Source organism: Pelobates fuscus, chromosome 11, assembly GCF_036172605.1.
Source record: "Pelobates fuscus isolate aPelFus1 chromosome 11, aPelFus1.pri, whole genome shotgun sequence".
Classification (NCBI taxonomy): domain Eukaryota; kingdom Metazoa; phylum Chordata; class Amphibia; order Anura; family Pelobatidae; genus Pelobates; species Pelobates fuscus.
Window position 1 is genome coordinate 72,530,472 of NC_086327.1, and position 288,358 is coordinate 72,818,829.

General features: G+C 43.6%; 1 protein-coding gene across 1 annotated transcript; it reads left to right on the forward strand.

Moving 5' to 3' along the window:
* The first annotated feature begins 56,058 nt into the window (after window positions 1–56,058).
* LOC134577500 (scavenger receptor cysteine-rich type 1 protein M130-like) lies at window positions 56,059–217,809 on the forward strand. The gene is made up of 5 exons (XM_063436264.1): window positions 56,059–56,116; window positions 56,213–56,323; window positions 86,327–86,632; window positions 194,342–194,427; window positions 217,732–217,809. The coding sequence occupies exons 2-5, from the start codon at window positions 56,269–56,271 to the stop codon at window positions 217,807–217,809; spliced, it is 525 nt and encodes a 174-aa protein (XP_063292334.1). The 5' UTR covers window positions 56,059–56,116; window positions 56,213–56,268.
* The last annotated feature ends 70,549 nt before the right edge of the window (window positions 217,810–288,358 follow it).

The window sequence follows — 288,358 nt, forward strand, 5'->3', positions numbered from 1 at the left end:
ACACACTCTGCAGTCACTATACACACAACCACTATATCCACTTTACAAACACACACTCTGTAGTCACTATACTCACACACTACATCCACTACACAAACACAATCTGCATTCACTACACACGCTCTACAGTCACTATACACACTGCATCTAATACACACAAACACTACTTCCACTAAACAAACACGCACTCTGCAGTCACTATACACACACTATATCCTTACACAAACACACACTCTGCAGTCACTATACACACACTACATTTTTACACAAACAGACACTCTGAAATCCCTATACACACACACTACATCCACTACACAAACAAACACTCTGCATTCACCACACACACACTACATCCACTACACAAACACACACTCTGCATTCACTATACACACTCTGGATTCACTATACACACTGCATCTAATACACACAAACACTACATCCACTATACAAACGTTCAATCTGCATCCACTGTACACACTGCATCCATGACACACACGCACTCTGCATCCACTTTACACAGTCTGCATCCACTATACACACACACCACATTACGCACACATACACTTTATCCTTGTGGGTGAACTCAGGATGAGCCCTGTGGGTGGACACGGGGGAAAGCTCTGTGGGTAGACTTGCGCGGCCCTGTGAATGATCTCGGGGGCGGGCTCTAGGGGCCCCAACATTTCTCATGGCAGCCCTGCATGGGGTAGAACATGTAATGAGTACATGGGGGTAGCGGCTATACTGGGTGCAGGGGCTATAGTGGGTGCATGGGGTAGGGGCTGTAGTGGGTGCATGGGGGTAGGGGCTGTACTGGGTGCAGGGCAGTAGTGTGGGCATGAGGGTATGGCTGTAGTGGGTGCCTGGGGGTAGGGGCTGTAGTGGGTGCAGGGTGTAAGGGCTGTAGTGGGAGCATTGGTGTAGGGGTTCTAGAGGGTGCCTGGTGGTACTAGTGTGGTGGAATCTCGGTAAAAATAAATTTAGTAGGCCGAGATTACCACGTGGCATGTGTACGTGCATATGCTGACGTATCGATCAGTTGGTTGCACGAGGCAAGATACGATCAGTAGTGTACGGAGCATGTGCAAGAATACAGGATATAGTATTCCCCCTCCTCCATTGTGCTGGACAAGCCATGCGGTCAAACAGGAAGTTAATTCTTATTTGTGTTGATTGGTTAAGAGAATGTGCGGGTGGAGCTTAATATGGGAGGAGTTATATGCCTATATAAGGAGCCTGCACTATTGTCCGGGGCTCAGAACTTGCTGTATTTTGGTGACGCTAGTCCCTCTGAGTCCCGATCGGTGATCCAATAAAGAATCTCTTCCTTCCTGAAGAAACCTGTGTCCATCTCTCTGTGCTTGGCTTCCGTCAGTTTCTCCGGTATCATTTGGTGCATTGGCCGGGAAGCTCATCGTTCTACGGTAGCTGAGAGGCAGAGGCGTGAGACGGTCTATCTTTGCCCACGTTCTCTACGGCTGCACCCCTGAACTTCTGCGTGGACCTCCCTTCGTCTCGGCGCCACTGGGCCGTTGTCCAGGAGATCATAGGCCTCTGCGTGAGAAGTGCTGGGGTGTCCCCGTCGATGAGTGTGAACTCAGGTTCAGGAACGAGGAGGTAAGACAACTGCTGTTTTAGACGGCAGGACCCGCTAGGGGTATACCGATTGTGCGGTAGGCCCAAAGGGGTTTTGAATCTGTATCTGCCCCCTCTGTCGGAGGGAAGGAGCGAAGGCGCACCGCTCGATCGAACGCTCTTTAGTCAGACCGTTTGATTTGGTTAGTCAGGCGGGGTCCTGGTGTAAATAGCCCTAGCCGGACACCGGTGTCTTGTCTAGACTAGCGTTCTAGGGTGTATATTACGTTCGCTAGGTCGGAGGGACCGGGAGACTAAGCGGCGCCTGTGTAAATTCGGTTCGCTAGTTCTCATCCTATCTGGGCTAAGTGGGAAGGCGTGTAAATTTGGAACCCACTAGACTTTTGATAGTACGACTAAGAGGCGCCTGTGTAAATTCGGTTCTCTAGCTCGTTGTATAGTGCGACTAAGAGGCGCCTGTGTAAATTCGGTTCTCTAGCTCGCTATATATGTGGTGATTGGGCAGTGTGGCTAACCAAAACGGGTGTATATAGTTTTAGGTAGTCCATTCAAGGTATTGGCCAATAGTTTAGTTGGGAATTGTAAATGTGTTAACGATTGTTTTAGTAAAGTGTATATCTTGTTAGATAGCGCGAGCTCAGCCGTCTAGCGAGAGTGTTGATAGTGTGTTGCTGTATTATAGTGCACGGTACCATAACCCTGTATATTTACTGACACTGTATATAAGTACTAATCATTGTCGTCAATTGCATGTTTTAACACCATAACCACTAATAATTGTATTGTGACCTTAACTTGTGTTTTGACCTATGCTAACCGTACTGTAACCGCTATTTGTAAAAGACGATGTTACTGGGGTGTGTTATAGACGGGTAATTCGTATATAGAGAATTATAGCGTGGGTGACTGTACAGTTACGCCAAAGGGCATAATATTGATTATATAGTGACTGGTGTAACAGCTGTGTGTGTACGGGAATTCCCTGAGTGTTTATTGTTATTGTGTACGTTTCACTTGGTAACCGTACCACGTGGTGCTGTTGCCAGAGGAAACGGGTGTGACTGTTGAATAGTACGCGTGTATAGTAATCGTTGTCGACGACGTTCCATTGTTAAATATGGGTGCGTCGCAGTCAACGATTCCGGATCCCTTAGGATGTATGGTTAAGAATTTTAAAAAGGGATTCAAAGTTTGTGATTTTGGGGTTAAGATGTCTCCTGTACGTTTGGTCACTTTGTGCACTAGGGAGTGGCCTACTTTGGTTGCGGCATGGCCGCCACGTGGCAGTTTGGATCCAACTCTGGTACAGCGCTTACACGTGGCTGTATCAGGTAGGCCTGAACTTTACGGCCAGTTTCCTTATATTGACTGTTGGAGACAGGCCGTAAATGACTCGCCAAAATGGCTCCGGACATGCCACGAGGAGCAGTGTCGCCTCATGGTAGCTAGGACTTGTTCGTCCACTAGGACTGGTGTTAGGCCCATTTTGGACACGCCCCCTGAGTCCGAGATCCCTTTGCCGCCCCCTTACTTTCCGTTAAGAGGAAGTGACGCAAATACAGGAAGTCCTGCAACCCTTCCCTCACTACCCCCATCCACTTCCGCTTCCTCCTCCAGTACAGGATCCACCCCCCCTCGTACTAAATCTCCCCTTCCGGAACCAGAACCCACCCCCATTAGAAACGAATATCCTGATTTGGCGCCACTTCAGACTTCCGGTCAAGCTTCATCTAGCTCGGCTCGAAGTGTTTTATTTACGACCTTTTCCCAAAACCAACCTCCCACATCCCCATACCCTATCTCTCCCCGACCGGAACCCATGACTGACGCCTCTCTACGTAGCCCCATCCAAACCCGACAGTTGACTGGTGCCCAACAATTAAAGCACTATCAGATGCCTCTTCGCCTAAATCCCGGGTCAGCTTATATCGATGCCGCAGGTCAAATGGCACACGCTGACCCAGTCTTCGTATATGTCCCATTTACCACTACCGACCTTTTAAACTGGAAGACCCATAATTCCTCGTATACTGAGAAACCACAAGCCATGACTGATCTGTTCACCTCAATAGTACAGACGCATAATCCGACATGGGCTGATTGCCAGCAGTTACTAATGACTTTATTTAACAATGAGGAAAGGACAAGAATAAATCAAGCAGCCATTAAAGCATTAGAAGATAGAGCCCGTGCTTTGAACCAAGCTAATCCAGCAGCATGGGCCGCAACACATTATCCCAACACTGATCCCGATTGGAACGTAAATGGTGCTGATATGGTTCAACTCAGAGCCTATAGAGACGCTATAATTGCTGGCATGAAAGCAGGAGGAAAGAAAGCCATTAACATGTCGAAGACAGTTGAGGTGATTCAGAAAAGCGATGAAGCGCCCAGTGTCTTTTATGACCGATTATTGGAGGCATACCGCTTGTATACCCCCTTTAATCCGGAAGACGCAGACAATTCCCGAATGGTTAACTCCGCCTTTGTCAGCCAAGCATACGGAGATATTAAGCGCAAGCTACAAAAGTTAGAAGGGTTTGCAGGTATGTCCATCACCCAACTAATGGAGGTAGCTAATAAGGTTTATATGAACAGGGATACAGAAAGTAAGAAAGAGGAAGAGCGCAAGATGCGTAAAAAGGCTGATATGCTAGCGGTAGCGATCGCAGGCGTAGATAAACGGGGCCCAGATAGAGGCAGTAATAGATGGAATAGGGAGCCTTTGAGTAGGGATCAGTGCGCGTATTGCAAGGAAGAAGGGCATTGGAGGAACGAATGTCCGCAAAGAGAGCAGTACGAGAGAGACCTACCCAGGGCAGGCTACGGAAACTTTAGAGGCAGAGCGAGAGGTAGAGGAGGCCCCGGAGGGAGTAATGGTTATAGAGGGAGTAATGGGAACAGAGGAAGTGTTAGGGAGGACAGGTATATTCCAGCAGCGCAAAGGTCCCGCGATAGAGAAGGTAGGGACTTCGTAGGATTGGCTGACACGGTCATGGAGGACTATTGATACCGACCGGGCTCCATCCCCCTTGGTCGAGCGGAGCCTATGGTCGATGTATCAATAGGGGGAAAAAGGAGTGCGTTCATGATCGACACTGGTGCTGAACATTCAGTGGGGACTAATCTGGTTGCTCCTCCATCTGGAAGGACTATTACTGTGATAGGAGCAACTGGAAGAAGTGCTGAAAAACCGGTTCTTAAAAGTCGACTCTGTACATTGGGAGGCCACGTAGTAAAACATCAATTCCTTTATATGCCTGAATGTCCAGTCCAATTGCTGGGACGTGATATGCTATCAAAATTACAAGCGCAGATTACGTTCCTACCAAATGGAACAACATCTTTAAAGTTTAATGGACCTTCAGGTATTATGACTTTATCTGTACCAAAGGAAGAAGAGTGGCGACTTTATACAGTGTTGACTAGCCAAAACCCTAGGAGTGATGAGACATTATTCAATATACCAGGAGTTTGGGCAGAGAACAACCCACCAGGACTGGCCCGCAATATTCCACCTATAAAAATTGAACTGAAACATGGGGTTTATCCAGTGAGCCTAAGACAATACCATATCCCGCAGAAGGCTAAGAAGAACATTCAATCCTATCTGGATAAGTTCATACGGTATGGTATCCTAAAATTCTGTACTTCCCCCTGGAACACCCCATTGCTGCCTGTTCAAAAGCCCGGTACAGATGAGTATCGACCTGTGCAGGACTTAAGAGCAGTCAATGATGCGGTTGTTAGCATACATCCAGTTGTACCCAATCCATATAACCTGCTTGCTTTAATTCCGGGCGGGGCTACTTACTTTACAGTCTTAGACCTCAAAGATGCCTTCTTTTGCCTCCGAATTGCCGCAGAAAGTCAATGTATTTTCGCTTTCCAATGGGAGAACGCTGTAACGGGCTCAAAACGCCAAATGACTTGGACAAGACTACCTCAAGGGTTTAAAAATTCACCTACCCTATTTGGTTCAGCCCTAAGTCAAGATCTATTGGATTTCGAGTCCATCCCAGGAGAGTGTGTATTGTTACAATATGTAGATGACTTGTTGATAGCAGCAGTTACAAAAGAAATCTGTCAGCAAGCAACGCACGATCTACTACACATTATCTGGAAGGCAGGATACAAAGTGTCTAGAAAGAAGGCTCAGTTGTGTTTGCCAACTGTCAAGTATCTGGGATTCCATATCTCTGAAGGTCAAAGAATTATGGGGCCTGAGAGAAAAGAAGCTGTCTGTCAAATACCAATACCCAAGAATAGAAGACAAGTGCGAGAATTCTTGGGGGCAGCAGGCTTCTGTAGGATATGGATCCCCAGCTATGCGATACTAGCAAAACCTCTGTACGCAGCCATCAAAGGTACAGAGCACGACCCCTTCTTATGGACCCAAGAACAGCAAACGGCATTTGAAGATGTGAAGAAGGCTTTGATGAGTGCCCCAGCATTAGGTCTACCTGATCACACACGACCATTCTACTTATATGTACACGAGCAAAGAAGAATGGCTGTGGGAGTATTGACACAGTACTTGGGATCATGGCAAAGACCTGTTGCCTACATGTCTAAGCAACTGGATGCAGTGGCCAGCGGACTTCCACCTTGTCTAAGAGCCGTAGCTGCAGCCGCCCTGCTAGTAGCTGAAGCCGATAAACTCACTCTGGGTCAAGAACTTTATGTACGAGTCCCACATGCAGTACAGACGTTGTTGGATTACAAAGGAAATCATTGGTTTAGTAACAGCCGTATGACCAAGTATCAAGCAATGTTGTGTGAAAACCCAAGAGTGCATTTAGAGACTGTAAACACCTTAAATCCAGCTACCCTTTTGCCACAACCTACTGAAAGTCAACATGATTGTTTGGAAGTAATGGATGAAGTATTCTCAAGTAGACCAGATCTTCGTGATTTTCCCATCCAGAACCCCGATGTTCAATATTATACCGACGGCAGTAGTTATGTGAAAGAAGGGATCCGCTATGCAGGATATGCAGTAACAACAATAGACAAGGTGATAGAGGCTCGGCCACTGGCGAAAGGAACATCAGCACAAAAGGCAGAACTGATAGCACTGACACGAGCGTTACAATTGGCTGAAGGTTTGAGAGTAAACATCTATACGGACTCTAAGTATGCGTTTTTAACCACTCATGCCCACGGAGCTTTGTATAAAGAAAGAGGACTACTGAATTCAGAAGGCAAAGAACTCAAATACGCAGCCGAAATCCTACAGCTATTGGAAGCAGTGTGGGAGCCGAAGGAAGTCGGTATTGTTCATTGTCGAGCGCATCTGAGAGGAGATGGTGATGTAACCAAGGGAAATCGGATGGCAGATAGTGCAGCTAAGCGTGCTGCTGAATCAGGAAGACAGGAGTATGTGGGGCATATAGCTGCTCTTATACCAACCCCACTGTCCCAATGGACTCCAGTTTATACAGCTCAAGAAGAGGAGTGGTTAAAGACTGAACCGGGAAAGTATTTGGAGAACAAGTGGTATCAGCTGGAAGATGGAAGAATAGTTATACCAGCATCACTAGCAGTAGAAATTGTCCAGAACTATCATAACGGGACACATTCTGGGAGAGACAGTACTGAAGAATCTCTCAGAAAACATTTCTACATACCAAGATTGTCCAACTTGACTCAGGCCATTGTACGAAGATGTGTAACGTGTGCTAAGAATAATGCAAGACAAGGACCAGTAAAGCCACCAGGAGTCCAGTTTATGGGGGGACTCCCCATGTCCGATCTACAAATAGACTTTACAGTGATGCCTAAATCGGGTGGACATCGTTACCTGTTGGTAATTGTGTGCACCTATTCAGGCTGGGTAGAAGCATGTCCTACTCGTACAGAGAAAGCAGGAGAAGTTGTGAGATTCCTGCTACGAGAAATAATACCCCGATATGGACTACCCTGTTCTATAGGATCGGACAATGGTCCAGCTTTTGTTCATCAGTGCCTACAACAACTGACTCATATGCTTGGTATAAAGTGGAGGCTTCATACTGCATATAGACCCCAGAGTTCTGGTAAGGTAGAGAGAATGAATAGAACTATAAAGAACCAGTTGGCTAAAATGTGTCAGGAAACCCAACTTAAGTGGAACGTTCTCTTACCTATAGCTCTATTGCGAATCCGCAGTACCCCTACCAGAAGGATGGGCCTCTCTCCTTTTGAAATCATGTATGGGCGACCACCTCCCGTACTTGGTAACTTAAGGGGGGACTTGAGTCAGTTGGGAGAAGGAATTACCCGGCAGCAGGTTGTAGAGTTGGGTAAGACTATGGAGGAGGTACAGAAATGGGTACAAGATAGATTACCTGTGAATATTTATCCCCCTGTTCATAGTTATCATCCAGGAGACCAAGTGTGGATTAAAGAGTGGAATAATGTACCGTTAGGGCCCAAGTGGAGAGGTCCTTATGTTGTTCTTTTGTCTACCCCTACAGCGATAAAAGTAGCAGAAGTGACTCCGTGGATACATCACTCCAGGGTTAAGCCAGCAGCAGTCGATTCTTGGCAAGTTACAGCAGATCCAGAGAATCCCTGCAAGATCCGGTTGAAACGCACTACTCAGTCGGAGTAACGAGGAATTATTGTGGATTACAAATTTTATTGTTACAGGTGTGAGTGAGAAGGCCATAATAAAGCCTGTCCGCTTACCAACACATAGTGTATAAGCCAGGAAAGTCTCGAAGGGACACCTGTGAAGACGAGCAGAACTCCATTCCCTGCAGCCCTCACATCCTGGAAGCTGAGGTTCCATCGCACGGACGAAGACTGAGGATGACGGCGAAAGATGTGCTTTTGATTGTGTTTATTTACATGTGTTTTTATATTCAGGAAGGTAGAGGTACCGACACTCCTAGCTGTGAGGTATGCATTAAGACTACGAGAACAGGTAACCATATTTCCCAAACCCTAATTTGGCATTCACAATACGAGTGTAAAGGAGATGTATCGAGATGTAGATACTTAAATATAGACTATAGTGTGTGCCATTTAGGAGTAGGAGAACCTAGGTGCTTCAGTCCGGAGTATCAGCCTCGTACAATTTGGTTGACTCTCAGGAATGGAGATCCTCAGGGGACCCTAATTAATAAGACGGTGTTAGAATCCGTACATTCTTCGGGTGTTCTGCTATTTGATGCGTGTAAAGCGATATCGAGTGGTAGAAAGCCGTGGAATGTATGTGGGGATCTTAGATGGGAGAGGACGTATGGGTCTAATGATAAATATATTTGTCCCAGTAGTAAAAATAAATATGTAAGTCCTAGATGCCCAAATAAAGACTATAACTTTTGCCCATATTGGTCTTGTGTGGGGTGGGCGACTTGGGGACAGACAGTAGATAAAGACATGATAGTGACTAAGTTGCCGACTAGCCCATATTGTAAGTCTATGGAATGTAATCCCATCCATATATTTATAAATAACCCCGACAAGTTCTTAGACAAATATGGCAATTTATTTGGGTTTCAGATATACGGGACGGGTTTAGATCCTGGGACATTATTGTTTATAGGGATAGAGACTGATACGGTATCCTCCCAGACTCATCAAGTATACCATTCCTTTTATGAAGAGATGAGTATAGATAACAAGATCCCCCATAACGCTAAGAACCTGTTCATTGACCTAGCTGAAAGTATTGCCGGTAGTCTTAATGTTACCAACTGCTATGTGTGTGGAGGTACTAACATGGGAGACCAATGGCCTTGGGAAGCAAAGGAGGTAATGTCCGGTTCTGAGGCAGTTGACCAACTAATATCTACACAAGCCGATTATCATATGAGTGTTAGAGGTAAATCTGAGTGGAGATTAAAGACCTCCATCATAGGTTATGTTTGCATAGCAAGGAAAGGAATAATGTATAACACTTCTGTAGGAGAATTAACTTGTCTAGGGCAAAAAGCTTATGATGATGATACAAAGAATACAACTTGGTGGTCGGCTTCAAATGTCTCAGAACCATCAAACCCGTTTGCTAGATACGCCAATTTAAAGGACGTGTGGTTTGATCTATCCATCACATCAACCTGGAGAGCCCCAGCAAATTTGTACTGGATCTGTGGTAAGAAAGCCTATTCGGAGTTGCCACAGGACTGGGAAGGGGCATGTGTGTTGGGTATGCTCAAACCATCTTTCTTCTTGTTACCGATTGAAACAGGTGAGACTTTAGGTGTTAAAGTGTATGATGTGAATCATAGGAAGAAAAGGGGACCCATAGAGATAGGTACCTGGGAAGATAATGAATGGCCTCCCCAGCGTATCATAGATTATTATGGGCCAGCCACGTGGGCAGAAGATGGTACCTTTGGTTATAGAACCCCTATTTATATGCTCAACCGCATTATAAGATTACAGGCGGTGGTTGAGATTATCACTAATGAAACATCACAAGCGCTCAATCTTCTAGCGAAACATAATACCAGGATGAGGACAGCAGTATACCAGAATAGATTAGCCTTGGATTACCTTTTGGCAGTAGAGGGAGGTGTATGTGGGAAGTTTAACCTAAGCAATTGCTGTCTTCAAATAGACGACGAAGGGCAAGCAATAGCTGAGCTTACTAGCCATATGGTTAAACTAGCGCATGTGCCTACTCAGGTATGGAAAGGGTACAATCCAAGTAGTTGGTTTGGTAGCTGGTATGAGTGGTTTGGAGGGCTTAAGGCAGTGGTAGGTGGAGTCCTACTGATTTTATTGTTGTGTCTACTCCTACCGTGTCTTATACCCTTAGTAGTTAGGTCTGTGCAAAGCCTGATAGGAAGTATAGCAGAGAGGAAGGCTGCTGCACAGATAATGGCGATATATAAATATAAGGCTCTAGATCAGGGAGAACCAATGCAAGAAGATGAATGTTGAAGATTCACATCATAAGATAAGTCTGGTCTGGTTCAAGGTAACTTGCGGTGTAAGCAAACTAAGGTTAAGTGATGCCTCAAGTAATTGTAAAATATCAAGAGGCATCAAAGGGGGGAATGTGGTGGAATCTCGGTAAAAATAAATTTAGTAGGCCGAGATTACCACGTGGCATGTGTACGTGCATATGCTGACGTATCGATCAGTTGGTTGCACGAGGCAAGATACGATCAGTAGTGTACGGAGCATGTGCAAGAATACAGGATATAGTATTCCCCCTCCTCCATTGTGCTGGACAAGCCATGCGGTCAAACAGGAAGTTAATTCTTATTTGTGTTGATTGGTTAAGAGAATGTGCGGGTGGAGCTTAATATGGGAGGAGTTATATGCCTATATAAGGAGCCTGCACTATTGTCCGGGGCTCAGAACTTGCTGTATTTTGGTGACGCTAGTCCCTCTGAGTCCCGATCGGTGATCCAATAAAGAATCTCTTCCTTCCTGAAGAAACCTGTGTCCATCTCTCTGTGCTTGGCTTCCGTCAGTTTCTCCGGTATCACTAGGAGCTGTAGTAAGAGATGGGATATAGGGGGGTATAGGGGCTCTTGTTGGTAAGGGGGATGGAAGGATAGGATATGTGAAGATAGTTGGAGACATAAGATTTAAAAAAAAAGGGGGGGGGAGATTAAAAGAAAAATGTTTCTCCCTCTCCTGAGTCTTACCTTTGGCCAGGTTGGGGGAATCTTTATACTTGCAGGTAGGGGTGTGGGGGTGTGGGGGGAGGTGGGGGAGGGGAGAGAGAAGTTCCACATGGCGTGATGTCACTTCCTGTAGAACCAGCCACACTAGCTGCCTATATCAGTGTTACAGGCATCCTGCATGCTCAGTGTGGCTGTGTTCATCTCCTGGCAGAGGCTCTGCTCCTGGAGCCTCTGCCGATTTCTGTAAGCCACACAGAAAGGCAGCCTATTAGGTCTTTGGGAAGGCTGTCCTTTAGTGTGGGGAAAAGATTTTTAATAACTTCTGCGAGCCCCTTACTGAGCTTGTTCAACTACCCATACTATACTGCAGCACAGCTAGGCCGCCAGAGCCTCGGGCCCTCGGTCCATGACAGATTGCTCAGTCCAGCCGTGCATGCTGTAAAGAAACCTAAACTGGCTGCCTAAGTTTTAGTTTGAAACTGCTGCTGTTATCAAAAGGTATAAATTATTCAATATCATGTAACTGAAATGTATCTAATTTTTCAAGAGCAATTGCAGACTGCTGAAAGAAATCGCTATTTAGGCTTACGAATTTAAAATACACCCATATATCTCCAAATGAAGGTAGAGAGAAACCCACGTGAAATGTAAAAATATATATCCTATAAGTGGGGATTATATCACTGTACGCCCTTCATACTAGAACTGATGTTTGGCTCTAGAAAATATCAGTAGGACTACATAAGATCTACGTAATATAATTACCATATAATGTTGTGACATACTACGCTATTGGGCTTTTTTTCCCGATTTCAAGCATTTCCTTATCTGGCACCTCAATAGAGAAGAACTTTCCTACCAGAGTTGGTGATTCTCCTTGCAAGGTTGCACATTATGTACATGTAAATGTACTTCATTATTGCCATATATTTTAATTGCTCTAACTTTTTGATACTGATATAGATTGTAAAGAGTTCTATAATGGTGCTTTTGAGTGCATGAATAGGTATGCATGCTTAAGTGATCTATAAGTTATCTACTCCCACCTCTGATGCTCGGCTTCAAGATTTCTCAAGGGCTGCACCGTTCCTGTTGAACTTGCTTCCCTCCTCCGTTAGATGCTCACCCAGTCTCCACTCCTTCAAAAAATCGTTAAAAACCCACTTCTTCAGAAAAGCATATCAATTGAACTGTTAATAGCTCCTGACTGATTCCTCTTCTGCAACTGTCACTAGTCTAATACTATCCTTACCTTTTTGTGTCATTTTACCCCACTCCCTCTAGCATGTAAGCTCATTGAGTAGGGCCCTCAACCCCTTTGTTCCTGTGTGTCCAACTTGTCTGGTTACAACTACATGTCTGTTTGTCCACCCATTGTAAAGCGCTGCAGAAGTTGATGGCGCTATATAAATAACATAATTATAATAATAATAATAATTTGCACAATATTTATTAAATTAGAATTTCAGAATATGACCTTTCATCTAAACATGTGCCGAATTGATGTCACTAATTCAGATGTAAGAACATATGCATTGTCAGAAATATGGCCAGACCCAGGTAAGTATCTAGTCACTAAAAAATATTTTGACTTCTACCCGTGGTTATGGTAATGATTATGATGTCTACACTGCTTCTTTAAGGTAGTCTAGTTGCCTTACAAGGGAAAGTAAACACTAAACCCATTGCAATGAGGAAAAATCTATAGTAAGGGGTGAACCAACTCTTTATTATAAACTAGAACTCTAGGCTCTGAAATACTGCAGCAGAGTCAAGACAGTAAAGAAATACAAAAATATTAAAGGGACACTATAGTCACCCAGACCACTTCAGTTCAATGAAGTGGTCTGGGTGCAATGTCCCTCACGTTTTAACCCTTCAGATGTAAACATAGCAGTTTCAGGGAGCCCAGCGCTGGAATAAGGTAAGCTGCTGAAGGGGTTTTAACCTCTTCAGCGCCAAGGGGAGGGGGACCCTGAGGGTGGAGGCACCCTCAGGGCACTATAGTGTCAGGAAAACGCTTTGTTTTCCTGACACTATAGTGATCCTTTAATGGTAATAGTTAAAGAGACACTGGGTGGATTCTGTGGGAGTAGGAATACCAAGGTAATCTTGCAATATCCAACTCCCACCTTAGTGACTGCTGAGAGAGCTTACAGCTTGAAACTTGGTAGAATGCAAAACTTGATGTAATCGTAGATGGCTCTAAGCCCCAGGGGTTTCTCAGAGCTTAGACAATTATCATTGAAAGAACAGGTAAACTCAGAGCACAGAAAAAGGTGATCAGGACAACATAAACCGTGAGCAAGTAAACAGACACCTAGTAAGCTGAAGGTTGGGTTGAACCCCTTAAGGACACATGACATGTGTCTCATGTCATGATTCCCTTTTATTCCAGAGGTTTGGTCCTTAAGGGGTTAAATACATCTGAGTAACTGGGGCTGAGGCTCTTAATTGGAAGCTTAAGCAGAAACACCTGAGTCCTCCAGGGAAGAAAACCAAATAACTCCAAGCCATCTGGTGCTACACACTCTGCACCAATTCAAACTATTTGTGGCTTTGTATATACAACAGTGGGTTTATACAGTAGGATTCCCAGTTTCAGTTATCCTCAGAGCTTCAGTTGTCATAGGTTTTTCATGATTTCTTAAAAACCTCCCTTGCCTGACGTACCGATCCCTGTCAATGAGTTTGGACTATGTTTGCCTAGATCTCCTCCAATGGAAAATAAAAGATGTACCTGCTAATAATTGGGTCCATAAAATCTGTGACACCAATTCCTATGGGACACAAAATCCTCCATTGCACAGGTCCCTTAAGGACCAAGGCTCTTTTGAGATGTGTTTGTGAGCAAGGCCTTTTTGCCCCTTTTGACATGCGTTCATTATGCCACAATTTCACCTTTCTGTTTAAGTGCATGTATTATACATGTAAGACAATCCTTAACAATCTGCTTTTTCTTTTTTTTACATTCTTTTTCATTTATGAGTTGAGCATGGATAAAAATTCAAGATACTGCTCAGAGTGCTGCAGTTATTGAAAATGGAAAAAACAAACACAGCAAGAAAACAAGTGTTTTAACCCCTTAAGGACTGAGCCAAAATGTACAAGTTGTGATCAAAACAAAATGTAAACAAACCACAGAATTTAACTCTGTCTGTTCAACTATAATTTCCCTCTTTCATATAAAGTGCACCCACACTTATTATATATCATTTTGTTCAGAAGAAACAAACTATGTGTTTCATATCAAATATTCATATATGGAACTCAATTTTATATGAAAAAAAATGATTTTTTTTTTTGAAATATTTTATTTTACAAGTTCTGCATGGAAATTTGTTAATGTCAGAATACTGTTCAGTTTTACTGCAATCAAACACACATATTTGTATTCAGAAATGTCTCACGAGTAAAGCAGTAACCCCCATGTACAGGTTTTATGGGGTTTTGGAAAGTTACAGGGTCAAATATACGGCTTGTCCATGAATTTCTTTTCTACATAGAAATCTGACAGATTGGTTTGCTGGGCCTAGGTTGCCTTTGAGACCGTATGGCAGCGCAGAAATGAAAAGTATCCCCATCATGGCATACCATTTGAAAAAGTAGACATCCCAGGATATTCAAAATGGGATATGTCCAGTCTTTTGTTGTAGCCACTTGGGCACAAACCCTAACCAAAGGTAGTGTTCAGATTTTTTTTGCATTTTTCATTTTAATATTGTACTATCACTGATGATATAATTGTCATTATATATTGTACTGCTCTGAAACACTCATATTTATTTTCTGTGATGTCTCATGAGCACAACGGTACCCCTCATGTATAGGTTTTATGGGGTTTTGGAAAGTTACAGGGTCAAATAATGGCTTGTCCATTTATCTCTTTACACATTGAAATTTGACAGATTGGTTTGCTGTGCCTACGCTGCCTTTGAGAACGTACGGCAGCCCAGAAATTAATTTTACCCCCATCATGGCATACCATTTGAAAAAGAAGACATGCCACGGTATTCATAAAGGGGTATGTCCAGTCTTTTGTTGTAGCCACTTGGTCACAAACCCAAGCCAAATTTAGTGTCCAGATTTTGATTTTGTGTTTTTCACATAAAAACTGTACTTTTAAGGGGGTCAGAGCCAGCACCTTAACGAGCAGAACGTGAATTTGTGTAGCTCCGAGAAATCACCATGATATACAAGGTTATTTCCAGCCACCAACCGACCTGCCAAGTTCCACTGGGGCTCCCTGGATACTTACCCACATGGGGAAGAAGAGCAAAAAATACCGGGCAGATCCGGGCTCTGGCTCCAGAGATATCAGAGCTTTTATGCAACAAGCCGCGCGGACAGTACTTCCCAAGATGGCACCGGCTGGGGCCTACTCCACACCATCGTCGGACGACGACAGCCTGCCGCAACCCAGGTATGCTCTGTGCCTCGAACATCCCTGGAGGTGGGTAATTCAGCTCCCTCAACCAACGCTGACATACAGGCGCTGAGGCAAGATATTAAAGCCATGTTTCAGACTGATATGGCTATCGTCAGGGAGGAAATAAGTACACTGACCAGTCGAGTTGAGGCGGTGGAGGGAGACATGGGAAACACCAAACCGGCACAGTATGCCACAGATGCTGCCATAGGGTCGTTACAGAAGAAATGTGCAGGCCTGATAGCACAACCGGCCAATGTTTAAGACTGAGGTTAGGCACGCAATGTGCGCATAAGCGGGGTCCCTGACTCCATTTCCGACACTGAATTACCCCACTATTGCTGGAGGCTAATTGCTACCTTACTGCCGCCTAAACAGGCCAAACAACTGGTGGTAGATACCTGTTTTCACCTCCCGAAGGCTGCCAAAGCACCCAAGACGCCCCTACCAATGTAATGCTTAAACTCAGATCGTTGGGCCCTCATGGGAGCGGCACAAGGCTCTGCCACAATGCATTTCAAAGGAGCACACTTGGTCTTTTACAGAGACATATCCAGAAATACCCTTTCCTGGCGGAGGTCATTCGGACCAGTTACATTACTATTACGGGAGCACGCCATCCCAAATAAGTGGGGACCACATCGACTGATAGCTGACAAGAATGTCAAGAAGCTTACTCTGCCACAAGCATCGGACACAGCAGCCTTGCTCCAGTGCCTGAGTCTACCAGCAGAGCCAGTCCAGAAGAACGCTTGACCATCCTGGGCGGTGGAGAAGATCACTTCTGTTGTGCCCAGACAAGCAGTTCTGGAGACCACGATCTTTCCTATTTGATACCCGGGCAGCTGATATCACTGTCCTAAATATTTATGTTTACATGTTTAAGATTTAACTGTTCTACACCAAGTTTACCTCATTCCCTCGCTCCATAAGCCTGTTAACGATCTAATAGTTAGCTAACAACCCCCCCCAAGAGTCGGCCAAACTGTATGCCACATGAAGTTAACCTATTGGAAACCATATGCACATTATAGCCATATGCGCCACACGCAATCACCACTTAACGGTACTTAGTTGCAGGCACAGAATGTGTTTCTCCTAGTTACCCTTAGCAACAGTGACAACTGTTATTACTTTGATAAGCAGGGTCCTAAAGTTAACATATATTTAAAAAAAAAAAGGTAAACTCTATACATGTTAACTTGTGATTATTGCATTATATTACCCTTGCATTGTTATTATCAATTTCAACTTGTGTACTGAGATCATGACTCTGACCACAAAAAAAAAGAATTAAAAAAAGAAAGAAACTGTACTTTTACTCATGATATCATTGTCAGTATATATTTTACTGCTCTTAAACACTCATAGTTCTGTTCAGTGATGTCTCATGAGCACAACGAAACCCCCCATGTATAGGTTTTATGGGGTTTTGGAAAGTTACAGGGTCAAATATATGGCTTGTCTATTTATGTTTTTACACATTGAAATTTGGCAGATTGGTGTGCTGTGCCCAGGCTGCCTTTGAGACCGTATGGCAGCCCAGAAACAAATGTACCCCCATCATGGCATACAATTTGAAAATGTAGACATCCCAGGGTATTCATAATGAAGTATGTCCAGTAATTTGTAGTAGCCACTTGGTCACAAACCACAGCCATAGTTAGTGTTCAGATATAGTTTTTGTGTTTTTCACATAAAAATTGTATTTTCACTGGTGATTTCATTTTCATTATACATTTTACTGCTCTGAAACACTCATAGTTTTGTTCAGTGATGTCTCATGAGTACAACAGTAACCCCTATGTATAGGTTTTATGGGGTTTTGGAAAGTTACAGGGTCAAATATACAGCTTGTCCATTGTTACGGTTGCCTCCAGGCTGGCTGGAAGTTGGACCGTAGAAAGGATGCTCCTAGCGCTCACCAAAGGACCATCAGCACCGCAGCCACCATAAGCACTGCAGACTCCACGAACTACCGCTGCTGGGCTGGTATCCCGCCGTCTGCTCTGCGCCCTGGACCTACGACCAGGCTCCAGGTTCCAATAGGCGAACCTCTTCCTTCTGTAGAGCGAAGCGGGATCAGGAACAAGAGCTCTTACAAGAGCTCAGTAGCTAAGGGAGTATGAAGAGCATAGCAATCCCTGTAGTGATTATAGCTGTCCCCTACAAACATGAGTCAAGGCTGCAAGTTAGAGGGTCAGAAGAGGTCTGAGGTGCTGGCACACCCAGCCTGGTTTTTATTACAAGTGTACACATACAGGCCACACCCAGGGGGAGGCATAAAATAACCAATAGTATCATGGGTGCAACCCACACATCCCCTCCCCTTAGTGTGACACATAATCCCATTATACATACAGTTAAAATATACTTTTTACACAACTTTCATAACTCTAAAACCATACATCACATTCACATAAAAATACATATCCACAATCAATCCATTCAGGGGAACAACATATTAAAAAATGTCATGAATCCCACCAGGGGTTCAAAAGTTATTAAAAGTATCTTTTGTCCCTTACTGGCAGCATGGCAAACCGGTTTAGACAGGTTTTGCATTGGCCTCTATCCTGGAGACAAAGAGGAAAGTAATCCAATTATCCAGGGCTAGAAGCAGACTCCATTAACCACATGGTTACAGAAAGACATGAAACACTTTAAAATACAGAGTCACCTTTTACACATAACACACAGACATTTCACATATCCCCAGATAGCTGGGATCTGAGCGCACAAAACTACCGAATAGCGCGCAGATCCTATTCACACAGTTCAATTGCCATGGAGCTAAAGTCTTTCCTATAGTCTTTCATTATATGAACAGGCTCCATGGCATAGCTATCTGGGGTATCACCGCTCACACAGGGCCATAGTCATAAGGAAGGAGGCTGGCAAATAGGCTTCTCCACAATCGAGGGAAGCTGGGCAATTTTCCATTTAAAGGGCCAGTTACAAATAGCAGTTTGTAACATCCATTTATGTTTTTACACATTGAAATTTGGCAAAGTGATTTTCTGGGCCTATCTTGCCTTTGAGAAAGTATGGCAGCCTGGGTAATAACATTTCCACTGTTATGGCATACCATTTTTTAAAGTAGGCAACCCAAAGTATTTCAAATGGTGTGTTTTGAGTTGTTTGGTCTAACCACTTTATCAGAAATGCAGGGCACACATAGCGGCTATAGTTTTATTTGTGCTTTTTCACACACATGAACTTGCTTTTTACAGGACATTTCATATTTCTGATATGAGTTTGTGCAATTGAGACTCAGTATTTTGATTACACGTTGTTTAACTAATATAACAGTAACCCCATGTACCATTATTTCAGATTTTTTTTCTCGGTAAGTCACAGCAAGGCCGTGTCCTATAGGTTATGTAGGCGGCCGCCTAGGGTGCTTCTTAAGGGGGGGCGCCGGCAGTGGCTTTACTGCTTGTCTGGCCATCCCCTATCAAGCTTAATTGATTATATAGAGCAGGCCGCATCGGCGCTACCGGGCGATAGGTAGCACTTACTTGTAAGGTCCGGCATTACTTAGTTACTTGTCGGTCCAGCATTCACCACAGCCTGCAAAGTCAGGACCCCTCTCCCAGCCAAGCACTGCGGCAGCGCAAGGGCATGTCATTCACTCGCTCCCACCCTTCCCTGTACGTGGGGACTAGTGGGCGGGAGAATAACACGACATGGGGCTGGGAAAAAAGTGTTGGCCGGCGAGCGCAGTAAAAAAAGACAGGAATGAAGAGCAAAGTGCAATGCAGGTAAGAGAGAACTTGCAGTGTGTGTTTCAGTCTGTGTCAATCATTATGGTTCTGTGGGTGTAGGTATGGGTCTGTGGGTGGCTGTATGGGTCTGTGTGTGTATGTATAGGTCTGTGTGTCTGTATATATGTATGGGTCTGTGTGTGTGTATGTATGGGTCTGTGTGTGTGTGTGTGTATGTATGGGTCTGTGTTTGTGTCTTTGAATCAGTGTGTGTGTGTGTGTATGTATTGGTCTGTGTGTGCATGGGTCAGCGTGTGTCTGCATGCGTCAGTGTGTGCCCTTATGGGTCAGTGTGTGTCTTTATGGATCTGTTTGTCTGTATGGGTATCTGTGGTGTGTATGGGTCAATGTGTGTGTCTTGATGAGTCAGTGTGTGTGTCTTTATTAGTCAGTGTGTATCTGCATGGGTCAGTGTGTGTGTGTGTGTGTATGTGTGTGTGTCTGTATGGGTCAGCATGTGTGTGTATTGGTCAGTTTAGGTAAGTCTGCATGAGTGGGTGGAATTAATGGGGCGGCAAAAATGTTTTTGCCTAGGGCGGCAAAAATCCTTGCACTGGCCCTGAGTCACAGGGCCAAATATATTAGATGTTTTTTTCAGCTTGTCAATTTGACAAAGTGGTTTTCTGGGACTATCTCGCCTTTGAGAGAGTATGGCAGCCTGGGTAAGAACATTTCCACCGGTATGGCATACTATTTTCAAAAGTAGGCAACCCAGGGTATTCCAAATGGCATAATTTAAGATGTTTCGTCTAGCCATTTTAACAGAAATGCAGGGCCCATGTAGCGATTTATACTTTTGTTTATGTCTTTTTTTTAAATTTGCATTTTATTTGCTTTTGCATATAAATCTTACAACGTGACCAATATATGGGTAAAGTATATTAAAGTATAGGCATCATGTAATGCTGTGTATGGGTACTTATGTCAAACATTTCAAACATCTGTTATGCATTAAGGATATGTGAGATTATGTTAGCTTAGGTTATAACGTCCCAAGTTATAGTAGAGTGTCTCTAGTCTTTATTTGTGTCTGCGGTCTCTTGGCTCTGGTGGGAGGCCTGAGTTGCCATCTGTGTGGGTTATATCCTCGCTGGATCAGTTCAGTTGGTGATCCTCGAGCTCCGTGGCTTTTGCAGTGGAAGAGTCTTTATTTCCGCGGGTTTCCACCGGTGTGCAGTGCATCCCTGGGCCATTGGGGTCGGATTGTCATTCCCCTTGGGGTCGTCTCGCTTCTTAAGTGTAGGCTCAGGTGGCGCTTGCTTTTGTCTGTATGCTAGTGCATTTAGGCTTCGGAGGAAAGGTTCTGGGTCCTCAGAGGAGGTGAGGGTGACTTGTTCTGCTCCCGACGATGCTAGGAGTGAGCCGTCAGCTCCCCATCTGTATTTCACGGAGTTGTCTCTCAGTCTCTTTGCTATGGGTGCTAGTTTCCTCTTTTCTGCTAGCACTGCGAAAGGGAGATCGCTATATATTGCCAGTGTGTTGTTTTCATATTGTATTGTTTGCAGTTCCCTGGATCTGGCCATTATCGCGGCTCGCACCGCTATGTCTCTTGTGAGAGCAATAGTATCTCTCGGGGCGTCGCTGGGTGCTGCAGCAGACTTTTTCACCCGGAATGCTGATTTTATGGTAGGAGAGGCTGCACATCTGCTGATTCCCAAGGTTGCGATCAGGTTCCTGGCGAACTCCAGTAGTTGCTCTCCCTCTACAGACTCTGGGATACCCCTGATGCGGATGTTTCTTTGTCTGTGCCTTGTTTCAAGTAGGGTCACTGCCCGCTGCATCTGGCGGATTTGTGCAGTGAGATCCGCTATTAGGCTGCTGTTGCCTTGTATGTGGCTGTCCCTAGCGGTTTCTCTCTCCTCCACCTCTCTCACCTTTTGGTGTATGATCCCCATTTCATTTTGGGCCTCTGCCAGATCCGCCTTCCAGACCTTCCTCAGATCTGTTAGCAGTCTCTTGATGTCCCCTTTAGTGGATGGGGATGAGTCTTCTTCCGACTCCGAGGTGTGTGGGGTCTCCCCGTGCACGGAGGAGGGAATCGATTCCTCTCCCTCCTGAGAGTCTTCAGAGACTTCTGGGTCTGTGTGGGCCTCGGGCGCCATCTTGGGCTGCGGCCGCGGTGCGGGCCTGCTAAAGGAGAGCCTGATATCTGGCGTACGAGGGGGCTCGGGACCTTGTCTTTGCCTGTTTTTTCGCCCCATTTCGCTCTCTGGGGGTTCGTGGTTCTTGTGTCGTGAGTTTGGCTCTGTTTTTTGCGGCTATTCTCTCTTTTTTGTGGATTCCTGTTGGAGCTCCACAGAAAGACGTCTGGTTCAGTGCTCTGCCGGCCACGCCCCTGTTTATGTCTTTTTACACACATGAATTGCATATTCACAGGAAATGTCATAATCCTGATATTCATTAGAGCAATAAAACCTCAGTATTTTGATTTAACATTGTCTTCTGAATAGAACAGTAACCCCATGTACCATTTTTCCAGGTTTTATTCTAGTATACGAATAGTACCCCCACATACACTTTGATCTGAAGGCAGAGAGACGCAGAGAGATATTTGATCGTACACAGCGAGTTACTGTGTGAAAAGTTTGAGAAGTTTAAAAAAAAAAAAAGTGATTTTATTAACAATTTCATCGCTGATCACAGCATTAACCCTGTGATAGAGTTTTTTTGGGAAATCACATTTTAAGTACTGCAAATGTAGAATTTTGAGTTGTTTGGTGTAGGCACTTTAGAATGACTTCTGGATTCCTCTGACTTTGGCTTTTCCCTGTTTACGCTAGCCAGAGTAGTCAGTAAACCAAGCCAATAGGTCGGTACAGGCAGCTAACAAAGCGTAGTCAGGACAGGACAAGGTCAGAAATCCAGGAAAATCAAGCAAACAAACTGCCAAAGTCCCATACAGAGTGATTTAATTCAAGTTCAGCTCTGTATAGTAGACTTTGAAACAGCCTGTGTTATGCAGAAGGCAGGTAGAGATGGGCAGGTTGGCAGGGCCGGCGCTACCATTAAGGCGGACTAGGCAGCCGCCTAGGGCGCCCCTTGGGAAGGGGCGCCGCCTGGAGCGCCGGCCCCCCTAATGCTGCAGCCGCCTGAGCGCTCTGCAGAGCGCCTCAGGCGGCTGCAGCTTCGCCCGGGCTGGTGCGTCCATGAGGGCGCACCGCCCGGGCGCAGCATGAGGAGAGGGGCTGACAGGAGGGAAGCGCTCAGCGCTCCCTCCTGTCACTCCCTCACTGTAGCGTGGCCGAGCTCTGTACTGTCCGCCGGTACAGGGAGCATTTGTCTCCTGTACCCGGACGGACTAACAGGAAGTGAACACTGAGTGTTCACTTCCTTTTAGTCCGGCCGGGTACAGGAAACAAAAGCTCCCTGTACCGGCGGGCAGTACAGAGCTCGGCCACGCTACAACATAGGTAGGGGGAATAAAGGGAGGGGGGGGAGAGAAATAAATGGAGCGGGAGGGGGGGGAGAAATAAATGGAGAGGGAGGGAGGGATGGGGAGAAATAAATGGAGGGGGGGGAATAAATGGAGAGGGAGGGAGGGGGGCAGGAGAAATAAATGGAGAGGGGGGGGGGCAGGAGAAATAAATGGAGAGGGAGGGAGGGGGGGGCAGGAGAAATAAATGGAGAGGGAGGGAGGGGGGGAAATAAATGGAGAGGGAGGGGGGCAGGAGAAATAAATGGAGAGGGAGGGGGGGCAGGAGAAATAAATGGAGAGGGAGGGAGGGGGGGCAGGAGAAATAAATGGAGAGGGAGGGAGGGGGGGGAATAAATGGAGAGGGAGGGAGGGGGGAGAAATAAATGGAGGGGGGGAAATAAATGGAGATGGAGGGAGGGGGGGCAGGAGAAATAAATGGAGGGGGGGAATATAAATGGAGAGGGAGGGGGGCAGGAGAAATAAATGGAGAGGGAGGGGGGGAATAAATGGAGAGGGATGGAGGGGGAGAAATAAATGGAGGGGGGGAAATAAATGGAGAGGGAGGGAGGGGGGCAGGAGAAATAAATGGAGAGGGAGGGAGGGGGGGGGAAATAAATGGAGAGGGAGGGGGAGGAGAAATAAATGGAGAGAGGGGGGGAGGAGAAATAAATGGAGAGGGAGGGGGGGAGAAATAAATGGAGAGGGGGGGAGAAATAAATGGAGGGGGGGAAATAAATGGAGGGGGGCAGGAGAAATAAATGGAGAGGGAGGGAGGGGGGGAAATAAATGGAGAGGGAGGGGGGAGGAGAAATGAATGGAGAGGGGGAGGAGAAATAAATGGAGAGGGGGGGAAATAAATGGAGAGGGAGGGAGGGGGGAGAAATAAATGGAGGGGGGGAATAAATGGAGAGGGAGGGGGGCAGGAGAAATAAATGGAGAGGGGGAGGGGGGAAATAAATGGAGAGGGAGGGGGGGAGGAGAAATAAATGGAGAGAGAGGGGGGAGGAGAAATAAATGGAGAGGGAGGGGGGGAGAAATAAATGGAGAGGGAGGGGGGGAGAAATAAATGGACAGGGAGGGGGGAGAAATAAATGGACAGGGAGGGGGGGAGAAATAAATGGACAGGGAGGGGGGGAATAAATGGACAGGGAGGGGGGGAATAAATGGACAGGGAGAATAAATGGACAGGGAGGGGGGGAATAAATGGGCGGGGGGAATAAATGGACAGGGAGGGGGGGAATAAATGGACAGGGGGGGGAATAAGTGGACAGGGAGGGGGGGGATAAATGGACAGGGAGGGTGGGGGAATAAATGGACAGGCAGGGTGGGGGGAATAAATTGAAAGGGGGGGAAATAAATTGACAAGGTGGGGGGAAGTAATTGACAGGGAGTGGAATTGACGGGGTTAGGAGGGGGAATGAGAGTGGGGAGGGGAGAAGAGAGTGACAAGGGAGGGGGGAGAAGAGAGGGACACGCAGGGGGGAAGAGAGTGACAAGGGAGGGGGGAGAAGAGAGGGACAAGAGGGGGGGAGAAGAGAGGGATAAGGGGGGAGAAGAGAGGGACAAGGGGGGAGAAGAGAGGGACAAGGGTGGTAGAGAAGAGAGTGACGAGGGGGGGAGAGAAGAGAGTGACAATGCACACAATGCACCCCTTGCACACAGAAAAACACACAATGCATTACACACACAGACACACACACACAAGCAATTCAACCCTTACATACAATGCATCCCTTACACACACAGAAACACACAATGCATTCCTTACACACACTCAATGCACCCCTTACACACACTCAATGCACCCCTTACAGACGCACACACTGCATCCCGTACATACACAGAAACACACATTGCAGCCCTTACACATACAAACACAGATTCACACAATGCATTCCTTACACACATATCAGGACATCCCCTAATCCTGGTGCCCAGACCATGAGCTGTGTAAAGGGCCTTTAAAAAAATGGAGCTGCTTTCCGTTCTCCCAGAACACAAACAGCCTCCAGAGAGCCTGTTCTACACCAGACGAGTGGAGCCAGACTGCAGCTAGAGCCCATCACCATCCTCATCTGATTGTAAGTAGGCAATCTAGTATATTATTCGTGGCACTAATCTCTAATTTACCTCACATTAAAGGGACCCTTTAGTCCCCAGAACCACTGCAGCTTAATGTAGTGGTTCTGGTGTCTCTAGCCTGTCCCTGCAGGCCTTTTAATGTAAACACGGCGGCACTGCAGCACTTGCGTTAGTTAACATGGGGCATTGTGATGTCATATGGGGGGGGGGAGGGGCGGCAAACTTTACTTTTGCCTAGGGCGGCAAAAATCCTTGCACCGGCCCTGCAGGTTGGGCAATAATAACTGGAGTCCTTTCAGACTCCTTTCTTGTAGCTAACACGACACTTTCTTTGAGGAGCTTTTTTACAGGGGGTGGGGGGAATTCGGGAAGGAAAGTTTTTGACACAAAGTCTTTGGAGATCTCCAAATTGGGATTTAGGGGCTGGGTAAATAGCATATGGGATAAAAGACATAGCATGAATTCAATGAAAGGGCAGGGCTTACCTATGACCTATTTTTTATATAGGAGATAGGCATTGAAAATTGCAATCTGGCTCACGTAGGTTGCAATTTTCTTGTACCAGGTTCTAGTTTTATGGTTCACCAGATAGGGCTGTATGGATTGGTCAGCCAAGTCTACTCCCCTCATAAACTCGCTGTAGTCTACAATGCACTTTGGCTTTTCCAGATGCTCAGTGCTACCTCTTACAGACACTGGCACTGTACTTTCATCGTGCATTGTAGACAGCATGTATACATCCTTCCTATTTGTGAAGTGAAGGGCAAGAAACTCATCCTGGTGGACAGCTGAAGAGGAACCTATACTACTTCTGCCTCTTGTCAGAGTTTGGGGGAAACCCCTGCGATTTTTCCGCACCTTGACACAGGCTAGGGTTTCAAAACAATATAATTTAAAAAATAATTCTATACTGGTATAGTATTTGTCAACCCATAGCCTGTATCCCTTATTTAACATGGGAAGGATTAGATCCCATACGATCTTGCCACTTTTACCCACTGAATCAGGGCATGCTGGTGTGTGAAGATGGCTATCCTTCCCCTGATAAATGCAAAATGCCCATGTGTAACCAGTGCAGGATTCGCATAATTTATAAAGCTTAATGCCATATCGGGACCGCTTAGACAGTATATATTGTTTAACCCCTTAAGGACACATGACATGTGTGACATGTCATAATTCCCTTTTATTCCAGAAGTTTGGTCCTTAAGGGGTTAAAGAGCATTCGACCTTTAAATTCATAAGGGACTCATCAATTGAAATATTTTGATTGGGGACATAATTTTCAGAAACTTTGTCTGACAGGAGTTGGATAAAGGGCCGAATTTTATAGAGCCTGTACAACAATGGGTCATTTATCGGGGGGACAGTCTGTTGTCATTAAAATCAATTAAAATCTACATAAATTGAACTTTTAACAACTTTTTCAGTTTTGGAAACTGTAACTGTCTCTGATCTCTCTTCCTCTCTCCTTCAGATCAAAGTGAGGTGCAGGAGAGGGGCAGAGAGAATGCATCAGCCAATGTTACAAATAATTGGCTGTCACTGCGATCACATGCTGCAGGTCATTGGTCACAGGTGGACTGCCTGGGCTGTCAGGCGGGTCCCTCAACCGCAATCTGCAACAGGTGAATGGCTGCATCCACGTGGGCGGCAAGGATGGCTAGGACATTCTATGCCACCCGCCGGCGTTTAGAGCCAGACCCTAAAGGACGGCATAGAACGCCCGCTGTCCTTAAGGGGTTAAGGCAGGGGCATATTAGCCGCGAGGCGAACAAGGCATTTGCCTTGGGTGGCATTTTCCAGGGGGCGGCAAAAAACGCCGCCCCCAAATGCCCAGGACAAATGCCTTGTTAGCCTCGCGGCTAACAGACATGCCGGCGGGCTGCAGGGCAGGCGGGCGGCACTGGCTGTTGGGTGGGCGGCTGGCGAGGGAGCACTTCCTCTGAGCTGTCTGCTCAGCTCCCTCGCGCGCCGCAGAGTGAGACTGGGAGCCGGAATTTGACGTCATATTCCTGCTCCGCCTCCCAGCCTCACTCTGCGGCGTGCGAGGGAGCTGAGCAGACAGCTCAGAGGAAGTGCTAACTCGCCAGCCGCCCGTCTGACAGCCAGTGCCGCCCACCCAGCAGCCACTGGACCACCAGGGAGAAAGAGACACCCCCCAGCATTCCCAAAGGTAAGGAGACTTGGGGGGGGGGGGGTAAAATACATTTTTAAAAATGTGTTAATGTGGGTGTGTGTGTGTCTGTTAGTGTGTGTCTGCGTCTGTTAGTTTGTGTGTCTGTTAGTGTGTGTCTGTTAGTGTGTGTGTGTGTCTGTTAGTGTGTGTCTGTTAGTGAGTGTCTGTTAGTGAGTGTGTTTGTCTGTTACTGAGTGTGTTTTTCTGTTAGCTAGTGTATGCGTATCTGTCAGTGAATGTGTGTATTTAGAATGCGGGGCGGGGGGAAGGGTTGGGTGGTTGTGGCACGAGGGGGGGGGGGGGGCCTGAGTTTTGTCCTGCCTAGGGCAGCACAAAACCAGGATACACCACTGGGTTAAGGTATAGGGAGACAGAAGAAACCTGGGTAGAATGTTGGTAAGAGAAGACAGTGTGACAAATACTACCAAGGGCAGGGAACAGTGGGTTCCGGGGGTTAATGTTTGTATCTTACATAGTTACATAGCTGAAAAGAGACTTGCGTCCATCAAGTTCAGCCTTCCTCACATTTGTTTTTTTTGCTATTGATCCAAAAGAAGGCAAAAAACCCAGTTTGAAGCACTTTCAATTTTGCAATAAACTAGGAAAAAAAATCCTTCTTGACCCCAGAATGGCAGTCAGATTTATCCTTGGATCAAGAAGTTATTACCCTACATTGAAAAATGATATCCTTGAATATTCTGTTTTTGCAAGTATGCATCTAGTTGCTGTTTGAACATCTATATGGACTCTGATAAAACCACTTCTTTAGGCAGAGAATTCCACATCCTTATTGTTCTTACAGTAAAAAAAAAACTTTTCTTTGCCTTAGACATGACCTCATGTCCTATGTAAAGTCCGGTTTGTGAATAGGTTTCCACACAATGTAATGTGGGTTGGTCAGGGCAATGAACATATAGGGGTATGTTTGGGTGGGGGCCATGACAACTTCATGGGGAATTCCCTTTCTATGCTTCCCTGTCCCCTCTTATGTCTAAGTTACCCTGTGCTTATAAGAGGCACAGAGTGACAGGGAAATCCAGGCTGGCCTGAACCGACCAGACTAAGCAATCGGGAGGACTCCATGATGCCTGGAGAGCTCCATGCGCCTGCCTGGGACAAACCTGGAAACATTATGGAGCTGATCAGAACTGTGACATGACCCGCTAAAACTTTATGGGAAGGTACCACGGACCCCATGTGACGTATTACACCGCTATTTTAACATACTGCGCACTGAGATATCCAGGGATACCACATGTGTGTTTGGGGGGTATCACAGTTTTCAGTTTGTTTTGGGAGGTTTTTCATATGTTCGGGGATAATTGTATTAAACTCCTGTGTGCCTGAGTGTTAATTGATTCATCGGTGCTTGATCTAATTTACTCACAGACACAGAGACACCTAAGTGGGGTTACCATTGTTCTATTAATGACCACTTTGGGGTCTGGAGGTGTGTGTAATAATGTGTGCAGGTAACCAAATAAAGTGTCCTTTGTTTTCACCCATCATTAAGTCTTGTCTGATGTTTGGGTGAGCTGCTATGAGCTGTTATAATCACTGACGGTGTCCTGCTGGAAAAGGAGCAATATTAGCAGAGATACTTAGGCTGATTACTGAGCTCCATTACATACAGTAAGAGTTGCCTAAAAGCTTTAGGAACAGGATCTGGTAGAGACAAACTTGCAAAGAATCAACCCTATGATTTCATGATGCTGATGAGACAGTGAGCTACATTAGGGAGTGAGTGGCCCTGTATGTTGTCCAAGGGTACCAAATCATATTATGTTAATTGATGTCTCATTTCAATCTAGAATATGTCCTCCATATCGTGTATAAATTTAAAAGACCACTATAGGCACCCAGACCACTTCAACTTAATGAAGTGGTCTGGGTGCCAGGTCCATCTAGGTTTGACCCTGCCTGCTGTAAACATAGCAGTTTCAGAGAAACTGTTATGTTTACATATGGGTTAATCCAGCCTCTAGTGGCTGTCTCATTGACAGCCGTTAGAGGCGCTTCCGCGCTTCTCACTGTGATTTTCACAGTGAGAAGACGCCAGCGTCCATGGGAAAGCATTGAGAATGCTTTCCTATGGACTGACTGAATACGTGCGCGGCTCTTGCCGCACATGCACATTCAGCCGATGACGTCGGAAGGAGGAGGAGAATACCCAGCACTGAGGGAGTACGGCGCTGGAGAAAGTAAAGTGTTTAACCCCTTCCTCCAACTTAAGCCCGGCGGGAGGGGGGCCATGAGGGTTGGGGCACCCTCAGGACACTATAGTGCCAGGAAATCTAGTTTGTTTTCCTGGCACTATAGTGGTCCTCTTTTGATATGAACATTTCAAAGTGCAGGGGGCCCCCATTTTCTTGCTACAGAAATTTGAACAGCTGTATACATTTTAGAACAAAGCTTTAGTGTTTTTGACCAGAGATGAAGAGTATATCAAGAGTGCCAAAACTGGGTCTGGGTCTACAGACATTTCTAAGATGTCACTAATAAACAAAAATCAATGATCAGATTAGAGTCCAGCCATATGTGAAAGTATGTTCCAGGTACAAGACATTCACAAGAATACCTCAAAGAGCGAGCAGGATATATATGGTGAAGCATAGTGGGTCCAAGTACCAACATGAGATACACTTGTAACAATTCTCTTGGATGGTGATGCATAGCAAATCTTGTGACATATCAACCAAGATTCCCATAATCTTTGAAAGCATGTTTTACTATAGGTTTTATCATGATTAATTATAAAGTGAATTGCTGATATTGCTTCAGCAGCAATGCAGTTGACCTTCTTGTCAGTTTCAGAAATCCCTGATGTGCCAGTAGACCATCCAAGAAGTACAAAACAGATTTGAAATTATCTTCCTATGATGCTGGCATATTCAGTTTATTAATAAGAAATTCCCTTGTTAGTGGACACTGTTGATAACAGCAGCAATAGATATCAGAGAGTACAACTTCAAATAAAGACTAATGAAGACAGGCTATAAAAAGAGAGAGTAAAACTCCAAAATATATTACCCCCATTATAATTTCATTCCAAAGGGTAATTAGAAAAACTTTATAAGAGTCCTTGAAAAGAAAATAAACACTCCACACAAACTAAGTGAAAAAGTTAACTCAAACTTTAACTGTGAACTGTGAAAGGGAGTTCAAAAAGACAGCTAAAAAGCACATTTAATTGCATGCTTGTTCTGTGTTTGCTGGTGACATCTCTCTGGTGTCCCCATACAGACAGTGAGGGGAAAAAGTATTTGATCCCCTGCTGATTTTGAACATTTGCCCACTGACAAAGAAATGATCAGTCTATAATTTTAATGGTAGGTGTATTTTAACAGAGAGAGAGAGACAGCATAACCAAAACAAAAAAATAAATAATTCCAGAAAAACGCATATCAAAAAAGTTATAAATTGATTTGCATGTCAATGAGTGAAATAAGTAGTTGACCACTTCAACTTAGTACTTGGTGGCAAAACCCTTGTTGGCACAGAGGTTAGATGTTTCTTGTAGTTGGCCACCAGGTTTGCACACATCTCAGGAGGAATTTTGTCCCACTCCTCTTTGCAGATCCTCTCCAAGTCATTTAGGTTTTGAGGTTGACATTTTGGCAACTTGAACCTTCAGCTCCCTCCACAGATTTTCTATGGGATTAAGGTATGTATACTAGCTAGGCCACTCCAGGACCTTAATGCTTATTCTTGAGCCACTCCTTTGTTAGCTTGGCTGTGTGTTTTGGGTCATTGTCCTGCTGGAATACCAATCCACGACTCATTTTCAATGCCCTGGCTGAGGTAAGGAGGTTTTCACCCAAGATTTGATGGTGCATGGTCCCGTCCATCGTCCCTTTGGTGCGGTGCAGTTGTCTTGTCCCCTTAGCAGAAAAACACCCCCAAAGCATAATGTTTCCACCTCCATGTTTTAATGTGGGGATGGTATTTTTGGGGTCATAGGCAGCATTCCTCCTCCTCCAAACACAGCAAGCTGAGTTGATGCCAAAGAGCTTAATTTTGGTCTCGTCTGACCACAACACACAGCAGGGGGACTTTGCTGCAGGCACTGGCATACATATAGGGGTCGCAGCTGCAACTGGGCCCGTCACTCCAGGGGGCCCGGCCACCCTGCAGACCCCTGCGACCGGGTACCAGCCGCCATGTTTTGTGGGCCGGCCCCCATAGTTCTGGGCTGATTCCTCACCATTCTCATGATCACCGAAGGTTAGATCTTGCATGGAGCACCAGACCGAGGGAGACTGACAGTTTAAAAGTCCTAATCAGTCAGATCACAGTGGTAATAGGTTAAAAAATCAATTAGATTTAAAGTTAAATTTTTTTTTTTTTTTTTTGTAAATCTGTTTATTGAGAAATCTGCGAAGGTAACAAAATCAAGCTTATAGGACTCGCAGGTCCAGCATTGCAGATTAAACAACATAGGAGAACAGTTAAACATTATTATTGAGTGTTTACCAGTTGATCAATAGCAGTATATGCAGTATCATATAATACAGTGACTGGACCCGGCCTTACATAATCTTAACTTCAACATATTAAAAAGAAACAAGCGGGAGTAACCCCGCACAATAAACTCTTTATACACTGAATCCTGGGGTGTTATGCAATATGCATGAACGGGTGATGTCCGGGATCGACCTGCCCTTGTGTACAATACTCATTATAGGAATCTATCTTACAGTGTGCTCGACTTTATTATCCATTTTGAGAGTAATGTATCCGGAAATTAGCGAGCTAGCAGTGTCAATGCCAGAACAAAACCCTGGATATAATAAGAGTAACTTCATGTTCCGATGTGAAGACCCCAGACCCTGAGTTAACCTGGGAGTCGGGTCCTATGACTAACAGTAGCTTCGTATGTGACACATCGACAAACCCCGCCATCCCAGCATTGGGTCAGGCCTACAGGCCATCACGTGTCGTTGGGTCTGAAAAAAGGGGGGGGGAAGCGTATGGGAGTTCACTCTCTCAAGTATCATAAGAGATGTGTATTGTGTTGTGTGTTGTGGGTGCTATTGTTATATAAGGAGAGATTGTATTGTGAGTGTGTCACATCTGGGACCTACTTCTCGGTGGGTATTATCTCGCCATAAGGCAGTTAACTACCAAATCTGATAGTCAGATGTTTCAGAACCCTCCGTGGGTGTTTGCTGACTTTTGGTATTTACTTGTGTATGTCTCAGGTCACCTCGTCGCGTTTCAGGAAAGAAGTGTGTAGTCATTATCTCACAGTAAGTGTCTAAGAGACTCCTCCGGTCCGAGTCCGGAGCCCCGGTCACCGACAAGAGGGGTAGAGGAGGGGGGTTAAAGGGATAGAATGAATGGGATAGACAGGGTATTGCTCTTTCTGCCTAGCTCGGAACGGCTCGTGCCCCCAGCGGGCCCCCCGATGTGCCCCCAGCACCACGGCATCGAGAAATATACATAAACCACGGCGTCCAAACCGCCGTATGCTTTGTTTCCCTGCCAGTCAGGACAGAGTAGGCTGCTTCGGCACCCTGAATCTCCTCTACTCTACGAATCCATTCGGATTTGGAAGGCGCATCAGATTTTTTCCAATGGGCTGGAATGTTGGCTTTGGCGGCGTTGAGCAAGTGCCGCAATATCGACTTCTTATACGAGGATATAGAGGACGTTGTGACGTGTGGTAAAGCGAGTTCTGCGGTCCATTCTGGGATATCCCCCAGGATCAGTACGACTGTTTCCCTGATCATCTCCCAGTATGGGGTTATAGCCTTGCAGTCCCACCAGATGTGTAGCACCGTTCCGCGCGTCTCTTGACACCTCCAGCATACAGAGGGTATGGAGGGGAATATGCGGTGCAATAAGGTTGGCGTCCTATACCAATGGGAGATGAGTTTATAATTCCCCTCTTGGTAATAAGAACTCATGGAGCTCTTATGTTGCCATAATAATGCTGTTTCCCACTGTTGCACCGTGAGAGATTTTCCAAGCTGTTCTTCCCATTGTCTTTTGAATGTCTGTGGCGCTTCTGCATGACTGGTCAGGAGGTGCTGATATAGGACTGAGATAGCGTGTTCCACCACTGTGCCCCGGTCGCAGAGGCCCTCAAACCACGTGAGGGTTCTGTGTAGTTTTTCTTTATGTGGTAATGTTTCATAAAAGTGCTGTAGTTGGAAGTAACGGAAGCAGGTGAGAGGCGTCCGTGGTCTGTCGCCCAGCATCGAGGGCAAAGTCCGCAGCCTCCCGCCCTCCAGAACCCTGTGTATTGGTATATACGTCCCTATGTCCTGTAAGGGCCAGGCTACGGGGGGAAGTCCCCCACCTATGGCCTCATTATGCGTGAGCGGGAGCATCGGGCTAGGGGATGGGGATATGTGATCCAGCTGTCTCACAGATCTCCAACCCACCAGGGTTTGGAAGGTCAGTCCCTCGACAGGGTGGTGGACCGGTGATCGTCCCGAGGAGCCCCATATTTGTTCCTCCAATGTCGGACCGATAAGACCTCTATCAAGTACCACCCAATGCTTGGCGGAGGATGTTACATGCCAGTCTAGGTCGCGTTGCATGATCGTGGCCTGATAGTATTTCCTGAAGTCGGGCAATGCCAATCCACCCTGGATTCTAGGTCGGCAGATGATTTCGTGTCGGATCCGAGATCGACCGCCTCTCCAGACGAACTTGAGCACCGCCGTCTTCAGGGTAGAGAAGAAGACCAGTGGTAGAGCAAGAGGTATGGTCTGCATAAGGTACAGAATCCGCGGAAGAATGTTCATCTTGATTACCGCGACTCTGCCGTGCCATGTGATGTGCGGGTGTGCCCACCTGGTGAGGTCCGAAAGTACGGTCTTTAATAAGGGTGTGAAGTTGTGTTGGTAAATGCTACCCGGGTCCTCAGACACCCAGACCCCCAGGTACTTCATTTTGTCACGACACCAATGAAATGCGAACTCTGTCTCCAAGGAGTGGAATTCCTCTGCGGGGAGCGTGATGTTCAAGACCTCGCACTTCGAAACATTGAGCTTAAATCCAGAGATCTGCCCGAATCTATCGAATTCCTTGAGGAGGCACGGCAACGTGATCCTAGGATTGCGGACAAAGAAGAGGAGATCATCCGCGTACGCTGCCACTTTGTGTTGTACCCCCTTCCAATCATACCCTTGGATGTCTGGGTTACTGCGAATCGCCTGTAATAGGGGTTCCAGGGAGAGAGCGAACAGTAAGGGCGAAAGCGGGCAACCCTGTCGGGTTCCGTTGTTGATCGCGAAGTCCCCAGTCGTGGCCCCCGTTAACCCACACAGACGCCCGTGGCCTGCTGTATATCGCGGATATCCAAGCAAGGAGTCTCTGCCCGCAGCCTTGCAATTGGAGGGTCTCCAGCATATACGTCCAGTTGACACGATCGAATGCCTTTTCGGCATCGGTCGATAACAGGAGCAACTGTGTCCCCAATTGTCTTGCGTGGTGCTGAATGGAAAAAAGTCTCAATGTGCTATCTCGGGCCTCGCTACCCGGAATAAAGCCCGTCTGGTCTGGGTGTATAAGGTCCGGAAGCAAATGTTTAAGACGGGTGGCTATAACCTTCGTGAACAGCTTGGCATCTACGTTTAGTAAGGAGATCGGCCTATAGCTACCACACTGTAAGGGGTCTTTCCCCGGTTTCAGTAAGACCGTGATGGTGGCAGCCAAGGATTCCGTCCCCAGGATTCCTCCCTCTCCAACAGCGTTGACTGCCTTAGAAAGCCAGGGTAACAATATATTCGTAAAACACTTGTAGTAACCCATGGGGAAACCGTCCGGTCCGGGGGCCTTGCCCGTTTTGGAAGCCTTAAGGGCCGCAGCTAGTTCTTCTATGGTTATCGGGGCATCCAAAAGTGTAGCTGATTCCTGGTCGATCACCTTGGTGATCGTTCCGGTCAGATAGTCTCGTGTCGCGTTGCGTACACTCGGGTCTGTAGGGGCTCCATTAGGACCATAGAGGTTATACAAGTGTTCGGAATATAGTCGAAACTCCTCCGCAATTGTCTGCGGGAATGGGGAGACTTCTCCCAAAGTCAGCTGGATCTTATGGATTTGTCGTTGGGGCTGGGGGCCTTTCAGCAGTCTCGCCAGATATTTGCCCCCCTTATTGGCGTGCGTGTAGTAGAAGCCCTTTGTGCGTTGAACCGAGCTAAGGTGCCTTTTAAGGATAAGGTCCTTCAGTTTCCTCCTCTGCTCCATTAATTCGCCATACGTAGCGTTAAGTTGTGAGCGTTTATGTTGGCGTTCTAGAGTAGAGATAGCAGTATAAACTTCGACCATATCCTGCATGAGGGCCTTACGCTTCTGGGACGCGATGCGTATGAGTGTGCCCCGGATTACACTCTTATGAGCCTCCCAGATGGTGATCGGGGAAGACTCCGGGGTGTCGTTTTCTCTGAAGTATTGGTCCAGTTCTTGTTGGATTTGCATTCTAACGCCCGGGTCCAGTAATAAAGACGGATTGAGCCTCCAGGTCCATTTCTTCGGTCTGTAAAGAGGTGAATTCAGCTCCATCCCGACTGAACCATGGTCTGACCAGGTGGTTGTTCCTATGTCGGCCCCGCGGAGATGGGAGAGGCCTTCCTCGCGATGAAGATATAATCTATATGTGAGTAACGATTATGGAGTGCGGAGTAATAGGTAAAATCTTTTGTCGAGGGATGAAGGGCCCTCCAGCAATCCACTAGTCGTAAAGAGTCGAGTGACTGCCGGATTGACCTAATGTTGCGTTGTGGTATGCAGCTATGACCCGTGGAGGAGTCCAGGGTCGGGTCGAGTGGGGCGTTGAAGTCCCCTCCCACCACCAATATCCCATCCGTGAAGTCCTCCAGTTGGAGTAAGACATTGCGAATGAATGATGCTTGCCTTTTGTTGGGGACATATATAGTTGCTATAGTATAAATCTTATCCGCTATGGTGCCTTTGAGGAAGAGATATCTCCCCTGGGAATCCTGAACACGTTCCAATTCTTTAAAATCCAGTTCCGTCGCAATTAATATGGCTACACCGGATTTGTGAGCTGTAGGGTGGTTGCAGAAGTAGTTAACAGGGTAGTGTCTACTCCGTAGTCCAGGTGCCGATCCTTCCTTGAAGTGCGTTTCTTGCAGCAGGGCAACTGAGATGTGTTTCTTCCTCATTTCCCGCAGCAGGTGCGTTCGCCTTTCCGGGATATTAAGTCCCCTGCAGTTCTGGGTGAGGAACCGCAGAGGTGCACTCTGGAATGCCATACTCACCTATACGTCCCGGCAGGGTTCACAAATGAAGGAGGGCCGGGTAGTATCCCCAAGATGCCAGAGGGCCAAGGGCAATCGCGCACCCGACGCGTGGGCCGGCCGGCGGGCGGCAAGAAAAGAGCAGGGAGGTGAGAGGGGGGAGGGCGTATGGAAGGGAGGGCGAGGGTAAAAGGGGGGAGAGTAGGTGATAGCAGTAGTTGGTAGCCGGTGAACCGAAGTTGGTACAGGAGGGTCAGGCTAACAGTGTCTTGTGTATGTATAGGGAGTCGTGTAACTGTACGTAGGCCACTTCCCCGATACCAGTGAGCTTCCCGAGGTAGGATCCCCTCAACAGGGTGAGGAGGAGACTCGCGCGGTAACCGGGTGCGGCAGAAGTTAGCTCCGGGACCAGCCCAGGAGTCCAAGTTCCCTCCGTCCGGTCACCAATCAACTAGCGCGAGTATAGATTGCAGAGAACGTGGGTCAAGTCCCAGCCAAGTGAGATGTCAGAGAGTCGATGGGTCAAGTACGAGGACATCCACTCCACCAAACCCCCCAGTTATAGCTTCGAGCAAACAATATCAACATGGAAACAGTGCGCGTCACAAATGGAGCGAGCAATTAATAACGTCAAACATTATGGTCACATATACATTGCCCCCCATGATATAATATAAGGAGCCCCTTAGTACCCACATACCCGCCTCTAGCCCCCTGGGAACATTGCGCCCGAAGTGTCCCCGGACGACAGCAATGTCAAGTGTATCGCCGGGGGGGGGGGGGAAATACTCAGGGTCACAATTACACCAAATGACTAGGGTTAAGTATAAACGCTGCACGCGCTGTTATGAACCAGTAGGCCTATGATGTAGCAGTAAACCATGCAAGCGCCCCACCAACCGGAGAGGGGGAGGAGGGGGGGAACCACACCAAATAACCAGGGTTGAGTATAAACGCTGTACGCGCTGTTACGTGCCAGTGGGCCCAGGATGTTGCAGTGATCCATGCAATCGTTCCAACAGCCGGGGAGGGGGGGGAGGGGGGGGGGGCTGGGGATGTGGTGAGAGGGAGCTGCGGGCCTCCATAACCTTCCGTGCTAACACGATTGAAAATATACGTGGGTACGGGCCCAGGGTGAGGTGCATACATAAAATCACCAATACATCACATTGTATGATAAAGCTTGATATGCAATTCCCATTTCCCCCCATCCCCCCCCAAAGCCAATCAAAAAGAGACCATCAGTCCCCTTTTTGTCCCCGTCAAGAAGGAGTCCCCTACAACAGTTGAACATTCGACCCCAGGCAGTCTTCGCCCAGGTTAAACCCACGAGAGATGCCCTCCACGAGGTAACAGGTGCGGATACATTGCATTGCCCCCCTACCCCCCCACCCCAAGGCAAGGTGAACCCGTTCTAGCTTGTAAAGAATTGGCGGTTGGAGACATATACAGGTCGGTGCCAATACCTCCATGGGACCCTCGCTTGTGTCAGAGGCAGGAACTGTATCCCCATTCAAACTGTATGTCCCATTTCCCCCCTCCCAAAGCCCATATCCCTTTGTATAGAGCCCAAAGTACAGAGTACCTGAAACGGAGTTATAAGTCAAACCTGCTTCCTGTAGACTCTGGGAGGCGGAATCGGCCACCTGGCAGCAGCTTAAAGGGTCACATCGTGGTCGGGGAAGAAGGGTGTTTGAGATGTAGAGGGCGCAAGTAAGGAAAGCCGTCCCGGGGCGGTACCAAGTGGTGCATGGGTCCAGGCTGGCCTCCGGTGTCACTCCTCTGGAGATAACGGATCTCCGCGGCTTCCCATATGCTGAACAGGGGGCGCTCTCCCACCCCGATTTCTAGGTCCCCTTTGCGGCCTTGGTGGCGGATTTAGAGGCCCCAGGATCCAGTCAGAGACCGGCGGTGAGGGTAGGCCCAATTCTCCCATGAAGTGCGGTACCTCTTCAGGCCACTTCAGTGAGAGCCAACGGTTTTGATGTCTGACTTGCAGGGAGAAGGGGAATCCCCATTTATAAGGTATGTTGCGGTCTCTTAGTATTGTAGTGACCGGTCGTAAGGCCCTCCTGGCTTTGAGCGTCATTGGGGAAAAGTCATTATAGAGAGAGACCTGGGTCCCCCGGAAGGGCCAGGTCTGCCGTTCCCTGGCCTTCAGCATTATGGCATTCTTTATTGGGAACGAGTGTAGGCAGCAAATAAGATCACGCGGGCCCTCCTCGGCTGAGCGGGGTCGCAGGGCTCTATGTGCCCTCTCAAACTCAATTTCTGCCGGTGGAGACGGTTGCAGGAGAGAGCTAAAGAGATCCGTAAGTGTAGCCACTGCATCCTCTGGTCCCTCAGCTTCCGGTACCCCACGGACACGTATGTTGCATCTTCTCCCCCTATTGTCAACATCCTCCATCTGTCGGCGTAGGGAGAGCAACATCTCGCCCTGACGCGCCACCGCGGTGTCAGTGGCCGTCACCCTGGCTGTAAGGGCCTCATTCGCTTCCTCCAGTACTGTAATGCGGCCTGCCTGCGCGGTGAGGTCGTTGCGCATCTCCGCTATCTCGGAGCGCAGGGTATCGTGTATTGCGGCAATAATGGCCTGGAGGTCAGCTTTTGTTACTGCTGACTCCTTTAGGTCCCGCAGGGAAGCTTCAATGCGGCTCAGGGCTGGCACCTCCATGTCCGGCGCTGGTGTAGTGGGCGCCGCCATTTTGGGGCTAGGGGGGCCTCCGCTCGATCCTGGTTGCGGCTGTAAGAAGCCGTCCAGCGGTCCCTGTTGCGGGTTCTTAGGGGTCTGGGGATGCTCCGGGCGTTTTGTGCGCCCCATGAGGTTAGGTAATATGCGCTTATGTGGCTATTCGGAGTCCGGTGGAGCGGAGCACTTTCCTCACGTGGCCATCTTGGCTAGAGCCGGAACCACGCCCCCCCATGGAAAAATAAGTTAGGTAAGTGTTAATGTGTTCGAAGTCTCAGAGTCACAGTTTTTGACAAATGATTAAAAAAAAAAAGCAGTAAAATCAATCCCATGGAAGGGCTAACAGCAAACATCACGAACAGAGGTGAACAAAATGGCTGCTCCTGGATACTGTCTTGCAGCGTTGGCCGGCAGCACAGGGCGCACCGCGGTAGTGGAACTTGAATTTCATGTTCAAAGTTAAATTGAACTATTAACTTTTACAGTTTTGGAAACTGTAACTGTCTCTGATCTCTCTGCCTCTCTCCTGCAGATCAAAGTGAGGTGCAGGAAAGGGGCAGAGGGAATGTGTCAGCTAATGTTACAATTATTGGCTGACACATTAACAAGATCCTCCCGTAGAGTTCTGGGCTGATTCCTCACCATTCTCATGATCACTGAAACTCCACAAGGAGACATTTTGCATGGAGCACCAGACCAAGGGGGACTGACAGTTATTTTTTTTTTTAAAAAGTAATTTTTTTTTTGCAGTGCGGGTAGTTACAGACAAGTTTGTGATGCCACGACAGCATTGACAAACAGTATCATACTTTTTGGTACATAAGCATGGCATGTAAATACGTTGCACTATTTTTTAAGGAAAATCATGTAAAGTAAAACAAGATGAAGTAGATTAAGATAAAGTAGTTTAGGCATAAGTTTACTCTGAATTATTCAAACTGTGGATAGATGTCTTGACATGGTGATATAATTTAAAAATGATAAAACCACCTAGGCTCACCTGTCTTAGCTATAAATATAGGTTAAATTAGTAGAAATATTTATATATTAATGTAGTAGCATAATAGCAGTGTTAAACAAAATAAAATGACTTTGTCACTTGTGTGCCGCTGGGTTTGCATTAGCCCTAGGTCAGAGTCCCTGTCAGGGGACTTAGCTTACTTGGCAGGCAGCTCCCAAATTTAAAAAGTCAGCCGATGCCTTGGCTGGGCACTCATCTTCCACGTGTGTATTGTCCACGGTAGTGAGCAAGGCTGTGTTTCAGAGGTGAGGCACTCCCCATGCCCCAGGCTTGTTTCAGAGCCTGCACCATGCTGCCACAAACTTGTAGTCTCCCTGAGTCCAAATTTTTCCCCTCCGGGAATTTGCAGGGAGCTTTGCCGTGTTGGAGTAGGTGTCTGCGTTCCTCTCTTCTGTGTCTTCGGTGTGTTGGGGGTATTCCCCAGGTGGCCCTGGGCCCAGGAAGGCGTAAGGTAGAATTACTTGTCATTTTTGATCTTTAGGCATTTTCAATACGGGATTATTAATCAATATCTCCTCCTCCTCCGCCCTCCCCTGTGATTCTGTGTCTGGTTCCTGGTTCTCTGACTCGGGAATTCTTCCTGGTGGCAACTGGCCCATTCTACTTAATGATGTTCATTTAAAGTAAGTACTTGGCCCACAGGTTGACATCACCGCAAGAAGAGGGAGGAATTTGAGAGACATTTTATTCCCAAGCCACTTTATGCCGAAAATGACAAACATCTAGTACCTGGTTGGGAAACCCGCCCTGTGGCACATATGGTTGCGGCAGATGCGTTGTGTGCAAGTACATCCTACGAGACTCTAAGAACATAATAGACAGTGAGTGACAACTAATTTTTAAAATTGTACGATTCTTTGATTGTAACACAACTGGTCTGGTATACCTATTATTATTATTATTATGTTATTTATATAGCACCATCAAATTCCGCAGCGCTTTACAATGGGTGGACAAACAGACATGTAGTTGTAACCAGACAAATTGGACACACAGGAACAGGGGGGTTGAGGGCCCTGCTCAATGAGCTTACATGCTTGAGGTAGTGGGGTAAAATGACACAAAAGGTAATTTCCCGCATGGATTACTGTAACCCTCTCCTGATTGGTCTCCCCAAAAGCCGCATTGCCCCGCTACAGACTGTAATGAATGCCGCCGCCAGACTGATTTTCCTCTCTTGTCGGTCCTCTCACACCTCACCCCTCTGCCAGTCCTTACATTGGCTCCCTGTATCCTATAGGAATCAATTCAAAGTGCTAACCCATACATTTAAAGCACTGAACAATTCTAGCCCCTCTTATATCTCTTCACAGATCCATAGGTATGCCCCTCCTCGTTCCCTCCGCTCTGCGGTAAAAACATAAATTAAAGTGTATTCCTTGAGACTTATCTTTCACCAGGGAGGGGGGAATTCTGATCCCTGGTATTCCAGTTGGAGAATCAGCTTGTCTACACCTCCAGTGGGTCCAAAAAGCTCCATTCGGCTGGCGCTGTGGGATGTAGAGCATTGCCGTGGTACCATATAGACCATCCTCCCCCTCATCATCCAGGCAGCTGTGGATCCTCCTCTCTATCGGCCTATGGTCTTTGCGGCCTGCCAAGCTTTCCCCGATGGCCAGTCCGGGACTGGTCTTAATGTAATTGCAGATAACAATCATGCCTTTTTACCAACTCATTGAAAATGTAAGATGTAGTTTCTGATTTTCACAAGTTCTTCAATTGAAAGTTGTATGGGAAGAGTTCTAAAAATTACAACAATTTGGGCAAGACAATCATCTTCAGAATTTGAACACAGCCAGTCAAGGGAATATTATATAGGGAGCCAGTGGGGTTTTTAATTATTTTATCAATGGTAGAAAATTGGCAGAGTATAGGTCTTTCTGCATTGGTGTCACCTGAATTCCCAGATATTTAGTATGTTTAGGATGTTTTTGAAGTGAAAATAAAAGGTCAGACCTACTCATATTTAATTTGAATTATAGGTATTACATAACCAAGGATGGAATAGGGATGGAGAGGAAATTGGGAAGGATACCCACTGTGGTTGAGATATTTTATCAGAAAAGTATGTCCTGACTAAAATAATTATGCATATTTTCGCTATGGAGTCCAGACTTTTTCAAATGATGCATTGTACATCGATACAGTCAAGTGGCCCATGAAATGATTGTCTTGGATTTTGGCTCTAACCTCCCTGATTGATGGAACTGAAATGCAGCCAGGGTCTTAAAGCTTTTCTTGGTAAACCCTCCAAGGGGCAGAATAGAAGAAACAGACAAGCATCCAAAGTGAATGATCTTTAGAAGGTAGCTGACAATAAGTCCATCTCCTTCCTTTAAAAAATGGACAACCACCGGGCATGTCCACTACATGTGCAGAAAAGTTCCATGTGGGCCACAAACAAGTATTAGAGGATGTTTTACCATATGAAAGAGCTGGACAGGAGTGGTATCCCATCTAAATAATATTTTGAACATCTGTTGCTGGAAGATAACACACATGGAAATCCAAGCAGTTGCCTCCTATATGTCCTCCCAAAAGTTATCCTCCAGCACCTCTCCCAGATCTTGCACCCACTAGGCTATATATCTTAATGTTCCCCATATTGCAAAGTTAGAACAAATATAACGGTGTATTAGGGAAATATGACTATTCTAATAAAACCACTGAATACAGATAACTTCATACAATATTAACTGGGAGCCTGCAGGGTTTTTAACTTTGTCTTGTGCAAAGTCAGGTAAATTGCACATACCTAAAGTAATCATACCTTAAGCAAGGAAACCACCAAAGAGTATTTCCACAGGTGTAGATATTGTTGTATATCAGTCTACTCCAAATGATCAATCCTCTAGGGTGCATGCCTGGAGGGAAAACCTTATTTCCCAGGGACCGCTGGGACTTCTCCAGCCACATATAAAACTGAACCTATTATATTGGATTCTAGATCCGCCCACCTCCTATTCCCTAATGGGGCATGCTACATTACTATTTGCACCAACTGAGATACATAATGATACATCAAGAGATGAGGTTACCCCAACTCTCCAATTTAGGCCTATAAAGCATCCATCTCACTAGTATGTTATCCCATATAACAGAAACTATGGACTGGGAGAGCCTGAACACCCTCTCCACAATTAATCATGGGAGGACTTTCATTTTTATACAATGGAATCTGCATGTGATCCCATATATAGGGACTGTGATCCCAGATATAGGGAATAAACCATATAGTGAAATACTTAAAGGGACACTCAGGGCACCCAGACCACTTTGGCTCATTGGAGTGGTCTGGGTGCCAACTCCCACTACCCTTAACCCTGCAAGTGTAATTATTGCAGTTTTTTTTAAACTGCAATAATTACCTTGCAGGGTTAAGTCCTCCCCTAGTGGCTGTCTAATAGACAGCCACTAGAGGACACTTCCTGCTTCATAGCACAGGTTTTCTGTGCTAGAGCGTCGCTGGACGTCCTCACGCTGTGTGAGGACCTCCAGCGTCGCTCTATTCCCCATAGGGAAGCATTGAAATTCATTTTCAATGCTTTCCTATGGGCTGCGCTAATGCGCATGCGCGGCATTGCCGCGCATGCGCATTAGGTCTCCTCGGCCGGCGGGCGAGATCAGTCTCGCCCACCGGCCGACGTATGCAGAAGGAGGAGCGGCGGGGGAGGAGGAAGCAGCGACGTGGGACCTGTCGCTGCCCCTGGTAAGTCACTGAAGGGGTTTTCACCCCTTCAGCAACTGGGGATTGGGGGGTGGGAGGGAGAGGGACCCTCCAGTGCCAGGAAAACGGATAGTTTTCCTGGCACTGGAGTTTCCCTTTAATAAAATCAATAGACTATTTTGAGGCTAAACTCAAATTACAAATATAATACAGAGTTTAGCCACAAGATGCCGCTAAAGGATAACTTAAAATTTTATTTCACACTAAAATGCAATAGAAATGTTCTTCATAAAAAAAAACCAAAGTATAATAAAATAAAAATATTTTGAAGCAGGTACCCTGCATCAAAATTTTTAGTTATCTCCTCAGGAGAAAATGTAATAACTAAAATAAGAACTTTAAAAAACAAAATAAACAAGCATTTATTTTATTTATTTCACCAGTTGTATCAAAATACTATACCAAACTCTGTTTCCTGTAATCTTGTTTTTCATATTGACACACTCTGACTCGAATCTGAAGACATCCATAAGGCGCTGCTTCAGTGACGGATCCAGGGAGTGGGGCTAAGCAGCAATTGCCCCCTTCCTCCTCCGAGAAAGTAGTTAAGCACCGAGCGCTATCCAAGCACCAGACCTGCTGTGTGCCTTTACGGACCAGAGCGGAGATCAGAGGTTTCTCTCACTGGCCCGCTTGCACTGAAATCCAGGAGCCGGCAGGGGAGAGAGAGGATACCCAGGAGCTCTAGGATACCATGGCAACGCTCTGGATCTTTTGAGAATGCACTCTAACCCCAGGAGTTGCAGGCTAAAGTTCACTCCCCACTAGGACTGTGATTGGATTCCAGCATGGTTAAAATTTTAGTAGCCTGAAATCTCCACATGGCATAGGCTAATTAGTATCTGGTTACAAACAGTTGGATGAGTCATCAGTATACTGAGCATGTGCAGGAATGCAGGGACTGAAATTGCACTTATTTCAAGTCTATATTCTGCTCATGATTGGTTAAGGGTATATGTGGGTGTAGCTATTGATGGGAGGAGCTATATTGCTATATAAGGAATGTACACCATGTGTTGGTCTCTCAGATATTTTTGGAACAGGAGTTCATCTGAGACCCGATCGGTATGTAAATAAAGGCCTCTTATTTCCTGAAATCCTGCATCCATTTCTCTGTGTTTGGTTTTTGCTAGTTTACTCGGTAACATATTTGGTGCATTGCCGGGAAACTCTCATCGCACGGAAGCTGGCGCAGAGATTTGAGACGGTAAAGCTTTTTACCAACATTCTCCACGGCAGCACCCCTGGACCTCTGCGTGGACCTCCTTTTGTCTCGGCACCACTGGCCTTTTGTCCAGGAGATCATCGGCTTCTGCGCAGTGAGTACCGGGGTGCCCCGTCATTTGAATGCAAACCCAGGGCAGGAAATAACAGGTAAGATTGATACCGTTAGAGCGGTAGACCCACAAGGGGTTTTATATTTGGAACCGGTTATTGGAATTGGCCCCTCCCCTCTGGGAGGAAGAAGTGAAGGCGCAACACTTATCTGGACATTAGACGCTTTGTAGTCAACCCGTCTAATATAGGTGGTATTGTTAGACTGAGTTTTGGTGTAAATAGCTCATGTCTGGCACCGGTGTCCTGTCTTGACTAGCATGCTAGGTGTAAATTTTGATTGCTAGGCGGGGAGATCGGTGAAACTAAGCAGACTCTGTTGTACATTATCGTTTGCTAGATTTCACCCTATCTTGACTAAGTGTGCTCTGTTGTAAATCCAGCCACCAGATTATATGTAGTGTATTAGACTAAAGGGTACTGGTGTAAATTCTGCCCTCTAGTTCGCTATATGTGGTGTCTGGGCAGCGAAGACTTATCGAATCTCTGGTGTACAAATAGATCGAAAGCTCTCAAGGTGCTGGCCAGTTAGAGTAGTTGGGATTATTGTAAATGTTGTTAAATATACTGTAGTTGGTGAATTGGTTAAATTGTATGTCCTGCTAGAAAGCTAGAGCTCTGCAGTCTAGTGGGAGTGTAAATTGTGTGTATAATTGTAAAATAGCGCACGGTACCATAACCACTGACCATAACCACTGACATTGTGTAAAAATGACTAACAATTGCTGTTTTATGTTATATGTATAATACCTTAACTGTTACTAACTAATCTGTGACTTTAAAACTGTACTATAACCACTTACTAATTGTACCATAACCACTGACTGTAAAGATGAGATTACTAGAATGTGATATAGTCGGTTAGTTAAAAGTTGATTTATAGTACAGATAATTGTAGAGTTGATTTATAGTTATAGAGGTGTAAGTAGCTAGTGTTTGGTAGATCTTTGTGAGTGGGACGCTGTGATATCACTGTATGTACGAGCATTCTCTGCGTGTTATTGTGTGTGTACGTTTGGCTTAGCAACTTTGCCACGGGGTACTGTTGCCAGGGAAACGAGTGTGACTGGAGTTTTGTGTATCTTTGTATTAGACTCAGTAAAGTGCGTCTGACTCAAAGATTGTTGATCCCTTATCATGCATGCTGAATAACTTTACTAAGGGATATAAGGCTTGTGATTTTGGGGTAAAATTGTCCCCAAAACGTTTGACTACCTTATGTAGTAGAGAGTGGCCTATCCTGGTGACCGCATGGCCACCATGTGGTAGCCTTGATCTCATTTTGGTACAACGTGTGCACGCGGCTGTATCTAGTAGGCCTGAATTTTACAATCAGTTTCCGTATATTGATTGTTGGAAACAGATTGTAGAAGAATTGCCTAAATGGGTTAAGGTATGCCATGAGGAGCAATGTCGCCTCATGGTGGCCAGGACTCGCCTCTCCATCAGGGACGCAACTCCGCCCATTTTAGATTCTCCCTCTGAGACTGAACTTCCCTCCCCACCCCCTTACACTTCCTATAAGGTTAGAGGTGGTGCTACTGGTGATGCCCCTCCCCCTTTCCCATTGTCCCTGCCCACTCATGCATCTATTTCAGAGTCTAGCCCACTGACTCTGAGCCCTCCCCTTCCGGTACCGGCCCCCACTAGTTCCATATATCCGGAACTGACGTCACTTCTGGTTCCTGGTCAGGCTCCTCCCAGTCCGGCCCGTAATATCCTGTTGACTGAACTTCCACCCAGTAAAATTAATCCGCCTCACTCCTCTTGCCTTACTACCCCTAGACCGGAACTCATTATGAAACCATCGTATCGTAGTCCCATAGTAACCCGACAAATGACTGGTGCCCTCCAACCCCGACATTACCAAATGCCCCTCCGACTTACACCAGGCCCAACACACGTGGATGAGAATGGCCAAATACAATGGGCAGATCCAGTGTTTGTATATGTCCCCTTCACTACGACTGATTTATTTAACTGGAAGACTCATAACTCCTCATATACTGACAAACCTCAAGTCATGACAGATTTGGTTACTTCAATTATCCAGACATAATCCCACCTGGGCCGATTGCCAGCAATTATTATTAACTTTATTTAATTGTGAGGAAAGGACCCGGATTAATCAAGCAGCTATTAAAGCGCTTGAGGAAACGGCCCGTACTCAAAATCAGGCCAATCCAGTTGCGTGGGCTGCAGCCCATTATCCAAATGTCGATCCAAATTGGAATGTGAATGGTGCTGACATGCCCCAACTAAGAGCTTATAGGGAAGCCATAATTGCTGGCATGAAGGCAGGAGGGAAGAAGGCAATTAATATGTCAAAGACGGCTGATGGGTTGATGAGTCACCTAGTACCTTTTATGAGAGATTATTGGAGTCATATAGATTGTATACTCCTCTTAATCCAGAGGCTCCTGAGAATGCCAGGATGATTAATTCAGCATTTGTCAGCCAGGCCCAAGGTGATATTAAAAGGAAATTACAGAAAATAGAGGGATTTGTAGGGATGTCCATATCACAGTTAATGGAAATCGCAAATAAAGTATATATGAATAGGGAGACGGAGGTAAAGCGGGAGGAAGAACGTAAGATGAGGAAAAAGGCAGATATGCTAGCGGTTAGCTATCTCAAGTGTAGAAAGACAGGGAAGGGAAGTGAATAGAGGAGACAAGAATAGGCTGAGTAAGGGACCTTTAAGTAGGAATCAATGTGCATATTGTAGAAAGGAGGGACATTGGAAGAGTGAGTGTCCACAGAGAGAGCAGTGTGAAGGTGATAGACAAGGAGAGAGAAGGGTACGAGGAGGTTATAGTGGTAGTTATAGAGGAAGAGGAAGTTTTAGAGGGAATGGTGGGAATAGTAGAGGAAGTGTTCAAGGAGACAGATACTATCCACCCACACAGAGACCTAGAGAAAGAGAGGATAGAGATTTTGTGGGTCTGGCTGACACTATCATGGAAGACTATTGATACCGACCGGGCTCCATCCCCCTTGGTCAAGCGGAGCCTATGGTCGATGTAGCAATAGGGGGAAAGAGAAGTTCTTTCATGATCGACACAGGTGCTGAACATTCCGTGGTGACTAAGAGGGTGGCTCCACCTTCGGGGAAGACTATAACTGTGATAGGAGCTACTGGGAGAAGCGCAGCTAGACGGGTTCTTAAGAGTCGCACTTGTATTCTGGGAGGCCATGTGGTGAAGCATCAGTTCCTATATATGCCAGAGTGTCCGATTCAACTTCTAGGACGAGACTTATTATCGAAGCTTCAAGACCAGATAACCTTTTTACCTAATGGATCAACGTCTCTGAAGTTTAAGGGATTACCAGGCATAATGGCGATATCGGTGCCAAGGGAAGAAGAATGGCACTTCTATTCTATAGTGACAAGTGTTAACCCTAAGAGTGAGGAATCCTTATTTGACATTCCAGGAGTATGGGCAGAGAATAATCCACCAGGACTTGCTTGTAATATCCCACCTATACATATTGAACTAAAGCTTGGGGCCTATCCTGTGAGCCTACGTCAATATCACATACCCCAAAAGCCTAAGGAAAACATACAATCCTACTTAGATAAGTTCGCAAGGTATGGCATCCTAAAATTCTGTACTTCCTCCTGAAACACTCCATTATTACCTGTTCAAAAACCAGGATCGGACGAATATCGTCCTGTACAGGATTTGAGAGCAGTTAATGATGCGGTAGTTAGTATACACCCAGTTGTACCCAACCCTTACAATCTGCTTGCTTTGATACCAGGTGGAGCAACCTACTTCACAGTGCTAGATCTTAAGGATGCTTTCTTTCGTCTTCAAATTGCTGCTGAGAGTCAACATATCTTTGCTTTCCAATGGGAAGATGCTGTTACAGGTTCAAAGCATCAGATGACCTGGACCAGACTACCTCAAGGGTTCAAGAATTCACCTACCCTATTTGGATCTGCATTAAGCCAGGATTTGCAAGATTTCAAGTCTATCCCAGGAGAATGTGTATTACTTCAATATGTGGATGATCTTTTGATAGCGGCTGTTACTAAAGAGATATGCCAACAAGCCACTTATGATTTGCTTCACATTTTATGGAGAGCAGGATACAAGGTATCGAGGAAGAAAGCGCAATTGTGCCAGCCAAGTGTTAAATATTTAGGATTCCATATATCCGAAGGCTAAAGAATGATGGGACCTGAAAGAAAAGAAGCAGTGTGTCGGATATCTATACCTAAGAATAGAAGACAAGTGCGAGAATTCTTAGGAGCGGCAGGATTCTGCAGGATATGGATTCCTAATTATGCAATATTGGCAAAACCTCTATACGAAACTGTGAAAGGAACAGAACATGACCCCTTTTTGTGGACCTCTGAACAACAGAAGGCATTCGAAGATGTTAAGAAAGCACTAATGAGTGCACCAGCCCTAGGTCTACCAGATCATACACGTCCTTTCTATCTGTACGTACATGAGCAAAGAAGAATGACTGTGGGAGTATTAACTCAATACTTGGGATCATGGCAAAGACCTGTAGCTTACATGTCCAAGCAGTTGGATGCAGTGGCCAGTGGTCTTCCACCTTGTCTGCGAGCAGTGGCTGCTGCTGCCCTACTGGTAGCAGAGGCTGACAAGCTCACCTTGGGCCAGGAACTTTATGTGAGAGTACCTCATGCAGTACAGACCCTCTTGGATTATAAGGGAAATCATTGGTTTAGCAACAGTCGAATGACCAAATATCAGGCCATGTTATGTGAAAATCCAAGAGTACACCTCGAAACTGTCAACAATTTGAATCCAGCTACCCTTTTGCCTCAGACTACTGAAAGCCAACATGATTGTTTGGAGATAATGGATGAAGTGTTTTCAAGCAGGCCTGATCTTCATGATTTTCCCATCCAGAATCCAGATATACAGTATTATACCAACGGTAGTAGCTATGTGAAGGAAGGTGTACGATATGCAGGATATGCGGTAACGACTACAGAAACGGTGATAGAAGCACGGCCACTGTCGAAAGGGACTGATTGCCTTAACCAGAACTGATTGCATTAACCAGGGCTTTGCAATTAGCTGAAGGGTTGAGAGTGAATATCTACACTGATTCAAAGTATGCTTTTCTAACCACCCATGCCCATGGAGCACTGTATAAGGAAAGGGGATTGCTGAATTCGGAAGGAAAAGAGATCAAGTATGCGTCTGAAATACTCCAACTGTTAGAGGCGGTATGGGAACCGAAGGAAGTCGGTATTATACACTGTAAGGCACATCTTAGAGGTGATAGTGATGTCATCAAAGGAAATCGCATGGCCGACAACGCAGCAAAACATGTCGCTGAATCAGGGCAAGAGGAATATGTGGGATATGTTGCAGCCCTTGTACCGGCACCTCTGTCTCAATGGACTCCAATATATACAACCCAAGAGATGGAGTGGTTGAAGACTGAAGCTGGGAAATCTGGAGAATAATTGGTATCAGTTAGAAGATGGAAGAATAGTTGTTCCGACATCTCTGGCTATAGAGATTGTTCAAAACTTCCATAATGGCACACATACTGGAAGAGATAGTATGGAAGAATCTCTTAGGAAACATTTCTATATACCAAGGTTATCTAGTTTGATTCAAGCCATAGTTCGGAGATGTGTTTTGTGTGCCCAAAATAATGCAAGACAAGGCCCTGTCAAACCCCCTGGAGTTATATCGGAGGATATATCGGAGGATTCCCAATGTCAGATCTGCAAATAGATTACACTGTGATGCCTAAATCTGGGGGATATCATTATTTGTTGGTAGCTGTGTGTACCTACTCAGGCTGGGTAGAAGCTTGCCCAACTCGTACAGAAAAGGCAGGAGAAGTTGTACGTTTTCTGTTGCGAGAAGTTATACCCAGATATGGACTTTCGTGTTCTATCGGATCAGATAATGGTCCAGCCTTTATTCATCAGTGCTTGCAACAACTAACTCATGTGCTTGGTATCAAGTGGAAACTTCATACAGCCTATAGATCTCAGAGTTCTGGAAAGGTGGAAAGGATGAACAGAACAATAAAAAAACAATTGGCTAAATTGTGTCAGGAAACTCAGCTCAAGTGGAATGTCCTCTTGCCAATAGCTCTGTTGCGGATACGTAGTATGCCTACTAGAAGAATGGGTCTGTCTCCCTTTGAAATTATGTATGGGCGTCCACCTCCCATACTAAGTAATCTAAGGGGGGACTTAAATCAATTAGGTGAAGGAATTACTCGGCAGCAGGTTGTAGAGTTGGGTAAAACTATGGAGGAGGTGCAGAAATGGGTGCAAGATAGGTGACCTGTGAACATATATCCACCTGTTCATTCCTATCAACCAGGAGATCAAGTGTGGATAAAAGAATGGAATATTGTTCCATTAGGTCCAAAGTGGAGGGGTCCTTATGTTGTTCTTTTATCTACCCCAACAGCTGTAAAGGTGGCAGAGGTGACTCCGTGGATTCATCATTCTAGGGTTAAACCAGCATCAAACTCTTGGCAAGCTATCCCAGATCCTGAGAATCCTTGCAAGATCCGGTTGAAGCGTGCAACTCAGTCGGAGTGACGAGGAGATATTGGGACATCTAGAGTAATTATAGAGATCAGCAAGTAGGTGTTTTGACGGCCATAATAAAGCCTGACCACCTACCTACGTGTCATAGCCAGGGTATCTCAAAGGGATCTCTGTGAAGAAAAGTGAGGATCAGAAGAACGACAATCCTTGCAGCCCTCACAATCGGGAAGCTGAGGTGCTGTCGCACGGTCGAAGAATAAAATGAGGACTTCTGAAATAATATGTTATATTATGTGCTTAGGTATTTTTGTGAATTTTCAGGAAGGTAAGAGTACAGACATACCGAATTGCGATAGTTGCATTAAGACTACGAAAACAGGTAATCAAATATCCCAAACTCTTATTTGGCACTCACAGTATGAATGTAAGGCATCTGTATCTAAATGTAGATATTTAGATATTGATTACAGTATGTGCAAGCCAATATCAGGAGAGTCTAAATGTTTCGATCCCCAATTCCAACCCCGTACAATTTGGTTGGTAATTAGGAATAGTAATTCCCAGGGAACTTGGATAAATAGGACTGTGATAAATACCATACACTCTACGGGCATTCTGCTATTTGATGCATGTAAGGCGATTTCTGGTAGTAAAAAGCCTTGGAATGTATGTGGTAATCTTAAATGGAAACGGACTTATGGGTTTAATGATAAATACTTATGTCCCAGTAAAAGATCTACTGATCCTGATTGCCCGAATAGAGATTACATTTTTTGTCCCTATTGGTCTTGTGTAGGGTGGGCGACCTGGGGAAAAACAGTGGATCAAGATATGATTATCCAAAGGTTGCCTACCACACCATATTGTAAATCTGTGGAATGTAATCCGGTCCATATGACCATCTCTAATCCCCAACACTTTATTGACAAATTTGGAAATCTATTTGGGTTCCAAATATATGGGAGTAGATCCAGGAACGATAATATATGTAGGACTTGAAACTGAGACAGTAGCAACTCAAACTCATCAGGTTTTTCATTCCTTTTATGAGGAGATGAGTGTTGAGGATAAAATTCCCCATAATGTTAAGAAATTATTTATTGATTTGGCTGAGAGTATTGCAGGTAGTCTTAATGTAACTAATTGCTTTGTATGTGGAGGTACTAACATGGGAGACCAATGGCCATGGGAGGCAAAGGAAGTATGGTACCCTGGCTCTGAGACATATGAACAACAGATACCTTTTCAGTCTGATCATCAATTAAGTAGTAGAAGTAAATTGGAATGGAGGTTAAAAATATACTGGATCTGTGGTAAGAAAGCATATTCAGAGTTACCACAAGATTGGGAAGGGGCATGTGTATTAGGTATGCTCAAACCATCCTTCTTCTTGTTGCCAATTGAGACAGGAGAGACCTTGGGAGTTAAGGTTTATGATGTAAATCATAAAATGAAGCAAGCATCCTTGAATATAAGTAGTTGGGAAGATGATGAGTGGCCTCCCCAACGTATCATAAATTACTATGGACCTGCTACTTGGGCAGAAGATGGCACCTATGGATATAGAACCCCAATATATATGCTCAACCGTATTATAAGATTACAGACAGTGGCTGAACTTACCAGTCACATGGTTAAACTGACGCATGTACCGACTCAGGTCTGGAATGGGTATAATCCTAGTAGTTGGTTTGTAAGTTGGTATGAGCAGCTTGGAGGGATTAAGGCGTTAGTAGGAGGAGTAGTGTTTATCATATTCTTATGTCTCTTTCTGCCCTGCCTAATTCCATTAGTGGTCAGATCTTTACGTAGTATCATAGAAAGTACTATAGAAAGAAAGACAGCTGCTCATGTAATTGCTGTCTATAGATATGAATCCCTAGCCCAAAGAGAACCTATTCAGGATGAGGAATGCTGAAGAAGTTTGTGATGATGCTAAGATGCTTACAAGGTCTGCTCTGGTTCAATGGCTACTTGAGAGGTATTGGTAAACTGTGATTGGTGATGCATCTGGAATAATTTGTATCAGGGGCATCAAAGGGGGGAATGTGGTGGAATTTCAGTGAATGTAAATTTAGTAGGACGAGATTTCCACGTGGCATATGTGTATGTTGTGTCAGTTAGTTAGCTACACGTAGCTAGGATACTGTCATCAATGTACTGAGCATGTGCAGGAATGCAGGAACTGAAATTACACTTATTTCTCCTTTGTCTTGGATGAGCCATGTGGTCTGACCAGATGAACAAGTCTATACTCTGCTCATTGATTGGTTAAGGGTATGTGTGGGTGTAGCTATTAATGGGATGAGCTATATTGCTATATAAGGAATGTACTCCATGTGCTCTGGGCTCATACCTTTTAAACACAAGTTCAGTGTGAGACCCGATCGGTATGTTAATCATATAGTGAAGAACTGTCCTAAAAAAACCAGCAACCTGACAAGAAAACCACATCTTTCTCTAAGCTCTTCTGTACCAAAACCCGGTACCTGATTCTGCCCCTTCTCCTACAATGAGGAGATCAGAGGATTGAATTATCTGCTATGGTGAACTCTGGTGCTAGCAGGTGTTTACTTGATATTGTTTTGTCTATACCCAAGCATAATCAGGTTAAACCTCTGCATATTCAAATGACTTATGGCAGCCTTTCAAAGTCTGGTACTGTGGTAAAAGAGACTATCCCACTAAATGTTTCATTTGGAAAAGGACATACTGCTTTGAATTTGCTCCTTCTCCTTTGTCTCCTGTGATCCTGGGATTACCCTGGCTTTGCCTACATAACCCTGTAATCAAATGGGAATCTGCTAGTGTGTACTTTTCAACTGACCATTGCCGAAGGAAAGTAGAGACTCCTTAAGTACCCCTAATACCATTCCTGAAATCAATGTGCAACAGATTCAGGAAGTCATCCTACAAAAAGTTTTGAAACATGTAAAGATTTGTTTAATAAAGAAACAATAGTGGAACTTCCTAGATGTATCCGTGATTGCCCAAATGATTTCTTCCCTGATGCATCTGTTCCCTACAGACCAGAAAAAATGCTCGGGTATACCCACTGCCCCTGCAAGTTACACCCTTCCAAATTCACCTTTGTGCACACCTTGAGACTGAACATTGAGGGAAGATTGTAACAGTGCGCAGGAAGGAGCTGGTGTGCTCCGCTCACTCACTGGGTGCCACGTGATTTATAGCGGGAGTGAGGGACGCACTGGACCCCCCTCCTGGCTTCCAGACAGATCTGTGGCACACCAGGAATGTAGGGCACGCAGCACTCTCAATGCCCGCCGGCCCCTGCAGCTGCTCCACATGGGTTGCAGGGGAAGGGAGGCTTGCCTTTTGTGTCCTTCGGTTCACCTTCCCTCCAGCAGACACGTGAGGTGGCATGTATGCCATTTCACCCACATTTCCTCAGGCTCTCAGAACCTTGAGGCACCCATACTGGTTTTCCTTGGAGCAGAGTGGGGAACAGTAGGTTTCGGTTTGCAAATGGACATAGCGTCCCGCCCACATAGGGCACTACTCAACCAGAGGGGCCTTTCAGTCTTATAGGCCAAGGGACACCTTATTGTGGGTGGGTCTCCTCTCCCTCTCTCCTTTTTAAGCAAAGAAAAGTATCGACTGGTGAAGGTTACGACCACTAATTTCCTCTCAAGCATAAAATCAATACTTCCTAGACTCATCAATTCAGCAAAGTCCTTGATCCCCTATTTTGGAGGAAACAAACACATCCACCTTTGTTGTGGTGTGTCTTGGGTTGAGAAGACCAGACAAAAGGACACAATGTACTGTATTGTATGTGCAGAAAGAACTGTGGGAGACGGTGGTTCTATTGGCTGGATCGACCTAATTGCAAACAGATTGATGTTCAGTGTGTAGTTATCTCAACATAAGGTGTGAAAAACTAATTGAACAGGCACAATTAGATTTCATATTTGATTTTTATATAATGTGGATAAACAATTGGAATTATAAAGATATGCTGTGTACTTGGTAAAAACGTCAACCTTTATTTATTATTATATGAATATATACCATACAGAAAAAAGATACACATAGGATGTTGTGTAATAATGACAAAAATAATACTAAATTTGATTATTTCTTTTTAAATTTACAATAGCAAATATCTGCTTTGGTAAAGGTATTATGCTGTTTTGTGTAAAGTCATTACGTACATCACTGAACAAAATCAATAGATAGACTAAATAAGATATAAATATTTGCATTTTATTAAATTGTAATCTGCCAGTAAATGGTTTGTTTGGTTGAGTTAAATTATAAACAAAACATAATAATGAACAGACATGTAAATCAGGAGCTTATGCAAATTTAGGAAGGGCATGATTAAAAGAGGTAAAATGTGTGTCTGTCAGTAAACGTTCTACTCTTTGTCTGAACTATCGTGCTTGGTAAGTGGTAGATGGTATATATTTTTTTATACTTTGTTTTCAGAAATCAATGACTTCATTTTAATATTCTTGAATAAGTGTTTCAAATGATTTACTTACTGCAAGCTGTATACCGTAACAACAAAAATGATACCAAAAGAAAATAATGTGTGATATCAAGATACATTTGCACGTACGAGACTTTGTTTTCATTTTGTAAAATGTGAGAGGAATATTTTATTAACAAACCATGTACTTTATTTATAACTACTCTCGTCTGGTATTTCAGGTACATCGACGGCTGTCACAATTTCTTGAAGAACTTTATCCATATAAGAAGCCATTATGACCTCCCTTGTGATATTTTACCTTTTCTTGACTCCATTATTTCTTAATGTTGGTAAAGTGCAACAATGAATCTTACAATACAATGCATGATTTTTTATGGTAAAGCTGTTCTAGGAGACATGTTGGAAAGAAAGGTTATTCTCTTAGCCCCATAGCAAAGTATAGTAAAAACCAAAGAAAAGAAAATGTTACTTGCGCTTTCTCCTTAATCCCTATGTATATTTAGACAAATGGAGGTCATTTAGTTGCTCCAATGGCCATTGGAGGGAATGCCCGCCTGCCAACGTCAAGGCAGACCCCCCTAAGCGGGTCCTAACACTGACCCTTCAGCCTGCTTCCTTGAGCTTCTGGCAAAGATATCTCTAATGAGACAGAAAGGGGTATTTTTTATATACACCCCTATACTTATTAACCCTTAATAGGGAACACATGGGATGGGCAGCAGCATTGTAACCAGGCTGTGTGATACAAAGTAAATACAAATACAAAAAGAGAAAAGTATAGAAACATTTCTGGTTTTTATTTATGCATTGTATGCATTGAGATCTCATTTTTGTCTTGAGAATAAATGTCCTAAGATTAATATTTGCTATGCATTTATTGATTATTAATTATTATGTATTAATTGAGAAAAGTTTTACCCGTGTGAAACCCTTTAACCCTGCATACTACCCTACCTGATGTCTTTTTTCTAGTGTATAATCACATAAAAAGATTAATGCATTGAACACTTATATAAGTTATGAAAAGATAAAAAACTATGTCACCGAACATTTCATATTTAATGTCATGATTAGTCCACACAGGAAAGCCCATTACTGGCTCATGACACTAGTACAAGTTAACAGGTAGCCCAGGTTGCCCCATTCGAATGGTGCATCCTTATATGCCTAACGTTTGCAGAATGTCACTTCTGATTCAGAGTGTCCATGTCACCTAGGCCACCTCTTTCTTGTATTTTCTGGAGTCCCAGGGGTAATGTGAACCAATCAGAATATAAGTTTACATATAAACATATTACATCAAACTAAACAGAAATGATAACAATGAAATCAAATATATCGCAATAAAGTGCAACAATAAAGTGTGATACATATTGTTGCACTTTATTGCAATATATTTGATTTCATTGTTATGATCCTTATTAAAGTATCATAAGTACCCTAAAACACAACACATCCCCTAATAGCCCTAATGTGGGTGAACAACATATCCAAAAATCACCCAGATCAGAGCAGAGGTTCAGGAATTCCCTGGAAGTCTTTTTTTTTTTCAATTCTTTATTTAGGCCGTGACATAGTTCATAGCATATTTGTCTCATGTATGTAAGGCTTACGCAGAAGCCACAATTGGCATAGTAATATTTTGCTTGACTCATACAGCAAGTACATTCTAGCCTATGTCACAGTTTTGTAGTTCATAAAAACATAAAGAAAGAGAAAAGTAAACATAAGAAGTGCCTGATACATTTCGGATGTCACAAGTTTCAAGAGGTAGTCATGCTCCTCGGTGGAGCGGGTGTCCATATAGTAGCTATATGGTACATGCCTTGCTCCACATTTTCCATGTCTATAGTGATCAAGTCATGCTGTGCATTTTATACTAAAAGGGAGGCAGTGTAGGGAGGATGTTGTGTAGCTCACGTGGCGTTGTACAGTGTGCATACACTAGTATTTTATGTCGTCTCTATGTCTCTGCTGTATTCCTTGTGCATTTAGAAGTTGAGCATTTAATTACACTGTTTTTGGGGATCACCTCTGTGTGTCCTCTGCTCCCTATGTGAGTCGTTTATTGCATGCATGATCGGTCAACATTTTGAAGAGGAGAGAAGAAAAGGGTTGAAATGAGAGGTAATAGTAGGTCTAGTGGGGGAAAGGGGAGGTTTGGGGGGTCAGGGAGGGATCGCAGCTGTCCCGTGGAGGTTTGTCGCTGTTAGCTAGAGTGCTTGACTGTTTGTTTTCCATCAGATTTAGCTCAAGCCTTAGTGTGGTGTTTGTGAGTGTCAGCGGTTCATGTAGTCTTCCCATGGCTCCCAGATTTTTATGAATAGCGGGTAGGTATCTCTGAGTTGCGCCGTGAGCTTGTCCATAAGGTGGGCTTAATTTATGTTCTGTGTCACTCTATCCATGTGGGGCATATCTGTGTGCAGCCATGTCTGTGCCATGGCCCTCCTGGCCGCCAGGTTAATTTTGTTGAGTAATTTTTGTTCTTTGTGTGTGAGGTCGTCCAGTGGTCTTGCTATGAGAAATGTCCCTGGCTCAGGTGTAATAGGTTTGTGTAGTACAGCTGCCAAGAGGTTGGCAATGTTTTCCCAGAAGCTTTTTGCTTTAGGGCACGTCCACCACATGTGGAGATAGGTTCCCTTGTCCCCGCACCCCCTCCAGCAAGTGTCCTTTGTTGGTTTTCCCATTCTATATTGTTTAACTGGTGTGGTGTACCACCTCATGAGTGTTTTATAGCATTGCTCCTGGTGTAGAACACAGATGGAGGTCTTTGCCGCCGCCTCCCATATGTCCTGCCAATCCCCGCTTTCTAATGGGTTTTGTAGTTCTGATTCCCACTGTGCCACGTATGCGGGTGTCTGTGCTTCGGTTGATGGTGCACTGAGTTGTGTATATGAGAGCGTTATGAGGCCGGCCCGTGGTGCTTCCCTGGCGCACAGTGTTTCAAAAAAAGTCGGTCTGGCCATAGCTGCTATGCGAATGTGTGGTTTTCTGGCGAAATCCCTGAGTTGGATATACCTAAAATAGTCTTTCGTGTTTAATGGGGCTAACGTTTTTAGGTCGTCAAAGGATCGGAGTGTGCCCGCGTGGTAAAGCTGATGGTACCTCTGTATGCCCGTGTTCTTAATGTTTCAGAAGTCTTTAGCCGTGAGACAGGGTGGGAAAGCTTTGTTTCTGAGGTATGGGGTAAGGGGAGACGTCGGGTGGGATAGAGCATATTTATGTGTTGTGGCGTCCCATATCCTGATGGAGTTCAGGATGGCCGGGCAGGTTGTGCTTAGGTCAGGTCTATCGGTTCGTGGTACCCATATCCAGTATTGTGGGAGATCTGTATTCATGAGCATGGTTTCTAGGTCTACCCATCTGTGTGTATCTGGCGGTGAGTGCCATTCTATGATTTGTGCTAGTTGGGCTGAGAGATAATAGAGGTAGAGGTTGGGCAGGCCCAGTCCGCCCTTGCTTTTGGGAGTGTATAGTGTCTGTCTTGCTATCCTGTGTCTCTTGCGCGCCCAAATGAAATTGTCTATTGCCGTTTGTAGCGGTTTTAAGTCCTCCTTAGTCACCTTTATCGGTAGTGCTTGAAAGATAAATAGCAGTCGGGGGAGGAGGTTCATTTTGATGCTATGTAATCTTCCAATCCATGAGATGGGTTTTTCATGCCATTTATCTAGGTCCCTTAAGAGGGTGTTAATGATTCTTTGATGGTTCTCCCTATATAGCTCGTTGGGGTTGGCGGTTAATTTGACCCCTAGATACTTAATGGGTCGGGGGCATATGTTTAGGTTCGTCGCTTGTTTGAGTCGTTCGATGTCCGTCTCTGTCAACCCTATCGGCATGCCAACTGACTTGTCCAGATTAATCTTATATCCCGAGACTTGGCTGAATTTGTGCAGGAGTGTGAGAAGGGGTGTGATCGAACGTGCTGGGTGAGTGATGGTGAAGAGTATGTCGTCTGCGTACGCGGATACCTTGAACTCTTCCGTGGCTATTTTGATGCCCGTTATCTGTTGGTGGGTTCTTATGAGATGTAGCAAGGGTTCTAGGGCCAGTATGAATAGGAGCGGTGAAAGGGGGCATCCCTGACGTGTGCCATTTGTGAGCTTAAAAAGTCTCGGTGTTGCGTTTGGTATCACCGTCTGTGCCCTTGGGTTGGTGTACAGGGTTTTCACAGCTGTTATAAAGAATTCAGGCATCCGCAGTTTGCGTAGGAGCGCAAACATGTAATGCCATTGGACTCTATCGAACGCCTTCTCCGCATCCAGGGAAAGGATCAGAGAAGGCGTCCGATTTTACCCTGCCCACCAGATGAGGTCAGTAGCTCTTCTCGTGTTTTCGTATAGTTGCCTAGTGGGTACAAAGCCCACTTGATCCGCGTGTATACATTTGGTTAGGATGGGATTTAGTCTGTTTGCAAGTATTTTAGCATAGACCTTGATGTCGAAGTTGATGAGTGAAATTGGGCGGTAGTTGGCTACCTGTGTGTTATCTCTGCCTGGTTTGGGGATTAGTATAATATTCGCCGTCGCTAAGTCTTATTTAGGGGCGTCTCCTTCCGTCCACCGTGTGTACATGTTGGCTACGTGGGGTACTAAGTCTTCTTTAAAGGCTTTGTAGTACGCCCCGTCAAAACCGTCGGTACGCCTTGTTTCCCTTCAGGCCCGTAATTGCTCTTTCTATTTCCTCCTCGTATATGGGGTCTCGTAGCGGTGCAGTTATGTCTGCCGATAGGCGTGGGAGCTGGGCTTGTTCTAGGAATGTATCTACAAGGGTAGTGTAGTCTTCGTTATGCGCGGTCAGCGTGGGGGAATGGTTGTATACCGCCGTGAAGAAGTCCGTAAATTCGTCGTTAATGTCTTTGGGGGTTGTGAGGACTTTACCCTGTTTGTCTTTCAGGGCAGTTATCAGGGAGGTGGCGGGCTTGGGCCTGAGGGCTCGTGCTAGGAGTGTGTCCATTTTATTGGACTTTTCATAGAAAAGTCGTTTAGTTTTGATAAGTTCCTTACTAACCTCGTCAAGCATCAGTTCCCTAATTAAGTGTCTAGTATCCTTCAATTCTTTGGTTGTGGCGTGAGTTATTGTTTGTTAATGTCGTTGTTCTATTTTACGCAATTGAGTTTGGAGGTCTGCCAGTCGCTTACTTCGTTCTTGCTTTAGTCGGGTGGCTAGCTTTATGAGGAGTCCGCGAATTACTGTTTTGTGGGCTGCCCAGAGAGTCGTCGGGGAGATGTCTGGTGTGGTATTGGTCTGGAAATAGTGTGTAATTTCCTTGTATTTCGTCTTTGACCTGTGGGTTTCTCAGTAGTGCGGCATTCAGCCTCCATCTCCACGGTGCGTGAATGCCTGGAGTTTTGAGAGTGAGAGCTATGTCTGCGTGGTCTGACCACGATATGGGGTTGATCGCTGATGTTTTAATCCAGTGCATACCGGTTTGGTTTGGAGGAAGAAGTCTATTCGAGAGTAGGAGGCATGTGCCGCCGAGTAGAATGTATAGTCCTGTTCCCCTGGGTTTTGGAGTCTCCAGGGGTCCAGTAGCCCAGTGTTTTGTATAAAGTTATTTAAAAGCTTGTCCTGTCCCCCCCTGTTCTGTGACCTAGGTAGGCGGGGTCCCCCACCACTGTCCGATGCCGGGCAAGGTGTAGCGTTCCAGTCCCCTCCCAGGATGAGTATTCCCCTCGGGAGCTTCCTAATTAGCGTTTCTAGGTCTGTCCAGAACTGCGGGGAAGGGGTGTTCGGGGCATATACATTGATAAGGTGGTAAACGTTAGTGTGCAGTATGCCTGAAAGCACCATGTACCGGCCCTCCGCATCTGTTTGTACCTCAGTTACTTGTATGGGACATCGTTTGTGTATGAGTGTTTCTACACCGTTTTTTTTCTAATGTGCCCTTGATGCGTAGGCCTTTGTATAAATGTGGTTCGTTAGTTGTTTCTTAGAGGCGCGTGGTATGTGCTTTTCTTGGATAAATGTAATGTCAGCTTTTTGCCTGTTGACTTCCCGTAAGAGGAGTCTGCGCTTGTTAGGGGCGTTCAGCGCGTTGACATTCAGGGAGGTCAGTTTGAGTTCCATGCTTTGTGAGTGTAAGGTGCGTTAGGAAGCTTACCCGTCTCTTAATGGAGCGGCTGTAGTTCGGTGGTGTGTCCGCTAAGGTGCTGCTAGCTGTCTGTCCCCAACGAGTAACGATCCCTCCACTGGCTGGTGGGGGAGGGTATAAAGGGTATAGGGGTAGGTAGGGTGGAAGGTGTCTGAGAAAAACAGAGAAGGTAGCAGGCTGCGGTCAGGCTACTACCTGGAAAAAGGAAAAAGAACAATATACAAGGTAGTACACTACCTGGAAAAAGGAAAAAGAACAATATACAAGGTAGTACACTTCAGGTACTTAGTACAGCGATTTGATCACTTGTGTAGCAATGCTAAATAACAATTCTGGGTCTTACCTGTCGCCAGGAGCCAGTGGGGTGTGCTCCCACCGCGCCGAGGTGTTCTCCTCTTGCGGGGTGGGGGTTCAGCCGCCTAGCACCCTGGCGAGACCCATATGTATATTTTTACAACCAGTGCGGTTCCGTCCTATCCGTCGGCCTCCGGTTGGGGGTAGGGGCATCAGGGCGTCACAGTGTCCTTGTCATGTAGCGTGCCTCGTCGTCCGGGGGTAGGGTATTAGCTTGTGCACGGGGGGGGGGGCTTGGTGATGGGCCATCAATTTACAGTGCAAGTCAGCTCCGGTCCCCTCTCCTATCCGCTTCGCCCTCCGGTCCCTCACCATGCTGCCCAAAGAATCAATGGCACCCCAACCTCCAGTATGTCCCCGAGCATCCCCTTTTGTTTTGTTTTTTATTTTTATTTTTTTTAATTTTTAATTTTTAATTTGTTGTTGTCCCAGAGGGTGCTGTTATGTCTGAATGGTTATTATACTCCTTAACTGTCCTATCCGCTGTGGGGTGGAGGCCTGGGTGATAATAAGAGCGCTCGGGCTGTGCCCTGGGCTGTCACTACTTTGTATGAGAACCCACACCGCTCGCTAGCGCTGATGTCTGGTATGGCATCATGTCTGGGTGATAGGCGTAACTAGGGACCTTAGAGGTTTGTCTCCCGCCGGGCCTGTGCCTGCCTTAGTCTGTAAGCCCCGAGGTACGGGCGCGCCTTCCTCCCTTACCCCCAATTTCGAGCGACATGTGGCGGGAACCGAATCCTTTCTGTGATAAGCCCCCAGTGACCACTCTGCTTGTTCATGGTGCTAGCTATAAATGTGCCCAATGTTAATAGGTGCCAGGTTGGTACGTCAATACCCCTGTTAGCGGTATGTCCCCTAAACCCCCTCCCCCTTCACGGCCCTTTCCTATATCAGGCTAAATTGGTCACCGTTCCCATACACAATAAAAGGTAGATATGATGGCATTCTAGCGTTAACAATTATAACATGTAACCTTTGAACATTGGGAAAACCTTATATAACGTTTTGTTAGCTTGCGTGCATCGAGTCCCTTTGGGTGTCCGTCTCCTGCAGCCGCAGGATCAAGTGGAGCAAGTGCTCAGCTCTTCCCAGGATGCGGGCAGCGGAGCGATGTCGTCTGCACCGCGTGTGGGCAGTTGCAGGTCATCAGGAGCTTCTATGTTGAGGTCTCGTAGAAATGCCCTTGTGTCCGCTGTTGGCAGTAGGACTGTCGGTCTGGGGCCGTTGAACGCGACGATCTTAAATGGGTATCCCCAAGCGAAGCGGACACCCTTTTCTCGTAGCAAGTCGGTGATCGGCTTCCATTCCCGCCGGCGTTGTAACGTGGTTGGGGCGACATCTTGGTAAAGCTGGAGCGGTGTGCCTTCCCACCTGTATGGCTGTTGTCTGCTCTGTTTGAGGATCGCCTCTTTCGTTTTTAAGTAATGCCACTTCATTATGACGTCCCTGGGTGGGCTGTTGCTAGGGCCCTTGGCCCTCAGGGCGCGATGCACTCTGTCAACGAGCCAAAGATGATCAGGGATGTCGGCTAGGCCCTGGTGGAGGCATGTCACTAAGGTGGCTTCCAAATCTGAGTCGTCCACTGTTTCAGGCAGGCCTCGGATCCACAAATTATTGCGCCTTGCCCTGTTTGAGAGGTCTTCAAGTTCGAGTTCCAGATCCGCGATCCGGTGTTTCATGGCATTGGTAAGTTGCTCCATTGTGGGCAGTGGTTACTTGGGCCATGCGCTTTTCAATTGCAGTGGTGCGGGCCCCAATGGCGGCGATCTCAGCCTTCACTTCCGCCGCTGAGCGGGCTATTTCTGCCGCCAAAAACCCCTTTGTTTCTGCCAGCGATTTTAGTATAGCGGTGTTGGAAGCATCTCGGGAGTTGTCGAGTACTGCTACGGGGCCATCCGCCTCCGTTGGAGATGAGCTCGCCTGCGAGCCTCGTGCCGCGGGCCTGTGAGTAGTCAGCATGTCCGCGACAGAAAGTGCCTCCTTCTGGCCCTTTTTAGGCGTTTTGCGGTTGGGCATCCGTGTCTGTTAAACAGGTCTGGTTCGGGCCGTGTGTGAGGCCGCTTTTCAGGTCACTAGCCGTGGTTGTAGCAGATTACAGTGCTTAGTCATGAGTCTCGGGTGCAGAGCTCTGAGTTTAGGCGGCCATCTCGGTCGGCAGTCAAGACCATGCCCCCCTGGAAGTCTCTTTTTGATCGACAGCACGCATGGCTTCACGCCGAAATAGTTCCAGAGAATTAGGCTGTGCAGCCTGTCTATTTCAAACAGTCGAAGTAACGTTCAAATAGTCGAATGGAGCCATTCGTGCACAGAGCCAGTGAGTGTATCTGGTTCGGTAGATTATTTCTACTGAACAGCGCTCCGTTCATGCAATTTTAGTCAAACCTAACTGGAGGTGGAAGTCCCAGTGGTGTTCGTGCTGTCGAGTGTCCGGTTTTAGTTCCATGCGCTCGACGACAAAACACCGCTGGATACGTTTGACTAAACAAGATGGCCGCCGCCACGTGTTCAACTATACGAATCATTCTGCAATTAATCTGTTAACCACATCTTCTGGGAGATTAACGAGCAGCACACTTCACTTGCGGGTGGTCGGAAATTCGAAGTGCTAACTCCAAATGCAGAAGAGGACACAAACAGTGTCCCTGAACACAATACATCCCAGGGGCCATAGTCACAGGGTAAGAGGCAGGCAAGAAGACCCCTCCAAAACCAAGTAGTGAAGTTGCTTTCGTCACATGTTCGATTGCCGAGACTGTGGTGTTAGGTATCAAATTATCTGCCGTTTTTACTCCCATAGGGGAAAGTAGATTGCCCAGCTGGAGGTACTGTGTGTCGTGAAACGCTTGGAAGGCGGGAGCTGCCATGCCCGGTTGGAACAGAGGATTGCTAGTTAAGGGGTACGGGGGGGAGGGATGGGGAAACACATGAGGAAGGGCCCGTATGTGTTGCCAGAGCTTTAATGTCAGTGAATTCGTAGGATGAGATGCGTGTGGGAGTTTAAATAAATTTTTCCCCTTATCATGCCATGATATCGTGTGCAAGGGCACTCGGAAGCAACTCACTTTAATTTGTACTCATTGAGCCTTATTGTGCGGATTAGCCCATTCCAATATCTTCGTAAACACATTTGCCTTTGAGGTTGTATGGCAGTCTGGGGTGTTTGTGGGCCCAAATAGATGTGCTTAACATGCTCTTTATTGTTTTGAAAAACTTTTTGTGTATAGTGCTAGGTAGGATCTGGAGGAGAAATAATATCTAGGTAGGGTGTTCATTTTGACTATATTTGTGCGGCTGAGCCAACTAAATAGGGATTAATTGAGCAAAAAAGGGAAATTTAGTTCGTATAGTTTGGACAAATCGTGCGGTAGATTGACCCCTAAATACTTGACTGCTGTGTCAGCCCAGGGGAAATAGAATTCTTCCCTTATAGCCAGCCTTGTGTGCGGGTGTACAGTCAGTAGCAGTATCTGTCTTTTCACAAAGCTCACTTGAAAGTTGGAGATACCCTTATACAGGTCTTGCTCCTTCACTATAGCGGTCATCGATGATGCCAGCTCTGAGATAGAAAATAGGACATCATCGGCAAACGCGGCTATTTTAAAGTCCTGATCCCCCACCCTCACTCCCTTAATTTAGGGGTTCTCTCTAACGCCCTGCAGTAGGGGTTCTCTTGTGTGAATGAATAAGAGTGGCGAGAGGGGGCACCCCTGTCTTGTGCCATTCCTAATGTTGACCGACTGATACTTGACCATTTATTCTTATTTTGGCACTGGGGTTGGAGTACAAAGCTGCCATCCAATGCATCCATGTTGGACCGAAGCCCAAGGCTCGAAGAGTGTTTAGTAGGAGTGACCAATCTACCCTGTTAAAGGCCTTTTCTGCGTCTATGGAGAGGAGTAGGCTTTGATATTGTTGCAGTTTGGCTATGTGGATAAGGTTTAGCAGTTTCGTGGTGTTATTCTTGGCCTCTCTACCTGGTACAAAACCCGATTGAACAGGGTGGATTAGACTTTAGAGTAGTGGGCGAAGACAGCCAAAATGTTTGTAAAAATTTTCAGGTCAGCATTAATTAACGAAATTGGTCTATAGTATTGCAACATAGTGGATCTTTTCCTGGCTCAGGAATGAGTGTAATGTGTGCCTCCAACGCTGTGTGAGGGAATGTGGGGTTTAGCAAAAGAGAGTTAAAAGCTGCCATAAACAGTTTGGCTTGGATTCTAGAAAAGAGCTTGTAATATTTGGCAGTGATGCCATCTGGGTCTGGGCTTTTCCTCAATGGCAAGTTTTGAACCGCCGCCTTGAATTCCGCTGTTGAGATAGGTGAGCCGAGAGCATGTTGTATATTGTTTGTGAGTTTTTGGGTGATTCAAAGGCGAGAAAATGCTCAATTTCCTCTATGCTTGGGGGTTTGTTTCTAAGGTTGTATAATTTGGAATAAAAGGTGTGAAAAGCTGATAGTATGTCCGGTAGGCCATGAGAATTTTCACCCGTACGTGTCTGAATTTTGGAGATAAATGTGGTTTGTCTGGTGTCTTGCAAAATCGTAGCTAATAAGTGGCCACATTTCCCGCTATTGGAGTAACAATTGTGTTTCGTTTTTAAGAGTGTTCTTTTAACCTGAGCATGGAATAGCTGTTGTAGCTTTGATCTGTGATATGTTAGACTCTTTTTTTTTTTAAATTCTTTATTTTTATACTCGACATTGAAGGCAAGGTTAACATAGACATAGGGCTTGCGCAGAAGCCAGACTCAATATAAATCAAAATAGGAAATACAAGTAATAACATCGGTCCGAGTAATACATCTGCTCTCAGCTTTGTAAGGAATCTACCCCAAATCAATGATCTCGGGCTATCAATTGCCCTACGTGTTCCTCTAGCAGTGTAAATGCTTCCTGACCAGTGTTGCTTATGTAGGGGTTATCTCAATGTGTGCGATCATTATATAGTTGAAACTTAGGCGTGGTCCGGCATAATGGCAGATCCCTTCACTACCCGGTCCCGGGTGATATGTTAGACTCTTATTTCTATTTCTAGCACTATTTCTGCCCCTTTAAATTATATTGGAACAGTTCTACAACTTTGAAGTGGCACTTCGGATACAGCTGAACTGCCGAAGTAGTCGAAGTGGCCGCCATTCGACATTCAAACACGTGGCGGCGGACATTTTAATTCAGTCGAACAAGTTCATGGAACGAGTTCATGGAATTCAAATCGGACACATGACGGCACAAACACCACTGAAACTTTACCTTCTCTGGACTTCAACTCTTCGACTGGAGTAGAATGCCGTTCGACAATTCGAACAGCACTTTAACTTTGACAATATGCACAAATGGTTACCGTTCGTCTTTTTGAATTGAACTTTGCATGGGAAATAGACCGGCCGCACAGCCAAATTCTCTGGAACTGTTTTGGGTATGAAATCATGCGTGTGGTCAGTCGGTTAAAAGAGACTTCCATAAAACTTTTGAACTCCTGCTCTGATCTGGGTGATTTTTGGATATGTTGTTCACCCAGATCAGGGCTATCCAGGGATATCTATGTGTTATGTTTTGGGGTGTTTTCTAGACATTGGGGAAAATGTGTGTTTTTCTGCCTGTGGAAGAAACAGGCAATTATATCCCAGGCAGAGGGGAGGGCTTGTGTGCTGTAAGTGGGAGTGTCGGACATTGTTGTATTGTTTTGATTGTTTTGTGTCCTTTGTGTGCCTGTGTTCCATCAGGTCCAGGGGTGTACCTCTGGCTTGAGGAATTGTATAAATTGTGAGTGCTGGCTTGCATTTAACAGACTTGTTCTACCCTCTATGAAGTCTTTGCTCATGTTTGGGGGATTGGAGAACTACACTCTGGGGATTGCTATAATCACTATACTCCCAAGAGTATAATCACTAGCTCTTGTAAGAGCTGTTCCTGCTCTCTGGATTACAAGAGAGGTCTACCTACTGGAAGCTGGATCCTGGTCTTGGGTCCAGACTGGGTGGATGACAGCGAGACCCCAACCAAGCTGCGGCGGTTCGTGGGGTCTGCAGTGTTTATGGTGTCTAGTACAGTGCTTGGAGCCCTTGGAAAGTACTAGGAGCATCCGTCAAGCGGAGGTACCCAGTCGGGGTGCCAGGCGATCTGTTACAATTCAAATTACCTCTGACCACTGGTTTATGGGCCTCTTAGACACTGGTATCTGGAATGCCGGTATTCGAGTTTTCATTGAAATAACATCGTAGTGTATTAAATTCCTGCAAGACCAAGCTAGGATCATTTAGGGAAAAGTCATTCAGTTTCCACTGAAAGGATTTGAGGGGGAGGGATGGGATTCGAACGTCAAGAGACAGGGGCGTGTGGTCCGACCACGTAATAGGTCTGTATCGACAGTTCTCTATCAAGTGGATGAACCTAAAGATCATGTCTATTCTTGAGTAGGTTTAATTGAAAGGGGAATAGTATGAGTAGTCAACAATCACATAATTGAGCGTGGTCGAGCAAGTGGTTAAATCTACTGCGTGCTGAAGTTTGGTACATTTTTCCCTATGCAGTGGTGTTCATGCGTGTATCTAAGGATAGATTCATATCACCACCTAACACTAGTAAACCTTACGTGAAATTCTCTATAATCCTAAGGTATTTTTGGAAAGATCTACCCTGGTGTTTATTGGGAAGGTAAAGTTTGCCAATGTCACCATATTATGGCCTAGTTGACCCTTGACTAGTATTATTCAAGTTGTCAGAGTAGTGTTCATTATATGGGAATGGGACCTGGGATGCAATGAGAATAGCCACTCCCTTCTTATTTGCTTCTGTAAAGTTATTAAAATATCCTGTTGGGTGCCCTCTGTCCCCCTTGTTGTATATTCTGTCTACCGAGCCTTTGGCTATTAATATCAGGAACAAGCCACTGATTAAAGGTGTTCAAATGAATACGCTGGATGTCAAAATATCACTTTATGCGGATGATGCGCTACTTACTCTTTCATCTCCAGAGTTTTCTTTAAAATCTTTAATGGTTGAAATTGATAGATAATCCAGTATTTCGAATTTCAAATTAAATATAAATAAATCCACAGTAATGTTCTTGAACATGAATAATGATCAGGTAAATAGCCTATCACACACTTATAAATTTATATGGACAGACTCAGAAATAAACTATTTAGGACTATTTATAACTGCTAAAGTGGCTGGAATAATGGAGAGGAATATTTGGACTCTTATGAGAAACACGAATCTCAAACTTAAAAAATGGAGAAATCTAGAAACATCATGGCAAGGTAAAATAAATATTATTAATTCATATATTCTGCCTAAATGGCTATACTTGTTCTCCATGATTCCACTTAAAGTCCCTAGACCTTGGTTAGCAATGATCCAATCAAGCTTTAATAATTTTATTTGGAATAATAAAAAACCTAGAATTACTCAAAAGATTCTAACTAAAAAATTGACTAATGGAGGTCTATATTTTCCTAGTATTGTTTATAGTTATCAGGCGAATATCATTAGGCATATATATCTTCTCCAGGATCCCAAACAGGTCTCCGAACCATGGTATATTATCGACTCTAAAGTGGCTCATACAGACAAATTACAACATTCTATGTGGACAGTCACAAGGAACACTCTAATGAATTCGTCCTTAACTAGTTCGTTGATATTATTTCAAACTTTGGAAGAATGGCTAGAAATTAGGAAAAATTAGGCTTAAATAATTTTATACCTAAGTCATGCACACTTGATATATTGGAAATATTGATAAAAGATTTTTCGCTAAAGTACTGGGTCAATGCTGATAAACTAAAGATTGCAGATATTATGCAGGGAGACATTATTTTGTCTTTCCAGAGCATTACTGATATTCTTCATATTCCACGGGGAGAAATTTTCACTTATCTTCGTATAAAAAAATGAATCCATAAAAACTTTATTAAATCAGCTTCTATATTTGCTAAAAAATTTGAATTCATATTTGGTAACCAACCTATTAAAAAGATCACGTCTGTTGCAGCATCTATGTTGGAAGCTCTTAAGGAGTCTCCCTACAAATTGATTAAGACGTGGGAACAAGAACTGGAACTGCAGATTTCTTTAGATGACTGGAACTCCTCTTTAAGTCAGGTAAATAAACATATTCATTGCTTGAACTTGTCCGAGTGCCACTTTAAAGTTCTTTATAGATGGTACTATACTCCAGCTAGACTAGCCAGAATGTATGATTCTTCTGATCTAACATGTTGGAGATGTGGTAGTCATCCAGGTACTTATACACATATTTGGTGGACATGCCCTGCTGTTAAACATCTATGGTCATGGGCTTTTAATATTTTTACATCTATGACTACAAACAGAACTTTGGAGAATGCTGCCTCTGCTCTTTTGCATCTTAATTTGACATTCAAATCACAAAAAGATATTTGTTTTGCCACTCATTGTTTAGTCGCTGTTAAAATTATTATTGCGAGACATTGGAAATCATCAAAGCCGTTTAATAAACGGCTACTGATTGATCAAGTCATGTTTCAAATATCGATGGAATATGAGCTGATCAATAATTCGATCTTTATCTCGAAGAAAAAACAATGGTATTGGGACTGGTTAAAAAAATGTAAGGGGACAGACCCCCTACTCGAGCATACAGGCGAGCGGGTTGCCGTGGACGAGCATTGCGGCCTGCGGGCAACAGAGCTGGGGGAAGGCGGACGATTTCCCCGCTCTAAAGGTGCCTTGCGGATAAGCTCCACTTCTACCACCCCCCCCGGACCGGTGGGGGATATCCCAGTCCCCACTGGTTGACCCTCGGCAACCATTACCACACTCACCTCTTGCTAAATCCTGGCGGCTTCCCGTACACATTAAAGATGGCCGCAGACTCTGAGACAGACGCACAGAATCAGCATACTCCTCATGGCAGCCACACGGACACTGTCCTGCAACGGCTAGACAAAATATTTGAAAACTTTTGGCTAAAGCTGCAACAACGTACGAGGTCTGGTTTCCAGGAACAGAAGCAGGAAACAAAAAAAACCCAGCAGACGCAGCGCTGTGGGCCTCCCCCGAGCGATCCTAAAACACGAGCGCTTACCCATGCTGCTAAATGCCCGCCTGGGCTAAGAGCCCATCGAAGTGCTGCCTCTCTGACTATGACACACAAGCCAAGGAGAGTCCACCGCCCGCGACGCACACTGCCTAAACCAATCTGCCCAGGGAAGGGAAGAGAAATGGACACCAAAGTCTGTGGCCTAATGCTGCAGGTCCAGCAAAGCCGGAGGAGAGCCCTGCCACACAGAGCCTCACCGAATACTCATGGGGTCTATACAACAACCTCACTCTCATACAGCAAAAGGGCACCACTGCGTCCCCTTCAAGGCAAGACACAGAGGAAGGCAGCATGCAGCCCTCCCTCTGACCATCTACATGAAACCTGGCTATCATCGGGGACATTTGGGAGAACAAGAGGTGACCTTAAAGTAGGAGGGGAGATGGACTGCCTGAGACCTGCTAGTGGTATTGGATGATCCCATGCTGACCGAAATCTTCACACCATCCTGTTTAATAGTGCAGATCTTTTGTTGTTTCATGTTATGTGCCCGTACTATAAAGTGTTCCCAGTGAATCTGTTTCCTTATCTTACCCTCGTTTGTGTTCATACCCAGTGGAACTTTTACAAAAACTAGATTGAGTTACTCATAGGCTCAGCATGTTTACTTTTACTTTTCTCAACCTCTAGTTTAATCACTTGGCAACTTACATGTCTATGTTTCTTCACAGCTCATATATTGCCTTACTGAGAATAAGCCTGTTTTCTTTAAAAAAAAAATAAAAAAAAAATGTGCAGCATATCTAGACCTTATCTGTCTAAACATTGTGGTTCTACCTCTTGTCATAAGTCAATATGTCATTACAAAAGCTTGTATTTAACACTGCACACCTAAAGTAAAGTGTAGGGATTATTTGGTCAATCCTCTCCTTAGATAGATTCTCTTATTTGAACCAATTTTGGATATATCTGTTGACATATAAAAAGGGAAAAATTAAAGAAAGAGAAAATAGAAGTGAAGAAATATAGATTAGCGATAAAGGAAATAATTGATCTTGTGCTCTAAATTCGGTGATGGTTTTTGTTTGTCTTTTTGTTTTATGTGATATTTTATGCTGGTCTCTAAGTGATCATTGTGCTAATATTTATGATGCTGTATAATGCAACAAAATGTGCAATAAGTCATGTAATCATTTATTTGTTTGTTGTATTATATATGAATTCAATTCTTAGGTCCAGTACATTTGTTGTATATTGAAAAAAATGCTTTAATAAAAATCTATTTAAAAAAACAAAAACATTTTGGTTCTCCATGTATCTGTATGGAATTGTTTATTTGTGTGTTTACCCTTGTATTTTTACAATGTACGATGCATTTTACTTTTTAGCCACGCGGGGGCACTTCGGCGCCGGACCACACCGATACTCTATTTAGAATGTTTGGTTCGAATGTTCACACCTCACTAACGAGGTGTGAAAACCGCAGACCACAAGGGAACAAGCGTTGCGTGCTTCCCCTGGGTGGCCGCCGGTTCGTGTAGCGGAACGCCACCAGGGGGCAGCATTTGTATCCCAAACCGGCGTGCGCACCCTTTCTTCAGTCCCCGTGTCGGGGACCGTCCTACCCGCTCTCAAGCGAGCTGTAGTCATTAGTCCCTTTCCCCTACCTGGGAGCTCGCACAAGGCTCATGGCCATGGATATCCACTGGAAAGAGGGATGCACGCCAGGGAATCTCTGGAGCTGTGAGTCAGTCTTGCGGACGCAGAGTCCCGCTGGCCGCATGGCTGTCCGTGTCGACCAATAGAAGAAGGAGCATCTATTCAAACTGGATTCGCTCCATTTTCCTGGTTGGTCAGCATGAGTTAGTGCTGATTGGTCGCTGCGGGGCGCAGATGACCGATCGGAGGAGGAGTGCTTGTTCAAATGGGGTTTCGAGCCCTTTCTTCTGATTGGGCGGTGAAACCCCTCTCGTCCCTAGGCGCTGATTGGAGCAAATTGGTTTCGCACCTTTCAGCGGATCGGTGCAATCAGGTTTCGCGCCCTTTCCCCTGATTGGGCGGCAAGACCCCTCTCCTCCCCGAGTACCAATTGGTGCAGCAGAGTTTCGCGCCCTTTCTTCAGATTGGGCAGCGAAACTCCTTCCTCTCCTGAACGCTGATTGGCGTGATTTAGTTCATGCCCTTTCAGCTGATTGGTTGTTGCTTGGTTAAGGCGCGAAGTTTGAATTCGCCAGACTAAACCAAGCAACGCCATGGAACTAATTTCAGACTTTTAATGCTGATATCGCGGGCTCTGTATATCCCAGATGGGACCCGGGGCTATCTAGCAATGTAGATTTCAACCCTGTAACCCCTTACCTTCCAGGGGCGCCGAGCCCCAAAGTGTAACCCCCTTGAATATAATATGGTTTAATGTGTATCCCTGTGTACTGTTTGGTATCTCCCAGGGCGGAAGATGGCTATCTGTAACCCAGCCCCCTCCTGCCTGGGACTAAGGCAAGTGTATTGTGTGGAATGGAGACCCCCTGTGGGGTCTGTTCATAAAAAAGGCCTGTGTTCAATAAAGATTGAGAGAGTCTGCAGAGTCAGTGCTTAAACCTCCAAAATTGTGCATCGTCCTGTTATTGGAGGGAAGGAAGATTTAACCCATGTGTCTGCTGTTCTGGCTTGCAGGGCATGCAACGGGGAAAAGTCCTGGTAAGGACTAAGAGCATCCAGTGTCGTCTTTGCCCTGGAGCGCATAGAGTTAAGTCCCCTAACCATGAAAAAGTTCCTGAGCGGCTGAAGGAAGGGAACTAACGGGAGGTAACCGGCCGCGTTACCGCAAGAGGTCCTGTTACAAAGAGTAATATAGCGTATGTTGTGGGGGTGATGTTAAGATGTCAAGGAGTTCGATAGTAAAGGAGCTGCAACTTTCCACCATCCGTGAAAATGTATGGAAAACCCTGAACTGTGTAACTAGCCCATAAAAAGAGAGAATTTTAATTTGTATTATTTTATAGATCCCGGTGAGCCTCACAAGATAAGAAACCGCTATAGCGCTTTCCAAATCCCATATGAGCGTACAGGTGTTGTAATTCGCTCTCAAGGTTTGGACCAAATTCCCCTCTCGGCTATGTAATCAAGGCAGTGTATACTAGGAGCGGGATAGGCTGAGAGCCTTGTAATTAAAATTCCGCTGGGCTCCGAATATAGCCATAAAACAGTTGAGAGCCCGAGATCCCCCTGCTTTCTGCACCCCTACATTTGTGGAGAAAACCCGTACCCCTCCTGCCGCATAGAATAAACCATACCTGTCTAAAGTTGGTGCGTACAGCAGAAATACAATGTACAGTAATGTGAGCAGTAGAGCAGGGGATGAAAGGGGGAGTGGGGGGTTAAGCAGAGGAAGGGGTATCTTAGGACCAAGAGGAGAACTTGAAAGTGGGTACAGTTTGCAGGTGTAGAATAGAATGGCATAAGACAGGGAAAAAAACATAATTGGCTCCATGTACCTTACTATCTCCTGCAGCAGCCACAAAATGCATCTGTGGTGTGTTTCTGTCTTCCTCTAGTTAGCCTGTACTGTCTGTTGTTCTCCAATCTGTAGGGGAAAGAGATCCCAGTCTGTGTGGGTATTGCAGTGTCCCACAGTAAGCAGTCCCCTGCCCACCAGCGGCTAGCTGTGATGGAAAGAGACAAGTCGGGCTGGAATGTCCGGTACTGTACATGTAAATTGTCCGGTATAGAGGGATGGTGTGGTGGGAACATGGCTAATTCCATGTAGGAGATTCCCATTGTATTAGAAAGGCTGTCAGCGTGTAATGTGACAGTTTTTTAAGAAGGTATTCCAATCTTCTGTATGACCCAGTCTAGGAGGGACGGTCCGCAGGTGGGTGAGCAGAAGCTGCCGTCGGGTTAGAAGGGGTCCTCCCTGTCTCCCTGTTGGTCCCACAGTGGTCATTTCTACTCCATTTCGAGGGAGTTTGCCACCTCTGGCGCTTTGGCATTTGGGTGGTCTGGGCCGACTGAATTCCTCCATACCAATCAGGTATGCTGATGTAAGGTAAGTCCATTGCCCTGGTGAACACTGGAACATCTTGATAGGAGGACAGGGTATGGAAAGATCCGTTGTAAGTCACTATAAGGGCAAAAGAAAATCCCCACCGATATATAACGTTGCGTGAGGAGAGTTGGTCGGTAATGGGTCTTAATACTCTCCTGGCATGGAGCGTTGCCCAAGAGAGTCAGGATAAATTTGTAGGGGAGCATTGTGAAATAACTTTGGTGTAATGCTCTCATAATATCCTCTTTAACAGAGAAATAATGTAGCCTACAGATGATATCTCTCTTTGTATTAGGGGTCCCCCTGGGTTTCAGTACTCTGTGTGCATGGTCAAACAGTACCTGAGCCATCCGGGGGCCTATGGAGGAGGAGATTGAAGAGCTCCCTTAACTGCGAGTGGAGGTCCTCCTGATCTGCTTCCGGGAGGCCTTTGATCCGCAAGTTGTTCCGGCGGTTGTCCATGTCATCCATTGTGTGTTGTATCCCGGAGAGGAGGAAAGTATGGGAAGACATATCAGCTTGTAACTGCTGAATCTGAGTGAAGAGCCTATCACGGTCGTCCTCCTGGGAAGTGACTCTGTCCCCCACATGGCGGATGTCTGTGCCAACGGCCTCCTGTTTCGTCTGGAATGAAACTTCCAGCTTCCCCAGCATATTTTTGATGTCACTTTTGGAGTGTAGGTTACGTAAAGCATCCCTGATCTCCAGGTCTGTGGTATATACCGAGCCTGCAGATCCCTCTGGGCTGGAGGGTGCAGAGCCATCTTGAGATGATTTGAGCGCCATGCGGAGGCCTGTTGCGCTTTGTTAATGGTCCGCATTATCACTAAAGAATTTCATCAGGGCTGGGGGATGCTTCCCAGATGCTTGCTGTGAGGCAAGAGATTTCTTGGGGTGTCCCATTTTGGTTTTTTATTCCGATGTAGTTGGATTTAGTGGAAAGCTGTCTCGGAGATTACAGCATGTCCATCAGGCAATAGCTTCTTGACCCAGGGATAGATCTGACTGCCATTCCGGGACCAAGAAGGAATATTTTCCTAGTTTGTTGCAAAATTGAAGCTGCTTCAAACTGGGTTTTTTGCCTTCTTTTGCATCAACAAAAACAGATGTGAGGAAGGCAGAACTTGATGGACACATGTCTCTTTTCAGCCTATGTAACTATGTAACATAACACAGCCATTTGTTTATTTAAATTTTTTTTTTTACCAATTTTTCTTAAATTATATTGTATTACTGTCATATTTTTTTAATTGTACTTTGCTATTTAATATTTTATTTTGTAAAGTTGATGTGTACTACTGTAAAACAAAAAAGTTGTGCTCAGCTACTATGTTAAAATTTACCCCCTTCACCTACCTCTATCAAGTTTTTATCAAAATACATGACTTAATAAATTCATTACATTTTTCACAAAAAAATTTTTTTTTTAAATTTGTGGTATTAACTTTAATTTAAAAATGTTTACATGCGTACCCCTACACAGACATGAACCACATGTATAACGGTAAAGGGGAACACATAAGCCCGATGAGATTAATACCACGTACACTCTGGATAAAGGGCCATACGAAAAACCTGATGACTCAGAATGGTGGAGAGTTTCACACATGCTAAGACCCAATACACTATACAATATAACACACGCCACCAACACCATATAAATCATAGCAGAGATTAAACCACCACCAAATACTAAGCCGGAGTCACAAAAAGCCTACGACAAACACAAGAGTCTGTACTAAGTGAAATGCACTTCACCAGTTAATGGGGACCTGCGAGTCCGTCAACATGGTGGGCCTGCGAGCCCGATCTAAGTGAATGACATCGAGTGGAACGCACCTGGTTAAATCAGCTGGGACATGACCTACCTTCACCCAGCATTCTACTGACAACTATAGAGGGGGTATAATCAACACGTCATACACTGGTTTAGAGCCACGCAGCTCATGCTTATTATTGCTTACCTGTATACGTACGTATCACCAACTGGATCTGCGTATCCATAAATCTACAAGAAAGTTAAGAGACCTGCGAGTCTCACATTGACGGAAACTATTGTCATAACGATATACTTTAATAAAAAATATATTTACTAAAAAAAAAAATGTTTACATGCACATTGTATTTTTGCTGCTTTTTTGTGTGCATTGTAATATAAATTCCTAAACTGTACTTATTCATTCTGCAGCAATTTACAATATTATAAAAGGGGGAAATTTAACACAATGAGACAATTACAAAATTATACAGGAATAGCTAGATAAGGACTTTACAGTCTAAAGGAGTGGAGTACAAGGACAAAAAACAAACCGGGCGGACAAGTAACAGATGGAGGTGGCAGTGGAGGAGAAAGCCAGAGACAGATTTGTGCCATAGAAGTTATCAGGGAGGCCATAAGCAATTCTAAATAGATAGGTTTTAAGGAGCTACTTAAATGACTGAACTTTAGGGGAGAGTTTAGGGAAGGAGGACATGATCAACAGTGCCAAGGGCAGCAAAGAGGTCAAGGAGAGTTAGTATGGAGCAGTGACCATTGGACTTAACTGTGATTAGGTTAATTATAACTTTAATCAGATCAGTCTCAGTAGAGTGGAGGGGGTAGAAGCCAGATTGATAAGGGTCGAAGAGGGAGTTGAAATTGAGGAAACAAGCCAAACGAGTAAAGTCAAGTCTTTCTAGAAGCTTAAAGGAAATAGGTTGCAAGGATATGGCATGATAGTTTGAAGGGGAAGATGGGTCAAAAGATGACTTTTTTAGGATGGGTACGACAGTAGCATGGACAACGCCTGAAGAAAATAGAGCAGCCGGAGATGTGTGTTAAGCATGGTACAAGACAAGGGGAGAGAGATCTGATAAGGTAAGAAGGTATGAGATCAAGTGGGCAAGTGGAGAGGAGAAGTGCAGCCACCTCCTGTTCAGTAGCCAAGTAAAATGCCTAAAGGGTAGGGAAAGTATAATAAATAATAATATCTTAGATCAAGACCAACTTTAGACTGGGATGTAAAATGTTTAGACTGTTTTAACTATAATTGAGATTTTCTTAGTTTGGCATGGTCGGGGTTACTGGGTACTGGCAGACATGATTATGTTTAGTTTAATTTTATTATGGTTTAACAGAAAAGGGAATGTCGGTTTACATATTCTACTGTTCATGATTGCTTCTCTCCATTGCATAAGAACCTACTCATTGATATCCAATGTATGTCTTGCATTTCTATTTGTCTGACACTCTCCATAAAAAAAAATGCATTTGAACAAACAACCCATTATTATTTATTTTATTATTATTATTATTATTATTTTTTGTTACATTCTATTAATTTGTTTACATTTTCTTCATACTAAATAACCATGTATATATATTTATATTTCATTGAAAAATGTTGTCTTTAAAAAAACAATATATATTTTCTTTGGGTAATGTGTACATTTTCTGTAATAATATGACTTGAAGCTAGGCAACATGCTCACAATTTGCTTATTTTTTGCTCTCCTCAATCGGTTCGTACGCTAGCTTCACCTGGATAGACCACACGAAAGCCTATGGCAGACAGGGCTTTCGTGCACATGGTCACACGATAGTTAGGATTTACAGTGCAATCAAGCTACAGTACTGACCCCCTAGCAGTCTCTCAGAATAGGCAATTCTGGTACATATTAAAGGGACACTCTAGTCACCAGAACAACTACAGCTTATTGAATTTGTTCTGGTGGGCAGAATCATTACCTTCAGGCTTTTTGCTGTAAACACTGTCTTTTCAGAGAAAATGCAGTGTTTACATTACAGCCTAGTGATGGCTGTTAGAGATCCTTCCTGGGTCATGGCTGCCTAAAATGCATCAAAACATTCAGTATCTCCTCCCTCTGCATGCAGACACTGAACTTTCCTCATAGAGATTCATTGATTCAATTCATCTCTATGAGGAGATGCTGATTGGCCAGGGCTGCGTTGGAATCATGCTGGCTCTGCCCCTGATTTGCCTCCTTGTCAGTCTCAGACAATCCTATGGGGAAGCATTGTGATTGGATCAGGCTACCACTTCTCCTGATGTCAGCAAGCAGTGGGCAGGTCTAAAGGAAACAGAGCCAGAGCTAGCAGCTCCAAACTTAAAAACAATTAAGATTTTGCTATTTTTACGGAGGCAAGAGGGGGCAGGGGGGCTAGATGGTGGTTTTAACCCTATAGGGTCAGGAATAAATTTTTGTGTTCCTGACCCAATATTGATCCTTTAAGCAGGGTTTCTGCATTGTTAGATTGACTGTATATGATTACATTGTGTCAGGGTGGCAGTCCGGTGCCCGGAACCCAGACACAGTGTCCAGGCGGCGGCGCGTGGACCGGGACCCATTATGCCCGATGTTAAGTGGGAGTCTTCAGCGTGGAGGTGGATTAGCAGGGTCTGGTGCAGGGTAACCGCACGCCCCCTGGTGTTGAGCACCAGCATTTGTGCAGCCACATACCAAGACCCTGAATCAGCTTCAGCGGATACCAGGAACTAGGAGCTTGGAAGTTAAGCAGACCAGGAGCTGAATAGGGAGGCTCTGCAGCAAGATTGTATCCAGTACTAGAAACAAGGATAGACTAGAGATAGGCACCAAACATGAAAACAAGACAGAACTAATAGAACCCAGAACCAGAGAAAGATAGTAAGCTAAACCCAGAACATATACACAAGACATGAGGAAAACATGAACATAACATGGGCATGACTGGACAGGACTATACATGGACTGGGGATACAAACTAAAACAAGACAAGATAACATAGGCAAAACAAGAGGAGAAATAACTAAGTACTACATATGAAAATCATGGGGATTTAGTCACACTATATGATCATACATTGCATAAGCCTGTCAACAACGCCAATGTACCCCATATCTGGCAGGTCCTACACTGTCTAATGTATACTAGAACATCCTAAGTAGACAAATATAGCACTTACCTGCAAGAAAGGGCAGAAGCTTTGAGCAGCTGCCTGCAGGACTCTGAAACAGAAAGGAATGATGGAAAACAAATGGGTGTGGCAACATAAAACAAACATTTAAAGGAAACCTGGAGACTGGGAAATCCAGGGACGAACTATAGGAATGAACCCAGAAATCCCAGCATAAAGAAAACCAGACATAGACTAGAAAACCAAAAAAACAAGGAAAACTAAGCAAGAATAGCAAAAAGAGTACTGAATACCAGAAGCCAAGTGCAGACATCAGAACAGAGCAGAGCAGATCATGACACATTGCATTTTAGAGATTGTGATCTCCTCTTGTCTTAACATGTTCAATACGGTTTCTGCATTTTTGGTTATAATACGCATCTTTTGCCATATGGTGTCATTGTATCTAAGTACTTATATACATAATTTCCGGTTGATTAAATGGTCTAGTTATTAAAGGGTTTGCAACTAACTTGTTAGGTGCACATTTGACTTGGGAGAATCACCATATCAGTATTCATTACTGTCGAGCAGGTGCAAAGTACCATACTGCAATTAACTGCAAACTCTGCACAGCGACTGTTTTAACCCTTTATGACTTTGAGTATCCCTGCATTTCACAGCTAAATCAAATTGACATATTTATTGTTAATAAATTAATGTTTATGTTATTTCTCTTTATCTTCAAGCTTTCTCATTAGGTGGGAACATCTGTTAATAATACGGACCGTGCTGACCAGGATAATTATTTACCGCTGGCAAAACCTCCTATAATTGTACCCTACAACCTAAAGTTGCCAAGTCTCAAGGATCCACCGAACAATAACTGACAGGGCGATTTACATAAATACTTTTTCTCATGACAAAGCACCAATCTGCTAATGGGATCCGTCTAGCATTTATCTTTCCCATATATATATATATATTGGTTTCTGGAAACACCGTAATCTAATTTCTACACTATTTTACTAACATCTTATTGCATATTCTATGCTCTCTACACAATTAGTCCAGTCATTTTCATAGATCACAGGTTTTTTATCTGCATCTATAGGAACTCTGGGACTAGCCACCAGTTTGCAGGGCAATTTTGCTCTTCCACTTGGACGGGATTATATTAGGAATAGGGTCCACGGGTGTCCCCACGATTATGTATCATACCTCCGACTGGCTGTTTTGTTTTCATTATTTAGCTTCCAGGTTTTCAAATACGCCTCTGAAACACTCTTCTGGTGTAAGCCTATCCTATAAACAAATGTCGGGTTCATAAATCACTTACACCCTCATTTTTATACTACCTCACCCCGGGTTTATGCTTGAATGTCACGTGACATTGTTCTCTTATGATGTATAAATTCCCGACGCTAGGAATTGCCCTTCTCGTATTGGTCCCCCTCATTCATTTGGGGCCTCAATTTCACCATCCATTACATTACTCATCATTCGCCTTATATGTTCACTTAGATAAACATTATTTCTATAGGAAGATTTTACTCAATTACGCTTCTAATGCTCACCTTAGCACTTATGTTAATACTATGCCATTTCTAATATAGTGTCATGCCCCAGCTACCGGTAATTCCTTGTCTCTTCCGGGTTGACGGAGTTTAGCCACACCCCCTCTCTACATAATGCGACCGTGCCAGATACACAACGCTGGATTAATGAACAGCGTTACCGCGAAATCAAACCGGCTGAAAGTTTCTCTGCAAACCTACCTGTGTACCGAACCGGACTGGAACTCGAACTAACCTCCTTCTCCTATCCTCGACCACGGCTAGTATCTGGACTTCTCTCATCCTGTCTCAGAAAGAACCTCCCCGGAGGAGAACTCCGGAACCTGAATTTCACCCTCTGGAAGCTAAGTCAATTGTTTCATCTGTGATAAGAACTTCCTTCTCTCAAGCCTGCTTAGCATTCCTTCCATAGTCTGCTCTCAAGTTGTTCCAATCATTTCTGCTACAGCCTGCTCTCAAGCCCGTTAAGCATTCAGGCACCAGCTGCTCCCTGACCTGCTATCTCTAAACCTAAAACAAATCTCTGCTGTTACAACTTCATTATAGCTTTCTTCATTACCCTAAAACTCGCAAACACCAAATGTGCTAGATTGCATGTATATAGGAAGCTGCTTACTCCAATTAAACCAACAGTGAAGTATTTAAAGATACAGTACCTGTATTTTCCTATATAGAAACATAGAAACATAGAATGTGATGGCAGATAAGAACCATTCAACCCATCTAGTCTGCCCAGTTTTCTAAATACTTTCATTAGTCCCTGGCCTTATCTTATAGTTAGGATAGCCTTATGCCTATCCCACGCATGCTCAAACTCTGAATAGACAATTCCTATATTATTCTCTAATCTTCTAATCATCAATTTAAATCCTAAGAAATCTGCAGTTGCGCTCCATATCAATCTATGTAAACGTGACATATAGGAATACTGTGTCTTGTATATGTTTCTATTTTCAGGGTAGTCCGGGTCTTGGACACTTAACTAGTGATGATGAGACGCTATCACTAGTTTGGTATAGTACATTATCTAATTTTTGACTTGGTGTTTATCCTCATTAATTACTAAGGTTAGGCTCCTTATCCTAAATCACCTGCTGGTGGTTTCCAACACTGCTTATTTTAATGCTACTTTGTTTACTATACACTCTTGCCTTAAACAGGCGTACTATTTTATATTGAATCTGTTTTCTACCCTCAAGGAGGTCCATGGTCAATGGCCATATATTGTCTCAGACAACTTTTTATAATGCGGTATTATATGTTACAGAAGCGGGGCCGTCAGGCTCCAGCACAAACACGGGGCTGCCAAGCTTAGTGACCGCACACATACTCCTCGTATATTTCATCATACCACTAGATTCATTATTTAGGACTACTGCTTTCACTTGTATCCGTTTGGCTTATAGGATAATGGTATCAAGGGCATCACACATACTAAGTTTAATTACAGGTTACAGGGTGCTCAGGCTTTAGGGAAATCTACACTAGTTAGGTAGTTCTGTCATAAATTAATTCAATTGGGTCCACAAACTGGCCTTTTAATTCACACAGGTACGTTACATCAGGTATCTACCTCAGGTACGTCATTCTACACGTACTTATCCGCTTCTGCCCTAGTTTGCTTTGTTACTGGCTGACAGGGCACCAGGAGTCCAATAGTTAATATTTTCACAGGCCTCTATGCCTTCGGTTAGTGGTCCCGCGAGGCAACACCCATCCTCCTACTCAGAGGTACTACACCCATCGGCCCAACTCATAACTAGTCGTCTCGCATGGTGGCATAGAGAGGGCCTCACCAGTCACTCCCTTGCTATCTTATGCTTTAAAAGTCACCAAGAGGCCGACACTCCGCCACAACTTTCAGTGGCCATGAAATCCCCTCGCGCCAACGCATAGATAGAGCCTCTCAAAGCCACTTGGCATCTAGCAGGGCCTCATCCATCACCAACCAAGTTTAATCGTTTCGACTCTTTGCATTAGGTAGTAAGCCAGTACGTCATGATTGTATGCACTAATCACTAGCTTATTCAAACATGAATCGACAACAAGAAGCTGGAAAGACCTGGGCGTGCCCGACACTCCTGCTAGGTCCGATACACCTTCATGCAAGGGGTCATAGCTAGCCCTACTTCTATTAGATCTTGGACTATACCTTGCATCATAGCAGAATAGTTACATGGCACATACGGTATCAACAGCTAGATAACCAAGTTACCCAATCCCATATATACATATGTATCGCAAAACAGGATTATAGAAATGAAGCATCTGCTTAGAATTAAAAATTTTGTCTAGAATTTGGGAAATAACCTGTCCAGTTATTTATTCTATAATACAGGTTAAAGACTTTGCACGTTAATCTGTGATGCCGACACAATTATAAGTTTAAAGCAGTAAAGTGGCAGGTACTATGAGGTAAAGGTAAGTTCCTTTATAGTAACAAGTATTAAGTCATGGGGTGTTAAACTTATTTTTCCAAGGGGCTTTTATATTTACGCTGACCCTCGCTAGGTCCTCAATTCCTCAATATGCATTTAAGCATGTGTTATATAAGTCCATATTAAGTACGTGTTCCAGTATCTTCAAGATATCCAACGGGATATATTGACTTTCTGTCCTACTATCTGTTTTTAGCAGTGTTACATCTATAAGTGAATTCGCAAAGAACAAGTTGCAATACACGATTATCAGTTTTATTGTTATATTATCATAATTCTTATGCTAACATGTCATTATGCCACTTCTCCTCATACTTATTGAAGCCACTATGACTGGCCAGCCGTGGTTTAGTTAACTGTTTCTACAACTATGTTTTGATCATTCATGGAAATTCACTACTGATATATTCAGCTGATGGTTGGCTTATTTTCTATGTAAACTCTGTTCATCAAATATTTTGCTTGATACTGATCCTAGGTTATCCCATATTGCTACTCTTCCGTTGCTCCACCTATTATACTCACAGTTATTTCTCCCATATCTATATTCCTGGAAGAATGTCACGTCTCTGTCGTATGTATTCTTAGTGAAAGTGAATACCGCTATAGGTGATAACTTATTGTCGAGTCCTAATAGCCGGGCGACCAGATGAGGACGTTGAAATGTGGATTATGCTCGGGTGTTTGTCAGTTGGGTGAGGTACGAGACCGAGTGTCTCTTTGTCAGTCATCCGTAATCACAGTGACCCTTGCTATGTTCATCATCAATCATTGCTATGTTATATGACCCTGGTTTAGTCGAATTGTTTTTATTAATTTTGTTCTATGGCATTCCCCCAGTCAGCTACGGTATTAACCCCTCAATTTTGCAAGGCATATATTGGCTTAGTCTCTTATATATTTACTACATTACCTTAGTCATTGTATGGCTCACATGTATGGCAGATTCCAGATTATCAATTTGTACACAGTATTCCTTCTCCATGTTATAAGATGGGACCCTTAGTGGTCTCCCAGTGTTTGCTGTCCCCTAAGTCTCTCCACTCATTACTAATTTCAGGTCACAGGCAAGTATTAAGGCCGTTTGACCTGTAATTGTGGGAAGGGAATGTATTTTCCCTACTTAAAGGGAACCGTTACCTTACTCCACACCGTCCATGGTCTAGCGATTTGCATGACCCTCCCTCCACTCCCACTACTCAACATATCCTCCTTTTTCTCCCTTTACCCTTGGGTGGGATCTCTTTAATTTACAGGCCCTACCTCATTGTCGATTCCGGCACACCACAACCGACTTGCCCTTATATTCTAACTACTCTTATACTTATCTCTTACTCCATATACGGTCTTCTTGCCCCTAACACAACTGTAAGAATAAACCTGAAGAAAATGTAAGTCCGATGTGTATTGATGTTTGTAACTGACACACAGAAGAATTATAGCATAGATGTAGATCTATACAATATGATGAGCCCAACAAGAAGAAAGAAGAAGATATATACAAGACTTATTTAAATCACATTCAATCACAGAGAGTGCAATTTTATTACAATCACCTTTTAAACCTGTTAGACATACTGGGAAAAAGGGGTATTCATTGATTTTTCAGGTGAAAATCAGGATATCAGTGTCAGTGTCATAGCAGAAGCTGCATGCCTAAATATGTGTGTGAATTTGTCATTTTATGCATATTTGTATCTGTATTTGCGTACATATTCTAGAATTTGTCACAAAATCAAGCACTGACACTGACATCTGACACTGTCCAAAGGTGAAGGTGATGAGATACTTTGAGAATTAATTTAATCTCACTACATATCTTGTGAATTAAAATCATGTTTCCACATGCAATAGTAGTGTAGCTTTATTTTTCAGCAAAAAATCTGTACAATAAATCAGTTTTTTTTTTTTTTTTTTAACAGAAATGACAGTCCGTCTTGTAGGACCAGATCCTTGCGAAGGCCGTATGGAAATTTATTATGGAAATACTTGGGGCACAATTTGCTCTGGAAATTGGGATATTGCTGATGTAGAAGTAGTATGCAGAGAGTTGAATTGTGGAGTACCAGTGGAGGCATCTACAAATGGGAAATATGGACCAGGTCCCCCTTACAGTGGCCTGACATATTTTCAGTGCAGTGGTAAAGAAAGTGAGCTAATGAGTTGCCCATACACCATTTTGCCACACAGCCATTCATTTACGTCTGACTCAGGGGCCAAATGTTCAGGTAAGAATTTCTAAATTGTGTGTATGTTTTACAAATGCATGTATGCATGTATACATGTATACATGTATACATGTATGTTTGCTAATGAAAATCCAAAATGTTACAACAAAATATGGATACAGATTTTAGTATTAAGTTTTCAACTTTTTTTTATATCACATTCTATGGTTAACATATTAATGTTTCTGCTGCTGGTCCACAATAAGGTTAAATAAACAATACTGATATATTTCCAACTGTGCCACAATAAAGGAGAATTATTGACTCGAAAATGACAGTCAACAAGTTGTAACCCCATATGATAACTCTTATATCACTGATTATAAAAAGCATTAATTCAATGTTCAACCAATATAGCACCAAATGTGTTACTTTACATGGATCTCAAGCTAGTCCCTAATGACTTAAAGGTACTGTATAGGTAAAAAAAAAATAATGCATATCCTTGTTTACCTTCCAACAGTAAATCTACTGTCACTAAACACTTTTTCCCTAAATAGTGTAAAACTGAGCTTTATAAGTATATTTTATAATCTTTACTTCGATTATGCTCCTCCTCTGATTGCATGTAATTTCCCGCTTTGCTTTTTTTCCTGCTTCCTGTATTTCAGTTGGACTGTCCACCAATGGTCATACTGACACGCCTTTGTGGACATGCCAGATCTTAGTGATGCAATTTGCAATTTGCATCACTCAACAAATGCCTACCCAATAAGTACTCAACCTAAGTTACACTACAAATACAGCCTACAGATACTAGAACTCACATACCATACCACATCACACACACACAAGGCATTTCCTCAGCACATTAGATATCATATAGTGTCTTATGTTATATATATATATATATATATATATATATATATATACAGATAATAAAGAAGAGAGCACTCAGTGGATTTCCAAAAAAAGTGAATGTATTAAATGTTGCCATTAAGGATCAACGTTTCGACCTAAGGGTCTTTATCAAGATCTTTGGTTCGGCACTTCCAAAATTCGGGACTTAGGCAATTCGGGACTTCGGCTCTTCGATTTGATTCGGCACTTCGGCAATTCAACACTTCTGGACTTCAGTAATTCCCTAACCCCTACCACTAACCCTAAACCTACCCCTAACCACCACAACCACTTACACATATAGGGCTATGGTTAGGGTTAAGGTAGGGCTAGGGGTTAGGAGTAGGGTTAGATTCCTATCTTTATTCCCGTAATTTCCCCTTCCTTTCTTGTTTTGCCACTTTATGCACTTTGGCACTTCCGAAATTCGGCACTTTGGCAATTTGGTACTTTACATTCGGAATGAAACGAATTGCACATGTCTAATATTTATATGTTTATATATTATAACTGAGTATATATAAAGAGGCAGACAAACTCATAAATACCTATAGAGCTTTGTGTTATCTCTATCTATCTATCTATCCTTCCATCTATACAAGTGTGTATATGTGTGTGTATATATATATATATATATATATATATATATATATATATATATATATGGTATATGTATGTGTAGAAGTGTGAAGTAACTGAACCTGCCTAAATCTAGCTGTTTCTTTTTTTGCTTCCACCTTCCTTAAATAAGCGTGGGGACAAAGAGCATCTTCCTCTGGCTTACTCAAGGCAAATTAGATCACAGGATGGATCAATTTACTCAGGCATTCCAGGCATTGTTAGCTAGAACAGCTCACCTCTCTCCTGATACCCCTTGCACCTATGCCAACCCAGAGAGTGTCTGTTGTATTGGAGGCTTCCAATCACAACAACATTTTCACGAACCTGATCCCACCTCCTAGATATGGAGGCAATCCAAACACTTGCAGAGAGTTCATTAACCAAATCAAATTTAATTGAAATGCCAGGTCTTTCCCTACTGACCGATCTAAGGTTGGATTTTTAAAGCACCAACTAAGTTTTGCATCAGCTTTTGATAAGGTGTTTGATCTACCAGGTAGAGAGAGAAGTGCAGCTAGATCCCTGATGAGAATCAAACAGTAATCAATAGCTGTACATTATACTAATTTCTTCACTTTTGCATCTGAGGTGGATTGGACAAATAGTTGTTTGGTATCTGTATTCATGGAGGGGTATAATGATAATATTCTAGATGAGGTGGAATCTAGAGATCTTCAGAACGATTGGAGGGCCTTATTGATTAACGAATAGATAGATAAATGTAGGGAAAGATACCTACAGAGGAGTAGAGTCAGATGTCCTTCTGTAGCTGTACATCTTAGGGTCACAGTTCCTAAAACTTTATCTACAGACTCCAAACCCATGCAGTTAGGGGCAACCAAACTATCCGAGGCAGAAAACAATAAAGGAAAAAAGAAGGGGCTCTGTGTCATGATTTCCACTATCATTAATAAACGATCAGGCCCCACCTATGTTTCTGATGTAATCAATTCCTGTGTTAAAAGGAAGCTGCAGCTGATCTCCTGTGCTCAATCAATTTGCCACTTTGATACTTGCTACTTTGTTGCATACTGCTGACAAACCTCATTAATAGCACTCGGAGCGTGCTCCTTAGGAGGGGGATAACATCATGATTTCCACTATCATAAATTATCGATCAGGCCCCACCTATGTTTCTTATTCCTCTGTTAAAAGGAAACGGCAGCTGATCTCAGGTGCTCAATCAATTTGCCACTTTGATACTTGTTACTTTGTTGCTAACTGCTGAGAGAGCTCCTTCTTATTAGTAACTGTGTACCGAACCTCTCTGGCTTGATCCTGACTACGCTGACTTCTCCACTCACAGACTTCACCATCAAATTCCTCCATATACTGCAGGGAACCATAATTCCCAGATTTTACTATTAACATGACATAAAGTCATGATTTTATTAAAGACACGGAGGCAAGTATTATGCATATCTCTTTCTTTATTACTCTCAGCAGCAAAGATAGAGAAATATAAATATATCAAAATGAAAGAAAAAAACTGTATAGGCACACAGGCAACCAATCACAAAACAGAGGAAGTGACTATAAAAAGGCCTGTATCTCCCACAATCCCCCTCTTTCTTGCGAACCGAAGACCAGGAAACATGAACCGACATCATACACACCGATAAGAACAGGAAACAGCAACAAACTGAACTTCAAGCTACAAAAGAGAGAGAAATATGGTAAAATCCAAACTCCAAACTGAAACTCACCAAATAAATTCATCAGGAGCAGTCTAGGAACTCAAACCTAGAAAATAGAAAATTACCATTAGTACCAAACCATGGAAAAATTGAAACTGCTTCAGTAAATATACACAATAAACACATCCAATAAACAGACTGGAATGCAACATACCTGAAAGTCCAACAGAATCTCATCCCAAAACCCAACACCGGGAGGGTGGGTGGGAATAATATTCGCCTCTGTGTCTTTAATAAAATCATGACTTTACGTCATGTTAATAGTAAAATCTGTGAATTTTATTAAAGACACCACGGAGGCTCCAATTATCCAAGTTCAAAGCTGAGCCACCATATGAGATGCAATGTGATCAACGGCCTGAAATAGAGAATCACGAAATTCGACATTTGCCACCGGACAACAGCCGGTAAGGTTTCCTCCAAACGACAACCGTCCTCTGAGGTCCTGGAAGTCATACCTCCATGTACCAAGTGGGATGCAACAAACGACATGTCGATACCAGCCAACATAGTAGTCATTAAACCCATTGCGCCAATGTAGGAGTAGACACCGGTAGGTGGGGAGCGCCAGAAGGAAAGAACAAAGTGCACGGTCCGGAGAACGTAGTGGCTGCATAACCTCCAGGTAAGTCTTCAGACACCCCACCGGCCATAGCGTCAAAAACGTCCTGAACGTAGGGTAAGATTTCTAGCTCCAGGTGGCATAGCAAGGTGAATGTCAGACCTTCCGGCATCCGTAATCCGGGGACTTCCGGGTAGACGGAGCGCGGCCACTCCCCCTCCTCTGACGCGGTCGCTCCCAGGATACATAGGGAGACCGCGTCAACACCACAGTGCTGGATCAATTTGAAAGCCTCCCGCGAAAACTTCAACGCTAAGTGCATCTGTGTTTACCTCTACTGTGTATCGGACCCGGACTGTTTATCGTTTACCTGCCTTCTCCTCTCCTCGACCACGGACTTGTCTTTGGATACTCTTTTGTCTGCAGCTACCTTAATCCTCTCTGAGAACATCTATCACCGAACTGGACTACCACCCCTACAAAGCTAAGTAGAACTCATCGGCCTAAACAGGATTATAATTACCTTGCATCTCTGCTTATATCCTCTTGCTTCTCCCTAACTAAATATTCTGCTGCCAATTACCAATTCTACATTGGAATCTCATCTCTGTTCGGACTAATAATTGCCTTAACCTAATCTTTCTGCAAATCCTGCTGCTGCTTATTTTTCTGACAAGGAATTAAAGAGACGGCTCAAGTTGAATTTTACTTTATTTCAATTGTAACCATTTAATAAAAATTTTTCAGTTATCTGCAGTTGTGATCCATATTGTCAATAAGTGACCATTACAGTGAATCCTCTACATAGATGATCTACGAAGGATATTGACCAACTAGGAAAGAAAAATCTTTAAATCCAATGTCGAGGGTTAGATACGGAAACCAGTGTTAGTCCCATGCATCAACCGGACCACACTTGTCATGGTGACCGAAGGCCGATCGATTACCCGGCGTCCATGTGTTACAGAGGAGACAGGGAGTTAATCGTGGAACGTCCGAGATAATCCAAGCGCACCGAAAGGAGTCACGTCATCCGGTGTAGAAGGCCTTAGTCCACTAAGTGTGTTCCCACTCGGTCTAGAAGGGTTCTGAACGCTTGGAATCAAACCTGGGCAAACTATCGCCATTCTCCGTAATCGAGGAAACCATGGGTGCGACCTTCGCAGAGCAGCAATCAACACCAACGCAACCTAGTGCTGGGCCAATTGCAAAAACCTGCAAGCAACCGAGTCGAACGGAGGGAAGGCCTACATCCAAGTATCCGGTCAATCCTGAATGAACGAGCCAATCGCTACAGTCGATAGGTACCGCCTTCCAGCCCTAAAACTTTGGCAACCAGGTGTTAAGGCAAGATGCCAACAGATCCACTTCGAACAGCTTCCACAACCGTTGCAAAACGTGAAAAACACTGAAGCGTATATGTGCCAGTCTCCAGAAACTCTTGAATAATCGTGAATTCCAAGCAGCCCTAGAAATGTCCAGGCCTGGAACGTGTTCTGCTGTCACCGAGACCCTGTGAAGACAAAGTCTCCAGAAGCCTTATGCCACGAATAGCCACGTGCGCAATTTCGTGCCCTGTAGCTGGTCGATGGAACTCATCGCTGACATACAGTCCACTCAGAGCATAACGCAGTCATTAGCGCGACCGGGGCAACACTGCAAAAAGCAAAAGGTTCCCGCCAAGAGATACAAACAGTTGATGTGCAACATCTTCTCGAACTTGGACCACTCGTCTCTGGAAGAAAAAAGATTCACAGCTCACAGAGGGTCCCGCTGATCCAGGTCTACCTATGAGCCAAGCCATCGGATCAGTTAGTCTCTGGACCTGTCGTCCAACTTCCGCCTTGCCTCATAAGAGTGATCCGGACAGAGATAGGAATCCTTCTGACTTGAAGGGATCGAAAGTAAGGTGGTCCTGGAGATGTAGTCTGGATGGAAGCCATAGGCAGGTCTGGTACCCTCACAAAATGCCTGATCACCAGGTCCTCTGTTCTAAAAGTCCACATGACTACCTTCATCATGGTTTTCATCTTGGAGCCAGAGAGGAACACTAACAGCCTGATAGAATTCCATCGTGAAACGCAAGAAAACTCCACCCTCTGTGAGGGATACAGAGAACCGACTTCCCAACTGCTCATAATAAATTCAAACTCTGAAGCACCGTAAACGGTTAGTTGACATGCAACCGTAACTGGTACCTGGACAAGGACATGACCAGGACGTTGTCTAGGTAGATATTCAGACAGGTATCCCTTGTACCTCATGGTGGGATACCCAGAAGCTGATGAGAGACCGAACAGTAGCCCTAGAAAAACCTTGAACGTTTCCTTTGCCAGGCAAAAACAGAGAAAAAAAACCCTGTATTCCGTGCTTATAGTAACCGCTACAGGATATTCCCCAATTCCAGATTGGCCATCTAATCTGATGCCTAGAGATGATCCCGGAGGCACTGGATGCCCATCAATGGAAGTGTTGGTACCAAAGGAAAAACAGAGAGGTCGGGGAAGTAGCGAACCCCTCCCCGCCGTTTAGGTACCATGACTAGGCTGCATCTGCACCTATACTCAAGATGCCTAATTCCTCTCTTCCCAACATCTTGAAAGTAGATGCTTCAGATAACGCCATAGGAGCTGTTCTTTCCCAACAAATAGGTCCTCAAGATCCTTTACATCCCGTTTCTTTTTTTTCTCGTACCCTATCTCCAGCTGAAAAAAAATATGCAATTGGAGAGAAATAATTTATGAGGAATAATAGCTTCTTTTGAGAACTGGCTTCATTTACTTGAGGGAACTGAAAAACCTATACTGGTCTACACTGACCATAAAAACCTTGAATTTTTACAGACTACTAAAACATAATCAGCACGGCAACTCAGATGACAACAAATGGGCAAATTGAGAGAGTGAACCAATGTATGGAACAGAATCTTAGATGCTTCTGTACTTAACTTCAAGATGATTGGTTATCATGGTTACCTTTGGCTGAATTTGCTTATAATAACTTTCTACATTCAAGCACCAGGATGACACTCTTTTACTCCAATTATGGGTTTCATCCAACCTCTTTTCCTACCGATCACATTTGTGGTTCCAATACTTCAATGAATTTTCAAATAGAAGAAATTACAAATTTGTTCAAAACCCTAAAAAGCAATCTTGAATCATCCTCCTCAAGTCGAAAGAAATTTGCTTAATATAAAGTTGGAGATAAAGTCTGGCTCTCCACAAAAAACATCAAAACAATCAAACCTTCTAAAAAATGTAGTTCCTTATTCATTAGATCTTTTCTTATAGAGAAAATTATCAATGAAGTTGCAGTCAAATTAACTTTGCATTCCACGGTGAAACTCCATCCTGTTTTCCACGTGTCTCTTCTAAAACCCTATGTTCCAGATCCATTTCCAAGAGATAAACAACAGAAAGTATATTAAGAAAGTTAATATAAACAAAGCTCCAGGGCCTGACGGTATTCATCCATGAGTACTTAATGAAGTGTAGAAATAAGTGAACCTGTTTTTTTTGTTTTTTATTGACATTTTGTAAGGTACATAGACAAGTTATACAATTTCCAGCGTATATCGACTCACAGAGCCAGGATAAAAAAACAACAGCAGCACGTGTTATATGCATTCGGAACAGTTATACATATTCTCATTCTAACAATTTCCAAGCTTGTGTTTGTCTTATATCATTCCTATGCCTAGCGTCCTTGAGCTCCGTCTCTTCCCATTTGCTCTGTTGTCTTTTGTACCAGTTTTCTATGTTTATCAAATCCTTTAACTATAACTGGGGTACGTTGGGTGGGCGAGGAGAGGGTAGTGGAAGGGGGGTAAACTTGGTTACCCGGTTGCCTTTAACTCATGTTTCTTATATTTACTGATAATGGCGTAGCCTCTTTCATCTATGGGTAATGCCTTAGATTGGTATGGTTTAAGAAATCTATTTTCTTGTCTATATTCCTTTCTTCTGGGGAGTTCTGTAGTTGTCCCACATTTCCCACGCCTCTACCCAAATTTTTTGTGGAGCTCGATAGGCTCTGGCTTTGCATTCATAAATTTGAATCGTATCTAGTTGTTCTATACATGTTTCCATCGCTGGTGTTTCTTTTTGGAGCCATGCCTTGGCTATGGCTGTGATAACCGTTAGAGCTATATGGAAGATAAGGTACTTGTGAGCTTTTGGCAGCTTCGGGATATGCTGTAATAGGAATATTTCTGGTTAGAGTGGGATATCTATGTGACCTACATTTTGTATAAGTGTTTTAGTAGATTCCCATAATTTTATGATGTCAGGACATCTCCACCACATGTGCCAGACGTCTCCCATGGCATGCCCGCACCTCCAGCATGCGCCTGATTGTTTTGGATCTACGAGCTTCATTTTAGTAGGGACTATGTGCCATCTATACATCATTTTTCTAGACATCTCTATCTGGGTTGTGCATAGAGAGAATTCTTTATTTGCAACAAAGTTTCGTTGCCACTCTACGTCCGGTAGTTGTCTGCCTATGTCTTTTTCCCACTTCCTTATTAAGTTCATTTGGCGTAGCTCTATGGGAGGTTGGTAGCTATGGTAAATTTTGGGCATAATGCCCGAGGTTGTCTTCGTGGTTTTGCACAGTTGTTCTAGTGCCCGCATATTGTCAGTTGTGTTTGGTGTGTGTACTGTCTCTTTATGTTTCTTGATCCATGAACTTATCTGTCTATATGTGAATTCTGCTGTGATTGGGAGGTTGTATTTCTGTTGTAGTACCTGAAAGGGGATGGGTTCACTACCCTCCACCACTTGGTGGATATATAGTAGCCCCTTGTCAGTCCATCCTCTGATGTTTATATGTGGTATTAGTAGTTCGAAGGAGCGGAGCAACATGAATGAGAGTGTCTTATCTTTTGGGTTGATAGTTCGCACGTATTTGTCCCATTCTTTCAGTGTTAGGGATGTTGTGGGGCATATATGTGGGAATTTTCTCCTATGTTGTTTGTTTATCCCTGCTACTGTTGTGATTTCATATCCCTCAGTGTATGAAGCTTCTATTTGCACCCAATGTGGGGGAGATGTATGGGGGCAGAAGGCTGCCACGAGGGGGCTGATGAGTGCCGCCCTGTAATAGCGCTCTATATTTGGGAGTCCCATTCCTCCCTTTTTCTGGGGTAGGTATAATATAGTCACCGCCACTCTGGGTCGTTTGTGTGCCCAGATTAAATTATTAAGCACTTTCTGAACTTCTCTTAAATAAGTTGTTGGCAAAGGTATGGGGAGGGTTCTAAACAGATATTGCAGTTTGGGGAGGATCATCATTTTCATGGCTGCTACTCTACCTGTCCATGAAATATATTTATTTTCCAGTTTACTAGCCGATGTTTAATTGTGTGGAGGAGGGTGGAGTAGTTGGTCTTAAATAGTGTTTGCGTGTGTTTCGTAAATTTAATACCCAGAAATGTCAGGTGGTCTTGTCTCCATTCGAAGCCAACAGATTGTTGTAGAGTTTTGTCCAATTCAGCTGACGTGTGCAGACACATGGCTTGGGTCTTTGTGACATTAAATTTGTAATATGAGCAAGCGCCATATTTTCTTAATAAGTTGTTGAAAGCTGGGATTGATACTTGTGGGCTGGCTAATGATAGCATTACGTCATCTGCGAATGCTGTAATTTTATGTTCCTCGTCCCCTTTTGTGATGCCTGCTATTAGTTTGTCCTCTCTGATTGTCTGTAGCATCGGTTCTAAAGCTAAGATATATAGAATCGGGGACAACGGGCCGCGTTCGATTCGTTATATCCAGCATTCGTTACCCTAGCAGAGGGCCTGGAGTATAGTGCAGAGATTAAGTTTAGAAATTTATTCGGGAATTGGAATTTGGTCAACACTTCTTCTTTGGAATTCTTCTTAGAGGAAGCCCCAGTGCAGTCTGTCAAACGCTTTTTCAGCGTCTAATGACAGGTACACACATGGACCCCTCTTTTGTTGTTTGCAGTATAGTAAGTTATACAGTTTTCTTGTCCCATCTGCCCCCTGTCTTCCACTGACAAAGACCACTTGGTCATTTTTGATGATCGTGGGTATCATATTTGCCAACCGGGCGGTGAATAACTTAGCTTTGTGGCTTTTGTAATTTTTGTGGCTGTATTGAGCAGTGATATGGGGCATAAGTTCTGCGGCTTATTTGGTGGTTTTCCTGGTTTAGGTAGGGTTACTATGTTCGCCATCAACATATCTTGTGGCATAACTCCTGTGGATAATACTTGGTTGAGCGTTTCTACTAGATGTGGTCCTAGGGTGTTGCTAAATGTTTTGTAGTATGTGTTGGTTAAGCCATCTGGCCCCGGTGACTTGCCGTGTGGTAGTATTTTTATGACTTGTTGGATTTCAGATATGGATATTGGCTCATTTAGCTTGCGTTGTTGGTCTAGGGACAGTTTGGGTAAAGTTATCCGTGACAGGAACTGTTGTATTTCTATAGGGGTTGGTTGGTGTGTTTGGTTGTTGTCTTTTAAATTGTATAGGGAGGTATAAAAACCTGCCATCTCCGCAAGAATTCCCTGCGGGTGATAGATTTTTCCCTCTGTGCGAGTGTGCATATAGGATATTTTGGATTGGGTTTGCCTCTGTCTTAATAGGGATGCCAAGGCTTTCCCAGCCTTGTTTCCCTGTGTGTAGTGGCGTAGTTTTAATTTTTGGAGGGCGCGAGCCGTATCTTCTACAAGTATTTCATTAATTAGCTTAGTAACTTTATCAATTTCAATCATGTTTTCTGGTGTGGGGTTCGTATATTGTGCAGTCTGAAGTTCCTGTAGTGTTTTTAATAACTCACGGTATCTTGTGTCTCTAGTTTTTTTAAGATAGGATGCTGTACTGATGAAAATTCCTCTAACCAATGCTTTGTGCACTTGCCACGTGGTCATGGGTGTAAGTTCAGGCAGTGAGTTGTTTTTAAAATATTCACTAAGTTCTTTATTAAATTGTGCACGAAACTCTTCATTGTGTATTAAAGTATCGTTTAGCCTCCATGGGGCCTTGTCACTTGCCTCTGTCAATGGTAGTCTGTAGTGTTATGGAGGTCGGGGCATGATCGGACCATACTATATCCCCTATTTCGCTGGTTTTGATTTTTTGCAGGATGTCATTGGTAACCAGAATCATGTCGATTCTGGAATAGGATTTGTGTACCTGTGAGAAATATGTGTATCCTTTTTCAGTGGGGTGTTGCGTTCTCCACACATCGTATAGGTTGTGTTCTAGCATTAGTTTAGAAAATGATTTGCATTATTTTTTTAGGGATTTGGCTCTGGGTGTATCAGGACCTAGTGATGTGTCTGCGAGTGGGTGCATTACATGATTGATGTCTCCGCATAGTATTATTGAAGCTCTTTGTGGGGGTGATATTTTATTGAGGACTTTAAGTATGAAGTTTCTTTGGTTTGAATTGGGACAGTATATTCCGGCTAGTGTATATGTAACCGTGTTGATAGTACAGTAGATTATGATAAATTTTCCATGTGGATCTTTCTTAACCTGTATCAGTTCAAAAGTGAGAGAGTTGTGGAAAAGGAAGGACACTCCTCTGGATTTAGAAGAGTATGTTGCATGATATTGGGTTGGGTAATCTTTATGTCTGAATTCCAGGACTTTGTTATGCTTAAAGTGTGTTTCCTGTATGCACATTATGTCAATGTGTTCCTGTTTCATGGATTCCAGGATTATCCTCCTTTTATGCGTGGTGTTAAGGCCCCTTACATTATGTGTTTGTATTTTCATACTAAGTGATGCGTTATGAGAAAAAGCGTGTACTGAGTTTTTTAGCGATCCTGGGTTTCTGTTTCGGGCTTTTGAACCAAGGCTCTCTCTACGTCCGCTGTCTCTGCGTGCTTCTGTTTGTGGGTGTAAATTGGTTTTTTGAAGGGCTATCAGCCTGCCACTGTTCCAGTGGTGGCATATTGTGTTTGACCGTGGTGCTTCCTGACTTGTTTGTATAGTAGTTATGGTTAATTGTATGAGGAAAGTCGGTTGCTGATTTCGGGTATTCCTGCCGGGCCAACCTGGGTCCATAGGGAAGGGTATAACTAAGGGGAGAATGAAAATAAGGTATTTACATAGCCTCCCTGAAGGAGGCTGGGTACTGAGGTGTAGTACCATGGGGTTAGGAACTGGTTGGTTCCAATTAGTGGCTATGGGTCTATCTGTGCAGTTGTCAGGGCGTTTAGGTATCGCCTCTATTATGCTGGTTTCCATATTGCTCTGCTGAGGCCAGTTGTTTGCACTTGTTAGTGCAGGGGATCTGATTTGATCTCCATGGGTGTCCTATATCACCTTCATGCGTTAGACCATTACATGTCAGTTTACATTTTTGGGTTACATAGTATATTCATACTAATACAGTAGCTTTCATACATCCTATATGCTAGCTTCATTCTACCCGTGTCATTCCCGCTTCACATGTTATCTTCCCAGTCCTGCCTTTGGCATGGGTATCTCCTCTCCTTAAGTCCTAGCATCCTCGTCTCCCCATTTAGTGATCCATATCGCCTCGTATCTGCCCCGGGCTCTACAAATCATTCAGCAAGGTCTGGGCTCCCTCGGGGGTGTCTCTCCCGCTGTATCTCTGGGGTTGTCATCCCTGCCAGTTTTTTTTTTTTTTGGGGTAATGTTGTTTCGAGGATGTTGCTACCCATGTGTGTGTCCCTTGCCCAGATTGCCCGGGAGGGGTTACAGTGTCTCTGATGGCTAGCTGCCTGCGGTGACATTGGTAATTAGGTGTCTCATACCCTGAGCTGTGTCTATATCCCCTTGCCTCCTTGCACCTCTCCAGCTTGCAGGCCATTCTGCCCCTTAATGTTATCTATGAGGGTAACGCAAACCATTTTAGTATTCCCCACCGTGGGGAGGGTTTGTGTCAGTCTTTTGCTTCATTCCCTCTTTTGACATGCGTCTAAGTATGGTATAATTGTATTGGAGTTTCCCTGTCTGTCTACATTCCCTGTGGCGCTTATTTGTACACATTTTGGCTGTGCGTCCTATTTGAGGAATATACATTCTCAACCATGTTGGAAAGCAAACCGTAAAAGAGAAGAGGAAAAGAGAAAACATTAAACTCAACATAACTGAGTAGTAACTACTATAGTCTATAGTGCTAAGAAGTTTTGAGCAAAGTGCTGTCTGGCTAGTGTTTTGTGGGTGTTGCAGAATACTTGCAAAGTCAGTGTTCTTCTCGTCTCGGAGAAACTGTCTTCCACTCCAGCGGCAAGCGGTCTGTCGGCAGTGCTTTGGGCTCCGGTGTTTGATCTGTAAAGCCCCATGTGCGGAGCTTGCGGAAGCCTTCTTCTGGTGAGGAAATTATTTGTATGGCTCCATCTTTAGTAACCAACATTTTGGTGGGGTATCCCCATCGGAAACGCAGTCCGTGCACCCTCAGTATGTCAGCGACCTGGGAGAAATCCTTTCTTCTACGTAGTGTGGATGCCAAGACATCTGCGAAGATTTTGACTTCAGGGTAATCGACTGGCGGTGTTCCTTTGTTGCGACTTGCCCGTAGGATCAGCTCTTTAACGTGGTAGTAATGAGCTCTTAATAAGACATCTCTAGGAGCTGTGTCTGTGTCATGGAGTAACACTTCCGGGTTCGGCACTCAGCTGTGAGGAGCCGGACCCCGCCCCCCTCTGACTCAGCTCTGACGGTATTTAGGGAGACTGGGCCAGAGGGATGGTGCTTGGTGATTGATTGTGTGAACTGCCTCCGCGAGACTGCGGGCTCCACAGGCTCAGCTACTAGGATCTACTTCCACCGGACTTGCCTCTCCACAAGCTCAGACAAGCCGTTCCAGCCTTTCAGCAAATACAAGGATTGCTGCATGCCATAAAGGATTACTGGAGAACGGATACTTTGCTATTTTACAAGTGGACCATATCTCTGAACTATTGGAGGACTACCCATATTAACCTTAAGTATATCTTTCAGCTATTTGTCTACAAAATCATTTATTAATGAACTAATGCTTGCTTACTCAAACCTTCATTGCTACAAGTTACTAATCTCATGAAGGACAACTCCCATCATGCTTATTCACTATGAACTGTTCTTGCTTTGCAAATATTCTTAACTACCGTATTTATTCGAGTATAACGCGCAAAATTTTATACCGATTTTTAATTTAAAATTAGGGGTGCGCGTTATACTCGAATAAATATTCGAGTGGGTGCTCCGATTATACCTCCCAGGACCGCCGGGCTCATTACAAGCCCGGCGGTCCTGGGGGAGCGGGCAGCAAGCGTTTACTCACCTCCGTGCAGCTCCTCCAGCTTCCCAGTGTAAATCTCGCGAGACCCGCGGCCGTCAGAGCTGGCCACGGGTCTCGCGAGATTTACACTGGGAAGCTGGAGGAGCTGCACGGAGGTGAGTAAACGCTTGCTGCCCGCCCCCCCAGGACCGCCGGGCTTGTAATGAGCCCGGCGGTCGGTATTATCGGAGCATATTTATTAGAGTATAACAAGCACCCCTAATTTCTTATTAAGGGATAAGATTCAAGAATTCCTTGAGAAGAACATGGTTATCAGCAAAAATCAGCATGGTTTTATGAAGCACAGGACATGTCAAACTAACTTGATTGCATTCTACGAAGTAGTAAGTCTAAAATTTTATACCGATTTTTAATTGAAAATTAGGGGTGCTCGTTATACACGTGTGCGCGTTATACTCGAATAAATACGCTACTTGATTATTGTTCCTATTGAAGATTATTCTCATGACCTTAAAGAATGTTACTTAATGGATCTCTGAAGAAATACTTAATAATGAACTTTGTGTTGTTGATTACTTGCTCTTCTTCTTATTGGATTATTGCCTAAATGCAATTCATTTAAGTTTAACACTTATTAAAACTTCGGTTGAATCAAGTTACCAGAGATTCTCTCTTTTCTTAAAGCTACAGTATTGATACTTAAGGATTCTCCATTTCTTCACTATTGTAATTAGGGAGTTTACAAGCTGCAGTTGAGTTCCAATCCAAATCACGCCTAGTAGCGTAACAGTCTGGAAGAAATTTTGGTCTTGGCAGGCGGTGTATTCTGTTTATCAGCATCATGTCGGACGGTATATCTGGTGCATAGGCTTTGAATAGGCCTCTGGCGTAAGCTTGTAGATTTTCTGGCGGTATGTTTTCAGGGACTCCTCTTAAGAGCAAGTTGTTTCTGCGCACCCTGTCTTCAAGGTCTGTAAGCTTGACCTCCGTTGCTTCAAGTTTGCATTCCAGCTTCTCTACGTGTGAAGTCAGGTCATTGTGGGCTGTGGCGAAGGTCTCCATTTTGGACTCCACATGTGAAGTGCGTTTCCCCAGTTGCTGGACATCTTTCCTCAGGGAGTCTACTGAGTGTTGCCAGTTAGCGATCAGCTCATCTAGCACTGTTTGCAGAAAGCTCTTCGTTATTCTATCCGGGTCCGGATCAGGCTTCATATGCCCATGCACATCGAGGCCTTCTCGGCTGGCGTCGCCATCTTGTGTTGCGGCCCGATGTAAGTCTTGCTCTATTTGGCTTTTATTTCCGAAGAAATTTCGTTTTTTAGTTTTTCTTAGGTTTCTGTTGTGCCATGTTGTTGTTCTGTGTTCTATGCTTGCCCCAGTTTGTTAAATGCTTGCGGATTGTCACCCTATTTGCCGGAGCTCGGAATTATGCGTCCATTGCTCTCTGCAGTTAGCCACTGCCCCTGAACCTCTGTTTTTAATCTTTCAAGATTCTTTTCTATCAGGAAGTGTTCCGGAGGATTGGAGGGAGGCGGATGTTGTTACTATATTCAAAAAGGGTTCAAAATCCTTGCCTGGAAATTATAGACCTGTGATGTGAGCTTAACTTCTGGGGCTGGAAAAGTATTTGAAAGGTTATTAAGGGATAAGATTCAAGAATTCCTTGAGAAGAACATGGTTATCAGCAAAAATCAGCATGGTTTTATGAAGCACAGGTCATGTCAAACTAACTTGATTGCATTCTACGAAGAAGTAAGTAGAAGTATAGATCAGGGTGTTGCAGTAGATGTGATCTATTTGGATTTTGTTAAGGCATTTGATAAAGTTCCACACAATAGATTAGTGTTCAAACTCAAAGAAATCTGTCTAGATGAAAATGCTTGTTCTTGGGTAGAACATTGGCTTAAAAATGAGTACAAAGAGTTGTCATTAATGGTAAATAATCACCTTTACAGAGCTACAAAGAACATACCACCTCCCCGCCACTGCGACATTTACCTACTTGCTGATTCAATCGAAGATAGGGAAAAATAAGGAGATAAACATGAAATGTGAAAAGGGGCATTAGTTGACGGAGCTGGAGACACTGTGCACACAACACAAAACACCGCAACATGTAATATCAGCCTTATATCAGAGCGAATACCAACGGACCAATATTCGTGTGCTGCCCTTTGTGTGAGCATGGGAAAAAGACCTTGAGAAACAACTGACTGATGATTAATGGGCACAAATTTTTAAAGCCAACAAGAAACTCACACTCTGCATGTCCCACACTGAGATAGTGAGGAAACTACTATACCGTTGGTATATGGTACCCTCAAAATTGTCAAAGATAGACATCACAAAAAATGATGCATGTTGGAGATGCAATAGGTCCCCAGGCACCATGCTCCACATCTGGTGGTCCTGCCCAAAACTACACACATATTGGAACAAAATACAAAATCTCATTAGACAATGCATAAAAATTGACATGCCACAGCTTCCCAGAAGCATATATACTACAACTCATCCCGACCAACATACCCAAATCCAAACAATATCTAATCTACCACATCACCACCATAAGCAAGAACTGGCTAAAGCCAGAAGCCCCCCAGGTAGGGATGTGTATTAAACTCACGCATTCCACAAGGAGTTACGAAAAGATGGCCAGATCCAGGATCGCACCCCAGAAATTCTGGGATGAGGTGTGGAAAATGTGGGAAGCACACACCACAGCCACTGACAGAACACAAAGCACAACAAATGCCACCTAGGGAACCAAGAAAGCAGCAACAGGTAAAAATAAATGTATGATAAGACAGCACCACAAAAAACCTGAAACGAGAGAGGCTACACCTATGCCAGGAGCAGTAGCCTGGCTGATACCCATAGACATGGAAGCCAAGACTCACCCTCCCTCCTCATTCTTCCCCACCTCTCCCAGTTGCTATTGTACTTAGGATAGTAAAACGGAAAATGAGGACGCAAATGTAATGCATATATACACAAGATAAAATGCAAAGTGAGCATCACGAAAATGGTCTTGTCTTGTAATTTAGTTACATGGGCTAGATAATGCTGTCAAACGAGACATATGAATGCATGACTTTGCACAACTCATTGTAACATTGTGTACATGTAAAATTGCAACAACAAAAAGACATTTCTCTAACTTACAAAATAGATTATGTTGTAAAAGTCAAAACTTTTTTAACCTGTTTGTGATGTGTTTCTTTATCCTTCGAGTATATTAGGATATCGTCAAGATACACTATCACACACTCTTGCTGGAAGTCATGTAATACGTCATTAATGAGGTCTTGGAAGACAGCCGGGGCATTACATAATCCAAAAGGCATAACTGTGTATTCGTAATGCCCATATCTGGTGTTAAAGGCTGCCTTCCATTCATCATTTTTATGGATTCTAACAAGATTGTAAGCACTTTGCAAGTCTAGCTTGGTAAAAATCTTAGCCCCTCTCAGCCTGTCAAATAACTCGGTTATCAGGGATATTGGATAGGCATTATGTATGGTAATCATATTCAATCCTCTAATCTATGCAAGGTGTGAGGTCCCCTTTCTTTTTTGACACAAAGAAAAATCCTGCACCAGCTGGTGAAGAAGATTTCCTAATAAAATACTTTTTTCTGGTTTTCTTCAATATATTCTTCTAAGACCTGATTCTCTTTTGCAGAAAGAGGGTATACAGTACCTCTGGGGGGCATAGTTCCAGGAATCAAGTTAATGGCACAATCATATGATCTATGAGGTGGTAATAATTCAGCTTTGCCTTTGTCAAAAACTTCTTTCCCTGTTAAATACTGTTCAGGTATTTTGACAGTCAAAAGGGATATATTAGGTGCATTAGTAAGACAAATGGGAAGTACTTTGGTGATACAATTCTCCAGACAATTCTTACCCCAGGAGACAATCTCTCCCAATTCCCAGTTGATAGATGGGTTGTGTTTCCTTAGCCAGGGATATCCTAATACTACTGGGAAGGTAGAAGAAGTAATGTGTTGGAATACACAGACCTCCTTATGCAACACACCCACTATTAGGATAACTGGAATGAATTCTTGAGTGATCATGGGTACCTAGAGGGGTCGACCGTCTATGGCTTCAACAGCTAATGGCGTATTTCTTAACTTAGAAGGTAGAGAGTTAGCTTTAGCAAAATCCTGGTCAATAAAGTTCTCAGCTGCGCCAGAATCTATTCATGCCAAGGTATTAACCCTCGATTTATCCCAAGTTAAGACAATGTGAGCTAGAAGTCGGTGCTCCTTATGAGCATTAGTAGAGGACACAAAATAATCACCCTGTCCCCCTCGTGGACTCAGGTGTGAGAGTTTTCTTACCTATTAGGGCAATTAAGGCAAATATAGAATACAAGAATACCAATACGGACTAACACTACACACACAAAGAATAGTCAATAATCAGTATCAACGATAATGCGATAGCCGAAGTCAAAGGAACACAAAAGGAGGAATAGTCAAACGCAAGCCAAAGTCAAAATACAAGAATACCAATACGGAATATGCGCTCTAGGGTCAAACAAGAACCACAACAGGGCAATGAGTCTCTCCCTGGTTTCTCTTTAAATAACGTGTTCACTTCCACAATAAAGACACAGGCCTTCCCTTTCTCTCTGCTTCACTTATGCTAGTCACCCCTACTTGCATAGGTTCTGGTAAAGCAACTGTAATAGAGTTAGAATTATTAAATACAGGTGCCATATGAATAGAATTTCTTCTAGGTCTATCTCTAGTATTCTGTTTGTATCTCAGGCGTTCGTCTATGAGTGATATATATGTTATAATTTCCTCAAGGTTCTCTGGAATATCTCTAGTAGTTATTTAGTCTAATATAACACCGGAGAAACCGTTAAGAAACACATCCACAAATGCCTGATTATTCTAAGTGATTTCTGATGCTAGAGACTAAAATTCTAGAGCATAATTAACCAAGGTTCTGGTTCCTTGCTTAAGCGTGAGCAGAGACCTGGTTGCATTGGCCTTCCTACCTGGAAGGTCAAAAGTACGTCTAAATGCTTCGATTAAAGCAACATAATTATACACCAGAGGGTTGTTATTCTTCTTAAGGGATTAGCCCATGTCAAAGCTCTACCAACCAAAAGCGTGGTAATAAATCCGTCCTTGGCTCTATCTGTAGGATAGGATCATTGCTGGAGCTCCAAGTGAATGCTTATTTGGTTTAAAAATCCCTGGCAAGCTTCCGGTGCTCCACCATAGTGTAGGGGTGGTTTGACATGGGACGAGGCCCCTACGGTAGCTACCTCCACCCATATTGAGGAGACATGGAGGGAGCACTGCTTTCATCTGGTACAGGATTAGACCTGTTAATTAAGGTTCGTAAAGCACTAGCTATCTGGTCGATATGATGATCCATTTCTTGGAAACGGTTGTCGTATGGGCCTTACTGAGGATTTACACCTGCCGGATCCATAAGGCCCTGTTGTAATGTCAGGAACATTTGGGGATTCTACATGCAGAATGCAAATACTAGTAATGTATACCGGACCTTAGGAAGTCCGGACCAACACTACACACACGCAAAGAATAGTCAAATAGCGAGCCAAGGTCAGGGGTACCAGAAATCAGGATCAACGTTAATGCAATAGCCCAAGTCAAAGGAACACAGAAGGAGGAATAGTCAAACGCGAGCCAAAGTCAGAATACAAGAATACCAATACGGAATATGCGCTCTAGGGTCAAACAATAACCACAACAGGGCAATGAGTCTCTCCCTGGTTTCTCTTTAAATACTGTGTTCACTTAGGTAGGTAACCACGCCCCCAAAATGTTCATGACATTGACGCTCATTAGCCGAGCCATAAAAGGAGGCGGGTTTATCGCGGCTGGCGTGAGAATCACTAGGGACAAGCTGAAAGTAAGTAGGAGTGTCCCCAGTACCCTACAATGAGATGCCAGCCTGTGACATGCCCCTGACTGATACGCAAGGTAACCTGACACAATCGTGCTGAGTGCCATTGTTTATTTGAAAACATTTAGAATTTATTCCTTGTCGTATAGTTTTTTCCATGAGAATTCTAAAGCCCTAGCTGATCTGATATTATCTGTTATCTATTATATGTTATCTGTGCATCTAAAGACAGAGTAATCATAAGCGTTTGTTCTTTTAGTTAGATAGTTTCATTGAGTCTTTATTTGGTTTCGGGATGGGCAGTATAGTTGCTGATATCATTTCAGGAGGAAGTTTTTTTATTTTTTTAAATCTAATATATCTTTATTATTGAATGACATGTAGCATAGATAGCATTACTGTAAATGCATGAACATTTTTACATTATATACTATATAACAGAGTACAGACATTTAAAATCACATACTAATCCTGTCTTCCCTACCCCTCCCTTCTATTCCACCTTGTTCACCCCTTTCCTATCAATCATGAGTCTATCAATTTTTTCATTCATTTTTTTCTTTTCTTTTTCTTTTCCTTTTTCCCTTACTCTCTCTTTTTTCCATTATAATATAATATACCCTGGTGTATTATTCTGCAAATGCCCCTTATAGGCTCTCTTAATCTCTATGCCATGATGTCCATCTATCATTATGTTCCGCATTCCTCCCTTTATTCAGATATATTATCTGTTTCGAGGTACACATTGTCATGATCTGCTCTGCTCTGTTCTGATGTCTGGACTTGGCTTCTGGTATCCAGTACTCTTTTTGCTATTCTTGCTTAGTTTTCTTGGTTTTTGGTTTTTGTCTGGTTTTCTTTATGCTGGGATTTTATCTCATTGGTAATTTGAGAGCACTATTCCTAACTTTGTTTCCCACTTCTTAAAATAGTATGGGTTATCAGAGGTTACATTTTCATTTAACATTTTGTATACTTTAGATAGGGGTTAGATAGGGGTTCCTATGAATTGCATCATTTTACAAAAAAGTATAAGATTTTGGAATAGGAGCTTTTTGTTTTAACGATGTTAAAAAGTGTAATATTTGAGATTCTATATAGTATCGCTGGAAACTATAGTCCTGCTGTTTGTTCGGTCTATTATATTCATTTAAGAAATGGACAATATTGGGATATATTATCTCTTGTGGGAAGATTCTTTCTATATTACCTCTCTCTAAACCTGGTAGAAATTCTATTATTAAAGAGTTTATTGAGATTATGTTTTTTTGTTTATTTATTTCCAATATTCTGTGGGAACACCTGATGGTATGGTGATATCTGTCTTTAAGAACCAGTTGGATATTATGTAACCAAGTAGCTAATGTAATGGGTATATTAAATGCATTTTGTTCTAAATTAATCCAGAATTTATTCCCGTTGTTCTGATTTATAATACGAGTAAGATGTACCAATTTATAGTATTTCTCTATATCTGAAAATCCTATACTGCCTTAGTGTTTAGGATCTGTTAAATATGCATAACCTAATCTAGATCTTTTTATTAATATATTGTACAATATTTATTTTATATTGTACAATAGATTAATAAAAAACTTGTTATGGAAAGGAAAACAATATAGATTAGGTTATGCATATTTAAGTTAAGGGACTTCTACAGGTACTGTTTGTAGAATATATAATATTCTTGGTGTAAGATTCATCCCAATTATGTTGGCTCTACCAAGCCATGAAATATTCAACTTTGTCCATTTTTGTATATCTATTTTAATCGTCTTTAGAATTTTAAAATGGTTATATTCATACAGACTTTGTAGATTATCTGATAGGTAAATTCTTAAATATTTAATTTGATTTTTTTACCCATCTAAATGTGAATGTTTTTTGTAATAAGTTTGTAATTTCAGAAATGGAAATGTTAAGTATTTCAGATTTAGTTCGGTTAACCTTAAAACCAGTTAAATCTCCATATATTTTTATATCTTTTATTATTTTAGCAAGGATATCTGACGGTTGGTAATAAAAAAATAAAAGATCGGCAAAAGCCAACATTTTATAATGTTTTCCTTCAGATTCCAAACCCGTAATATCTTTATTGTTTCTTATAGAGTAAAGTAAAGGTTCCAAAGCTAATGCAAATAAAATGGGGGATAAGGGGCAGCCTTGTCGTGTTCCGTTCGACAGGGTAATTGGACTGGAAAGGTGACCGTTAATGCTGCCCTTTGTGGTAGGTGTGTGATATAGGGAACTTATCAATTTCAGCATTTGTGATCCAAATCCTATATGCTCTAGAACTCCAAATAGAAAGGTCCAATTCACACAAGTTTTTGACAATGAAATACGTGATGACGTGACGATGTAGGATGCGGCATGTAGTTGGGGGTGCGCGAGCAGAGGCATAGACAGGAGAAGAACTGTGTTTAACTCGAGATCCGTCCGAGAACCGAGATGGTGGCCGCCACGAAGACATCTGTCTAAGGCTGGAAGTACTCATAACACGGGGTTGAGACAGATGCTGGGTTTGGTGAGATTGGGGCTGCTGGTGGAGAAGTAAGCGGAGGTAAAGGGATTGAATACCAAGCAACAGAGGAGTAAAGCATATATTTGGTTGGAGAGCGAAGGAAAGGAGAGATTATCAGCAACATCAAACAAAGCTAAGTAAATCCCATAAAGGGATAGGAGTATTTAGGGGCACATTAAGGGAAACGGCTGGAAAATTGGGACTCTCTAATTACAACTTGGTGGCTTTTTGTTTGGAGGCAATATAATAGTAAAATTGGGAAAGGGAGACAGTATTTCTCCAGGGTCTTGAAGATTGCCTATGAATATATTTGGTTAACACACTTCCAACACAATCAGCAAGAAGTAAACTGGGAAACAACTGGAGAAGAGAAAAGAAGGTTGGAGGGTAGATATGTAAAAAAGGGTTACATTAATTGCTCTAAGGTATTATATATATATATATATATATATATATATATATATATATATTCTTTTAAAGGTTTTTGTTTGGACTTGAACCTAACACTATAGTACTTGAGCAATCCCTGATTTGAAAGCAAAGAAAACACTATGTTTTAAGAGATCAGAACCACACCTATCAAATATCAAATATAAATTAAAAGAAAGGAAAAGAGAAAAAAAAGGAAGGAAGGGGCGAAGTAAATAAAGGAAAAGGGAAATAAAAGTGAGAGAAAAAATAAAGGAATCTTCTGGATATACTTTTAAATCTTACAATATATCAGTAAACTTAAACACTACGAAGTACTATCAGTAAATAAGACCGTGGAAGTGAAAATACATGCAAAATGAAAATTAGAGGCGAAAATGTGCCCCAAAAAATAGAAAATTCAAGAAGGTGAGAAGCCTAAGTCAAGTAACATCAGTACTTTCTTCTCACCAAAAACAAATATACCTCCCCATAAGGAACATAGAAGATCATTATCCCCAGATCACCATGAAAACTTGAATTCCTCTGACACATCAGGGCATTTAGAAAAATCAATAAATAATAAAAGTAAAATGGTCTCCCAGAAAAGCTTGGAAGGAGCTTTGGATAATCTGTATGAAAAAATCTGAAATGATTTTAAAGAGCATATTACAGACTTAAAGTTAGAAGTGATAGAGTTGAAGTAAAAGGTATCAATATAAGATGATACTATGAAAGACTTCCGAGATGAAGTAAAACTCCTCCAATCTCAAAATTCTTTGCTGATACCCGCCACCCTGCCTGCTTGCATATTGGGCCGCCACACAACAGCTCTGGGGCAGGGGGATATCCTGGTCCCCACTGAGAGTCCACAAAGCGATCCACGCGGAAACCAGCAGGGCGCAATCAGAGGCCCCAGACCTAAAATGGCCGCCAAACTGCCTCCACGCGGCTATCTGAGCGGCACTTTACCTCCTCAAGAGGTCTCCAACAAACGAGCAACCTGCATTGGGGTACATCTGCCCAACCCTAAATCAAGATGACATGATACCACGCAGGGTAGGGCTACCCAGTCCCCAGTTACCCACCTACTGCAACACGTCCAGAACAGGAGAGGCAGGTGCGGCCGCTGACCGTGAGGTGAGACAGGAGAGCACGACAAGACCAGCACCGGGCACAGATGATCGGCCCACCGACACACCACACCCTGCGTTGTCACATAAGCCCAGAAGACACTCTAACCCAGGAGTGCAGGCATACCTCTCAGCCCACGGTCCCCAGCAGCCTGACTGTCACGATTCGGGGAACCCAACACGCTAACACACACACAGACACACACACAGAAAGTGTGCAGTACCGGTCCTTAGAGTGGCCGGGCTAAGCACACACAGAATAGTCAGGAGACAAGCCGAGTAAGGGGAACCAGAAAACAGAATAACGAGAAACAAGCCGAGGTCAAAGGGTAGGAGAAAGTCACAAAGTCAGAATAACAAGCCAGAGAGTACGTAACCAGAAATCACACGTTCAGAATCAATACTATAAAGCAAAGACCACAACAGGGCAGGGATGAACAGGAAAGGTAAGTATTTAAACCAGAAGGTTAATTCTGATTGGATAATTTCCAATCTGAATTAACAATCACACGTGGGAGATATCTAAACCTCCCACTGTGATTGAGGCACTGTGCCTTTAACGCCGGGTCAGGTGACTGACCCCGGCGTGTTACAAATTGGGCCGTCTCCCAGCGTGCAGCGTCATGCATGCTGCCGCTGGGGGACTTGGAGGAAGACGCGGGCGGCATCCGTGGCTGGGAGGATGCCGCCCGCCGAACACATGACAGGAAGGGGACCGCGGACGGCTGGAGGGTGAGTGCCGCGAGCGGACTGCAGCCTCCCCTTGCAGCCGCCCGCGGTATCCTGACATTACCCCCCCCTCGAAGACCGCCCGGAGGGCCGGAAGCAGAAGGCTTCAAAGGAAACCGGGCATGAAAGGAGCGGACCAAAGAGGGAGCGTGCAAATCAGAGCTCGAAACCCAAGACCGCTCCTCAGGGCCGTACCCCATCCAATCCACCAGATATTGCAGCCGACCCCTAGAAACACGAGAGTCGAGAAGGGCAGCCACCTCGTACACGTCACTGGGGACCGCGCGAGGGGAAACGGGCCGCCTGAGGGGACGAGAGAACCGGTTACACAGCAAGGGTTTCAAAAGCGAGACGTGAAACGTGTTCGGAATACGCATGGAAGGAGGCAGGTCAAGGGAGTAGGAAACGGGGTTAACCCTACGTAACACTTTGTAGGGACCAAGAAATCTGGGAGCAAACTTCATCGAGGGAACCTTGAGACGAAGGTTCCTGGAGGACAACCATACCCTATCACCCGGAACATAAGAAGGGGCCGCAACCCTACGGCGATCAGCAAACCTCTTCTGAGCAGCTGCTGAACGAGACAGCGCAACATGGACCTGATCCAAGGCGGGCATTCCCTTGTCGGAGAACGCACCGGGAAGGACAGAAGGTCGAAATCCATATGCAACCTCAAAAGGACTTAAGCCAGTAGACGAGTGAGACACCGTATTCCTGGCAAACTCAGCCCACGGAAGGAGGTGAGACCAGTCGTCCTGGTGCGCATTAGTGAAGCAGCGCAAATACAATTCCACAGACTGCTTAGCACGTTCGGCTGCACCATTAGATTGCGGGTGATAGGAGGAAGTGAACGACAAGGAGACCCCCATCTCAGCACAAAAGCCCCTCCAAAACCGAGAGACAAATTGAGGACCCCTGTCAGACACGATATCCTGAGGAACTCCATGCAAGCGGAACACTTCTTTGGCAAACACTTGAGCCAACTGAACCGCAGAAGGAAGCTTTCTAAGCGGAATAAAGTGCGCCATTTTAGAGAACCTATCTGTCACAGTCAATATCACTGTCTGACCATTAGAAAGAGGAAGGTCTACAATGAAATCCATGGATAAGGTGGTCCATGGTTTCTTTGGTATAGACAGAGGCAAGAGTAGACCCTGGGGTCTCACATTAGGGGACTTACACTGCGTACAGACCCGACAAGCCTGTACAAAATCTACTACGTCCTGCTTAAGTGAAGGCCACCAGAACTGTTGAAGGAGGCCCTTAAAGGTTTTGGTTACCCCCGGATGACCAGCAGTTTTGGCGGTGTGAAATAAAGTTAACTGCTTTTTTTCTGTCCTTTGTTTTAACATATAGTTTACCAGCCGGCGTCTCAGGGGGTGCTTGGGTTTGGTATGTCTTAATACTATCAAGAAAAGGAGACGAAAGAACCAAACGGGTAGCAGCTATTATCTGAGACGCAGGAACAATAGGTACAGGAGTCGGGTTAACAAATTCTAAAGGTTCATGCTGTCGGGAGATAGCGTCAGCTTTGGCATTACGGCAACCAGGCCTATAGGTAATAACGTATTGGAAACGTGAAAGAAATAGAGACCATCTAGCCTGCCGGGCAGATAACCTTCTAGCGTCCGCTATATAGGAGAGGTTTTTATGATCAGTAATAACACAGAACACAGAATAGTCAGGAGACAAGCCGAGTAAGGGGAACCAGAAAACAGAATAACGAGAAACAAGCCGAGGTCAAAGGGTAGGAGAAAGTCACAAAGCAAAGACCACAACAGGGCAGGGAGGAACAGGAAAGGTAAGTATTTAAACCAGAAGGTTAATTCTGATTGGATAATTTCCAATCTGAATTAACAATCACACGTGGGAGATATCTAAACCTCCCACTGTGATTGAGGCACTGTGCCTTTAACGCCGGGTCAGGTGACTGACCCCGGCGTGTTACAAATTGGGCCGTCTCCCAGCGTGCAGCGTCATGCATGCTGCCGCTGGGGGACTTGGAGGCATCCGTGGCTGGGAGGATGCCGCCCGCCGAACACATGGCAGGAAGGGGACCGCGGACGGCTGGAGGGTGAGTGCCGCGAGCGGACTGCAGCCTCCCCTTGCAGCCGCCCGCGGGATCCTGACACTGACGGAGCAGGACAAGGGGAACGGAGAGACCCATGTGCGGAGACTTAGTGGACACAAACAGTTTGCATATTTGTGACTACCACGTTTATCATGTATTTTTACTGCTCTGAGATATACTCAGCGAACACACATAGCTTGCCATATGTTTTGCTCTACCTGCTTTTATGCTACATACTAATTCTCTGGCAAATATTATGCAAAGATGATACAGGCATATGTTATAGGCAAAAGGTATATGCTAATGATATAGGCAAATGTAATAAGCAATTGTTATAAGCAAATGTTCAGAGCAGATGTTATATGCAAACGTAGGATCTCTATATTCTTAAGCGACTACAGCAACGAATTAGCTAGCATGTACCTAGTCATGTGGACCTAACTACCTACCATAGCCACTCTAGCAACGTCAAGCATAAATTGTTATACACTTGTTTCATTTAATTTAACTCAGACAATACCATTGGTTAGTTAAGCTAGATAAAAAAAAAAAAATGGGCGATTCTTCATGCCTCTGTTCAACATGTATTATTAATCCTGCAATACGCTGTTGTGGCGTCTGTTGAAACTTTGTAACCACCCGCACGACAAAAAAAAAAATAAAAAAAACAAACAAACAGACATCTAGTCAGTTGGTAGATATATCCAAAGCGACTCATGAGATATTCTGAGATAGTTATTTAAGTCTAAAAAGGATATGTTTGATATTGTCACATCCTGTTCTGTTCTGCGGAGATGTCTGGTCTTGGCTTCTGGTATCCAGTACTCTTTTTACAATTCTTGTTTAGTTTTTCTGGTTTTCTATTCTATGTCTGATTTTCTTTATGCTGGGTTTTCTGGGTTCATTCCTTTATTCCATTCCTGGAATTCCCAGTCTCCTGGATTCCGTTAAATGTTTATTTTTTGTTGCCACACCCGTTCCTTTGCCATTTAATCCTTTTTTGTTTCAGTCTGGTCCTGCAGGTTCCATTACCTCTGCTCCTTTCTTTGCATGTAAGTACTGTGTGTGTTTTATTGTTTATTTAGTAATGCATATCTAGGCAGTTAGGACCCACCGTAATTGAAGTACTTTGGCGCAGTGGTGGGCTGCATACATCTTGGCCATTTATGTATGTCTAAATCTCCAATGTTTTACATATTGTGGCAGGATGGCTAGGCTCTTCACAATAAACTTCAAATGCAACAGTCAGGATAAAATAGTACTGCAGTTTATTGTCACTTTCCACAATTTATACAAGGTTGTGCTCTCTCACAAAATAAAACAAAAAGAAAATAAATCCTACTCCAACTTGGAGACTTACTAAACTTAGGTACAGGTTTCACACAGTACCTTTTTCTCAGAGTCTCAGTCTTAACTACCTCCTCTCTCCCAGCTGTTAGACTCCCTGATGTCTTCAGAGGCTAACCTTTTAAACCCTAGTGCTGATTAATTACATTCACCTGGTTGATAACATACAAGGGGTGACTCCCCCCCAATTAACCCCATCATGCTGAGAATAGAGAGCGCTCCAATCTATTACTAACATAGAAAGCCTCTCTGACCTTGCCACATATCCTCCCCCCCCAGCTTAACACTGGTGTGTGAAGCGGCCTTAGCCGAAAAGTCATGCACTCTAGATAATGCATCCGCATTAGCATGCAGTAGACCAGCCCTGTGCTTTACAAAGAATTTAAATGGTTGCAGAGAGAGGAACCAACGGGTGACCTTAGCATTCTTGTCTTTATTGTTCTGCATCCACCGTAGTGGAGCATGGTCCGTGATAAGGGTAAAAGATCTGCCCAACAGATAATATTTCAATGTTTCTGTTGCCCATTTAATGGCTAGACACTCTTTTTCTACTGTCGCATAGTTTTGCTCTCTTGGCAGTAACTTGCGACTTAGAAATAGCACTGGGTGTTCTTCATCACTGTAACGGCTACCCAGGTAGAGAGACGGTATCTGCCGTTGGAGACGTCCTTTTCCCTGCAAGCTGCTGTGGAGAAGTAGAGCTGGTATAATCCCATCCATGATATCCAGAGAGAGTCAGGTTCAGCTGTAAACAGGAGCAGAGTAATATTCCCAAACAATCCCCTTCCAAGAACGAGACGAGGCTACGTTTTGAAGGGTCAAGAAGAACTGAGGTCTGGGACACCCAGCCTGCTTTTTATTACAAAAAGTACACACAGGACACACCCAGGAGGAGGCATAAAATAACCAATAACAGAATAGTACAGCCCACAGGTTCCCTCCCCTCTGCTTGGGAGATAATTGAGTTTCCTACTGTATCTACTCAATTATCTCCAAGCTAAAACTTATACATTTTTATGCATTTTTATAACTTTCCCATTTTACATAGCACAGGAATAAAACTTATATTTTTATGGACAACATAAATTGTGGAACAACATATTCAAAATTCGTGAGAATCCGTCCAGTGGTTCCAGAGATATTAAAAAGTCTCTTTGGACCGACCGCACGCCTGTATGTATACCCAAAAACAGTTCCACAGGTTCAGGCTATGTGGTCGGTCTATTTCTGTCCTGAAAAACGGTAAAGTCCCATCCGAAGGCGGTGTTCGAATAGTCGAACACACTTCGACTTTGTCGAAGTGTCGAAGTACAACGCGGTTAAAACTTCCGTGGTGATTGCCAGTCGAGCGGCGATCCACTTTCCATGAAAAGATGACAAAGTCCCATTCGAACGGGTGTTCGAACGTTCGAACGGGACTTAGTCTCCAGCCGTGGTGTCGAAGGACAGGGGAAGGTACCGGTCACCGCTGACCGCGTTCGACTGCACTAAAATGGCCGCCGCCATGTGTTCGGCTGTAATGGCGGCCACTTCGACGGCTTCGGCACTTCGACTGCGTTCGAAGTGCCCGTTAAAAGTATGCTTTAATCACACATCAAGGTGGTCTGGTGTTCGGTAGAAATATACTGATAAAACAAATGATTTATAATGCAATTCACTGTATTATTCCACAGAGCTCAGGAGATGATAATGTTCTGTTACAATCACCAATCATCTGAGATAGTACCGCCCCCAGGCCTACATCGGAAGCATCGGTTTGCAAAAAGAAATGCTTCTTAAAATCTGGGGCTACCAAAACGGGGTGCATGCATAGAGCTGTACGCAAATCTGTAAAAGACGTTTCTGCATTATCATTTCATTTTACTGTATCTGGCGCCTTTGCTTTAATCAAATCAGTGAGAGGGGCAGCTCGGGTTGCAAAGTGGGGAATGAAGCGTCTATAATAGCCAACTAATCCTAAGAAAGCTTTAACCTGTTTCTTTCTTAGAGGGCGTGGCCAATTTTCAATTGCCTTAACTTTAGTCATTTGCGACTTTACCAGTCCTCTCCCTACAGTATAGCCAAGATATTTGGCTTCCATAAAACCAATGGAACATTTGGAGGGATTAGCAGTAAGACCAGCTTTCCTTATGCTGTTTAATACTGCTTCTACCTTTTCCAAATGGGAGATCCAGTCTTGGCTATAGATGACTACATCATCTAAGTATGCTGAAGCATACCTGGAGTGAGGTCTTAGCAGTTTGTTCATTAACCTCTGAAAGGTTGCTGGGGCTCCATGAAGCCCGAATGGTAAGACCGTATACTGGTATAGACCCTCAGGGGTCACAAACGCAGTCTTCTCTTTAGCTGATTTTGTCACAGGATCTGCCAATATCCTTTTGTTAGGTCTAGAACACTTAGAAACCTGGCCTGTGCCAGTTTCTCAATAAGCTCGTCCACTCGGGGCATAGGATAGGCATCAAATTTAGAGTGTTCATTAAGTTTTCTAAAATCATTACAAAAATGTACTGACCCATCTGGTTTAGGTACTAAAACTATGGGGCTAGACCACTGGCTATGTGACTCCTCAATAACTCCTAGTTCAAGCATTTTTGCTACTTCCGTTTGTATCGCCCCCCCCTTGTTGCCTCAGGAATTCTATAGGGCTTTAATTTTACTGTAATTCCTGGTTCTGTGATAATGTCATGGCAGATTTCGCTAGTTCTGCCAGGAATGCTAGAAAATACATCTTTATTTCTGGATATCATTTCTTTGGCTTCCATCTGCTGTTCAGGGGTGAGATCAGCGCATATACTAAAGTCAACAATTGGGGATTCGTCTACAGCAATCATACAGCTTTCCCTATCCTTCCAGGGCTTTAATAAGTTTATATGGTAAACTTATTCAACTTTCCTACGATTAGGCTGTCTAATTTTATAGTTTAATGGCCCTACTTGTTCAATAACCTCGTACGGGCCTTGCCAATGAGACAGGAGTTTGCTCTCAGCTGTGGAAACAAGTACCATCACTCGGTCCCCAGGTTGGAAGGACCTTACTACTGCCTGACAGTTGTAGATAACCTGTTGGCTCCTTTGAGCTTCTTCCAGGTATTGCCTGACTTTTGGAGAAATTTGTGTAATGCGCTCTTTGAGTTGATCTACATAGTGAATCACATTCTTTCCAGGTACTGTTTGTTCTTCCCATTCTTCCTTTGCTATATCTAATAGACCCCTTGGGTGTCTACCATAAAGGAGCTCAAAAGGGGAAAACCCTACAGAAGATTGGGGAATCTCCCGATCTTCTTGGGGAATCTCCCGAATGGTAAGAGAGTGTCCCAATTTTTCCCATCTCGACCTACAACCTTGCGCAACATGTGTTTTAGGGTTCTATTGAATCTTTCTACTAAGCCATTGGTTTCAGGATGGTACACTGATGTCCTCAAGGCTTTTATATGCAATAATTGGCATAGCTTTTTCATTAGTCGGGACATAAAAGGGGTACCTTGGTCAGTTAAAATCTCTTTTGGTAACCCTACCCGAGAAAATACCTGGAGCAATTCCTTTGCTATGGTTTTCGAAGCAGTATTGTGAAGCGGAATAGCTTCTGGATAGTGTGTGGCATAATCCAATACAACCAGAATGTACTGATCACCCTTAGCTGACTTTTCCAATGGTCCCACCAAATCCATAGCAATTCGCTCAAAAGGGGTTTCAATTATAGGCAATGGGATTAGGGGTGCTCTTAAGTGAGGTTTTGGGGCTGCTAGTTGGCAGTCTGGGCATTAGGCACAGCACCTCTTGACCTCTTCATATACCCCAGGCCATAAAAATCTCCTTAGAATCCTTTCCTGAGTTTTTTTTCAACCCCCAGGTGCCCCCCAAATAAGTGAGAATGAGCCAGATCTAACACCTTCCTTCTGAAAGATCTGGGTCCCAAAAGCTGTTCAATCTCTAGCCCCTCATCTTTGATAACTCTATAAAGCAAGTCATTTCTAAGAATGAAACGGGGATACATCTCTCTGGATTTCCCATCAACCATAGTACCATTAATTTCTATAACTTGGTTACGGGCATTTTGCAATGTTAAGTCATTAACTTGTTCCCTTCCAAATTGACTTGAACCAATGCCCAAGTCCTCAATATTAACCTGTTGTAGGGTTTGGACATGGGGTTCAATCAATATTTCAGTTGAAGGTGTGGAATTAGTACTTGGACTAGGTAAGACCAGTGATGTATCTTGGTTTTGTGCTGCCCTAGGCGAGACTAAACTCAGGCACCCCCCCTAATATAAATTTGACCCACCCCTTCCTGTCAAGGCCAAACCCCTCTGTTTAAGAGCCACCCCTTCCTGTGTAAACCCCACCCTTCCTGTGTAAACCCCACCCTTCCTGTGTAAACCCCACCCCTTCCTCTTTAGGCTCCACCCTCTCCTGTTAGAGCTTCACATCTTCCTTTCTGTATTTAAAAGTGAATAACGAAGGCCAATATTTTGTGTTTTCTGTACCATTTCAAATGTTGCATCTATTTTAAGAGAATCTTTACATATAATAGCAGTAACAGCACCAAGGCTTCAACAGCTGTTACTGGACATGCATACACAATTTGTGTCATTCATACAAGACAATGCCACTGTACATATCAACACATCCAGTCCATTACACTACTTTAGCCATAGCACAGACTTTCACACACCATTTACTTACATCAATCCATCCTGAAACTGACACGATGAGGTTTTTAATAACTTAGATAACTTTAATTAAATATATAAATATATTAAACTGAAATGCAACTTGAATACAACAAATAAAACTGTAAACAGTTCTGACTCAAATAAGTGCAAACTGTTGAATATTAGATCTAAATCATACTTGTAAACTAAACTAAAGTGGCTTTCGCCGAACTCTCTGTGTGGCAAAGCTGTTGATGAGCTCTTCATAGTCCAAAGATTTTGTGAGTTCAGACTCTATTGCCAACACTGCCAGTGAGTTCAATCTTTCCTCTCCCAGTCTGGATCGTAAGTAGTTCTTAACTCGCTTCAAAGTTGAGAAAGAACGCTCAGCTGAGCAATTAGTTGCTGCAGTACACAAAAACATTCTGAGAGCAAGGTCCACATTTAAATAAATACTTTGCAATCCTCTCTCCCTTATCATTCGGGACATCGCCAGAACAGAGGTATCTTCTGCAGAAGAACTTATTAGGTATGAACGAAAGTGGAGGCACTCATCAAAAAAACACTCCTGTTCCAAGTCTTTGCTGTAAGAAGAACAAAGGTTGTTTGCATACTGTAATATTGCTGATGGCTCAGTTTTTGGTAAATCAGTAATAAATTTAAACTTTCCAAAGAAAGAGTCATATGCTGTTTTTCTTCTTATAAGTTCAGCAACCAAGTTGTCACAAATAACATAAAAGGTGTTAATGCGAAAATGTTCTTGGGCTTCCTCTGCCTGTGTCTTGCTGGAAGTTGCTGAACCTTTCCTTGCTTGTGCACCTTTCCTCTTAGTCTCATAATCCTTCACAACTGATTTTTCCATTGCAGCAGCTTCGAAAGTCGGAAATATATCTCTGGTTTCTCAAACAAACTGGATCAGTGACTCATACAGCTCCCCTACAATTCCAACATCAATGTCAATGCTTTGGAGTTTTTTGCTAACTGCACCAAATCTATCCAGGATAGTACCCCACAAACCACTCATAAGTGCAGTCTCCAGACGTCGTATTTTATTCAGAAGACCTTCAGCTTCCTTGCATGTTCCTGGTGCCTCTGCGGTATTTTCCTTAATTCTTGTTAAGGCTTCGATTACTTGAGTCCAATTTCGATTCAAACTTCTACAGGCATCTTCCCTGGCTGACCACCGTGTGTCAGATAATCTCTTGACCGCTAGAGTGTTATCTGACACATAGATGTTCTTGTAAAATCTCCCATCTGTGAGTGGAAGCAGTAAAAAAAATGTAAAGGTATTGTAGGAGACCAAAGAATGAACAGGCTTCCGGACAACTTTCAGCAGCATGCTTCCCTACTAGATTTAAAGAATGTGCAGAGCATGGAATATACACAGCAAGTGGGTTTCTTTCCAGAATTCTGGCTTGCAATCCTCTATAATGGCCAGACATATTGCTTGCATTGTCATATGATTGACCACGACAGTTGGCAATATCAAGATCATATGACTTCAGAGTGGTGAGGACCACTTCAGCCAGTTGTTCTGATTTATGACCAGGATTTGGAATAAAACGTATAAAGCGCTCAACCGGTAAGCCATCTTCCTTGACATACCTTAAGATGAAGGCCAGCTGATCCGTGTGGGAGCTATCAGGTGTTGAATCAACACTGATAGAGTAATATTTAGCAGCCTTTGCCTCCTTAACTATCTGCTTTGTAACAGAATCTGCCATAAGCTGAATAAACTGCTCACAGGTAGCGAATGAGATGTAAGATGTGACTCCTTTTCCTGCATTGCCGTAACAGGCAATGTGTTCTGCTATAAATGGGTCAAATTCTGACAGAAATTCGAACATCATCATGTAGTTTCCGTTGTGTGTGGAACCAAAACGGTCATCTTTCCCTCTGAAAGCAAGTCCTCGAGTGCCAAGTGCCTTAACTGCAGCAACAACTCTTTTTAAAACATTTCTCCAATACTGAATTTCATCAAAACGCTGCTTGGTAAGACTTTCATCAATTCTCCCCAGTGTACATGCTCTTGATTTTAAAGATAGCACCCAGGATTTGTGTTCAGCTGAACGCTCGTGCTCATTTAATCGAGCCGTGCCATTTTTCCAGTCATTGAAGCCACTTTCTGCCAACTGGGATTTGCCACCAAATAAACGACATGGAGCACAAAACACTACTCCTTTGCTTTTGGAGTAAACCAAATAGCTCCTTTTTTGTTTCTCTCCATTAAAGTTTTCTTTTTCAAAAAGGTGTTTGGTTAGCAATCTAGAATGGTCAGCATAAAGCCTTCTCGACTGTGTAAAATCCAGATTCTCATTTTGAATTATTCCATGTTTAGCCACATGGTCTCTGGTGCAATCATTTAAAACCCATTCAGCAGGGTCAGAGCTCACTCCTATTTGTACAACAGGATCATCAAATTCTACTGAACTCAAAGGACCTGATTCAGAAGTCTTAGTTTCTCTGGCAATACTAGAACTACTGGTAGCTAGTGAAGTATCATAACTGCATGTAGCAACTACATCAGTTTCACAGATGTCAGCAGTTAAATCTTCAACTACCTCCTCACCCTGCTCAGTATTAGAAGAAGCCACAGGTTTTGAGAAAAATAATTCAATTTTTCCTGTCTGTTCAAGCTCCCTGGCTTGTTTTTCACGCCTAATTTTTGCATTTTTTCGGTAACCTGCTCCACTTAGCCTTTTTCGCCCGTCACTCATGGCTGCTAAGGATAGTACCAATGCTGTGAAAATCAACCGACATAGCATCAGTAAAAATCAACCGACATAGAATTAGTAAAAAAAAATCGACCGACATAACGTCAATGAAAATCAACCAGCATAGCGTCAATGAAAATCAACCAGCATAGCATCAGTAAAAATCAACCGGCAAAGCATCAGTAAAAATCGACCGACATAACGTCAATGAAAATCAACCGGCATAACGTCAATGAAAATCAACCGGCATAGCATCAGTAAAAATCAACCGCCATAGCGTCAATGAAAATCAACCGCCATAGCGTCAATGAAAATCAACCGCCATAGCGTCAATGAAAATCAACCGCCATAGCGTCAATGAAAATCAACCGCCATAGCGTCAATGAAAATTAACCGCCATAGCGTCAATAAAAATCAACCGCCATAGCGTCAATAAAAATCAACCGCCATAGCGTCAATAAAAATCAACCGCCATAGCGTCAATAAAAATCAACAGGCATAGCGTCAGTGAAAATCAACAGGCATAGCATCAATAAAAAACAGGCATAGCATCAATATAAATCAACAGGCATAGCATCAATAAAAATCAACCGCCATAGCGTCAATGAAAATCAACCGCAATAGCGTCAATGAAAATCAACCGCAATAGCGTCAATGAAAATCAACCGCAATAGCGTCAGTGAAAATAAACCTAATAGCGTCAGTGAAAATCAACAGACGTAGCACGTGCTGCCCGGCTATAATGGAAGGAGGCTCTGAAGGAGCATGCTGCTTCTTGTGGGAGGTCGGCTTGCTGTCTGCTCTCCGTGGCAACAGTCAGACATTAATCAGGAAGCAGGGACAGAGCAGAGAGAGAGCGGCAAGTGCGAGGGGCAGGGCCGTCTTTAATATTGATTGGACCCTGGGCAAGAATTTACTTGGGCCGCCTGGATCCCGGCTTCCCACACAAAAATGTGCAGTGTCTGAGTATATATCAGCCAACCACTACTTTCCCATAGGAAAGCATTGGGAGGCTATTGCGCATGCGTGGCAAAACACTGCACGGCACCAATCAGCATCTCCTCATAGAGATGCATTAAATCAATGCATTTCTATGAGGAGTGTTCAGCGTGAATGCCAGTGCTACAAGTTGTGCAACACTGGACTAGGAAGCACCTCTAGTTGCCGTCTGATGAGTGGCCACTAGAGTTATTCCTGGGCAGTAATGTAAATACTGCCTTTTTTCTGAAGAGCAAGTGTTTACATTAAAAAGCCTGCAGAGACATGATATAGACACCAGAACTACTACGTTTAGCTGTTGTGGTTCTGGTGACTATAGTGTCCCTTGAATATAGAGAAGAAAAAGAATCATCACAAATAAATAAAATGTCTGTATCATCTAAAAGTTATTTAACAAAAAAAAAAAAAAACACTATGCACATTCCTAGTTTGATTTTTAGCGTCTGCAAAAAATTTTTATTTTGGAGATTACTTGCATATGCATAACAAATATATAAAAAGTAATCTGTAGGGGGGCGGAGCCAGCACCGGAGCTGCATGGATGCAATTTCAGACAGCTCCGGCTGAAATAATACAATCTCGCCCGAATCTCAGCCTATACACCCCATCCGTACACCTACCAAACAGCAGCAGGCACAGGAGGTACCTTGGCACCGATTGATGCCCTTTTTTCTCCCCAAAAACGCGCCCAGGCGGAGACGCAAGCACGGGGCCTACACCACGCGAGCGACCCCGGACTGGGGGACCCTCCTAGGCGGCACATACGACCGATGGGACACAGCGTACCTGCCTGAATCACCACCGGAACCCGAACCGGAGGCCCAGATGTCAGCCATGGGCCGGCGATCGCAGAAACAACATCCCCCGGCCGCTCACCAGGACATAGGAGCCCTGCTACAGAAACAAGCGCCGCCAAAGATGGCGCCCACGGAGAGCACCCATGTCGACACACTGGCCGACACTCCCGAGCAACGGGACCCACAGGAGAGGGGCAAAACACTCCCCACACTTCCAAAGCCCCCTGAAGCTGCAGAGGACACTAGCCCCACAACCAAACATGACCTGAAAATTCTACTCCAGGATTTCCACAAGGTATTAGCAGCTGAACTTGCCATCCTGAGAGCTGATATGCAAAACACAACGGACAGAGTGAGGGCTACTGAAGAGGACATAGTAGACATCCAAGCTGACCTCTCCCAGGTACATTCAGAGGTGCAACAGCTCACCAAGTCTCACCAAGCATTAGCCCTGCAGCTTACCTCACTGGAGGACAAATACAGACGTAACAACGTAAAAATCCGTGGCATACCAGCCACTATATCACCCGACGAATTGCCTCATTATGTGAGACGGTTGTTGGCAAACATCCTACCCCAAGCTGTTGCAAAGAAATTGTATAGAATCTCAGCCCCGTCCAGGGCCTCACAAAACACAGACCGAGACGTCATACTGCGCTGCACTACATCCCAGGACAGGGGACGCATCATGGCAGCACTAAGGGGCAAAACACCAATGCCATTTGAAGAAGCACAACTGACCTTTTACCAAGATCTGACACGATCAACCCTGCAATGGCGCAAAACAATGGCGCCGCTCACCACGCAACTAAGGGCAGCTGGCGTAAAGTACCGCTGGGGAACACCAGGAACCCTCATGGAGCCCCACCAAGGACAAACCCACACCCTCACCTCTCTCTCCGAGGCACCATCATTGCTCACAGCACTGGGACTACCGCCACCAGCATCCGCTCCAACGAAGTCCACCTCCACAAAGTTCGGGGATCCTGCCACGACCAGACCATTCAATCCAAGAGCGGCAACCGAAAGTCTACCCGCGACCTGACGGTCGGAAGGGCCACACTAACATTGACTGAAAGACACCCGAAACCTACCGTGGCAGCTAATGCCCCAGTTATCAGAACATATGATGTCAATGTTTGTTTATTTGTTTACTTGTTACTCCACTAGTACCTTATAACTCACACCGGGAGCCCACCACATAGGCTCCTCTACCTCTAACAGCAACACCAACAGGCGAGACATCCCCCCTCCCGCTATCCCCCTTAGGTTAGGGGTATTAAAAACAAACCAAGTGCGTACACAAGTGGAAACACACAGATCCATCAGGGTATTCACCCCCTAGACTAACAGGGCCTACTAGGCCCCCTAAACACTTGGCCACTACTCCCCTCAGTGACAAACCTACAGTAAACTGACTCCCTAGACGATAACCACCTAGTGTAACTGGCATGTACGAACCATATCCACTAGAGAGGGTTGCCCTTCCAACACAATACCTTCCTATCAACACTGAGCCTTATCTCTCGAACATACACCTACCCTCTTGTAACACTCCACAACGCACCACTCTTAGTAAACACCTTGCAGGTCTAGACGAAACTTTTTTCTAATGTACGTTGTTTAACCTTGTGTAATATAAAATGTAATGCCATCCTCTCATGTCAAAGAGGACAAGCGAAAGTACACCACTACTACTTGCAGTAATGACAAAAATAAAGCCAATGTTGTATTTCTCTGGCACAAAAATAAAGAAAAAGTAATCTGTAAATACAAAGTATTTATGTCAGAAGTTGTGCTTTTTTAATTTTTAGAATAATGATACAGGCAGCCATTTTATTTAATGTATTTGTGCTAATTTCTGTGCTGTTGGAGAAGGGGGGGGAGGGGGAGTGAAGGGCAGTATTACACAATCTTTACATGTATAAAAAAGATATATAAAGATTGTGTAATAGTGCCCTTCACTCCCACCCACCCCCCCTTCTACAACAGCACAGACATTAGCACAAATACATTAAATAAAATGGTTATATACAGTATTTTACAGATTATTTTTTTTTTTAAACAATGTGCAGCTAGAGATCAGTATTAACCCCTACCTAATCCTTCCCCTCTAACCACCCAGCCCCCTTACCCCATAAAACAACTGAGTAATTTATTTTTAGTGAATGACTGTAATTTAAGTACTTACAGTTCTGTAGACAGGTAGACAGCAGGCTCCGATCAGTGCATTGGGGCCTGGGCTCAGTGTGCAGCTCGAGGACATAAGGCTCACCCTAGCGTTGCCGGCCCGTGACTCCACCTCCGTGTGACGTCACGACGGCAACGCGCTTCTGTAAAAGGCAGGGGAGGTCGAGAGGAAGTCAGGAGGAGGAGGAGGAGGAGGAGGAGGAGGAGGAACTCCTTCACTATGCGGCGCCGGTGTATAGAGATGTGACAGAACACCGGCGGTGCCGCATAGTGAAGCAACGGACAGAAAAAAAAATGAAATATATAGTTGTGATATTATGGTGTAACTATCACTAAGCAAACAAGGCATTTTGCCGCCCCATTGGCAAGTGCCGCCCTAGGCAAATGCCTTGTTTGCCTCGTGATAGATACACCCCTGGGTAAGACCACACCTTCATTACTCTTAGCTTCATTAATCAAAGCCATTTGTAAATTCATAGTTCCCCTATGCTTATCTTCCCTTCGTTCACGCCTTGACTTACGCCTTATACATTGATCATAAAACAAGTCAGGGTGTGTAAATAGAAAAATACATAGAGGGCTCTCACTTATGGATTCACACTGGGTCTGAATAAGGCTTTCAAAGCCTGGGAAATTGCGCCCAAGAATAAGAGCATGTGGCAATTTAGGCACAACTGCTGCCAATACTGGGTATGTTTGGCCAAGATAGCCTATTTTTATAGAGGTAGTAGGGTATGATTCAGTGCAGCCATGCACACAAAGTACCTAAACCTTCTTTTCTGGGATCAATTGAGAAGGCTGAATCAAACTGCTTGTCACTAGGGTAATGTCACTAGCTGAATCCACAAGAGCCATGGTTGCCTTCCCATTTAACAAAACAATTTTATCATATATGCATGTTTCAGTATGTTTACCCACCAAACAGATCAGTCCACAAAAGTCCTCATTTACAGAATTATACCCACATTCCATAGGTTCTTGCAAATGTGGACACAGCCTTTATGTGTCCTAGCTCCCCACACTCAAAGCAGGTAACTGGGGTTCTCCTGGTCTGTATCAAAGGCTTTTGAATTGTGCCATAGTTCAAGGTCTTTGAGCCTGGAATCAGTCCTTGGTTATGTTGTACTGCAGGTGGTGCTGTAGATTTCAACTCTCTCACTGCTGTATATCTTTCAACCAGTGCCACCATTGAATCATAAGTGGTAGGGCTACCCTGTCCTGCCCACTGTCGCAGATCATGGGGTAATCCTTGCAAGAACCGATCCAAAACTAATGTCTCAATTATTTGTGCAGGTGTTGAACTTTCTGGTTTAACCATCTCCTTGCCAGATGAATCAAGTCAAACATTTGTGACCTGGGTGCCTTCTGTTCCTCTAGGTCAAAGTAAGCTTTTTGAGCATCACCAAGCAGAAAAGGTGCAACTATGCCAGCCCATTGAGCATGAGGCCATTGCCCTCTGGTAGCAGTTCGCTCAAAAGCAATGAGATATGCTTCCACATCATCTTGCGGCGTCATCTTTTGCAGATACTGATTTGCACGTATTGGCTTTGAACCGCTGCTTTTTCTCCTCTCTGGTAGTTTTTTTTCTTTGGTGTCCCCCTGCGCCTTCTTGTCGGTCCGTGGCAACTGCTGGGCTGTGTGCTTACAGGCATATTTCAGCTGTGGTGTCTCCGGTCCGGGCTGTAGTGATACACTGCTGTTGGCTGGGTGTGTGAGGAGTAGTTGTAAGCTTCTGCCCCTCGTGTCTGACGCGTCCGGGCTAGCGGTGTAGTAGTGGAGCAATGGCTGCAGGCCCTTAGGTCGTTGCTGATGGTGTGCTCGTTTTAGACCTTGGTAACACTTTTGGGTCGAGGTGGGTCTGTGTGAGCCTCTGGTAGGTGGCGGTGCCGCCATTGCTTGGGCTCTGCTCGTCCGCTTTGGGTTGTTGCCCCTTTGTCGCACCTTCCGCGTGGCGCAGGCTGGTCGTTCCTGCAGTGGTGTTGTTGGGATCCGGTGCCTCGGCTGCATGTGAGGGGTTGTTCGTTGCTCTACTTTTGTGGCTAGTTTCGGTGCTGGAGGTAAGTTCCTACTCTCCAGCCGCTCCCAGAATTTTTGGCATACTGCTTCGAACTTAGCTTGGAAGGCCACTGCCCATTCCTCTGCTGACTGTTGCGGCGGGTTCATGGCCCTGCTGTCGGCCATCTTAACTTGGCCTCTTGGGGCCGTTGGTCGGAGGTGCTGTGACGAGTGTCCCAGAGGTGGGTGTTGCTCGTTAACTGGCGGACCGGGATGACCCCCACCGGTCCAGAGGGGGGGGGAACGAGGGCCCTTTTGCACAGTGGCATTTAGTTGTGGCGGGGGGAGAGCGGCCGTCTCTCCCGCATCCGCCTGTCGAGTAGGCCTCACGTGCTTGTCCGAGCGGTGCCGGTCGTTTAGTCGCTGAAGGGGTACCATAATGCTCCTCTCAGTGTCCCCTTTCCTTTCCTGGCCTTTGTGGCCCGATTGGTCGCTGTTTGGTTCGTGAAAAGTGGTGTTTTATTTGTTTTGTTGCAGGAGCTCTTGAGCTAGTCAACCACTCGGCTCTGCGGTCAGGCCCCGCCCCCCCCCTCTCTGGTAGTTTTTGAGAGTTGCTGCACAATCTCCTTCAGGACAGTCCTGTCCTCTTGCTGTGCCTGCAACACAGCCCCCATTTGAGCAGTTATCAGCCGGTTAGCTTCCTGTTGCACTGTGGTAGCATGCAGCAAGGCCTTTAACACATCCTCCATGTTAATACAGGGTTCAAACAGCTAATCCCACTTCTAACACCATTTGTGGCAGGATGGCCAGGCTCTTCACAATAAACTTAAAATGCAACAGTCAGGATAAAATAGTATTGCAGTTTATTGTCACTTTCCACAATTTATACAAGGTTGTGCTCTCTCACAAAATAAAACAAAAAGAAAATAAATCCTACTCCAACTTGGAGACTTACTAAACTTAGGTACAGGTTTCACACAGTACCTTTTTCTCAGAGTCTCAGGCTTAACTACCTCCTCTCTCCCAGCTGTTAGACTCCCTGATGTCTTCAGAGGCTAACCTTTTAAACCCTAGTGCTGATTAATTACATTCACCTGGTTGATAACATACAAGGGGTGACTCCCCCCCAATTAACCCCATCATGCTGGGAATAGAGAGCGCTCCAATCTATTACTAACATAGAAAGCCTCTCTGACCTTGCCACAATATATAGTACTTAGTTATGTCTCCTCTTGTTTTGCCTTGTATCGTTTGTCTTGTTTTATTTTGTCTTGTATTCCCAGTTCATGTACAGTACAGTCCTGTCCTGTCCATGTTTCCCTCATGTATTGTGTACCTGTTCTGGGTTCTTCTAGTCTTGTCTTTTCTTGTTTGGTGCCTGTTCTAGTCTAGCCTTATTTCTGTACTAGATACATATCTGCTGCAGAGCCACCCTATCCATATCCTGGGAGGCCTGCATATTTTCATCTGCTCCTGGATCCACAGAAGCTACATCAGTGCCCTGGTATGCTGCTCAACTCCAGGGGGCGTGTGGGTATCCTGCACTATGCCCTGATAGTCCTTTCCACGCTGAGACTCTCATCATCATCAGGCACTCAGGGGTCCCAGTGTTCGGACCGCCACCCGTGACAGATATATATAAAGCTTCAGGACACTATCACGATGAAAGGGAAAATTGTAAGTGGGAAATGTTAGAAATACTTTATTCATTAATATTGGTACTTATTAGGGACACTTGGTTTCAGCTATAAACACTATAAAGAATTAAGACTTTTTTCTGATTAAAATAAAAGATAGAAAACAAGAAGAAGAGTCAGCGCTAAGCTGCCACAGAGGAATTTATAGAACTCAATAAACGGCTGCACACCTTAACAGAAAGTGGAGTTCCCCTTTAATCCCCTCGTAGTAAATAGAATAAAAAAGTAACACAAAACAGAAAAAAGGGAGCGCCTAGATGATATAAAGATATAAATATAAGTCCAGAAAACTTATCGTAAGTCCAGAATGATACAATCCACGTAAATATGGAAGGCACTTGAAAATGGAGTAGGTCTTCACGGATATGTACTTGTAGTTCAGTAGAACATATGAAGGAAAAAGACAAAAGCAGGACTCCAATGGTACAGTATGTAGCCAAGATAAAATAATAAAATAGTAGTAATTAGTATTACTCACACTGTACAGAGCTAAAAATCCAGCTCTGATACTGAATGCGTGAAGTGGAATAATCCCCACTCAAGGATGTGTGACGTGGCGCTGATTAGCAGGTATGTCGGGTGAATCAGTAGTCCAACGTTGGTACGATCCAGCCGAAAAGTAAAAAGAAATAAAATATAGTGCTCTCTGTTTTATGAATGAAACAATATTAAGAGTTAAAAATGTACTCACGATATATAGAGCAGGCTATACTGCTCGATGTAAGCGTATGGGTGGGATAATCCTCACCTATGGATTATTTATGCTTCTTTCTTAAGTGCTGAATATCAGTGTAGCCAGGTAAAAATTAAAAATTGTAAAATAATAAAAAGGAATATGGCAGTCAGAATGTTTGGTGCCAAAATAATTCCTTTATTACAGTGTATATGTATAAATAAATAATATCTAAACGCGTTTCGCCTAAAAAGGCTTCTTCAAGTAGATAATAAGACAGACGTGCCCTGACATACATGAGTTTATATAGGGTACAATAATACTGATAGCATTTGAATTTCCCGCCATAATGACGTCATTATGATCTCATTAGCATAATGCATACAATAAGTTATTTTCAAGGTTAATAATAAGAAGCAGTATAAAATAATAAGTGAATACGGCCATTTTCGCCGCAAAACAAAGCTTTTAAACATGTTTAAAACGGAATAAAAGAAAGTCACGTGACGCGCGACTAGAACACTTCCGCGTCACGTGACATTAGGAGAAACGTATGCGTTCCATATCAGTGGGACGCATGTGTACTCCTCCTGAATGACACCGAGAAAAAGGGCTGGATAAAAAAATCGTCATCTCCTAAAAGGGAGTGACGAAATTAGAAATCATCAGATTGTCTGCCTGCTAAAATCAGGCAGACACTGAGATAGTAAGAACAGTGTGGAGAACGAGTTCAAAGCCCAGAAGGGGCATATACAAAATAATAAAGATACATAGGCTATGGTATATAAATACAGGGATATTTACAATAAAAATCAAACACATATAGTGAAATACATAATTAAGACTTGTGAATAAAAAGCAATATGTATTGTATATAATAAAATAACAAATGATATTAAGTTTGTAAAGAACATGAAAGCACTATAATAAAAGGTATTAAAAATCTTAAAGAATAAGCTAAAAATATATTAAAAATATATATATTGAAAAAATAATATACTAAATATATAACGAAAAATCATTATATTAAAAAGTACTGATATATATAAAAAAAATTATATATATAAAATGCAAGTATTATTAATAAAAGGTACATATATAATTATACTAAAAGGTTTTTTTAATACTATATTTATTATAAAAAATTAAAGAGATCGAAGTCTATATTGAGACCTCTCGGGCTAAGGGTTTTTAAATTGTAAGCCCATTCCATTTCTTTAAACAAAACTCTATTCTCATTCAAAATAAAATAGAAAAAGTGGAAATGGACACCAAGAACATCAAGGTTAAGAAATATATCCGAGATAAACAGGAGTAATCCAATAATCAGATACGTTCTTTCAACAAAAAAAACATCCCAGATAATACCACTTATCAACCTTTTAACCCTTATCAAAACAACCATGCATTTAAATCACATTCCAACTATCCTTCTAGAAGAGAATCACAATATCCACCTATTCCCCCTGTGAGAAAACAATCTTTTACTTCATCACATAATCACTATTCCAACCGATCACATACTATTCGGAATAATCTATCAACTATCAAGCCTCACTTAGGCACTCATACCCACCTCAACAATATCGGAACTCACTTTCATTTAAACACAATCTTCCCAATCACACTACCAATGCGCCTTATTCTCCTGGGATGTACCAAAATGAGAGAGGAGCAATACCCAAAACCCAAAGACCAAGATATGCACAAAGACACTTTGAAGGTACAAAATCTCATGTGAACTATGTTCACAACAACAGATACCAATTGTTATCTGTAGATTCCGAACCAGATAACGAGGACTATTTTTTAGAGCTGTGTACACAAACCAATGCACATATACCAACACCACATCCTATAAAAAAACAGAAAACAAAGTCTGTTTTCATTTTAAGTAAACAAGAATTTGATTTTTTAAATGTGTCTCACCCTATAATTCCTGTTATTTATTTTTTACCCAAAATTCATAAAAATGTTACAAACCCTCCAGGTAGGCCCATTGTGTCAGGGATTAATTCCATTTTATCCAACCTATCTGAATATTTAGACATTCTCTTACAGCCCTCAGTGAAATGTATGAAGTCATATCTAAAAGGCTCTATGACCTTACTTCGGTTTTTAAACAAATTTTATTTGGAAGAAAACTTACCTTTTAGTTACGTGTGATGTACAATCTTTGTACACAATTATCCCTCACGATAAAGGGTGTTCAGCAGTCGAGAATATTTTAAGAGTCGAAAATAATATTCCAGATCACCAAATAGATTTTATTATTCAAGGTATTAGAATTATTTTAAATAGGGGAGGGGCGATGACGTGACGACGCACGCCGGTCACGTCCCGCGGAAGGTGAGGGGAAAAGCCGCGAAAAAGATAAGGAAGCCGCGAGGTACCTGAGGCCGAGGGTCTATGGCGGCAGTTGGCGGTAGCTGGCGACGGATGAGTGGACACGCGGCTGACAGTGTCCAGATAGCACAGGAGAGTCTCCGGTGGCATAGAGCTCCAGGACAGTGAAGACTGAAGTTAGTGTCAATGCAGCAAAGGGGAACGAACTTGCAGATACACGTGGTGGACGGACAGACGAGCAATTCAGAACATCCAGTACGGCAGCAAGCCTAAAAAATGGCATAAATAACAGGCGGAAGACAGCCTAACTGCAAGTATATAAAAAGCATATAAACAAGCTGAATAATGTCTGCATAATCAACAGAAAACTGCTATTTTATCCCTTTCACTGGCATATTGAACGTAGACTTGATAAATACTGGATATATACAGATATATAGACTTACTGAAAACTCCACCAATAGGAGTGTGCAAAGGTTCCAAACTAATTTCAGTTGATATATACTGATATATAGACCTAAGGAAAATTCCATTAACAGGAGCGTGGAAAAGGCTCCAAATTAATCCCGGTTGAGAGATTCGTCCCCATTGGAGATATGTGTCTAACCTATTATTATTATTGAAAACTCCGTTAACAGGAGCGTGCAAAGGCTCCAAACGAATTTTGGCTGAGAGAGTTCTCTTCTGGATAAGCGTGCTTAACCTAATCGTTATCCATAAAATAGCTAAGACGGATTAAAAAAAAAAAAAAAAAAAATGGAATAATGTAAAATATATGGAATAGTGTGGAATATCGTTAAGTCCCATTGTACACGTTCAAAATAGACATTCAAGAGGGAAAATTACTATTTTGTAAATGGCCTGGAGCTATCTGGAGATCTGTGGGTTAATTGGATAAAATGATATTTTTTCTTTCTAAATGCTCTAATGTTCACTTGTTGAATGTTAAGATGTTAAGAACGAATGTTAAGATAACTGGAGCTTAAGAATAAAACGCCAGAAAACAATTGAAAGCCGTGGAACGCCGTGAGACCCTAGTCCTTGAACTCAAGATATTGGACACAATCAAGCGAAAGAAAGACGGAACAATCAAATAAAAAACTTTTTTTTTTTTTTTTTTTTTTATACATACTTTTTGATACATACTATCCTGCTCTTATTAATTCCATACAAGAAAGTGCAATAATGGCAAACAAAAAAGTGAACTTAAGCTGGGAAACAAAAGAGAAAAAAAACTCGACCAAAGAAATGAAAAAAGACTCTCAAACTATTTCTCACCCCAAGATAAGGAGAAGGCAGAAAGAAGAAATAGTATAAATGGAGCAGCCCAACCCATAATGCAATCTATAATACAAACAAACCCCGAGCATGAAATGTCGGACTCTTTAAGTAAAGACGCTGGCCTGATTGGAAAAGATCTCTTGAATGAATGCTTACAAGCGCAACTAGAAAATATAAAGAAAGAGATACACCTAATGATGGGGGATTTTAAAACAGAGATAGCCAAAATAATGGGCAGAATAAATCTAATGGAAGACAAAATGGATCATATAAAATTACAACAAGGTTTAAATGAAGAAAGAATTATACAGATGGAAAAAAAAATGGCGTTAATGGAAGCCAAGATTTCGGATAACGAAGATAGAGCAAGGAGAAACAACATCAGAATAAGAGGAATCCAAGAAGAAGTGACTTCAGGAGGACTTGACGAATTCCTAAAAAAGAGTTTTGTAAATTTTTGGGGGTCCAGCAGAACAATAGCCAAATTTTGCACGGAAAGAATACATAGAATCCCAAACCCAAGCAATATTCCAGCCCAGCATCCAAGAGACGTCATTGCAGCCTTAAACTCATATAGAATTAAACAAGAAATTATGAGGGCAATGAGATCCAAGTCCCTACAGGACTCTAAATATGAATCCATCAAAATATTTAACGACCTATCTAGAAGTACCAGAATGGCTAGAAAAAATTTCACATCTTGCACTGTTAAATTGAGAGAAATGGGAATTAAGTATATTTGGTTGTTCCCAGTTGGATTAAGATTCACGTATGGAGAAAAAGTGGAAATGTTTAGAGAAGTTCAGAGTTTGCAAAAATTGATTCAGGAAACCTTTAAATAATAGATGTATGGGTCTACATTAGACTTCCCCCTCCCCCTCCCCATGAATAGGGGTCGGGAAGAGGTAACTCTAAGTAGCCCTATAAAGGTTTTTTTTTTTGTTTTGTTTTTTGTGTGTCTTTCCCCCTCTATCGTTTTCCCTTGAAGAGAGATTATGGTTGGTAACATTGATAAGCAGTCTAGACAAAGACGCGTTTTGAAACAAAGAATAAGAAAATTAGGAAAGTAGGGTAGCTAATATAATTTTCTCTATAGAAATTAACACGAGGTGAATTGAACTGAGATAAACACAATTAGAGAAACAGAAAATCATATGGTTAAATAATTCACATAAATATAAAAGAATATATAGAAAGAAAGGAAATAGAGAGGAAGAGGACGAGTAAGACAAAGGGGGTTAGAAGTGAAGGAATATAAGTTACTTTTGAATATCACACAAATAAATGATAGTAGTTCCAGGTAAAAAGAAGTAAAATTCAAGGGAGGGGAGCACTTGAGCACTGAAAAAATAGATATTATTAGTATAAATAGTAAGGGAGAAGGATAGGGAAATTAAATAAATAATAAACAGAGAGAGTTTATCACACTTTAAGTAAATAATATTGGACATGAGCACTAAAGATAAATAATACAGGGGAAAAGACAGAGGAGAGAGAAGGAATCTAGGTAAAGAATGTAAAGCAATTTTTTTTTATTTTTTATTTTTTTTTTCTCTCATTCATATTATTACCCCCGCTTGAACTCAGGGTAACTCGCAGATTTCTTACACGTTTGATAGAATTGTTAGTATATCCCATCACCTAACCATATAGGGTGGTTAATCTGTAAATTTCTTCCCTCCTGACATACAGGGGGAAGGAACGCAGGGATATTTATGGCTCCTATGGGAAAGGAACCATTTATTTTAATGTTAAATGTAGGGGTGCAATGTCTTGTATGTTATGTTATTTTTTGGTTGTCCAGACTGAGGGGAAAGGGGTCAGATAGAATTAAGTTATGCTTAGAATAGCATCTCTGAATGTAAGGGGGTTAAATACACCGCAGAAAAGAATTATCCTCACCGATTTTATTAGGAAGGAGTCCATACATATATGTGGAATACAAGAGTCACACTGGCTAAAAAATGACAAAGATAGGTTTAGCTCAAAAGAGTTCCCACATATTTTTAGATCCTCTATGCCCAAGAACAAGAAAAGAGGAGTAGCAATTATAATTTCTGCGAAGATAGACTTTAAGTTAATTCACCAAGTTTCAGATGACGAAGGAAGGACTCTCATAATAATTGGAGAGATAAACAATCAGAGATACACAATTGTAAATCTATATGCCCCCAATAAAGCTCCCATAAGGTTTTTAAATAAACTGGTGAATAAAGTCGAAAAAATTAAACAAGGGAAAATAATATATATGGGAGACTTCAACTGTATACTAGACCCTGATATGGACAGAAATAAATTAAAAAAAAAATGAGAACAAGAGACAGTTAGAACAATCCTCCCAAAAATTTAACGAGGTAATTAAAAAGGCAGGCCTTATGGATATTTGCCGCATATGGCATCCTATGGAAAGGGATTATACTTGTTTTTCCTTCCCGCATCAGGTATATTCAAGAATAGATTACATATTGACAGAAATAAATATTGTTAGAAGGGTCAAGAAAATTCTGATCACTAATATCCCATGGTCAGATCATAATGCTCTAATTTTAGAAATCAAAGAAGAATTTGTTAAAACTAGATCTAACTGGAGATTGAATGAATACTTGTTAAAAAAAAAAAAAATGTGGACACAATACAAAAGGCTATAGAAGATTATTTCAGAGAAAATAATAATTCTGAGATCTCCTTATCTACGCTCTGGTGTGCGTTTAAATGTACAATCAGGGGAAGCTTTATGAAAATGGGCACAGAGGAAAAAAAAAGAAACTTACAAAACTTGGCACAACTTTATATAGATCATGATAGATTGGAAAAACAGAATAAAAAAAAAATATCGTTTGAAATAAGTAAAGAATTAAAAAAAATAAAAGAGAGTATTAATAATATATTGATAAACAAATCCAACCTTGCGTTAGAACGTTTAAGAAGAAACTGGTACTATAAAGGGAATAAAGCGGATAAACTACTAACAAATAGATTAAAAAAGGAAAAAATTAAAAAAATTATTTCTAAATTAAAAATAAACGGAGAAGAAGTAGTCCTGTCGCAAGAGAAGATCGGTAACGCATTTCAAAAATATTACGCAGAACTATATAATCTACCCGGGGGAAACAGTACTGACGATATTTCCAAATTCTTTACAGAACTCAAACTCCCGTGTATAACAGAGGCTCAATTGGAAGTATTAAATGAACCTATCTTACAAAATGAAGTAGAATCTGCAATTAAAAAATTAAAATCAAAAAAAGCACCAGGACCTGACGGGTTTAGTAACTGCTTTTATTGAACCTTCAGGGGTAATATAATAGAACCTCTTACCAAACTATTTAATGACTTTATGTCATACGGAAATATCCCCAGCGAACTGTTAAAAGCCCACATAGTTCCAATTCCAAAGCCTGGGAAAAATTTGGAATTAGTAATAAATTATAGACCTATTTCATTACTTAACAGCGATATTAAAATCTACTCTTCTGTTCTAGCAGACAGGTTATCTAATGTAATAACAAGTATTATTCATCAAGACCAGGTGGGGTTTATATCCAGTAGAGCCCCAACTTCTAATATTAGGAGATTGATAGATGTGGCAGATCTGGCAACCAGACACAAGATCCCCCTCCTTGCCCTGTCATTAGATGCCGAAAAGGCCTTTGACAGGGTAAGGTGGGAGTTTCTGGAGAAAGCCCTATCTGGCTTTGGAATTCAAGGTAATATCACCAGGGCTATCATGGCTTTATATACAACTCCAACGGCTAGGGTAGTGGGAAGCGGATTTTCTTCCGAATGGTTCCAGTTAACAAATGGAACAAGACAGGGTTGTCCCCTGTCCCCACTATTATACCTGATTAGTCTTGAACCATTAGCACACAAAATCAGAGCTGATGACTCTATAAAAGGAATAGAACTAGAGAAGGAATCATTAAAGCTTACAATGTATGCAGACAATGTGGTACTTACTCTGAGAAACCCCGTGAAATCCATGGAAAAGGTCATGGATTCTATAGAGGAATATTCAATCTACTCAGGATATAAATTAAACTTAAGCAAGTCTACAGCACTTTCATTCAATCTCACGTTAAATATTAAGCAAAAGTTATTTGACAAATTCGGATTTAATTGTGAAAAAAAAAACATGGAAGTTTTGGGCATAGAAATTACTAATGAACCGAATAATATGATGGAACAAATTTTTTTAAGGCTAATGAAAGATACAGCAAAAACCCTGAATAATTGGAAGGGAATTGAAGTATCATGGTGGGGGAGAATAAATATTATAAAATTCTATATATCCAAAGTGGGTGTATCTCTTCCGCATGCTACCCCTTTACTGTTCAGAAAGCTGGCTATCTTTAGCACAATCAATTATTAATAAATTTATTTGGGGTCAAAAACGTCCTAGATTAAGTAGAAACCATTCAAAGTTAAAGATAAAATCGGGTGGACTGGGAATCCCACAATTAAATCATACTTGGAGAGTTTGTAACATAGCACAAGCAATAATAACCCAATCCGATTTAGCAAAATAACAAATCTGGTTTAAAATGGAACAGAGTCTACTTAACGATGAAATAAAGGAGGATATATATTCTCTTTTCTGGAAGACAGACCATAGGAAAAACCTTAGACAGGGTAATTATGATAAGGGCTTGATCCTAAACAATTTAATCCCCATATGGTATAAATTAAGAAAAGATCTAGACTTACAAGACAAACTGCTTACTAGCATTGATTTTAGACAGCTGCAAAAAAATATAATGGATCTAAACATCCAGAGCTGGATCAATGCAGGGGTTAACAAAATCAACAATATAATAGATAATGGTAAGATAAAAGATTTTAATACTTTAACAGACGAATATAAGTTACAAGCTAAAGAGATATTTACCTATATGAGAATAAAGGGGTATCTTAAAGAGCACTTATTAAAAAATTATTCAGCGAAACATTTAATACTGGAACAACTATTAAAAGACCATACTATTATTAAAAAGTTAGTCTCAAAGTGTTTTAATTTAATCGAAACTGACCCGGAAGAAATTATTGGTCTAGTGATATCAAAATGGGAGAAGGAAATAGACAAAAACATAAGTTACGATGACTGGATGAAAGCATTGAATTTGACCATAAAAAATGTACACTGTCTGAACCTAGTGGAACTCCAATATAAAATCATGAATAGATGGTATTTAACGCCCGATAAACTTGCTAAAATGTACCCGGATGCATCGGATAAATGCTGGCGCTGCGGGGAACATAAGGCAGGAATGCTGCATATATGGTGGGAATGTGGTGAGATAAAAAGATTTTGGGATATGGTAACTATGAATATTGAATCATGGACAGGAATTAAGGTCGACAAGAAACCACAGTTATTTTTGTTACAACTATATATGTCTCAGAATTTGGATCAATATGTTGTCTTGATAATCCATACACTGTTAGCAGCTAAAATATAAATTGCTAGGAAATGGAAAGCCAGAGAAATCCCAATATGGGAGGAAGTAAAATCACAATTAATCTATCAGTTGAAAATGGAGATAGGGATAGTTAAAGAACCAAGTACTTTGAAAAACTGGCTAGGTATCATACAGGAAAATTAGTCTATAGATAAACCCTGCTTACATTTGATATAAAGATAGCTAGATGCTCTAATAGGAATGTAAAATTACTAAATTAAAATCTAATCTGACTCAAGAGAGCCCTCAGTCTGGACTTTTTATTTATCTTTGTTAATGTATAGTTAATGTTTTGTATGTTAGATATGTATACACTTGAAAATTTTATCATGTAATTGCAATATGAGAAAATGGTAATGCATATTATGTTGTATATGTTTTATATAATAAGAAAAAGAATAAAATATTAAATAAGTAAAAAAATAGAATTATTTTAAATAACAATTTTTTTTGGTTGTTAGACTCGTTTTATTTGCAGAAACAAGGTACTACTATGGGGACCAGGTTTGCCCCCAGTTATGCCAACCTCTTTATGGCAGATTGGGAATCCACTGCCACCTGGGGGGGCATGACTGGCAGGCAAACCTGGTCACATATTTTAGATATATAGATCTGTTTTTTTTATCTGGGAAGGTTCCTAGGATTCCCTCAACCATTTCCTGCAGCATCTTAATCTAAATGATAGAGGTATTATTTTATCTTGGGAGTACAGTAAATCTTTCATTCATTTTTTAGATTTAGAAATTTTCATCAAGAACGACTAAATCAATACGAAAACCTTTTAAAAAAAAAGTCTGTACCAATAATGTTATTGATGTCTCTAGCTGTCATCATAAGCCTTGGCTCCATGGCATACCTAAAAGCCAGTTTCTTCGTCTTCGGAGAAACTGCTCTCTCAACCAAGACTTTGAAGAACAATCTCAGCTGTTGTTCAACAAATTCTCCCCCAAAAATTATCCTAAGGGCGATTTAGATCTCACATTAAAAAACATTAGTGAAAAAAATAGATCAGAATTATTAGAATATAAAATAAAAAAAAAGACACCAAAAGCGCTCCACTATTGCCAATTATTTTCGACTTCAACAACAAAAGTATGTTATGAAGAAGATTATAAAGAAACATTGGCATATATTGAAACAGGATGAGACTCTAGCTGGAATTATCCCTGATAAACCACATGTTATATTCAGAGGGGCACCAAGCAATTATACTAAACAAAAATATAACAACCCTTCTCCCAATCTTCCCACTTTTTTATCTAAACCTAGCGCTTTTTTAAAATGTAATAGGTGCATAGTATGCAAATGCACGAGTGACACTATTAAATCTAAAACATTTTATTCACTGTAACACAAGAAACATGATTTATTTATTGGAATGTCCATGTGGGCTACAATATGTAGGTATGACCACTAGGGAGTTAAAAACTAGACTGGCCGAACATTGTCGTAATATTTTAAAAGGCTTTGAGAATCACTCAGTGTCCAAGCATTTCTTAAAGCATGGAAAGAATCCAAAATATCTTAAATGCATTGGTATAGATATCTGTAATGTTCCATGGAGAGGTGGAAACATTAAAAAAAGTTTTGGGCAAAAAAGAAATGGAATGGGCTTACAATTTAAAAACCCTTAGCCCGAGAGGTCTCAATATAGACTTCAATTTCTTTAATTTTTTATAATAAATATAGTATTAAAAAACCTTTTAGTATAATTATATATGTACCTTTTATTAATAATACTTGCATTTTATATATATAATTTTTTTTATATATATCAGTACTTTTTAATGTAATGATTTTTCATTGTATATTTAGTATATTATTTTTTTCATTTTTTCAATATATATTTTTAGCTTATTCTTTAAGATTTTTAATACCTTTTATTATAGTGCTTTCATGTTCTTTACAAACTTAATATCATTTGTTATTTTATTATATACATTACATATTGCTTTTTTATTCACAAGTCTTAATTATGTATTTCACTATATGTGTTTGATTTTTATTGTAAATATCCCTGTATTTCTATACCACAGCCTATGTATCTTTATTTTTTTTTGTATATGCCCTTTTTGGGCTTTGAAATCCTGTTCTCCACACTGTTCTTACTATCTCAGTGTCTGCCTGATTTTAGCAGGCAGACAATCTGATGATTTCTAATTTTGTCACTCCCTTTTAGGAGATGATGATTTTTTTATCCAGCCTTTTTTCTGTCCGTCATTCAGGAGCAGTACACATGCGTCCCACTGATATGGAACGCATGTGTTTCACCTAATGTCACGTGACACGGAAGTGTTCTAGTCGCGCGTCACGTGACTTTCTTTTATTCCGTTGTAAACATGTTTAAAAGCTTAGTTTTTCGGCGAAAATTGCCGTATTCACTTATTATTTTATACTGCTTATTATTATGCTTGAAAATGGCTTTTATTGTATGCATTATGCTAATGAGATCATAATGACCTCATTATGGTGGGCAAATTCAATGCTATCAGTATTGTACCCTATATAAACTCATGTATGTCAGGTTATGTCTTTCTTATTAATATCTACTTGAAGAAGCCTTTTTAGGCGAAACGCGTTTAGATATTGTTTTTTTATACATATACACTGTAATAAAGGAATTATTTTGGCACCAAAAATTCTGACTGTCGTATTCCTTTTTATTATTTTACAATTTTTCATTTTTACCTGGCTACACTAATATTCAGCACTTAAGAAAGAAGCATAAAGAATCCATATGTGGGAATTATACCACCCATACGCTTACATCGAGCAGTATAGCCTGCTCTATATATCGTGAGTACATTTTTATCTCTTAATATTGTTTTATTCATAAAACAGAGAGCACTATATTTTATTCCTTTTTACTTTTCAGCTGAATCGTACCAACGTTTGACTACTGATTCACCCGACATACCTGCTAATCAGCGCCACGTCATACATCCTTGAGTGGGGATTATTCCACTTCACGCATTCAATATCAGAGCTGGATTTTAGCTCTGTAAAGTGTGAGTAATACTAATTACTACTATTTTATTATTTTATCTTGACTACATACTGTACCATTGGAGTCCTGTTTTTGTCTTCTTTCTTCATATGTTCTACTGAACTACAAGTACATATCCGTGAAGACCTACTCCATTTTCAAGTGCCTTCCATATTTACGTGGATTGTATCATTCTGGACTTACGATAAGTTTTCTGGACTTATATTTATATCTTTATATGATCTAGGCGCTCCCTTTTTTCTGTTTTGTGTTACTTTTGTATTCTAAAATATAAGATACTTTCCTAATCATATTAAGAGGAAATCACGTTAAAATTAAATTTATACTATAAAATGTACATTAGAATATATCACATTTATTTTAATATAATGGTGGAAAGGAGAAGGGAATACACTTTTGACTCAATAAGGATATTGAATAAGGTACAATACAATCAATATAAGGAAAATAATTCACAGTATTTTTTTTATTTTTTTTTTAATTCTTTATTTTTATTCGTGCATGGAGTAACAGTAAAGCGTACAGCGCCACAACAGCTGCTGCAAGCGGTTTGTCATCATTTCAACATGTGGCTTGTTATATAGCACAATTTTTTATGTTTTAGAACATGAAAATAACAAGATGTAGGCAGTTGCACAGAAATACAAAGCGTGGTAAACATGCGATTTGAATTGTGAAACACTCTGAATTATTATGTCTAAGGCAGTAAGACATGATAGTGTTACAGGCTTGCTTCGGTAGACATATGTACCCCTACAAAATATGTGGACGTACGCTGTCTCACCTATGAGGCAGAAAAATATACAGGTAGCTTGACTTTTTAAGCGAGTTACAAACGTGGGTTAATGGTGCTAATTTAACCTGCTGGGTGTGCATTGCTTGAGGTGCAGGAACAGGTATGTTAGAAAGGATGTATGCACAATTTTGACATCAACACTATCAATATTAACAAGCTGAACAGAGCTTATTGTTTGCGTTAGGATATGCTTGACATCGATTTTTAGAGTATATCATGCCAGGCCATACGTGTATAAAACATTGCTAGTTGGGCTTAGGTTTAGATAGGGATAGCTAGTAACATAGTACGGTTACAGTATACATATGTAGGCCATGACATGAAAAGCTTAAAGCAGGGTAGCGCATAGCCTGGCAGAAGTTCTCAGTAGAATCAAAATATAAATACAGTCTATAACTTGCCTATAATATATAGCATGCCTAAACATCGCTATTCTCCCTAGGTGCCTGCCCTGTAAAACATTACTATGTCCAGCTTGTTAGTCAAAATAGCCGTCCTACGCATTCTAGGCCTGGGTATTAACTAAACATTTAAGTAAAGGCCGAGCAGGGAGGCCAGCGGTGCCGGAGCATTAAAACATTGTATGAGGGTAACAGTTAAACACCGAACTTGTTGTTGGCCTGTCAGCATTAACCCCCTAGGAGGCCCCTTTGGAGTGATAATGAAAGGCATTAGTAATCGAGGGCCAAATATAGGTACATCGGCTATCAGGGCTGCTGGGAGCATCATATGTAAGGAAAAGAAAATAATAATGTGAACGGAAAAAATAATAAGCGATCATAAGGAACACTCTTTGGTTGTCAGTCCCAGAGAGTCCCACTTGCCGGTTCAGTTCATCCGATGCCCTCGAGGGGCAGAGCACAGTCCAGCCCAAGGGAGAGATGACCCACAGTTCCACTATGGTAGAATGTCTTAGGCCGTTCAGCCGGCTCCCATGGAGGGAAAGACCCGCCGTTTTTCCCGCTCAGAAGTGTATGCAGCCGCTCTGATACTTTCTTTGTGGATGTGTCCGCAGGGATCCAGGTCGTGCTGTGCCGGGTGCTGGGAAGGAGGCTTGGTGATGCCTTAGTAGACGTTGCTTTCATGGAGGGCTCGCTTGTGTGTGGTCGCCTGCGGGTACCTGTGTCGCCTCGGGAGGCTGTACTGGGGCCGCGTGGGGGATTTCCCCTCAGGCAGCGCCGAACCGCCGGGCGGATCCACTTCGCCGTCGCTTTCACCGCGTGTTGGAAGGGCTGTCTCTTGGCCCTACACTTCTCCCAAAGGTACGTGCGAAGCTTTTCAAAGAACACTGTTATGTGTTCGGGTGGTTTGTGCATCTTGTGCCTCGTTCTGCGCTGCTTCTGCGCCGCCATTTTAGCTTGGCCCTGGTGGTCCCTCGTGGACAGGGCTTGTGTCACTTGGGTTGTTTGCTTCATGGGGCTATTCGACCCCTGCGAGGACCGGGATATCCCCCGCCGGTCCAGAGGGGGGGGGGGCAGCAGGGCTGCAGTGTGCCCATTCCTGGGAGCCCGTCCAGTGGCAGGAGGACGGCCATCTCCCCCGGGTCCCAGACTTCGCTCAGGTTTAGGCCGCATAGCCGGATCGGGTTTGTCTGCAGCGCACCGGTGCCGGTTCGGTACCATTCGGTTGCTCTCGTCGTGCTGTGTACGTTTCTGGTCACCGTTTGCCGTTGGTACTTTTGGGTCACTCGATCGTGGCTTTCTTGTGCCTGTCTTAGCTGGAGCTCCTAAAGCGTGCGACCGGCCATATTTGCTGCCAGGCCCCGCCCCAATAATTCACAGTATTATGACAGATTAAGTTACGATTTGGAGAAATGTCTTATGGAATGTCTCTTATGAAATGGGTTAAAAATTAAGTTAAATGGATATTTGGTATCTTCTGATATAAACAACTTAAGTCAAAGAATATTAAGATCCTTTTCACTTTTAGATTGTCTTGTAAATTCAAACCACTATTAAGAATACTAATAGCCTGAGCAATGAAGAGACAACCAATATCATTACAGGAGGCTAAGTAATATATATCTAACCTTTAATATAATTTACATCAATGAGCAGACTATAGGAATGTCTTTCTTCTTAATCCTATATCTTCCTCGTGGGGAAGGCCCAAGATAATTATTAGGCCTTAAGGGTATTATGGAGAATAGACTATAATAGATAAAATGTTATGAATTGGATATGATTATAATAATGGGAATAAGATTAGATATCGGAAAATATATTTTCTTGCTACCTATATTAATTTAAGAATATTATGAAATATATGAGGTTAAAGATTACGACATCATCGAAATATATAATATTGACTTACAAATATCTTACGTTTCAGCCAGATTCGGAGGATTCTATATGGACTAAGGAAAAATAGAATAGGCTTTCTACAAATAAGTTTGAGACAGTTATATTTTTAAGCATTTTTAATTAAAACTTGGAGGATATAATCACTAGACAAATAAGGGAATTATATGTTTTCTTCACTGTATCTTAGCACCTGCTCGCACCAGCAACTGTATCCTAGCTTAGTGATTTCAAATTTTCTATATTGCTAGGGACTAGCCTAGTTTAGTCTAGGTATGGAGTTAAAGGAGATGAAAGGTTATTGGATGAATATTTGGAATGTATGTTGGGCAATGTGGTATGGGGGGGGGGGGGGTGGATTGGTCTGGTCACCGTTGTTATCAAGATAGATATATAGCATATTTGGTCTTTAATGACGATTAAGGTGCTTTCAGTTAACTCCCAGGGATTAAATTCCCCTCAGAAAAGGGGATTTATATCTTATCCCTCTCTTATAAGGGATAAGATAGACGAATGCTTCACTCAAGAGACACATTGGAAAGAAGGTGATGCTCAAATGTGGAGATTCACTAAATACCCACTGATATTTACCTCTAGTTTTCAAAATAATAAAAAGAGAGGGGTAGCGATTTTGATATCAGCACATGTGAAATTGATCTCATTTTGGAATAAAAAGATTTTGAAGACAGATATCTTATACTAGTATGTAAAATTAATGACATTTTGTATACACTAGTAAATGTCTATGCACCAAATATATACTCTCAAAGATTGTTTAGGAAGATGTTTACCAGGATATCTAAAATACAGAAAGGTAAATTATTAATAGCAGGAGATATGAATGTGGTGCCAGATGAAATAATGGATAGAACAAGTAAAAACGTTTCAAATAGGTATTCACGAAATGAGAAGGGGAAATGTAGAGCCTTTCGGGAACTTATGTATGAGTATGATCTGTTTGATATTTGGAGCGTTCACCACCCTAAAGATAGAGAGACTTTTCTTTCTTCTCCATGGTCCATAACGTTTATTTGAGAATTGATCTTTTTATTACAGACTCTCCCAATTTAAGTCAGTTTGAAAAATCTGTCAGAACATGCTCCAATAACCCTGGCGATTAGGGAGGAATACAAAGTAGGTAATAGATCTTTGTGGAGATTAAATGGAAATATGCTTAAATCAGAAGAGAATTATAGATTTCTGCTAGGCCAGATTAGGGAATTTATTAAATCGAATGATAAATTAAAATACCTGGTGTGCATTCAAATGCTATATAAGAGGAGTTTTAATTAAAATGGAGATTCAATGTAAGAGAAACTTGGGTAAACCTTTAAAAGACTTGTATATATCTCTGTCTCAGCTTGAAAACGAAAATAAACAGAATATAACAACATATAGAACATCTCAAATAAGAGAACTCCAAAAGGAGATAAAAAAATAGATTAGAACTCAACATATCAAATGCAATTATGAAACTTAATCAGCACTGGTACCAGGGAGATAATAAGGTGGGTAAACCATTTTCAAATAAGCTAAAATTTAAGAAAACTTCAATCAGGAAAATAATAGAGGGTAACAAGGTCTATATATCCCCAGAGTCAATAAGCAATGCTTTTGGAGAATTTTACAAATCATAGTATAATTTTCCAGTCTCTACTTTATCAACAACAGCAGTGACAGAATTTAAAAAAACCCTTAAATTACCAAACTTAGATAGAACAATTCTGTGGTGAAAGTAACCTCGCCACTTGTACTTGGAGGGGCCTGCTTGCCAGCCTCCTGCCCACAGACTATGGGCCTTGCAGGGAAATCTGTAAAAGACTACCGAACGTGACTGACTGTTAGCACTGATTTCCCTGGAACTGTTTTGGGCATAGGACTATGTCCAAGGTCGGTCAATACTATGACTTCCAGGAAATTCCTGAACCCCTGAACCGATCTGGGGGATTTTTGGATATGTTGTTTACCCAGATCGGGGCTATCAGGGAATGTAACTGTTATGGGATGTTATGTGTTTTAAAGGCACTTTTTGTGGTTTCATAAAATTGTATGTTTTTCTGTGCTTGGAGATAATTGGGTTAGATTAGTACAGTTCCTGATTCAATTATATCCCAAGCACAGAGGAGGGATCCTATTGTTTGTGTGTGGGAGTGTCACATGTTGTAACTATACTGTTATTGGTCTGTAACATTGTCACCCTGTGCCCCATCAGGTCCAGATGGGTGTTTACCCTCAACATAGAGTCCCATCTCATGTGTGGGGGAAACGACTATCTATCCTGGGGATTACTTTGAATTTGATACCGGAAGTAAACAGCAATATAGATCCAGTGGTATTAGTAGCTCTTGATGCAGAAAAGGCCTTTGACTGGGTTAGTAGGCCTTACCTGTCGGAGGTCTTAAAAGCTTTTGGGTTTCATGGAGCTATATTTGAATGAATAATGACCTTGTATATGTTTCCTTTGGCAAAAGTCTGTGGAGGGAGATTAGATTCTGAAATATTTATGATAAACAATGGGACAAGACAAGGATGCCCATTGGCCCTATCCTATATATTCTTACCATCGAACCCCTAGCCACAAGTATCAGACAATTAAAAGAGATAAAGGGAATTAAAATAAACAATCATCAATATAAAATCTTGTGTATGCTGATTATATATTTCTTACCCTCGCCCATCCAGAGGTCTCAATTCCGGCTACAATTAAATGTATAAAGGATTTTAGTATCATATCAAATTATAGAATCAATCTAACTACATCTTATGCTATGTATTGTAATGTAACGGATTTAGAGTTAAACACCTTAAAAGAGAAATATAACTTTAATTGGTCTGATGAATCTTTGGATTACACTGGGATCTAACTGGAATAAAATTATTCAGAATTACTCCTCTCTTCTTCAAGAAATGAAAAACTCATTAATAAAATGGAAACCATTAAACAGTTGCAAGAAAAAGTATGTGAACCCTTTGGAATGATATGGATTTCTGCACAAATTGGTCATAAAATGTGATCTAATCATCATCTAAGTCACAACAATAGACAATCACAGTCTGCTTAAACTAATAACACAAAGAATGAAATGTTGCCATGTTTTTATTGAACACACCATGTAAACATTCACAGTGCAGGTGGAAAAAGTATGTGAACCCTTGGATTTAATAACTGGTTGAACCTCCTTTGGCAGCAATAACTTCAACCAAACGTTTCCTGTAGTTGCAGATCAGTGTCACGGGTGGCGGTATGGAAACCGGGACCCCTGCATGCCTGATTATAAGTGGGAGTCTTCAGTGTGGAAATGGACTATCAGGGCCTGGTGCAGGGTAACCACACACCCTCTGGTGTTGAGCACCAGCGTTTGCGCGGCCACATACCAGAACCCTGATGCAGCTACAGCGGATCCCAGGAACTAGGTAATATGGAAATTAAGCAGACCTCCCAGGAGCTTAATAGGGAGGCTCTGCAGCAAGATTGTATCCAGTACTAGAAACAAGGCAAGACTAGAGATAGACACCAAACATGAAAACAAGACAGAACTAATAGAACCCAGAACCAGAGAAGGATAGTAAGCTAAACCCAGAACATATACACAAGACATGAGGAAAACATGAACATAACATGGGCATGACTGGACAGGACTGTACATGGACTGGGTATACAAACTAAAACAAGACAGGATAACATAGGCAAAACAAGAGGAGAAATAACTAATTACTACATATGTAAATCATGGGGATTTAGTCACACTATATGATCATACATTGCATAAGCCTGCCAACAACGCCAATGTACCCCATATCTGGCAGGTCCTACACTGCCTAATGTATGCTAAAATAACCACAGATTCAAAACACATATATAGCACTTACCTGCAAGAAAGGGCAGAAGCTTTGAGCAGCTGCCTGCAGGAACTCTGACACATAATGAATGACTGAAAACAAACGGGTGTGTCACCATAAAACAAACATTTAAATGAATCCAAGAGACTGGGAAATCCAGGGGTGGATTATAGGAATGAACCCAGAAACCCAGCATAAAGAAAACCAGACACAGAATAGAAAACCAAAAACCAAGAAATACTAAACGAGAAATATAAAAAGAGTACTGGACACCAGAAGCCAAAGCCAGACATCTCCGCAGAACATGGCATGATGTGACATAACTCCCCTCTTAAGGAGCGACCTCTAGGTGCAACAAGCAGCTCTCAGGCAGAGACCAGGAAAGAAGCGAGGATCCAGCAACTAAGTCCTCAAGACTTACCGGAGGCAAGGATTCCCCGACACAGCAGGAAAGTAGTATACGGCTCACAATGCCATTCCGAACTACTTTACTTCCTTTGGAAAGGTCTCCTGCAAAGGAACCACCAGCCAGGACCGAGATCCACTCCAGAATAGGAGCACTGCAACGAAACAGGAACCAAGCATCACAAGAGAACACCTGAAGCGACCACCGTACAGCTTAGCAGATCGACCTCCTCCACAACAAAAATAAGGAAGCCATCTCCAGCAGACTGGTCCAGATACAGAAACTCTTGCATGCCGAATAACAGGAACATGAGCAGGACATGACAATACTCGCCTCCTAAGGAGCGAACTCCGGACGCTCAAAACAGCTCCCAGGCAGAGACCAGGAAAAAACCAGACACAGAATAGAAAACCAAAAACCAAGAAATACTAAACGAGAAATATAAAAAGAGTACTGGATACCAGAAGCCAAAGCCAGACATCTCCGCAGAACATGGCATGATGTGACAATCAGACGTGCACAACGGTCAGGAGTAATTCTTGACCATTCCTCTTTACAGAACTGTTTCAGTTCAGCAATATTCTTGAGATGTATGGTGTGAATCGCTTTCTTGAGGTCATGCCACAGCATCTCAATCGGGTTGAGGTCAGGACTCTGACTGGGCCACTTCAGAAGGCGTATTTTATTCTGTTTAAGCCATTCTGTTGTTGATTTACTTTTATGCTTTGGGTCATTGTCCTGTTGCAACACCCATCTTCTGTTGAGCTTCAGCTGGTAGACAGATGGCCTTAAGTTCTCCTACAAAATGTCTTGATAAACTTGGGAATTAATTTTTCCTTCGATGATAGCAATCCGTCCATGCCCTGATGCAGCAAAGCAGCCCCAAACCATGATGCCCCCACCACCATACTTGTTGGGATGAGGTTTTGATGTTGGTGTGCTGTGCCTCTTTTTCGCCACACATAGTGTTCTTCCAAACAACTCAACTTTGGTTTCATCTGTCCACAGAATATTTTGCCAGTACTGCTGTGGAACATCCAGTTGCTCTTGTGCAAACTGTAAACGTGCAGCAATGTTTTGTTTGGACAGCAGTGGCTTCCTCTGTGTTATCCTCGCATGAAATCCATTCTTGTTTAGTGTTTTACGTATTGTAGATTCGCTAAAAGGGATGTTAGCATTTGCCAGTGACTTTTGTAAGTCTTTAGCTGACACTCTAGGAGTCTTCTTCACCTCATTGAGCAGTCTGCGCTGTGCTCTTGCAGTCATCTTTACAGGACAGCCACTCCTAGGGAGAGTAGCAGCAGTGCTGAACTTTCTCCATTTATAGACAATTTGTCTTACCGTGGACTGATGAACAGCAAGGCTTTTGTAGATGCTTTTATAACCCTTTCCAGCTTTATGCAAGTCATCAATTCTTAATCGTAAGTCTTCTGAGAGCTCTTTTGTGCGAGGCATCATTCACATCAGGCAATGCTTCTTGTTAAAAGCAAACCCAGAACTGGTGTGTGTTTTTTATAGGGTAGGGCAGCTGTAACCAGGGCCGGACTGGCCCACCGGGATACCGGGAAATTTCCCGGTGGGCCGCCGGCACCTGGGGCCGGGCAGACAGCTGGGTCTGCTGGCCGGCGGCCGCTGGCTGGGGGAGGTCTGCTGGCCGGCGGCCGCTGGCTGGGGAGGTCTGCTGGCGGCCGCAGGGGGAGCAGGCTCTTCTGTCTCTGCTCCCCCGCCCTCGCGCGCAGCTTAATGAGACCGGGGCCGGAATATGACGTCATATTCCGGCGCCGGTCTCTTGCGCGCGAGGGCGGGGGAGCAGAGACAGAAGAGCCTGCTCCCCCTGCGGCCGCCAGCAGACCTCCCCAGCCAGCGGCCGCCGGCCATCAGACCTCCCCAGCCAGCGGCCGCCGGCCAGCAGAAGACCTCCCCCTGCGTCCACTAGCCCACCCAGCCGGTCACCAACAGGTAAAATATGTAATTCTGTCAGTGTCAGTGTGAGTGTGTGTGTGTGTGTCTGTGTCATTGTGTGTGTGTGTCATTGTGTGTGTGTCTGTGTCATTGTGTGTGTGTCTGTGTCATGGTGTGTGTGTGAGTGTGTGTCTGTGTCATGGTGTGTGTGTCTGTGTCATGGTGTGTGTGTCTGTGTCATGGTGTGTGTGTGTGTCATTATGTGTGTGTCTGTGTCATTATGTGTGTGTCTGTGTCATTGTGTGTGTGTGTCTGTGTCATTGTGTGTGTGTGTGTGTGTGTCTGTGTCATGGTGTGTGTGTGTCTGTGTCATGGTGTGTGTGCCTGTGTCATGGTGTGTGTGTGTCTGTGTCATGGTGTGTGTGTGTGTCTGTGTCATTATCGTGTGTGTGTGTCTGTATCGTGTGTGTGTGTCTGTGTCATTGTGTGTGTCTGTGTCATTGTGTGTCTGTGTCATTGTGTGTCTGTGTCATTGTGTGTCTGTGTCATGGTGTATCTGTGTGTCTGTGTGTATTTAAAAAGTGTTTTTACTCACCTTTTTTTTTCTCCCCACGCCGTGCTGGTCTCCCCTCGACTGGCCCTGCCTCTATGGCTGAGATCATCAAGCATGTTGATCTGAGCCAATCCAATGCTCTGCCATAGGATTGGCTGCAAAGGTGCTGCACACTGTGCAATCACGCTGTGCAGCACTGACACAGGAAGCACCTCTAGTGACTGTCTGAGTGACTGTCACTAGAGGTGTCACTAGGAAGCAATGTAAACACTGCATGTGAGTATGCGTAATGTATTATTAAATTAAAAGGACCAATATTATATATTAGAAAAAGAAATATATATATATATATATATTACTCAACCATCTGGGGTGGCAAGACATTGCCTTACATATTACATACGGCAATATATGGGGCAATGACTTATGGGGCTGGCATAGATTTTTTTTTTTCCAGGGCTGCTTTGTATCCCCAGTCCGGCCCTGGCTGTAACCAACACCTCCAATCTCATCTCATTGATTGGACTCCAGTTGGCTGACATCTCACTCCAATTAGCTCTTGGAGATGTCATTAGTCTAGGGGTTCACATACTTTTTCCACCTGCACTGTGAATGTTTACATGGTGTGTTCAATAAAAACATGGCAACATTTCATCCTTTGTGTGTTATTAGTTTAAGCAGACTGTGATTGTCTATTGTTGTGACTTAGATGATGATCAGATCACATTTTATGACCAATTTGTGCAGAAATCCATATCATTCCAAAGGATTCACATACTTTTACTTGCAACTGTATATATCATGACTGGGTCGAATTAGCGTAATGAAATATTACATCATACCTAAACTTGAATATCTAATGCGCACAATTCCATTGAGGATACCCATAAAGACCCTAAGCGAGTTTCATGAAATTTTCATGAAATTCGTAAGGGGTCATAAAAAACCAAGAAACTTAAAGGACGGTGGAGTTTCATTTCCAGATGTATTCATGAAACACGATGCAATTATGATATCTCACCTTTTAGCCTCAAATGATAAAAATCCTGATCAAACAGTCTGGATAGAAATTGAAAAACACGCTTTGAAATACTTAGAGCCTTCCTGGTTAATCTGGCTAGATAATAACGATTTTAGAATGCTGAATGTCCAAAATAATATTCTTATAGACCTATTCAGGTCTATCAAATATTTACAAATACGTTATAAAATCGAAAACAATATTTCTGTCTTGGTCCCTCTAGATGTATTTATAGGGCATCTTACAGATATAAATGTAAGCAAATGGAAAGAGGCGGGATTGAAACAGTTGGGAGATATATGTATAGGTAATAATTTAAAATCTTTTCAACAAATACAGGAAATTAATATCTCCTTAAAATCTAAATTAAAAAACAAATTTGAGAAATAAAATAATATCTTCAGATTTATTTGAAGAAATATTCTCGATAGATAGGAATAATAATTTTAAAAATAAATAAAAAAATAAATAAGATACTTTATGATCATAAACCTAAAGGGAAACTAAATGATATCATGAAATGGGAACAAGAAATTGAAGTTGAATTCACAGAGTGGGCAAAAGCATTTAAAGGACCACTATAGGAACCCAGACCACTTCAGCTCAATGAAGTGGTCTGAGTGCCAGGTCCATCTAGGGTTAACCTTGCAGCTGTAAACATAGCAGTTTCAGAGAAACTGCTATGTTTACATTAGGGTTAATCTAGCCTTTAGTGGCTGTCTCATTGACAGCCGCTAGAGGTGATTCCGAGGTTCTCACTGTGAAAATCACAGTGAGACAATGCTTCCGCCCATGGGATAGCATTGAGAAATGCTATCCTATGGACTGATTGAATGCGCGCGGCTCTTGCCGCACATGCGCATTCGGCAGATGATTTCGGAAGAGGGCAGAGTCCGCAGCGCCATGGGAGCCCTGCGCTGGAAAAAGGTATGTGTTTAGTCCCTTAACCCCTCTTGAGCCTGGCGGGAGTGGGACCCTGAGGGTGGGGGGGGGGGGGACCCAAAAACCCTATAGTGCCAGGAAAATGAGTTTGTTTTCCTGGCACTATAGTGGTCCTTTAAGTTAACCAAAAAAAAAATTGTAATATTACCATCTATGAAAATTATATTAAGATCTTACATAGATGGTATATGGTCCTGGCAAGAGTATATAAATTTCAGAAGAATATACAAAATATCTGTTGGTGATGTAACTTAAACCTGGGTACACATACACATATATAGTGGTGATACCGGAGAAACTGACGGAAGCGAAGCACAGAGAGATGGACACAGGTTTCTTCAGGAAGGAAGAGATTCTTTATTGGATCACCGATCGGGACTCACGTCACCAAAATACCACAAGTTCTGAGCCCCGGACAATAGTGCAGGCTCCTTATATAGGCACATAACTCCTCCCATATTAAGCTCCACCCGCACATTCTCTTGACCAATCAATACAAATAAGAATTAACTTCCTGCTTGACCGCATGGCTTGTCCAGCACAATGGAGGAGGGGAATACTACATCCTGTATTCTTGCACATGCTCCGTACACTACTGATCACTACTGATCGTATCTTGCCTCGTGCAACCAACTGATCGATACGTCAGCATATGCACGTACACATGCCACGTGGTAATCTCGGCCTACTAAATTTATTTTTACCGAGATTCCACCACATTCCCCCCTTTGATGCCTCTTGATATTTCACAATTACTTGAGGCATCACTTAACCTTAGTTTGCATACACCGCAAGTTTCCTTGAACCAGACCAGACTTATCTTATGATGTGAATCTTCAACACTCATCTTCCTGCATTGGTTCTCCCTGATCTAGAGCCTCATATTTATAAATTGCCATTATCTGTGCAGCAGCCTTCCTCTCTGCTATATTTTCTATCAGGCTTTGCACAGACCTAACTACTAAGGGTATAAGACACGGCAGGAGTAGACACAACATTAAAATCAGTAGGACTCCACCTACCACTGCCTTAAGCCCTCCAAACCACTCATACCAGCTACCAAACCAACTACTTGGATTATACCCTTTCCATACCTGAGTAGGCACATGCGCTAGTTTAACCATATGGCTAGTAAGCTCAGCTATTGCTTGCCCTTCGTCATCTATTTGAAGACAGCAATTGCTCAGGTTAAACTTCCCACATACACCTCCCTCTACTGCCAAAAGGTAATCCAAGGCTAATCTATTTTGGTAGACTGCTGTCCTCATCCTGGTATTATGCTTCGCTAGAAGATTGAGCGCTTGTGATGTCTCGTTAGTAATAATCTCAACCACCGCCTGTAATCTTATAATACGGTTGAGCATATAAATAGGGGTTCTATAACCAAAGGTACCATCTTCTGCCCACGTGGCTGGCCCATAATAATCTATAATACGCTGGGGAGGCCATTCATTATCTTCCCAGGCGCCTATCTCTATGGGTCCCCTTTTCTTCCTATGATTCACATCATACACTTTAACACCTAAAGTCTCACCTGTTTCAATAGGTAACAAGAAGAAGGATGGTTTGAGCATACCTAACACACATGCTCCTTCCCAGTCCTGTGGCAACTCCGAATAGGCTTTCTTACCACAGATCCAGTACAAATTTGCTGGGGCTCTCCAGGTAGATGTGATGGATAAATCAAACCACACATCCTTTAAATTGGCGTATCTAGCAAACGGGTTAGATGGTTCTGAGACATTTGAAGCCGACCACCAAGTTGTATTCTTCGTATCATCATCATAAGCTTTTTGCCCTAGACAAGTTAATTCTCCCACAGAAGTATTATACATTATTCCTTTCCTTGCTATGCAAACATAACCTATGATGGAGGTCTTTAATCTCCACTCAGATTTACCTCTAACACTCATATGATAATCGGCTTGTGTAGATATTAGTTGGTGAACTGCCTCAGAACCGGACATTACCTCCTTTGCTTCCCAAGGCCATTGGTCTCCCATGTTAGTACCTCCACACACATAGCAGTTGGTAACATTAAGACTACCGGCAATACTTTCAGCTAAATCAATGAACAGGTTTTTAGCATTATGGGGGATCTTATTATCTATACTCATCTCTTCATAAAAGGAATGGTATACTTGATGAGTTTGGGAGGATACCGTATCAGTCTCTATCCCTATAAACAATACTGTCCCAGGATCTAAACCCGTCCCATATATTTGAAACCCAAATAAATTGCCATACTTGTCTAAGAACCTATCGGGGTTATTTATAAGTATATGGACTGGATTGCATTCCATAGACTTACAATATGGGCTGGTAGGCAACTTAGTCACTATCATGTCTTTGTCTACTGTCTGTCCCCAAGTTGCCCACCCCACACAAGACCAATATGGGCAAAAGTTATAGTCTCTATTTGGGCATCTAGGACTCACATATTTATTTTTACTACTGGGACAAATATATTTATCATTAGACCCATACGTCCTCTCCCATCTAAGATCCCCACATACATTCCACGGCTTTCTACCACTTGATATCGCCTTACACGCATCAAATAGCAGAACACCCGAAGAATGTACGGATTCTAACACCGTCTTATTAATTAGGGTCCCCTGAGGATCTCCATTCCTGAGAGTCAACCAAATTGTACGAGGTTGATACTCCGGACTGAAGCACCTAGGTTCTCCTACTCCTAAATGGCACACACTATAGTCTATATTTAGGTATCTACATCTTGATACATCTCCTTTACACTCGTATTGTGAATGCCAAATTAGGGTTTGGGAAATATGGTTACCTGTTCTTGTAGTCTTAATGCATACCTCACAGCTAGGAGTGTCGGTACCTCTACCTTCCTGAATATAAAAATACACATAAATAAACATTATCAAGAACACATCTTTCGCCGTCATCCTCAGTCTTCGTCCGTGCGAAGGCACCTCAGCTTCCAGGATGTAAGGGCTGCAGGGAATGGAGTTCTGCTCGTCTTCACAGGAGTCCCTTCGAGACTTTCCCTGGCTTATACACTATACGTCGGTGGGCGGACAGGCTTTATTATGGCCCTCTCACTCACGCACAAAATCCCTGAAACAATAAAATTTTGTAATCCACACTAGTTCCTCGTTACTCCGACTGAGTCGTGCGTTTTAACCGGATCTTGCAGGGATTCTCTGGATCTGCTGTAACTTGCCAAGAATCGACTGCTGCTGGTTTAACCCTGGAGTGATGTATCCACGGAGTCACTTCGGCTACTTTTATCGCTGTAGGGGTAGACAAAAGAACAACATAAGGACCTCTCCACTTGGGCCCTAACGGTACATTATTCCACTCTTTAATCCACACTTGATCTCCTGGATGGTAACTATGAACAGGGGGATAAATATTCACAGGTAATCTATCTTGTACCCATTTCTGTACCTCCTCCATAGTCTTACCCAACTCTACAACCTGCTGCCGGGTAATTCCTTCTCCCAACTGACTCAAGTCCCCCCTTAAGTTACCAAGTACGGGAGGTGGTCGCCCATACATGATTTCAAAAGGAGAGAGGCCCATCCTTCTGGTAGGGGTACTGCGGATTCGCAATAGAGCTATGGGTAAGAGAACGTTCCATTTAAGTTGGGTTTCCTGACACATTTTAGCCAACTGATTCTTAATAGTTCTATTCATTCTCTCTACTTTACCAGAACTCTGGGGTCTATATGCCGTATGAAGCCTCCACTTTATACCAAGCATATGAGTCAGTTGTTGTAGGCACTGATGAACAAAAGCTGGACCATTGTCCGATCCTATAGAGCAGGGTAGTCCATATCGGGATATTATTTCTCGTAACAGGAATCTCACAACTTCTCCTGCTTTCTCTGTACGAGTAGGACATGCTTCTACCCAGCCTGAATAGGTGCACACAATTACCAACAGGTAACGATGTCCACCCGATTTAGGCATCACTGTAAAGTCAATTTGTAAATCGGACATGGGGAGTCCCCCCATAAACTGGACTCCTGGTGGCTTTACTGGTCCTTGTCTTGCATTATTTTTAGCACACGTTACACATCTTCGTACAATGGCCTGAGTCAAGTTGGACAATCTTGGTATGTAGAAATGTTTTCTGAGAGATTCTTCTGTGCTGTCTCTCCCAGAATGTGTCCCGTTGTGATAATTTTGGACAATTTCTACCGCTAGTGATGCTGGTATGACTATTCTTCCATCTTCTAACTGATACCATTTGTTCTCCAAATACTTTCCAGGTTCAGTCTTTAACCACTCCTCTTCTTGAGCTGTATAAACTGGAGTCCATTGAGACAGTGGAGTTGGTATAAGGGCAGCTATATGCCCCACATATTCCTGTCTTCCTGATTCAGCAGCACGCTTAGCTGCACTATCTGCCATCCGATTTCCCTTGGTTACATCACCATCTCCTCTCAGATGCGCTCGACAATGTATGATACCGACTTCTTTCGGCTCCCACACTGCTTCCAATAGTTGTAGGATTTCAGCTGCGTACTTGATTTCTTTGCCTTCTGAATTCAATAGTCCTCTTTCTTTATACAAAGCTCCGTGGGCATGAGTGGTTAAAAACGCATATTTGGGGGGCGTGGCCTGACCACGAAGCCGAGCGGACGCATGTAAGCTAAGCTCCCGCCGACATTGGGCCCCAAAGCACACAAAAGCTACCAAACGAGCAAAAAACGCCAAAAAACTCACACTGGGCACCGGCATGGATAGAAGGCTCCAGCGGAAACTGAACAAGAAGCTGACAGAAACGGGTACGTCCGTGGCAGACATGTTCGCGGCTTCCCGTGCGGCCCAGCCGGAACAGCAAGATGGCGGCCGACACAGCCCTAAGACCCCGTCGGCACCGGTGCGACCGGAGTCCCCACGGAGCCCCAGCTCACCGAAAGGGGACACCTCCCAGATCATCGCGCAACTGCTGGAGGTAAAATCTTTCCTGGCGGGCGAGATCAACAGGACCACGGCGGAAGTGAAGGCCGAGATCGCGGCACTGGGGCACCGCACGGCCATCCTGGAACAGAGGCAGGAGACCACCGTCAGAGCACATAACGAGGTCACCTGCCAGGTAAACTCCCTCACCACGAGACTGCGGGCTGCAGAAGCCGCGCTGGAGGACCTAGCAAACCGCTCACGCCGAAATAACATTAGGCTGAGAGGCCTACCTGAAGGTGAGGGGGAAGGAAGCCTACAGGACATAGTACTAGCAATCTTAAAACCCTTGCACCTAACATCCCCGACCAACTATGGCATCTTGATCGGGTACATAGAGCCCTAGGCGCCAGGAAAACTGACACTAGACAGCCGAGAGATGTCATAATGCGGTTCCAAAACTTTCAAACAAAAGAAGCCATAATGAAGTGCAGCAGGGAAGGCCCAGTCTCTTATAATGGGACTAAAATTCTCCTATTCCAAGACCTGGCCCCAGAGACCCTCCAGAGACGCAAGGAATGGCGACCGATCACGGACTTACTCAGAAATCACAACATAAAATATGCCTGGGGACACCCGTTTAAGCTCATGGCCTTCAAAAATGGAAGGCCGAAGACGTTGGCGCCTGATGGGGACGCAACAGCCTTCCTCCACGCACTAGACATACAGGCCCCGCAAAATCTACAATGGCAGACCGCAAACCCGACGGACATACAGCAGCTACCCAGGGAGTGGTATACAGCCGGGGAATAAAGAAGACAACCCTCGGTACTGACTACTTATGATCTTGATCCCTGTCATTGAGAACTACCCCGCATGGACATGCATCCTCGGAAGGGTGAGGTAAACAGAGACTCAATAGACGATCATGCCCCCCCCCCCAGATCACTCCCTTCTCTTCCCCCTAAAGCACCCCGAAATTCTCAGTATTATACAGAAAAATTATATAAAACAAAAAAAAAAAAAAGGGACATTACTCTCAAAAATGTAATTAAATAGACAATCCAAAGAAATTGGACAGTGGGAAAAGGGAACCTTTCTCCCCAGGGACACCTACCCTGAGACGGCAAGACATGACCCGTTGTACCCCCAGAAAAAACAAAAAACGATAATAAAACACAAAAAAAAAAAAAAAAAAAAAAAAACAGAAAACAGAAAATATCTTGAAAATATGTATAAAAAAAAGAAAAATAGCGAATATTAACAGAAATATAAAACTACGATCTAGTTCAAAATATTAAGATAGCCAACAAGTCTTTAACGGATACCGAATGATAACTTCCTCAATATCTAATAATCTTAAAAATAAACAAAAAAAAGGAAAAACCAAAAATAACAAAAAAATAACACAAATAAACCAGTAAACAAGCGAAAATAAACTAAAAGTTGGTCATGAAGGAAGATGAGACTATTCAAGGTTCTGCCCACATCCAAGAACTTACTTTTTGCAATAAAAACTATCGAACTGAGATAGAATACCCAGACAAATGGCAGAGGCGATCCACAGCTTTATTGTAAAGACAGAAGGCCAACTGGACACTTGATCCCAGCCTAATTGGGGTGGGGAATGGGGGGTATGGAGGGGACAAAGGGAACTGTGTCGTGGGACAGGGATTGCATACACTTCAGGGCTGAGAGGCTCGCCACCCCTCTTCCAGACACAAGGAGACTCTTGAGTGTTGAGATGCCCCGAAAGAACATTGCCCAGCCATCTCAGAGACGAAAAGCGTAAAGTCCACAAGAGCAACTCACTGACCGGCGGGCAGGTCCGCCAGAGCGATGAGACAGCCCAGCAGCCGCGCTCATGCATACACCACAGGGCCTAATGGACAAATTGGTACCAGTTCGGGACCTTGCTTCGGGGCTCTGGACCCATTTTCTTTTTTTGGGCCAGCAGCTCCGATGCAGACGCCCCACACGAGTCTGGCAAACGATAAGACCAGACGGTTTATCTCTCTACTATGTTTCTTTTACGTTATCTGTATTTGTATTTGTATTTGTTTCTGTAAATATGTGTGCGATAATTTGAATAACTTCTCTCTCTCCCTCCCCCCCCTCTCCCCCCTCATGGTGACCGGAGCGTTTCAGGCTAGGAGGTCAAGGCAACAAGGAGTTGGGACACCCCAAAGACAATGCCCTAGAATCAGCTGGAAGGCAACACCCGTAAGTCAGCTCACATACACGCAACCCACTCACCAACATGACCACACAAATTAACTCCCTAAACGTTAAAGGGTTGAACACCCCTAAAAAACGCAGACTCCTATACAGGGAACTTAAACGACTAGGCCCGGACATAGCCTTCTTACAGGAAACTCACCTCCCAAAATCTCTAGGGTTTTCCCTCAAAGACCACATATACAACACGGGTTATGAGGCTAGAGCACACTCCAAACGCAACGGTGTTGCGATACTGATACACAAACGCTGCCCACTACGCGTCACAGGGGTCAATCTGGATTCAGACGGGAGATACATAATACTATCCGGGACATTGTATGCACACACCATACACCTGATAAATGTATACGCACCTAACGAACCAACCAAAGAATTCTGGGACCAAATGTCTGACAAGTTACGGGCCCTACAACACGGCATGATCATCATGGGAGGAGACTTTAATGCTGCTCCGTGCCCAGCTACAGATAGGGGGACCATAAGGGGCCTACCACGCTCGCACGGTAGAGGGAGACAAGATAGACTGGTTCACGACTTCATAAACTCATCAGGTCTGATAGACGCGTGGAGAGCCCAACACCCAGGGGAGGTTGACTATACTTTCTACTCAGCACCCCACGACTCTTACTCCCGCATAGACTTTTTTCTAGTTAATGGCCAAACCATCCAAAGAACCACTAAGACATCAATAGGATCTATAACCTGGTCTGACCATGCAGACATTTCCATAGAACTGGGCAGTCTGTGCGCGGGAACCCAATGGAATTGGAAACTAAACACCTCCCTTCTACAAGACCCAGATATCAAAGAGACTATTCGCAAAGAAATAGTAGAATATTTCCAGTTAAACACCACTCAGGACCTGACTCCGGCCACCATATGGGCCGCTCATAAATCGGTTATCAGAGGTGTCATAATTAGAGAGGCGACCAGAAAAAAGTTAAGAAAAACGACGCACTTAAAATCCCTTTTACGCGACCTCCACACCCAAGAACAGAGACACAAAACTAACCCCTCCCCCGAAGGACTCACAGCCCTACAAATTACCAGGCGCCACATTAGGGAAACCCTACTAGATGATGTAGCTAAGGCAATGACCTGGTCCAAGAGAAATTTCTATGAACAAGCCAACAAGATGCACACGCTCTTAGCGCGCACTCTCCGCCCGCGGCCAAAACAAAATCATATCACGGCAATTAGAGACCGCGAAGGTCGAACAAAGACAGCACCCACCGACATAGCTCAAATATTCACAGAATTCTATAAAACTTTATACAACCACACACCCACAGATGCAGACATGACCCCACACATGCAGGACGAGATTAGGCAATTTCTACATAAACTCAACCTCCCGAAACTGACCCCTGCACTCACAGAAACCCTGGGGGAAGAATTTACAGCAGACGAAATCGATAGAGCCATCACTAGACTTAAAGGACATAAAGCCCCGGGCCCAGACGGCTATGAGGGCAGCTATTACAAGACGTATAGGGAGGAACTAATACCCCACCTGCTAGGATGGTTTAACCACCTGATGCAGGGCGGATGCCCCGACCCAGATATGTCAACAGCCCACATTGTATTAATACCTAAACCGGGGAAGGACACGTCATACCCGGAACATTACAGGCCCATATCATTGATCAACCACGACGTAAAACTATTAGCTAAGATACTAGCAGACAGACTGGCCCCACACATACAAGGACTAGTACATCCCGACCAAGTAGGATTCATCCCCGACCGCCAACTGTTCGAAAATACCAGACGTAACATCAACCTTATTTGGACACAGACGACTTCACAAACCCCTACGCTCGTTCTCTCTCTTGACGCCGAAAAGGCGTTCGATAGAGTTAATTGGGTTTACCTGTTTGAACTTTTACGACACCTCCAATTCCCAGATACATATATACAAACGATCCAAGCCATGTACACCGACGTCAAGGCACTCATACGGATCCCTGGCGCCAAGACATCCCCTATCACCCTGCATAACGGCACACGCCAAGGCTGCCCACTATCGCCCCTCCTATTCGTACTCACGTTAGAACCCTTGCTGCAAGCAATCAGAACAAACAAGGCCATAGAGGGAATAACAGTGGGCGACCAAACATATAAAGTTTCGGGATATGCAGACGATGTCCTTCTCACCCTTACAAACCCAAAAACTTCGATGACGGCTCTAGACAGGGACCTAACAGAATACAGAGCCCTCTCAGGATATAAAGTCAATTTATCGAAATCCACTGCCCTCCCAATAGCCATGACGGCAAACGATACGATGCACATTAGGAATCACCACCACATACCCATAACACATACCGCGATTAAGTATCTAGGGATACATTTGACGGCTGATCCCCGAAAGCTGTACGGAGCTAACTACACCCCCCTTATCAGGACCCTGGACGCGGACCTTGACAAATGGACAGATAAGCCCATATCCTGGATAGGGAGAGTGCACACAATCAAAATGAATATACTCCCCAGGCTCCTCTTCCTCTTCCAAGCCCTCCCCATCCCCGTCACTAAAAAAGACCTGGCCCCCTTACAGAGGGCTATCGGAGACTTTGTATGGCAGCGCAAACGACACAGAGTGGCCCGCAACATTCTATACAGACCCAAAGATGGAGGGGGGTTGGGGTTGCCCCATCTGTACAACTACTACCTAGCGGCTCAATTGACACAAGTGGCCTTGTGGCATTCAACACCGGGAACCCGCAGATGGGCAGACCTTGAAGCTGGCTTCACGGGAGCCGACTTGCCCCAATTCTACATATGGGTACCCAGAGAACACAGGGCGATCTTACGCACAGGCTGCCCAGCCATACTGAACTCCCTACGGGTATGGGACTCCACGGCCTTAAAATTCAAACTAACCACGGCCCCCTCCCCAATGATGCCTCTGTTTCGAAATAGAGCTTTCTTACCGGGTATGAGGGCCCAAGATTTTAAAAACATAGAGGAGGCGGGGATACAGAGGGCGCTACACTTATATGAAGGGAACCAATTGGTGACGTTCGACAAGCTGACAGAAAGGACCAGGCTGGGCCCCTCAGACTTCTTTAGATACATGCAAATACGAGATTTCGCACAACATAAATTAGCAAAAACGGCAGCAACCACCGCACTCACAGGCTTCGAGCGAATGTGCCTCAAAGAAAACCCCCCAAAGGGGTTGATATCTAACCTCTACGCACACCTATGCACAAACAGCTCAGATTGGGGTAGCCTCCCCTACACCACACAGTGGGAAACTGACCTAAATGAGACTCTAGAGGGCACAGATTGGAGGGACATCTGGGAAGCGAACAAAACTATCTCGATATGCGTCACCCAACAAGAGCAGGCCTACAAGACCATGCTGAGATGGTATACGACCCCGGCAAAACTATATCGCATGGGAAAAACCCCTGACGACCTGTGCTGGAGAGGGTGCGGGCATAAGGGGACTTACATCCATATGTGGTGGGAATGCCCTAAAGCACAGGCTTTCTGGCGAGATGTAGGGAACCTATTACAACAAGTATTCCACAGGCACATAACTATAGACCCATGGGTATTTTTGCTTTCGAGAACTCTAGACGATTGGCCTAGGAAGCAACAAAAACTGCTTCATAAAATCACGTTAGCGGCCAGACTTACCATGGCACAGGCATGGCTTAAACCAGAAATCCCCCAGGTGACTGCAGTAATTCCTAAAATAAAGGACATACGGGTTATGGACGACCTCACAGCACGAGTGAGAGGTAATATAAAATCATACGAAAAAATCTGGGAAATGTGGATGGCTGGTGACTGGGGCACGTAAGTAGACCACACTAGGACCACCCCACTGACACACTGCCTTCCACCGCTACCACACTTGACTGGTAAAAAGTGAAACACCTCCTGCACGGCGCTCCGATGCTCACCATGGGAATCCGCTCCCTCCCCCCCCCCCCAGACTATCCACCCCCCCCCCCCCTCGGTTAATTCATACTAGAGATGATGAGGGACAACAGACTAAGTCCACTCATCAGCAGCATCGGGAGGACTTACTCATTGAGCATCCAGCCAACGAGCAGTGTTTGATGTTACAGGGGTGGATACCCCACGCTCAGAGCACAGGTCTGGAATACGTGGCTCGTCCCTCCGGGCTGGATACTACATGGTTTAACCGATTATACTTAGACACCTCTATAGCGTGCACCTTTAATATGTTCTTTCTTTTTGTCGTTCTCCTTTTATGATTATTGTCGTTTCTCATTGTACTATTTCTATGTACAATGTATATAATGTATAACAGTGACACCAATTAGCTAACACTAACGAATCTGAGAAACTATACCTAAACCGCGGACGCGGTATGTTCCAGAGCCAATTGTACCCATACCATTGTCAACAAAGGAACTTGTAATGTAACTGATGATGTGTTATACGCAGAAATACCAATGTCACTCTAAAAATAAAGAATTTGAAAAAAAAAAACGCATATTTGGAGTCCGTGTAGATGTTCACTCTTAAACCTTCAGCCAATTGTAACGCTCGTGTCAGTGCTATCAATTCTGCCTTTTGTGCTGATGTTCCTTTCGCCAGTGGCCGAGCTTCTATCACCTTGTCTATTGTTGTTACTGCATATCCTGCATAGCGGATCCCTTCTTTCACATAACTACTGCCGTCGGTATAATATTGAACATCGGGGTTCTGGATGGGAAAATCACGAAGATCTGGTCTACTTGAGAATACTTCATCCATTACTTCCAAACAATCATGTTGACTTTCAGTAGGTTGTGGCAAAAGGGTAGCTGGATTTAAGGTGTTTACAGTCTCTAAATGCACTCTTGGGTTTTCACACAACATTGCTTGATACTTGGTCATACGGCTGTTACTAAACCAATGATTTCCTTTGTAATCCAACAACGTCTGTACTGCATGTGGGACTCGTACATAAAGTTCTTGACCCAGAGTGAGTTTATCGGCTTCAGCTACTAGCAGGGCGGCTGCAGCTACGGCTCTTAGACAAGGTGGAAGTCCGCTGGCCACTGCATCTAGTTGCTTAGACATATAGGCAACAGGTCTTTGCCATGATCCCAAGTACTGTGTCAATACTCCCACAGCCATTCTTCTTTGCTCATGTACATACAGGTAGAATGGTCGTGTGTGATCAGGTAGACCTAATGCTGGGGCACTCATCAAAGCCTTATTCACATCTTCAAATGCCGTTTGCTGTTCTTGAGTCCATAAGAAGGGGTCGTGCTCTGTACCTTTGATAGCTGCGTACAGAGGTTTTGCCAGTATCGCGTAGCTGGGAATCCATATCCTACAGAAGCCTGCTGCCCCCAAGAATTCTCGCACTTGTCTTCTATTCTTGGGTATCGGTATTTGGCACACAGCTTCTTTTCTCTCTGGCCCCATAATTCTTTGACCTTCAGAGATATGGAATCCCAGATATTTGACAGTTGGCAAACACAACTGAGCCTTCTTTCTAGACACCTTGTATCCTGCCTTCCAGAGAATGTGTAGTAGATCGTGCGTTGCTTGCTGACATATTTCTTTTGTAACTGCTGCTATCAACAAGTCATCTACATACTGTAACAATACACACTCTCCTGGGATGGACTCGAAATCCAATAGATCTTGACTTAGAGCTGAACCAAATAGGGTAGGTGAATTTTTAAACCCTTGGGGCAGTCTTGTCCAGGTCATTTGGCGTTTTGAGCCCGTTACAGCGTTCTCCCATTGGAAAGCGAGAATACATTGACTTTCTGCGGCAATTCGGAGGCAAAAGAAGGCATCTTTGAGGTCTAAGACTGTAAAGTAAGTAGCCCCGCCCGGAATTAAAGCAAGCAGGTTATATGGATTGGGTACAACTGGATGTATACTAACAACCGCATCATTGACTGCTCTCAAGTCCTGCACAGGTCGATACTCATCTGTACCGGGCTTTTGAACAGGCAGCAATGGGGTGTTCCAGGGGGAAGTACAGAATTTTAGGATACCATACCGTATGAACTTATCCAGATAAGATTGGATGTTCTTCTTAGCCTTCTGCGGGATATGATATTGTCTTAGGCTCACTGGATAAACCCCAAATTTTAGTTCAATTTTAATAGGTGGAATATTGCGGGCCAGTCCTGGTGGGTTGTTCTCTGCCCAAACTCCTGGTATGTTGAATAAGGACTCATCACTCCTAGGGTTTTGGCTAGTCAACGCTGTATAAAGTCGCCACTCTTCTTCCTTTGGTACGGATAATGTCATAATACCTGAAGGTCCATTAAACTTTAAGGATGTTGTTCCATTTGGTAGGAACGTAATCTGCGCTTGTAATTTAGATAGCATATCACGTCCCAGCAATTGGACTGGACATTCAGGCATATAAAGGAATTGATGTTTTACTACGTGGCCTCCCAATGTACAGAGTCGACTTTCAAGAACCGGTTTAGCAGCACCCCTTCCAGTTGCTCCTATTACGGTGATAGTTCTTCCAGATGGAGGAGCAGCTAGGTCAGTCACCACCGAATGTTCAGCACCAGTATCGATCATGAATGCACTCCTTTTTCCCCCTATTGATACATCGACCATAGGCTCCGCTCGGCCAAGGGGGATGGAGCCCGGTCGGTATCAATAGTCCTCCATGACCGTGTCAGCCAATCCCACAAAGTCCCTGCCTTCTCTATCGCGGGACCTTTGCGCTGCTGGGAAATACCTATCTTCCCTAACACTTCCTCTGTTCCCATTGCTCCCTCTATTACCATTACTCCCTCCGGGGCCTCCTCTACCTCTCGCTCTGCCTCTAAAGTTTCCATAACCTATCCTAGGTCTGTCTCTCTCACACTGTTCTCTTCGAGGACACTCATTTCTCCAATGCCCTTCTTCCCTACAGTATGCGCACTGATTTCTACTTAGAGGTTCCTCATTCCACTTACTATCGCCTCTATCTGGGCCCCGTCTATCTACGCCTGCGATCGCTACCGCTAGCATATCTGCCTTTCTACGCATCTTGCGCTCTTCCTCTTTCTTACTTTCTGTTTCCCTGTTCATATACACCTTATTCGCTACCTCCATTAGTTGGGTAATGGACATACCTGCAAACCCTTCTAACTTCTGTAGCTTGCGCTTAATATCTCCGTAAGCTTGGCTGACAAAGGCGGAGTTCACCATTCGGGAATTATCTGCGTCTTCCGGATTAAAGGGGGTATACAAGCGGTATGCCTCCAATAATCGGTCATAAAAGACACTGGGCGCTTCATCACTTTTCTGAATCACCTCAACTGTCTTCGACATATTAATGGCTTTCTTTCCTCCAGCTTTCATGCCAGCAATTATAGCGTCTCTATAGGCTCTGAGTTGAACCATATCAGCACCATTTACATTCCAATCGGGATCGGTGTTGGGATAATGTGTTGCGGCCCATGCTGATGGATTGGCTTGATTCAAAGTACGGGCTTTATCCTCTAGTGCTTTAATGGCCGCTTGATTAATTCTTGTCCTTTCCTCATTGTTAAACAAAGTCATTAATAACTGCTGGCAATCAGCCCATGTCGGGTTATGTGTCTGTACTATTGAGGTGAACAGATCAGTCATAGCTTGTGGTTTCTCAGTATACGAGGAATTGTGGGTCTTCCAATTCAAGAGATCGGTTGTCGTGAACGGGACATATACGAAGACTGGGTCAGCATGTGCCATTTGACCTGCGGCATCGATATAGGCTGACCCGGGATTCAGACGAAGAGGCATCTGATAATGTTTTAATTGTTGGGTACCAGTCAGTTGTCGGGTTAGTATGGGGCTACGTAGAGGGGCGTCAGTTAGAGGTTCCGGTCTGGGGGTATTAGAACATGAGGATGTGGGAGCTTGGTTTTGGGAAAAGGTAGTAAATAAAACACTTCGAGCCGAGCTAGAAGAAGCTTGACCGGAAGTCTGAAGTGGCGCCAAATCAGGATATTCGGATCTAATGGGGGTTGGCTCTGGTTCCGGAAGGGGAGATTTAGTACGAGAGGGGGTGGATTCTGTACTGGAGGAGGAAGCGGAAGTGGATGAGGGCAATGAGGGAAGGGTTGCAGGACTTCCTGCATTTGCGTCACTTCCTCTTAACGGAAAGTAAGGGGGCGGCAAAGGGATCTCGGACTCAGGGGGCGTGTCCAAAATGGGCCTAACACCAGTCCTAGTGGACAAACAAGTCCTAGCCACCATGAGGCGACATTGCTCCTCGTGGCATGTCTGAATCCATTTTGGCGAGTCATTTACGGCCTGTCTCCAACAATCAATATAAGGAAACTGCCCGTAAAGTTCAGGCCTACCCGATACAGCCACGTGTAAGCGCTGTACCAGAGTTGGATCCAAACTGCCACGTGGCGGCCATGCCGCAACCAAAGTAGGCCACTCCCTAGTACACAAAGTGACCAAACGTACAGGAGACATTTTAACCCCAAAATCACAAGTTTTGAATCCCTTTTTAAAATTCTTCACCATGCAACCTAAGGGATCCGGAATCGTTGACTGCGACGCGCCCATACTTATCAATGGAACGTCGTTGACAACGAATACTATGCACGCGTACTATTCAACAGTCACACCCGTTTCCTCTGGCAACAGCACCACGTGGTACAGTTACCAAGTGAAACGTATACAATAACACAATAAACACTCAGGGAATTCCCGTACACACACAGCTGTTACACCAGTCACTAGATAATCAATATTATGCCCTTTGGCGAAACTATACAGTCACCCACGCTATAATTCTCTATATACGAATTACCCGTCTATAACACACCCCAGTAACATCGTCTTTTACAAATAGCGGTTACAGTACGGTTAGCATAGGTCAAAGCACAATTTAAGGTCACAATACAATTATTAGTGGTTATGGTGGTTATGGTGTTAAACATGCAATGGACGACAATGATTAGTACTTATATACAGTGTCAGTAAATATACAGGGTTATGGTACCGTGCACTATAATACAGCAACACACTATTAACACTCTCGCTAGACGGCTATATCTAACAAGATATACACTTTACTAAACAATCTTTATCACATTTACAATTCCCAACTAAACTATTGGCCAGTACCTTGAATGGACTACCAAAAACAATCTACATACGTTTTGGTTAGCCACACTGCCCAAGCACCACATATAGCGAGCTAGAGGACCGAATTTACACAGACGCCTCTTAGTCGATTACTATCAAAAATCTAGTGGGTTCCAAATTTACACGCCTTCCCACTTAGCCAAGATAGGTTGAGAGCTAGCGAACCGAATTTACACAGACGCCGCTTAGTCTCCCGGTCCCTCCGACCTAGCGAACAAAATATACACCCTAGAACGCTAGTCTAGACAAGACACCGGTGTCCGGCTAGGGCTATTTACACCAGAGCCCCGCCTGACTAACAAAATCAAACGGTCTGACTAAAGAGCGTTCGATCGAGCGGTGCGCCTTCGCTCCTTCCCTCCGACAGAGGGGGCAGATTCCATACACAATTCAAACCCCTGATGGGCCTACCGCACAATCGGTATACCCCTAGTGGGTCTGCCGTCTAAAACAGCAGTTGTCTTACCTCCTCGTTCCTGAACCTGAGTTCACACTCATCGACGGGGACACCCCAGCACTTCTTACGTAGAGGCCGATGATCTCCTGGACAACAGACCAGTGGCGCCGAGACGAAGGGAGGTCCACGCAGAAGTTCAGGGGTGCAGCCGTAGAGAACGTGGGCAAAGATAGACCGTCTCACGCCTCTGCCTCTCAGCTACCGTTGAACGATGAGCTTCCCGGCCAATGCACCAAATGATACCGGAGAAACTGACGGAAGCGAAGCACAGAGAGATGGACACAGGTTTCTTCAGGAAGGAAGAGATTCTTTATTGGATCACTGATCGGGACTCAGAGGGACTAACGTCACCAAAATACCACAAGTTCTGAGCCCCGGACAATAGTGCAGGCTCCTTATATAGGCACATAACTCCTCCCATATTAAGCTCCACCCGCACATTCTCTTGACCAATCAATACAAATAAGAATTAACTTCCTGCTTGACCGCATGGCTTGTCCAGCACAATGGAGGAGGGGAATACTACATCCTGTATTCTTGCACATGCTCCGTACACTACTGATCGTATCTTGCCTCGTGCAACCAACTGATCGATACGTCAGCATATGCACGTACACATGCCACGTGGTAATCTCGGCCTACTAAATTTATTTTTACCGAGATTCCACCACAGTGGGATTGTATAAAACTTCTGCCTTTAAAAAATAATTTACAACAAGTTATTGGAGAAATTATGGGTCTCACATTTCGGCTATCATCTCATATCTTTCTTTTTCACTTAGACCTAACTAATAATAAAACAAATTTCATATGCTGATGATTCACATTTTGATGGCAGTAAATAGTGATGTACCGAACTGTTCGCCGGCAAATAGTTCCCGGCGAACATAGCGTGTTCGCGTTCGCCGCCGCGGGCGAACACATGGGCGGTTCAATCCGCCCCCTATTCGTCATCATCGAGCAAACTTTGACCCTGTGCCTCACGGTCAGCAGACACATTACAGCAAATCAGCAGCAGACCCTCCCTTCCACACCCTCCCACCTCCCTCCCAGCATCCATTTTAGATTCATCCTGAAGCTGCATGCTTAGTGAGAGGAGAGAAAGGGTAGCTGCTGCTGATTAGATAGGGAAATTGATAGCTAGGCTAGGGTATTCAGTGTCCACTACAGTCCTGAAGGACTCATCTGATCTCTGCTGTAAGAACAGCACCCCAAAAAGCCCTTTTTAGGGCTAGAACATCAGTCTGCTTTTTTTTTTTTTTTCTGTGTAATGTAATTGCAGTTGCCTGCCTGCCAGCTTCTGTGTCATGCTCAGTGGATACTGTAATAAAATTAACACCGTGGGATCAGTGTGATGAATCCAGGAGCTGGTCCATTAGAAAGGCTTCGGTTAAATTTTAGAAGGTCTAGGATGGATGCCAATACTTGTATGTATGGAGTGTATACCTTTAAATCTGCTATAGACAGAATCAATCTGATACACGCCAAATGTTATACTTTATATAGAAAAGATATTAACCATTTCGTGTGTAAGAAAACAGTATGAGGAACTGTTTCCTAAAATGTACTGAAATTAAGTGTAAAAGTTACTGTATAATAACACAGTAATATGTGGGGTATACACCTTTAAATCTGTATAGACAGAGTGAGTGGAGTGTATACCAAATAGTTAACTTTGTAGTCCAAAGATATCTCTTATATGGTAGAGGTACAGTGCAAATAACTGTATTCTATAATATGGTGCAATCAATAAAATCCAATATATTAAAAATAGAATCCGTTATGCTGAAAAAATGATGATAGATAAGAATTGCAAATAATACAACTTTTTATTCAGGCAAAAGTGACTGTGCCAAAGCATTCAAAGTGCTAAAATCAATGAAAAAATATAAAAGTATAAAAATAACAGCCAGGGATGGTTTGCAAGAATGTTACCAGCACATCTGTATGGATGATTCCGATTTAACCACAGGGACCGATCTGGATGGATGTGGATAGTATGTTGCAGAGAAAGTTACTATCTGCCGGCTGCTCGTGAGGTTGGCGTGCGTCCCAGACCTCACTCTGGGTGCTGCACGTTGTTTGCCGGTTGGTCCTCAGATCTCAGAGTGCTCTGTGCTCGGTGGAAAAAAACAGCTGCTGGTTCTACAATCTGCGTCCGTACCCCGCTGATTATGATGTGGTCTAACGCGTTTCGTGGGTGTCAGCCCCACTTCATCAGAGACAGGATAAGGATTCATTGGTATATCGTGGTTTAAATACAATTCTAACTAATTGGAACGGATTAAAAACAATTTAAATCAATTCATGATACTTTGGTGGTTATTTCAGAGGGTGGTATACTAAACTGTTAACTGTTACTAAACTGTTAATTATGATATGTACATAAATATGCAGTTGAAATGTATATACATGAATATGCAGTTGAAATGTATGTACATAAACACGGAATCGTAAATATAAAATGAAAAATAAGAATATAAATATAAACATACAGATATACAAATATATAAATACAGACATATTGTTAAGGTATACGAATTTATCATTGGAGTTATCTAAATAATTGAAGACTTTAAAATATTGGGACCATGAGGAACCTTCAGAAAATATATTATACCTATGCGGTACTATACTTGTTCAGGGACTTTTTAGAATACATTCAAAATACTTATGAGATATAGAAAAAGAAAAAGATCAATTCACATTAAATATATTGAAAATAAATATCGTTATGGTTGTGTAAATTATTACTGTGAAGATCGAAAAAGAAAAAGAAAAAAACCGTGGATGAAAATCATAGATGAATGATAATGTTGAAAACATCCTGTGGAGATAACAGAAGAATATACACATTAGAAGGATACACATTTAGGAGTATTATAATGGAAGTGGTTACAGATACCCAAGATTGTATTAGGTAACCCTGATATGCAGTACAATTGAAGCTAATTGTAACCGATTGGGAACCGTTTGTTTATGCTCTCGATAATGGTTGTGGTTGATTTAGGGGATGGTATACTAAACTGTTAATCATGGTATACCAGTTTGAACATATATTTTCAGTATACAGATATAACATTGGGATTAGCAAATAAACAGAGAGACATCAGGGGTGTTTTGACCATAAGGACCATAAATGACGTTTTGGGTGCCTATGACGTAGGTCCGTGGCTTTGTGTAAATTGAAAATACATTTGAGGGAGCAATAAAGACGTTTTAAGGATTTTATAACAAAAATGTAAAAGTCGATATATGCTATGCACGTAATAGATATTTTTATATACTTGTGAAGGTTGTTCTAAAGTATTTAGAAGGATTAAGGATGGATGTTGGTGTTAGTGATAGTGGTATCGAAATTACGAAAGAAAGTGTAAAAAATGTACATAAAAGTACACGTTGGGGAAATATTATATTATTATACCACCCTCTGAAATAACCACCAAAGTATCATGAATTGATTTAAATTGTTTTTAATCCGTTCCAATTAGTTAGAATTGTATTTAAACCACGATATACCAATGAATCCTTATCCTGTCTCTGATGAAGTGGGGCTGACACCCACGAAACGCGTTAGACCACATCATAATCAGCGGGGTACGGACGCAGATTGTAGAACCAGCAGCTGTTTTTTTCCACCGAGCACAGAGCACTCTGAGATCTGAGGACCAACCGGCAAACAACGTGCAGCACCCAGAGTGAGGTCTGGGACGCACGCCAACCTCACGAGCAGCCGGCAGATAGTAACTTTCTCTGCAACATACTATCCACATCCATCCAGATCGGTCCCTGTGGTTAAATCGGAATCATCCATACAGATGTGCTGGTAACATTCTTGCAAACCATCCCTGGCTGTTATTTTTATACTTTTATATTTTTTCATTGATTTTAGCACTTTGAATGCTTTGGCACAGTCACTTTTGCCTGAATAAAAAGTTGTATTATTTGCAATTCTTATCTATCATCATTTTTTCAGCATAACGGATTCTATTTTTAATATATTGGATTTTATTGATTGCACCATATTATAGAATACAGTTATTTGCACTGTACCTCTACCATATAAGAGATATCTTTGGACTACAAAGTTAACTATTTGGTATACACTCCACTCACTCTGTCTATACAGATTTAAAGGTGTATACCCCACATATTACTGTGTTATTATACAGTAACTTTTACACTTAATTTCAGTACATTTTAGGAAACAGTTCCTCATACTGTTTTCTTACACACGAAATGGTTAATATCTTTTCTATATAAAGTATAACATTTGGCGTGTATCAGATTGATTCTGTCTATAGCAGATTTAAAGGTATACACTCCATACATACAAGTATTGGCATCCATCCTAGACCTTCTAAAATTTAACCGAAGCCTTTCTAATGGACCAGCTCCTGGATTCATCACACTGATCCCACGGTGTTAATTTTATTATTTTATATTTTTAGACAGAGTTTTTGGTGAAATCTCTGCCTATATCCAGTTTTGAGCGTCTCCATTTGCAAGTCAGACTCCCTCATCCCTGTGTGTTGCATTAGGCATACCAGACTAACCCAATTTTATTCTCAGTGGATACTGTGCCCATTTGCCCAGTGCAACCACTCATATCTGGTGTGACTATAGCGTGCCTTTAAAAACAAAAACAGGGTTTCACTGTAAGCTAATTGCAGTTGCCTGCCTGCCAGCTGTTGTATCAGGCTCAGTGGATACTGTGCCCATTTGCCCAGTGCCACCACTCATATCTGGTGTCTCTATAGCGTGCATTTAAAACCAAAAAACTTTTTTCACTGTAATAGATTGAAGAGCAGTTAGTTGTCTGCCAGCTTCTGTGTCAGGCTCAGTGGATACTGTGCCCATTTGCCCAGTGCCACCACTCATATCTGGTGTGACTATAGCGTGCCTTTAAAAACAAAAAAAAGGTTTCACTGTAAGCTAATTGCAGTTGCCTGCCTGCCAGCTTCTGTGTCAGGCTCAGTGGATACTGTGCCCATGTGCCCAGTGCCACCACTCATATCTGGTGTCTCTATAGCATGCATTTAAAACCCAAAAACTTTTTTCACTGTAATAGATTGAAGAGCAGTTAGTTGCCTGCCAGCTTCTGTGTCAGGCTCAGTGGATACTGTGCCCATGTGCCCAGTGCCACCACTCATATCTGGTGTCTCTATAGCATGCATTTAAAACCCAAAAACTTTTTTCACTGTAATAGATTGAAGAGCAGTTAGTTGTCTGCCAGCTTCTGTGTCAGGCTCAGTGGATGCTGTGCCCATTTGCCCAGTCAGTGCCACCACTCATATCTGTTGTCACAATAGCTTAAGCTTTACATTTAAAAAAAAAATTCACTGTAATAGATTGAAGAGCAGTTAGTTGTCTGCAAGCGTCTGGGTGTCAGACCTCCTTCAGCGTGTGCTCTGCAGACCCCTGCCTGTGTACTTTGACAGTTGCCACTCATATCTGGTGTCTCTATAGCGTGCTTTTACAAAGAAAAAAAGGTTTCCAGTGTAAGCTAATAGCAGTCAGTGTCCTTAAAGCGGGTGTGTCAGGCCTTCCTTCAGCGTGTGCTCTGCAGAACTGTGCCAGTGCACATTGCCACTCATATCTGGTGTCACAATAGCGTGCATTTAAAACCAAAAAACTTTTTTCACTGTTATAGATTGAATAGCAGTTACTTGTCTTCAAGCGGGTGTGTCAGGCCTACAGCCTGTGCTCTTCAGACCTGTGCCAGTGCACATTGCCACGCATATCTGGTGTCTCTATAGCGTGCTTTTACAAAGAAAAAAAGGTTTCCAGTGTAAGCTAATAGCAGTCAGTATCCTTAAAGCGGGTGTGTCAGGCCTTCAGCGTGTGCTCTGCAGAACTGTGCCAGTGCACATTGCCACTCATATCTGGTGTCACAATAGCGTGCATTTCAAACCAGAAAACTTTTTTCACTGTTATAGATTGAATAGCAGTTACTTGTCTTCAAGCGGGTGTGTCAGGCCTACAGCCTGTGCTCTGCAGACCTGTGCCAGTGCACATTGCCACTCATATCTGGTGTCTCTATAGCGTGCTTTTACAAAGAAAAAAAAGTTTCCAGTGTAAGCTAATAGCAGTCAGTGTCCTTAAAGCGGGTGTGTCAGGCCTTCAGCGTGTGCTCTGCAGAACTGTGCCAGTGTACATTGCCACTCATATCTTGTGTCTCTATAGCGTGCATTTAAAACCAAAAAACTTTTTTCACTGTAATAGATTGAAGAGCAGTTAGTTGCCTGCCAGCTTCTGTGTCAGGCTCAGTGGATACTGTGCCCATTTGCCCAGTGCCACCACTCATATCTGGTGTGACTATAGCGTGCCTTTAAAAACAAAAAAAGGGTTTCACTGTAAGCTAATAGCAGTTAGTTGTCTGCAAGTGTCTGGGTGTCAGGCCTTCAGCGTGTGCTCTGCCAACCTCAGCAAGTGTAATTTGCCACTCATATCTGGTGTCTCTATAGCGTGCATTTAAAAACATATTTTTTTTTTCACTGTTATAGATTGAATAGCAGTTACTTGTCTTCAAGCGGGTGTGTCAGGCCTACAGCCTGTGCTCTTCAGACCTGTGCCAGTGCACATTGCCACGCATATCTGGTGTCTCTATAGCGTGCTTTTACAAAGAAAAAAAGGTTTCCAGTGTAAGCTAATAGCAGTCAGTATCCTTAAAGCGGGTGTGTCAGGCCTTCAGCGTGTGCTCTGCAGAACTGTGCCAGTGCACATTGCCACTCATATCTGGTGTCACAATAGCGTGCATTTCAAACCAAAAAACTTTTTTCACTGTTATAGATTGAATAGCAGTTACTTGTCTTCAAGCGGGTGTGTCAGGCCTACAGCCTGTGCTCTGCAGACCTGTGCCAGTGCACATTGCCACTCATATCTGGTGTCTCTATGGCGTGCTTTTACAAAGAAAAAAAAGTTTCCAGTGTAAGCTAATAGCAGTCAGTGTCCTTAACCCCTTAAGGACCAAACTTCTGGAATAAAAGGGAATCATGACGTGTCAGACATGTCATGTGTCCTTAAGGGGTTAAAGCGGGTGTGTCAGGCCTTCAGCGTGTGCTCTGCAGAACTGTGCCAGTGCACATTGCCACTCATATCTTGTGTCTCTATAGCGTGCATTTAAAACCAAAAAACTTTTTTCACTGTAATAGATTGAAGAGCAGTTAGTTGCCTGCCAGCTTCTGTGTCAGGCTCAGTGGATACTGTGCCCATTTGCCCAGTGCCACCACTCATATCTGGTGTGACTATAGCGTGCCTTTAAAAACAAAAAAAGGGTTTCACTGTAAGCTAATAGCAGTTAGTTGTCTGCAAACGTCTGGGTGTCAGGCCTTCAGCGTGTGCTCTGCCAACCTCAGCAAGTGTAATTTGCCACTCATAGCTGGTGTCTCTATAGCGTGCATTTAAAACCAAAAAACTTTTTTCACTGTAATAGATTGAAGAGCAGTTAGTTGCCTGCCAGCTTCTGTGTCAGGCTCAGTGGATACTGTGCCCATTTGCCCAGTGCCACCACTCATATCTGGTGTCTCTGTAGCGTGCTTTTACAAAGAAAAACAGTTTTCCAGTGTAAGCTAATAGCAATCAGTGTCCTTAAAGCGGGTGTGTCAGGCCTTCCTTCAGCGTGTGCCCTGCAGAACCCTGCCAGCGTACTTTGACAGTTGCCACTCATATCTGGTGTCTCTGTAGTGTGCTTTTACAAAGAAAAAAAGTTTTACAGTGTAAGCTAATAGCAGTCAGTGTCCTTAAAGCGGGTGTGTCAGGCCTTCCTTCAGTGTGTGCCCTGCAGAACCCTGCCAGTGCACATTGCCACTCATATCTGGTGTCACAAGTTTGTGCATTTAAAACCAAAAAACTTTCTTCACTGTTATAGATTGAATAGCAGTTAGTTGTCTTCAAGCGGGTGTCAGGCCTACAGCGTGTACTCTGCCAACCTCTGCCAGTGCACATTGCCACTTATTTCTGGTGTCACAATAGCGTGCATTTAAAAACATAATTTTTTTTCACTGTTATAGATTGAATAGCAGTTAGTTGTCTTCAAGCGGGTGTGTCAGGCCTACAGCGTGTACTCTGCAGACCTCTGCCATTGCACATTGCCACTCATATCTGGTCTCACAGTAGCTTGCACGCATAGTACCACTAATCCCCCAAAAAATGACAGGCAGAGGCAGGCCACCCCGCAGGGGCTATCGTGGTTGTGGTGCTGTGATTCCCTTTGGCCCTAGAATAATGCCCAGTTTTCAGAGGCCACGTACCCTGAACTTGAAAAGTTCTGAGGACATAGTTGACTGGCTAACACAGGACACCCAATCTTCTACAGCCTCCGCTCGGAACCTTGACGCACCATCCTCCTCCAGCTTAGCTTCAGGCACCTCTCAAGATACCACTCACCCGCCTGCCGCCACGACCAAAACTAGCACCACAGCCGCTTTACTTGGTATGTCAGAGGAGTTATTCACACATCCGTTTGAAGAAATGAGTTATGCGCAACCATTATTGCCAGAGGATGTAGATAACAGGGATATGTCTCAGGCAGGCAGCATTACACACATGGACGTACGGTGTGATGATGATGATGTTGTACCCGCTGCTGCTTCCTTTGCTGAGTTGTCAGATACAAGTGAAGCGGTTGATGATGACGATGCGTCCATGGATGTCACGTGGGTGCCCGCTCGGCAAGAAGAAGAACAGGGCGAAAGTTCAGATGGGGAGACAGAGAGGAGGAGACGAGTTGGAAGCAGGGGGAGGTCGTCGCAAGGAGCTAGTGGCACAGTCAGACAGCATGCATCGGCACCCGGGGTCAGCCCGACAGCATGCCAATTAACGCATGCTGTGTCCACCACCAGCTCAGCAGTGTGGAATTTTTTTTGTGTGTCTGCCTCTGACAACAGTGATGCCATTTGCAACCTGTGCCAAAAGAAACTGAGTCGTGGGAAGTCCAACACCCACCTAGGTACAACTGCTTTGCGTAGGCACATGATCTCACATCACAAATGCCTATGGGATCAACACATGAGTACAAGCAGCACGCCTACTCTAAGCCGCCATCCTCCTCCTGGTCCAGCATCTTCAGCCACGTCAACCACTGCTGTCCTCCTTGCCTCCTCTCAATCATCCGCCACTACGTCTCCCGCCTTGAGCAGTTCCCGCTCATCTGCCCACAGTCATGTGTCTGTCAAGGACATGTTTGAGCTTAAGAAGCCAATGTCAGAAAGTCACCCCCTTGCCCAGCGTCTGACAGCTGGCTTGTCTGAACTATTAGCCCGCCAGCTTTTACCATACAAGCTGGTGGAGTCTGAGGCGTTCAAAAAATTTGTAGCTATTGGGACACCGCAGTGGAAGGTACCCGGACAAAATTTCTTTTCACAAAAGGCAATCCCCAACCTGTACTCGATTGTGCAAAAGGAAGTAATGGCATGTCTGGCACACAGTGTTGGGGCAAGGGTCCATCTGACCACTGATACCTGGTCTGCAAAGCATGGTCAGGGCAGGTATATCACCTACACTGCGCATTGGGTAAACCTGCTGACTCCTGCCAAGCATGGAATGCATGGCTCTGCAGAGGAGTTGGTGACACCGCCACGACTTGCAGGCAGTCCTGCTGCCACCTCCTCTACTCCTCCTACTCCATCCTCTTCCATAACCTCCTCGGCTGAGTTCTGCTGCTGCGTCTTGCTCCACATCAACGGCACCCCCCCAGCTCCCCAGGTACTATTCCACATCCCGGATACAGCAGTGTCACGCCGTCTTGGGTTTGACTTGCTTGAAAGCAGAGAGTCACACCGGACAAGCACTCCTGTCCGCCCTGAACGCACAGGTGGAAAAGTGGCTGACTCCGCAGCAACTGGATATCGTCAAAGTGGTTTGTGACAACGGAAAAAATGTGTTAGTGGCATTGAAGTTGGGCAAGTTGACACATGTGCCGTGCAACGCTTTGTGCATAAGTACACAGGCTTACAGGACGTCCAGAAGCAGGCCAGGAAGATGTGTGGCCATTTCAGGCGTTCCTACACGGCCATGGCTCACTTTGCCGATATCCAGCGGCGAAACAACATGCCAGTGAGGCGCTTGATTTGCGACAGCCCGACACGTTGGAATTCAACACTCTTAATGTTCGACCGCCTGCTCCAACAAGAAAAAGCTGTTAATGAATATTTGTATGACCGGGGTGCTAGGACAGCCTCTGGGGAGCTGGGAATTTTTTTGCCACGTTACTGGACGCTCATGCGCAATGCCTGTAGGCTCATGCGTCCTTTTGAGGAGGTGACAAACCTAGTCAGTCGCACCGAAGGCACCATCAGCGACATCATACCATTTGTTTTCTTCCTGGAGCGTGCCCTGTGAAGAGTGCTGGATACGGCCGTAGATGAGCGTGAAGAGGAAGAGGAAGAGTTGTGGTCACCATCACCACCAGAAACAGCCTTATCAGCATCGCTTGCTGGACCTGCGGCAATGCTGGAAGAGGATTGTGAGGAAGAGGAGTCAGAGGAGGAATGTGGCTTTGAGGAGGAGGAGGAAGACCAACCACAACAGGCATCCCAGGGTGATCGTTGTCACCTATCTGGTACCCGTGGTGTTGTACGTGGCCTGGGGGGAAGAACATACCTTCATTGACATCAGTGAGGAGGAGGAACGGGAAATGAGTAGCTCGGCATCCAACCTTGTGCAAATGGGGTCTTTCATGCTGTCGTGCCTGTTGAGGGACCCTCGTATAAAAAGGCTAAAGGAGAATGACCTGTACTGGGTGTCCACGCTACTAGACCCCCGGTATAAGCAGAAAGTGGCAGAAATGTTACCGAATTACAACAAGTCGGAAAGGATGCAGCATTTGCAAAATAAATTAAAAAGTATGCTTTACACACCGAATAAGGGTGATGTCACAGCACAACGGGAATCTAACAGGGGGAGAGGTGGAAGTCATCCTCCTCCTCCCACGACCACGACTACAAGGACAGGACGCTTTAAAGACGTGTTGTTGATGGAGGACATGCGGACCTTTTTAAGTCCTACGCATCGCCACAGCCCTTCGGGATCCACCCTCAGAGAACGACTCGACCGACAGGTAGCAGACTACCTCGCCTTAACTGCAGATATCGACACTCTGAGGAGCGATGAACCCCTTGACTACTGGGTGTGCAGGCTTGACCTGTGGCCTGAGCTATCCCAATTTGCGATAGAACTTCTGGCCTGCCCCGCTTCAAGTGTCCTGTCAGAAAGGACCTTCAGTGCAGCAGGAGGTATTGTCACTGAGAAGAGAAGTCACCTAGGTCAAAAAAGTCTAGATTACCTCACCTTTATTAAGGGACTGACACTGGGCGATACATTCGATTAAAAAAGGCCTGATGAGATGAGCTGCCTTGGGCTAAAAATGGTCCACACGCTGCTGTATTTTAGCTCTGAATGCCGGTTGACTTGCGTGACTTATCCGCCACCAGCTAGGGTTCAAGCCGCCATGTTTTAGGGCACTTTCTGCCTGTGAAACAAACATCCATTTTTCTGGCCGCTGCTACAGCAGCGGCTGCAACAATACCAAATTTTTCAGGCATGTGTACATGCCTAATTTTTAGGCCCTCTGGTGCTGCACTGTGGCTTCAAAAACCAAACAAAAAAAAAGGCACATAGTGACCCTATGTAGGGGGAACAGTCCCTATTCTGCTCTGTGTCAGTGTGTATCAGGGATTTGACTATCTTTATTCAGATTCCAAAATTACAATTCCAGGAAAAATTTAACAAACATTTACAAGAACATGTTATGCACATCATAGAAACAACGTGAATTCTGCTCTTTGTCAGTGTGTATCAGGGGCTTTGAGGACGGGGAACAGTCTCTATTCTGCTCTTTGTCAGTGTGTATCAGGGGCTTTGAGTACAGGTGTCAATCCATATCTGCCAAGTGACCCTATGTAGGGCGAACAGTCCCTATTCTGCTCTGTGTCAGTGTGTATCAGGGGCTTTGAGGACGGGGAACAGTCTCTATTCTGCTCTGTGTCAGTGTGTTTCAGGGATCCTTAGGATAGGTGTCAATCCATATCTGCCAAGTGACCCTATGTAGGGGGAACAGTCTCTATTCTGCTCTGTGTCAGTGTGTATCATGGTCTCTGAGGACGGGGAACAGTCTCTATCCTGCTCTGTGTCAGTGTGTATCATGGTCTCTGAGGATGGGGAACAGTCTCTATTCTGCTCTTGCATTTCTATTTCTTCTTAGATAACAAAAAAATTCTGAGACGACGTTGGCAGGGCTATTCACTTGTGTGATCTGTTATGAATTGTCATTTGAATGTTAATTTGAACTGTGGGGCACAAGAACTTGAATCTGACAATTTTTATTTTATCAGAGAACTTGTTCGGGATACAGAAAGGAAAAAAGGGAGGGTAAGCGGTTAAGGTACATCGATCTTATTCACATCTTATACATTCAAGAGCAAACTGGTTATTCATTCTCGTGGGAGTTTTTCCGCTGCCCTTGTGCCTTTGGTCTAGTACCATGTCATGGTTGTCTTTCTCTCCTAAACCTGGGTTTGGTCCGGGGTATGGGAAGGGGGAAACCTGGGGACAGGCTATGGTAGGGGAAGAAGAACGGGGGAAATAGACGTCGGAAGCCCCTCATCTCCCTTCGTCTCCTTCTTAGTTAGCACGCTGTGTGCGGTCACCGGGTCTATTCCCTTATCTAACTACTTAACTATGTACAATGTGGGTGTTTGTTCCGTTATGCCCTGTAGACTGTTTAACCTCAGCTTGGTATACCTCAATGTTGGCTGTTGTACCATGGTGTTTGGAGTCGTTGTCTCTCTGTGTCAGAGCAGTTAGGTCTTAGGAGTGGTACTATTCATCCTTCGTGTATATATATATATGTGATGTGTTATTGTTCTAACACGACCCCCTCCTCCTCCTTCCTCAGATACGCCTCCCATATGTTCCTGGCTTCCACTATGTGGTGTGGGGGGTGTAGTCGCTGGCAGGTTTTTGTTTCATATGCTAGGTTTAGGGAGATCTGTTGGAGAAGGCTAGATCTCTCCGGTGGCTGTTGTTGTTTCCACCCTCTGGCTATTAATAAGTTGGCAGCAATCAAAATATGATATGTTAGGTCGGCATGTGCTTTTGGGAATGGGTCAATCGAGATGAAGAGTAGGGCTTTTTCTGGTCTCAGGTTGGTTCTCGTGACCAGTGCCCCTTGTATCACCCCCTCAACTGCCTTCCAGTATCCTCTGATGGCCGAGCAGGCCCACCAGATGTGGAGCATTGTGCCCTACTCTATTAAACATCTCCAGCAATGTCTCGAGGTGTTGGGATGTATGGTCGCTAGTCTAGTCGGTACCAAGTACCACCTATATTGTATCTTGCGCATTAGCTCTAGGTGGGATGCGCATCTGGATCTACCTTTATGGGCTATGAAGGCTTGGTTCCATTGTTCTTCTGAGAAGACTGTACTCAAATCCTTATGCCATGCCTCCCAGGTGTGCGGTTCCTAAAATCGCTGCCATATACACGTCCACTGATAGGAGACGCAACAGGTATTAAACTGATAAGAATAGTACTAAACACACCACTCCTATCTGGTGGCACATTAGATTGCACGCGCAGTGCCCCAAATTTGAAGTAGGAGGACCGACCTGTTAGTCCCGTTTTCCATTAAGTTGTGCATGATGTCCAGGCTAGGTTTCCAGGGACAAATGTTGTAGCCTGTTGAACGAGGTGACCTTGCTCGGGTCCCAGGTGTGCGGTTCCTAAAATCGCTGCCATATACACGTCGACTGATAGGAGACGCAACAGGTATTAAACTAATAAGAATAGTACTAAACACACCACTCCTATCTGGTGGCACATTAGATTGCACGCGCAGTGCCCCAAATTTGAAGTAGGAGGACCGACCAAGCATCTTCTTCCATCTCGCTGTTCCAAAAATCGCTGCCATATACACGTCCACTGATAGGAGATGCAACAGGTATTAAACTGATAAGAATAGTACTAAACACACCACTCCTATCTGGTGGCACATTAGATTGCACGCGCAGTGCCCCAAATTTGAAGTAGGAGGACCGACCAAGCATCTTCTTCCATCTCGCTGTTCCAAAAATCGCTGCCATCTACACGTCCACTGATAGGAGACGCAACAGGTATTAAACTGATAAGAATAGTACTAAACACACCACTCCTATCTGGTGGCACATTAGATTGCACGCGCAGTGCCCCAAATTTGAAGTAGGAGGACCGACCTGTTAGTCCCGTTTTCCATATAAGTTGTGCATGATGTCCAGGCTAGGTTTCCAGGGACAAATGTTGTAGCCTGTTGAACGAGGTGACCTTGCTCGGGTCCCAGGTGTGCGGTTCCTAAAATCGCTGCCATATACACGGGAAAGGGAGTCTAAGCCCAATGAAAAAGAAAAGAAAGAGGATTGGGTACAAGTTGTCAAACGGGGAAGGAAAAATAGCTATATTGAACGTAATTATCAGACCAATAGAGATAATGCTAGACCTCAAAAAGAAAGGAGGGAATATATACCCCCCAGTAGAAATACCTTTCAAAACTATGCGTCTTCCAACAGGAATACTTATCAAAATCGATATTCAGTCTTAGATAGAGAGGAAGCATCTGATTTTTTAGACAGAACACCGATGAGGAGAGAATTTCCAACAAAAAGAACCAGGACGGCAAGCCTAGAGGATGCAGAGGAGGGAAACAACAAAAAAGAAAAGAGACACAACCGATAGCTCCGGTTGGCATTACCAATATCTCCACCCATACGTTGAGCGATAATGAGACCAAAGTGCTTAATAAGGGACTGAAGTTTGCTCCATCTAGAAAGTTTGACCCATTTACAGCACACATTGATGTGCTGAAATATGGTAGAAAACTATCTATCAAAAAAAATTTTCTCAACTCCAATAAAGAATATAATAATACTGAGAGGGAAGACCTGTTCAAACACTCCAATTTACAAAATAGGTCCACCTTCTACCCGAGTTATTTAAAACAAGGTGCAATAGAAACCTTTTAGAGGGTGGTCTCACATGATCTAAAGAAGTTGCAAAAGAGACAACAAGAGCCGAACCTCACACATGATGAGAGACAGGCATTGAAAGGTCTTAGAGAAAATGAACACATCATCATCAAACCCGCAGATAAAGGCGGAAGCTTGGTGGTGATGGATACAACTAAATACGTGGCAGAGTGCAATAGGCAACTAGAGGACCGGGTAGTATATGAGAGACTGAAGGAAAGACCCATTAGGGGATATAAGAAAGTCTCTTGTGAAAATTCTAGACAAGGGTAAATTGGAAGGGATTCTCTCCAAAAAGGAATACGAATTTTTAAATATCATATCCCCAAGAACCCCAGTCTTTTATATACTCCCGAAAATCCATAAAAATCTGGAAAAACCCGCGGGTAGGCCCATAGTGTCGGGCATTATGTCCATCTCCTATAACATCTCCAAGTACATAGATTCATTCTTACAATCTATTGTTCCTCTCACTAAATCATATTTGAAGGACACTATGGACGTACTCGATATGGTGAAGGATTTTGTATGGAAGGGAGAATACCTTCTGATTACGTGTGACGTGTCTTCACTGTACACCTGCATCCCACATGATAGGGGATGCGCAGCGGTAGAACACTTTTTGTTGAAAAATCATAATTTACCCCCCTCACAGGTGAAGTTTCTTTTGGAGTGCATTCGGTGGTCCCTCCAGAACAATTATTTTTGGTTTGACTCTTCATTTTTTCTGCAGTTGCGTGGAACGGCGATGGGCAGCACGTATGCACCTAGCTATGCCAACCTATTCATGGCCCATTGGGAGGAAAGTTTCATCTATGGTGACCATGGCTGGGGTGCGCACTTGCTTGCCTATCGCCGTTACATAGACGATATGTTCCTTATATGGAATGGCACTGAGGACACTTTTCTAGATTATTTGAGGTTCCTTAACCATAATGACTGGGGAATTGAACTTACCCACAATATCAGTCCCTCAGCCATTGATTTTTTAGACCTGAATATCTACGTAGCGGGAGATACATTGAAGACAAAAACCTTCTTCAAGAAGGTGGATGCCAATGGTTATGTGGCATACAACAGTGGCCATTATTCACCCTGGCTCAATGGTATCCCGAAAGGGCAACTGTTGAGACTGAGGCGGAATTGCACAGAGGACAACATCTTTCAGACACAAGCTAAAGAGTTATTGAATAAGTTTAAGGAGAAGGAATATCCTGATGATATTCTAAACAAGACATGGCATGAGGTGGAAAAGCTAACTGGAAAGCTAGCTGGAAAAACCTGTAAATAGTAGAAAGGACCCCCCAAAAGATCTAATGGTGTTTAATTTTAATTCAGAACATAAAGCAATAAAACGAGTGATTAACAAATCCTGGCATATCCTAAAAATGGATAAAGATCTTGGAGATACATTACCTGACAAACCAAATATCACCTTTAGGGGCGCACCGAGTTTCAAGACTTCATTGGTGAGAAGTTTCTTAAAAGAAAAAATTCCACCAATAACCAATAATGCATTTGGAGACCTAAAAGGTTTTTACAAATGTAGAACATGACTGGGGTGCAGAGACACACGCCGGACTGATAAAGTAGTATACAAATTTCAGTCAACTAAAAATAAAAAGGAATATGATATAAGGGAGCATATTACATGCCGAAGTGCTAATGTAATATATCTTTTAGAATGTCCCTGTGGTCTCCAGTATATTGGGAGAACCACACGGCCTCTCTATGTGAGAATACGTGAACATGTATACAATATTCGGAAGGGGGTCACAAGCCACAGTGTCTCCAATCACTTTAAGGAGATGCACAACCAACCCTGTAGGCCTTTCGTTTATAGGGATTAAAAGAGTGTACAAAGATTGGAGAGGGTGTGATTTCATTAAGAAAATCGGGCAGGAGGAGATGAAATGGGCCTACTATATGGACACATTATCCCCTATGGGACTGAATATCGATTTTGACCTTTTTAATTTCCTCTAACCTCCTCTAGTGTTTCACCCTCTAATTTCCTCTAGTGTTTAACCTTCTCTGACAGTTATTTGGGACATATGATCAGTATAATTTCCTCTAACTTCCTCTAGTGTTTAACCTTCTAACCTCCTCTAGTGTTTAACCTTCTCTGACAGTTATTTTGGACATATGATCAGTATATTTGAGACAGATGATCAGTATAATTGCCTCTAACTTTCTCTAGTGTTTTACCCTCTAACTTCCTCTAGTGTTTAACCCTCTGTGACGGTTATTCCAGTCATAAGATCAGTATGGCTAATATTTAGCATTTATTTAGTTCTGAATAGAGAGATAATAATGTGTTTAGATGGGTATGTGTTCACTAGATATCCCCCCTTTCTTAGGCTTTGGAAAATTGGTGATAGCTTAATATATTTCAGGCTGTCTTTATTCTACCTATGCTTATGTATAAATTCCATTTTTTCTATAAGAGGTATTCATTTAAAATGTACTTAGACATTATGCTAAGCCATTCTGATTTTGTTTCAAGTATTATTGTTGTTTTTATTTTTGTATATATATGTTTGGAGTATAAAAAAAATTTTTTTTAAAGTATTAATATATTTTCTTCCCACATTTTTTAGATATTATTTTAGCATATGTATGTATCTACAACTAATTGTAACCAAACTAAAAGATACATTGGTAGTGTTTTTTTGAAATACATTTGCACTCTATATGTATGATATAACAGGCTCAAGTAATGAGGCTTGCAAAGATGCCAATTGGGCTAATTGGGTAGATACTATTTATAGGACATTGGGAGCCACCCACATTTTACGCTTGAGAAAGCCCCAAGAGGCGGGGCGAAACGCGTTGCGTGATACCGGATACCGGAAGTCGGAAGTAACTTCGCTGGCTGGGAGCGTGGGAGACAGAGTAAGAAAACTACTACTTTCGTTTTCGTTTTATTCGGAAAGTGCAACTCTGGACCTTTTGAACTCTCATACTAGCGACAGAAAGACTTATTTTATATTTTATATGTTATTTTTATACACATTTTTATGTTGGAATAAAATGGATTTTTACTTCTGAACGGACCGGCTACCGAGTGATTGTTCCCAGTTATCTACCTATCGGATCCCACGATCACAGGGGACTGATCCCCCCAGAGCCAGATAGTCTGGAGTGGTACTACAACCACTCCACAATTGTGAGTTTGGAATATTCCTCTTCAGCTATAATTATCTGTTTCAACAATACTGCACTAGGTCTGTGTCTTTTTATATTTTCAGATCGGACCATCTAAGTAGACCTGTGCAAGTATTAATTATTTATTATTTTTGATCAGTGTGTATCTTGTCTGCACAAGTCACTTGATATATGGTGTTTTCCCATTATATATATATATACCTGCGATTTTTATCACTAATCACTTGATATATGGTGTTTTCCCAACATGTGAATATACCTGCGATTTTACAGCTAATTGCAAGATAAATCTGCATGCTTTGCACATTTTATTGTTGAAGTGATATATTTATTTTGCGCACCTACTTTTTATGGTTTATGCTTTACTTGGTGAATTGTATCAGATCCCCTTGTAGGTTGCTGCATTTATTTATTTAATTTTTCTTCTCCATACTTCTCCGCCATCCTATTCTATTTACATTATATACACGTCCACTGATAGGAGACACAACAGGTATTAAACTGATAAGAATAGTACTAAACACACCACTCCTATCTGGTGGCACATTAGATTGCACGCGCAGTGCCCCAAATTTGAAGTAGGAGGACCGACCAAGCATCTTCTTCCATCTCCCTGTCATAGGCGTGCGCAGCCAATTGCATTAGGGTGTGCACCCTAAAGCACAAACACACGGCGCATGTATATATATATATATATATACATACACACACATACATATACTGATGTGTGTGTGTGTGTGTGTGAGAGGGTGTTTGTAGTGTGCTATGTGGGTGAGGGTGCTGGTAGTGTGCTGTGTGTGAGGGTGCTGTTTGTGTGATATGTGTGTGTGAGGGTGCTGTTTGTGTCGTGTATTTGTGAGGGTGCTGTTAGTGTGCTGTGTGTGAGTGTGCTGTTTGTGTGAGGGTGCTGTATGTGTTTGTGAGGGTGCTGTTAGTGTGCTGTGTGTTTGTAAGGGTGCTGTGTGTGTGTGTGTGTTTGTGAGGGTGCTCTTAGTGTGCTGTGTGTGTGTGTGTGTGTGAAGATGCTCTGTGTGTGAGGGTGCTGTATGTGTGCTGTGTGTGTGGGTGCTGTATGTGTGTGGGTGCTGTTTGTGTGCTATGTTTGTGAGGGTGCTGTTAGTGTGCTGTGTGTTTGTAAGGGTGCTGTGTGTGTGTGTGTGTTTGTGAGGGTGCTCTTAGTGTGCTGTGTGTGTGTGTGTGTGAAGATGCTCTGTGTGTGAGGGTGCTGTATGTGTGCTGTGTGTGTGGGTGCTGTATGTGTGTGGGTGCTGTTTGTGTGCTATGTGTGTGAGGGTGCTGTTTGTGTGCTGTGTATGTGAGGGTGCCGTGTGCGCGCGCTGTTTGTGTTAGGGCGCTCTGGCCGGTTCCCAACGGTGGGTTGTGGATGCCATATTCCTGGGTGGCTCGGTTTCAAGAGAGTCTCGTGGGCCTCCATAAGAGCAGATGCATCGGTCATGTCGTGGACTGTGGGCTGAGAGTCTCCTTGGACTACTGTTAGTATACGGTTTAGACACCACCGGTATTGCAGGTCATGGTGCCTGAGGATGGTTGTGAGCGGCCTCAGGGTCTGCCTCCAGGCCATTTTGCTCCCTGAGAGGTCATTGTAGAACGTTAGTGCCTGTCCTTCAAAGGTATAGGGAGTCTTCTCACAAACCGCAGCCAGTACTCTTGCTTTGTCTTTGGGGCTATGCAGTTGGATCACCACATCCCTTGGGACCTCTGCAGGGTCTCTCTTCGGCTTGCGGATGCGAAAGCAGCCCTCCAGATTCACCGCTTTATCCTGGCGTGGTGTCAACAGGGTTCCCAGTAGGTGCCTCAGCATGTGTGGTAACTCCACTGTTGGCACTTCCTCCGAGATGCACCGGATCTCAATGTGCGATTTGCGCCTTGCGTCTTCCGTGCTGCGATGCACAGATCCTGCACCTCTTGTTTCTTTCGGAGCTCCATGATCTCTTGTTGCATTAAGGCTATGCTCTGGGAGTTCTCCCTTGGTAGTTTCCACTCTCGCCAGTCTGCCCGTCAGTCCTCTTAGGTCGGAGCGTAAAGAGGCCACATCTATCTGTATGGTTGCCTGCAGGTTGGCCAGGAGTGTCTTCAACACCACTGTTGTCACGGTGAGGTGTCCAGAGCAGGCTGTCCTGGTACCGGTGTTGTTTTGGTGGGCGGGGGCAGATCCTCAGCTTGAGTGTCACTATTCAGCTCTGCAGCGAAACTCCGCCCCCCCATATTTATATATCTTTGTGACCCTCACCCTCATTTCTACTATCATTTTATAATTTTATAAAAATACATATTGTGAACATAAAAATCTGACATATGTGATATAGTTTAATAAATTTATTAACACCATAATCATTTTGAATGAGTATATACATTTGACCCTTTTCTGTATAACTTATCAAAAGTTTTTTCTTTGCCTTTACCTTCTCCTATTTATCTCTTCCCCTCTTTAAATCAATCACATCTTAATCCATCACTTTATCCATCTTGTCTTTTATAAGAAAAAAAAACATCTCCACATGTCTTACATCTTGATCTATAATATTACATCTTTATAACCCTTGTTTCTACTATCATTTTATGATTTTATAAAAAAAACATATTGTGAACATAAACATCTCTCTGACATCTGTGATATACCTTAATACATTTGTTAACACCATAACCACTTAGAGTGAGTATGTACATTTTACCCTTTTCTATATAGCTTATTGAGAGTTTATTCTTTACCTTTACCTTCTCCTATTTATTCTCTTTCCCTCTTTAAATCCAACACATCTTAATCCATCACCTTATCTTTAAAAAAAGGGGGGTATAAACACATAATTAGATAGAGATATCTATACCAGTGTTGATTTTCCCTTTTCTCTTTTTATTACTTCCTTTCTCTTTTCTCCTCTCTTTTACCTCTTTCTACCCCTATTTTCTATTTGAACCTAAAAATATGACTCTATTTTCCCATAATTCCCCCCCCCCAGTAACCTCCCTCCCACCTCCCCCTCTCTTCTATGAGTCTCTGTAGTCCCTCTTCTCTCTCGTCTCCTTTCCTTATAGAGCAGATTAGTTTGTTATTGATTGCTATTTGGTCTGGGCTATCTGATTTCTTATGTCACTTTCTTTGAGGTCTTGGGATCCATGGTTGATTTGATAATGGTGGAATAGTTATTCCTTCTTTAACAGCATCTGTCCATTCTGATAAATCCGGGACTGGGATCTGTAATGCCTTACAGAATTGTGGTATATCTTCAGGTGTTTTAATTATATATGTTGTTGAATCTTTTTTCACCATTATGCTTAGTGGGAAACCCCAGCGGAATGGGATAGATTTCCCCTTTAATGAGTCCGTTATCACTTTAAATTATTTCCTGGCTTGTAGTGTTGATCATAAGATATCTGGTAGAATCATAATTTTCGAGTCTCCATTATATTTTGGCATTGATTTAGAAAATATGACTGATCATGCAAAAAAAAAAATCTTTTATTGAAGGATAGTGATCATATGAAGCCATTTATTATCACATAGTTGGTTGGCTCCTTTTTAAATCATAATGATAACAGAAATCCCAAATGGTCCTCATGCCGATAACAGTTCCATAACATTTGCAGTTAAGTACCGCTAAGGACTATTTGTGGGTTTGCGAACAGCTGCCCTGGTTCAGCATGAAGGGAAAATGCCGAACCAGGGAAATCTACTAATGGCGGCTGGGCAGGGTAACTTCCAAACTGTGTCCAGGACTTGGACCAAAGTCATGAGCAGGAGGCCGGCTTCCACACTCCTCCAGTAGTCCATGGCAAACGTTCGTGGGAAGTAGCATTTGTCACAGACGATACTTGAACAAAAATCAGCTGCATGGTTAAGTTACCCAAAGAAGCCTTTCCTGCACCAATGCCACAAAAAAGGCTGGTTACAATATGCCCAACAGCACCTTGACATGCTTCACAGCTTCTGGCACACTTTTATTTGGAGTGACAAGACCAAAATAGAGCTTTATGGTCACAACCATAAGTGTTATGTTTGGAGAGGGGTCAACATGGCCTATAGTGAAAAGAATACCATCCAAACCTTGTGAATCTTCCGAAACCCAGACTTTGTATTAGGTTCTAACGCGAAAATGCTAATTTTAATCCGGACACCAAATGCATCCAGGCAAATTTGGTAAGACTGGTCGAATCCCAACTAGATTTTACTGTAGTACATATGAGAACTGCCACTCTGGTCGATATTCGCCCATTTTTATAGTATTAGCTTTATAGTGAATAACTTGCAAAGTCTGCACTTCATGGACGTGAGTCTTTATTCAGCCATTATTAATGTGTAACAATTAAACACATAATATCATGTGAACACTCAAATGAGAATTTTAAAAGATATAATGTCAAATATAATTGTCCATGTAGGCAATTTTGTGTAGTACTTAAGGAAGTTTATTGTATCTTTGAAACCAGAGATTAGTCAGTCCTCCTGCCTACACCTATATCCAAGTAACTAAAGTAAATTTAACTATAAATAGGACAATTACAAAAAACTTACAGGAACGATAGGTTGAAGAGGACCCTGCTCAAATGAGCTTACATTTTATAGATCTTCTTATACCCTTCATCAAGTCTCGGCTAATGTTTGGGTAGATCAGCGTTATAATCACTGCTTCATTTCGGGACCAGGGAGACTCTTCAATGAATATACTCAGAGTATTGGGTATTTGTTACACTCTTGGTCTGACTTATGACCATTTAAGTTATTCTGCATGTACATCTTGAAATATATCCATATCTCCTACTACTGATTGATTTTCAATATTTTTCTGTGATAGAGGTCATGGTTCATTAGAACCGATTTTCCACTGGTATACTGACTTAGAAAGACTTTCAGTAAATGGAACTAAGGGGATATATATGTTTAGGACAGATTGCATGATATGTATTTTGACCCAAAATTATAGTGCGTATGGGCATTATCCCCACATTAGGAAGCTGTCAAAGTCAGCTAGAAAGTACAATAAAATATTATCAATGAATTATATTCGCTTTCATAATTACAAATAGGCTGGGATAATGCTAACGAACATGTTGTTTATTAACATTTGTACAGAACCTGACACAACAACCTATATAGGCAGAGAGGTGTTTGGGACTTTGTGTATTAGAAACATACTTACATTGTAATAAGCTTTAAAAACAAAAATAGCAATAGAAGACTAAACTGTTTTGTGCATATGCTTAACTTTCCTCGTGTAAAAATTGTATCTTTCTTAAAAGGACGAAGAAGAGTGTGGCAGTTACAAATGCATATTAATTCATATATTGCTTTGGAAAATGTGAGCACTTCAATACTGGAAAAAGCTGTAAGTAATATAAAACATCCTTTTGACTAACAAAAACACATATGCTATGGCACAAGTACATGGAGTTATTTAAATCTCCCCTTGACAGATTTTAATTGATTAACCAGGCAACACCTCATTTTGCTTAGGTACATAATAAGCTAACACTGCCAAACACTGTTGCAAGTTGGGAATACAGTGTACATCTTTAGTGAAACAATATATTAATACTATTACTTTTTATATATATATATATATATATATATATATATATATTGTCATTTCAGCAGTGATACTTTTTTATTTATTGGTATTTTTGCAAATATCTATATATATATATATATATATATATATATATATATATATGTCTTGATAAAAGTCCAAAATAGGACTAAAACACTATTTGCTTTTGCACCGAGTCTGCTTGGATAAAAAGCAGCATTAAGACTACTAAGTGACCAAAGGGGAAGAGAGGAGACCCCTAAGGAACAGGGAGGGGAGACCACTAAGGGACAAGGGCAGAGTGGAATAGATCACAAAGAAATGGGGGAAGGGGTGAAGGAGAGACACAAAGGGTCTGGTGGGGGAGAAAGAGGGACCTGGTGGGGACAAAGAGACATGGAGGTGGAGAAAGACACACAGATAGGCCTGGGGGTGAGGTCGCAAAGAGGGACCTGGGGGGAGAAATACACACAGAGGGTCTGGAGAAGGGGAAAAAGACACACAGAGGGTCTGGGAATAGTAAAAGACAAATGGCTGGGAGATAAGGAGACACACAAAGGGGCTGGGGGGAGTAAAACACACAAAAGGAAGTTGTAAGAGATACACAAGGGCGGTGTAAGACAAACAATGGGGAAATAGGGGATAAGATACACTAAAGGGGGTAAGACCCACAAAAATCCTTGCACCGGCCCTGTTTTTATATATATATATATATATATATATATATATATATATATATATATATATAAAAGTTCAATAGAATAAGTTTGTGTAACAGGAACTGGACTGGATATTGCTATAGATAGATACTTAGATAATGCAGCAACCTACAAGGAGCTCTGATATACACAATCTCCAAGAAACAAATACATAAAATAAAAAATGTAGATGTGCAAAACAATATTAGCAATAGCAATCAAGGATGAAACCATAAACAAAGTGTATAGATCATGCAAATTTCCACCCAAGTACATACAATAGAGTGTTACAATATAAATGTAGCCAGTGAATTGCCAGCAAGTGTATAGAGATACAGATTTCGATTTGACCACACGGTAACAAGTAAGGCATATACTTGCAATTACACAGATTTTCCGGGAACAGTCCGATCTAGAATATATAAAAACACAGACCTAGTGCAATATTATAAATAAAAAGTATAAAGGTATCAGGAAAAAGTAAAACTGACAATTGTGGAGTGGTTGAAGTACCACTCCAAACTATCAGGTGGGATCCAGATTGTAGTCTGATGCATAACCTCACTCTCAGCCGAAATGTTGAAGTAAAAGAAATTGTTGCTGTATTCAAAATGGACAAATATAAAATAAATGACTGCTGCTGTGTTGGATAAAGTCAGAAAAGTCCAGGTAAGTAGTGGATAAACCGTGTTAGTTCTATCACACTCTGTATCCATCTCGTCACAGACTTAAACCAACCAATCAGAGCGCTCTGAGCCTAATTGCAGGGTGTGGAAAGGCTTTATAAGCATTTCCCCGCCCTGCGGAGCTCAGTCTGTGCTGTGCCCTCCATGGGTGAAGATGGATTATTTTTTTAGTGTCTGTCTTTTTCTTTTTCAATAGGTCCCCCCACTTATTGCTATTTATGGCCCCCACTCGCCGCTCAGGGGAGGGGGCCAGGACAATAGCCCCCCCCACATTTTTATTTAGGGCCCACACCTGCCGCCCAGGGGTGTTGGCCGGGGGGGGGGGGGGGTGGAGGACAATAGGTCTCCCCCCACATTCTCATTTAGGGCCCCAACCCACCGCTCAGGTGTGGGGGCCGGGGGGAGGTCAATAGGTCCCCCCCCTTATTGTTTTTATGGCCTCCACCTGCCGCTCAGGGGTGGGGGCCAGAGGGGAGGACAATATGTCCCCCCCCCCACATTCTCATTTAGGGCCCCCACCTGCTGCTCAGGGCTGGGGGGAGCACAATAACCCCCCCTTATCTCTTATTGTTATTTATGGCCCCCAACCCACCGGTCAGGGGTGGGGGCAAGAGGGGGGCTCTAGGTCCCCCCCTTCAGTTTAATAGCCCCCACTGCTCGAGAGCTGGGGACTAGTTTTTTTTTTTTAAAGATTGGGGCAGTGTGTATAGTGTATGTATGGGGGGCAGTGTTTGTGGGGCAGTGTTAGTAGTGTGTATGGGGGCAGTGTTTGTGGGGCAGTGTGTATAGTGTATGTATGGGGGTGAAGTGTGTATAGTGTATGTATGGGGGGCAGTGTTTGTGGGGCAGTGTGTATAGTGTATGTATGGGGGGCAGTGTTTGTGGGGCAGTGTGTATAGTGTATGTATGGGGGGCAGTGTTTGTGGGGCAGTGTGTATAGTGTATGTATGGGGGGCAGTGTGTATATTGTATGTATGGGGGCGCAGTGTGTATAGTGTATGTATGGGGGGCTGTGTTTGTGGGGCAGTGTGTATATTGTATGTATGGGTGGGCTGTGTTTGTGGGGCAGTGTGTATATTGTATTTATGGGGGGCAGTGTGTATAGTGTATGTATGGGGGGCAGTGTTTGTGGGGCAGTGTGTGTAGTGTATGTATGGGGCAGTGTTTGTAGGGTAGTGTGTGTAGTGTATGTATGGGGGCAGTGTGTGTAGTGTGTGTATGGGGGGGGAAGGAGGGTAGGGAGGCTTTTTTAATTTTTATTTTATTAAAATAAATATATACTTTATTTCCCCCCTCCCTTCTTACCTTTACTGGGAGGAGGGGGGACAAATTTTGTTCCCTGGTGGTCCGGTGGGGATTCCCTAGTGGCCCAGTGGTAGGAGTGAACTCTCGCGAGATTTGGAGCGCTGCCGTAGTAACCGCGGCAACGCTCCATGCGCGCAAGAGGAGGACCCGGAGGAGCTGCAGGTAAGAGCTCCCGGGTCCTCTCTCTCTTCCTCCCCCCGCCGGCTGCCAGCATAGTGCCTGCGGCCCGGGGAGGGAGCTCACTGATCACTCTTCTTTCCCCGGTCCGCAGGCACATTGCAGGGCTGTCACTTGGACAATGCCAGCCCTGCACTAGCCGGCAGGGGAGAATCTCGGGGGGGGGCAATTGCCCCGTGCCCCCCCCCCCTGGATCCGCGAGTGTAAGCACCCAAAAGACTTCCTATCGATGGTAACTTATTTTGCTTCCTGTCAGACATACTAGACTCTTCTCCTTTTGAAACACAAACCAATCTGCTAATCAAAACAGCAATCTACCTAGCCTTCAGTCGGTGTCTCAGGCCCAGATAATTCATTACCATTAACTCCTATAGATCAGATAAGTTCAAGGTTAGCCATCTCAGTAAACATTTAGACCACTATACACTCTCCTTATCCCATATGAAAAACAACCACATTGATCCACTAGTTGAAATTTTACCCTACATTTAATAAATGGTGCCCTGTCAAGATTGAAGACTACAATCTATCCACAAAAGTCACTTATTCCTGTCCCAACCTTTATTTTCTCTTCAGGGTTCTTTTCTTACAACTGCAACATGTATGCTATATGCAGAGGCATAACTAGAAACCAAAAGTTACCGTGGCCCCTCCATGTGTCTCATCTCCACCCAGCCCTTCCATATGTCTCATCACCCCCAGCCCCTCATTCTCCCCCTCAGTCCCTCCAGCTGTCCCATTCCCCCCCAGCTCCTCCGTGTGTCTCATTCTTCCCAATCTTCTCCATGTGTCTCATTCTCACCCAAGCTCCTCCATGTGTCTCATTCTCCCCCCTCCATGTGTCTCATCCCTGCAGCTACTACATGTCTCATTCTCCCGCCCAGGTCCTCCATGTGCCTCTCCCCCCAATCCTCTCCATGTGTCACATTGTCCCCCAGCCCCTCCATATGTCTCACTCTCCCCTTCAGCACCTTCATGTTTCTAATTTGCCCCTCTCCAGCTCTTCCATGAGTCTCATCAGGCCCAGCCCCTCCATGTCTCTCATTCTCTCCCTCAGACCCTCCAGCTGTCTCATTCTCCCTCCAGCTCCTCCATGTGTCTCATCCCCCTCAGCCCTTACAGTCCCCCCATGTGTCTCATTCTCCCACCCTAGCTCCTCCATGTGTCTCATCTCCCTCAGCCCATCCATGTGTCTCAATTCCCCCCTTGGGAGGGAGGGGGGAAATGTGTCTCATTCTCCCCTCCCAGGCCCTCCATGTGCCTCCATTCCCCGCAGACCCTCCATGTGTATCATTTCCCATTCCAAATGATATGTGTTTCATTCCACCCATGTGTCCCACTCCATATGCCTCAATCTCCTCCCTCAGCCCTCACATGTGTCTCAATTCCCCCACAGCCGCTCCATGTGTCCTATTCTGCTCCCCATGTGTCTTATTTCCTCCTTCCATGTGTCTCCATTTTCCACCAGCCCCTCCATGTGTCTAATTCTCCAATTCCATGTATCTCAAACCCCCCTCCAGTCCCTTCCATATGTCAATACCCACCAGTCTCATAAATCTATCTGCGTGCTCAGCACCCTGATGAAATTCACAGAAGGCACTCTGATCATCGGTGGAGACCTGAACCTGACACTAAATCCAGATCAAGACTCCTCATCCACACACGGCACAACTCCACGCAACAGATACGCAAACACACTCCGCCTCCATCACCACTAACTAGCGGACTGCTGGCGGGCATTACACCCATCGACCCGCGACTACACCTTCTATTCAACGACTCATTCAACGTACACAAGACTGGACTACTTTCTCACACCACACCAAAACCTGACCCTGCTCACCACCGCAGAGATCCTACCAATGACCTGGTCAGATCACTGCCCGATCCGCATACGGTTGAAATCACCGCAGTTTCGACCCAGACAGATGTCATGGAGACTGACTGAATCGATCCTCACTGACGTAACAGTAGTAGACAAGATCAGCCACTCCATCCAAGAATACTTTGAGGAAAACGAGACAGACGATGTGACGCCACTGACATGCTGGGAGGCACACAAGACAGTGATACGCGGCCAAATCATCGCGATATGCGCAACACGCAAGAAGGTGGCGGTGCAGGAGGTTCTTGACCTCAGCCAGGAGATAGCGCACCTAGAGGCCAGGCACAAACGCACCCTAGATGCGATGACGTACAGGGACTTAGTATCCAAACGAGATCAACTCACCACACACCTCAACTGCTCGATCCAACACTCCTACCAGCACTACAAACACATGATACACGAACACGGGGACAAGTGCGGGAGATTGTTAGCGAACCTACTGAGACAATGCAAAACCCAACTTTACATCCCAAAAATCAAAGACGCACAACAGCGACTCAGGCACATGCCGGACCAGATTTCCACAGCGTTTCAAGCCTACTACCAAGACTTATACCACCTCCACCGGGAGGCCCCAGGAGCACCACGCCCCAATAAAATTGATGACTTCAGGAGGTACCTAGCCGCAGCAAATGTGCCAGAAATAGAAGAGGCCGACCGAGAAACACTGGAGACACCCATAACACCGGAGGAACTGGCACACGCTATCAAAAGAGCGAAAACAGGCAGAGCACCGGGACCAGACGGCCTTCCGCTCCAGTACTACAAGACCTTTACACAGGAAACTGTACCAAAACTCATCATAGCCCTCAACTCCATCCAACGAGGAGCCATACCGACAACCCAATTCACTTCGGCAAACATTACCCTTCTTCCAAAGGAGGGAAAAGACCCGACACTATTCCCTAGCTACCGCCCGATCTTCGTGCTAAATAGGGACAACACCATTAGAACCCTGAACATTATAGCACATGCCAGAACACAAAAGACCCCAGTGCTACTCCTGTCAACAGACGCGGAAAAAGCGTTCGACAGGGTAGACTGGGACCTGATGTTCGAAACGCTCCGACACCTCAGCATAGGGGCAAAATACCTCACCTGGGTGGCAGCACTATACACATGCCCAACGGCACGAATCAGGATCAACGGTGCGCTATTGGACCCTTTCCAGATACACAACGGAACCAGACAGTGCTGCCCGCTCTCGCCCATACTTTTTGCGCTGACGTTAGAACCCTTCCTCAACACGATCCGACACAATGCGGACATACAAGGACTAACAATTGGAAACACACACCATAAAATCCTGGCATAGGCGGACAACCTCCTGTTCGTAGTCACGAACCCGGTGACCTCCCTACAGGCCATACAGATGGAATTCGAGCTATACAGCCACCTCTCGGACCTTCAAATCAACCACTCGAAGTCGGAGATCCTGAACCTGACCATCAACCACACACTCAGACAAACGATCCAGAGGCAACACCCATACCGCTGGTACGACCAACGCATGAGATACTTAGGAGTCTGGCTCACACCAAACCCAGCAGATCTATACACGCACAACTACCTCCCGATACTGAAAACAGCAACAGAAGAACTACACAAATGGAACTCATACTATATCTCGTGGCTGGGAAGGGTGAATGCGGTTAAGATGATTTATTTGGAAGGGCAGATCCCCACGTGTAGCACACTCCCAACTGATCCTACCTAAACTCCGAGGGGGCTTAGCGCTGCCAGATTTTGAGAAATATTACCACGCTGCACACCTTACGAGAATTATCAGCTGGTCGGTGTCTAGCGGCACCAAACCATGGACCCAACTGGAATCGGATATGACCAACTGCGACCTCCGAACCCTACCATGGATCCCCAAAGCAGCGTACAGACACAAACACATCACCAATCCCTTTGTGGCAGCGATAATGCAAGTCTGGCACAGGCAGGGCACGAAACAATACCTGACAACAGACCCGAGCCCACTCCTCCCTCTGAGGGGCAACCCGGACTTCCCAGCAGGAGAACTCGGCCCATCCCCGGGAGCGATAGGACAGAAACCAATCCTCCACATGAAAGACGTCCTCCAACGCCCATTCGATATCAGCCCGCTGACCGAACTCTTCCCGGACCGACCACAGACATTCATGCACACACTGGCAAGAGCGCAAATCGCACAATACGCCCGATCCATCCCTCAAAAACCATCCCTCCTGAGAGACCCAACATCATTCGAACTCCTATGCACACAGGACAAGGAACCACCACGAGCTATATCGCAGATTTACTCAGTCCTGATCGCAAGCAGATACTTACTAGCGCCCCCCTGCATCAGAAACTGGGAGGAAGACGTAGACGAACCCATGACCGAGGCAGAATGGGACAAAACCATCACCCTGATACAGAAAACGCCGGGCTCAGCGCCTACGCCTACAGGAAAAATCTTACAAAATATTCACGCAAGAAACCCAGATATACGAGACACCTGCTGGAGATGCGAGGAGGAGGTGGGCACGTTCACACATATCTTGTGGTCCTGCCCCAGGATCCGTCCTTACTGGGAGACGATCCGTAAAACGATACGGGACATAACAGACGAACTACTGCCGAGGACCTCGGCCGCCTTCCTCCTACACCGAACCACCAGGACAACACAGGCATACGCCAGATCCATCATCCCCAGACTACTTAACGCAGCCAAGGCGACCATCCCCATATACTGGAAGCAGACCACCACACCCCCATTGTGACGTTGGGTGGAGGAAGTGGAAGCTACACGGAAATTCGAGGATCTGAAAGCCAATACCCCGACACAAAGGGACCGCTACATAAAATGTTGGTTCCACTGGATACGCCATACCACCTCAGACTCCTTTCAACACCGCCACATAACACAGTAATCTCAGAAAGAGAGGGAGAACACCAGACCCGAGTAGGGTTTCGGGAGGCCGCGGGGCGCGGCGAGCCGCAGGGGCAACGGGAGACAAGACATCCAACCCCATCCCCTGCCTTCCCCCCAGCCCTCTCCCACCCCCAACACTCTCAAAACAGACGACTACAGACTCCCCCCCAAAAAAGACCAAGCTACCAATAGGAGTGAAGACAATCAAACATCACACGAACACGGCTACTCGCTACGGCGATCCCCACTGAGACATAGACAAACTAACACATCGAACAACCTACACGACCACGTCCGAAACACGCTAAAACAATGTCATAAACTACACAAAACGGACACACACACAAACACACTCACCCAACACACAGACCGAATATATAGCCGACGTAGTAGAAGGGGCCAACACGATGAGACACACAAAAGACCCAAGGACACAATACTAATAGAAAAACTAGACACCGCACCATCCGCCAGACCCCAACAAACCCTGCAAAATCTACAGCAGTAAGCACGGCGAGAGGCCAAGACGAGCGGGACTACTGCTGGGGTGGACAGAAGAGACAACATACAGGAGATATGCCACACACAACTACACTACACTACACTCTCATATAAAGACCTACTACACACAGCAATAAGTAAAAATCAAACGCAACATCAATAATCCCAAAAGACGCGACAAATAGTCGAAAACACTAGCACACGCAAAGCACACAGGGACTAACTAGACGCAACAAGCTCACGACAAGTTCCAAAAACGTACCTGAATGTCTACCACAACATCTACATAAAATAAACGTGCACATCCAGACATGCACAAACCGCAATGTATGACAGATAACTAAAATGCATAAAGAATGCCAAACCCGCCTCTGCGCAGGCAACCAATGGCTTATAATGCTGTACCGAGATTCATGCCTCTGCGCAGGCACTTGCACGCTACAAAAAAATGTTTGTTAACCAAGATTATGACATGACTACAATAAAAATATTTAAAACATAAATGTATCTGTCCTCTCCTGATCTCTCTCCGCCTGTAGCGGTACTTATCCGGTCCTCATACTAGTCGGCGTCCTCTAGGCAAGCTCCGGGCAGCTCGAACACGCCTGGATCCTGGCGGGCTGTGGACGCCGAAGTTCTGATCAGGTGTGCGGCCCGTACAGTATTAAGAACGCTGCTCGCATCACTAGCACATTCGCAAAGGGGAAATGGGAGCCTAACCTCACGGTCAGCTCCCATTGGCCCACGTCATTTCGGCAAACCAATCACGTACATTTTGGGGCGCAGACATGACCAATGAAATAAAACCCAGTACTACTTACCTGGCCCTAGATATTGTGCCTTATTGTGGTTTCTGTTCCTTGAGTTATTGTATTGTATTTTGGTATTGACCTTTGTTTCCTGACTCCGAGTTTCTCTTTAACCCTTGCCTGGCTTGTTTGCCAATCTGACTGATTAACGTGTACCTGACTCTGGCTAAGTTCTCGTTTTCACTGTCTCTCTGTTACCCTGACTTTGGCTTGTATTGTGACTATGCTTTACTCTATGTCTAATGTTTAGTCGGGCTACTCTAAGACCCAGTAATACGTTTATTTCCTTTGTCTGTCCCTTGCTATCCTAAACTTAGAGTTATTCCTCGTGACATTGCTCCTCTTGACTCATGTCTCTGACTGCCTCTCTGCTATTTCCAAGTGGATGGCTGCTCACTTCCTTAAACTTAAGCTGCCCAAAACAGAACTACTGGTCTTTTCTCCTTCAAGTGTTGCCACTCCTGTGTCTACTTCCCTCCAAGTCAACGGCAATATCATCAGCTCTACCTCACAGGCTAACTGCCTAGGTATTTGCTTTGATTCCAACCTCTCCTTCACCTCTCATGTCCAGTCAGTCACCAAATTCTGCCACTTTCATCTCAAAAATATAGCGCGTATCCACCCCTATTGAACGCCAGGTCCATGCCGTTGTCCTCTGTTGCCTTAACTACTGCAATCCACTTCTCACTGGTCTTACATGTTCCCAACTTGCCCCATTACGGTTTACAATGAATGCTACTGCAAGGCTCATCTTCCTTTCTGACAGCACATCCCACGCCTACCACCCTGTCAGTCCCTGTCATTGGTTTCCAGTAAGATATAGGGCTCAATTTAAGATTTTGGTACTTGCTTACAAGTCCCTACATAATGCTACTCCAACCTACCTAATCTCCCTAATTCAAAAGTATGTCTCATCTAGGCCCCTATTCTGCCAAACACCTATATCTATCTTCTTTCCGTAATCCCACCTCTGATGCTCACCTTCAAAACTTCTCTAGGGCTGCACCTTTCCTGTGGAACTCCCTTCCCTTCTCCATTAGACTTTCACCCATTCTCCATTCCTTCAAAAAATCATTGAAAACTCACTTCTTCAGGAAAGCATATCAATTAAACTGTTAACCGCTTCCCCTCCCTGCACCTTTATTCCTCTCCTGCAACTATCATTAAAAAAAACAAAAACTAAAAGATAATTAGACAGGAATCTAATTAAAAGAAAAAGTTAAAATACCCCCTCTTACTTCCCCACTCTATCTTTTTGTTCCTATCCTATCCCTAAGTCATTCCTAGACAACAACACTTTTTTATTTTGGCCTAAGGGTTGCTACCCTTTGCCCCAAGGGAGCTCAGCCTTATTTTCCCCTTGAGAAGCATCTGAATACAGTCCTGCTCAAATCTTGCAGTGTCCCTAGGGCTTGCAAGTATTATATGTCATCACCTTGCTTCTGCAATGACCCTAGGGATAGCAGGTTTGGGCAGGCACCTATAACACCCTCCTATATATGGCTTTTCCTCATGTGTATCATAGGAGTTTTTTTTATTTTCTTGTCTCTATATATAGTTATAGATTGTGGTTGTTGTTACCTGGTTGAACATGCTCCCTGTGGGCAATTAACTTCCTTATTTAAATCCCTTCACTTCCCTTTTTACTCTTTTCTTAGGGATATGCTCAGTTTCCCTGGTGGTCCTGGAGTTTTATATTGTTGCTGTATTTTTAGGGTTCCTCCAGGGTTCTTAACTCTAGGAGCAACAATTTTGCTGGCGTCAGTTTGCGCGCAAGCATGGAAGGTACAATTCGAGCATGCAGACTTAAATTTTTGGTTGATTTCTAAAACCTATGTGGCGGCTGGCACAAGTTTTCATCCATTCATTCAGAAAATATGGATAGAGAATTTGGAAGAATACATGTAAAGGCAGGAAGAATAAATGCCGTCAAGATGACGCTGCTACCGAAACTTCTCTTTGTGTTCCAAACGGTGCCGATCCTAGCCCCACAAACCTTCTTCAAGACACTACGGGCAGAGGTCCGCAAGTTCATATGGAAAGGAAAATCCCCACGCATAGCTCACACTCAACTAACCCTGCCTAAACTTCGAGGAGGCCTGGCGCTCCCCGATTTCGAAAAATACTATCAGGCGGCGCACCTCACCAGAGTAGCCAGCTGGTCGGTCGCCAGCGGAACGAAACCGTGGACCCAGCTGGAATCCGAAATTGCTAACTGCGACTTACGGACGCTACCATGGATACCCAGAGCCACATACAAACATAAACGTATCACCAACCCATTTGTGGCGGCAACCATGAAGATCTGGCACAGACAGGGCACAAAGCAATACCTCACGACGGATCCAGGCCCGCTACTGCCGTTAAGAGGCAACCCAGCCTTCCCAGCAGGAGAACACGGCCCCACGCCGGGCCCGGCGGGTCGTACAACAATTCCCCGCATGATGGATGTCCTCCAACGACCATTTGCTGTCCGAGGCGTCACTGACCTTTTTCCGGGCAGGACGCTTACCTTCTCGCACACGCTGGCGAGAGCACAAATAGCCGGATATGCGCGGTCCATCCCGCAGAAACCATCCCTGCTGAGAGAGTTCGAACTACTCTGTACGCAAGATAAAGAAACACCGCGGGCCATTTCGCAGATATATGCAATGCTGGTTACGGGAAGGTACTTACTGGCACCCCCCTGCATGAGAAACTGGGAGGAAGACCTTGAAGAACCCATGACGGAAGCGGACTGGGACAAAAGCATCACCTTGATACAAAAAACGCCTAGCTCAGCAAGATTGTAAGAAAACTCCTACAAAATATACACCAGATGGTACTTGACACCGACGGCGCTCCACGCCAGAAATCCGGATGTCCCTGATACGTGTTGGAGATGCGGTAACGAGAGGGGCACATTCATACACATCTGGTGGGCATGCACACGCCTCCGACCGTTTTGGGACAAGATTAGAGAGGTCATACATGAAGTGACGGACGAAATGCTTCCAAGATCCCCAGCAACATTTGTTTTCTTAGAATTGCCAAGGTAACCGAGAAAATGCATGCGATTGAGTTTTTGGTTTATAAAGGATAACAGGCTAATGTGCCGAGCAAACCCCAGTTATGTATGCCTTGACCATCATAGTGGGGGCTGCAATGTCGCCACTGGCACTGACAAGGTTAACACACATTAAGGCTCTAAGCACGGTATTACTAAATATACCCTTGAAGTGCCATTGTTGGTGCATAGGTTAGATTGCTCCTTTGGTAGTGTTATTTAAGGGGATGCAAATCAAGGCTTACCTTTATTTAATTCCTTTTCTAGTTTTTGATTACTGAGTTTTTAATGAGGCTTAGCCAGAGCAGAACTAATTAAATTAACCGGATATATAGCTAATAGTGTAGTTCAACGCCTACCCTAGATGGTGCTTCTGTCTTTTACCTATTTAATAGCATGATCAATACTTAGATAATTGCATACTCACGCCTCAACCAGAAATTACATTTGCTTCTCACAACTACACACCAAAGTGTAGACTCAGTTGATTAATTGCGCAATACGTCGGACCATACAGCATTCAGATTAACAGTACACAGGAATACCCTAGAGCGTTTACTCACACAAGGATTTATACTGCATGTTATAGGTAAAAAGGGGGGGGGGAAACGTTCTTACTTATATGTAAATTTCTCCTTTACTCGCTCCTTTTATTACGTTAGTCTAAATACTAGATGCATAAAGACCTATACTGAGGGAATACAACTTACGTTCTTTAATGTTTGCATTGATCTTATAAGGAAAATTGACTGCATAGAGTACACAATCAACTCACGAAGCGGTAATCCAATTGAATTGCATAGATCAGTTGACAATATGAACCAATATGTTCAGCTATACAAGCAAATGACAAATCTGCTTCTGCGTAAGCGACAAGATGTTTACACCTTTATTTACTAATGCTTATGCCCCTGCGCGGGCAACTACATGCTTTATTACAAATCAGTTTGATATATGCGTTTATATTGTGAAAACAATAAAAATATTCAAAACAAAGTCTGTAATAGCAGAAGGATCTGCGGAAGTAGCAGCAGAATCAGCTAGGCCCACAAGTAGAAGTAGTGTGTGCATGAAGGGCTTCCCCACATACAGACTGCAGCAGCTGGACTGGTAAAACCAGCATACGTCACTCTAGAACCTTCAAAAGGCAACTAAGTGAGAGATCAGCAAGGTCTAATTTGTCAGTGCTATCAGAGACAACATCTACTGAAGAAGTACAGCAGAATACCGAATAAGTGTGTGTTATTGATTAATCTGCTGATGATTATGTTTTTTCCAACACCACTGGTATACATTTTTTATTCTTTCTCCTGTTGCATATTTGCCCACATCTGAGGATCTTTTCAAGGGACCCTTTACATGTGTACTTTTAATCCTTGATCATAAAGAAGAGACTCCAGTTAATACTGCCCAGGCGGCCAACACTCAACTTGCATATTCTCGAGCTAGTGTGCAAACTTGTCTTGCTCCATCATCTCCACCTATCTCATCTCTATCATTGTTGAAGTTTCTCTTGCTTAGTCACTGCCAGTGCTACTTACACCAACTACGATTGACTGAGTTAGAATTTTGTTTTACTGATTTGTGTTTATTTTATTTTTAGTGAGAGATAGATTATTTAATTTACAGACAATGCCACTATTTGTGCTTTTAAAATCGCAAGCTTCCCTCATTGATATACAATTCTTGGTAGTTTACTGCACAGGTAAACCCTGCATACAAATATTTTTGAAAAGCTTTGTAGAAAAAAAAATATTCTAAAATGTGCTAGTGGTTGTAATGCAGACGCAGTTGAAATAAGCTGATAGGGCATGGTTTATTTTCACACTAAAGGATGGTCACTCAGCTGCAGATTGGATATGTGTAAGGGATGAGTGGGTCATGAATTTTTGCAAACTCACTTTTTTCTTTAACTTTTATTTTTTTAAATGCTGCTCTCTTCTGTCCTCCCATCTCCAATTTTGGCTTTTAATTCCTTTCATTGTAGTGATTTCCCTCCTGTCTGGCTCAGTATTGTGATCGGGCTACACCTGATACTTCCGCAGACTCAGTAGGGAGAAGCTGATAGGGCACTGTTTTTTTGTTTTTTTTTATATACTCAAGGACAGGCAATTTGTTTTCACATAAGTTTCACAATTGATGACCCACTTACCCTTTCACCCTTAGAAGAACAAAACTTGCACACACATCCAGTCTGTAGAGTCAGTGACTGTCCTTCAGTCTGATTAAAAAAAAACAATCCTGCTGTGCACAAGTGTAATAATAATCAAAGGTCTTGTCAGCAATGTCTTGAGCAGTAATGTAAGGGCTCCCTAGCGCCCAGAAACACGGCCGGCGGCACGCTAGAAATAATTGAGGGTGGCTGCAGCAGAAACTTGATAGACGGGCGGCACAGATGATCATTAAGACACAGGGCCAGCGCCCCCCTTTAAGCAGCCTGACCTATAGGAAACGCTGGTCCTGCCTGTCCCCGCGTTCAATATTATCTAGATTATAGACTCAACGAACATATAATTTAGTAAAGATTGTGGAGCCTTTTAAGCTGTTGAACAGTTCCATAAGCAAGGGAATAGCATAGGCATTCTTGATAGTGATAAGATTAAACTCAATGTATTGATACATGGCCTGCAATCTATCTCTTTTTTGACTACAAAAAAAAAGGACCCTGTCCCTGCTGGAGTTGAAGAATGTCCTATAAACTAGGGATGTGCATGGGCAAAAAAAATTTGTTAGAATATTCGGGTAAGTAAAAAAAAAATATTCTGCTTAGGCACTGCAGAACGTCGTCGCTTCGGCACTTCCGAACTACTGAACTTCGTCACTTCGGCGCTTCAGGACTTCGGCACTTCGGACATTTGTAAGCATCCGAATGGCATAATATTCGAACAAATGTACATTCAGAACAAAACAAATTGCACATGTCTACTGTGACAAACTGAACCTCGTCACTGGTGCTTGGAGGGGCCTCCTGGCCAGCCTCTTATCAAAAGACTATGGGTCCTTTTAAAAAAACTATGTGAACAGACTTGGTTCGTGGGATTTTATATTTGGTTCGGGAACCGGAGACCACACTGGAGCTTGTTAATTTGTAACAATGTCCACCGCAGTGTTCATCTAGGGGGCCGCATTTCTTTTGGACGACCACAAGGTGGCGACCATCTTGTTCGCATAAACGCAGGCAGCAGTGTTTGGTCGTCGAGTTCATGGAGCTATTTTCGGACACTGAAACTCCCGAACCTCGCTGGACTTCCATGATCGCCTGTGTTCGGTTTTATAGCATTTAGGAAGACACTATTCAGTGGAATCATTCCTACGAACAAGGGGAACAAACTCCAGGGTAAGACTATTGACTATGTTCATGTCAGGGTACCTGAGGTCTCTACCTCTAAAAGAGGTAGAGACTTAGTAGTTTATCCGTCCAAACGAGCTGTTTCCTTCGTTCCTCGCGGTTCATCCAGTCACTTAAACACCGACCGCGAGGAATCCACGTCCTTTTCTAGCGGGACGCTCAATACGTGACGTCATGACGCTATCACGAGCGACCTGCCACTCAAGTGTCCGATATCCAATCGGTACTTGTCAGAGGCGTGTCTACCATCCGGAGCCAGGGTATTTAAGCTTACTTCTCACTTCAGCTCATTGCCCTGTCGTGGTTCTAGCTTGTCTAGTCACTCAGTGCTCTGGTATTCTAGTTTGCTCTATTGGTTTTGACTCGGCTTGTTGTACTACCCTGCTTATCTCTGTTATCCCTTGACCCGGCTTGTCTCTCGCTTATCTGTCTTCTCGTTCCCTCGACCTCGGCTTGTCTCTGACTATTCTCTATTACTCTCGGTACGTTAGTCCGGCCATTCTAAGGCCCGGTATACGTACCTTTCCACTCTTTGTACCCTGCGTGTTGGATCCCTGTCCCGATCCTGACATTACGACAGGGCCAATGGATCCTGCAGGTACAAACAGTCAGCTTGGTTCTTCTGATCCCAGGTTTGACGCCATGGAGCATAGGATGGATCAGATGGCTCTAGCACTACAGGCACTTCTGTCTCGTGCTAGTAACCCACCTGAGGAGACACGTACTCCTTCTATTTCTCCTGCAGTCTCAGGTCTAGAGGTAGCCACTGTAGGTGCTTCTTCCCGTATTACCCCACCAGTACGTTATGGCGGGTCACCGGAGAGGTGTCGTGGCTTTCTGAACCAGATTAGCATCCATTTCGAATTACAACCCCGCTCTTATCCTACAGATAGAGCGAAGGTTGGATTTGTTATTACTTTACTCATTGAGAAAGCTCTGAGATGGGCCAATCCTTTATGGGAGAATGATAATCCACTAGTCTATAATTATAATGCCTTTGTAGCTGCGTTTAGAAGAACTTTTGACCCTCCTGGTAGAAAGGTCAATGCAGCTAGATTACTGTTGCGCCTTAGACAGGACAATCGAACACTTGTGGATTATGCACTAGAGTTCAGGTCCTTGGCGGCAGAAGTTAAGTGGAACGAACAGGCTTATATAGATGTGTTTCTGAATGGGTTATCAGATGTAATTCTTGACGAGGTCGCTACTAGAGAACTCCCTGAGAATTTGGAGGATTTAATTTCTTTTATATCTCGTATTGATGAACGCCTAAGAGAGAGGCAGAACACTCGAGATAGGACCCGTAGACCCTCCTTTAAACTAGCGCCTACCTTTCAAAATTCTGAGTTCGAGGACTTACGTATTTCTGAACCTATGCAGATAGGCAGTACTCATCTCACAGAGAGGGAGAGACAGTACAGGAGAAGGGAGGGTTTATGTATGTATTGTGGAGTCAGAGGTCATTTACGCCTAAATTGTCCTAATCGTTCGGGAAACGCTCGCACCTAAGTTTCTCTAGAGGACAGGCCTTGGGTGTTTCTACTTTGTCCTCTATTCACAACTACAAAGAGTTCAGGCTCCTGTTACCCGTTTCTTTAAAGTGGGAAAAGGGAGTAGTAAAGACTATGGCACTAATCGATTCTGGAGCTGCTGAGAGCTTTATAGATCAGGGTTTTGCTGCCAAGCATGCTATTCCATCCCAGTTAAAAGAGACACCACTGGCTGTTGAGGCCATCGATGGTAGACCGTTACTTGAGCCTGTTATTTTCCGTGAGACCATACCGATTAACTTAACTGTTGGCATCCTACATAGAGAGGACATATCCTTACTGCTCATTTCTTCTCCGTCTATTCCCATAGTCCTGGGGTACTCCTGGTTGAGGAGACATAACCCTATTATTAATTGGGAGTCAGGGGAGATAGTTTCATGGGGACAGAATTGTCAAGAGAGATGCTTGCAGAAGGTCTCACCTCTCTGCTTAACCAACACCTCGGCTAACTCTGACAATCCTACAGAGACACAAATTCCGCCTCAGTATCTAGATTTAAAGGCAGTATTTGACAAAAAGAAAGCCGATACCTTACCCCCACACAGGTCCTTTGATTGCAAAATTAACCTACTCCCTGGTACCATGCCGCCCAGAGGTCATGTATACCCGTTATCTACGAAAGAGAACTCAGTTCTAGAGGAGTATATTCACGAAAATTTAGACAAGGGATTCATTAGGAGGTCCTCCTCTCCTGCCGGGGCTGGATTTTTTTTTGTTAAAAAGAAGGATGGTTCTTTAAGACCTTGTATTGATTATCGAGGCCTAAATAAGATAACCATTAAAAATGCCTACCCGATTCCCTTGATCACCGAACTCTTCGATCGTTTGAAGGGCTCTACAATTTTCACCAAGTTAGATCTCAGAGGGGCATATAACTTGGTGAGAATCCAGCAGGGACATGAGTGGATGACAGCATTCAATACTCGATATGGCCACTATGAATATACAGTTATGCCTTTTGGGTTATGCAATGCACCAGCTGTATTCCAGGATCTGATAAATGAGGTTCTTAGGGAATTTCAGCAAGATTGCGTCATTGTATACCTAGATGATATACTCATACATTCTAGTGAGATTGAGACTCATCACAAGCAAGTCAGGAGGGTTTTGCACAAGCTTCTCCAGCATGGCTTGTACTGCAAGTTGGAGAAATGTAGCTTTGATCAAACCCAGGTAACCTTTCTCGGCTATGTGATCTCTGGGGAGGGATTTAAGATGGATCCGGACAAGCTCCAGTCCATTCTAGAGTGGCGTTTACCCAAAGGTCTTAAAGCCGTACAGAGATTTATTGGTTTTTCTAATTATTATAGGCGCTTTATTAAGGGTTATTCTTCAATTATCGCACCTATCACCAATATGACCAAACAGGGGGCTGATACTAAGAATTGGACTACTGAAGCTCTTCTTGCGTTCAAAACTCTCAAGGAGCTTTTCGCTTCCGCTCCAATTTTAGTTCACCCCGACACTTCCCTGCCTTTCCTACTTGAGGTAGACGCATCAGAGACTGGTTTAGGTGCTGTCCTATCTCAAAGGTTGGGTGTTGATAAACCATTACATCCATGTGGATTTTTCTCTAAAAAATTGTCTGGTACAGAGAGCAGATATGACATTGGTGACAGAGAATTACTAGCGGTTATCAAGGCTTTGAAAGAGTGGAGACATTTATTGGAAGGTACATTACATCCTGTTACCATTCTAACGGACCACAAAAATTTGTCTTATATCGGAGAGGCCAAGCGTTTGTCCTCCAGGCAGGCTCGTTGGTCGTTATTTCTTACCCATTTCAATTACGTTCTGACTTACAGACCTGGGTCAAAAAATTCTAAAGCCGATGCGCTATCTCGCCAATATGAGCCTTCTGCTACAGTTGAACCACTTTTGTCCTCCATTGTACCCAAATGCAATATTATTGCTAATACCAGTCTCAAAATCCATTCTCCGCTACTTGACCAGATCTTGAAGTCACAACATCTGGCACCCGGAAACACTCCTGAGGGAAGAAACTTTGTCCCTCCTGAACTCCAACTGGAGCTCTTACAATGTTTTCACGAAAGTAAAGTAGCTGGCCATCCTGGTATTCGCAAGACATACTCTCTGATATCCAAGGATTTCTGGTGGCCTTCACTACGAAAAGATATTGAGGAGTTTGTCGCAGCTTGTGAGACTTGTGCCAAGACTAAACAACCTCATACATCTCCTTGTGGTCTGTTACACCCCTTGGACATTCCTGAGAAACCTTGGTCCTGTTTGTCCATAGACTTTATCGTAGATTTGCCTGCTTCCAAGAGACAGACTGTTATTCTCACGGTGGTGGATAGATTTACTAAGATGGCCCATTTCGTGCCATTACCTAAACTTCCGACTTCTCCTGAATTGGCAGAGATTTTTGCGAGAGAGGTTTTTCGCCTACATGGGATTCCTTCGGAGATTGTTTCTGATAGAGGTTCTCAATTTGTCTCACGTTTCTGGAGATCCTTTTGTTCTCAAATGGGAATCAAATTGAACTTCTCCTCTGCCTATCACCCTCAGTCTAACGGAGCTGCTGAACGTACCAATCAAAAGATCGAGCAGTATCTACGTTGCTTTGTTTCCGAACACCAGGACGATTGGGTCGGTTTGATTCCTTGGGCGGAGTTCGCACACAATAACCTTGTTTGTGATTCAACTCGTTCTAGCCCTTTCTTCATGAACTATGGCTTTCATCCTTCAATTTTTCCTTCGGTTTCCTCTTCTCAGGGGATACCGTCGGTTGATGATCATGTCGCCAACCTGAAGAAATTATGGGATCAGACTCGGCAAATCCTGTTACATAATTCCTCGTTATTCAAGAAACACGCTGACAAGCATAGAAGTGCGGCTCCTGTCTTTGTTCCTGGGGATAGGGTGTGGTTGAGTACTAAGAATATTCGCCTAAAAGTTCCATCTATGAAATTTGCTCCTCGCTACATAGGTCCTTACAGGGTTCTCACTCGTATCAACCCGGTTGCGTATCGCCTTGCTCTGCCACCTGCCTTACGCATTCCTAACTCTTTTCATGTCTCCTTGTTGAAACCTCTTATTTGCAACAAATTCTCCTCTAAGGTTTCCTCACCTCGTCCTGTTCAGGTGGAGGGTCGGGAGGAGTACGAGGTCAGCTCCATCATTGATTCCAGAATTTCAAGGGGAAAATTGCAATATTTGGTCAACTGGAGGGGATATGGTCCTGAGGAGAGGAGTTGGGTACCTCAGGAGGACGTTCATGCTTCTCGCCTTCGCAGAGCATTTCACCTCCGCTTCCCATCTCGTCCCGGTTCCTTCCGCCCGGTGGGCGTATCTGAGAGGGGGGGTACTGTCAGGGTACCTGAGGTCTCTACCTCTAAAAGAGGTAGAGACTTAGTAGTTTATCCGTCCAAACGAGCTGTTTCCTTCGTTCCTCGCGGTTCATCCAGTCACTTAAACACCGACCGCGAGGAATCCACGTCCTTTTCTAGCGGGACGCTCAATACGTGACGTCATGACGCTATCACGAGCGACCTGCCACTCAAGTGTCCGATATCCAATCGGTACTTGTCAGAGGCGTGTCTACCATCCGGAGCCAGGGTATTTAAGCTTACTTCTCACTTCAGCTCATTGCCCTGTCGTGGTTCTAGCTTGTCTAGTCACTCAGTGCTCTGGTATTCTAGTTTGCTCTATTGGTTTTGACTCGGCTTGTTGTACTACCCTGCTTATCTCTGTTATCCCTTGACCCGGCTTGTCTCTCGCTTATCTGTCTTCTCGTTCCCTCGACCTCGGCTTGTCTCTGACTATTCTCTATTACTCTCGGTACGTTAGTCCGGCCATTCTAAGGCCCGGTATACGTACCTTTCCACTCTTTGTACCCTGCGTGTTGGATCCCTGTCCCGATCCTGACAGTTCAGTAGTTTGTTAATTTTTAAACTACTGAACAAGACCGACCGCAAGCCCTGATTCTCTGGAACTGTTTTAGGCATTAGACCATGCGTGCGGTCTGTCAAATTATGACTTCCAGGAAATTCCTGAACCTCTGAACCAATCTGGGTGATTTTTTGGTATGTTGGTCACCCAGATCGGGGCTATCGGAGGGATTTTGTGTGTTTAAAGGTATTTTGGGGGTTTTGTAAAAATGTATGTTCTCTGTGCCTGGAGATAATTGAGTTTAATACAGTGCTGACTCAATTATCTCCCAGGCACAGGAGAGGGATTGACCTATTTTGTATTGGAGTGTCCTGGGCCTGAGAGCCAATGTAATCATGTGTTTGTTTTTACTGTAGTCTACTCTCAGGTCCAGGGGGCAGTGCCCCTTGCTTCAGGACCTGCATATAAGGCCGGTTGTCGCTGCCATTAAACAGATTTGTTTTACCCTTCATGAAGTCTAGGTTCATGTTTGGGGGATTTGAGAGCTATATTCCCTCTGGGGATTGCTATAATCACTATACTCCCTTGGCATACAACAATTGCTCTTGTAAGAGCAGTTTGCTTTGCTCTCTGGACTAGGAGAGGTCTACCCACTGGATGAAGGACAGCGAGAGCCCAACCAAGCTGCGGAGGTTTGTGGGGTTTACTGTGGTTATGGTGTCTGGTTCGGTGCTTATGGTACTCAAGGATTACTAGGAAGCAGCGATTGACGAAGGTACCCAGTTGTGGTGCCAGGCGGTCCATCACATCTACTATAAACCTTTTTTTTTTTTTAATTTTATTTTCTTTAGTTTATTTCCGTTACGCGAGACAACTGTTTAATTATTCAAGACATTACGCTGTGTATTCTCCACTTTTCATGGATTTTGCTTATTTATTAAACATAATCAATTAGCATCACTTTATGTAATGATAGTTAATGTTAAACACCGCTCTGCATAGGTTAATATTATGGTACATTTCTGTGTCCGCCACTGTTTAATATTTTGAATTATAATTTGTACCTCAACCCTGTGCTTAACAACGGGTTAATTCCGCTAATGCATGCAACCCCCTGTTGAGCCTGTTTTTGCCCTTTATGTCTGTTTACTATCAGTTAATTGTTTCTCATACATGTGACATGCTGGTGGATTCAGCGCTAGATGATTAATTATATTTGCTTGTATCTGTTATGCTCTTTTTATCTTCTAGTTGCGTTAAAAAATATATATAAATAGGCTGATTTAGTGGGAAAAGTTCAAACAGAAATAAAGCGCCGGTTCTAAGATGCATCAACATAAAATTGCAGCTGCTCCTAGTACTCATTACTAGGACCTATTTCTTTCTAATGTTCAGCCAAAGGTATATAAACCTTTTTTTAAAGGTTTCTTCAACATATTTCTCCATGGGCTTACTTTCATTAGGAGTGACTAGGGGCAACAAGTCAATAGTATAGTAACGCAACCTCTTTTATTTTGTCAAACACATCTCTAATCTCTTCATAGTAACAGGAACAAAAAGTGAGGATGAGGTGCTACTGAGTGAGCAGAGGATCATTCTAACCCTGTAACCTTTTGAGAGTTTCAAAAGAGAAACCAACAGGTAGTCATGATATAAAATCTCTCACTGATAGAGCAGTTCCTGCCAGACTGGTACTGTGGCAGCCATGAACAGGTACAGGAGGGGAGAGAGGTAATGGGACTAATGAGGGAGCTAGGGGAGAGACACATGGTGAGGATGGGTAGAGAGAGACACATGGATGGGCTGGGGGTTAGGGAATGAGACACACAGAGGAGCTGGGAGGTAAAGAGTGAGGCACACCGAGTTGCTGGGAGGAGGGAATGAGACCCATGGATGGGGTGGGGGGAGGGAATGAAACACACAGAGTGGCTGGGGTGTAAGAATTAGACACATACAGATGGGCTGGGGAGGGAATGAGGCACATGGAGGGGGTGCTCGGGGAGAGAGACACATAGAGGGAGGCTGGAAAGAGGGGGGCTAGGGGAGACAGACGGATGGCCTGGTGGAGCTAAGTAATGAGACACATGGAGGGCCTGGGGGGTAGGGAATGAGACACACAAAGGGACTGGGCAGTAAGGAATGAGACAATTGGAGGAAATGAAACACTTGGAGGGTCTGGGGGGAGTTAATGAGACACACGGAGGGGCTGGAATAGTGAATGAGACACACAGAGGAGCTGGGAAGGGGATGAGACAAATGGGGGAGCCCAGGGCAATTTTTGCACTGGGGCCCATTGGTTTCTAGTTATGCCTCTGAAATGTGCTATTCTTTTTCTCCAAGATACTCTCTGCAACCTCATCACTGCCTGGACAGACTGTCATAGAAGTAGGTCTCAAGAAGGTACTCAAATTACAATGAAAAAATCATTAAAAGGTAAGTGCCTCCATACAAAGTCTGACTGAGTATAAAAAAGCAGCACTGAAATTAACTTAACTCTTAGCGCTATATAAATAATAATTATTGTTATTTGCTTTAGCATTGAAATGTGGCAAATACCTAGTTGGGTAAAATTGTCATTAATGGGTTTAGATTACATCAATATACATACAAATAAATAAACCAGGGAGCACTAGGTATTTTAGAACCTAGAGTTGTTATTGTGTTACCACTAATTTGTAACATTTGCACTTTACCTAATCTTATGTGGGAATGAGTTTTTTCTTTTTTTTTAAAGGATTCCAGTACCGTGAGGTCAAACTAGGGGGCTATCTTGTAAATTGCTGCCTTTGTTATCATAAGGGTATCAAATTAGGTAGCTTTCTAGCAGACAGATTTCCTTTACCAAGTTATGTGAATGCTGGGGAAAATATTTAAGCACAAATCCAAGCATCAAGACAGAACAGTGCCTTGTAGCTGTTATGGTACTGGAAATAATGCACTGCATTTCCGGTGGCGCCTTTTCCTATTCATTTGCTTATGGTAGACTTGGTTTAGGATGGAAGTTATCCGTGTTCTGCTTGGTTCTGCCAGCGATCACAATAAACATCTCCACCATGAGAGCTGGAATCTCTCTTTCTCTTCATTGAGCCAAGCCGGGTGGTGCAATATTTATCTCATTAGCGGTGTGATCATATGATGTTCTCAGCCAATGATCTATCCCTGCACGCACTGAACGGCTTGGCTCTGGAGAGCAAATGGAAGCTCCATGCAGTTGTTCTTCTTAGCCTAACACAAAACTTACCTATCACCAGGCCTCCTGAAGGGTGTGATCCTGATCACTTCTTCTAGTGTACAGTACTATAATACTGCACATATAGAAAAAGTGACCGATGCCATTCTGTACCTTGTCAAACCACGAGAAAATGCTTCAACTACTGACATTGTTTGCGTGCAGGATACCACTGGCATCAAAACCACAACAGTGCACTGTAGTGGTTATGATGCCATTAAAAAAAAAAACTTACTTGAAGCAAACCATGGCAATTATCCTGACATAAACATTATTGTACAATAAACAAAGAAATTATGCATGCTTAAATTTAAGAGTAGAGTTTTTAGTAAAAGCACTTATAATTTTACAGTATAAATACTCTTGCGGATCTTGGTATCAGTCTTACTCGGGATGTATCTGATCTCATGCTAACTAATTTCATGAAATGTCTTAAAGCAAAGAACCTATTGTAAACAAAAATGGAAGCATGTCGAAATTACCTTGTGGGTTAGAATTTATTTGATCATTGATTATATATTACCTAAATGGTCAGGGCCGGAGCAAGGAATTCTGCCGCCCTAAGCAAGGATTCATTTTGCTGCCCCCTCATGAGATAGTTCCATTGCGTCACAAGTTTATTCATTAATCTCCAAAAGGAAACATTCTAGTGTTTTTTGTTTTTAACAATTTATTAGATATACCCCCAAAGAAAATATGCTTTTATTTTTACATCATGTTTTTCTGCAAGCCCATAATCTGAGGTAATACTTCAATCAGAAGCTTCTCATTGAGAAAAAACCTTTGTGCTGGAGCCGGTAATGCACTCTTGATCATGGCTTTTCTATTTTTCTCATTGCGCTCTAGTACAGCTCATTGAGAAAGGTGGAAGGCAGGCACACGCTAATACAGCTAGTCTGCCTCTTCTGTTAGCAACAGGGAATAGAGATCTATCTATATAAATACACTGACTAATACTGTACATCCATGCTTCCATACTGCCTATTACATTTGACACACACACTGCTAAACACATACGCACATAAACTGCCTTTTACACACACTGCCTAATACATAAACATACAAACTGATTTATACACACACACACAAACTGCCAAATACATTCACACACACTGCAGAATACATACATACACCTACACACATAAACTGCCTCATACTCACATAAACTGCCTAATAGCCACACACACACAAACTGCTTCACAGATACATACTAACACACTGCCTAATTGTCAGGGTACCTGAGGCCTCTACCTCTAAGGGAGGTAGAGACTTGGTGGTTTATCCGTCCAGGCGAGCTGTTTCCTCCGTTCCTCGCGGTTCATCCAGTCACTTAAACACCGGCCGCGAGGAATCCACGTCCTTTTCTAGCAGGACGCTCAATACGTGACGTCATGACGCTATCACGAGCAATCTGTCACTCAAGTGTCCGATATCCAATCGGTACTTGTCAGAGGCGTGATTTCCATCCAGAGCCAGGGTATTTAAGCTTACTCCTTACTTCAGCTCATTGCCCTGTCGTGGTTCTAGCCTGTCTAGTCACTCAGTGCTCTGGTATTCTAGTTTGCTCTTTTGGTTTTGACTCGGCTCGTTGTACTATCCTGCTTCTCTGTTATCCCTTGACCCGGCTTGTCTCTCGCTTATCTGTCTTCTCGTTCCCTCGACCTTGGCTTGTCTCTGACTATTCTTTATTACTCTCGGTACGTTAGTCCGGCCATTCTAAGGCCCGGTATACGTACCTTTCCACTCTTTGTACTCTGCGTGTTGGATCCCTGTCCCGATCCTGACATTACGACAGGGCCAATGGATCCTGCAGGTACAAACAGTCAGCTTGGTTCTTCGGATCCCAGGTTTGACGCCATGGAACATAGGATGGATCAGATGGCTTTGGCACTACAGGCACTTTTGTCTCGTGCTAGTAATCCACCTGAGGAGACACGTACTCCTTCTATCTCTCCTGCAGTCTCAGGTCTAGAGGTAGCCACTGTAGGTGCTTCTTCCCGTATTACCCCACCAGTACGTTATGGCGGGTCACCGGAGAAGTGTCGTGGCTTTCTAAACCAGATTAGCATCCATTTCGAATTACAACCCCGCTCTTATCCTACAGATAGAGCAAAGGTTGGATTTATTATTACTCTACTCATTGAAAAAGCTTTGAGATGGGCCAATCCTTTATGGGAGAATGATAATCCACTAGTCTATAATTATAATGCCTTTGTAGCTGCGTTTAGAAGAACTTTTGACCCCCCTGGCAGAAAGGTCAATGCAGCTAGATTAATGTTGCGCCTTAGACAGGACAATCGAACACTTGTGGATTATGCACTAGAGTTCAGGTCCTTGGCGGCAGAAGTTAAGTGGAACGAACAGGCTTATATAGATGTGTTTCTGAATGGGTTATCAGATGTAATTCTTGACGAGGTCGCTACTAGAGAACTCCCTGAAAATTTGGAGGATTTAATTTCTTTTATATCTCGTATTGATGAACGCTTAAGAGAGAGGCAGAACACTCGAGATAGGACCCGTAGACCCTCCTTTAAACTAGCGCCTACCTTTCAAATCTCTGAGTTCGAGGACTTACGTATTCCTGAACCTATGCAGATAGGCAGTACTCATCTCACTGAAAGGGAGAGACAGTACAGAAGAAGGGAGGGTTTATGTATGTATTGTGGAGTCAGGGGTCATTTACGCCTAAATTGTCCCAATCGTTCGGGAAACGCTCGCACCTAAGTTCCTCTAGAGGACAGGCCTTGGGTGTTTCTACTTTGTCCTCTATTCACAACTACAAGGAGCTCAGGCTTTTGTTACCCGTTTCTTTAAAGTGGGAGAAGGGAGTAGTTAAGACTATGGCACTAATCGATTCTGGAGCTGCTGAGAGCTTTATAGATCAGGGTTTTGCTGCCAAGCATGCTATTCCATCCCAGTTAAAAGAGACACCACTGGCTGTTGAGGCCATCGATGGTAGACCGTTACTTGAGCCTGTTATTTTCCATGAGACCATACCGATTAACTTAACTGTTGGCATCCTACATAGAGAAGACATATCCTTACTGCTCATTTCTTCTCCGTCTATTCCCATAGTTCTGGGGTACTCCTGGTTGAGGAGACATAACCCTATTATTAATTGGGAGTCAGGGGAGATAGTTTCGTGGGGACAGAATTGTCAAGAGAAATGCTTGCGGAAGGTCTCACCTCTCGGCTTAACCAACACATCGGCTAACTCTGACAACCCTACAGAGACACAAATTCCGTCTCAGTATCTAGATTTAAAGGCTGTATTTGACAAAAAGAAAGCCGATACCTTACCTCCACACAGGTCCTTTGATTGCAAAATTAACCTACTCCCTGGTACCATGCCGCCCAGAGGCCATGTATACCCGTTATCTACGAAAGAGAACTCAGTTCTAGAGGAGTATATTCACGAAAATTTAGACAAGGGATTCATTAGAAGGTCCTCCTCCCCTGCCGGGGCTGGATTTTTTTTTGTTAAAAAGAAGGATGGTTCTTTGAGACCTTGTATTGATTATCGAGGCCTAAATAAGATAACCATTAAAAATGCCTACCCGATTCCCTTGATTACCGAACTCTTCGATCGTTTGAAGGGCTCTACGATTTTCACCAAGTTAGACCTCAGAGGGGCATATAACTTGGTGAGAATCCAGCAGGGACATGAGTGGATGACGGCATTCAATACTCGATATGGTCACTATGAATATACTGTTATGCCTTTTGGGTTATGCAATGCACCAGCTGTATTCCAAGATCTGATAAATGAGGTTCTTAGGGAATTTCAGCAAGATTGCGTCATTGTATACCTAGATGATATACTCATTCATTCTAGTGACATTGAGATTCATCACAAACAAGTCAGGAGGGTTTTGCACAAGCTTCTCCAGCATGGCTTGTACTGCAAGTTGGAGAAATGTAGCTTTGATCAAACCCAGGTAACCTTTCTCGGCTATGTGATCTCTGGGGAGGGATTCAAGATGGATCCGGATAAGCTCCAATCCATTCTAGAGTGGCCTTTACCCAAAGGTCTTAAAGCCGTACAGAGATTTATTGGTTTTTCTAATTATTATAGGCGCTTTATTAAGGGCTATTCTTCCATTATTGCACCTATCACTAACATGACCAAACAGGGGGCTGATACTAAGAATTGGACTACTGAAGCTCTCCTTGCGTTCAAGACTCTCAAGGAGCTTTTCGCTTCCGCTCCAATTTTAGTTCACCCCGACACTTCTCTGCCCTTTTTACTTGAGGTAGACGCATCAGAGACTGGTTTAGGTGCTGTCCTATCTCAAAGGTTGGGTGTTGATAAACCATTACATCCATGTGGATTTTTCTCTAAAAAATTGACCGGTACTGAAAGCAGGTATGACATTGGTGACAGAGAATTACTAGCGGTTATCAAGGCTTTGAAAGAATGGAGACATTTATTGGAAGGTACATTACATCCTGTTACCATTCTGACAGACCACAAAAACTTGTCTTATATCGGAGAGGCCAAGCGTCTGTCCTCCAGGCAGGCTCGTTGGTCGTTGTTTCTTACCCATTTCAATTACGTTCTGACTTACAGACCTGGGTCAAAGAATTCTAAAGCCGATGCGCTATCTCGCCAATATGAACCTTCTGCTTCAGTTGAACCACTTTTGTCCTCCATTGTACCCAAATGCAATATTATTGCTAATACCAGTCTCAAAATTCATTCTCCGCTACTTGACCAGATCTTGAAGTCACAACATCTAGCTCCCGGAAACACTCCTGAGGGAAGAAACTTTGTTCCTCCTGAACTACAACTGGAGCTCTTACAATGTTTTCATGAAAGTAAAATAGCTGGTCATCCTGGTATTCGCAAGACATACTCTCTGATTTCCAAGGATTTCTGGTGGCCTTCACTTCGAAAAGATATTGAGGAGTTCGTCGCAGCTTGTGAGACTTGTGCCAAGACTAAACTACCTCATGCATCTCCATGTGGCCTGTTACACCCCTTGGACATTCCTGAGAAACCTTGGTCCTGTTTGTCCATAGACTTTATCGTTGATTTGCCTGCTTCCAAGAGACAGACTGTTATTCTCACGGTGGTGGATAGATTTACTAAGATGGCCCATTTCGTGCCATTACCTAAACTTCCGACTTCTCCTGAATTGGCGGAGATTTTTGCGAGAGAGGTTTTTCGCCTACATGGGATTCCTTCAGAGATTGTTTCTGATAGAGGTTCTCAATTTGTCTCACGTTTCTGGAGATCCTTTTGTTCTCAAATGGGCATCAAATTGAACTTCTCCTCTGCCTATCACCCTCAGTCTAACGGAGCTGCTGAACGTACTAATCAAAAGATCGAACAGTATCTGCGTTGCTTTGTTTCCGAACACCAGGACGATTGGGTCGGTCTGATTCCTTGGGCGGAGTTCGCACACAATAACCTTGTTTGCGATTCAACTCGCTCTAGCCCTTTCTTCATGAACTATGGCTTTCATCCTTCGATTTTTCCTTCGGTTTCCTCTTCTCAGGGGATACCGTCGGTTGATGATCATGTCGCCAACCTGAAGAAATTATGGGATCAGACTCGGCAAATTCTATTACATAGTTCCTCGCTGTTCAAGAAACACGCTGACAAACATAGAAGAGCGGCTCCTGTTTTTGTTCCTGGGGATAGGGTATGGTTGAGTACCAAGAATATTCGCCTAAAAGTTCCATCTATGAAATTTGCTCCTCGCTACATAGGTCCTTACAGGGTTCTCACTCGTATCAATCCGGTTGCGTATCGCCTTGCTCTGCCACCTGCCTTACGCATTCCTAACTCTTTTCATGTCTCCTTGTTGAAACCTCTCATTTGCAACAAATTCTCCTCTAAGGTCTCCTCGCCTCGTCCTGTTCAGGTGGAGGGTCGGGAGGAGTACGAGGTCAGCTCCATCATTGACTCCAGAATTTCAAGGGGAAAATTGCAATATCTGGTCAACTGGAGGGGATATGGTCCTGAGGAGAGGAGTTGGGTACCTCAGGAGGACGTTCATGCTTCTCGCCTTCGCAGAGCATTTCACCTCCGCTTCCCATCTCGCCCCGGTTCATTCCGCCCGGTGGGCGTATCTGAGAGGGGGGGTACTGTCAGGGTACCTGAGGCCTCTACCTCTAAGGGAGGTAGAGACTTGGTGGTTTATCCGTCCAGGCGAGCTGTTTCCTCCGTTCCTCGCGGTTCATCCAGTCACTTAAACACCGGCCGCGAGGAATCCACGTCCTTTTCTAGCAGGACGCTCAATACGTGACGTCATGACGCTATCACGAGCAATCTGTCACTCAAGTGTCCGATATCCAATCGGTACTTGTCAGAGGCGTGATTTCCATCCAGAGCCAGGGTATTTAAGCTTACTCCTTACTTCAGCTCATTGCCCTGTCGTGGTTCTAGCCTGTCTAGTCACTCAGTGCTCTGGTATTCTAGTTTGCTCTTTTGGTTTTGACTCGGCTCGTTGTACTATCCTGCTTCTCTGTTATCCCTTGACCCGGCTTGTCTCTCGCTTATCTGTCTTCTCGTTCCCTCGACCTTGGCTTGTCTCTGACTATTCTTTATTACTCTCGGTACGTTAGTCCGGCCATTCTAAGGCCCGGTATACGTACCTTTCCACTCTTTGTACTCTGCGTGTTGGATCCCTGTCCCGATCCTGACACTAATACATGTAATACATACATGCAACAAAACACAAAAACTGTATCATACTCATACTCATTGCCTAATGCATACACTCACACAGACACACACACTGCTTAGCAAATACACTCACAGACACACACACACACACACAATATCTAGACACACACTGCCTGATACACACACACACAGCAAGCAGCTTCTTATTCTCAGGTGGGGAAACTAGAAGGAGCCCATTCAGTGAGTGTGGTACCTCCTCTTCTGCAATGGTTGCAGTTTTTGACTGTGGTCCCTCCCATAAGCAGTCCAGAAACAGGACAGGAGCAGCTCTAATCTTGCAGTGCCCTCCTCTTCAACGGACAGGTTGTCTGGATTGGAGGCAGAATCTTTGGAGGAGAGCAGGAGCAGGCTGGGGAGGGGGAGTTAGAGTATTTGGGGCTAGGTAAGGAAGAGTTGGTTGTGGGATTGGTGGGGTTGAGGTGCAGTGGGCGGACAGATGAGGGGTTACAATTACAACATCAATGCTACATTTGAAGCTGCAAAATTACCATAAAGGAGGAGATAACAGGAGCAGAGAGGGGCGGGTGCTGGCAGGTCTGTCAATTGCAGCATGTTCTCAGCTGATCCAGAGGAGTGTTACAACCCCTGTGGGCGCCCCTCTTCAAGAGTGCCCTAGGCCGAATGGAAGCGCTGGCCCTGTAAATGGTCCTATCTATTTTGTATGCCCCCCTCTAAAATTGTCTAAACCTTGGTTAGATATAATTCAGTGTTTTATTATTATTATTATTATTTATAAAGCGCCAACAAGTTCCGTAGTGTCGTACAATGGGTGGACTAACAGACACGTATTTGTAATCAGAAGAGTTGGACACACAAGAACAGAGGGAGTGAGGGTCCTGCTCAATGGGCTTACATGCTAGTGGGAGTGGGGTAATGTGACACAAAAGGTAAGGGTAGGGTGGTAGGTTGCTAGGATAATGTTCATTGAGGGATAAGTGTTTTGTTTTGATGACAGTTGCAGGAGCAACCATTTGAATGCTTGGGCATTGGGGTTTCCTATTATTGAGAGAACATATTATGCTAATTTAATATTTCATATACATAAGACGAAGTGGATAGTGTTAAAGAAGAAGGATGGTATTATTTAGTGAGTGAGGCCTGTGGAATTACTGATTTGGGCGCCCTCTTATGGTTGGGAGTAGAGACCCTCAGATAACTATCGCTAGAAAGGCCAATGTGCATTTAGACTCTGTAGCGGGACCTGGGTAACCTGGCTGGTTATTCCCTTTATTAATAATAGGTCTGACCTATTTGCCCCAGTTACAAGCAAAACACAAATGGGATATGGCTGCAAAATAAGATATAGAGGTGTAATGCGCTCAAGGGTGCCTCCCACAATGTAAATAGGTGGGCTCGAAATCTCCCTCCGCTGCCCGAAGAATCACAGGAAATCAGGACTCTGGGTGGTAGTATAAAATAGCAGGCTTTTATTATAACTCTAATAAATTAATAAAACAGTAGTTGTGGTCTTATGCGTTTCGTCCCACACTTGGAACTTCCTCAGACCATAAAATCAAAGCAATTACAAATGCTTGTACAGAAATAGCAGTCTACCGTAATTAGAAATTTGCTGAAAACCGGAACCGGAAGGGCGTTCCATTGGACACTTCCGCATTCCATTTGTTGAGTGATGTGAGCCACAGAGATCAAAACAGCTATATACTTGCCACATAGTTCACTGGAGTGATGTGCGGCCTCTAGGGGTCGCCAAACATAATACAAGATATTAACATTGATGTTAACAAAACAGAACAGCAAGTATTCGATCTGCTAAAGAGAAAATTATTAATACCATCAATTGATATTTAAACAGAACCCTTATAATGAATTAAAGTGCAAGATAATGAACACCTATCTAATGATTATTGCATAGTATAGGTCAAGCATGTCAAACATAAAGGCTAAGACAGGCAAAATAAACAAGGTTTACGTTTATGTGGGCCTCAAAAAAAAACAACATTTAGTTTCCATAGAAACGTAGGTTTATTTAAAAAAAGAACAGTATAAAAAAGTTGCCTGACACTGGACGGCCTTCTTTGCGCTCGTAGAGCTTCAAAGTAAACAAAACAGCTAATTTATTTTAAGAAATGCATATCAACAACATTTCAGTCCAACTACCTTGACATATTAAGAAATATTTGGTAATGGGACTGAAATGGTGAATGTATGCTGTTGCACAGCTGTAAAAAACAAATTAGGTTATCTTGTTGATTTTGAAGTTCTGTGAGTGTGTTCTTCACTTCAAAGTCGATGATCTCAGCCAATCCAATTCTTTCCCATATGAAAGCATTGGGAGACAATTGTGCATGTGTGGCAAAAAGCTGCACGGCCAATCAGCATCCTCATGGGGAGTGTTCAGCGCCTCCATGCAGACCCAATCTAACACACTGCCCCTCCTCCCACTCTAATACACTTCCCACAAATCCAATACATTGCCCCCAAAAACAACAACACACTGCCCCTCCTCCCTCCACTAATCCACTCCACCATACATTGCCCCCTTCACCCAATCTATACACTCCCCCTCCTCCATCCACTCTAATTGAATAGACTGCCCCCACTCCCACCACTCTACTTTAATACACTGCCCTCCCCCCAATTTAACACACTGCCCCCCACCACTCTAGTACACTGGCCCCCTTCCTCAAATAAATACACTGCCCCAAATGTAATACAATGACCCCCACCTTCCCTCCCATTAATAAACTGCCACCACTCCCCAAGTTAATACACTGGCCCCTTCCCTCCTTCAAATTAATACACTACCCTCCCCCCAATTTAACACACTGCCCCCCTGCCTCCCCCAAAGTAATAGTGCCTCCTCCCACCCTCAAAACAATACAGTGTCCCCTCCTTCAAATTAATACACTGCCCTCCCTCAAATTAATGCAGTGCCCCCTCCCTCCTACAAATTAATACAGTGCCTCCTCCCAACCTTTAAATTGATACAGTGCCCCTTCCCTCCCCCAAATACAGTGCCCGATCCCTCAAATTAATAAACTGGTCCCCTCCTTCCCCTAAATTAATACAGTGCCCCCTCCCTCAAATTAATACATTGCCCCCCTCCCCCAAGCCCCTCTTCTCCAATCTTAAATTTGCTGTCTGTCCTCCAGTTCCAGCTCCAACCCTGCTGAAGCAGGCCAGACACTGCTAGCAGGAGGGATGCGGGAGTGGCTGCTCTGGTCTGCTCTGCAGACACTGATATTGATATAGGTGATGGTTTTATTTTTACTGATTCAATCTTTTATTGTATTTATTTATTAGACATCGCTCAATCAAAAATAATCATTTAAAATGACAGTTAATATATAAAGTGAATGAGTGCAATGATTGCTGGATGTCAATTGTTCTTTATCATGTTTTGAAAAGTAATTATTAGAAAGATTAACATAATCTCATATAACCACACATACCTATTTTTTATATAATACATGACTGAATACCCAGTCATGAAACAACAATAAATTCCATTTAATATCCCCAATTCAAAGAATGGACATTAGCAATTTCTATTTCTATTTTTCCTTTACTGCAATAAATGTAATCCTAAAGTGTGTTTATTAGACATATCACCAAGAATATTAAAACAAAAAAGTACATTAAACCATGAACATACAATATTTCAATGGTATTCAAAATAATGACTGAATTCAATTGATGACCTATGTAGATTTCAAATATGCTCTCTGCTAAATTATATAATTGTATAGCCTATCGTTAGACTGTAGTTGGGAACCCCCATGTAGAGAGCATATGGAACCCGTACACAAAGGTATAAAAACCAAACATAAGAAGGAGAATATATAATAAGGGGAATGGTCTGTATCACAAGAAGCAGACTAAGTCTATATCCACATTAAGTCCCTTTGGTTCTAGCGTTTGGAGTTTGTGATTTCATGTTGGGCAAGTTTCTTTGCTCTGTCACCCCTACGCCAATATGATGTCACCCTTTCGATGCCTATACGTCTGAAACTCTTAAATGAAAAATAGGGGCAGGACTTTCAATGCACTGGGACCGAATGTGTCATGAGGCTCTTATTTATATTATTTAGGTGTTCTAAAACACTGACTTTAAGGGTTCTTTTGGCACGTCGGGCACTGCAGCAAATAAACTACAAAGTCTGTGTGGCATCCAATCTCGGACTTGATCTTAAAAGTTTCTCCCGTAGTGAAACTAGAGAATTGGTTGGTACTATCCAAAGACATAGTGGAGCAGGCTTTACATGAATGACATCCTCTAAGTAACAGTATTACCAACATCAGTTTTTATTGCGTAGCTAGGAGCGAACATGTTTTTGAGATTACGACTTTTTCTTTTTATATAGGAGTGTAGGCTTATTTGGTAAATAGGTTCCCAAGACTGGGTACTGCAGTAATATAGCCAATGTTTTTGTAAGCTGTTTTTTATTCTTCCATGGTCCAGATTATACTGGGTCATAAATGCAGATTTAAACCTATCATTGGAAGGTTTGTCCACCAATAGGGAATTCCTCTCTGTTTTGGAAATAAGACGAATTTCCCTCTCCAAGGCATTTCTCTTGTATCCCTTCTCCAAAAGCTTATTTTTTATATGGTGGGATTTTTCCTCAAAATCCTGTAAATGGGAACAATTACGCCTAAGACATGTAAATTGTCCTTTAGCAATACCTCTGAGCCATGGCAGGTGATGGTAACTATTTCGATGGACATATCCATTACCATCCGTTGGCTTAAAGCATTTGTTCTTTATTTGGCCATTATTACAAAAAAATAGTTAAATCGAGGAAACTATAGTCCATGGGTCTGTTGGAAGGGACATGGGATCCCATTTCTACCACCAGTTGTAGCGGTACCTGGATAACACAGCTGGTTATTCCCTTTATTAATAATAGGTCAGATCCATTTCCCCCAGTAACTGAACGACACACAGTTCCAGGGTACAACCTTTGACAATCTTTATTTGGGCACACAGCTTTTTATGCACAGACACCCGCAGGGGGTCTCCATCCAACACAACACAATCCCAGGCAGGAGGAGGCTGGGCTGCAGATAACACACATGAAAACACAATACATACAGGGGGTGAACTTTAGGGCTTGGTGCCCGGGACGAGAAGGGTTTACAGGGTTGCTAAAAAGCCCCGTGTCCCATCTGGGATCCCTGCAAAAAGTGGGACGATCGGATGTACAGAGCCCGAGATATCAGCCTTCAAAGTCTGGGGCTCGAGGCTCTGTAATCCCCGAAAGTAGTTCTATAGAGTTGCTTGGTTTAGTCCAGTGAATTCAAACGTAGCGCGATTCAGCGCTCTGGAGAGCAGGGAGTTTCGCCGCCCAATCCGAAGAAAGTGAGCAAAACTTGGTTGCGCCAATCGGCGTTCGAAAAGAACAGGGGTTTTGCGGCCCAATCAGAAGAAAGGACGCAAAACCCGATTGCACCAATCCGCTGAAAGGCGTGAAACCAAATCGCTCCTATCAGCGTCTAGGGACGAGAGGGGCCTCGCTGCCCAATCAGATAAAAGCGCGCGAAACCCCGTTTGAACGGGCACTCCTGCTCTGATTTGTTGCCGGCGCCCCACAGCGACCAATCAGAGCTTACTCATGCCGACCAACCAGGAAAATGGTGCAAACCCAGTTTAAATGGGCGCGCCTTCTCCCATTGGTCAGCACGGACATCCACGCGGCAAGCGGGACCCTGCAGCTGTGAGACTGACATATAGCTCCAGAGATTCCCTGCTGGTGCGCGTCCCTCTCCCCAGTGTATTCCCCCATGCAGGTATTCCACCGGAAAGAGCATTCTCCTGGGCAGCCACGAGTCTAGCCTTGAAGCTGCCAAGTAGGGGAGGTAAAAGTGATTATAGCTCTGTTGGGGAGCGGGTAGGGTGAACCCCAACACGGGGATCGAAGACAGTGCGTGGAGGCCGGTCCGGGATATGAATGCTCCCCCTGGTGGGTGTTCTGTGATACGAACCGGCAGCCACCCAGGGGAAGCACGCGCCGCTTGTTCCCATGCGGTCTGTGGTTTTCACACCTCATTAGCAAGGTGTGAACATTCTAACTAAACGTTCTAAATGGAGTATTGGGGTGGTCTGGCACACGGGGGTCCGTGTGCCGGAGCGCCCCCGTGTGGTTAAAAGGTACTTTGCATGATTTAAGGTCAAAATTAAGGAAAGGGAGAGAATTACAAAGGGGGAACACACATTCCAGGAAGGCACATCCACACATAGGAAAGGCCAATTCACAGCTAGGCAGCGGTCCCGTTACAGACTCATTATTAAATTGTTGGAGAAAGGTGAACCAAAAGAGTGGAATAGAAAATATATATCGTATATATCATACTATGTAAAAGATTTGAGATTAAGTAAGCGGGTACAAATGGGTATTTTTCGGGTGGATCAGTTATTGCAGCTAGATAAAATTAAATCATTCCCGCAATTAGTGCAGGATTTTAACTTACCTAACAAGGAACTATTACGTATATTAGATTAAAGAGTTATATAAATAAAAACTCAATCCGTAATTATATAGAGGCAGTTCAGGAGATATGCTCATTGTTTAAAAATGAGTTAGTGGATAAGGTGAAATCTTTTTTAAATAATGAACAGATGATATTCGGTTCTATCCTACTTGTCTAAAATGTATAATACAGTACAATAATACAGTCTAGAATGTATAATATTCCAGTTTATTGGAGATGCAATAAGCACTGAGGTGTTTTAATTCACATTTGGTGTGAGTGTGATATAATAAAATAATTATGGAATGAGACTTTTGTGGATTAGAGTTATTAAACAAATTAATTTCATAAAGCCCCAGAGAATGTCATACTAAATTTGAACATCAAATACCTTCAAAGTAAAGATGCATTTATACATATTCATTTTATGGTGGTAGCTAAAATTCTCATTGCCAGCAACAAGTAATCTACTAAATCTTTTACATGAGCTATGCTGGGTTTTCACAGGTTCTGTTTCAATTAAATATGGAGGCATTACTATACAAGTCTCAAGGTTTAGATTAGAACCTAGGAAGCAGTATATGTGTGAATCGTGGCACAAAATAATGACTGATCATTGTTCTATCAGATCTTGTGTTACCTTATATTATGTTTTTTTTTCAGGTTGGTTAAGCTCAACCCCCTTCCTCACAGACGGTGTGAACTGGTATTGGATGTATTTGTTTCCTTTTGTGTACATGCAATTTAGTATTTTCTTTTTCGTCTTTTTTCTTGTGCTGTGTTTGTTTTGTCTTATGTCAATGAAATTAAATATATCTTTTGAAATAGAGAAAATGAATATTAATTTGTGCTAAAAGAAAAACAATATGTCACACCCGTTTAAAAAGTGAAGCACACTGAATGTACAACGTAGAGAAATATTGCATAGGAAAATTATAAAGATCTCCAATATATGTAAAAGGAGACGAAATATAAAAATATATTATATAATTATACGCAGCTCACTCACAAACAATGACCAGCGTGTTAAATATAAGGTGACGCTCAAATAACTTGTAAATGGCACAACTTGGCTACACCTCCATATTCCTCAAAATTACAAAGCAATTAAGCAAAAATGTATACAAGCTGAACCACCTTGAAGTCGATTTGGGAAGTAGTGGAAAATAATAAAAAAAAAATACACAAATAAGGAGATAAATGTGAAAGAAAACAGTGAATAGGCCACTGACAACCCACTCACTTGTTTTACTCCTTAAGTCCTTATCAGCTTGACCAGGAGACATTGCCACACCACTGATGCAGCCAGAAGGAGGGTTTTCAAAGAGGATATCCATCTAGCTCACTACATGTATTAACATGGGGATAACCTGTCCCAGATTGGTGTTCTGGCTCAAGTTTTAAGTGCATTCCTAAAAGGTTTTAGAACTGCCACTAGCTATCCTTCACTGTTTAATCGTCTCTACCCAGTGGAGACACAATACCAATGTACTGATCTGATTCCAGATTTCGGATTGCCCACTTCTGCTCTAAAAGTCTCTCTAGCATCTCCAAAGTGGAGTTCCACCTGAACTAATATCTTGTCATAGACAGTGTGTGGTAAGAGATGCCTTCTCTTGCTCCTGCCTCAAGAGTTGGCTAGCATTCAAATCGTGGTGGAAGTGAGCAACAATCCTCCTATAACATTCAGTTATACTTGTCACTCTATTATTTCCTTCTGGGATTGCTGACTTTACAACAAGAAGGAGCTCACACCAACAATGTTACCATCTTAAGGTATGCTCACTAGTCTTAATTTTGACAGGAAATTCCAAAAGTCATAGTCTTTTGGAAAATAAATACAAGGTGTAATGAATAACAGATACTAAAGGCTGGCAGCTACATACGTTCACAAGCATCTAAAATTGAATGTTAGCTCAAAAAAATAGAAAAGTATGTGCGCTCAGAAATAGATATTTTGGAAAATATATATGCTGTATTTATTGAGATAAAACTCATATACAATAAGTATAATTAAAATAAATCAAAACAAACACTAAATGAATAAAAATCACAATGAATGCATGAACCCACTATTATAAATGATGTACCAATGAACTCTATATTGTAGGTACATAGTATAACGTAAAGTATAAATGGTGTACCAATGAACTCTATATTATAGGTACATAGTATAAAATAAAGTATCAAAGCAGCTGCCCAAAAAGTGACACAATATCTGTAAAAAAGAAATCACAAAAAATAATATATACAAATGGAAATAAAAAATAAAATAAACAATAATAATAGTACCTGCTTCGGTGTGGGCCCCCCACCGAGGTATATGTGATTGGAAGTCGGTACTCAGAGAAAGAACCAAGTAAAAAATAAAGGAGAGTGGGTGTTCTGTGCAGCAAGCCTCCGACCCACTCCAAAGGGGATCCGTCGGAAACCGATGATATACACCGCGGTCGAGATCTTCAAAAAAGACCGCGGTGTAGTTGTGGCAGACCACCCACTGATGCAGCTGGTAGATCACACACGAGCTGAAAACATATACCGCGGTCGGTATCTTCTCAAAAGACCGCGGTACAGTTTGATGAAACAGCTGTTGATATATATGAGAGTCCTCACCTTCCAGGGGTCAGGAGTGTATTGGCACTAAGACCCTCACTCACCAAAAAAATATATATAATTAAAGACACAAAAAATAAAAATAACAAGTGAACACTAAAATGCAGCGGAGAGAAACCGAGTGGGTCCAGCAACAAAGTGCAGCCACGTCTACGCATTTCGTCCCGCCCACGGGACTTTCTCAAGACTAGATAGCTGCAAAAAGGACCTGATTTAAATACCTCCAAGGTAATGAAGTAATTAGACATGTAAGGGAGAAAACACCCTAAACTAGGAAAATTAATCAAATATACTTAACACAATAGCACAGAATACTAATATACATATGTGAGTGAAAGTTAAAAATACACTTTCCTCAAACACAAATTGATAATATATAATATATTCTCTTGCTCCTGCCTCAAGAGTTGGCTAGCATTCAAACCGTGTTGGAAGTGAGCAACAATCCTCCTATAACATTCAGTTATACTTGTCACTCTATTATTTCCTTCTGGCATTGCTGCCTTTACAACAAGAAGGAGCTCACACCAACAATGTTACCATCTTAAGGTATGCTCACTAGTCTTAATTTTGACAGGAAATTTCAATTAGTTTTAGTCATAGTCTTTTGACTGAAAAGCCATTTTAGTTTTAGTCGTATTTTAGTAATCTGAATTGTTTAAGTTTTAGTCGACTAAATCTGCAGTAGATTTTAGTCAACTAAATCTCCTTAGTTAAAGCGGCCGAATCACGTTTTTTTTTTAACCCCCCTCCCGCCTCCACTACATCCAATCGACCCCCTAGTCACCCCCAAATGCCCCTAAGCCCCCCATATTACCTATTTTTTATTCTTTATTTTCTGCCCCGATCTATATTCAGGGCGCCGCCATCTTTGTGTGGGTAGGTGAAGTCCCTGTGGGACACGTCATCTACCCACACTACACAGACTGTGAGATTCCCGCACATGCCCAGTGAAACACCTGGACATGCGAACGGGAATTTCACCTATTCATTCATTCATCAGACAGACGAATGAATGAAAAGAAAAAATCAAACGAACACACAAACACCGAATATCAGTGTTCGTTTATTCGTTCAGTTTATTACAAGGAGGGAGCTACCGGCGTGCAGCTCCCTCCTTGTAATATGTAAAGATAGAAGCGGCAGGGAGCAGTGCTCCCCACCACTTCATAAGCCCCCCAGGTCCCCCCCTCACTCTATGAGGGGGCGGCGGGTGGGGGCCATAATGATAATGGTGGGGGGGACCTACTGTCCTCCCCCCGCCCCCACCCCTGAGCGGCGGGTGGGGGCACTAAGTAAATTCCCCTGCCCCCCCCCCTTCAAGGTGACTAGGGGTCCCCAAGCCCCTAGTCACCCACCCCCCACCCAAATAAAAATGCCTCTACCTACCCCCCTCACCCTAAAAAATAGTGAGGGGGGAATAAAATTGCTAACCTGTAAAGTAAAATTAAACTTACCATTCAACGTCTTCTTTTTTCTAAAATCTTCATTTTTCAGCCCCAAAAAAGGCCAAATAAAAAACCATCATACCCGTCGAACTAAAAATAAAATAAAAAACCCGAGCGCAAAAAAAACAGACGAAAAGAAAAAACCCGAGCGCAAAAAAAATAATCCATTTTCACCCATGGAGGGCTCCGCGCAGACTGAGCTCCGCAGGGCGGGGGAAGGCTTATAAAGCCTTGCCCCGCCCTGCAATTAGGCTAAGAACACTCTGATTGGTGGGTTTAAGCCAATCAGAGTGTTCTTTGTCATTTTACAAGCGTGGGAAAGTTCTTTGGAATTTTCTCACGCTTGTAAAATGACACAGAGCACTGTGATTGGATGGATTTCAAGCCATCCAATCACAGTGCTCTGTGTCATTTTACAAGCATGGGAAAGTTCTTTGGAATTTTCCCAAACTTGTAAAATGACACAGAGCACTGTGATTGGATGGCTTGAAATCCATCCAATCACAGTGCTCTGTGTCAAACCCACCAATCAGAGTGTTCTTAGCCTAATTGCAGGGCGGGGCAAGGCTTTATAAGCCTTCCCCCGCCCTGCGGAGCTCAGTCTGCGCGGAGCCCTCCATGGGTGAAGATGGATAATTTTTTTCGCGCTCGGGTTTATTCTTTTACATCGGGGTTTTTTTTTGCGCTCGGGTTTTTTATTTTATTTTTAGTTCGACGGGTATGATGGTTTTTTATTTGGCCTTTTTTGGGGCTGAAAAATGAAGATTTTAGAAAAAAGAAGACGTTGAATGGTAAGTTTAATTTTACTTTACAGGTTAGCAATTTTATTCCCCCCTCACTATTTTTTAGGGTGAGGGGGGTAGGTAGAGGCATTTTTATTTGGGTGGGGGGTGAGTGACTAGGGGCTTGGGGACCCCTAGTCACCTTGAAGGGGGGGGGCGGGGGAATTTACTTAGTGCCCCCACCCGCCGCTCAGGGGTGGGGGTGGGGGGAGGACAGTAGGTCCCCACCACCATTATCATTATGGCCCCCACCCGCCGCCCAGGGGTGGGGGCCGGGGGGGAGGACAGTAGGTCCCCCCCCCTTATTACCATTATGGCCCCCACCCGCCGCCCAGGGGTGGGGGCCGGGGGGGGAGGACAGTAGGTCCCCCCCCCTTATTACCATTATGGCCCCTACCCGCCGCCCAGGGGTGGGGGCCAGGGGGAGGACAGTAGGTCCCCCCCATTGTATTTTATGGCCCCCACCCACCGCGCAGGGGTGGGGGCCGGGGGGGAGGACAGTAGATCCCCCCCTCATTATCTTTATGGCCCCCACCCACCGCTCAGGGGTGGGGGCCGGGGGGGACAATAGGTCTCCCTCCCTTATTTTACTTTAGGGCCCCTACCCGTCGTTTAGGGGTGAGGGCCAATAGGTTTTCTATTTTATTTTACAGTGAGCAGCCACAGGCTGCTCACTGGTTACTAGACATGCCCCTACTCGCGGTATTGCGAGTAGGGGCATATTATTTACTAATACTAAGTCATTTTTACTTAGTGTTAGTAAATTTGGCTGAAAGACCAGTTTAGGTCTTTCAGCCTTTTAGTAGATAGCTCCCTGATACCGTGGGAATTAGGGAGTTATCTACTAAGCGGCTGCAAGATGCAGCCACAGCAATGAATAGGATCAGAGTTTCATTTATTAGAATGAAATTGCGATCCGAACAAAGTGCCGAATTGCGTTCTAAAACAAACAAACATACTGTTCTCATTCAGTTAGAACGCAATTCGGCAGTTTCGTCTAAAATGACAGGAAGCATCGCGGGAACACAGAGGAAAGGTAAGGATTATGGGAAAATTGCTCTGACCAGCGGAAATGAAGCACACTTTGCTCCTCCGCTGGTCTGAGCTGGTCAAGCGGAGAAATCCTCCATAAGACAAAGAGTCCCTACTTTGTCTTATGATTTTAAAGAAAACTAAAGAAGACAGGAAGAAAAGAATAACAGATCCTGAGAGAGGGAGAGAAGAGGAAGAGATTGAGGAAAGGTAAGTTCGGCATGACAGTGCCGCTTTAAAGCCTCTATTTGTCTCTTTTGCCCTTTCCCCAGCCCCTATGTGTCTTTATGTCCTCCCAGCCCCTCTAGGTGTCTCTCTCCCAAGCCCTGGTCTCTCTCTTCTGGCCCTTCCACAGCTCCTCTGTGCAGTGTTAATTTTGGCTGCAAATTTTTATTTCTGTTATTGTATATGTGTGTATGTGTGTCTGTTAGTGTGTATGTATGTCTTTTAGTGTGTGTGTGTGTCTGTTAGTGTGTGAGTGTGTGTATGTATGTATGTGTGTGTGTTTGTGTCAGTGTATGTCAATGTGTATGTCTGTTAGTGTATGTGTGTGTGTATTTACGTCTGTTAGCGTATGTACGTGTCTGTGTATGAGCGTCTGATAGTGTATGCATGTGTATGTTTGTGAGTGTGTCAAATCAAGAGTCTGTTTGTCATTTAGTGTGTGTGTGACTATTAGTGTGTGTTTCTCTGTCAGTGAATGAGTGTGTGTCAGTGAATATGTGTGTCAAATCAGTGACGTCTGTATGTTTGTCATTCAGTGTGTGTATCTGCCAGTGTGTGTCAGTGAATGTGTGTGTGTCTGTAAGAGTGTGTGCTTAAAGGGACACTATAGACACCCAGACAACTTCAGCTCATTGAAGTGGTCTGGGCGCAGTGTCCCAGTCCCCTTAAACCTGGAAGTGTAATTATTGGAGTTTCTAAGAAACTGCAATGATTACCTTGAGGGGTAACACCACCTCTAGTGGCTGTCTACCAGATAGCCACAAGAGGGACTTTTGGGTGGTTAGGTGACCAAAAGTTGCCTAACTGATGCTGGACGTCCTCACACTGTGCATTAGGACATCCAGCATCTGTTAAATACCCATAGGATTTTAACCCCTTCAGTGTCGAGTGGGGGAGGGGAGGACACAAGGGAGGGGGGCACTATAGGGAATTACAGTGCCAGGAAAACAGCTTTGTTTTCCTGGCACTATAGTATTCCTTTAAAAGGAGCAGGAAAAGGTGGAGTCTAAAGAGGAAGGGGTGGGTTCTTAATCAGGAAGAGGTGCGCCCTTGACAGGAAGGAGTGGTAAATTTAGATTAGGGGGGTGCCCAGGTTTAGTCATGCCTAGGGCAGCACAAACATAAAATACACCACTATGTGAGTGCCTGAGTATATGTGTGCATGTATGTGTGTCTGTGAGTGGGTGTGTGTCTGTGAGTGTATGTGTGTGTCTGTGTGCACCTGTCAGTGTGTGTGTACACGTGTTTTATATGTGCATACAAGTGTATTTTTTGGGGGAGGGGGAGGGCGCTTGGGTGAGTTTCCACACTTTTTCCCCCAGGACTCTGATTGTCATCCAAAGATAGACAGAGCTTAGATGCTCCAATTACAGAGGAGGAGTTTGGGGTGGCCTTGCAGAGTACCCCTTTAAATAAGAGCTCAGGTCCTGACGGCCTTATAGTGTGAAATTAGCGCATCTGATTTGATCACAATTTTCCTCTCTGCCTTACATTTCATTGCCGACAGACACAAAAATGCCCACTCAGACACTTTCTGCTTATATCTCGTTGATAGCAAAACTTAAAGCATTTGTTGTGTTCAGCTATTTCAATTGCAAACAGTTGAATGTCTGTAAATTTTTACAATAAACCTGATTTTCAATGGGGGTTGAATAAGTTTGATTACAACTGTATTTTTTATTACGCAATGCCATCCATAAAGTTTCCAGAACATTATTTCAAACAAAAAATGTTGTTTATGATTGTTTCCTGTTTTAAAGAACTTGCTATGTCAAAAGACATTTTTACATTTCAAGTTTTAAATTTCATGTCTTCTTATTTGAAGGAGGAACAATCCATTGCACAGACAAATAATATTGAGACCTTATTAGTTACACCATTTGAGAGTTCTTCAAGCAAATTTTTTCATCTTCAATAAAAATGTATTCAGAAATACCATACCTTCAATCATTTTCCAGGTTACCAATATTGTAATTATTTATCTATGGCTGTTCTGTAGGTTGTTACACAGACTTCCTGATAAGTAAAAGGTTGTCCTGTTAGTACTTATTTTACAGATGCTTCTCCTGTTCCATCAACTTTTTTTTGGGGGGGGGGGGGGAGGGTTAGTTGAGGCTACATGGTTATTGATTAGGCAAATAAAATAAAACAAAATGTGTGAACAAACTGGACAGTTGGTCTCTGCATTAAATTCCTTCCCAAAACCAATGGTGACTTCATAAAAGTAGGCCTCATACCATGGCCCCTTGCATCTTAAATTTTACTGCTTTCAATTAAATCCAGTATTCAACAGTACATTTTAAGATCTGGAGCCCTCAGTCTGCTTCCTCTACTTCACCTCTGCATGCAGTGAATTTTTAAAGGTGCATCTCTCTCTCTCTCTTTTTTTTTTTTTTTTACTAGAGCTTATTTCATTCTGCTACAACCAGGTAAAAGTTCTAAAAGTGTCATAAATCATCTCTAATTACCTCCTAAATAAATCACTAGATCAGCTGATCACAAGTAATTGTGATCAATTGATTATAATGGGATTCATGTACCTCAGTTTATTCACTACAAACTTTTGTCTCGAGCCATCTTGCATAACACGTTTATTGTATCTTGCAAAGTGCTAAATTTTGAGAGGCAATTATTGTTTTCCAATGTTATTAAAGGAACACTATAGTCACCTGAACAACTTTAGCTTAATGAAGCAGTTTTGGTGTATAGAACATGCCCCTGCAGCCTCACTGCTCCATCCTCTGCCATTTAGGAGTTAAATCCCTTTGTTTATGAACCCTAGTCACACCTCCCTGCATGTGACTTGCACAGCCTTCCATAAACACTTCCTGTAAAGAGAGCCCTATTTAGGCTTTCTTTATTGCAAGTTCTGTTTAATTAAGATTTTCTTATCCCTTGCTATGTTAATAGCTTGCTAGACCCTGCAAGAGCCTCCTGTATGTGATTGAAGTTCAATTTAGAGATTGAGATACAATTATTTAAGGTAAATTACATCTGTTTGAAAGTGAAACCAGTTTTTTTTTTCATGCAGGCTCTGTCAATCATAGCCAGGGGAGGTGTGGCTAGGGCTGCATAAACAGAAACAAAGTGATTTAACTCCTAAATGACAGTGAATTGAGCAGTGAAATTGCAGGGGAATGATCTATCCACTAAAACTGCTTTATTTAGCTAAAGTAATTTAGGTGACTATAGTGTTCCTTTAATCTTAAATAGCACAATTTATCTGAAGTTCTTCAGAAACTAAAAGGGGAATCCCTGGAAAATTCAGGTATAGCATGCCATCCCTGATATACATTAAAGGAATTGCCATACATAAGGTACCTAAGGTATTAAATAGCAGAATATTGAATATAACCTCCAGGAATGGAGTCCATGGAGCATATACAAATGAAATCCCATACAGATCTAAAATTAAATGCCATGCAGATATAACAAATAGCACATTATCTAAATTAAACAGATTACGCTCTAGGAAAACTCATAAGGGAATGTCTTAACTCCTGTTGGTGTAGCAGTACTTACCCTCTCCATGGGCCGGCCGGGGTCCTCTCTGTCCCGCCTGACACTAAGAGCGCGCCGCGTGTCTCGGGCGCGCTCTTAAAGGGACAGTGGGAGACAAAATTAGAATCATTCTCCCATTGGCCCCTGTCATGCCACGTTCCCCATACACTCACGTTTTGGGGGCGTGGATATGACAGGGGCCAATCAAAGTGAACACTAGGGTATTTATACTCACCTGTTTCCTTTGTACCTTGCCCTATCGTGTTTTCTGTTCAGTTCCCTTTAGTGCTTGTATCGTTCAGTTGGTTTTTTGGCGCTTGACCTTGGCTTTGTTCCTGACTCCGTTCTCTCTTTATCCTTGCTTGTCTATCCGCCGGTTTGCTCTCCTGTGTACCAGTCCCTGGCTTGTTCTACTTTACGCTGTCTCTACGTTCCCTTGACCTCGGCTTGTTCTGGACTCTGTCTTTTCTTGTACTCGTCTAAGTCCGTCCATTCTAAGGTCCGGTAAGACGAATCCTGTTTTCTTGTCTCTTGACTATCTGAACTATTCCTGCGTGTTGGGGTATATTACCGTGACATTACGATAGGGCCATGGACCCTGCAGGTTTGGGACAACAGATGGTCACTTATGAGGCTAGATTTGCAGAACAGGATCACCGTATGGATCAAATGGCTCAAGCCATCCAGACACTTTTATCCAGAACAGCTCCGGTACCTGTACCTGCGCCTCCTGTAACCCCTGTACCAGACAGAGCTAATATGCCTAATGCTGCAGCACATCTAACCCCGCCACCTAGGTATGGAGGGGACGCTAAGACATGTAGGGGATTCCTTAATCAAGTGAAATTCCACTTTGAAATGTTCCCACGTTCATTTCCCACTGATAGATCTAAGGTGGGTTTTCTTATGCACCAGCTTACTGATAAAGCACTTGAATGGGCAAATCCTATTTGGGAGGCTAATGGACCTATGGTACATGATTTCAATAGCTTCCTCACGGCTTTTCGTAGAACATTTGACACGACTAAAAGGTCAAAGAATGCCGCCAGGGCGTTAATGAGAATTAAGCAAGGATCTAAATCTGTAGCCGATTATGCTATTCAGTTCCGTACCATTGCTTCACAGGTAGATTGGACTAACAATGGGCTTACTACTGCGTTCATGGAAGGCCTGTCAGAAACTATGTTGGATGAGGTAGCAGCTAAGGACCTTCCTGTACCCCTAGAGGACCTTATTGACTATCTCATCGATATAGATAACAGGATCCGTGACAGGCTATATACCAAGTCCAGAAATAGACGCTTTGTCCCCGTTAATTCTCCTAGAGCTGAGACTCCCGAGGGATCTAAAGGGTAGGAGAAACCCATGCAGTTAGGGGTTGCTAAACTTACTGACGCCGAAAAACTTTATAGGAGAAAGGAGGGACTTTGTCTTTATTGTGGTAGGAGGGGCCATATGAGACAAGAATGTCCTGTGCGTCCGGAAAACTATCGCACCTAAGACCGTATAGTGGACAGGCCTTGGGTGTGACATCAGAGTCCTCACATTTGCCTCTTAATAAATTGCTTCTCCCTGTTTCCCTGCACCTTGGTGGAAACTGCATAGCAGGGAATATACTAGCCCTGGTTGATTCCGGAGCGGCCGACAACTTTATAGATTAAGGAGAATAACATACCCACTAGAGAGAAGAAGACACCCTTGGCCGTTGAGGCCAAAGATGGTAGACCATTATGCTCTCCAGTTATCACACATGAAACTGTACCACTACATATGTCTACAGGGGTGTTACACTCTGAAACCATTCGGTTTCAGATCATTACTTCTCCTTCCTATCACCTCGTGTTAGGGTATCCTTGGTTGCGTACTCATAATCCCACTATTGACTGGGAGTCAGGACAAATAGTATCTTGGAGTGATGCTTGCCAAGAGTCTTGTATTGTTAAAATCACCCCTTTGAATTCTACTAATATTCCTCCCGTGTCTACTGTTATACCCCCTCAGTACTTGTCTCTTAAATCTGTTTTTGATAAAAGGGAGGCTGAAAAGTTGCCACCTCACAGACCTTACGACTGCGCTATTAATTTACTACCTGGTACTATGCCTCCCAAAGGGAGAATATATCCTTTGTCTCCTCAGGAGAATCTTGTTATGGAGGAATATATTAAGGAATCTTTACAAAAGGGATTTATAAGAAGATCCTCTTCCCCGGCAGGGGCTGGTTTCTTCTTTGTATCCAAGAAAGATGGCGAATTAAGGCCTTGTATTGACTATAGGGGCCTAAATAAAATCACAGTCAAAAATGCGTACCCCATACCTTTGATCACGGAACTATTTGATAGGCTTAAACATGCCACGGTTTTTACTAAATTGGACCTTAGGGGTGCTTACAATCTCATACGTATAAAAAAGGATCACGAATGGAAGACCGCATTCAATACCAGAAGTGGTCATTACGAATATACTGTGATGCCCTTTGGTCTTTGTAACGCCCCAGCAGTTTTTCAAGAATTTATTAATGATGTCCTACGTCAGTACATACACACATTCGTAATAGTATACTTGGACGACATATTAATTTATTCAACTAATTTACAGACTCATCACATGCATGTTAAATTAGTGTTAAGGACTCTTCTTGTTAACGGTCTATATTGTAAACTCGAAAAATGTTCATTTGATCAATCAGAAGTCCAATTCTTGGGTTATATAATCCCTGCTAAGGGTTTTCGTATGGATCCCAAGAAACATTCTGCCATCATGGAATGGCCTCTACCTCAGGGTTTGAAAGCCATTCAGCGTTTTCTGGGTTTTTCTAATTATTATAGGCGCTTTATTAAAGGGTTTTCTGCCATTGTAGCACCTATAACCAGAATGACCAAAAAGGATGGTAATACTCATGTCTGGAAACCAGAAGCACTTGAGGCCTTTGAATTCCTGAAAGCTTCATTCGCTTCTGCCCCTATTTTACAGCATCCTGTCCCTTCCCTACCCTTTATTCTTGAAGTTGATGCTTCTGATATTGGGGTTGGTGCTGTCTTGTCTCAAAGAGATTCACCTGAAAAGCCGTTGCACCCTTGTGGCTTCTTTTCCAAACAAATGTCCAAAGCAGAAAAGAATTATGACGTAGGCAATCGCGAACTCCTTGCTATCATTTTGGCACTCAAGGAATGGAGACATCTGCTAGAGGGTACCAGGGATCCTATCCTCATTTTTACGGATCACAAAAACCTCTCCTACCTTAGTGAAGCAAAACGATTGTCTTCTAGGCAGGCCAGGTGGTCTCTGTTTTTGTCTTGTTTCAATTACATAATCACATACAGACCAGGTGATCGTAACACTAAAGCAGACGCTCTGTCCAGACAATTCGAAACTGCTGACAATCTAGAAATTGATGTTACCCCTGTCATTCCTCCCGACAGAATAATTGCTACTACTGTTCTATCAATTTCTTCTTCCCTCTTACAAGCTATACAGGCTAAACAAAACATGGCACCTGGAGAGAGGCCTGCTGATAAACTGTTCGTTGATATCCCCGAGAGACGGGACATTATGTCATTGTATCATGACACAAAAACTGCTGGACACCCTGGTATTTCTAAAACGTTATCAGCAGTTTCTAGATATTTCTGGTGGGCTTCCTTACGCAAGGACGTCACCGATTACGTAAATGCTTGTACTACTTGTGCCAGTATGAAGTCCTCCCACAGAGTTCCTTGTGGGTTGTTGCATCCGTTGCCCATACCCGAGAGGCCTTGGTCCAATCTATCCATGGATTTTATTGTTGAATTGCCCCCTTCGAATGGTAAAACTGTCATCCTGATGATAGTGGATCGTTTTTCTAAGATGGCTCATTTTGTGTCTCTTGTCAAGTTGCCCTCGTCCAAGGAACTTGCCTCTGTCTTCGCCAGGGAGGTGTTTCGGTTGCATGGTATTCCCACTTCGATCGTGTCCGATAGGGGTAGCCAGTTTATTTCCAGATTCTGGAAGGCATTTTGTTCAGAGATGGGTATCTCTCTCTCGTTTTCTTCCGCTTACCACCCCCAGTTTAATGGAGCTGCTGAACGTGCCAACCAATCTCTAGAGCAGTATCTTCGTTGTTTCGTATCCCACCATCAGAACAATTGGGCTGACCTTCTTCCTTGGGCTGAGTTTGCTCGTAATAACGCTGCTCATGAATCCTCCGGTAAAAGCCCTTTTTACGTTATTTATGGCCGGCATCCCGTGGTTCTTCCAGCTGGTTTACGTAATACTTGGGAGCAGGTTCAGTGTTCTTTGGTGGATTCCGCTGCTCGCCAGAAGGTTCAGGCAGACAAGCATCGCAGGGCGGCTCCATCCTATGCCGTGGGGCACCGGGTTTGGCTTTCTACTCGCAATATTCACCTTCGTGTGCCTTCTATGAAGTTGGCTCCTCATTTTATTGGTCCTTTTCGTATCTTGCATGTGGTTAATCCTGTTTCGTATGCCTTGTATCTTCCTAGGAATCTACGCATTCCTAATGTATTTCATACCTCCTTGTTAAAACCCATCCTGTGCAACCGTTATACCCGGCATGTTCCTCCTCCCCCTCCAGTTTCTGTGGAGGGCCATGAGGAATTTGAAGTGGCCGCTATACTCGACTCTCGTTTTCTTCCGGGTCGCCTCCAATATCTGGTACATTGGAAGGGCTATGGGCCTGAGGAACGCATTTGGATTTCCGCTGACGCTGTTCACGCTCCTCGCCTTGTGCGTTCTTTCTACTCTCGCTTTCCTGCTAGGCCTGCTCCTCCCCGCCCGGTGGGCGTGTCTTCAGGGGGGTACTGTAACAGTACTTACCCTCTCTAGGGGCCGTCCAGGGTCCTCTCTTCTCACCGCGCGCGGCTCGTCCGACAACGTGATCAGGAAGGCGGGCAGTGACCGCGAGAAGCGGTCACGTGTCCCGCCTGACACTAAGAGCGCGCCGCGTGTCTCGGGCGCGCTCTTAAAGGGACAGTGGGAGACAAAATTAGAATCAGTCTCCCATTGGCCCCTGTCATGCCACGTTCCCCATACACTCACGTTTTGGGGGCGTGGATATGACAGGGGCCAATCAAAGTGAACACTAGGGTATTTATACTCACCTGTTTCCTTTGTACCTTGCCCTATCGTGGTTTCTGTTTAGTTCCCTTTAGTGCTTGTATCGTTCAGTTGCTTTTTTGGCGCTTGACCTTGGCTTTGTTCCTGACTCCGTTCTCTCTTTATCCTTGCTTGTCTATCCGCTGGTTTGCTCTCCTGTGTACCAGTCCCTGGCTTGTTCTACTTTACGCTGTCTCTCCGTTCCCTTGACCTCGGCTTGTTCTGGACTCTGTCTTTTCTTGTACTCGTCTAAGTCCGGCCATTCTAAGGTCCGGTAAGACGAATCCTGTTTTCTTGTCTCTTGACTATCTGAACTATTCCTGCGTGTTGGGGTATATTACCGTGACAGTTGGTTCCTGAAATCCAAAAATAAAATATAAACCTGGCAATGAATACTGTATATTGTAGAGTAAACTTATTACATTCTGGTAAATCTTGCAGTAAATCAAAATGTTTACTAAAGTGGTGTCCTGATGAAACAACGTTTAAAACAAAGTCAAATTTCTTTGACAAAGTAAGGCATACCAATTAAAACAGTCAGGTAATTACTTCAGAGAGTTAAATGCTCCCGAGAGCCAATAAAAACCCAAGCTGTAAGATATACCAAGGTTCAACATTGCCATTAAACTTACAAACATTCTTTGTCTTGATTAATGAGGACATGGTACCTAACAATTGAAATACTCGGATAGCAACTTCCCTAGGGTATATGTATATGTGTGCAAGCAGAAACCACCATTAACTGCTGTTGAACATTGCCAGCCTCCATTGTGGAAATCAGGTCTCCTTCTCTCTATTGGGAGGGATGTGTGTTACTCCACCTAACGAGGTTAATTACTTATCCTGAAATACAAATGTAGGTTTAGAGCTCTAATGTAGCCCCATGTAGCTAGAGCGCAGCTAAGCGGAAAAAGGCCTTGACAGGGGTTAGGAGGCGGGCTTAGGAGGAAGTAAGCAAGGGTTGGAATTATGGGTAAGTAGGATTGGCTATTTAAATGAGCAGCCATTTTAGGTGAGTCATTCTAACTTTCTACCTGGTTGAGTTTGTGTTCACCTCGGTGTGCGCGGACTTGCTTGGTCGGATTTCTTTTGTCTCCTCTGCAGGGCCAATGGACGACGTGGAGCGTTTGCTGGAGGGGATCAGGTCGGCAGCACGGCATCAGGGTGTGGACTGGCTACGGGCACAGCTAGGCCCTGCCCTGGCGGAGGCGGCGGATCGGGACGGTGATGGCGGGAGACCGGTCAGGGCCCGGAGGCCCCCGAGGAGGCTAAGCCCGGGCACGGGGCCCGGTGAAGTTGTCCCCGGAAGCAGTGGAGTTTCGGTTGCGACCGGCAGCAGGCCCGGGAGCCGCGTGGTCGAGGCCTTGCCTCCCCGCGTGCGGACGGAGCCTCGGATGAGCACTCGGCGGCAGAAGGATGTCGCGGACGGGGGCGCTGCTGCTTTCGGGTCGGAGGTGGCCGGGCGGCCCCCTGGTGGTGCGGGACCCACGGAGGGGAGGTCTGGGAGGGCTTCCCCCCCATCGGAGAGTGACGATGATGATGAGGCTGGATCCGGGAGACCGCAAGGCCGGCCTAGGAGGCAACAGGCAAGTGCAGAGGGCTCCGGCCGGGGCCCTCTTGGCGGGAAGGTCGCTAGGGGGAGCTCTGCCACGGAGGGGGGCGGGAGTAGGCCGGTGGGGGGCGCCCAGGCTACAGTCGTAAGGGGGGAGGGTCCTGGGGCCCCTAAGCGCAAATGCGGTTTGAAGGGAGTGAGTTCCAAGGGCGGGGGGGTTCTCGGGATGCAGCCAGGTCGGAGAGCGGGTCCCCCGAAGGGGTGGTGGGTAGGTCTGGGCCAAGGGGGTCTGGTAAGCATGGGGGAGGAGGTAAGGGGGCAGTGGCGGTAGGTGCGGGAAAGAGGGTTCCGGAGGCAGTTAGGCAGAGGAATAGGGGAGGCCGGGGACTGGGATCCTCCGTAGTGGTTGGGCGGCGGGGGGGCCCGGGTTCTGGGAGTAGTAGCGGCAGTCCCTCACCCGTTAGATCTCTGGGGTCCCGGGATGCGCGGTGGAGGTCGGGTCGGCACTGCTCCCCCTCGGACAGCTCGGCAGGGGAAGGTGCGGCAGCCCCTAGGTATGGTCGGCAGGGGCGGCCTGCTGGTAGAGACGGGAGGAGTCGTAGCCCCAGGGGTTCCCGGGTGCCACGTGGTGGTAGAGGTCAGCGGGAGGCTTCGGTGCAGAGCAGGCGCTCCCGGGGTCGTGACGGGAGGGGTATTGATGTCCGTTACACCCTACCCAGGACTTCTTCTCCTTGTCCTAGATCTCGGAGCCGTTCTGCCTCCTCGCAGGCTGGTCACCGGGTGGGCTCCCCGGTCGGCGAGACAGCAGCGGAAGTTCCTCTTCCTGGACGTCGGGCGATCTGCACTGCAGCCCCCACCGTTCCGGTGTCGGGGGGCTTGGCCGGTGAGTCCAGTGGGTCACTACACTCTAGCGCTTTAGTTACCACACTTCAGGCACTACTCCACTCATTGGGGGCGGGGGGTGACACTAGCGGCATTGGTCAGGTGTGGGCTCCGGGTGCTGTGGCTACGGACTCTCGGGTTGGGAATTCCACAGGGCCTAGTTCGGGCGGGGACATGGTGGTGCCGCAGGAAGTAGGGGAGACTGGGAGTGAGCGGGCTGAGTTGACTGGGGGTATCCCCGACGCGGCTAGACAGCACGCGTATGTATCTTTTGCGGGCCCGCTGGGGGTTCATTTGAAACAGGACGTAAAGGATAAGATATGGAAGGGTGAGTTCTGTGAGATCTTCTCCCTCCTCCCATTGGAGGACTTTATAGACCTCAAGGAGGAGGATAAGAAGGACGAGAAGAAGGAGGAGGAGGAGAAGAGGAAGCGGTATCGCAAGATTCCGAAATCCTTTGGGAATTGGTTGAGGGCCTTTTGTGTGCTGGCTAGTGTGCTCGGCGAGAAATCGCCGGGGTTATGCTCCTCTCTGTTTTGCTATTTGGATGGCATTTGGAAAGCGTACCGGACTTACGGGGGGTTGGCATGGTGGCGGTATGACGAGCAGTTTAGGCAGCGGCTGGCGGCTAACCCGGGTATGCGGTGGGACCAAATGGACCTGCCGCTCTGGATGAAGCTGATGATGGCGCAAAAGGCGCAGCCCTTTCAGAACTCGGCCGGCGCTAGGGGGCAGTCCGCCTCGTCGGCCACCTTACCAAAGGGCTTATGTTGGCTCTATAATGAGGGCCAATGCAAATGGGGGGCCACCTGTCGTTTCAAGCACGAGTGTTCCGGCTGCGGAGGCGCTCATGGGCTCAACCGCTGCTTCAAGAAGGGTAAGTCCGGTGGCGCCGGTGCGGCTGTCGCGGCCGGGGGAGGGGGTGCATCCGCTTCCCCTGGGCTTCACCCCAGTGAGGCTAAGCGCGATGGAGCCGTGGCTAAGCCGCTACGTTAACAGGGCGGATGCCGCTGTGCTCCTGGCGGGTTTTGCGACGGGGTTTTTTATTCCGTTTCAGGAGCGGGAAGGGGGATCGGGGAGGTTGCGCAACCTGAAGTCTGTGGCCGACTTCCCGGATGTGGTTAGGGAGAAGCTGGGCAAAGAAGTCGGGCTGGGCCGCATGGCGGGCCCGTTCGCAGTGCCTCCGCTGGAAGGCCTGCGGATTTCCCCACTTGGGGTTGTTCCCAAGAAGGAGCCGGGTAAATTTAGACTCATTCACCATCTCTCGTACCCGAAAGGGGAGTCGGTGAATGACGGTATTCATAAGGACTTGTGCTCGGTGTCATATGCATCTTTCGACCGGGCGGTCGATCTGGTCCGGCGGGCCGGGCGTGGGGCTCTGATGGCGAAGGTGGACATTGAGGCCGCGTTTCGGCTGCTGCCGGTCCACCGGGACTGTCATCACCTACTGGGGTGTTTCTTCGAAGGGGCCTACTTCATGGACTTGTGCCTGCCCATGGGTTGTTCCATTTCGTGCTCCTATTTTGAGAAATTTTGCACTTTTCTCGAATGGGTGGTGCGGGTGGAAGCGGGGAATCGTTTTATTGTGCATTATCTGGATGATTTTCTGTGTGTGGGGCCGGCTGATTCCTTGGATTGCCTGCGCCTGCTGCGGACGGTTGAGTGGGTGGCGGGCCACTTCGGGGTTCCGCTGGCGGCGGATAAAACTGAAGGCCCGACCACGTGTCTGAGTTTCCTGGGTCTGGAGATTGACTCTGGGTTGGGCGAATGTCGGCTGCCCCGGGATAAGCTGGACAGGCTTCGAGGGGCGGTGGCTGCTGTGGCCGAGGCGCGCAAGGTTACTCTGCGGCAGCTCCAGTCTTTGATTGGGCTGCTCAATTTTGCGTGTCGGGTCATTCCGATGGGAAGGGTCTTCAGTCGCAGCTTGTCGGCCGCTACTGCGGGGGTTCGGTCCCCGCACCATTTCATCCGGGTGTCGGCGGCCATAAGAGCGGACTTGGGCATTTGGGATGCCTTCTTGCGGGACTTTAATGGGACGGTGTTGTTCCGGCAGGAGGGCCAGTCGTCGGCCGAGCTTGAGCTTTTCACGGATGCATCGGGCAGCGTGGGCTTTGGGGCATATTTTGGTGGCTGCTGGTGTGCGGAGAGGTGGCCGGACTCTTGGGGTTCGAGCCCTCTTATGCGCAACTTGGCTTTCCTTGAGTTGTTCCCGTTGGTCGTTGCGATGGCACTGTGGTGGGTTTATTGCCTGAAATCTGTTTCGATGGGTTCGAGGCTTCGCTGTTCAAGGTGGCGTTTATTTTGGCGTTTTTTGGGGCATTCCGAATTGGGGAATTGGTGAGCGCTAATAAGATGGTGCAGGGGGGCCTGCAATTTTCGGGGGTTCGTGTCTTGGATGGGAAGGTGGTGGTGCACCTTGGCAGATCCAAAACGGACGTCCGCGGCGTGGGCCGGGACGTGGCACTGGGGGCCTTGCCGGGCTCGGCTTTGTGCCCGTTGGCTGCTACGGCAGAGTACCTGGCGCGGAGGCCAGCGATGGGGCGGCACGATGGGGCGGCACGCTCGGGATCTGGTGGCTATGGATAGGTGCAGAAAGAAAGTGAATAGCTTGATGGCAAGCTTTGTGCGGAAGGTAGGGGGTGTGGTGGTAAGGCACCTTGAGCTGGAGGAATGGTTGCCAGGATACTACCGCTCGGATGGTGTTCACCTCTCGGAGGTGGGTTTGGACCTGCTCAACTTGGGTTGGCAGGATGGTATACGGATGGCTCTGTTTCTTCGGGGTGGCGGAGCTCAGACAGCTTAAGGGGTCAAGGTCTGAGCTTGTGGCGGGACGGGGAGCTGAAGGAGAGGAAATAGGCTCCCCTGGATGAACGTGAGGTGGAATAAACAGATTGTGGTCATCGGTGGTTGAGAGGTTTCGAGTCCTGGAGGTGGCTCAGAACCTGGTGGGGCAGGGGTATCCGGGTATACCCCTGCCGTGGTTAATGGATGGTTGGCACTTTGGAATGTTGGTGTATGTTATAAATATGTTATAAATATGTATATGTGTTATTATATGGGGGTCATTGCCTTTTGTATGGTAGCCGAAGGAACAGGATGCGAGGGGGCGGAGTATGGGGGGCAATGACCCATGTTTATATGTTAATTTATTATTGTTATTATTATTATTATTATTATTATTATTATTAATTATTGGTTAATAAAGCTGTGGACAAATTTCCCCATATTACTTAGTGTCTGTGTGTTATTGGGTTAGGATATGGGGGTGGTTTGTCCTGGATTCCGACTGCCCAAATGGCGACTATACACCTGTCATGTAGCCCCATGTAGCTAGAGCGCAGCTAAGCGGAAAAAGGCCTTGACAGGGGTTAGGAGGCGGGCTTAGGAGGAAGTAAGCAAGGGTTGGAATTATGGGTAAGTAGGATTGGCTATTTAAATGAGCAGCCATTTTAGGTGAGTCATTCTAACTTTCTACCTGGTTTAGTTTGTCCCACCCACCCTCCCTTTGTTTGTTATGTGTTTATTTAACCCGTTTCTTTCACAGCGGCGGGACGGGGAGCTGAAGGAGAGGAAATAGGCTCCCCTGGATGAACGTGAGGTGGAATAAACAAATTGTGGTCATCGTGGTTGAGAGGTTTCGAGTCCTGGAGGTGGCTCAGAACCAGGTGGGGCAGGGGTATCCGGGTATACCCCTGCCGTGGTTAATGGATGGTTGGCACTTTGGAATGTTGGTGTATGTTATAAATATGTTATAAATATGTATATGTGTTATTATATGGGGGTCATTGCCTTTTGTATGGTAGCCGAAGGAACAGGATGCGAGGGGGCGGAGTATGGGGGGCAATGACCCATGTTTATATGTTAATTTATTATTGTTATTATTATTATTATTATTATTAATTATTGGTTAATAAAGCTGTGGACAAATTTCCCCATATTACTTAGTGTCTGTGTGTTATTGGGTTAGGATATGGGGGTGGTTTGTCCTGGATTCCGACTGCCCAAATGGCAACTATACACCTGTCATGCAAAGGCAGCATGTTTGTCATATTATCGTCATTTAGAAAACTGAAGTAGAGAATCCACAGTTGTAATAGGTACTTATCAAAAGTAACTGTGCTATATTTTACCTTTCAGCTCATACACAGATATATTAGTTTTAAATATATTTTTATTTAAGGTCATTTTCAATCACTAGAGGAAATAATTTCCAATATACAGTTGAGCACACTTGCTTCATCACAGCACAAAAGCAGGAACATATGCCCATCCCAGTGTCTCCATCCCTCTCCAGACAAGTACAGTGGTCTAGAAATAGAATGTTAAAGCACTAAAATGATATAATGAAGATCAGTTCAGGATTGGTTGTGCACTGTTCTTCATGTAGGTAAACTATTGTGTTATTGAAAGCTTTTACAATTCACATTATGCCAGTACAAAGATAAATGGCCACACACAACTTTAATCCATGTAGGTAGACCAGGGCCCATGTTTGTGTCAGTGTAGAAAACTATACCAAGAAGCTCATATGGCAGGGCTTCTACCACAACTGCACCACAGGACCTCCCAATAATTAACTTTTAAATAAATCCATTATATTATAACTCCAGTATAATAAATTGATCACAAGCTAGAGATTTATTTAAAAGGTAATTAGACTTCAATTTCTTCGCTATTAACTTTTGTCTCGAGCCATCTTACATAACACGTTGGTGCTATCTTGCATAGTGCTAAATTTTGAGAGGCAATTATTGTTGTCCAAAGTGATTGGTTTTAAATAGCACTATTTCTCTGAAGTTCTTGAGAAACAAAAAGGGGAATAATTGGTAAATTCAGGTAGATCATGCAATCCCTGACATACATTAAAGGGATTGCAAAACATAACATTAAATAGCAGAATACTGACTGGGCTATTGGGCTCATTACCATTGCACCATGGTGAATGCGTGGGTGTATGGGCTAAGACTGAGCTTGACTCTGTGAAAACAGCCAATTGGTCGCCCTCCTTTAAAGCCCAGATCAAAACATTGTCTGGTAGTAAGTGGTGTCAGTGTGCTCCCGAATAGACCTCGCCTGTATACGTCTCCCATTGTCCCATGTATCCTGGGGATACCAACAGGGGCTGTGACTGGAGCAGAGAGTACAAATGTGATACTCTATGCGCGAGTCCACCATCTGCCATATGTGTACCTGCAAAACCTTGGGTCCTGGTATTCATGGGAATGTTACTTTGACATGTACTACCTACCTAGAGATTGTTGCAGACAACTTACACCCCTTCGTGGGAATGGTGGTTCCCTGATGACAGTAGCCTCTTTCAGCAGGATAATGCACTCTGCCACACTGTTGAGTCAAGATTTTAAAAACATGTTTAATAGAAGTGTGTAGTTCAATTAGTGATTTAGGGAAGTTTTCTCTTATAATGAGCGTGATGGAGCTCCCTGTACCCCAGCTGGGTACCTCCACCAAGCTCGCTTCCTAGCTGGAACCGGGAAACCTGAAGCGCTTCTGCCCCAGTCGCCGCAGCTTGACTGGGGTCCTTCTGGAGCTCTTCAACCCGACCAGGCTGCAGCTTTCCTTCCAGGCAGGTATCGTCCTCTGTGTCTATTCCTCTTCAGTCCTTTTACAAGGCAGGTATCGTCCCCTCTGCCTATTCCTCTGCAGCTCTGCTTACAGTGTTTGCTATTGCTCTTAATTTATCCCAAGGCTGAACAGCCAACAGGTTCATTCAAACAGCCAACAGGTCCGAAGACTCCATCACTGGGATTCCTAAAAATCCACACAGAACACAAATTCCAACAGGAACTGAAATACAAAACTTTATTTTACTTGAGAGTAGCCCATATGTTTGTTACATAAAGGTTGCTGTGACAATCTTAATAAAATACAAATAAACAAAACATGTCAGAAAACATACAGTGAATTATAAAAACCTAATAACAAATTTATAAAGAAATGGAGTAGACATTAATAAACACAAAATATCTCTCCTGCCTGCAGAAACAGCAATATGCAAATCTACCTGAATATGCAAATTAGCCAGCCTTGCTATTCAGGTAGTGCATATTGCTGTTGCTACCAACAGAGGGCGCTACACAGGCTCCATAGCCACATCCACCTAGTTAGTAGAAATCCTCAGCAGTTCAGGAGAGCAGACAAAACACTTAACACTAAATATTTTACACACACCATGCACCTATTATGGGCACAGGGTGACTAAAACATAAGAATAGTCCATGTTGAAGGACACCGGCCGCAGCGGATCCATTCCAATTTGTAACCCCATGTCTGCCCACGGTATCACGCAAAGGACGCGCATGCACGTTCTGGAGTCAAAGGCCGGGTACGGCCAATCGGATCTGAAGGAGGCTTATTTAAACTCATTTTTCCTTTTCCTCATTGCCATGTCGTGGTTTCCCTTTATTCTGGTATCCTTGACTTTTGGCTTTCCCTCTTATCGTTGTGTCTCTCTCTGTATCCTTGGCAAGTATCCTGACTATTCTCTTGGTACGTTGAGTCCGGCCATTCTAAGGTCCGGTAAGACATTACCTTTAGTCCTAGGTGTGATACAATTCTGCGAGCTGGATCAACTAGTATCCTGACATTACGACATGGCCATAGATCCTGCAGAATTATGTCAGCATATAGCAGCTTGCGAGAGAAAGCTAGAGGAGAATGAGCACTGTATGGATCAATTTGCCCAGGCTTTCAGTACGCTTCTTACCCGAACTATGTCACATCTGCCCAAAGTACCTCCACTTATAGTACATAAGGCACCTACTATCTCCCTATCTCCTCCCCCGCATTTTGATGGTGATATTCGTGAATACCGGGGATTTCTGAATCAAATTGAGTAGCACTTTGAGGCCTCACCGGGATATTTTCCCTCAGATAGAGCCAAGCTTGGTTAGCTAATGAACCAACTAAAAGGTAAAGCCTTTGCTTGGGCCAATCCCTTATGGGAGACTAATAGGAGTATTGCGTACAACTACCAAGAATTCCTTGCAGAATTTGACATTTGAACCATTGGGCAGGGAGGATGACGCGTCCACTGTTCTCATGCATATCAAACAAGGGAACTGGTCTATCTCAGATTATGACATAGAATTTTGCACCTTGGCTTCTGACGTAGACTTGACTTATAGCAGTTTACTCTCTGCATTTAAAGAAGAATTATCCGCGGCAATTCTTGATGAGATTGCTGCCAAACTCATTTTACCTAAAAGGTTAAATGAGTTTATCACATTTCTCATGCAGATTGATAACAGACTTAACACCAGAGAAACTACCAGAAATAGAACCAGACATATGACTATGTCATTGGCACCTTGTTTCTCCAGACCTATTGTTCCTAGCCTCCCTGTACAGTTCGATACAATCTATGCAATTAGGGGTCACTAGACTGTCAGAGGCAGAAAAATAATACAGGAGAAAGGAGGGTCTGTGTCTATACTGCGGTAAAAGACATATGGGGAGTACTTGTCCCATACGTCCAGAAAACTTCCGCAGCTAATAACCTTAAGGGGACAGGTCTTAGGTGTGATGGATACATCCTCTGGTAACAACCAAAATAAATTTCTTCTTGATATTACGGGCCTTTGTAACAAGAAGAACTTTTCATGCAAAGCCCTGATGGATTCAGGTGTGGCAGGAAACTTCATTGACATACTTTTTGTTAAAAAACATTTAATACCTATCAAGGAAAGATCATCACCTCTGGCCCTTGAGGCTATTGACGGGAGACCCCTCTCTCAACTCTTGATTTCCCAAGAAACCTTACCTGTTAACATTTCTGTTGGAACTTTACACAAGGAAGACATAACATTCCAGATAATGTCTTCTCCTTCTTGTCCCATCATATTAGGACTTCCTTGGCTCACTAAGCACAATCCTCATATTGACTGGGCAAAGGGGGATATACTGGAGTGGGGTAAAGACTGTACTGAGCGTTGTGTGTTACCCATTACCAAAAGAGTGGGCATTGTTACTTTACCCGCTACTACGCCTCAGGCCTCCGATGTTCCCATATAATACTGGGAGGTTAAGGAGGTATTTAGTAAAAGTCAGACCGATATCCTACCTCCTCACAGATCTTATGACTGCACCTTAAATCTGCTGCCCAGCGCTATGCCACCCAAGGGCGCAGTGTATGCCTTATCTCCACAGGAGGGTAGAAAAATTGATGAGTACAACAAAGACTCCCTAAGTAAGGGACACATATGTAAATCATCCTCGCCTGCTGGTGTTGTGTAGACAGGCTCAAGCACCAAGTGTAGTGGTGTTGTGGAGACAGGCTTGGAGACTATGGTGAGGCCTAATAGAAAGCAGTTGTTGTTGGGGGATTCTATCATAAGAGGTGTGGAGACAATAGTGGTCTTGTGAGATGTCTTCCCGGAGCTACTGCTCATAGAGACAGGAGACTTATTTGTAATATTGTTAAAGGGACTCTCCAGGCAGCCGAAATTACTCACCTGGTTCCAGCGCCGGGAGCCTTGTTAAGCCGCGCCCCCTATTTCGGCAAAATGACGAAATAGGCGGGCGCGAGCAGGGAGCAATCAGACGCTTCCATTTGGAAGCGTCATTGCTCCCTTGTGCGCATGTGCGGCGAAGAGGGCGGCATTAATGCCACCCTCTGAAGTCCTGAGCGCACTACCGCGCATGCGCGCGGACGCGAGCTGAGCTAAATGACAGCTCAGCCCGCGGTCTTTGCCCGCCCCCCTCCTCTGCTGACAGGCTGGAGAGAGAAGGCGCGCACACAGTGCCTTCTCTCTCCTGAACACGTCAGACGTATTTTAATACGTCTGACGTGTACAGGGCCTTTTTAGGGCCCTGCATGATAGGAAGTCCCTCTGGTGGCCGTCTGAGTGACGGCCACTGGAGGTATTCCTATCAATCAATGTAAACACTGTATTTTCTCTGAAAATACAGTGTTTACATTAGATTGCCTGCAGGGAGCTATAGATCTCACCTGAACAAATACATTAAGCTGTAGTTTTTCAGGTGACTATAGTGTCCCTTTAAGCGAGCAATGCAGGAAGGGGAATTGGATGTACTTGTCCATCTAGGGACAAATGACTTGGCTGCAATGAGGTTTCAGAGGTAAAGGAAGCTTTTAGTGTTTTTGCCAATGATATACGTCAGGTTGCTTCCACACTGTCATTCTCTGAAGTTCTGCCTGTGCATAACACTCAGAATGACAGGTGGATGCGTATTAGGGCCTTTAACTTGTGGCTTGGTGAATGGTGTCGGGAGCAAGGATTTGGCTTTATTTCTCATGGTAGCTCTGTCTGGAATATGAATAAACTGTACAAAAAGGATGGTTTGCATCTTTCTCAAAAGGGAACAAAATGTTCTCAGTGAGCAGTTCAGAGGTTTTGCTAGGATGTATTTAAACTAGGAGTGGGGCGGGGGGGGGGTGGGCAAAAGGGTGATAAAACATCAATCCAATTGCCCCTCAAAACAAGGACAGAATGTGCCTGTAGCTAGTGTGTTAAAAAATGATAAGCTTAGAGCCATGTCTACAAATGCTCTCAGTTTAGGGAATAAGATCCACGAACTTGTGGCAATAATGGCAACTGATAATGTAGATTTAGTCGCTGTTACTGAGACATGGTATAATGAGAAAAATGACTGGGACATAGCAATACCAGGGTACTCTTTATATAGAAAAGATAGGGAAGGCAAAAAAGGGGGAGGGTGGCCCTGCATTTGAAGGATAGCATAAAATCTAGCCTAATAAAAGTTAGTGAGGCGAACATAAAGTCCGTTTGGGTTACGTTAGAATTTGGTAATCACACAGTAACTTGTGTAGGTGTGATTTATAGGCCACAGGACAAATAGAAGAGTTAGATAATCTACAAGTTGAGGAAATAGCTAAAATGACAATGAAGGGGGAAGTTATCATCATGGGTGACTTTAATCTTCCTGATGAGAATTGGAAAACCAAAATAGCTGCTTGTGCCAGGAGCACACAAATTCTAAATTCCCTACTGGGATTGTCTCTAAAACAAGTCATTGAGGAGCCAACTCGTAAAGAGGCCATACTAGATTTAGTGTTAACAAATGGAAATTTGGTATCAGATATTACTATAGGTGAAAGTTTAGGATCCAGTGTTCATCAGTCAGAGTGGTTTAATATAAGAACAGTGACTGAGTCATACCACACAAAAACAAACGTTTTAGACTTTAAAAAAAAACAGATTTTCTAAAATTAGAATATATGTAAAGGAGTCATTATCAGACTGGAGAAATTTAAATGGAGTCCAAGAGAAATTGGATTATTTAAAAGTTGCACTGCTGAAGGCAACAGAAAATTGCATTAGGCTTGTCAGTAAAAGCAAAAAATTCAAGAAACCACTGTGGTACTCCGCAGATGTGGCCAGAATACTAAAAAACTAAAAGTTAGAATTTAGTAAGTATTAAAAAAAAAAAAAAACAGAGTGAGGAAGACAGAATGATCTATAGGATTAGGCAGAAAAAGGCTAAGCAAGTTATAAGAGCTTCCAAATCACACACAGAAGAGAAAATAGCATTGTTAGTAAAAAAAAAAAAAAAAAAAAAAAAAAAAGGGGGACAAAACATTTTTTAGATACATAAATGAGAAAAGGAAAGTAAAATAAGGATTAGTTAGATTAAAAACAAAAGAAGGAAGGTATGTAGAAGAGGGTAAAGGTCTAGCTGACTGCCTCAATTAACATTTTTGTTCAGTATTTACAGATGAAAATTAAGGAAGTTAGGAAAAAGGACAAATTAGTCATCTGTTACATGTGACTTTACAGAGGAAGAGGTTCTATTTCAACTGTCAAAAGTAAAGACAAATAAGTCAATGGGACCTGATGGAATACACCCAAATTTTCTTAAAAGAGCTTAGTGGCGTACTAGCAAAACCATTAACAGATTTATTTAACCAATCATTGTTAACAGGATTAGTCCCAGAAGATTGGAAGCTAGCGAATGTTGTGCCCATTCACAAGAAAGATAGTAGGGAAGAGTTGGGCAACTATAGGCCAGTAAGCCTTACTTAAGTAGTGGGGAAAGTAATGGGAACTATGTTAAAAGATCGGATTGTTGAACATCTAAAAACACATGGATTTCAAGATCAGAGACATCATGGGTTTACTTTAGGGAGATCATGCCAAACTAATCTTATTGATTTATTTTGATTGGGTAAGTCAGGGTGGTGCAGTAGACATTGCTTACCTAGATTTCAGTAAGGCTTTTGACACTGTTGCACATAGAAGGCTTATCAATAAACTGCAATCTTTAAGTTTGGATTTCAATATTGTTGAATGGGTAAGGCAGTGGCTGAGTGACAGGCAACAGAGGGTTGTAGTCAATGGAGTATATTCGAAGCATGGGCTTGTCACCAGTGGGGTACCTCAGGGATCTGTAATTGGACCCATTCTCTTTAATGTTTTTTTTTAATTCTTTATTTTCTGTTGTGCAAGATATAACAATAGGCTTACTTAGCCACGATAGCAGTCGTAAGCGGTAATATACAATAATCAAAAACATGGCATATGAATAGACGGCACAATTTTTAGGTTTTGTTGAGAAAAAGCGTAGACAGTAGATTTACATAGCAATTTACATGTGAGTTTTCCCATCTGACATGTACAATATTAAGGGGTTATTATAACAAGAGTTAACCGTTGCTAGGGTTACGTTAAGTAGGTACTAGCTAGGGAGGTTATACATGTTGAGCTTTGACATAATATCCAGTAGTATGGTTTGCAGTAGCTTAAAAACCAACAAAAAAAAAAACAATAAACACTGTATGCTGGTTAGCGAGACTAGCAGCAAGTTTACCGAATATAGAGACTTAGTGAGGTGTCATGAATGCTTAGAGCGTAAACATGCAAACAAAATAAAATTAAATTGTGTTAATCTGCTAAGGTATGCGTGACTAAACGGGACATGCTAATGTTTCCGCCCGTATATAACCTGGTATTTGACTGTCTGCTGCTATTTATATAAACGGCATAAAAGAGTTTGCTAGGACTATTAAGTTGTACTAAACAATGTCGTTTTGAGCCTGCCGTTATATATAGACATATTAACAAATATTTTAGTTTAAACTGAGAACATAAATGCATCAAATACCACAATTAGGGTAGCGTTTTCAGTAATGCCACCTTTTTTTTTTTTTTTTCTTTTGTGGTTGCTATCATGCAAAATAGGCTAAACATTGCTTAAGTTATTATTAGGGTTAGGTTACATGTTAGACCGGGTCCAACTGCGACTTTTCACGTCAATTCTGTTGGGGCACACGGTAGGTATCACACAGTAGGCCCCGAGGAAATGTCAAAATTATCCTTGCAAGCTAGGTACACGCTATAGCTACAGCTAGCATAGTGAATTGCCTAAGTAAGTAGTGACAGTCGCTTAAAGTTAATATACATTTTTATGTCAGATATCATCGCTTACTCATCTATATCTTTCCGCTTCATTTAAACGTTGCTGTGTAATACTAAGGCTTATGTATTGTTGCTTTTACGGCACCAAACCTCTCACCTAGGCGTTCACACAGATGGTATAATACCACCTAAGAATGTTATCGCATTACAAAAGTCAAATATAACTTTAAATATAGCTTTATCACAAGACGGCCGCAGCAGAAGCCACGGCAAAACCTGTTCAGTTAACTATAGTGCTGGTGTAGTATCCCTTCACACTTTCTTTGCAGACATAGTAGGTAGAGGTAGTGGATAGTGGTAGTGGATAGTGATGCAGTGAACATAATATGCTTAACTGTCTATGCAACTCTTTGGGCGTAGTCCGCTGGGTAAACTGGGCAGACGTTTATCGTGAGGTCCAGGAGCATGCTTGGTATGGATAAGTGAGTCCATTGATGCTGTTCATTATATGTGCTTTGCAAGCGTGCGTTTGACGGTTATCGTGGGGTCAAGCTAGAGCTGGCTTAGGTCCAGGCTGGCAGGGTAGGTTATTGCTGGATGGGTACAGGGTGGGTGGCTTGATGTTCCGGTCCCCGTGGGGCAGGCTATGCCAAGGTCTGCTCACACCTGTGGGATTGCTTGTCATATTGTCCTCCATAGGATCTCTTCACCCTATTGCCCCCCTGCGTGATGCCCCTGGCTTGTACCTTCATTTGCTCAGTGCAGTCTGCCAGCATAGTCCTGGGGCAGTCTGTCATGGTTGTTGCGCCGGCTGTTCGTGCACATGGCTGTCGTGCGGCGGCCATCTTGAGAAGCGCCATGCGGTGGTCACCTCGCGCCCGGGTGGGTACTTGAGCCTGGTTTGGCGAGCTGTTCAGCACCCTTACGGACCGGTATGATCCCCCCGGTCCAGGGGGGGGGGGCGCCGGACACCGGCCGGAGACCCGGGAGAGCGGCCGTCTCGTCCCGGCTCAAGCTCCTCACGCCTCGGGCCAGCTTCGGGTAACGGATCGCTTCATGAAGGGTATCCCCTCGTACCTCAGGATCTGGGGATCCGGGTGAGTGTCGTTGCGGGCGATTGTGAAGATTTTTTCCTCCAGTTTGTGCCGTTTTCCCGGTCCCAAGGCGGGAGCTCAGACAAAGCGTGTCTGATCCCGTCGGCGGTCCGGCCCCGCCCCCCCCTCTTTAATGTTTTTATTAGTGATATTGCAGAAGTTCTTGATGGTAAGGTATGTCTTTTTGCTGATGATACTAAGATATGTAACAGGGTTGATGTTCCAGGAGGGATAAGCCAAATGGCAAATGATTTAGGTAAACTAGAAACATGGTCAGAGTTGTGGCAACTGACATTTAATGTGAATAAGTGCAAGATAATGCATCTTGGACGTAAAAACCCAAGGGCAGAGTACAGAATATTTGATAGAGTCCTAACCTCAACATCTGAGGAAAGGGATTTAGGGGTGATTATTTCTGATGACTTAAAGGTAGGCAGACAATGTAATAGAGCAGCAGGAAATGCTAGCAGAATGCTTGGTTGTATAGGGAGAGGTATTAGCAGTAGAAAGAGGGAAGTGCTCATGCCATTGTACAGAACACTGGTGAGACCTCACTTGGAGTATTGTACACAGTACTGGAGACCATATCTCCAGAAGGATATTGATACTTTAGAAAGAGTTCAGAGAAGGGCTACTAAACTGGTTCATGGATTGCAGGATAAAACGTACAAGTAAAGGTTAAAGGAACTTAACATGTATAGCTTGGAGGAAAGACAAGACAGGGGGATATGATAGAAACATTTAAATACATAAAGGGAATCATATGCATAGAAAAAGAAAATGAAAATAACAGGGAGAGTGTGTCAGACTGCTGAAATTGACTGGGGGGTAACCCCTACTGAATAATGATAGGAAAAAAGAGAGAATTCCTAGTATGCCTGGAGGGTACAGATAGAGTAGAACAGTACCCCTACTGGATACTAGTATAGAAAGCAGCAGTCCTGAAATAAAATTTAACTTTTAATAATCAATTTAAAAGTGGTATATGTAAACTAGAAAACAAATACTAGGGACAGAATACTTCAAAAGAGAGACCCTTGGTAGAGCAGCAAGTCGGCGAAACGCGCGTCGGGAATTTTCAAAGAGGAGGGAGGAGGAGAGAGACAGGGCAGATACAAGCTACCTAGACACAGATAGTTGGAAGACTTTACAACCCTCTACCCTCCACTCGATCGTATACTTGATTTGATTTTAGCAGAGACAGAATCTTAGAAAATAGGGCTGTTTACTCTGACTAGACTTTGAGGAGACAGGAGTTTCGTCTATTGAGACTCAATTGGGGCTTAGACTTCAGGAGGGGACGTTGGGGAATTTGTATGCACGGATATCTCTTTTTTTACCCCTCTCTCCCCTTCCCCTTTACAGTGCAGCTGGGACTAACTAATTATTCCACTTATGTGGCATTTATTTTTGTTTATTAGATTAAGTCAATAACGATTAGCCTTCTGTTTCTCCCCTGCTCTACTAGCCCTGTCTCTTTTGAAGTATTCTGTCCCTAGTATTTGTTTTCTAGTTTACATGTACCACTTTTAAATTGATTATTAAAAGTTAAATTTTATTTCAGGACTGCTGCTTTCTATACTAGTATCCAGTAGGGGTACTGTTCTACTCTATCTGTACCCTCCAGGCATACTAGGAATTCTCTCTTTTTTCCTTTCATAAAGGGAATCAAACACAATAAAGGAGTAGACTATATTTAAAAGAAGAAAAACTACCCCAACAAGAGGACATAGTCTTAAATTAGAGGGGCAAAGGTTTAAAAATAATATCCGGAAGTATTACTTTACTGAGAGGGTAGTGGATGCATGGAATAGGCTTCCAGCTGAAGTGGTAGAGGTTAACACAGTAAAGGAGTTTAACCCCTTAAGGACAGAGGACGGTTCAGGACCGTCATCAGCATTTTTGCATTGCCGACCGGTGACGGTCCTGAACCGTCCTAAAGGTAAGATGTACTTACCCGATCGTCGTTGTTCCCCCGGCAGCGATCGGCGGTGCTCCCGGTGTGGGGAGACTGCCTGCAGCCTAGACAGTCTCCCCATGGCGGATTAGGACCCCTGTGGCCATGTGATCGCTTAACAGAGCGATCACATGGTCACAATAGGTGTGCATGTGTCTGCCTGCAGGGGGACTGCCTGTGCTGACAGGCAGTCTCCCTGCTAGTGTAAAATCATTAAAAAAAATAAAGGTTAATGTTTATTAAAAAAAAAAAAATAATTATATTTGTATACATATATGATATATAGACATATATTATATCGATATAATATATGTCTATATATCATATATATAATGTCATACTAAGTGTATTTTTATATTAATATGTACATATATTAATATAAAAATACACTTATAATTAAATTACACACGTATATATATAATATATATATGATAACTATATATATATATTGTATATATAGATTATAAAATACAAATAATAAGTAATTTAAATTAAATAAAAAAAATTAAAAATAATATATATTTTTAAAATTATATATCTATATGAAATTTTAGTCTAACTGTATTATGATATTAATATATATATATTTATATCAAAATACACTTAGAATGAAATTGTATATATATATATCTATGTATATATAAATAGATAAAAATAATACAAAATATACATGTCCATATACAAAATTACATAAATAATTATATAAATATACACGTAGACTTCTAATATATAAATATGCCAACCCAGGCCGAAAGTCCAGAGAATTTAATTTGCTAGCACTGTATTTTACCCTGTAACGTTCTATGACACCCTAAAACCTGTACATGGGGGGGTACTGTTTTACTCGAGAGACTTTGCTGAACACAAATATTAGTGATTCAAAACAGTAAAACATATCACAGCGATGATATTGTCAGTGAAAGTGACTTTTTTTGCATGTTCACACACAAACAGCACTTTTACTGATGATATAATTGTTGTGATACGTTTTCCTGTTTTGAAACATTTTTTATTCATTTTATCATTGAAAATGGCCAGGTTGGTTACGTTGCCTTTGAGAGCGTATGGTAGCCCAGGAATGAGAATTACCCCCATGATGGCATACCATTTGCAAAAGAAGACAACCCAAGGTATTGCAAATGGGGTATGTCCAGTCTTTTTTAGTAACCACTTAGTCACAAACACTGGCCAAAATTAGCGTTCAATTTAGTTTTTTACTTTTTTCACACACAAACAAATATGAACGCTAACTTTGGCCAGTGTTTGTGACTAAGTGGCTACTAAAAAAGTCTGGACATACCCCATATTGAATACCCTGGGTTGTCTACTTTAAAAAAAAAAAAAATGTACATGTGGGGTGTTATTCAGAGATTTATGACAGATAATTGTAGCGGTACTTACCTTATCCGGGGGCCGGCCGCGGTCCTCTCTTCAAGCCGCGCGCGGTCCTGCGGCTGCACGAGCCGCGCGCGGCTCATCCGACTGCTCAAACAGGAAGGCGGGCAGTGACCGCGAGAAGCGGTCACGTGTTCCGCCTGCAGCTAAGAGCGCGCCGCGAATCTCGGGCGCGCTCTTAAAGAGACAGTGGGAGCCTAAATTGCAAAAAGGCTCCCATTGGCTCCTGTCACGCCAATCACCCCATACACTTACCTGTTGGGGGAGTGGAAGTGACAGGAGCCAATCACGTTAGTTTGAAGGCTACTTATACTTACCCTTTTCCCTTAGTTCCTTGCCCTATCGTGGTTTCTGCTACAGTTCCCTTTAGTGCTTGTTGTATTCAGTTGTGTTTCTCCGTACTTGACCTTGGCTTTGTATTCTGACTTCGTTTTCGCTTTATCCTTGTCTGTACTGTTTGCCGGCTTGCTGATTCCTGTGTACCAGACCCCGGCTAGTTCTCGTTTACGCTGTCTCTTTGTGCCCTTGACCTCGGATCGCTCCTGACTCTGTACTTCTCCTTTACGTCGAGTCCGGCCACTCTAAGGTCCGGTAGACGTATCTCTCCTCTGTGCTGTCTTCTATTTTGCTGGATCCTGCGTGTAGGGGTATCTACTCGTTACATTACGATAGGGCCATGGACCCCGCAGATTTAGCTCAACAGATGGCGACCCATGAGGCTAGATTTGTAGAGCAGGATCACCGTATGGATCAAATAGCTCAGGCTCTCCAGACGCTCTTAGCTAGAACCATTCCAGTAACCGCACCTAACCCTCCTGCACCCCTGCTTCCTGAAGTATCGACTATGCGTAATGCTACAGCACATTTAACGCCTCCTCCTAGGTATGGAGGGGATTCTAAGACATGCAGAGGGTTCATTAACCAAATAGAGTTTCATTTTGAAATGTATCCACGTTCATTTCCCACAGAGAGGTCCAAAGTTGGGTTCTTTATGCACCAACTTACCGACAAAGCACTTGAATGGGCAAACCCTATTTGGGAGGCTAATGGACCTATGGTGCATAACTTTCACAGTTTCCTAACAGCTTTTCGCAGAACTTTTGACACTATGAAAAGGTCTAAGAATGCCGCTAGAGCATTAATGAGGGTTAAACAGGGTTCTAGGTCTGTGGCTGATTACGCTATACAGTTTCGTACCCTTGCCTCACAGGTCGATTGGACCAATAATGGGTTAACTACTGCCTTCATGGAAGGCTTATCAGATTCTATATTGGATGAGGTAGCGGCTAAGGAACTTCCTGTTGCCTTAGAGGACCTTATTGACTACCTCATCGATATAGATAATAGGATTCGGGACAGGCTCTATACCAAGAACAGGAATAGAAGTTTTGTTACGCCTATTCACCCCAGAGTTAATCCACCGGAGAGTGTAAAAGTATCTGAAGAGGAGCCAATGCAATTAGGGGTTGCCAAACTCTCTGATAATGAAAAATTACATAGGAGAAGAGAGGGACTCTGCCTATATTGTGGTAGGAGAGAACATATGGTAAAGGAGTGTCCTCTGCTCCCGGAAAACTCTCGCACCTAAGACCTTATAGGGGACTGGCCTTGGGTGTGATTTCTAAGTCTCCTACATTGCCTCCTAACCGACTGCTTCTCCCTGTTTCTTTACATATGGGAGAGAGTTGTATAGTTGAAAACATATACGCCCTGGTTGACTCTGGGGCAGCTGAGAATTTTATAGACTCTGGTTTTGTAAAGAAAAACAATATTCCCATCAGGGAGAAGGAGATACCCTTGGCCGTTGAGGCCATAGATGGTAGACCATTGATATCTCCAGTTGTTACTCACGAGACTGCACCGCTACACATGTACACAGGGGTTCTACACTATGAAACCATTCGGTTCCAGGTCATCACCTCTCCCTCTTCACAGTTGGTATTAGGGTATCCATGGTTACGTGCCCACAATCCCATTTTTGACTGGGAGACAGGGCAGATAAAATCATGGAGTGAAGCCTGCCATGAGTCATGTACTATTGAAGTCACGCCTGTGAATTCTATTAACGTTCCTACTGTTCCTCCTTTATCTACGGCTATACCCTCTCAGTATTTAACTTTAAAGACTGTCTTTGATAAAAGAGAGGCTGACAAATTACCGCCTCACAGACCCTACGATTGTGCTATTGATTTGTTGCCTGGTACTATACCTCCCAAGGGCAGGGTGTACCCCCTATCGGTTCAAGAAAACCGTGTCATGGAGGAGTACATTAAAGAATCATTAGAAAAGGGATTTATTAGGAGATCCTCTTCTCCGGCTGGAGCGGGGTTCTTCTTTGTATCGAAGAAAGAAGGTGATTTAAGACCTTGCATTGATTATAGAGGTCTTAATAAAATCACCATCAAAAATGCTTACCCTATACCGTTAATAACAGAATTGTTTGACAGGCTCAAACATGCTACGGTATTCACCAAATTAGATCTTAGAGGAGCATACAATTTGATACGTATAAAAAAGGACCACGAATGGAAGACAGCCTTTAACACTCGGTCAGGTCATTATGAGTATACCGTCATGCCATTTGGGCTTTGCAATGCCCCAGCAGTGTTCCAAGAATTTATTAATGATGTCTTAAGGGACTTTATTCACTCATTTGTTATTGTGTACTTGGATGACATTTTAATATATTCTACAGACATTCACACTCATCACAGACATGTTACGACAGTTCTGAAGACCCTTCTTGCTAATGGTCTTTATTGCAAATTAGAAAAATGTCTATTCGACCAATCCGAGGTCCAGTTTTTAGGGTATTTGATTTCCGCTGAGGGTTTTCGGATGGATCCCCAGAAGCTCGCTGCGGTCATAGAATGGCCTCTGCCGCAAGGTCTGAAAGCCATCCAGCGTTTTCTGGGTTTCTCTAATTATTATAGACGTTTTATCAAAGGTTTTTCGTCTATAGTAGCGCCTATTACTCGTATGACTAAAAAGGATGGCAATACACGTGTCTGGTCTACTGAGGCACTTCAGGCTTTTGACTTTCTTAAGACTACGTTCGCCTCTGCCCCTATTTTACAGCATCCTGTCCCCTCATTGCCATATATACTTGAGGTTGATGCTTCCGATATAGGGGTAGGTGCTGTCTTATCCCAAAGAGAGTCTCCTGACAAGCCATTGCATCCTTGTGGCTTCTTTTCTAAACAAATGTCCAAAGCAGAAAGGAATTATGATGTGGGTAATCGCGAACTCCTTGCTATCATTTTAGCACTCAAAGAATGGAGACATTTGTTAGAAGGCACTAAGGATCCCATCCTCATATTTACGGATCATAAGAACCTGTCCTACCTTAGCGAAGCTAAAAGATTGTCTTCCAGGCAGGCTAGGTGGTCACTGTTCTTGTCTCATTTTAATTATATAATAACCTATAGGCCAGGCGACCGGAACACTAAAGCGGACGCTCTGTCCAGACAATTCGAGACTATTGACAAACAGGAGATTGATGTCACTCCTGTCATTCCCCCAGACAGGATAATAGCAACTACTATATTGTCTATTTCCTCGTCCCTCTTGCAGGCCATACAAGCGAAACAGAGCATGGCACCTGGCGAGAGGCCTAATGATAAATTGTTCGTTGACGTTCCCGAGAGACGGGATATTCTGTCACTGTATCACGATACTAAGACTGCTGGACATCCTGGTATTTCCAAAACAGTGTCAGCCGTTTCTCGGTATTTCTGGTGGGATACCTTACGTAAGGATGTTACTGACTATATAAGTGCTTGTTCTACTTGTGCATGTATGAAAACCTCTCGTAGAGTTCCTTGTGGGCTGTTGCATCCGTTACCCGTTCCCGAGAGACCTTGGTCTAATCTATCAATGGATTTTATTGTTGAACTACCCCCTTCGAATGGTAACACAGTCATCCTAATGATAGTAGATCGGTTTTCCAAAATGGCTCACTTTGTGTCTCTTCGCAAGTTGCCCACTTCCAAGGAACTGGCTCTTATCTTCGCTAAAGAAGTGTTTCGATTACATGGTATTCCCTTATCTATTGTATCCGATAGGGGTAGCCAATTTATTTCCAGGTTCTGGAAAGCCTTTTGTTCGGAGATGGGTATTTCCCTCTCATTTTCTTCCGCTTACCATCCCCAGTCTAATGGAGCTGCTGAACGTGCCAACCAGTCTCTGGAGCAGTACCTCCGTTGTTTTGTGTCTCACCATCAGGACAATTGGTCTGACTTGCTTCCTTGGGCTGAATTTGCTCGGAATAACGCCACTCATGATTCTTCCGGCAAAAGCCCTTTTTACGTTGTCTATGGCCAGCATCCCGTTGTTCTTCCGGCTGCATTCTCCTCACAGGGCATGCCAGTTCTGGATGAGCATTTGGCTGGTTTGCGTAATACTTGGGAGCAGGTTCAGCGTTCTTTGGTGGACTCTGCTGCCCGCCAGAAGGCTCAGGCTGACAAGCATCGCAGAGCGGCTCCTTCCTATGTTGTGGGGGACAGGGTTTTGCTTTCCACACGGAATATTCGCCTCCGGGTGCCTTCTATGAAATTGGCTCCCCGCTTCATTGGTCCTTATCGCATTATACATAAGGTTAATCCCGTTTCTTATGCCTTGGGTCTGCCTAAAAATCTGCGTATACCCAATGTATTTCACACCTCGTTGTTGAAGCCTTACGTACGCAACCGCTATACCCGGAGTACACCCCCTCCCCCTCCTGTCTCTGTGGAGGGTCATGAGGAGTTCGAAGTGTCTGCTGTTATTGACTCTCGTTTCCTCAGGGGTCGGCTTCAGTACTTGGTACATTGGAAGGGTTATGGGCCTGAGGAGCGCAGTTGGATTTCTGCGGATGCTGTTCATGCTCCCCGCCTTGTACGTTCTTTCCATTCGCGTTTTCCTGCCAGACCTGGTCCTGCCCGCCCGGAGGGCGTGTCCTCAGGGGGGGGTACTGTAGCAGTACTTACCTTATCCGGGGGCCGGCCGCGGTCCTCTCTTCAAGCCGCGCGCGGTCCTGCGGCTGCACGAGCCGCGCGCGGCTCATCCGACTGCTCAAACAGGAAGGCGGGCAGTGACCGCGAGAAGCGGTCACGTGTTCCGCCTGCAGCTAAGAGCGCGCCGCGAATCTCGGGCGCGCTCTTAAAGAGACAGTGGGAGCCTAAATTGCAAAAAGGCTCCCATTGGCTCCTGTCACGCCAATCACCCCATACACTTACCTGTTGGGGGAGTGGAAGTGACAGGAGCCAATCACGTTAGTTTGAAGGCTACTTATACTTACCCTTTTCCCTTAGTTCCTTGCCCTATCGTGGTTTCTGCTACAGTTCCCTTTAGTGCTTGTTGTATTCAGTTGTGTTTCTCCGTACTTGACCTTGGCTTTGTATTCTGACTTCGTTTTCGCTTTATCCTTGTCTGTACTGTTTGCCGGCTTGCTGATTCCTGTGTACCAGACCCCGGCTAGTTCTCGTTTACGCTGTCTCTTTGTGCCCTTGACCTCGGATCGCTCCTGACTCTGTACTTCTCCTTTACGTCGAGTCCGGCCACTCTAAGGTCCGGTAGACGTATCTCTCCTCTGTGCTGTCTTCTGTTTTGCTGGATCCTGCGTGTAGGGGTATCTACTCGTTACAATAATAGTGTTACAATGTCACTACTGCTAAATTTTAAAAATGTATTTTGAAACCGCAATATCCTACTTGTACTTATAGCCCTATAACATGCAAAAAAAATTGTGAAAAAGCATGTAAACACTGGGTATTTTTAAACTCAGGACGAAATTTTGAATCAATTTAGTAGTTTTTTTCATTCGCTTTTGTAGATGAGTAAAAGATTTTTCAAGTAAAAGTCAAAAAACATGTATTTTTTCCATTTTTCATCATATTTTTTAAAATTAAATTACATGAGATTATATAAATAATGGTATGTAAAGAAAGCCATTTTTGATCTGAAAAAAACAATATATAATTTGTATGGGAACAGTAAATGAGAGAGCGGAAAATTACAGCTAAACACAAACACCACAAAAGTGTAAAAAGATGCCTGGTCGCAAATGTACAACATCGCAAAAACAGTCCGGTCCTTAAGGGGTTAAGCATGCGTGGGATATGCATAAGGCTATCCTAACTATAAGATAAGGCCAGGGACTAATGAAAGTATTTTCAAAAATTGGGCAGACTAGATGGGCCGAATGGTTCTTATCTGCCGTCACATTCTATGTTTCTTTGTTTCTAAGACCTATGATAATCGAAGAAAGCCGTACCTCCGTCTTTGTTAGATCTACCAGCTTGTGCAGGTACAATCAAATTCTACTCTTCTATTAGGGAAAACAGAGCAAACAACATCTCTGTAAATGCCAAAGGCTAACACAAACTCAGGGATGGTCAGTTTCCTGTTTAACCTGGAGTCCCTGGCTCTTATCACCATTGATACATTGTCATATACATAAGTTTTATTATCTACAATATCCTTTGATGCAATTAGGAGTGATGCTAGGTTGACATCTTTACCTTCCAGGATATCTTTTTTAATATGAGCTGGTTGTGACGAGACCAACCTCGCCACATTGCATTGGAGGAGCCTGGTTGGCCGCCTGCTACCTTTGGACTATGGACCATACTGTAAAATACTTATTTTCCCTGCATAAAGGCTTATTCGTGCCTTTTCTGCCGGGGTGTTCGGTAGATTGTATCTATCGAACAAACTAACGAATGCGCGACCACCTGGGAGCTGGAGTGTGCCGTCAATTTACCTCCCTGAAGCTGCGGTTAACCGCAGCTTAATTGACGAATCCAGGGTGGTCTTTGTTCGGTTGCTGACCACGAGGCGGCGGCCATTTTAATCGTGCGAAAGACCAGCGGTGTTCGGCAAATATTCTATGGATCTAAAAACGGACACTGTGTCAGCTAAGCACCGCTGAGCCTCCAGCCCCTGGTTCTAATTCGTACTGATTTAACAAATGCATGTAAAATCTGTATTTTATGTTGGAAGAATGTTTTAACCCAGATAGCCATGCCATGGAGCCTGTTCGTGTAATTAAAGACTTTGGCTCCATCGCAATTAAACTGTATTCGTGTGGTCTGAGTGCCATTCACCTAATAATGTGCACTCAGACCTGAGCTATCTGGGGATATGTTAAATGTATATATTTACTGTACCATTTGTCCCATTATATATTTTAAAGTGATAGTCTGTCTTTGTGTCCCCACGTGCATAATGGCGATTTGCCTTTGTCCTGGGAGATAATTGAATTACTTCTCAATTATCTCCAGGGCAGAGGAGAGGAAGCCAGGATGCATTGTGGGGATGTTTTACTTCTGTATGTCCTGAAATGCTACTTGTCTGTCCTTTGTCACAGTCTTCCATCTGGTCCCCTAGGGGAGTGTCCACCAGGTGGGAGACCTGCATAAATACAGGGGCAGGTAGCCCTCAATAAACAGACCACTGCTTGACCCTCAACATGGAGCCTTGTCTCGTTCTTGGGGGGATTCACTGTATGCTGATAGAGACTGATTGCCAGGAGTGTAAGCCGCTTGGGAGCTTTTCCTGTTCGTCTGCTAGCAGCTATTCGTGAGGTTCCAGTTCGGGAGTTTTGAGTGCTACCTTATTCCCCTGTATGCAGTTCGGGAGTTTGGTGCATTCACTTATATCCAATACGTGAGTTTTGGTGATTCTACAGTAGCTGTGCCTGTCTGTGAAAAGGGGATTATCGCCTAAACGATTTTAACCCCTTGTCTGCTGAAAGGGTCCGTTACACTGGTATCATATGCGCAGGGTTAATCTCCTGTGAATCAGAAGTAGTTACTGAACCACCTAAGTGAATTTCAGTAGATACTGGTTGAACTGTGGTGGAAGGCCCGGCTGTTGTCAGAGCTAGAGTGACCGATTCCACCTGATAACATAGAGTGAATATCTGCTGAATTAGCATTGCTTGGGCCTTCCCTTGCCTCCATATTATCTGTAGATGTGCGAAGCAGTCTGAACAGTTCCGCTTTCCTAGCGGCAGCTGGGTACGGAATCTGACGTTTCCTGAGTTCCGTAGTAATGCGAGGGATAGTCCAGTATCTGATTGATGCTGGACTAGCTATGTCTCCTTTACGTGAAGGTGTGCCGGATCTAACCGGAGTGCTGGGTAGAGATAGCTCTTCACCACCTTCTTGAGACATACTAAATAACATAAAGATTACCATTATTACCTGTACATTTTAAAGTAGTACTGGCTTGCTAGCTAATGCCAAGTGGTGAAACAATTATACTAAGTTTGGTGACTGCCCAGCGGCTCGAGAGGCTCTATCTATGCGTTGGTGCAAGGGGAATTTTGTGGCGGGATGTCAGCCTCTCTGTGACTTTAACAGTTTAAGATAGAAAGGGAGTGACAGGTGAGGCCCTCTCTATGTTACTTTGCGAGATGGCTGGCTATGATTGGCCCGATGGGTGTATAACTCCAGGAATGAGGATGGGTGTTGGCCTCGCGGGACCACTAACCTAAGGCGTGGAGGCCGTATAAATTAAGTTACTTAATGGACTCCTAGGACCCTATTTGCCAGTACGCTTGTAACTGGAATAATGAGGGGGAGAATTTATATGTTTGTAATAAGCAGGTGAACGTACCTTGGTAATTTAGTTGTATGCTGATAAGCCAGTTAGTAGCTTTAGTTGTACCTGCAAACCTAGTGGATAAGACAACGTATTGACGTATGAAACGTGGCATGACCTGGTCCTTATGCTAATGTACATATATAATGTACAAGTAAAAGAGCAAACGTGCCCCACAAACCAAGCTCCTTGTAACGTTTTAACTCGCTCAATGTAGTGAAAGAAAAATGGCAATGACTATATGCATATGACTATAATTGACAGAAATATTACGGAAATACTAAAGATTCTAAAATGAATAGATGTTCCTATATACCCTAACACCATCGTAACCAGATACTTATTATAATCGCAATACAGAAACCGTATATAACCATGAAACCATTATAAGATTATATGCCAATACTATCTAAAGAAATTACAATCTATTTCGTATAGGAATTCTGCTGTATAGTGTTTTGTAACAATTCTGGTAGGGGTCAGTAGTGTAACGTGGTTAGCCCTAATGCTATCTTTCGTGCGATCATGTGGACGAAAGCCTTGCCTTCATAGGCTTTCGTGTAGTCTAGCCGAGTAAGCTAGCTTATGAACGGATTGGCCCCAGTTCGGGAGTTGTAAACTAACAAAACAGATAACGTGAATTTAAACACATGAGACCTCGTTCGGCAGGAATACATGAATGAACAGTTACACAAATGAAACAGAGAAGCCAGTGAATTGTATGAAATATGCGAACTGTAAGCATAAAAGAATAGACCTGACCCGTGATGACGCCATGGGATGCGATGGGCAGCCTATTTCCAATTTATGGAAATCCGCTGCCAAGGGGTACTCAAGTGAAAAAAGGATGGACAGGTTACGGTTTTTGTGAGTATCTGGCACTGTCCTCGGAGATGCCTGCTTGGAGGGAGCTGTTTAGATGCCGAAATCTGTGCCCGTGACAGGAACAGCCGGAACAAGTGAAACGTCGTGGAGAACAGGTAAGTTTTTCAAGATGGCGACCTGCACGACCCGGAAGAAGTCGCATGCAAATAGTTATACCTCGGACGGTATGGAGTAAGGTAAGGGGTTCCCTTAAGTAGGTAAGTAAACATATATGCCCCTCCCACAATTACAGGCCAACTGGCCTCAATACATACGTATATTTTAATTCTATGTATATATCTATGTAATATTTTTACATAATTAACTAATTTTATTAATTACAATTTGCAGGACCTGCCTGATAAATCAGGCAGAAAGTCCAGAGAATTTAATTTGATAGTGATGTAGAATTATTAAAAAATCTTTATTGTACTTGTATTGAATTATTGCACTAACTCCATTTTAACCTGATGCTGTGACAAATGCTCCATTTTGTCCTCCTAACCTGACTTCTTCAATCCTCCATTTTGTCCTCATAACCTGACTTCTCCATATGAAAACTACATTACATGACAGAATTGCTCAGCACATCTAACACAATAGACAAAGACTGTATTTTTCCATAAAGATATGACTAACCCAGGAACTGCTGAATTTCCCCTAACTCGCAACATAGTATAAATTGAAGGCCATGAGAACACTGTAGTAATGAAATGTTCTATTCATAAGAGACCTTGCACCTGACCACGAGATCTGACATCACCGACCGTGTAAAATGACGCTCAAGACCCCCTTGTCCCCACCCGTGTCCAAAATAATACCACCTCTTGGTGGGTGGACACGAAGCTAACCACTTAGTTTTTGATCCAATTAATAATATTGATGGGTGGACACTGATATAGTCACATAACATTTAATCCAATTAATGATGTTTATTTGTTATTATCTGATATTCAATGATGATGTCATTTTGCCTTTAAAAAGATCTGCATAACTGTTTTCCAGCAAGATTGCATTAAATTTTCTGAAGTGCTTTTAACCTGAACTCCATGTGTCAGTGTGAGCTTACTTCTGCGTATCCGCAATTTAATCATCTCAGATTTGGACAGGAACAGATAGACATTTAAACATATTTGTTTATTTCTAAATTAATCTACATCAATTTGGCGCTTTCCAACGTGGGGCATCGGGCTATGTCTGGCCGGTGAGCCGTCCTAAGGAAGATGCTGTTGGACGGGGGAATCCTGGGGGAAGGAAAGGAGATTGATCACCTCCAGGTACACGGTAGAGACTTCTGCAGAGCCACCGGTATGTTCCGGCCCCTTTGATTGACCCGTCCACGTGTCTGTGACTGCTTCCCGGGAAGACATCAAAGACAGGTAATATCTTGCCCGGTGTCTCGTTACTCACTTGTTTACCTGCATTTAGTCTATCTGTTGCCTGGGTATGTTTGAATTGTTTGCCTGTTTCCCCATTTTGAGATAAAGGGGGGTGGACCTGCAGGGGATTTGCCTGGGGTTCTCTGTTTTGCTTGTTTTCGCCTTTTTGGGATAAAGGGGGGTGGACCTGAGGGGATTTGCCTGGGTCTTCAGTTTGTCTGTCTATCTGTTTGTATTTTACCCCTTTTGGGATAAAGGGGGGTGGACCTGAGGGGATTTGCCTGGGTCTTCTGTTGCCTGTTTTACTCCTTTTAGGAACCACGGTGCTGTGGTTGTAGGGAAAAAGGGGGGTTGACCTGTGGATGCGTTCCTGGGGGTCTTCTTTGCCTGTTTACCTCTTTTAGGAGCCTCGTGGCTGTGGCTGTAAGGAAAAAGAGGAGTGTTGGAACTGTGGATTTTGTGTAGACTCATAATTTCCTGTGATCCTTCTTGTGTCACCTTGATAGCCTAGCTAGCGTCATTGTGCACGTAACTCTGCTTGCAGAGAGGTGGTAACCCACAGCTTCGAGCGCTGAGGCTGGTGGAATTCCAATTTTCTTTTATTTGTGGCGGGGGGATTCAGGCAGGCATTGCTTGTCTCCCGCACCACGTGGTAGTGAGACCTATAGTGGGTTTTATAGGGGCACTACGGGATTGAGGGAGGTGACTTTGGAGTAAGCACACGAGTAAAGGAAAGGTTTACTGTTGATTTTATTTGAACTGTGATGCATGCACTGTATTTCAATTGTACTGTTGTCTTGTTTGTGTAATTAGGAGTTATTTAAACTCCTGTGTCTGTCTCTAAGGATTTTCCTTACCTTTTTATCATTTCTACACTTCCTATACTATTACACTATCCTCTACTATTTCTCTTGTGAGAGAAGTGATTGGTCACACACTTCTCACCCCACTCCAATCCGTGGCTACCACCTCGGGTACACGGAATTAGTGACTAGTCTGCGTTTTGGGAAGATGCACTTGGAGGGACCCACCCTTTCTGAGTGGCAGCTGACCATTGTAGATAATCTGTTTAATCTTCTTTCCCCTATATCTGGGATGCCTGTATAGGAGGGGAATGGAACAGGGTTAGGAAAGCCCAATAAGGGCTGGCTAGCGCGTGTGATCTAGTTGAAAAGATTGCTAAAGTGTGTAAAATTGCTGTGCCTTCATGTGGTAGATTGCAGCTAGAATTCAGCAGGAAGGTGGACTGAGGAAGAACTAGATCACAAAGGGTTAAGAATATATGTATATTATAATAATTGTTTTTGTATTTTGTGTTAGCCATTACCCTGGTAGAGGGTGGGGGTTTTGTATTGAGTTCCACTGAGAGTATTACTATATTGTGATTGACCTGACTGGATCAGGGATTATTTCAATTATTGCTATAAGTATGGGTACCCTAGGTGTATTGTCTAAATGTTGGTTTTTTTGTGTCTATTTGCTTTTGCAATAATTGTAACGTAACTGTCTTTCCAGCACGGACATGGTTAAAATGTCATGCTTGCAGTCCCCCTCCCTTTTTGCCTTCTGTGAGACAAGGGAGGGAGGAGAAGGGGGGGGGGGACGTGATTGCGACTCAGTGCGATTCAGATTTGTGTTCCGTAGAGTTATCCAGAACTTAGCAATGGAATTTTTTGCTAGAAAATATTCTAATTGTGTATTTTGTTATTTCAATTGAAGTTGATAGGATCGTGTGGGGGATGTAGCTCAGTGTTGATTACGAAGGTTAGGAAAGTGAATCTGATGCAGGAATAGAGAATTATTTGGACGAGTTAAAAATGTAAAGGCAAGTGTGATTTGTTGCAATACTATGCAATGTGGATAGAGGGAATATGCAAAGTTGTTACGTTAGATTATGAAGAGGAAAAGTGAATTGGTAATTGTTTGAATCCCGTGAGTTTATTTTTTTTGCACCATGTTATTTCAAAGCTTCACGGGCTGTTAAATGTATAATGCTTTCATTTGTCAGCTGAAATGCCCTAAAAGAAAATGGCCCCTAGAACAAAAGAAGGTTGTCCTTAAAGAGACACGTCAGTCCTGGCTCCTGCCCTCACTCTGCCCTTAGTGAAGTCATATCCGCCCATATATCGTGTCAATTCTGGCCATCCAAGGCTGACGAGATCTACTTCTACCACGCTCATCCTATCCTAAGACATGCTGTCTTCCTTAATTCCCATATATTATGAACAAAAAGTTACAATTACTAAAATTATCCTACTATTAGTTTCCCTATATCAGGAAAAGTGTCTGTGAACAAGTGTGTTTGAACTTTGTAAAAAAAAAATAAAAAAAAAATTGATAACATGCTGGAAGAGGGGTTATCTTAAAGAACATATACTATAAAAAGTTTCTAATAAACAAAGATTTCTTGACCAGTTAACATTATAAGCATAACTATTAACAAGTGAATAAGCCAAGTTTAAAGACTGACTAACATAATTTTTGTTGTAAGCCCAGATATTTTATTATTGCATATGCATAGGAATTGAGACTTTGGGCATTATAGTGTATTAATTCTAAGATCTGTTACTAGCAGCAAGTGCTTAGCCTTATGCCTATCCCACGCATGCTTAAACACTTCTACTGAGTTAACCTCTACCACTACAGTTGGAAGGCTATTCCATGTATCCACTACCCTCTCAGTAATGTAATGCTTCCTGATATTATTTTTAAACCTTTGTCCCTCTATTTTTGAGACTATGTCCTCTTGTTATGGTAGTTTTTCCTTCTTTTAAATATAGTCTCCACTTTTACTGTGTTGTTTCCCTTTATGTATTTAAAATGCTTTTATCATATTTCCCCTGTCTCGTCTTTTCACCAAGCTATACCTGTCAAGATCCTTTCACCTTTCCTGGTGAATTTTACCCTGCAATCCATGAACCAGTTTAATAGCCCTTCTTTGAACTCTCTCTAAGGTATCCATATCCTTCTGAAGATATGGTCTCCAGTACTGTATCCAGTACTCTGCACTTCCCTCTTCCTACTGCTAATACCTCTCCCTATGCAACCAAGCATTCTGCTAGCATTCCCTGCTGCTCTATTACATTGTACATTGACATTAACAGCCAGAAACTGGAGAACAAGAAATGTGAATTAATGTATAGCCATTTATAAGCTTAACAAAATCTCCATTATCCTTTCCATCTATTTTGCAGAAGGCAATGTTATTTGTCTATTTTGTATGTTTTAAATATACATTATCAGTGAAGAGTAGAATAAATTTTATCCCATTTGCGAGACATAAAAATTGTGATAATGTATATTTGTGATATAAGTAGAAATTACATTTTGAGATGTTAGATATAAATTATTAAATTAAGAACGAGAGTCAGGGATAGCGTCTGTCTCCGCGGGCACAAGACCCCGTGTGGAGAAGTGGTGGGCAAGCCATCATGGGCCACCCATGGGAGTGAAACGTTCGAGGCTTGTGGAGACAAGATGAGCATGTTAGCCTTTTATTATTTTTCTCTAGGGAAAGCATAGGGCCAGTTAATAGTTGTTGTACATGGGCTATTTGCAGCCTCCATTGCATTTCTACCTAGTCTTGATTTCTGATGTATCCTCCATTGCTACATCACCTGTCTGCTCCCTTACCTGCCCACCCCCGCTTATTCCTCCCACCGATCCCTCCCCTTCATCTACAGTCCCCCACTTTCCCCTACTGCCCCTCCCTCTACTCCACCTTCTCCTCCTCCTACTCCTTCTTCCTGCTCTTACTCCTCCCTCCTCTTCCTACTCCTCCCTCTACTCCACTTTCTCCTCCTACTCCTTCCTCTACTCCACCTTCTCCTCCTCCTACTCCTTCTTCCTGCTCTTACTCCTCCCTCCTCTTCCTACTCCTCCCTCTACTCCACTTTCTCCTCCTACTCCTTCCTCTACTCCACCTTCTCCTCCTCCTACTCCTTCTTCCTGCTCTTACTCCTCCCTCCTCTTCCTACTCCTCCCTCTACTCCACTTTCTCCTCCTACTCCTCCCTCTACTCCACTTTCTCCTCCTACTCCTTCCTCTACTCCACCTTCTCCTCCTCCTACTCCTTCTTCCTGCTCTTACTCCTCCCTCCTCTTCCTACTCCTCCCTCTACTCCACTTTCTCCTCCTACTCCTTCCTCTACTCCACCTTCTCCTCTTTCCTCCTCCTTCTCCTCTACCCCCCCTACCCCTTCCTCCTGCTCTTACTCCTCCCTCCTCTTCCTACTCCTCCCTCTATTTCTCCTTCTCCTCCTCCTACTCCTCCCTCTACTCCACTTTCTCCTTCTACTCCACCTTCTCCTCTCTCCTCCTACTTCTCCTCTATTCCTCCTTCTCCTCCTCCTACTCCTCCCTCTACTCCGCCTTCTCCTCCTCCTACTCCACCTTCTTCCCTCTCACTCTATCCACTACTCATTCTTCCATCTCCCCACCACCATATCTATATCCTTTATATGCTTCCTCCCTTCTTATTCCTTACCAATTTCCTCCGCTCATAGACAACTCTGCCTCTACCTGACAACATTATATTTTGAAGAAAGGTTGCTCTGGCCACTCTTCCGCCACTTCCCAGGGGGGAATACCACACTAACGAAAAATTAAAATTATTCAGACATGAAAGAACTGTTTTGGGCACTCTCAAGGAAATAGTGCGGTCCTGACCCAGATTCCCATGGAAGTAAGACACCTGTAAGGGAGGTGGCTGTCCCTCATGTTTTTTCTTCACTAAGCCCCCAGAAATCTCATGAAAGGAACACATGAAACACTAACAATCAATTTGCAACTCTCTACAGAGGGGGGTCAGCAAGAGAACTGTAAATAGAAAGACAAATACCCCCCAATCTCACACAGAAATAGGTGAGGAAACCTCTTCTACTGCTCCTCATGGTTGCTTTGAACAGATGAAAGAAGAAACAAGACACCTTTCAACAGAGCATGCAGTAGCTTTACCAGATCCTGACTCCACTCTGTTTGCGGATAATGAGGAAAGGTACCATACTGGATTTGCTGTTGCTACAGAAGATCAGGTACGTCAAGCACCTTCACTTTCCTCACTCACATCTGCTCAAGACGCTCAATTGACAGCCTTCTCAGTGGCATATAAAATGCCTGAAGGAAGACATGCCAATATCTACACTGACTCAAGATATGCCCTGGGTGCAGCACATTATTTTGGATCAATCTGGAAGATAAGAAGCACCACTCAGCTGACTAAAAGCTGCCAACCAAGCCACAAGTGCACCAAGGGAAGTGGACAGAATGGTGTCCGCTAAATAAACTTCTATACTCACCATGTAGATCCTACCTACAGATCTCAAGCTTCTGAAAGAATGACAAACAGCTACTGACCCTGAAGAAATACAAAGCTGGAAAAACAGAAAGGGGCAACCCTTGAAGACGGGCTGTACTCCAACGCTCTCAAGCTCTGTTTACCCAAAAACATGTACTGGGCAGTGAGCCCATGGAACTTTATACCTATCCAAGACCCTCATGAACTCTTTGATCTCTAAATACTCCTAAGCACCTAGCTAACTCTCAATATCCCTTTCAAGAATCCAGGTGACAAAGAGCTACTGGGTCAAATATGCACTAGTTATAATAGACATTTTGTCAGGATGGCCAGAAGCCTAGCCGGTCATCAATGTGACAACCAAGACCATATACCCAATAGTGCATTGTGAAAGTTGCAGAGATCACTCAGTGGATTCATTGTTCCAGATTCAAGACTCTCTCTCTCTCTGCAACATGAGAAGTAACATTTGTTGATTTTGACACACTTTTGACTCTAAAGAAAAAAAGATACCAACAAGTAGGTGTTTGATGGCCATAATAATGCCTGACCACTTGCCATCGATGGAAAGCCGAGGACCCCAAAAGGAGACCTCGTGAAGCTAAAGCGATCCAAACGCCAAGCTCCCTCAGGATTATTTGCCCATCCTGAGTTTGTGGTGATATTAATATTGACTAAATGATCCGAGTCCACCTACGCTGGTGTAGCGTGGGACAGGTTTAATACTACAATGCATACGCAAATGCGCCCTAGGCAAGGTTATTATGTCCATACACATAATACATGACAAGGTACTCTTGACACACCACATTCATGCTTCAGAACATAAAAAGGAGCACCCCTCTAAAGGGAGAGTTTGACATATATATATATATATATATATATATATTGATGCCATAGGTGTGCCAAGGGGGGTACCAGATGATTTTGCAGTAAAAGGAAGGCTTGAGTCCATTTTCCCAATCGTCACTGCTAATAATTATAATAATATTTTGATTTGCATTTATTATATCTATTGCAACCAACAACGTTTACCTGTCACCATGACTTGTTGTGCCTATATTCCAGATAACACAGGTCCATATGGTAATGTAAGCTCGTCTATTTATGATGTCCCTCTGAAGAACTAAGAAGACTTTAAGAACCGTTACTTCATAGGGTTTTGTGCCTTTGGGCTAACCTGTCCTCTGAAACTAACCAATAAAGTTTTTATCTCTTAGAATTTAACATTTCATAGGGGGGACTGATGTAGAATTATTAAAAAATCTTTATTGTACTTGTATTGAATTATTGCACTAACTCCATTTTAACCTGATGCTGTGACAAATCCTCCATTTTGTCCTCCTAACCTGACTTCTTCAATCCTCCATTTTGTCCTCATAACCTGACTTCTCCATATGAAAACTACATTACATGACAGAATTGCTCAGCACATCTAACACAATAGACAAAGACTGTATTTTTCGATAAAGATATGACTAACCCAGGAACTGCTGAATTTCCCCTAACTCGCAACATAGTATAAATTGAAGGCCATGAGAACACTGTAGTAATGAAATGTTCTATTCATAAGAGACCTTGCACCTGACCACGAGATCTGACATCACCGACCGTGTAAAATGACGCTCAAGACCCCCTTGTCCCCACCCGTGTCCAAAATAATACCACCTCTTGGTGGGTGGACACGAAGCTAACCACTTAGTTTTTGATCCAATTAATAATATTGATGGGTGGACACTGATATAGTCACATAACATTTAATCCAATTAATGATGTTTATTTGTTATTATCTGATATTCAATGATGATGTCATTTTGCCTTTAAAAAGATCTGCATAACTGTTTTCCAGCAAGATTGCATTAAATTTTCTGAAGTGCTTTTAACCTGAACTCCATGTGTCAGTGTGAGCTTACTTCTGCGTATACGCAATTTAATCATCTCAGATTTGGACAGGAACAGATAGACATTTAAACATATTTGTTTATTTCTAAATTAATCTACATCAATAGCACTATTTTGAACCCTGTAAATTTCCAAGACAACATAAAACCTGTAGATTGGGGGTACTTGGGAGACTTCGCTGAATACAAATATTAGTGTTTCAAAACAGTAAGATATATTACAACAATGATATCAGTAAAAATGCAGTTTTTTGCATTTTTCACACTCAAACGACACTGACAACATAATTGTTGTGATACGTTTTTGAAACACTAATATTTGCATTACCTTGGGTTGAAATGCAGTTTTTTGCATTTTTCACACTCAAACGACACTGACAATATAATTGCTGTGATACGTTTTTTAAAAACTAATATTTGCAATACCTTGGGTTGTCTACTATTGCAAATGGTATGCCATCATGGTTTTAATTCTCATTCCTGGGCTACCATACAGTCTCAAAGGCAATGTATCCAATCTGGCGAATTTCAATGTGACAAAACTGAAAAATGTAACATGCTATATTTGACCCTGTAACTTCCCAAACACCATAAAACCTGTACATAGGGGGTACTGTTTTACATGTGATACATCGCTGAATTCAAATATGTGTATTTTATTGCAGTAAAAGCTTATGGTATCATGACATTCACAGTTAGAATATCATGCAAACTAAAGAAAAAAACATTTCTTAATTTCTCATATTTTTTAATATTAAATTATGTTTCATAGCTATTGGATGTTAAATGAATGTACCTATTTCTCCTGAATAAATTTATATATAATAAGTGTGGGTGCACTTAATATGAAAGAGGTGAATTACAGACAGACATATAGCCAAATTCCAAGTTTTGTTTACATTTTATTTTGATCAACATGTGCACATTTGGCTCAGTCCTTAGGGGGTTAATAAACATTTTGCTAATATGAGGGTACAATTTATGGAAATATGCTGCCAAGGCGTACTCAAGTGAAAAAAACAGTTGGGAACCACTGGTTTAAAGCGTTAGCAGACTGCTTAAGCCAATAAGTAACTCTGTTTCAGAAGCCAGATGCTGCCTAGGCTGTTTTAACCCCTTAAGGTAAGAGAATGCCCAGGGGCCTCCTGGCACCATAACAACTTAATTTAGATGAAATTGTTATGGTGACCAGTGTTCCTTTACTAGTAGCTATGCATCATTCAAATCAATATGTAAGGATTCGATACACTTTTAACAAAAATAGTTCTTGATAGGATGGCTATATATTATACATAGTTTGATATTCTCCTGTTAAGAAACAAAATCATTCTAGAAGTTTATCCAAAAACATTAAATCGATGCTTAACCCCTTAAGGACCGCTGACGGTTCAGGACCGTCAGCGGTAAAACGTGCGTTTGGACCGCTGACGGTCCTGAACCGTCATAACGGTTTTGGGCTACTTACCTGATCGCCGTCGGTCCCACGGCGGCAATCAGCTCTCCTCCCGGTCCAGGGGGGTTGCCTGTCTGCCCGGGCAGTCCCCCCTCGGCAGATCAGGACCCCACGGCCATGTGATCACTCGATCACATGACCGCAATAGGGGTCTGTGTATCTGCCTGCAGGGGGACTGTCTGTGCTGACAGGCAGTCTCCCTGCATCTGTAAAATCAAAAATAAAGTGTAAAAAAAAAAATCTGTGTAAAAAAAATATAATAGGTGTATATATATATGCTATATATACATGTATTATATCTATATATACCTATATATAATATATGTATATATATCATATATATAATGTCACACTAAGTGTATTTTTATATTTATATATACGTATATAATTATAAAAATACACTTATATTTAAATTACACACGAATATATTCAATATATCTAATAACTATATATATGGTATATATATATTATTATAAAATACAAATAATATGTTAATAAAAATAAATAACAAAAAATAAAAATAATTTTTAATAATTAAAAAAAAATGATATATATATATTCAGTTTTATTCTAACAGTATTTTGATATTGATATATATATATTTATATCAAAATACACTTAGAATGTAATGATATATATATCTATGTATAAATAAATAAATAAAAATAATACGAAATATACATATGTCCACATACATAATTACATAAATAATTTCATAAATATACACGTAGACGTCAAATATATAAATATGTATATATATTAAAATTCTACGTGCATATTTATGTAATATTTTTACCTAATTAAGTAATTTTAATGATTGCAATTTGAGGGACCTGCCTGCCAACCCAGGCCAAAAGTCCAGATAATTTAATTTGCTAGCACTGTGTTTAACCCTGTAACTTTCTATGACACCCTAAATCCTGTACATGGGGGTACTGTTTTACTCGGGAGACTTCGCTGAACACAAATATTAGTGTTTCAAAACAGTAAAACATATCACAGCGATGATATTGTCAGTGAAAGTGAAGTTTTTTGCATTTTTCACACACAAACAGCTCTTTCACTGAGGATATTATTGCTGTGATATATTTTACTGTTCTGATACACTAATATTTGTGTTCAGCGAAGTCTCCTGAGTATAACAGTACCCCACATGTAGAGGTTTTATAGTGTTTGTGAAAGTTACAGGGTCACTTTTTTTTTTTTTATTGAAATTTGTCAGATTGGTTAGGTTGCCTTTGAGAGCGTATGGTAGCCAAGGAATGAGAATTAGCCCCATGATGGCATACCATTTGCAAAAGAAGACAACCCAAGGTATTGCAAATGGGGTATGTTCAGCTTTTTTTAGTAGCCACTTAGTCACAAACACCGGCCAAAGTTAGCGTTTTTTGCATTTTTAACACACAAACAAATATAAATGCTAACTTTGGCCAGTGTTTGTGACTAGGTGGCTACTAAAAAAGACTGGACATACCCCATTTTGAATACCCTGGGTTGTCTACTTTAAAAAAATATGTACATGTTAGGTGTGTTTCGGGGATTTATGACAGATAACGGTGTAACAATGTCACTATTGATACATTTAAAATATATATACCGTATTTTTCGCTCCATAAGACGCACCTCACCATAAGACGCACCTAGTTTTTAGAGGAAGAAACCCAGAAAAAAAATATTCTGAACAAACTGTCCCATAGTGTTTCTTACTATGGGACAGTTTGTACAGAATATTTTTTTTCTCCCCTGTCCCATAGTGTCCCCCCCTTCCATAGTCTTCTCCTCTCTCCCATAGACTTCATCCACCCCCTCCCCATAGACTTCATCTCCCCCCCTCCCCATAGACTTCATCTCCCCCCCTCCCCACAGACTTCATCTCCCCCCCTCCCCACAGACTTCATCTCCCCCCCCTCCCCACAGACTTCATCTCCCCCCCCTCCCCACAGACTTCATCTCCCCCCCCTCCCCACAGACTTCATCTCCCCCCCCCTCCCCACAGACTTCATCTCCCCCCCTCCCCACAGACTTCATCTCCCCCCCTCCCCACAGACTTCATCTCCCCCCCCTCCCCACAGACTTCCACCCCCCCTCCCCACAGACTTCCACCCCCCCTCCCCATAGACTTCATCTCCCCCCCTCCCCACAGACTTCATCTCCCCCCCTCCCCACAGACTTCATCTCCCCCCCCCTCCCCACAGACTTCATCTCCCCCCCCTCCCCACAGACTTCCACCCCCCCTCCCCACAGACTTCCACCCCCCCTCCCCATAGACTTCATCCCCCTCCCTCCCCATAGACTTTATCCCCCTCCCATACTGTCCCCCTCCCCTTGTCCTATAATTACTTACCTGTCTTGCAGCGTTGGCCGGCAGCACAGGGCGCACCGCGGTAGTGGAACTTGAATTTCATGTTCCGGTTTCCGGCGGGACTGAAAGGAAGTGCGCACTCAGCTTGTGCGCACTTCCTTTCAGTCCCGCCGGAAACCGGAACATGAAATTCAAGTTCCACTACCGCGGTGCGCCCTGTGCTGCCGGCCAACGCTGCAAGACAGGTAAGTAAAGCTTCATATTCGCTCCATAAGACGCACAGACATTTCCCCTCACTTTTGAGGGGAAAAAAAGTGCGTCTTATGGAGCGAAAAATACGGTATATTGAAACAGCAATTTCCTACTTGTATTTATAGGCCTATAACTTGCAAAAAAAAGCAATAAAGCATGTAAACACTGGGTGTTTTTAAACTCGGGACAAAATTTTGAATCTATTTAGCAGTTTTTTTCATTAGCTTTTGTAGATAAGTAAAAGATTTTTCAAGTAAAAGTCCAAAAACATGTTTTTTTTTTATTTTTCACCATATTTTATTATTTATTTTTAAATACAATATATGACATAATATATATACTGGTATGTAAAGAAAGCCCTTCTTGTCGTGAAAAAAACAGTATATAACTTGTATGGGAACCGTAAATGAGAGAACGGAAAATTACAGCTAAACACAAACACCACAAAAGTGTTAAAACTGCTCTGGTCCTTAACGTACAAACATCGCAAAAACAGGCCGGTCCTGAAGGGGTTAATTCATCTATGCTTTCAGTTCGCCAACCCTAGTCTTAAATTTTAAACTATTGCCATTACTGATTTAATCCACTACAAACTGTAAGTGTTAATGAAGAGGCGTGGAACCTATTTAATATTTCCCACCCCTCACTCTAC

What these genes read in the sequence shown, in the direction of transcription:
- LOC134577500 (XM_063436264.1), top strand. Translation starts at nt 56,269, where the DNA reads ATGACCTCCCTTGTGATATTTTACCTTTTCTTGACTCCATTATTTCTT. An exon ending in CTCAGGGGCCAAATGTTCAG is followed by an intron (nt 86,633 to 194,341) that starts GTAAGAATTTCT and finishes CTTTCTTAAAAG; the next exon opens with GACGAAGAAGAGTGTGGCAG. An exon ending in CTTCAATACTGGAAAAAGCT is followed by an intron (nt 194,428 to 217,731) that starts GTAAGTAATATA and finishes TTTTTCTCCAAG; the next exon opens with ATACTCTCTGCAACCTCATC.